The sequence below is a fragment of the Carassius auratus genome, chromosome 12, assembly GCF_003368295.1.
Source record: "Carassius auratus strain Wakin chromosome 12, ASM336829v1, whole genome shotgun sequence".
NCBI lineage: Eukaryota > Metazoa > Chordata > Actinopteri > Cypriniformes > Cyprinidae > Carassius > Carassius auratus.
This window is the reverse complement of record NC_039254.1, coordinates 14,213,892-14,502,249: the sequence shown is the minus strand read 5'-3', so window position 1 is coordinate 14,502,249 and position 288,358 is coordinate 14,213,892. Positions and strand designations below refer to the sequence as shown.

At 38.4% G+C, this 288,358-nt stretch overlaps 6 protein-coding genes and 1 long non-coding RNA gene across 12 annotated transcripts in view; 5 read left to right on the top strand and 2 right to left on the bottom strand.

Moving 5' to 3' along the window:
* The window catches only part of LOC113111928 (AT-rich interactive domain-containing protein 5B-like), a 103,678-nt gene extending 67,402 nt beyond the window's left edge, over positions 1-36,276 (top strand). Inside the window, exons 5-10 of the mRNA XM_026277151.1 lie at positions 1,542-1,663; positions 4,448-4,646; positions 7,545-7,597; positions 9,130-9,227; positions 23,556-23,745; positions 33,473-36,276. Coding sequence (XP_026132936.1) covers positions 1,542-1,663; positions 4,448-4,646; positions 7,545-7,597; positions 9,130-9,227; positions 23,556-23,745; positions 33,473-35,554 — 2,744 coding nt within the window. The 3' untranslated portion in view covers positions 35,555-36,276. The remainder of the gene's footprint in view (positions 1-1,541; positions 1,664-4,447; positions 4,647-7,544; positions 7,598-9,129; positions 9,228-23,555; positions 23,746-33,472) is intronic.
* A 33,946-nt stretch (positions 36,277-70,222) lies between these two features.
* On the top strand, positions 70,223-71,584 carry LOC113111927 (2-aminoethanethiol dioxygenase-like). The gene has a single exon (XM_026277149.1). It carries the CDS (start codon positions 70,484-70,486, stop codon positions 71,243-71,245), a length of 762 nt encoding a protein of 253 aa, XP_026132934.1. The 5' UTR covers positions 70,223-70,483; the 3' UTR covers positions 71,246-71,584.
* Positions 71,585-73,153: 1,569 nt separating this feature from the next.
* On the bottom strand, positions 73,154-81,292 carry LOC113111926 (early growth response protein 2b). Of its 2 annotated transcripts, none has more exons than XM_026277148.1 (2): positions 81,152-81,292; positions 73,154-74,904 (listed from the first exon to the last, which is right to left on the bottom strand). In XM_026277148.1, exon 2 carries the CDS (start codon positions 74,882-74,884, stop codon positions 73,829-73,831), a length of 1,056 nt encoding a protein of 351 aa, XP_026132933.1. In that variant the 5' UTR covers positions 74,885-74,904; positions 81,152-81,292; the 3' UTR covers positions 73,154-73,828. The 2 variants fall into 2 exon arrangements, with proteins under 2 accessions (XP_026132933.1, XP_026132932.1); XM_026277147.1 differs by lacking the exon at positions 81,152-81,292 and adding an exon at positions 75,222-75,558.
* A 7,836-nt stretch (positions 81,293-89,128) lies between these two features.
* LOC113112241 (uncharacterized) lies at positions 89,129-92,220 on the top strand. The gene is made up of 3 exons (XR_003293404.1): positions 89,129-89,412; positions 91,657-91,739; positions 91,960-92,220. It is a non-coding gene; the product is annotated as an uncharacterized LOC113112241 (long non-coding RNA).
* A 20,718-nt stretch (positions 92,221-112,938) lies between these two features.
* LOC113111925 (nuclear receptor-binding factor 2) lies at positions 112,939-119,907 on the top strand. Its single transcript, XM_026277146.1, has 4 exons — positions 112,939-113,136; positions 114,803-114,887; positions 117,103-117,143; positions 117,872-119,907. Exons 1-4 carry the CDS (start codon positions 113,107-113,109, stop codon positions 118,493-118,495), a joined length of 780 nt encoding a protein of 259 aa, XP_026132931.1. The 5' UTR covers positions 112,939-113,106; the 3' UTR covers positions 118,496-119,907.
* Positions 119,908-120,408: 501 nt separating this feature from the next.
* Positions 120,409-244,337, bottom strand: LOC113111924 (probable JmjC domain-containing histone demethylation protein 2C). Of its 4 annotated transcripts, none has more exons than XM_026277142.1 (27): positions 244,005-244,337; positions 193,271-193,435; positions 156,757-156,870; positions 147,108-147,213; positions 145,740-145,864; positions 145,328-145,471; positions 144,907-144,951; positions 144,248-144,503; positions 141,833-143,487; positions 141,048-141,220; positions 137,324-139,485; positions 136,332-136,533; positions 134,288-134,502; positions 133,954-134,106; positions 132,682-132,771; positions 132,453-132,580; positions 131,419-131,632; positions 129,987-130,186; positions 128,991-129,269; positions 126,237-126,405; positions 126,060-126,150; positions 125,787-125,917; positions 125,264-125,386; positions 122,930-123,069; positions 122,542-122,718; positions 121,786-121,917; positions 120,409-121,272 (listed from the first exon to the last, which is right to left on the bottom strand). In XM_026277142.1, exons 1-27 carry the CDS (start codon positions 244,137-244,139, stop codon positions 121,183-121,185), a joined length of 7,614 nt encoding a protein of 2,537 aa, XP_026132927.1. In that variant the 5' UTR covers positions 244,140-244,337; the 3' UTR covers positions 120,409-121,182. The 4 variants fall into 4 exon arrangements, with proteins under 4 accessions (XP_026132927.1, XP_026132928.1, XP_026132929.1 ...); XM_026277143.1 differs by having other exon boundaries at positions 144,907-144,948; XM_026277144.1 differs by lacking the exon at positions 144,907-144,951.
* A 9,095-nt stretch (positions 244,338-253,432) lies between these two features.
* On the top strand, positions 253,433-278,799 carry LOC113111923 (receptor expression-enhancing protein 3). Of its 2 annotated transcripts, XM_026277139.1 has the most exons (8): positions 253,433-253,729; positions 265,665-265,737; positions 271,116-271,192; positions 271,468-271,588; positions 271,808-271,921; positions 275,188-275,323; positions 277,547-277,683; positions 277,940-278,799. In XM_026277139.1, the coding sequence occupies exons 1-8, from the start codon at positions 253,698-253,700 to the stop codon at positions 278,018-278,020; spliced, it is 771 nt and encodes a 256-aa protein (XP_026132924.1). In that variant the 5' UTR covers positions 253,433-253,697; the 3' UTR covers positions 278,021-278,799. The 2 variants fall into 2 exon arrangements, with proteins under 2 accessions (XP_026132924.1, XP_026132925.1); XM_026277140.1 differs by lacking the exon at positions 265,665-265,737.
* Positions 278,800-288,358: the final 9,559 nt, after the last annotated feature.

The window sequence follows — 288,358 nt, the reverse complement described above, 5'->3', positions numbered from 1 at the left end:
GGTTCTTGGTTCTAAATAAATGCGACATATAGTCCAGTGCGACTTATATATGTTTTTTCCCTCATCATGGCGTATTTTTGGACTGATGCGACTTATACTCAGGTGCGACTTATAGTCCGAAAAATAGGGTAGTTTAGGATAAGTCACAAAAGAAACTTAATACATGCTGTCTGTCAGACGGTTTTCTGTGTGCACACTTTGAAATAAATACACGTAAATGGACAAATACATACAAATGATGTCAAAATTAAAACTTTTCACTGATAATTCACATATAATGACATGAGTGTTCACATATTCACAGTCAGTTATGTTTGATTTGCATCGATGCAGTATACTGGATCCATGCATTAGGTCTTAAAGTGTCTTTAATGGTAATCGAACCACAATAGTACAAGTGAAAATCATAAGTCACTGCACTCAATTACTTTGGTAGATTTAAAAGCATCCTAGGTGTATATGACTATGAATTATATTAAAAATGGTATTTGATCTTTCAAGCTGCATCATCGCAGTCAGCGGGTGTTGCATTTGCATCAGTCCAAAAGAAGTTAAATAAAAACCACCCATCCACTCCAGGGGGTGAACAAAGGCCTTCTGAGACACCTTTTTCTTTTCTTTTTTGGAAGTGCACTACCATTGGTCAACATGGTGTAAATATAAAGCATATTCACTGGTTAAATATCTTTGCAGACAAGATGTATGGAATAAGAAGGCAAATACTGACTCAAACAGTCAAAGAACATTTATAAGAATCTTTTTCCTCTATGAAGAAACGTTTGTGCAGTGGAGAGGGTTTGTGGATGTAGATGCCAATAAAGAACCTTTATTTTTATTTACAATTATTGAAATATGGCTTTCAAAAAGAAGTGGTGAAGTGGCACATGCTTCATAGACGGAAGCTGTGCCATGTCAAGTAGAAAGTTGGACTATTGGGGAATATCTAACACAACACGTGTGAGCAGATCCTGACAGAATTAGTATTTTTGGATGAACAACTTTTTAAGGCTGACCTAGTTGCACCTCCAGTTGCGCGGTTATTTTGAGCCGTGATGATGATGTATCGTTTGCCCTTCAGGTTCTGTTTGAGTTTTCCAGTTGTTGACACATCCTGTCATTCTGCGAATTGTTTTACCGTTACAGTGTGTATTATCTAACATTCTTGCTTAGAGGCCAATATAATGATGTTGAACTGATGATCAAGAATGCTTGTAACAGTGGCAGACAGCGTTTTGACCTTGTCTCAGGATAATTAAGTCCTGAGTGCCATTCAATGTAAAAATATCCAGAATGAAGGAGGATGATGTATAATTTAAAGCAATGTAAGTCTCTGGAATGGCTCCAGGGATCACTTGTCAAGACGCCAGTTGGTGGAACTGTGTTGGCTGTAGCCTATGTGTGTCGGCCGCAGACTTGGCTTGTCTTTTGTCATGTTTCCCTATGTGTGCTATAGTACAGTGAGCAGACGTCAGTGGTCTTTATGGGCTGTGGGTGCATATGGCAGTCAGCAATCACTCTAACTACTCTCCTGCTGTCCACAGCACCCAACCTGAAGGGCCGGCCCCGGAAGAAGAAGCTCTCCATCTCCCAGCGGCGGGACTCACAGGGGCAGGGGGGTACTGCCAGAGAGACCAACGGTGTGGAGGGCAAGTCTCTAGTCAAGGTGGGCTGTAGAAATACACAAATGTCGAAACTGTGGTCTGTATAAATTACAAGATAATTATGTTCAAATTATGAATGAAATCTGGTGTCCCAGAGCCAGGCTTTCAACTATCAGCATAAGGTCCGGTCCACTTTGCAGAAGTAAAACATGAGAAGAATGTCTGACAATCATGCACTGCAGTTTCAAGGAATGTTTGTGTAGAAAGCACCATAGACACATCCCATTTCAGCAAGTCATATAATGGCTGATGTTATAAATAATCACTATTGTGAACCTAATATATATATATATATATATATATATATATATATATATATATATATATATATATATATATGAATGCACTGTAAGTCGCTTTGGATAAAAGTGTCTGCTAAAATGCATACATTTATAATAAGTGTATTGATTTAAATATATTTATTATGTAATGCTTATACTACATACTAATAAAAAAATAATTAACTTAATATACTGCTGATAAAATGATAAACCTATATATTTAAGGTATAATTTAAAACAAAAAATAAAAATAAATGAATATAATAGTACAGGTTACAATTTATTTAAAAAACTGCTAGAAAATAACAGTATACTGCTTGAAAAGTCTTCATGTATTAAACAGTACTTAAATATTTTAATTTAATATTATATTAATTTAATATAATTTATTAATGTTTAATATTTATTTAATATATTTTAATAATATAATATATTTTAATTCATTAATATACATTGCTATAGAAGCTGGATAATGTAGAACAAAAATACAACTAATAAATGTAGAAAATAATAGTTAAAAAAAGACTACATTTAAAGTACAGGTGAAAATAATAGTTTTACATTTTAAATAAATTATTAAATTAAATACGCCTCCATAATATCAACTTCCAATATTATCCAATGCAGACCATTTCGAAACATTATTCTTGTCTAGTACTGACATGGTCATAAATGTACAGGTCATCCTTCATTTCTGCATGTCATTCAGTGCATAAATACTTTATAGTAGTTAGTTATGAGCAGCTTAGCCTATGTCTCAGTCCATCAATCTGAAGCACTTACCCCTCCTCCTGTTGTTTGGCATTCAGTGTTACGGTTTCTTCAGTTTCTTGTTATTTTATTAACCTTTCCCCTTGTATGTCATTTCCTGTCCATTCCCCTGCTATCACGAGGGCAGTGTTTTATGATCTTCCTCGTCTGGATGAATATTTGTTCAGCACAACAGCAGCTTATTCACTCCAGCTTTGTTGAGAACCTTGAAATCACGCTGTGATCTAAACCGGTCCTGACGGTGATGTGATCTAATGTGGTTCAAGCTCTTTGGGAATGCCATCAGCTCCTTTACTCAGGATGGGAATCTTTACCTCACAATGTAGAGAGTCATGATCCTCCATGGAACACCACTGAGCTGTAAATCTTTGGAGTGCAAAACCCTGTATTTCAGCAGAATAGTTTGGCATCAATAAAAAAAGGGGTTTTGTTCTTGCAGTTGCTCTCATATGATAGAGAACACGCACACATATACTTCGAGAAGCACGTTATTTCTGCTTCCAGGGGTTGTTTAGTTCATGTCAATGTAACTTTTTTTTTGTATTTGTTCGCATATTCCACTGGCCTTGATAACTCCTTTTGGAAAATAAATGCTCTTGATTATCGGGAACAGATGGCTAAACAGACGTGTGTGGGCCAGTGATGACTGCATCATGTGACAGCATGGTGTGGCCTGAAACTGTAAAACTGACTCCAGAACAGTGCTCAGACACTCACTCCTGGGTCCGAACAAGCTATTTTAAGTGTTTGAGAGCTTGCCGTGGTATTGAGGAAATGCACAGCATCTATTTTTACGCCACTTTTTTTTTTTTTTTTTTTTTTTCGGAACTGAAAACAATCAGTATGTAAACCAGCAGTTCCTAGCTGGTGGTTTGCAGGTTTTGATTCCTGTTTTTTTCTGTTCAAAAACTTCAGGAATAGTAAATAAATAAATCTAAATTAAAACATTGGTATTTCTTTTTGAGTACAAGTGTCTATTAAATTGATCAAGACTTTTTTTTTTTTTTTCATTAAAGAATCCTGAAAATTTTTTATATATATATATATATATATATATATATATATATATATATATATATATCCACAAAAACATTAAGCAGCCCAACTGATTTCGACATTGATTATCATAAGAAATATCCTCAATTAAGAGAATTAAGGTTTGCCATTTCAAGAATAATTAAAATATATTCAGATAGAAACAAAAGTATTTTAAAATTGAAATAATATTTCATAATTTTACTGTATTTTTGATCAAATAAATGCAGCTTTGGTGAGAATAAGAGACTTTTAAAATATTAAAACGGTAGCCTACATCCAAAAAGCTTCTTTAAAATAAGACAAATTAAAAACCTTGAAATCTAGAATTGAGAGTTAATTCTTTTTCTGACCCCAGTGGCATATTTGTAAGAATGAATCTAGTAAAAATGAGTTGTGTTAGTGAAAAACAATACAGTGATAATTATCCTGCTTCAAGGATGTTTTAACAATGTTACTGGGGAAGAAGACAGTAATAGTTATTAAGAAAATTATTTTTCTTCCAGTGGTAAAGCAAAGAAAAAAAAGATGAATTCAAAACCACTGATTCAGTCATAGCTGGATCACCACTTGTGGATAACCACTGATGTAAAAAATGCAATCTTTAGATATTTTTCTGATGTTCTTCACCTATGCTATGACCGACCAAGAGTGCTTTCCAGTATTATTAAATACGTTTCTTTGCTGTGTGGTGTTTAGATTAAGGGCGACTCGAAATCAGGAGTGTCCAAGCACCGGAACCCCAGCAGCGGAAGCGGTTGTAAAAAAGATAACCTGAAGGTGGAGACGGGAGAGGAATGCCGCACAGACGAGCAGGCCTTCCTGGTGGCGCTGTATAAGTACATGAAAGAGAGGAAAACCCCCATCGAGAGGATACCGTACTTGGGCTTCAAACAGAGTAAGTGCAGCTTCTTCACTTCCTCCTCCGTAACAGAGCTCTGGAAGTCTCAAACACTGCTTAACTCAAAAACCTGAACAAATATGTGTGTCACTTCCACAAAACGAATGGCATTTGAAAAAGTCAAGTGTGTTTCTAAAGTATCTGTTTCACACACACAAAAAAAGTAAAAAACTAAGCATGATCTTTTTTCCTCTGTGAAACACAAAAGTATATCTTGGGTAGAATGTCTAGAAGAAAAAAATAAAAAGATACGATACGATAGCCAGGAAGCTAATTAAGTTAAGCACTAGATCTGTTTACTGACTGTGAAGCTTATTATTTGCATTTTATATAGAAGGATCATTTATGGTTATCGTGATCAAATAGAAACACATTTGACCTACGTCAAGATGCGCACATGAGTGTAGGAGTCTCTGCGTGAGCCCAGAGAGCAGATGCGATGTTCTTATTCACACTAGACACGCTCGTCACTATCAACCTTTTTTTAACCTTGTATCATGTGACACACACTTGTTGTAGAAGATGATTCATTCTTTTATGAAAGCAGTAAGAAAGTGAATCAGGCATTGATCTTCTGGCTTAAGATTGTTATGTGACGAAATTATGTTTTCATCTTTGCTATCCAACAAGTGATGTTTAAAGAAGTGTTTGGAAATTGCATTGTGCCATCCCAAGCTAAATTAAAGGGACATTTCACTCAAAAATGAACATTTTGTTAGTTTATTCATATAAAAACTTTGATCATTGTGCATTAAACATGGTAAACAGAAGCTCGACTGAACAAACCTCATTGTTTCTCATGCATAAAGCTAACATGTTTGAGCTGCCGTTTTCCATGTCTGATGTGCATTGATCAGTGTTTCTATGCGAATAAAAGGCTAAATTAAATCTGTTTATCATTGAAGAGACACAATCATGAGTAGACTTGATTGAACCACTCAGTTCATTTCATTTCTTTAATGATCTCTTTATTAACTTTTTAAAGCTTCCAAATTTTGTGTGAATGGACTTTTAAATTAGGGGCTGAAATGTCTCTGAAATGTGTTTCAAAGATGAATAAAGATCCTATGGGATTGAGATTGCACAATGACAGAATTGTATTTTTTGATCAACTAATCCTTTGTTTAATACTGGAGATAATTATGCCCTCAGAAAACAGAATTGACACTAACAGGCTCGACGGTTTTACAGATTAATTACAGTGTGATCAAAAACGGGGATTTCTACAAATGTTTAGTTTTACATTTTTAATTGTTTACAATAAAATTGCTTACAATTTGTATTTGTTTACCAACAAAACAAGATAAAAAATAAATGAAATGGAAAAAAACTAATGAAAAACACGAGATCATTTTTCTTGAACAAATTATTTAAAATATATCATCTTACATTCATTTAAAATTATAAAAAAAGAAAAACAAATGGTTAGAGGGTTGGTTCAAGTTTGAACATGGGGACCAGTTTTATGGCAACTAAAATCTGAAAATATAGAGAGAGACATATTGAAGACAAAAAAATGCATGAAGAAAGGAAATACAAGTGGGAACAGACAAAAATAATAATAAAAAAAAAGTCCAAGAATTTAAAATGAAAAGACTCCACAGTACTTATAGGCACCTTTTCGAGGTAGATACATTAGAAAGTTGACAGTGGCAAGCTGTTGTACCCCTAAAGGTACACATTTAGTCAGTAGTATTTGTACCACTACTGATGTATCCAAGTGTCAGAAAGAGAGCAGCTCTCGGGTGTAAGTTTAATATCATTCAGCCGACTTAAAACACCTTGCACTGTAACCCGACAGTCAATCAGAAGTAGCTATTGGGAGAAGGCAAAAATCAATACTACAGACAAACACCACTCTGAAAATTGCAGCGGCTTTGTGTGTGTCGCGATTGAATCTTGATTGATTAGTCCTCCAGCAGCAAAGACCCTCATTAATTTCTGCTGTGCCTTATTCATAAATGTGGCACAGCTCTGCTTCATTAAACTGACACAAATGTATTTAGTTTCATCTTTTTTTTTTGCATTCTCGCTCACTCTCTCAGAGAGGCCTCTGCTTAGCATTAGTATTCATATGGCGAATATTAAACGGTGGGGAATGGATTGTTGACGAGCGTTTCAAGTCATGTTTTAATTTGATGTTCACTTGATTGGATGAACGTGTTAGTATGGCTGTGTTCGGAATGGAATACTAGCGTACTACATGCTGCACAGTATACACTACGATACACTTAAAAATAAAGGAGGTTTTCCAAACGGGAATGTTTCAAAAATATCTGGAATATTTCCAAAATTTTCTGGAAATATTCCACCTTTTTGCAACCCTAGTAAAAACTATGCATTACAATATACTTAGACTGCAGAAAATCTCAACTGCTTGTTTGTTTATATCATCTCAAGATGTAATATATAATTGCTCAGCTCTAATCTACTAAATGCAACTTTAAGGCCAGAAGATATTAAGATATTATGAAGATTAGCATCATAATTTTCTGTAAAGCTGCTTTGAGATGATCTGTATTGTGAAAAGCACTATACAAATACAACTGCAAATACAAATTCAATTGACAATTTTAAACCGTAATATATTACATTAAAGCCACACGACCTCATTATTTTTGGTGTCCACTTATCATTTCCAAAATGAAAAGCATGGCTGTAATTACTTCCAGTCGTATGATCACACTTAAAATGGCAGGTTGAGTGCATTGCATTGTGGGATACAGTAGTGCATACTGCACATTTTTGTATATAGCATGTCATCCGGCTGTTTTAATGCCCGGGTAAATTCTCATAACCTGCGCAGTGTTCACTACAGCAGTATGCTATCTCGAATACAGCCGATGTAAATGCTTCCTGTGGAACTAATCGTCATCCTTGTTATCCTTCTTACAGTAAACCTTTGGACTATGTTTCAAGCGGCTCAGAAGCTGGGAGGATACGAGGTGGTGAGTGTTTACACCATTTGTTTGAAATCCAGTGCCGTTGGCAGCACGCTTTTTCCTTTGGCTCTGAAAGATTCCTGAAAAACAAGAGTTTAGTTTTTTTTTTCCCCGGCCTGCTGTGTAATGTGTGTTTACTAGACTCCGGCCTGGATGCGGAACTCTCTCAGATCCAAATTTGGCCAGATCGCTCGCAGTTGTTACAAAATCTACAAGTGGAAAACACGTGTAACCCTTTTGCGGTGGAGGAAATTGGTTGGGGCCTGTCCACTCCCCATGTTCAGGCTCTTAACGGGCCATTATTGTGCAACAAGCGAAGTGCGCAATAAAGGGAATTCACTTGGCAGCTTATCTGACATCTGCTCTGCGAAAGTATGGTGAAAACATTAAAGTCCCATCTACGCGACCAGCTATTCGATATTTTCGGCGTGCATTCATCAGTGCTGAAGCTGTTTAGATTAAGAGCAAACAGGAAGCCACTTCTTGCGTATTGATCCTGCTGCCTGCCTCTCCCTGACATTTTTATGTTGCGTTGTCTTTGCCACAGAAATCTTGGCTTTTAATGCAGTTGACATCTGTAATGAAAATCATTGCGCAGGAGGAGCCATGATGTCATTGGAAACATTTACGATGCTCAAAAAGATCCGACTGAACTCCCCTCCTGAGGTTGAACTGTACTTGACTTGTTTAGAAACCGCAACTGTACTCCGGACCCCAAAAACCTAACTCGTACACAATGGCCGTGTTAAAACAAACAGCAGTCAAGGGCTATTACTACTGAGGGAGTTTAGAGGAGGCAGCGGAGGCCACGGGGCGATTCTGTTCTCATGCTGTCAAAACTGCAAACGCTTCATTAAACGCCGGAGGAGATGGCAGATGCCCTACTCAATGAATCAAATTACAGACGGGAAGTAGAGCACATGGTCGACGGTGTTTTAATTCAAGTGTTTCTACAATCGAATCGTGATTAGGTCTCTGCGGACATCGAGTCATACTGTATTTGGCTACACTGTGAGAATACTGTACTTCTTTGTGTTGTAACTGAATACATTGGCCTGGGCGGCTAAATCGCACATGCATTAATTTCCCAGCACTTGATGCATGTGGTTTTCCACAGAATGCATTTTATTGAGAGAGGCGGCCATTAGCTGCGGGGAAACGGCCATTAAAAATCTTTTAACCCCTCGTACGGTGAATGCACTAAAGGTCGCTCATGAATATTAATCGCTGTGTATATGAATTATGTTAATCGAGTGTGTGTTTTGATTCGGTTAAGAGTCCGCGTACATCAATACGCAATCTTATGACCTTGCGTGGGACATCATGCGCTCGGTGGCGTTTAATAAGTATAAAGCTTACGGGATCTGTTGAATATGCATCGATTTTCATCATTCCGCAATAAAGAAAGCCCAACATAAATGTTGAATGCATGGAAAGTGGAATGCTAATATCAGTGTTCGTTTCATTTCTGCTTCATGCAAACATCCATGACATGAACGTCCTCGTCACTCGTAATAAACTTGCACTTCTCATTTCAGATCACAGCGCGCCGACAGTGGAAAAATGTATATGATGAACTGGGCGGCAACCCGGGAAGCACCAGCGCCGCCACGTGCACACGAAGACACTACGAGAGGTTGGTCTTCTCGTTTCCTCATTAGCCAGTGCTGATTTTGGAGAGAATCTGCAGATTTTAATTTTAAATACGATGCTCAGTATTAAACTTCTTTTGGTGGCTGAATTAATATTTAGACAAAACATTTAATAATAATAATTAAAAAAAAAAGATCTTTCTGTGAAATTCTGCTCTTATGCGTGATAGGTTATGCCCATTAAAATCCATACACTGACCCTGTTCTTGACTTCATTATTCACACCCCATATTATTAGCAGCACCACATGAAAGCTGTGTCTGCACAACTCTAAGAAAGCTCAGCAGATTTCTGCAGATTCAAAACAAAAGATGTTTTTATAATATTCCGTGTCACGTTGTCCTACTTAACTGTTTTTATTTTCCCTGGTTCCTTTGACTAAGGATCCAGAGTGTGATTTTAACACAGTGAGGAACTGGACCAAAAAACTGAAATCTAAAAATAAAGTTTGTTTTTTATTGAAAGGATTAAATGTATTTAATAATCAACAATCCAATCAAACAGGAGTTGTATAGAAACATTTCAGTAGCACATAAGGCACTTTTTATCAACTTTTTAATAACATTTCTACTTCAATTTGTTGTACAAATATAACCATTTAAACAATGGCTATTATAACTTACTTTCATGAAGGATTTTTGCACGCACACATTCAATAAGACATTACTAACTGGGTTAATTAAAATTATAATGAATAAATAATACAGTGCATACATTGTTTCTTTCTGGAAGCTATAGACACTGAATGGCTTTCCTGTGGTAACAGTAATGTTCTGTTGTTTACTTGCTATTTTATTGACGTCTTTCTGCCATTCAAACATTGATCGATCGATTGATTGATTACGTAAGACATGGTGGTTTCATTAAAGTTGTAGTTGGTGTTTTTTTTCAACAAACCTTCAGAAGTGTATTTATGTTTTGTGCTATTACTAGAAGTAAATAGGAAGATATCTTGTTCTCGTTAGCTCCGTATTAGTTTGAATTTCTTCATAAAAATCTTAAAGCTAAGACACTTATGGTGATTACTGGAAGTCAGTCATGCTACAAGTAATGTTTAAAGTTTTGTTCACACACACTAAAAGACCTTGGATCATCAGAACGTAGAGCGATTAAAAATTAGAAATTGATGTTGTCAACAGGGCAAGTAAAGAAAATCTAATTAAAACAATTGTAAAAAAAAAAATATTAAAACTAAATATTGAACTAAATAAATGCCAGATGGTTATTTAAATTTAATATATAAACAATTTATATTTTAAGTAATGATACATGGGGTTATTATTCTTTTTAAAATCAAATTAAAATGCAATCACTTTTATTACTGGAGATTAAATGCCTATGTCTGCAAAGTGTTATTTGAAATGCTGCAAGTAGGGCAGGTGTTGGCATGGGTTTGTGCTTATTCTTAATGGCTTGGAGGCACGGGGAGACGGTGTTATTGTATTTGCTCTTAAAACTATTCAGTTCCACCTTTAAGGTTTGTGTGATATGTCTCTTTCTTCCGGCTGGCCATCGAGGGGTTTAGTGAGGCCCGGGCAGGTGGAGTTGGCAGGGATTGTGTTCCTGGCAGCTCTCCATCGTCAGACTTACTGCTGAGTCAATAGCCACTTATAATGTATCTGTTCAATGAATAATAGACTGCCAAAATCAGATGTTATAACCTTGATCAAACAGACAGGGATGTGCTGATGTGTCCACTTGTGCAGCTGCTACCAAGAGTAATTAATTGAATTAATTTGCCCAGCAAATGAAGCCATTCTGTACGCTGTTTGCGAGTGAAAGGCCGTTTCTGCTGCGATGACGCATGGCATTATGCCCCAGCTCGTCTTCGGTTTCGTGCCTCGGGACGAGCTACCTTTTGTTCGGCTACAAGCTCTGCTCTTTGGAGCCCAACTCAAGTGGCTTTTCATGGTAGCTCTTTTGCAGGGCCATTGCCAAGTGCAGCCCCGGTCACAGAGGGGAATGAAGATGTGAGTTTTTATGAGTCACCTCGCTTCTGCAAAACAAGGTGAACATGCCTTGATCTCGTGTGTGTGTGTGTGTGTGTGTGTGCGTATTTCTTCCTTTTCTCCCTCCCTACTCAAGGTAAAACCAAGTTCTTAAAAGATTTCTGTTAAGTACTTCCCCACCCTTTGAAGGGCAGCCGACTGAACTGACTTTGTGTGGAATTACTCATCTTAGAAAGCAGTCTGCAGGCACTCTATCGGTGGAAGAAAGCTTGCAAAGTCATGAATGAGGCATGAAGATGAACAGAAGTACATTCTGATCACGTGGTATTGTGCTTAAAGTGCAGCCTTGTTCTTTTTAGAAAAACTACAGCGTACAATAATTATTGAAAGGAATACGCAACCCGAAAATAGTCAGCATTTACTCATAACTTGTATGACTTTATTCCTTCCATGGTACACAACAGGAGAATTTTGTAAGAATGTACTGGCTGCCCTTTTACATATTGTGAAAGTGAATGGTGTTTAGAGCTGCCATGCACTGCAAAATCGCAATAGAAGTGTTATAAAATCATGTGATAGCTTCAATGATGACTACAAAAAAAAATAATTATGTTTGACAAATAAAACAGAAATTGACCATTTTTATTTTATGTTTCTGAAAGTTAAAACTGCAACATAATTTCTGCCTACATGTATGCCTATTATATATTTTATTAAGATTTTTAATTAGATTTTATTTATTTTCATTTTTTGTTTCACTTTGTAATTTTATGTGCTTTTTTCGTTTTTTTATTAGTTTTTCGTTTTTTTAAATATTACTATTTAGGTTTAATTTATTTTATTTCAGCTTTATTCCAATCAACACAAACTAATATTTTATTAATTATTTGTTAGATAATGATAATAATGACCCTGATACGATTTTTGACATGATCATTGTCAGATTATATATTTATTTCATTATATCTATTTATTTATTTATTTTATCTTTCATTATATGGAAAAGAGCAGCCAGGATATTTTTCAAAAATGCACCTTTTTTGTTCCACAGAAGAAATAAATTCTTAAAAGTCTGGGTGCGTAAATGGACAGAATGTGTTCTCCAACTGCTGCTAATGATATTTACTCTATTATCTGATTAGCTTTTGGATACTGTGTATGTTGTGGCGGGAGAGAAACAAATGTAGATTATAAATTAGGTCATAAAATATGACATCAATAACCTTGAGAGATACTGCGGCATTCCAGCTCGTCCTCCGCCCCCCTCCCCTCTGCTTTTTTAATTATATAGGTCAGTGGCACTGATCAATCTGGCCCTAGTTATTTATTTAATCCTCCTCTTCCCAGAGAGAGATCTTTGCTCCAAAAATGTTCTGCTTGTGAAAACTTGTGCTGCAAGAACAGCTTTCCGAAACCTTGTTGAGCAACTTTAGTCCTCTTGCTGCAGAGGTCCATTTTTGTTGCTGTGTGAATTTCTACTTTCCCTTTGGGAAAAAAAAAAAAAAAAAAAAAAAAAAAAAAAGCTCTACAGATGGTTTCTCACTGCACTTGCCGCTGCAGAACTAACCAATTCAGGATGCATGCGGATTTGCATAATGTTTGAATAATATTTGCTGTGCATGTACAAATATTATCTTGCAATATAAAAAACTACTGTTAGGTGCATTCATTGGCTTGGAAAGGAATGCTAACCTACTAGTTACTGAATGCCATGCAATAAATATAGCATACTGCCTACTGTGTGAATGCATTATTTAATGGCAAATGAATATCAGTATTAAGTATGTTGCATATTTAATTTAGCAAGAGTCACCCAATTTTAATATTATTATTTGCATTATTATTAGTATGCATTTATTTATAGTAAAATTGATAGAAAATAAAATTTTGGCATACTTATTAATTCCATGCATACAGAAAATGTGCATATTTTGCAATAGTGAGAATAGTTCTGTATGTTAGTATGCTATTCCAAACATAGCCGTTGCATTGCGGGATTTCTAGCACAATGTGAGATCCTCGTGGTACTTGATTTTTGTATCCCCCACTAGAATCCATGTTTGCTCGAAATTCAAACAAGTCACGCTTCGCAGAACTCATCCTTGAACCTCTAGCCAGTATGCCAGATTTGAATGCAGGCTCTTTAAGTGGAGTTTAACGATCTGGCTTTGAAGGAAGGCTTTTTCCCAGAGAGCAGTTTTTGTCCCCTGAGAGATCAGAGCTTCATTTGAGACTGTAGCTATAGTAAACAATATCAATATGCATTTATTATACCTCGAATCATTAGCTAGAGCACCGCATAACCCAGATATATCGCTGCTGCAAGTTCTCTTGAATGTCAGACGATAAAGATTTGGGTTCTTAGAAATGCCAATCACTGATCCACATCTATTTATGATTAGCCGTTTATCTGTATTCACACCATTTGGCTGTATTTACCTAGTGGAAAGGAACTGCGGTGTGACATTGTTGTTGTGAAAGCTGAAAAAACCTAATTAAAACCCTGATTGATCTAATTAGTTTATCATCGCAATTTGCATGTCGGTTTACAGGCTCATTTGTCCTACTAAGATTCCATCGTGTTCTTGCTTTAACGAGACAAACACAGCACATTGTCAGCAAAATTTTTCTCAGTGAAAATTCTCTGAGGTAGTTACAAAAGTGGATATAAAAAAATCAAACAGTATCATTCTTTCTATTGATTTTTATACCAGAGGGCTTTTTGACTAGCTGACGGCTGCAGTGTACTCTCATGTGTACACAATATACGATAATTCAGCTCAATTTTATTTCCTCAATTTAAAGCATTCTTGATTAAAGTAAAACACTAAAAAGTATTAATTTCTAATATCTGATTTGGTTTTAACCAAATCGTGAGATATTTGAAGTTTAATGTTTAGTTATTAAGCCGGACTGTGGACCAATAAGATGTAACGGTGGGTGGAGCTTCCCAGTAGACAGACATTGACAACAAAGATAATAACGTCTGCGAGAACTTCCTCATTTAGAAGACCCTAAAATACGTCACTGACTTATATTCGACACTTCTGAAGACATGTCCAGTACTGCTGCACGCTCCGTTTCCCTGAATAGATTTATAATGTGGAGTATTTTAAGGCTTTATTTTGGAACAGCCACCATGTCAATGTATTTTCTTTTTCCACGTACAGCTTATTTCTGCTTTATCACTTCACATTGCGCTGAGAGCGTTGTTTATGCTGGGCTAAAGATTGAGCAGCGTTCGAGCTCAGGGCGTCTAATTTAAAGTCTGTAAATCACTGCCCAGGAATGTGGCTTTCATTTCAGAGCGGATTCCAACAATGAAATATTTCGCAGGGAGGCTGTGTCTGTACAAACGACAAAAACACGGCTCTCATCGCGTATTATTTAGAGCATTTAATATTAAAGCTGGCTTTTGAACGTTAATGGGTTTTAGCCTGAAGGGAGTTAGTGAGGTAATTTCAGGTCAAAAGGCCAGGAATGACAAAAGGCCTTTATCTGCGTTCCTTCCCCTCTCTGTTTAACTGTGTGAATCTGGATTAGTTCAAGGGTCGACATTCTCTTTCCCCGGTCCGCCTCTATGATTAATTTGCTGTTTGCCCCTGCGGAGAAAAGCAGAAACATTCAAATGATTTCCCCTTTTTAAAGAGTAGGGTTGATCGTGGCTTGTACAGATGTAATTACGAACGTGCTGTTTTGAGGTCACCTTAACCTCGATTATGTCTAATAACAGGCCTCTGGTTGTTTGTTTAACGTTCATTTGGTATGGAAACCTGCTGATCTGTCATCTAGCCCGTGTGTGTCGTTTACTGCGGCGGCGGTCAGAATTTACAGTTCGTGGCATTTCGGCAGGCACTCATTAGGGCCACTTCTGTGGAAGTAAACTCAAGGCTCCATCAGACGGCTTGTTTAATAAGCAGTAATGTCGGATCCCGGGCACGTCTCCCCAACACCAAAGCGGTGGAATGAGATGAATGGGAAAATGAAATTGTTGATGTCAACAACCATTTGTCTTAGTTATTTCGGAATGTGGCCTGAGGGGTGCAGAGCGAGATGAGAGCGGTTCTCTGTGAGCGAGAGCACTCAAAGACAAACATGCTAAAAATAGACTTGAAACAGTCGAGGTTGTGATTCTTAGTGTACGGTTTTACTTCCTGTTTTGTGGGCCTCACAGCTGGGTATTGCGCCATCTTGTGACCAAGAAGCGGAAGTGCATCTTAAACAATGCTGTGTGTGTAGAAAAACGATATTAATAAAATGAGACCACAGTGTGGAATTTAAAAAAAAAAAAAACGTCAACATATAAATCACAAAAAAAGGACTGTTAAGATATTTTGAAGTTTTTGTTTCCAAATGGTTATTCTCAGAATAGTTACCAATTAATGAAACCAATTTATTTAAATGTAATACATTTATTTACATGACTTTTTAAAATTTGTACAAATGTTTTTAAAAATATAAAACGAAATATTTTAATAATATAATAAAAAAATCTATAAACATAAAAATGAAATAGAGAAACAAATATATAAAACAATAAAAATACCCATCACACTCAAGTTTTCGAAAATGTGCTGTTGTCATGAAAATGTCACAATGCATAAATAAAAAAATGAATGCATTTCTTTGTGCACGGCAAAATAAAAATATGAGCCAGACATTCTAGACATTTTTGACAGGTTTCATGCGATTCAACTACAGCCTGTGTCATATTTATTTTTGTGCTGTGGGAAATGTATGCACATAAATCAAATCACATTAATAATGATTTAATACTTGCTTAAAACCTGAAGCCTCCCATGTCTGTCGAGTGTCAGTTTTCATAATATGATACATTGGTATATTTGTACTCACAGTGTATTTCTGATACAGTCGTACTTGTATATTTTTCAGTTGCTGTGGCAACACTGGATGTCCAAATGCAAGTCTATTGCATTATGTAATGCTTATGTAAATCAACAGAGCTATTTGTGCATGAGCTATTTCAGTGGGCAGAGGAAACCTGAGTATTGATTGCAGGATGTTGTTCTAATAGCGGCACCTGCGCTCACAGGACTGCCGTGTTAAATATTACTCATTTGCTCTAGGAGTTAGAAAGAAAATGGAAAAATATCTCCCATCCCGAATGACTCACTCTTCAGAGAAGATCTTTATATATACCGGTGATAAATGTGGAAGAAATTAAATAAGACTTTCAGTTCCTTCATTGTAACTCAGTAAGATCTCTTTAATATCTCACTTGTTTCTTTTGAGACCAAAGTCTCAGATTGTTCTCTGATTGACCATTCACCAAGGACCGCAAGCAAAAATGTGAATATTTAATATGAACTCTCCCAATTTGAAAAATAATTTCAACAAAGGCTTTTTGGTAAAAATATGTCTGTGGCGACACTTCTGCAAAATGATATTACGTTGTTACACTTAAAAGGGTAATGTCCCGTGATTGACACTAAAAGGGTGTTCAGTTTTATCCAGAACATGAATCTGGCAACGTTTTATTTTATTGGTTGTTATTTATGTTGCTGCTCGATCAAATTTGAAAATAATGTATTGCCACAAAACCCTCTATCCAACAGTGTTAGCTATAGCAAACACCAGATACATACACTGCTGAGGAACCCATGTCATTTTAACTTAATTCTACAGTCTTAGTGATTTTTATTTATTTTTTTGTCTTGTGACTCGTGTTTCATGGGACTCTTACAGTGTCACAAACACAGTGCAAGTTTACTACATTAGCAGAACCATACATATGGAGCTTGTTAAGTGATACATTATGATAAAAGTGTTTTGAGGTCATAACATAACACTGTGCAAGGAACCGTTAATATTATTAATTTATAATCTGCGCTGTGATCATAATTTATATCAAAATGTATTGGTATTTTACTGCCACTCGTGTTCAATTGTATGTATAGGTAGGGTGACCATACATCCTCTTTTCCTCGGACATGTCCTCTTTTTGAACCTTAAAAAAATGCATCCAGTCGGGATTTTCTAAATCGCGCGAAATGTTCACTTTGTACACTTTTGTATGGTCACCCTAGAAAATTATGTTTTTGGAGTTTTGTAACATTGTAGGGAAAGACTTGTTTTTCCAATTAGACTGTGTTGATTAATTTGAAATTGAAATGAAAAAAATGAAGTAATTTGAGCTATTCTTGTTTATTGTACATCTCTATACTCTCACTGTGCGTCGACGATTTACTCATTTATGTCTATTTTTATATCTCCTAGATACTTAAATGAAACACTACTGAGAACTGCATTAAGTCTCCAGAGCAATTTCCACTCTAGGCAGTTTCAATTCACACCGCAGCTACAGCCATTATATTTTGAGTAATTCAGCTGGTAGTTGTAATGAGGTCTGTCGTACAAATTTAGAAAGGTGTCTATATAATACCATCCATCTGTGCGACTGCATACAGCTGCATACAGCCTCAAAACCAGTGGGTGTCTAATATTGACCTCAAGTTTACTGTGCTCAGGAGCAAGCTGGCAGGGTTTTCGGTTCCGCCCTGGTCATGTGGTCGCGGTTAAGAGCTGCAGCGAACGAAGCCGTAAGGCTGACGAGAGCGAGGCCCTCACGGTCCCCCTGTTACATGCAGAAATGCCAGTTCTCCATGCAGGAAAGCCCCACTGACCTCAGCACAGCTTCTTCCCGCATAAGCCCAGAAGCCACCACTGCACAGGAAACACACCAACTGTAGATTACCTTCCCCTACAGCACCCTGCTAGGAAATAATCCACCGTTCATCGTTTACATCAACTTCCAGTAAGAATTATATAACCACGGTCACATCTGCATTGACTCTTTGCCCCGCTTGATTTTTATAAGCACAGCTTTCCAGTGGCCCACGTCTCTTATGTGGAACACATCCCCGGGCAAGCGTGGCAGGAAAAACAGCACCTCAGCGGAGCATAAATGCTGGTATAATTGTTGCGTTCTTTAAGTATGATTCATTTCAACAGTTCAGTGTTTTCTGAGTTGCTTATTATGGAAATGAGTGTTATATAAGAATGGACACGGTGGGGGGAGAGATGCTGCATCCCAATCTTATTACCCACTCAGCAGTCTTCCTAATGGAGAGGAGTGCACACAGACAAAAGTGTACGGTGGTTTTCTCTGTGATGATCCCCTTATCTGCCCACGTTATACTGGAAGCTTTATTCTCTTCACCATTCGTGAAGCAGTTATGCATCTGAATTAATGATGAGACACTTTGTGACTGAATTATTATTTCTTTTGACAAATTAAAGTGTTCATGTAAAAATGATGCATTCGATGGCTTGGCGGTCTATAAGATTCTTTTGAACAGGCTCAAGGTGAAACATAACCCAGGTTTGGATTTCTAAAATAAAATATTCATTTGTTCAGGCAGTTTTTAAGTTGAACTTAAATGTGCTATCTGGGGTAAGTACATGTACTCAAGGACAAATGATCTCGCAAAAATAGAGAAGGATCTGCAACCCACTAACAGCATATCATAGTTGTAAATAAAAGAGAAAATACTCCTTTTCAGTCTTTCTGCTATAAATCAGTTATTTAACTTTTAAAGTGTTACTTGCTGTTTCCTTGTAGTTGTGGAATTTACTAGCCATTTCTAAGTGAATTTACTTTGTTTCAATTACTTTCAGTTCACTGGTGGTCTTATGATTCCAGTTCTTAATTTGAGGACTTTTTATCAAAACCTATTGTATTCACTATCTTTATGCTTATTTTAAAGAAAAAATTCACATGGAACTTCACACGCGACATATTCATGAATAAAATCATTTTATTTTAGCCAGATGGAGAAAATATGTGGCTGCAGCATATTAAATATAATTGTCATATACGTGCAGATGACATGAACTGCATATTAATATTCCAGCCCTCATCTGCTTTCTTTGACGGGGCCAGAAAAGGAAGGCAGAAAAGTGGGTCTCCGCTGGGTTTTAAATGGCATATACATGTGAGTATATGCACAACGTAATCTGCAGGTGGTGATGAGTAAATGTCCAGTCTTCATATAAATAAGCAGCCGCTTCCTGCTCCATCACCGAAGCGGGCGGCTGAGACGGGCTTGGAGAACACCTGAGCCCAGCCAGGGTCTGCAAAACATGTTGATCTGGCCTAAAAATGAACCGGAGCAGTCAGTGCGCTGGATAGAGGAACCAAAATAACTTCAGCAGAGCTTGTGATTACAGACAGCTCGCGAACTGTGGCCCGATTCGTTTTCATGACTTTGCAGCTGCTCTAAAAGGGGATGCAAATATTTTCGTGAAGGTTAAAAATTATATATAAGTCTGTTTGCGGATCTTTAAAAGATGCTCTTGTAGAGTCTGATATTAAGTATTCGTTGAGTCAATGTAATTGCATAGTCATTTTTATACGCGAGAGAGGGAAAAAGAAAAACCTTGGTTCACGGAGGAGTCCCGTGGCTTCAGAAGTGGTCCGTCTTCAGTGAAGCTGTGGATAGTAGTAATGGACTGACAAGTGAAGGCTGATGGGGAGAAAAACTCAGCATGACACTTGTACATTACTGGCAGTGGTTCTGTTCGGTTAAACTCGGGTTCACGGATGTATTCGATCTTTGTCGAGACGTCTGGAATGTGAACAGGAAGGAGGATGAGCCTCGTTTCCAGCCACATGAGAGGAAATAGTCCTGTAAATGGATCGCTCTTGTGGCACTTCTTTGTACTCCCACAGTGAGTACACGTTCAGACCATCAAGAAGGTTTTCGGTTCATTTCCCACCGAAATGTATCCCACCTTTTTGCATTTGTTTATTTTGATTTTGAAGGCCGGCCCTGTCAGTGGTCTTGCTGTTTTGTTGGAAAACCTACTTCTTGTCCTTGATGTGCTTTCAGTCTTGCAGCTTTTTTGGATTGCATGTAATATTACTACTGAATGTAAAATAGGTATTGCACATCATGTTTTCCTTCACTGTCAAATGGCATTTTTTATGCTTCACCACACCTGAAGTTATAAGCGACAATGCAAGAAAGATATAGTGCGCAGAACCACAAAGAAGCAGCAATGAGAATCTGTATGAAAAAAAAATGAAATCAAATTGCAGGTAGACCTATATTAAATATTTTGTCCTTTCATATTGTAGAAAATAAAGATGACACTACATTTGGATTTTATTAACAACACATACATTTCACCTAATTTTAGAGACTGTTACATTTCAGTATTTTATAACAGTAATATTTAAAAATAGATTTTAGTCTCATCTCACTTTTTCAGGTGCTAGATAAAATTGCAGATGACTCTATACAGCAGTTATGTGGTATAGTAATAACAAAAAAGAAATGTGTCATCCAAATGAGTTGCAGAACACTTACAGATTGATTTGTTTTCTTTGCTTTAAAAAGAACTGATTGTGCATTAACAGCGAAAAAGACTGATCACATATTATTGACATTTAATAGTCCTTGTTTTATTTCATCGGTGACCTTAGACTCTTTATTTGTTGTCTAACATGTCATCTTCGTATCAAAAACAACGCTTCGGTATCGATCCAGCCATACCCGCCCCCCTAAAGATTTGCAAGAAAACCTTGAATGGATTAAGACTGCAAAAGAAGCAATGTGTGTGTGCATGTATATCTGTATCCCTACCAATGTTGAAACTAAATCATTGTGTTTGCTTAGCTCTATCTCTCTCTCTCATAAAAAGACATTTAATTGCATATTTCCTGTTCTTGGCATCGTGCCCTTTACCGGCTGTATGAAATGGAGTTATACTGCTGTCTATCTGCCAGCTGCTGAGCTCAATGAAAATAACAAAAGGCCCTCAACCTCTTAAAAACATTTTCCCTCTGAGGAAACACTCCACAGCCGAACTTGCAAAGAAAGAGTTTCTACAGTTTTTTTCGCTGTGAACTGAAATGGGAAAGGAACGATGACTTGTTATTGCCATATATGGTCATGTGGAGAGAATGAGTGGGGATATTATTCATGATTTATTCCCTGACTTCTCACCTTGTGACGGGAGGGGGGGGTATTTCCATTCTTATCTCAACTCTCACTCGCATAAAAGAGCACGAATTAAAACCGAAACATCTGATAGCCATTTTCCCGCCAGCTAGGCTAATCGAAAGAGAATATTAGGGAAATATAATGTCGCATTTTGCACACGGTTTAAATTCGGGCATCACAAGACCCGTCTAAATTTTACTAAGGACTCTACAGGGGTTTGAAAAAAAAAAAAAAAACTCATTTCGTTCCAGACGAGGGAGATTTCTGAGGATTAGCTGTGAACAAGATAAGTCATTGTGTGCATTATTATACCTCCATTATGTAAACATGAAGTGAAACATTACAGTGGGAATCAGGTATTTGGCAGCTGCCTGCTATTTTGATTTGACTACACGGACCGAGCCGTTTTCCACTTTTAGCAGCTGTAACATGTTTAAACTCTTTTGGTAATGGGATCTGAAGATGAATGTTCCCTCTGGGCTCATGCTTAGCTTTGCCACTGGCCGGCCGCCAAACCTCAGCCGGCATAGTTTTCCCGCACAGCCCCTGTCGGAGCGTGCTCAGTGCGTCCCGCCTCTGAGAGCCCGAACGTCCCGGTGTTGAGTAAACACATGGCTACAAACTAAAGCAGACGAATCCCTCTTCAGATACCAACAGATCTTATTAAACAAGAACAAAGGGAATAAAAAGAGGGAAACTGTAGACAAAAAAAGAGCATTAGGCCATCTCCATCCTATTTATGTTTAACTTCGCCTGCTGCTCCTTTTTTGCATTCGTATGTCGTGATGCACGAAATGTGAAATGTATTTAGATTAGGACTAGTGCACTAGAGAGGATATATTTATAATTCCGCATGCCTCCAACAGTTCCCAACCAGACCCATTAATCACATTGGACACATTATAAAAACTTCAAACTACAAGAGTAGAAAGGCACATCGTCCTCCCCCAATAACATTCTCGAGTAAATCATAATTTCATATCTACTGTCATCTTGGCTTTGATTGTGTTAACAAACTTTTATGCCCCAGTTGCTGAGTGTTCACTTACATGAACAGGGCTTTACTTCAGACTTTTTTGGAAACTGTTAACTTGACTTTATTATTTATTGTTGCCTCTTTTATATAAATTGTATTGTTAGTTTTTTTTCTATGACTAAAACCTTGACTTTTAATCTTAAATTAATAATGAAACTGAATTAGAGAAAATATATTTTATTCAATATTGTGATGTATATTCAAATGTAACAGTTTTTTTTTTACAAATGAAATGCATAAATTTGATGCTTGATAGAACTGGTTACAGTGAGATCAGAAATGTGTACTGTATTTATAAAACTGTATTTTCAAATGTGGCATTACACATTTTAAATGTATTTATTTTATTTTTATAAACCATGGCAAACAAAATAAAGAGAGATGTAAATAAACAATTAATTATTGTTTGAAAATTATTTTTATTTTTAAAAAATTACCACCTTTCCTAAATTGAGGTGACATTTTCACCCTAACCCTAATTTTTGTCTGTTTGATAATTTAAGTTAGCAACAGTGTCAGTGAAGAGCATTCTTGGCACAAGTAAATATTGTGCAAAATTAGCAAATTAATATTCATATTTTAATTCTAGCAATTAAATATAAGCCTAAGTTAGAATGGCAAATTAACAATTTTATTGAAATGGCATTAATGTATATAATAATTTAATTTCTATCACGTTGAATGGTGATTTTAAAAAACTTTTCTGGAACAGTGATTTAAATACAACTTAACCACTGATTTCAAGTTTAGTCCTCTTTTGGAAGGCCAAACAAAGTAGCTTCGCTTTCACAATGAAACGCCATCTCCACAACCTGGCGGCAACAATACTACAGCAAGAATCAAAGTTACGCCTTATTTCTATCCGTGAAAATTTGGGCGGTGCTATGCAAATCTTCCCACACAGTGACATAGACATGTGGGGGCGTGTTTAAACAAGGCATTTTAGGAGGGCGTGAACAAGTCTAAACTTTTATAAAGAATATCTCATTGGGTTCAAACAGCTTGTAACATTCCAAAAAGAAAGGAACATTTAAATAACATCATATGACCCCTTTAAGAGAGTATATTTATTACAAGCCCCTAGGGTTCAAATTATTTTATGGAAAAACAGTCATCTATTGTGAACAAAAAACACATTTACTGTAACATCAGTTCACAGGAAAGAGAGGTTTCTTGTTGTTTCATGAGTCATTTTCAGTTTATCTAGGATGACAGATAAAGCCTTCAGGAAACAAGGATATCAGTTATTATTATTAACAGCTGAGGAAGAAGGCAGGAATGTTTAAAGTAATAGAAGTGCAAACAGATGATGAATCAGTCTGATTCTGCTAACCTGTATCACTTCCTCCTTTTCCTCAGGCTCATCTTACCCTATGAGAGATTTACTAAAGGAGAGGAAGACAAACCCCTTCCAGCCGTCAAACCCCGCAAACAAGAGGGAAGTGCTCAGGAGGGCATTGTAAAAACAAAGATGCCGGCCATGAAGCGGCCAAAGGATGAACAAAAACCTCTGAGTGATAAAGACGCCTCAGCTCCAGTGCCAGAGCCGGTCAGTCTTTCATTGTGTCCTTGTAGCCTGTTTAGATGCAGAACAAACATTAACAGTGCCAAGCACATCAATAGCAGATCTCTGTCATCAAAATCTCCAATGGGGCTAAAACTTTTGAGTGACTAGTAGCGCCAAAATTGGCTTTAGATACGTTAACCATTTGGCATGACTTAGAATTTTTTTTTTTTCTCTTATGCTTATCAAGGCTCAACAAAAACAGTATGTTAGGAGAAAATTAATAGCCTGAATGCAATGTAAGTCACTTTGGATAAAAGCATCTGCATACATTTAATTTTAATTTAATACTGTGAAATATTACTACAGTTCAAAATAACTGTTTTGTATTTTAATATTTTAATTTATATATATATATATATATATATATATATATATATATATATATATATATATATATATATATATATATATATATATATATATATATATATATATATATATATATATATATATATATATATATATATATATATAATATTCCTGTGAGGGCAAAGCTGAATTTTCATCATCAATACTCTATCTGTTATCAAATGATATTGGCACTCAATTATTATAAATGGTTATTGTTATAATGTTGTTTTTGCTTATTTTTTTTTTTTAAAGTGCATCCTTGCTAAAAAAAAAAAAAAAAAATCTTTATTTTTACTCCAAACTTTTAAATGGTACTGTATAATAGTTTCCACAAAATATTAAACAGCAAAACGGTTTTGAACATAAATAATAAGCATGATTTCTGAAGTATCATGTAACACATGTAATAGTAATGATGCTGAAAATTCAGTTTTGCGATTAAAAAAATAAAATAAAATAACATTTAAAATATATATTAAAATGGAAAACAGTTCTTCACAATATAACTGTTGTATATTTTGATCAAATAAGTGTAGTCTTGGGGAGCAGAAGAACTTCTTTCAAACTTTCCACAAGTGGTGGATATTCCTGTCCAGTGTGCATGGTTTCTTAAGACTATCATAGAGTTGAGTGCAGAAAATGCAGAATAATAATACAGATACAATAAGTGTCTGGTCCCTAAAAAATTGGCTGGAAGAACGACCATGACAGACCACTTCAGGCAGGGTGCCTTTCTTCTTCTCAACAAATAAGCTGTCACAGACGTGTGAGAATAGCGCTGTCAGGAGCAGCTGGTTTTAACATATTTATTTGGGCCGATTCGGAAGCTCTGACCGCTGCAGTACAGCATGGAAATCAAATGCTATTTGTCTGTCTGACTGACTGCAGGTGATTTATAAGCTGTGCTCGATCCTGTTATTTTCTGTGAATCTCTGGACTGCAGGTTTCCCCCAGTTCCATTTTCCATAAGCTCCCTTTGAGTTTTGTTCACAAATCAATTTGAAAGAGATGAATTGTGGAGGAAATCATGACAGTGCTCTCTCTCTCTGTCTTTTTTTTTCTGTTAATCGCCAAGACATTTTGTGCACAGAGCAGCTGCAGTGGAAATGTTTACCCATCACGTCTTTGAAACCAAAATGCAATGGGTCAGTGCATGCTGCAGTTTTGTTTTTATAGAAACCATGCACTTATTTTTATCCCTAAAAGTCAATAAATCTATGGTGATTTGCAATTGTCTCTCCAGTTAAGCATAATATGAAAAAAGGAGAGCAATGCTGTGGAAGGGAATGAAAATTGAGTTATTATTTTCACATGAATAAGCAAATGATTACAGAGAAGATGAAAGGGCTGTTTGAAAATTTCTCTCGAATTGTCAAATGTAGACACATTTCAAAGCCGTTAAGCGGTCCGTATTCATTTCCACAGCACATGAAATGAGTAATAGGTTATGGTGTGGAAACAAAAAGGCCTGTTGTAGGTTCTTTTCCAGCTGCATGCCTAGCTCATCTGTCTGGTATGTTGTGTAATTTGAAAAGCCTCTCCAGATAATTGATTGTACATTGTACAAGGCAGAAAATGAAAATGGAACTCTCTGTTTGAAGCAGAGCCGATATGACAGGACTGGAGCGCCGAAAAGAGGAAAAAAAACACTTAAAGTAGAGTTATAGATCTCAGAGAGGAAATTTGGAGAGAGAGATGCTGGGAGTTGTCTTGGGGGCCGGCATGTTAGTGGAGTATAATCAGGCCATGTACAGATACAGGGGTGCTGCTCTGCATTGTAAACGCTGTTAGATCAAGCTTTCCTCAGGTACCAAATACAGTCAATGCTGTTGAATGACGTGCGTTGAGCCAATGGGTGGTCATGTCGCGTTACGGCTGGCTAATTTTGTCTGCTAGTCACTGACTGCTTGGGGCCTTAAGACATTCCTGTTAACTTGTTCATGCAATAAAGAGAGCGACACCGCAGGTTAAAGACCTGCATTCACAGGATGGGGAATTTAAAATGGGAGGAAATATCATTATGAGATAAATGTTTTTCTCTAATACTGTTACGGCCCATAACCATTTCAAGGCTGGTGAATTCAGAAGACACATATAAAAAAAGAATCACAATCCCTGATGCGAGTTCCAAGACGCCTCTATTTAATTAACAGAACTCAAATCAAACATTCACAAATAATATTTATATAAAAAAAAAACAATCTAATGGATGATAAAGAAAACAATCAGCTCATGGGTATGGAAGCTAAGAAAACAGTCCCCTAACTACATTTGTTCTTGGAATAAAGTTCTTACCTGACTACAGAATAAAAATAAAAACAGGTGAGTCTTCTGGACATCTGCTTCCCTCGCTCAGTTCTTACTAAATAATCAAATGTGAACTAATAAATAAATACATACACTACCCGCTACTGAGAAGAAAGAAATATACCAAAGATCAAAACACAAATTTATATGTTAAACCTAAGCTTAACATAAAACAAACAAAACCGCCTCCAAGAGGCGATGAGAGATGCTGGAGAATGGGAAGCGGAGCAACAGAGAGAGAGAGAACGCCATTTATGTCTCGGAGCCATTTATCCAGTATTTCTCGATGACGTCACATGATTCTCGCAATAAGAGTCCCCCAAAAAACGCCACAATGACAATTTTGTTTAAGGTTTTCTGACCCCGAGACTCAACTATTTTCTGCAATTCTCCAGCTGTGATCCTTGAAGAGTGAAGTGACATTCAGCCAAGTATGGTGACCCATACTCAGAATTTGTGCTCTGCATGTAACCCATCCGAAATGCACACACACAGAGCAGTGAACACACACACTGTGAGCACACACCCGGAGCAGTAGGCAGCCATTTATGCTGCGGCGCCCGGGGAGCAGTTGGGGGTTCGATGCCTTGCTCAAGGGCACCTAAGTCGAGGTATTCAAGGTGGAGAGAGAACTGTACATGCACTACCCCCACCCACAATTCCGTCCGGCCCGAGACTAGAACCCACAACCCTTCGATTGGGAGTCCAACCCTCTAATCATTAGGCCATGACTTTCCCTTCAAAACTCAAAACTCATCTTCTTACCGTGAATTAGGACGATACAGACACACGTCCTCTTCCAAGCAGTTTCGTAACATTTTCTGTTAATTGGAACCCCTTAATTATTGCCCTGATGGTGGAAATGGGAATTTTCACTGCTCTCACTCTTTTCTTAAAGCCACTTCACTAATTCACTAATTTGTGGAGCTCAATTATCTTTTGCTGCACATCAGAAATATATTCTTTGGTTTTTCTCATTGTGATGGATGATTAAGGGAATTTGTTTTCCCTCTTATTTATATTTCTTTTGTCCATGGCTGCATAATTTCATGTTCATAATCACCCTGAAGTGCTCAAAATTGTAAATATGAATGGGAATATACTTCAGAGATATTTTACTCATAAGATTTTCTAGGGGTGCCAATAATTGTGTCCAAACATGTATTTGAGAGAAACATTAATTACATAACAATACCCCCCCCCCCCATTTTAAATTCTTATTGCCTATTATTAAATACAAACAATTATTTTTATGTCGGTACACAAATGCAATGTCAGAACATATTTTTACAGCGCATCTTTTATTTTGGTCACGCATGTGGACCTGGGGCCACTTATGTGCACCCCTGAATGTAACACTGACGATGTGTAGCCTTCAGTTAAGTATTGTAGAAAAATGATCATGAATCATGATGACAATAATGTTTAATAATAAGCATTGCTTTAGCTTATTTAAATAACTGTTCAAGATGAGATAATAATAGCAATGGTATTATGAGCAGAGTCTCGAATGATTGCACAGTATCATAAGAAATGAATACCGACATTACACAGTCAGAGTCTGACATAAAACACAGAGACAGGTCTATTAGGCTTCATTTACATTACAAGACCTAATGATATATAGATCCTGTATTGGACACACATCTGATTTTTTATTTTTATACATTTTTTTGTCTGTTTACATTCACTGTGTTTACATTAATGCCTCGCCAAGCATTAAGGACAAGCAGAGCATTTAACTATTCATGTGTGCATCAGCTTGGTACAAAAGTATCATTATCATACACATTTAGGTCCCACAGTAAAAATTACCATAAAATAGTGCTCAAAAGTTGTCAGATAGTAGATGAAGGCAATCATGCTACTTTTAAGCCTGCAAAAACAATTTGAGACAAATTTGTCTCTACAATGCATAATGTTTTGTATTTACGTGATTATTCACGTGTAGTTACACATTCATCTGGGTTGAGTGAGGAAATGGAGTGAAAGAGATGAGCCAGCCTTTTATTTGACACCAGTTGATGTCAAACATCTGTGCATCTCTTCCTCCAACACTGATAATGAATGGATGGGCGGTGCATGCCTCTCCTCTGCACCGCTGTCAACACTCTGAAGTTCCGGAAAGCATCTGCTCATTAGAGACATGTGAAGTCTGTCCAAAGTGCAAAACTTGCATCATGCTCTGGATCACGAGGATGGCAGCAGGTGTCGGCGGTCTCTTTTATGCAATCATGCTGACAGTGTTTTCTACTCTCATTTAAGCATACTGCATTTAGAGGATTTTGGCATAGATTTGTTCAGCTCTGAAATGATGCAAAGCTTACACAACCTCATCTTTTATTTCATTTGTGTTAAAGAGAAGAGAGATTAGTGTTGCAGAAGCATTTAGGTATCAGCTTTAAACCTGCAGCTCAGCTCCTGGTGTGAGTAAGCGCAAGGTCATCTGTTGATGCACACAACTTGCGCATCTCTTGAAAAATACTTTGATGTTGGCCTTTAGCATGTAGATGCTGTTCTCACGGCATTCTTCAGCTAGTTTGTGTGTAGGGTTTCTCCTTATAAGGGAGATTTATAAGGAACAAGAAACTTGTAGCTTGAATTCTTATAAGGGAAAACTACTAACCATTCCTAACACCGTGTCTACACCGAATGCGAGTGGCGCGACAAAATACTATAGAACCACTGATCTATAATAGAGATTGATTATATATAGATCAGTCAGTAGAACTCGTTATGGGGTGCACGATAAATATCGGCCAATAATTAATGAATTATTAACCATTGTTAACTGACCAGCTGTGCAAATTCACATTCATTATCAGCGTGGGTTTGCGCAGCTTGTCAGTTAACAACGGCTCTGTGTAGTAAACGCTGCTCTATGTGAAATCATGCACGTGAAGGAATTTACCGCTTTTTAGAGAACCGGATTTACTGACAAGATGAGCATTAATTATTGATTAATTAATTATTAATTAGTTATTAATTTAGTTGGAAATATGTGAGTAAAGGTAAATTGGATCAGATCGGCTCTTAAAGTGACAGTGGGCTATTTTCCTGCTGCGACTGTGTGCTTAATATTAAACAAAAGACAAATTCAAAATCACACACTGCTCTTTAGAGAAGGATTTGTGTAGCTTTGGTTAGAAACAAAAAGTTTAATTCTAACAATGAAGACTGCTGTTTTATTTTAAATTTGATTATTCATTTCTGTAGTAGGCCATAAACTGTTTGAGAGTTGCATAAAAAAAACATTAAAACAATTTGTTTCATTTGTATTTTTTAATTCTGTTGTATTTGTCTTTTGCTTTTTTATTACTGACAGTTTAATTATTTTCAATAGTTTTTAGGACTTTTTGTTTGTTTGTATGAAATTCCGCTGGTCTCTACAATGTAGATGTCATAGCAACCTCATTTACATGAAATGCATATTTGATATGTATCACCATCTTTAAATAAATTACTCATATAAAGTGTTGGTCATATTGCTCCCAAATAATCGTGTTTAAGATTTTTGCTATAATCGAGCAGCCCTATGTTTACTCTTTTGGGGAAGATAAACCCATGAATGCTGGAACCACAAGCAGGTTCTGTCTTAGTAAGGTTGAGCTGCAGGTGATAGTCCTTCATCCAGCTAGAAATGTCTCTCAGACAGGCTGCAATGCGAACAGCTACCGTCAGATCATCTGGTCGGAATAAGTAAAGTTGAGTGTCATCAGCATAGCAATGATAAGAAAAGCCATACTCCTGAATGACAGATCCTAATGACGTTATGTAGATGGAGAAGAGACGTGGTCCAAGCACTGAGCCTTGAGGAACCCCAGTAGCAAGAAGCTGTAACTTAGAAACCTCACCTCTCCAAGACACCCTTTAGGACCTACCTAAAGAGGTAGGACTTGAACCACAGGAGTGTGGTTCCAGAGATGCCCATCATTCTAAGGGTAGACAGGAGAATCTGGTGGTTAACTGTCAAAAGCAGCAGAGAGATCCAGCAAGATGAGTACTGAGGAATTGGAAGCTGCTCTTGCCAGTCGCAGGGCTTCATTAACCTGGAGCTGGGCAGTCTCAGTTGAGTGGCCGCTTCTGAAGCCAGATTGGTTGCCATACAGGAGGTTGTTCTGTACAAGATAAATAGAGAGTTGGTCACGACTCGACTCAACTTTTCATTTAGAGAAGTTTTTTTTTTAAGTGGTGGTCTTATCCAAGCCTGCTAAAATGCTGTGGGAAATGTACCAGAGTGAAGAGTGTTGTTAATGATGAGAGTAAGTGAAGGTATGGCTTAAGAAGAAATAGCTTAAAGGCGGTGAGTGGGGATAGGATCAAGTGGAATAGTAGTAGTATGATTGGAAACGATAAGTTTGGAAACGTCCATCTCCGAGAGTGGAGAGAAGGAGAAGAGAGAGTGTGTATTAGTCGTTATGAAGTTATCATCAGTCTGCGGTCATTAGAGCTATATTGACAATAAGCTTGATAAAAAATAATAATAATAATGATAATAAAGACAAAAGAAACATCAATATCAAAAGTTACAGTGAGCATCTTGTGTGGCAACAAGCTGCTTTAAATACTATAGTGCATCTCATCCTCGTGTTCTGCACCAGATTTGCCATGTCTTGCTGTGAGATGTTTCCCTGCTCTTCCACCAAAGCAGAGTTCTCAAAAAGATCTGGGGGGGACATATGGTTACATGTGATTTGCCACTGCAAGGACAATCATCTGTCCTTCCTGTCTCCTTGTAGCACTGTCTTAGGCATTTTACATTGTGGATAGTGGTTTATTGCCCTGACAATGTTTGCAGTCCTCATGCCTCCCTGCAGCAGGACTATGGCATGTTCATGCAGGTGATTAGGAAATCGAGGCATCTTTCTTCAAGTGTTTTTCCGAATCACTAGAAGGTAGAGATGTGAATCTTTGGGTAGACAGCGATTCAATTTGATTCACGATTCATAGGTTTTTGATTCGATTCAAGAACAATTTTTGCCAATTTAGAATGTTTAAATTTCAAATGCAATAAGAGTTCACAATTAAAATTGATTTGATTTGATTATAATGATTTGATTCTGCATTCTTTAAGTACATTCACAAGATTATTTAAATGCTTCCACTAAATTCTTTTAAAAGCTTAGTCAGGGGGCAAATCACACATGATCATATAACTTTGAATTTGCTTTAAGAAATAAAATACACTGCTGGAAAATAATGAATCATTTTTTTTTTTTGTCATTTTCCTAATTTTCTCATCAGTTTCCTATCAGCTGTGACATAAATTGGAGTGTTTTTCATATTTTATACAAATTTAATACTTTCATTTCAAATCTTACATTTAATCTATAAATTAAATTATAATAATGTTATTATACGTTATCAAATTAAATAATTTAACTGAAAAATACAATTACATTAAATAATATTATGAGATTTTTTTTTTTATATAAGTGACCTAATATTATTGTATTTGCTTATTGAACTGTTTATAGAACTATTAAACAGTCAGAATGGTGAAAACACTGTGATTGTTTGCCTAATTAACTGTACTTTAAATACAAAAACTTCCCATTTAGAATTTTTACCTCAGGATGCTGAGTTTCTTAGTGTTACGTGTTTTGATTTCTGCTGGAGAGGCTGCGTGAGCCTCGCATCAACAGCGCAACCTTATATACTGTCAATAGATGCATTATAGCTATATCCACTATTCGCCACTTACTCTAAATGTAATAAAATCTGAATAATACTTGCAATTTGGTGTTTACAAAGTTATTTTTGGTTACTGATGTTTTAATCATGTTACTTGTCTGGCATTAATGTCAAGCCCTGTAGTCTACTGTATGTGCAGGGGTTCAGCCCCGGACGGTTCCAAGCCCCATTTAAACCCTGGTTACACCCCTACTAGAAAGGTCTCTTTAATGTCTTAAGTTATTGTAACTGTTCAAGTTCAGTTTTATCAAATTCCGTTTTATATCTGGAGAACGTTTAAGCACAGAACAAGGCCAACCAAAGTGCTGCACAACAAACAGTAAAATGCAATAAAGAGAGAAAAATCTGTACACAAATTAAAACAATATAAGAGCTACAAATTGCTACATATTAAAAGCCAAAGAGATAGGGAGTTCAGATAGAGAGATAGAGATGGAAGAGATATAGAGTTCAAACTCTTTGCAATAAAGATCTGTAAAAGTCTCTTTAAAATACATTAACCTGAAAATGTGAAGTTTCATTTTTGTCAGTTTCAGTAATTAAAAAATAAAATGGAATTCAAAACATTGAATTCCATGTCTTTTAATATTGTATTACCTGCCTGGGGGCACCTTACAGTATGTGACTTAAATGGATAGTTCACTCAAGAATTAAAATTCTGTCATTAATTTTTCACCCTCATGTTGTTCCAAACCCTTAAGACCTTCGTTAACACAAATTTAGATATTTTGATGAAACCCGAGAGCTTTTTGACCCTGCATAGACAGGTAGCCTAGAAAGTAGTAAGGACATAGTTAAAATAATTCCTGTAACATCAGTGGTTCGGCTGTATTATGAAGCTACAAGAATACTTTTTGTGCCCAATGTCAAGGCACATTCACAAGTGTACCACGACGCATGCTTGAAGCTGTTGTTCTGATGTAGAACCCGAATACTCTTGTGAATGCACATCAAAGACTGACACAGAAGAGAATAAATTGTTGATTTTTTCGCACAAAAAAAAAAGAATTCTCATTGCTTCATGAAATTATAGTTAAACCACTGATGACACATGGACTATTTTAACAATGTCCTTGCTACCTTTCTGTACATTCAATCTTTCAGTTGCGTTCATGGGTCAGAAAGCACTCTTATTTCATCCAACATATCTTACTTTGTGTTCCAAAGATAAACGAAGAAGGTTTTTCGGGTTTGGCATTACATGAGGGTGAGTAATTAATGAAGGAATTTTCATTTTTGGGCGAACTATCCCTTTAACTTATGTGTAGGTGTGATTGTTTTAGCATGAGAAGCAATTTATGCTTGTCCAGTTTCTTTGTGTAATTCCACCATTAAGTATGTTTCTGTGTGTCTATAGGGGATGGAGGACACAGAACAGCTCCAGGAGATGCTGTTGGAGAAGCAGGATAGCCAGCAGTACCAGGCTCTAACCCAGATGGACAGAGAAGCAAAGAGTCCTATTTCTGAAGATGAAAGTGTACAACTAGTCACCAAGGATGAAGATCAACCTGTGCTCCATAATACATATGAGCATGCAAATGGGAATGTGTTACCCTCACTTCCACAAGATTGTGCACCACTCAAATCAGAGGATTGTGACGTGTTTCCTGTTGATACGATGCCGCTGCACCAAGGTCATCCTCTCCCCAACTCTCACACATCGGAGCAATGGCAGCATGGGATGCTGGAATACAAGGTGCCTTCGGGTGCCCTTGCAAATGTTGAACAGTCTAAGCCAAAAGAGGGCCAAAACCAGGTGGGAATGGTGCTGCCCACTCTAAAGCAGAAACCCCTCATATCTCCAGAAATCCCAATCGATAGAGCTGACCCCCCTAGAAAAGAAGACACCTGCTTCAGTTTTAATCCCCTCCTCTACCCTAGGGGTAATCCTGGCATCATGTCCCCATTAGCTAAGAAGAAGATGCTGTCCCAAGTCAGTGGAACAGGACTGCATAATAATTACCCATACGGACCACCACCTCCATTAGTCAGTAGGAGGTTGTCCGGCAGTGGTACAGAAGGGTCATCTTCTGGACAGCAGAGCTCCCAGACTCCTTCCGCTGCAGAGACCAATATGGTGATCAAACGGCCATCAGTTATCCAGCATGCTCAAGGTTTCAAGTCCAGAGGTAGTGAGGACAGGAGGTCCTCAACAGAGGGCTCTCGGAAAGAGGGGTGTAATGAGGGAGAACCAATACCCCAGCCACAGCCTACCCTGATAAGAGAGCCATACCTTATAAGGGCTGAGCCCCATTCCAGCATGGAGAAATCTGCTGAGATGCCTCGTCCTGGCCAGGCTCCCAGCTTCCTGAGTGACTTTTATTCATCACCTCACCTTCACAATCTAAGCCGACAAACCGAGCACCACCTGAGCAAGGAGCAGATAAGCAAGTACCTTAGCAGAGACATGTACCCTCGGGACTGTGAGACCGCCCAGGGCTTTCCCCCAAGCCAGCATCCCGACAATGTGGGTTTGAATTACAGTGCCCGGCTAAGTCAGAAAGAAAAGGGACCTCCTGCAGAAAGGGTAACAGAGGAGCAACCAACTGATTTGAGTCTCCCAAAACCCTCTCCACACAAACTGCCTCTTTCCACATCCTCTCTCTGTGGCATCCCACATCCCACAATACAGCAGGACATTAAAAACTCCTCTCTCTTTCAAGCAGGCAACAGTCAGAGTTCAAGCATAGACTACAATCCTAGGGCCTGTCGTGTTCCTCCTATGAGCGTATCCACATCTAAAAAGGTAACCGAATCTCACTCAAAGGTCATGGAGAAAGCACACAACAGCAGGGGAGAAGAGACTTTGGGTTACAAGATCGATGAGATGGCTCGGCCAATTCTAAGCTCCAAAAGCAGCCCGCAGAACATCTGCACTGCACGGCCACTGAAAAGGACCCTTGAGGATTTGGAAAACGCACCGTCGGAGAAGAAGATCCGGGCTGTGACACCCTTGCACTGCTCAAAACAAAGAGATGGTCCAGGGAAACCAAGGACACCGGAGGCTGACAGTGAGTCCATGAAGCCGGCAGAACCAACTCACACTGCACAAATCAGCAGTTACTCATTGGAAGGCCACAAGATCCCCTGGCACTCCCACCTGTTCCAAGGGCTGTATCCAGGGACATTTGTATCTCAGGTCCAGGACATGTGTGATAGCTTGGGCTCCCATGTTACCCCAAGTTACTCCCATCCACTGCAGTACTTGAAGAACCAGGCTGTTCTGTCACCCCTCATGCCACCCTTCGCGATTCATTCCTTAATGATGCAAAGACAGTTCTTGGCTGCCAATCCTGCTCACATTTACAGGCACCAAGTGGGCACCTCATACGGGGACATTCTGCACCCTGGCCTCTACCCCATGTCAGCCCTTCACCCTCAGCCAGCTTTCAGTCCCCCTCAACTCTCTTCAGTGCATCCCAGCACTAAACTTTCCTAGGTGACATAGTCTGATATTCCCTGGCCGAACCCACCCAGCCCATGCTTAACTCAGACTTGATGCTCCCCAGAAAATCCCATCAAGCATGGGCACACAATGTATCCAGCGAATAGCAGTGTTTTATAAACGCTTTAACACGGGAGCAGTTATTTCTGTTATTTACCTTCTTGCCACTCACGTTTATGATTTGCACATTTCTTTGAACAGGGGCCAACTGGGCTGATCGTGGCTTGTTCTCACCGCACTGTTTGAAAGCGTCAGTTGGCTTGTTCGAAAACATGTTGCCTTGGCACAGGTGCCCAAGTGGAGATGGGCATGATGTTCACGGAGGCACCCAAAGGAAAGTCGAGTGACAAATCAGTGCAATGCGACAGTGCTATTTCAGTCCATTCTGAGAGCTCTTTTATCTGAAACACTATGATACAATAACGCAAGAGCTGCCTGGGTAAATGTTGGACCTTTTCCAGTTTTTGCTCTTGACTGTATGTTTTTGTTGCTGTTTTTATTATTTTTTTTTATGTAACAGTGTGGTAGTTTTATATGTTTATTTTTCAATGCTACAAGGGTTAAGCAATGAGATATCACATTTGATACAGATGCAAAAAAGAGACCCAAGTATTGCAGTTTGGAGTAGGGCTGTGCAAAAAATCGAATGCGATTTTCATGCAAATCTCATCAGTAAAGACGCTCCTTTAATTAGAAGTATATCTCCAGCACGTGCGTTCAGATCAGGGTTGCCATTTTTTCACAACAAATCCTGCCCTGTTGCTTCTCAAAACTAGTCCAAAACTAATCGCGATTCCAGGAGGTTCCCAGATACAAAAATTGCTTCCCGGGGTTAAAATATAAGTTTCTTTTTTGGCATGGTTGTCTTGGTAAAATTCGCATTTTAGGGGATAAATATCACGTTATTGGTATTGGGGTTGCTTCAAACCAGGGACATGAAAAACAACTGCAGACTTGGCAACACTGGTTCAGGTGGAGTGGCAGTTACTACACAGAGCCGTAGTCTACCGACAACTAACACAAAATCGCTTTCAAAATCGACAAAGAATCGCCACCGATTTTAAAATCGATTTTGTGTAGATTGTCAGTGAATTACGGCTCGGTGTAGTAAATGTCAACCAGTGTTGCCAAATCTGTGGTTGTTTTTCATGTCAGGGGGTCGAAGCGACAATATGAATAACGTGATATTTAGCACCTAAAATGCGAATTTTACCAAGGCAACCATGCCATAAAACTTAAATTTTAACCCCGGAAAGCAATTTTTTATCGGGGAACCTCCTGGAAATGCGATTGGGCTAGTTTTGGACTAGTTTTTAGAAGCAACTGGGCAGGATTTGTTGTGAAAACCTGGCAACCATGATCTGAACGCACGTGCTGGAGATATACTTCTAATTACAGGAGCGTCTTTACTGATGAGATGTGCATTAAAATCGCATTCGATTTTTTTGCACAGCCCTAGTTTGGAGTGTTACACAGTTACATGTAAATAAAACAAACTAAGCTTTCCTTGAAGGAATCTTAAATGTCAGTGATACAATGTGCTTCACAGGCTTCTTTGACCACTGTCTGCTGGCTCCCTATCAGCTCGTCTCATGCCCAGCCAAACTCGCTCCTAATCAACAGAGCAATGTGGAATGGGTTTTTTCAAATGTAGGACCGAGGTGCTTGTACATAACCTTCACAAACTGAATGCATTTTGTATCATGTCCACTCACTACTGTAATTTCTGATTGCTCTGAACTGCGGCGCTACAGAGCGATTTTGGACTGTGAGAGGATAAAATACAGGACTACTTAAGTGTCAGAAAGTGAGTTTTGTATTTGCTGGTGTACACTTGTGCTTGCTTACTCAGAGGACTTTTTTATCAGGAGATAAAACTGAAATTTAAATCTACATTTGGGGGAAACACGTTTTAGGAGCACTTAGATAAGCCCACACAGGCTTTTCCAAAAGTTTCTGTTTAAGGATAGCTAACCGTTAAACTTTTAGATACTGTTTGAACTTTAGATCTGTAAGTGTTGGCAGCAGTCAAATTTGCGTCTATATTAAATGAAGTGTGACACTTGCCAGAAAATAATTTTTAATTAAAAAAGCATGATTTCTTTGCACAAAAGATTTTGGGAAAGTACCAAGAAAATTTGAAAAGCAACACACAGTTCTCCTAGGGGTAATCAATTATATAAATTTTTCTTTCTTTTTTTTTTTTTTTTTTGATGTATTAGTAGTAGAAACTAAACTTCAAGAAATGTATTTACTCCAACAACGTTTGGAGTAACACTCAAGGTTGCTATGTAACATTTTGTAATGAGTAATAAACAGTTTTATAACTTAATACAACAGTTTATCGATGCATGTTTTCATAATATCTGCCAAGATACTTTATTTTTTAACTGAAAAATAATAGTCATCTTAAAAGGATTGTTCACCTAGAAATGGAAATTCTGTCATCATTCATTTTGCTCCAACCCTGGTCCATATAATTAAAGTCAGCAGGGTCCTGTGTGTCATTGTATTGGCAAAAGCAGCCGTATTCCACAAGTGGTGTTTCTCAGAAGAAAGGATGTCATAAAATTTGCTTTTTTTTTTTTTTTTTTTTGCTATTTGCTAAGTAAATGATAATAGAATTTAAATTTTTGAGTGAACTGTCCCTTTAAACTTTCGCTGTATTAAAAAAAGAAGTTTGGACATTCTTCAAAATATCTAATTTTGTGTTTTACAAAAAGTTTTACATATTATTCACCTTGGGCCTTTAAATTGTGGTTATAAATTACATTTTATGGTGAACGTAAATGAATTAGTGATTGCACTAAATTAATGCAATAACTAAGCCTATTTCTTTTGCATACTTTATGCCATAACCTTCGGCTACACAAAAAGAGTGTAGAGTACTGGACATAACTATGGATTAAACTACGAAACATCATTTGTAATATATATGTACTGACAAAAAAAACAAATGTTTATCTACATAACACAGCCATGCAGAGAATTTCACACTGCCCCAAAGTACTCAAGCAAACACTGAAAAAGCACTGTACTAGGACACATCTGCTCTAGTTTACCCTGTTCATTATAATTGTAATGAGCACTGGGAATTTTGTGGCCCCATAATAAGACTGTTTGTCAAGAGCACTTAAAGTGTCTCTTTCAGTGTAAGATTGTCACAGCCAGCTGCACGTTGGAGGTTAGAGTTCAAACTTGACTGTTCAGACTTCAGAAATCTGGCCTAAATCTTTTAGCTGCTGCAGGAATGCAGTTTTGTCGCCTTGCTTTAAGGTTAAACACTTTCGTTTTAAGCCTCTGCCACTGTGTTTTACCACATGATATGTACATACAGTATATAGCATGCTTAAAATAGCAGCAGTTGACCAAATTATCCACTGTATATTTAACTTATATTTCATGAAGCATTTTTATAGATGCCATTATAATAGTTATTCCACAGCTGGGTTTTGCTTATAATATTAAATGCCATCAAGTTGCACGGCAAAACTTTTTGTACCACTTAAAACACTTAGTAATAAATATTTTTAGGATAGCAAGCTCACCATGAAACAACTGCACTTCATTATGAAATAAAATACACTCCAAATGTTTTCCAAGCTTTTAATACTCCCACCAGTGGTTGAATTAAATAGATGGTGAAAAAGGCAAGGACATAATTACAGACCTCTATGTGGAAATTTGGCTTTGGGGAGCCCAGAAAAACTTCTCAACACCATTTGAAATCTAAATTATATTATTTGTGAGTACATCTTGCTGGTGACATGTAAAGTTATTTGTTTGACACTGTGACCAACTTCTGTTTGGGAGTGTAGTTTAGAATTTGGTCTTGGGGAGAGAAAAAAAAAAAGTATGATTGTAAGAACAGCGCTGGTCCCCACAGCCCCAAACCACCACGTGAGGCAGAGTGCCATTAAGTGTTTCTCAAACTCACTCAGACACGGTTGCCTGTTGACTCAGAAGGAAAAGGGCATCTGACGCCATCTCTGTTTCCTGCCTTTGAATGTTTCTGTGATTAAAATACACATTTGGTGCAAAATGTGGAAAGCCTTGGCTGTACCGCAGATTGTTTCCACACTGAAACATTTACATTTATATACACATCCTATTGAACTGCAAATAACTCGATACATTTATTTTTGATTGTCTGTTTGTACCCAACCCAAGCTAAAGAACAAATAATTGTTCCTTTTACTCTGGAGGCTTTATAAGATTGAATATCTTTTTGAAATCCTTCATTTAATCAAATCAGACTGTGAGTTCACAATCATAAATATGTTGGTTTCCCATCCTCCACAAGTGCTAACCCAAGAGGTTTCAATCTGTGCAACTGAACCATTACACTCCTTCAAAGTATTAAAACAGAAATAAATCCTTTGCACATAAACCTATGTGCACGTGCATAAAGACAAATTACTTTTGCATGGTCGGACTCAACAGTAAAAAAATTTAAGTAAGTGCATAGAGTGAGAGAACGTGTACAGTACAATGTCAAATAAGAATTCAATAAACAAAGAATCATCAGTTTGCTGGATGTCATCTGCAGCACCGCTGAGCTTGAGCAGAGCGCCCCCTGCCTGCCAAAGGAGAACAATTAAAAGCATTTAAGACATAAGCATAAACCTACAACTGCTAGAAAATGTTTTTTTTAATGTTTTTTTTTTTATTAATTTATTTATTGTTTTATTTTTATATATTCCTCAAATTAAATGTGAAAATAAGCACAGTGTCCCTGCTGAAATACAACAATTTGAACTGAAAAACAAATGATAAAATCAGTGGTTAGCTTCAGCAACCATAAAATGCAAGCCTTGACTAAACCTGTTATATAAAACCTGATCCAATAACAGGCTCTGTTATACCTCTGCAATTTAGGGTATAGTTAATTTGTCAATATTAACTATGATTGCAGTGACACAAGATTAAAATGTGTGCCTTATCACTATTTAAGCAGACTAATGAACAATAACTAGAGTGCTGTGCAGAGTGGATGCAGTTCATTGTTTGTCTGTCCTGATGGCACAGCTGTTTGTGTGAGCTTCTACCCTCAGCAGCAGCTGTGCTCTTCAATCTGCTGGCCTGTGCACTATACAGTCAACTATTCATCCCACTACAATACACTGCTTCACTTTGTGGTTGTCTTTGTAGTTTTTTTAAAGTTGTAAATCATATATTCATACAGTATATTTTAGTTAAGCTCAGTGTAGTTGCACACAACTCATAAGTATGTGTGTAGCTTATATATTTTGGGAGATAAGGATAGTTAGCTATTTCATTGACAAATTCTGTCAGTTAACTATAGAGCATTAGTGGCTACCCAATATCTAACTTTCTCAAAGCAACCCAAATTAGACTTGTAAGGGTAATTACCATCATATTTCAATGCAAGATACAGTGTGTTGTAAGTGTTGTAGTCACATAGTGAAATATTGTGTTTATCGGAAATACAAAGGGAATAGAAATAGAAAATTAAAAAAGGGCCAATAACAGAACCTTGAGTAACCTCATATACTGTAAGTGATTGGGGCCTAGAACTTTCGAGTGTTAACGAGTAATATTCTAGTTTTAAGACATGTTATAAACAATATCAATTAATTTCATTATAAAGTCCATAAAAATGACATGAGTAAGGTCATAAAATGCAGCACTGGGACTAATATGCAAAGATAGTACTACTAATCATATTAGTAACACATTACAATAAGGTCTTATTTGTTAACATGAGCTAACATAAACATGAACGATGAATAGTTGTATTTTTTTCAACTAATGTTAGCAAAGATTAATAAAGGCTGTAACACATGCATGCTCATTGTAAATCTTAGTGTTAAACAAATTACAATAAATTCTATATAAAATAATAATAATATATCCATGGACACTTTTTATGGAGTGCTAGCACCATGCACTGGCAAACTGTAATCAGTAAATGTAAAAAATAAAAGAGTTAAAACATCTTTCTCTATGGGCCGCATATTATTACAATCATTTTACTATCATGTTACGATCATGGTCTGCGCTCTCCAAACATTTTTAAATCATATTACCAACCAATGTTGGAGCTGCTTTTGAAATACTCCATTCTCCCTCCATTGGTTTGGCTTGTAAAAGAAACTACTTATGAATCTGTCTGACTTCTCCAAACATTGACTCAGATCAACCACAGGAAAACCACCAGTCAAAAAGTCACCAAGGAAAAAATAACCTCTTGGTAAATGCTCCTGTATTTTGCACAAATTGATGAAAACAAGATTAATTCTATAATGGATGGTTTGCAGAAAACACAGATTTTGAGTTTTTCTTTACTTAAGCTTTTTATTTGCATATACATACTCCCTTTGTGATTTGTTTTGGAATATGAATCATAATGTAGTGTTCATCAGAATAATCAACCCCTTTGAGGCCTATTTTAATATGAACTCATAAAACCCCCATTCCCCACCAACCTTAATCTTTGGTTCTTTAAGGGATTGTTATGATATTAATATTTATATGAAAATCTGCTTTTATTTATTAAATTAGTGATACATGATTGCCCTCAATTTCCCTTATATCTAAAGGACGTGTAATGTTAATGCAACAGCAGTTAATCATCAACATTATTGATGATATTCAGCCAAGAGTCAGTCTCAGCAGTGAAAATGGATTAGCCCTCTGGCAAAATCACTAAATTCATATTTTAAAACATCTTTATATATATATCAGGAAGGCAAAATGAAGCACTGTGTTTAATTTGAACACTTGAATCGACTCAATGCTGCATGATTGATGCTGGTAAAATATTTATCCCATAAAAGAAACAATTCTGCACAGTTGGATATGTACTCTTGTGAGCCAGCGGTTTCAACCTTGGGTCAAAGTCAAAGCATTAACTGCTCTGCCCAGCTGCTGAAATGTGGCTCTGTGTGTAGAAAGTCTGGCTTTATACTGCTACTTTCTGAAAAGCAGAATCTTACTGACCGTGCCAGATCTACCAACACACTTTTTTCTTTAACAGTAGACACAACATAAATCCACACTACTATAAACATCTAAGCCGAGCCAGTATTCAGGTGTGTGTTTCTCACAAAACAACGTAACTCACATATTAACTGTCACAGTTTGATGCATAGTTGGAGAAACTAGTCCCAACTGTTTCCCAAAACCTAAGTAAGATGGTCGCACCTCTGTCGTTTGAACCGCGTTGGTTCAACAATATAGGACTGTTGTTAATGATGTGACATGCAGGTGGTGGAGTAATAGGTTCAGAATTGATTCAAGATGCTTCTGTAAAGAACATTACTACTACACTGTTTTTTGTTACATTTTATTTTGATCGTCGGGTTCAGGTTCCCTCGCATGCTATACTCCATGGCATTTATGCACATGCACGCTCTTCAAAAATGGAGTTGATTATGGACACGCTAAAATATATAGATTGAAACATACACATTCAGTTGGAATGAGTGATATACAATGTACTGCATGTTAGTCTGCTTAATGACAGATTAAATCCACACCATACAAACAGAACATTATGCTTCTAACTACAAATCAAGAAGGTTGCAATGCTTTTGAATGTTCGTTTGAACAGTTGTTTCAGTCTTTCTACTTCAGACTTACACATTTAATTCAGTGTATAACTTGCTGTTTCTTCTACACCAAATTTGCTCCAGCATATTAAAAGGATTTCCGAAGAATCGTGTGACTGCAGACTGGAGTTAATAGCTGCTGAAAATTCAGCTTTGCTATCACAGGAATAACATTTTAAAATATATTAAAATAGAAAAATATTATGGTAGCACTTTATTTTACAGTCCTGTTCCTCATGTACATACTATGTACTTATTATAGTACTTACAATAACTATGTAATAACTAGGTACTAACCCTGAACCTACCCCTAAACCTAACCCTACCCCATGTAGTTACCTTGTATTACCAGAACTTTCTTAGATAAATACACTGTAAGTACACTTTAAGTACATGTTAGTACACGTACTGTAAAATAAAGTGCAACCAATATTATTTTCAATTATATTTCACAGTTTTGCTGTAATTTTGATCAAATAAATGCAGCCGGTTGTACGTGTACTTACATGTACTTATAGTGTACTTACAGTGTATTTACCTAAGAAAGTTCGGTAACACTTTATAATAACTGCACACTAGTAATCATTAATTTAGCATTAGTAAACAGATAATTCATAATTTATAAAGCATTAATAGACAATAATAAGCAGTTTATAAATACAGATATAAATGCTTTATTCTTGATTTAAAAGCATATCTATAATGTGTTTAATAATTGTATTTTCATACTTTATTCATGATCAATTTATCAATTCTCAATGAAGTATAGCATTATTTACACACCAGTTATTTAGGAGTTGCCAGTGATTTATAAGATCACAAGAAATGTAATAAATTCAGGTAGTTATAAAGCATTTAGTAGTGGTCAGTTAACTATTAATGTGAGCTCATCTAAAGTGAGTTTAGTTATGCCTTGTAAAGCATTTATAAAGGATATTTAAAGGCTCAGTTATCTTCTAAACAAAAAACAGAAACAAACACAACACAGTGATACAGAACATAGAAACAGAAACAGCCTTTAAATATAATTTGTAAAATCTTTACAAGGCATAAATAGTCCTCACTTTAGATGAGCTCACATAAATAGTTAACTAACAACTACATATGTTTTATAACTACCTGAATTAACCCTGAATTTCAGTAGAAATACATGTTAATAAACCATTTATTAACACTATAAGTAACTATTACTATATGTCTGAATAAAAAGATGTATGAATGCACATTTAAATAGTTTATTAATCATTTTCTTACAATTTCTAAGTGATCTTATGAACCACGGACAACTCCTTAATAACTGGTGTGTAAATAATGCTATACTTAATTTAGAAATGATAAATTGATCATTAATAAAGTATGAAAAAACAATTATTAAATACATTATAGGTATGCTTTTAAATCAGGTATAAAGCATTTATATCTGTATTTATAAACTGCTTATAAATGTCTATTAATGCTTTATAAATGATGAATTAACTGTTTCCTAATGATAAACTAATGATTAATAGCATGCAGTTATTATAAAGTGTTACCGAAAGTTCTGGTAATACAAGGTAACTACATGGGGTAGGGGTTAGGTTTAGGGGTAGGTTCAGGGTTAGTACCTAGTTATTACACAGTTATTGAAATGACTATAATAAGTACATAGTATGTACATGAGGATCAGGACTGTAAAATAAAGTGCATTTGCTCTGTAATGCATGTTCTGCTGAATATGACTGACAGTACAGAGGTTAGTTGCTTCATGCAGGCTCTGTCTATGCGGGAATCAAGAATGGGATATGGACAAGGGAGCAGCCTGACTACAGAGCTGTTTTGAATCATTATGAAAAGCCCAGAGGAGGACAGAGTGAAGAGGCCAGAGGGAGACACTCAGAGGCAGAGCTGCATTAATGGCATTGCCTCGGAGGAGGCTCGGGTACAGCAAGGAGTAATTAAACAAGCTTTAGGAGATGCATACATCAGTGTGTGTCTTACCTGCTGATCCAGGATCTGCTGCTAGTCTACCTGATAAGAGAAATGACACCAGGAACAATGACTTCCTGAAAACCTGCCTGCCTGAGGGAAAAGAAAATTAATGAAGTGAGAGTTGCCAAATGAGCACAACCCTCAGCCTCATCACCCTCTCATCTTAGAAAAAAAATGGTAATAAAGTCATAGTTAGATTCTTTCTAATATGTAATGATAATAATAAACAACTTGAAATGATTCAAACACATTTAAAGAAGTGCTGGGGATGCTATTTTGCAACTGTAGCAATAGTTTAAACCAGTGGTGTACACTCCTGTTCTTGAACTTCACTGTCCTGCAGAGTTTAGCTCTCCAGTCAAACAAAAAAGTTACAGAGGTTTTAGTTCATGAGGATGATTTATGAGCATATTTCTATCTAAATTATATATTTCATATAACATGCTGAACACCAACAATCTAAACCATAAATCTAAACAAGTTGTGTTCCAAATTTGAGATTTTTATTTCTAAAAAGCTTTTCGTAAGATTGTATACAGGCCCAGTACTAAACTTTCCCATTGGATGCCAGCAGTACTTTGCAGGGATTCACAGAATTGTGATTCACAGAACAGTATAATTTCTCTCTTTACAGGCGCAAAGACACGCGCACATTTTTTTGTTCACTCATACAAACCACACTCTGACATCCATAACAACACAACCACACAATTCTAATTGCATAATTTATCCAACTGGCTCTAAAACACAGCAAAAGCAGAAAAGGGGAAGGGGTAGAAAACCCCATTGCTTTATAGGCCAAACCTGAGAAAATAGCAGCATTGTTAAAAATAAATAAATACATACATTTTGAAGCTTTGCCAAATAGATTGAAAGTCTATTTATAAATGAATGGCCTTGGGATTAAAAATAGCAAATGGGTTAAATGGGTTTCAATTGGGACATTTTAGTCCTTATATGGTTCTGAATGTAACTATTTTGTGTCATAGTGTTAAAATATATCTATTAAAGAAAATGAAGGTGAAATATTAATATATAATTGTTAACATTTTATAAATAATATATATTTACAAACAAACCAAATCCAGTAAAAAAAAGGAAATTGAATACAGAATTTGGGAGAAAGAATAAAGCAGATTTCATAGGGCCCTAACTAGAAGTGTTATTCTTTATTTGAGAAGGCTCGGTGCGATGCACAGATCAAAAGACCATTGAATATTTTCTGACTTCCTTTCCTGACTCTTCCACTGAATTTTAAACAGTGCTGTACTGTCAGACAGAACCGAAGACATGAACTTTGGTTTTGATCATGATTCCCTTGACATCTGTTAACCCTGCTCCCTCACATCCTGTCTTTCTCTTTCTTAGCCCCACTTTCTCCCACTGTATTTTGAAAAACAGTAATAATTCTTCAAAGTGCTGCTACACACATTGCATTTATGATACAAAATGCTCACTCATTATTACACCAAAATAATTTGTGGTTATATTTAGACAATTTTGCTACTTTGTACCAGGTTTGCTTATAAAGTTTTAAGTTAAGTACATTTTATTTCTATGGCGCTTTTCATAATGCACACTGTTTCAAAGCAACATGATTATTTATTTAAATATGTGTTTATTATTCATTTATTTTTTATGTATCATTAACTTGTGGTACAGACCTAATTCAGTCTCAAAGAGTTTATTAATCACATGAATAATTAACAATTTATAATCCAGCTTTTGATGTTGATGAAGGTTTTCAGGACATTTAAGATCTGCAGTTTGGTCGAATTTAATCCAAAGCAGATGGACTATTTATTTTATTTTATTTTTTCAATGTTTTGTCATGCATTTGAATGCATACAAGTCAACTGTTGCACAAAATGTCAAACAAGTAAATTATTTTTAAGTAATGCAATATTCAGTTGTTTCTATGTAGCAACTATCACAACTGACCCACTCCATAATCCAGCATTGTCTGCTCCAGTGAGTCTGTATTAAAGCTTTCCTAAAGTCCATTTTAGGAAGATACAACTGTCTGAGACATAAATATTGTCAACTGCAAAATTTTTATGCAACGTATGCATTTATTTAATTTGATTAATAAAAATGTTAATATTATTTTGTTGATCAAATAGCAGTTATAAGGTGTTTTAGCATGTTATATATCAAATTAAATTAGATAATCTAAAAGCATAAACATAATAGCTATGTTATAATCAGTGGTTATAAACCTTATTATTCATTGTACTATTCTAGCTTTCTTTTTGAAACAGTTTTATTGGTCTCTACTGTTAATAACATTTCAATATGTAATTTGTAAAAGTATATAAATGGTTTTACAAGCTTTTACCAAAACAAGCTGAAGACGGATAAAGCATATAATGGTTTGTATTGTTAAGATCTGTATGTGCGTTCTGAGATACTTCCAGTGATATGTGGGATAATCATGTCCAAGCCTTATTGCCTGCCAAACTGATCAAACAATTTAATTTCTACAGCTAAATCATCTGTGGTGTCTGCTGGAAATCTGTTGTAAATCAAACACTGAATTGAATTTAATCAGTGCAGACATTCTCCCCATAGAACACACTCTCACACACAAACACACAGAGACAACTACACACTTACAGGAAATACCAAAGTTAGGTCAGAATGGATGTATGCATTGTTTGACTCACTCAGTAAAACACATGATTAGCCTTCTCAATTTCATTATAAAATGCTAAACACAATACATGGCAGATGAAACATCATGTTGTAAGTGCTTATGCTGCTGTTTCTACTTTATGTGAGAAAGTAATGTTTCTCTTACAAGTTATACTATCCCAATATCTGGTGATCTGTACAGGAAAAATTTCCTGCCGTGGTAAATTTTTTCCATGAGTATAATGCCGCATGCTCACAGAGGGGTAACGTGGGAAGACATATGGATCCAATCAGGAGAGAGGTCCCTTGGGGGTCCGCGCATGCTCAGGACGCTGCAACAAAGGCACTGTCCCACATGTTTGAAAAGGAACGTAGGAAATCCGAGACTGTGAAATGTGTAGGGACGGATCATGCTTCTCTCCAGGCATAAATAACGTCACGCCCCACCCTTCTTTTGAAATGGAAATATCACCCGCAATCCTCAAATGAAGGCTTTCATCATTCGGGTTAAGCCCACTGGAGAGTTGGTTCGGGAGTTGATTATAGTCTGTCTGGTTATGGATCTTTTCGATCCAGCCGAATGCCATTTTTGAATAATGAAGAACATGACAGATGGCATAAAGATCACTGATATTTCTGATACATAGCCTTGTGTCACATCTATCAGGTTTCGACCACTAGGTGGTGTTAGTTCCCTATGTAAAACAGCTGCTTATCTACAATCTGTGCAGTTGTGACTTTAAATAAATCGACGAAAACTCTTCATACGCATTTCATAAAACATTTCACAGGGCCCTATTACCATCCATCCATCCATCATCTGCCGCTTATCCGGGGCCGGGTCGCGGGGGCAACAGTCTAAGCAAAGACGCCCAGACTTCCCTCTCCCTAGCCACTTCTTCCAGCTCTTCCGGGGGGACCCCGAGACGTTCCCAGGCCAGCCGGGAGACATAGTCCCTCCAGCGTGTCCTAGGTCTTCCCCGGGGCCTCCTCCCGGTGAGACGTGCCTGGAACACCTCCCTGGGAAGGCGTCCAGGAGGCATCCGAAATAGATGCCCGAGCCACCTCAGCTGGCTCCTCTCGATGTGGAGGAGCAACGGCTCTACTCTGAGCTCCTCCCGAGTGACCGAGCTTCTCACCCTATCTCTAAGGGAGCGCCCAGCCACCCTACGGAGAAAGCTCATTTCGGCCGCCTGTATCCGGGATCTTGTCCTTTCGGTCATGACCCACAGCTCATGACCATAGGTGAGAGTAGGAACGTAGATTGACCGGTAAATCGAGAGCTTTGCCTTACAGCTCAGCTCCTTCTTCACCACGACAGACCGGTACAGCGACCGCATTACTGCAGAAGCTGCACCGATCCGTCTGTCAATCTCACGTTCCATCCTTCCCTCACTCGTGAACAAGACCCCAAGATACCTGAACTCCTCCACTTGAGGCAGGACAGTCGTAGGCGAGACCCCCGACGACCCGATCTCTGGGCCCTATTACTGTTTATTAAAATTTAAATAAAACATTAAGAAATAAAACTGAATTTTTATAAATGAGACAAAAGTGTGTTAAATAATAACAGTAATTAGAGTGTAACTGCAGTTGTTTTTGTAATTGCCCTCAAGGGTTTGGGATTTTGAGTTTTGGATCTAACACATGTGTTTGTTCATAGCTTTGGACTTTGGAAAATGTGCGACAGCCAAAAACCAAACACATTTATTCCTCATTATAACGCTCCCTTTTATCAGGGCCTCTTTCTGGCCGTAGACTCAAGTGTTTCATTCTACAAACAGACAGATTTACAACTTTTTAATCTCATCTTTTTTAATTTAGTTCGTTTTTTTTAAAGCTTTTTATTGGATCTTTCTGAGCATGTGGATTTCATTACGTTTCATCTCACATTCCTTCCTGAAAATGACAAATGTTTGCAAAGTATTTCTTATGCTGATGGCAACGTTTTCTGAATGGATGGGTGTGCATGAATCAAGAGGGTGTCTGTGTGTTTGCAGGTGGTCTTAGATGTATGAACAGGCCTGTGTGAAGCACTGGCAGCCAGAGGAACTAACTTTTACTCACCACAAGGCTTCTCACTTCTGGACAGGACGTGAAGTGCTTTCCCATGCTGTATGCCACAATGTCAGCCTTCATAGTGCCTTTCTTTGATTGGAGATGAGAAGGACACAGAATCCCGCAGATGGTAAGGTACATCGCTGTCTGTCCCTAAAGGTTGTGCACCTCTTACACAGGGTCACACTCAAAGATCTAGATTCCCAAATGCTGGTGACAAAGAGGCCATAACTGTGCTGCAGCAGAGCTGAGGAATAAATGGAGGAGTCCTAACAGAAATGCCATTGAGTAAGAGTGCCTGGAAATGTCACAGTGTAATAAGAATGTTTCTTATTTGTGGTCTTTCATTCAGGCTTGGCAGCACATCTGAAGAAACCGTGGATAACATCTAGATCTGAGTCTCTTGCAGTAATGGCCCTCTTAAGTTTGGTGTCTGCCTTTTTATACCCCCCATTCTCCATCATTGTTCACTGTTTTCTCAGAAGTTAGTTGTATTTATATGCCACAGTCTGGCATTTCAGAACACGTGCTTACGTTATTATACTTCTATATGCAATTTAAGAAAAGTATGCATCAAATTTTCATGTTTTTTAATTTAAAAGTGATTGCATTGAGTTTTAGAGTTGAAGGAAATGCTCGTAAACTTAACAGAAAACAGCACTGGTAATTTTATGCCGTCTGGGACATTTTTTTTCTTCTTCTTACAGTGCATGTTCTTATTTAGAAAGCCTGTATTTTATATGGTAAACTACTGTGGTCTGAATATAAGTGATTTACTTAACAAAATAATACCCATGCATTTGGGTTTGAGGATGGCGATGGTGTTTTTTTGTGTAGGTTTTGCCTCATAGACATGTTTTCTATGGCTCCTTATGGAATCGATCTGCTTCCCATTGTGGGTAAATTAACCACTAAGCAGGCAGAAGTAGATTTTTATATGACAGCCACAGGAATGTCACTTTACTTTGTTAACACAGTTTACATGCAGAACTGTCCAATTTGAGTTGTTTTATGAGTGGCTTCTAGAAAGTGCTGTATATTCCATTGATATTTCACCCATAGGCCTTTTAAGATGTAGATGAGTTTGTTTCTTTATCTGAACTGATTTGGACAAATGTAGCATTACATCATCACTCACCAGTGGATCCTCTGCAGTGAATGGGTGCCATCAGAATTAGAGTCCAAACAGCTGATAAAAACATCACATTAACTTCATTTGGACAACTTCAAAGGCGATTTTCTCAATATTTAGATTTTTCTGCACATTCAGATTCCAGATTTTCAAATACTTGTATTTCGGCCAAATATTATCAGATCCTAACAAACAGACCAATATTGAAAGCTAATTTATTCATCTTTCAGATGATGTATAAATCTCATTAAATAAATAAACAATGACCCTTACTATATATCACATGTAGTATACAGTATTGTTTCAATAAAGTCATTATTTCCTGCTCTGCAAATATATTGTATGCCTCAGAGGCCAGTTGCATCGTATTTGCATAATTTAAATTTGACTGTCCAGCATTCAAATTTAGTTTTGGGTTTTATTTTTATACTCCAGTTACTGAAAAGTGATGTATATGTGCTTTGACTTTCTATATGCAAATATTTGTCAGTACTTTTAACAATACACAGTTTCCAAAAACATAATTTCACACAATATTTCTGCAATAAGTGCTATTTAAAAAGTACTTTTTTTTTTTTACATGGGCACAAATGTTCAATATTCACTACTGAAAGGAAAGCAGATGATGATTAAAATCATGACACTGAAATCTATATGACCTATGTGAAGTAACCCTTTAATTTATGATCATTAATTTGTGATATGACTCAGACTTAGGAGTCAATGATGTAAGAAACCACAGTCTGAATAAGCATCAAGATCAAATGTATCTGCTGTTTTAACAAGAGGACCTCAGTGACCACAAACAGACCAAACAAATCAACTGTGACATCATTTCTGATACACATGAAATCCACATTTGTCATGAGAGTGCTTTGGCAAAAACAGCTATTTCCTGTCATTTCTTAAACAGCCACCAGGTGTCATCCTACTGACATAGATTCTGTGAGCAACTTCAGAATGTCTTCTATGAGGCTGAGCATTGTGTCCAAACACATTTTGTCTGTCCACCCACAGTTCCCTGTTGAAGGGCACTTTCTGATAATATTTGCTTATTTGTCTAAAATGACGCGGGAAGATTATTTTTGTATGTGCAAATGTAAGGGCAGTCTTCATGCACGCAAACTAGAATGAATTATTTTTGGTCTTAATGATCACTGTGGTGGTTCTTGATTCATTTTACTCTGTAAAGGCATTTGAATCTGGAAAATCATACATTTTCAAATGTGAATCCCTGCTAAAAGATCACTTTTAGTAGAACGTTAGCATCTATGACGATTATGTTAGCCTCAAAGCTAACAGCCTTGAACTAAACATCACAAACATAATTAGTAAATCATACAAATCACTGTAGAAGTGTAAGCTACACTAATTGACCCACATTCAACATTTTACAACGAAGTCTTGCTGTTCTTACATTTTGAGCTATTTTCATTACAGTTTTAATTATTTATACCAGAAGTAGTAGGAATTTCAGACAGTAATTAATTCTCCCAAAGCAGACCTTCTTTTCCTGATCTCGCCTTCACAAAAGCAGGAACACACGTGTCCTGTCCATACTGTCTGTCACTGAGAGTGGGAAGCATGTGACGAGGGTCTTTTCATCAACCGGTGAAGTTAGCAATTTCCATAACTGATCATATGATCAAGAAAGGGACAAAATGAACGATTTTTCTGTAAATCATATTAAGTTTACCATGCGACATATTTTTCTATGTGTATTATACAAGTGTCATCTGAAAAGTATTAGCTTAATTTTTGTCACTTTACAAATAAACTTCTCATCGTATCATGTCTGTATTATGTTATTTAAATAACGACACACCACTGAGATGTCTGTCACTTTAAACATTCATATTAATTAGGTAGGCTACATGAGCTCAACAGCAATTAAATAAAAGTAAAAATGGAACTCACACACTTTACAGGCCTGAATTCTGTGGCATTTCTGTCCTGAAATAAAATGTTAATGTTCTTGTTCTTGTTCTTGTTCTAGTTTGAAAAGTGAAATGTCTCTCCAAGATTTTGAATGACTATGTTATTATAGATCTCAGATGTATGAGTATTTCCTACTGATGACTCTTCTCTATGGTTTATTCTGAAATACAACATTTGTCCACAGGATGTCTCTAAAGAACAATCTTAAGGTGTTAGACCTGAGCTGTACAGCATATAAAACTCCAAACCTCTGCTACTTTTTTAAACCAGTTAGACAGTTTGTAAATAATACAAATTTAACTTAGGTATGAACTTTTTAAAGGTAAAGCAGTTCACAAATATGGTCTGAGTTAAATGACATGCAACATGACAGAACCATTCTCTTTTACGTATATATCTGATGCACTAATAGTTAACATTTCTCTTTAAATCTTCTCATGGGCATGTGAGGTGCAGTGAGAGCCAACGGTTTGGTGGGTTACATTTACAAGTGTCCCCCTAACTTCTGGCACCGTTCTCACAATCATCATCGCCATATTTTTAGGGCTCCTTGCCAAGTAGACACTTCAACTGTGTCCCATGCTGAGAAGATTTCGCCAGGTCGTGGAGAGAGCTCATCTCATCTCTGAAGAGGATCTTGGGTAATTAGCATTAGTGCATCTAATTAGAGGTGAACCAGTGCAAAAAAGGCCAACGCTCGTCATATAGCTGGTGCCAAAATGTCCCAAGTACCCACTGAAGCCTGTGAGATAAGTGGCCTGGCAGTGTTTTCATATCACTGTTTTAATGGCACATACTTGATGAGCATGTGAACTACCAGCTAATTATATGATCTTATCTGACGCAGCTCTCGTGCTTAGATTGTGTAGTGTTTGAGCCTTAGTATTTCAGCATGTATGATTCAAAAGCAGATTTTTAGAACTCCTCAAATGTCCTCTTATAAAATTCTATTATATATATGGCCAATGTTCAAGATTCATTTGAATATATACTGTACATGTTACCTGTGTTTATTTGCACCAGTTGTTATAGACTTGACATAAATTTACTTTTTTATTCGGAAACATCCGCTTTCTACTTTCTATTTACATAGTCTTTCAGTAATGAGAGCCTGGCTTGTGACTTGTCTGCACTGAGCTTGGCCCAAACAGTTGTAAATATGTCATTTACCAAAACAGACTGGATATTTTGTGGCTGTTTCACAATAAGCAACTTCCTGTGGAAGCAATGATATGCGGCACCCGCTCTTGACATTTTTAATGTTACTAAAACTGTGAGCGTTTTCAATTTAAGAACGTTTTGTATGAATTTGGAATGCTTCTTAATGACGTCACTGCTCGATAAATGTTCACATCTGATGCATGCAATGTCATTTTCGAATAATTGACTTTCTATGTGTCTGGATGTGATTAGCATCTTTGATTCCGCTTCACATACATGCGCTCCACAATACTGGCCGCATTTCAAATAAGCACGCTGTCATTGTGTAATATTCTGTGATCTGTTGCTTTTGCTCCATCTGAGCAGCAGTTTTCCTCTGTTTTCCTCTCGCTAATCCACAATAAACAGCCATATAAACAGACAAGCGTAACAGAGGATGGCTCTCAGAGCAGGGACTGACACAAAGGCACTGTGCCAGGGTAAATAAACGGCCTGAGATGTGGCGTGCTTTCTGACAGAATGGTCAAATCTGCCTCTCGCCCTTAGAGACACACATCACGAAAGTCCAGAGAGGCTGACCATCAGACATGCACACTTTAAATGAAATGTGTCGTGAGTTAGTCTTTTATTAAATGGTTGGATAATCAGTGAATAATGTAGGCATTCAATCATATGAGCTGTTGTCTTCACATGTAGATAATATTGTTCATATTATTGATTCATATTATTGAATGCACTAACCATTTAGTCTTAGTATTTTAATATAAAAATGTAACAGAAAAGTTCAGAATTTGCACAGAAAGCTTATGGTTTTCCAATACAAGGCTCACTGTAAAGTGCATCTTTATTTTTTGCGAAACTCTTTCTACCTATACATACAGTTGACCAACAACCTTTATTCCTTTTTAACGAAAAAAATTATGATTAGAAGCAGAATAAAGACATATTTTCGTGTGGTTCTGGCATAATTTATGTTCTGACCTCAAAACACTTTCACCTTAGTGCATTATTTGTAAACTAATGCATTTCGATATTTGCATCACATGACCAGCTCCATTGAACTTTCAATGTGGAGCACTCAGACACGAGTCCCATGAAACGTGAGTCGCAAAGATTTCAAAGAATTGTGGAATCAAGCTAAAATGACAAGGGACACTCGCCAGATATTTAATTTCCGAACTGCTGCTACATGCACAACAATTCACGTAATAAAGCATCGCCAGATTCACGTTCTCCTGTTTAGAATAAAATCGAATAGACTTTCAGCGCCACTTACTGGACATTTTACTTGCAGAAAGTTTTTCCAGCAAGTTTTTCCAGCTTCAGTTGTGTATTTATGCATTTACAAAATGCAAAGTTACTTTTTAAAAAGATAAACACTTTTAATAGTGCTTGTTTTGGGTCCAGCTGAGAACCACAGGCAGCAGAGACCCGCTCGATACATAGCTCTTGACACATGTTTACTTGCGACTCTGTGTCTAAGCTAACACTTAAGAGTTATAATGTTGAACAGCTAACCACATCACACTGTTGAAGAGTTCTGCCCCTCATACTATATGTCAGTTTATTTCTTTCTCACAGATTAAAAATCCTTTCAAATCTGTTATAATTAGCCAGTTATGTCATTATGTACCGTTAGCATTGCAGCTCAGTCATTATGCAAGAGATCTGATGAGATTTCTGAGGCAAATTAGAAAGAACGCCGCCTATGCTTGTCTTCTACAAAAACGATAGTAAAAATGTGGAAGACAAACGACAGAGTTTGAGAAAGAAAGAAACAAATGAAGAACTCTGCGGAAAGAAATCACCTCGGGGACAGCAGTAGTCAGCCGTTAAGAAACAGCCTTACAGTTTCCTGCATATACCCAGTGGACTAAGAGGACACGTTTGGGGTGGGACAACATATTCTCTCACACTGTTGCTTAACACAGCTGTCATGATGAAGCACTGGAATTGACTGAATCTCTGGGTTAATTTATGGTTTATGTATTTTCATGACTTGCCCTTGCATAGGCCAGTAAGGCCTATTAAATTAGTTTACACTGCATTGAGTGAAGCTCATAATAAGCTATTTCTCATAGAAAGAAGACTTTTAACATACTTTAAAATATAATTTATGAAAAATAGGAATGTATTATAAAGTGTGAACAGGATATAATCTTTTCAGACACCTTTTTGTGTTATTGACATTTGAATAAAAAAGTAATAAAGATTTAAATACAATTTAACTCTTAATAGTTCTTTTTGACCTACTTAAGTAGGAAGTAAGTACAACTTTGTATGTAATTTCATAATTACTTATTTTGCCTTTGCAAGATGGTTAAAGTGTGCTGCTGAATGTAGCATGTATGGGAAACTAAATAATATATTGTAATAATTTTAATTTAAACTTGTCTTGTATTTGCATATATTTGTTAATAATTGTATTAATATTATTTTATTAATTTTTTACAAAAGGTACACTGAACGTGATGTGTTATAGTCCAAACTATTTATTTTAGCTACATTTTTTTTTAAATGTTGAAATTTAATCTACAATTTTTTTTTAATGTAACTAAAATAAATTAATTGCAACCACTTACCTTAAATTGTCTTTAGTAAAGTCTTTTTTCAGTCTTTTTTTGTAAAGAAATGACTACAAAGGGTGAAACGTGTGTTAAGAAACATAGTCTATAAAGTGTACTACTATATTTTATTTATTATAATAATTATAAAATGTATTATTTATTTATTATTTATTTTATTTATTATATTATAATGCTATTTTATATTATCTGTAAGGTTTTTTTAAATTATATAATTAGAACACTTGATGAACACTATAAGTCCACATTCAATACAGTTAGGCACAATTCTTCTTCACAAGTAAATAAATATTTTTAAAGTTTATATGTTGTCTTTCTATGCAATTTCTCCACAGACAGAGCATAGCACTTTTTGAATTTTTTCTGAAAAATTCCATTTTGAACTGACATCATACATTCTATGCTTGCAAGATTTTTGGGGGGAGAACTTTTGGGGGTTTCATGCTGGTTATTTTGCTCTAGTCAATGGATTTCCTATCACATTTTGATTCAAGTGTACTGACCTATTTTTGATTTGTTCATCCAAAATGTGGCATGTTCCGTGAAATTCCACGTTATATGAGTTCCATTTTTATGACTGGATTTTATACGAACCGATCCATGTTTTCTGCTTCGCGGAAATCATAGGGCTGTATGTCTCATATTTTAGAGAAGTCAAGGAATCCAAAAATTGGGAAAGGAATCAATTAAATCTGTATGTGGGTGTGTGTAAATATTGAAATGTAACCCCCTTTGTAATTGTTAACATTTTCATAAGTAGTAAGTAGGCCTAACTGTAATTTAATTAAAAAAAAATATTAACAGTAACTGATTACAGTGACATTTATTTTGTAATTAAATTATGTAATGCCGATACTGCCCAACACTGGCTCTAGTAATATAAAGCAAGTCGTTTATAGGAAATACTCTGTATATAAAGACTAATGTTGTCAAGCATGTCAATTGCATCCTGTTTTTTCCACCACAGGGTAGCACGACATTGTGATATAGTATCCCAAATGACAGAGCAAACAGGCTTACAAACGGTCTCAGAAGACTTGAGAAAACAACACTCATATATCAAACTCCCATTTAGGGGAGGATCAAACCATTTTGTCATGGAAAAAAAAGTCAGCCTGCCTCCACTGCCCTACACACCCACCTCTACACCGAAGAAACCATGGCCTGATGAATGGGGCTATACTTTCACTACTGTAGCGGTCTAAGGTGGAACAAACACTCATCTTAGTACAATAACCAAACCCCATCAGAAACACAGAAAATCACTTTGCCTGAGATAGATGCCACAGTTAGTCTCGCTACAAGCGGTTTCCAGCTCACTGACTTAACGCTCGGCCTGATGAATGTTAAATCAGTTTACACTTCAGCTGTTTTCAAGGTGGTGAGGAGTGTGTTTTCTTAAGCTTACTGTGTGAACTGAATGTAGGAAGTAGATTGTAGAGCTACAATTCAAAATTAAATTTAAGGAAATATAATTAAAATGAACTGAAATTCATATGATATGATATATGTGACTGATATATAGACAGAGCAATAGATAAATCTAATGTTTGCAATGCCACCTATTCAAATTTGTGTGTATGTATATGCATGTATGCATCTCAACTTTTAAATTACATTTTTTTTTTTAACACACACACACACACTTTTGTAGACAAGGATAGAATAACTGCATTACCTGGGGTGAATTTCTCTGAATTACAGAGAATTACTGATTTCCAAAAATCCCGTTAACTTTACTTTATTACTTTATGTTCCTGTGGCTCAATTGGTAGCGCATTGCATTAACAAGGTTAGGGGTTCGATTCCCTGGGAACACATTATAGATAAAAACTGATAGCCTGAATGCACCTGTAAGTCGGTTTGGATAAAAGCATCTGCTAAATGCATACATTTAATTTAATTTAATTTAACTTCTTGTGAGGGTGTGGCCAATTCACACTCATGAAATGAAAATTTCACACAATCTTTCATGTTTCATGTGTAACAAAATTAGCATGTTCCTGCCATACATCAAAAATGCTGGGATGTAATCGCAACAATATAACATTTTCAACACATGTTATTATATTTTAAGAACCAATTGTGTACCCCAACTTAATATCTGTGATGTTTCCACAATGGATGTCGGCCTTCTTAGAAAAGGGGGAAGTGTAAATGTCATTGCCAGTCATGCTTGATCTGAGTGGTGCATGGTGAGGTCATTATTTCTTATTAATTTGCATAGATTTTTCTACATTACTGGCAATTTCATGTCACGCTTTATTAGAGTCTGTGGTGGTATACTGGCAAATCTGAGATATTTAATCTAAATTTCGATAAATGTAATCTTATTCATACCAAAAATCCCTTAAAGGAATGGTTTTATTTTTAAATGATAATTGGCTGAAAATTTACTCACCCTCAAGCCATTCATGATGTCGATAAGTTTGTTCCTTCACCAGAAAGGATTTGAAGAAATTTAGTATTACATCAATTGTTCACCAATGCATCCTCTGCAGTGAATGGGTGCCGTCAGATTGAGAGTCCAAACAGCTGATAAAAACAACCCAATGATGCACAAGTATTCCATATGGCTCCAGTCTACCGAACAATCATCTTAAAATAAAAATCTGCATGTAATAAACAAATTTATCATACAACATTGCTTCCACTAAAATATGAGGCCTCTATCCACAATAATGCTTTCTTCAGTGAAGTCATATAATCTGAATCAGGAGAGAAATATGCTGATTAATTACCATTTACAAACATAACCAACCCAAAACAAATATGTTGTTGGATTTTAATGTGAGAGGACAACAGGGATGGACCTTTTAACTAGAGGAAGAGTTATTATGGATTATGGACTTGTATTTCTCCAAATCTGTTCAAATGAAGAAACAAACTAAATCTTGAATGGTCTGAGGGGGGAAATGTTTTTAGCCAACTTTCATTTTTGGTTGAACTATTACTTTAAACTATTACTTTGAACTTAATTTAGCATATTATACATAATTTTGAATTCATGGCAATGGTTTTATAAAAAGCATTTTTTTTACAACTTCTGTCTCTCAAGACTCTCAAATCTGTCTGGTGGATACTAGAAACCACTTAGAGCAACCTAGCAACCACTCAGAACACATAACAACCACATGGCAGCTCTCCAGCAACCATACCGTACACCTAAGCATTTTTAAGCACACAGTAACATCACTGATGTCTTCAGTAAACTTCCCCACTGGAGCATAGGTTAAAGGTTAACCACTTACTTCTGCTCTCAAAGGTTGACTTCTAATATATAATGTGAATCTTTCTTTGTTTGATTTTCTTTGCATCCTTTTGCATCTATCATTAGTCACTCTTCACCTTTCAGATAAGACAACCCGTTAATTTTAGGTAGAATGTGCAAGTGCTTAAAACGTCTTAAAGGTCAAATTGTGACCTTTCATAGAAAGGATTTTGGCAGACACGTTTCATATCCTTATTTTGAGGTCTGTGGATTCCCCTAACAGACCTGAGCCTTTGTACTCAGATCTTCACCCCTGCACTAACCTCCAGAGTGAGATAGGCTCTATCTATCTCACTTTCTCTCTTTTCATTTGACTCTTACGGGAGGGGGGTATGCTTGTTCCACAATATTATTTTTACAACTGTTTGTGTGCAGAGCTTCTGCATTGTGTGACATCAAATGAAAGAAGTGAAAACTCAGCACAAATAGTTGTGAAACGATACAGTCTGGCTTCACAACCTTAAATTGAATGCCTAATAAATAGAACACATGAAGACATGAAAATGTCATTACTTTAAAAGGCTAATTCTTGTAGTCTCCTAATGAGTTGCCCTCTGATGCCTCATGGCAGAAGGTAACTGTATAGGACTCTAAATCGAAATATTTCACCTAAGATCTCACAAAAGCTAAAGAGAATAAATATTGTATTACTTTAGAAAGGCTAAGTCTATATGAAGATTTCCAAGAGATTGAAATTTCCTAGAGACACTGCTTTCAGCCTTACGTCTTAGCTTAAAGTGTGTTGTACCAGAAAACCTTTGAGGGTGTGAAAGAAAAAGCACAATATCATAAAATGTTTAATCAGAGCAACTGAGAAAAACCTGCAATGTACAGCCAAAGACTTGCAAGATGACCCGATGAAAGGATGAAAACCATTTCAATGCAGTGTGTAAGAAGAACACTAGACAAGTATGGCCTACATGTTGAGACATCTTGATGAATACCACTCTTGATCAAGAAGAACAAAAGGTAGACCTGTGGAGATCTGGAGGAATGTTTTATGGAGTGACCAAACTGGAACTTTTTGGTCTCATGGATCAGCGGTATGTCTGCTGCAAAACAGGCAAAGCTCATAAGCAGAAGAACACCATCTCCATCCTCAAACTTGGAGGTGGATCAGTCCTGTTATGGGGTTTCTTAACTGTAGCAGGAAGTGGAAATCATGACTGTATGAAGGACATCATGGATTCTTTGAAGTATCAGGCCATTTTTGACAAGAATTGTGATGCCTTTGGGGCAAAGACTGAAGCTGATGATCAATGGACTTTCCTGCAGGACAGTCATCCCAAAGTACACATCCAAATCTACTTCTGTTTGGTTCAGGGATCAGTCACAGTTCTTGAGTTCAGGGATCAGTCACAGTTCTTGAGTGACCTGTCAGTCTCCAGAATTTAATTCTCATTGAAAATATCTGGTTGAATTTAAAGAAAGCAGTGGTGAATGTGAAAACCAAAGATTATCAGTGATCTGGAAGCTTTTTCAGGCAATGAATGGGCCAAGACTGTAGCAGAGAGGTGACAGAAGCTTCTCAACACTTACAGCCAGCGTTTATTGGTGATTTTATAGAATAAAAGATTCTGCACAAAATTTGAGTCTTAGGGGGTTGAATAATTTTGAACATAAATGTTTAGAGCCAATTTGAATCATGAATCATCATGAGTCATCAGTGTTCCATTCTCAGAATGACTCAAAAGTTCTCCGCAGCAAAATGTCTTGCAGGTCAAAGGGGTTGAATAATTTTGTTTGCAACTTTATTAATATATATATATTTCTTTCTTTATTTTAAAGATTGCTATTATTGTATGTAGTATGTGATACCTACATTTACAGAAACAATAAAACATTGCAGGGTGGAATCAACATAATAATTAGACAACATCAGATTAATAATTAGGCAATATGCAGAGATACACGTTCACTTTTTATAGGAATCACCATCCGATACTGGAAAGTGTTTTATAATAAGCCTTATGTAGAGATATTGACAGATTGATGTTGTATTATGAACTAATTGCTCAAATCTTCAAAAGGATTTCAAACCAGCAGCATGAGGAAAGATTCTCTTGAATTGCATTCCAATTAAAGTTCAAATGCAAGTCCTTGTTTATAGGTTGGTATTCAGTTCTCATCTTTTCAGCAAAGACAGGAAATGATTCATCACTTAAGGTATCTGTGCCACTATTATAACTAATATTTTGTGCATAGTAAAGCCTCAGCATTTTGATTAGAGTCACGAAGCGCTGCCTTTTACATCGCCAGCTTCCGGATAAACATCCATTATTCCCTTCCACACACTCACACGCACTCACACACTCACAGGATCGACAGCTTTGTCTGAAGGAGGAAGTAAAATCTCACAAGCTGACATGTCACCGTACATCCTCCATTCCATCCCGAGAGTTTTCCCAACTTGGGCTATGACTACAAAGCAGGGAAATGCAAGGAATGCCTCTCAAAGTCACGGAGGAATCAGCGGCTCTGAGCTCCTGTCAGCTCCAGGAGCTCTGGATGGAAGGCCACTGGCGAGGGCAGTGTGCCCAGCAGACGTGAACCGCCAACTGGATGAGGTACCTTATACGAAGGGCCCGCTTCAATCTTGATCCTCAACAATAACAGGGGGACAGGACGAGGCCATCAGTCTCCATTACGGAGACACTGTTTTCTCTTAAATTACCCTCTCTGTCGTGTTCTCCGCAGTATCTATAGGAGCGGCTGTCTCGTGCATCATTTCGCTCACAAAGCTTGAAAGCCCCCTGGAGGGGAGAGAGAGCTCCTTCCTGCCCCACCAGCCCCTGCTTGCATGTCCGTCCACCTTGACAGGGACAGTCTCTGCCGACAAGAGGGCAAATTAGCATAGCAATGGAGACCCTCTCAGGGCTGAGAGGGGCGGATAGTGTAAGTGACTCTGTGGCCGCCCACCCCCAGCCTCATTCCTACGCCAATTGCAACTGAGACCGTCTGAACAAGTGAAAGCAGGACTGCCGACTCATCTTAAAGACTTACCTGAAGGCCACGAAAAGAGCAGGTGAGGTATCAGGTGACCGCTTGCATGCAGTGTTTGGAGACTGTGCATTTCCATGTTTCTCAATGAAAACAAACGCATCAGCGGTGGTGCTTTAACATACCTGACACAGATGGATCAACACGTAGTCAAAAACATCCTATAGATGTTCTGACGCAGGTGCTTGGATTCAGTGTGTTTATATTTTGTCTGGCTCAGAGAGTCTCAGTAGCTGCACTTTTCACTCATCCACCAAGAACAGCACTTCAGTGCATTTATAATAAGGAGATAATAGTATCATCTCCAGATGAATGATCTCTCGTGAACAATATCATGTTATTATATGCATTAATATCACAAAGCAATGTACTTGGTATTGCCAACGTGATTTTCCACTGATAGAAGTAGAAAAATGCTGTTGTTTTGGATTTATCATGTCGTTCTCTTTAAATGTATCATTATCATTAACTTTGAATAAAGCTTTGTTCAACAAAAAGACATTTGGGACTGACAATTATGTGAGTTGAAATCATTTCCATTATAGACTTTATTCTTCAAAAAAGACAAATGTGAACTAATTCTTGAACAAACAACGTGAAAATCTGGTAAAAAAATAAAATAAAAATCATGCATACACAAATATGCATATGTACATAAATGTTGCATGTTTTGAAAATACAGTAAAAATAATCAAATGAATAGTTTATATGCAATTTTTTTTCCCAAACTTTATTATCTCGTTTATATTGTGTTTATTATCTAGCTTGTATTGTTTGTTGTTTTTACCTAATCAAAATAACCCAACTGCAGTTTGATTGAGATTAATTGGAATGCACAATGAAAAAATATAATTTCTGAAAATTGTTCAAAACGGAGTTATCTGTTTTTACAAATGTATTCTCCAAATATTATTACATTAAACAAACTGCTTTTTTTATTATAATTATTATAATTATTGAATTATTTGAAATGTAATTTATTCCTGTGATCCAAAGCAGACATTGCTCAAATCTTCAGTGTCACATGATCCTTCAGAAATGATTTCAATATGCTAAATCCTTATTATAAATGTTGAAAACAGTTTTGCTGCTAATTTATTTATTTGAAAATGTGGTACATTTTTTTCAAGATTCTGAATAGAAAGTTAAATAGTTCAAAAGCTTAAAGAACTGAATTTTTGTAATATTATTGTCTTTAATGTAACTTTTTGATCAGTTTATTGCTTTCTTGCTGAATAAAGGCCTTCATTTTCAGCTCTGTTTTACACCTAGCCTTTTGTGAGGGTGAAATATCTGCTCTCAGTCTTCTTATGATTGAACTGTGTAGAGGTAACTCTTCTTGATGTCATGTGGTCTCTGTATTAACCTCTCGATAAATGCCCTCTGTCTCTCTGAGCAAGACTTTCCCAATGGTTTCTGCTGTACATGCATCAGCTCAATGAAGCAGCAAGCCTTCGTTCACATCAGCCCTCATCCTTTCTACTTCAGAGTGTATCTGAGAACAGTCTCAATTCACAGACCAAGCGTGAAAGACGGCGAACGACTTTAGTGATATAAAGTGTTACTGTTATTGTCAGGACCTGTTGCCCAAAACCCACAGCTTCTGTAAATAGTTCAGTTTTAGACAATGAAAGCATTAGTTGTGGTTTTTTAAGTGTCCTCACAAAACATGTTTTACCCTTGCCTTTTTTTTTTAAATAAAAAAGAAAGAAACATTAACTGAGTGTGCAAGTTCATGTCTATGCATCAATACTGGATAGAGACTAGAGGAAGAATTTAGTCTTTGGATGAATCACAGGACACAAATTGGGGTTTGGAATAACATATAACTGTTGATTTTTTTTATATTTTTATTTTATTAGTCAAAACTGTTTTTCTCATTATGAGTCAATGACCCTTGAACACCAGACAGCAGTGAACACAGTTTCTGACCCTTGCCATTAAGGAAAGTGTCTGCCATTGAGATATACAATAAAAAAAAGACCATCTTAGCAGACAAATGCCCCAGGTATGCAAATTGCACATGTGAAATTACTTTAAAGAACTTTGAACAGATAAGTTGAAGGTTCTCTCCCAACCATATTATATGAACGTTTTGCTAACATTTGTTTTGCATTCATTCAAAGTTTGCTTTAAATTATGAAAACATCATTTTTAATTTATCTCTGAATGTTCTTAAGTAATAACATTTTAAAAAGTTGAGTTATTTTATTTATATAGCGCTTTATACAATACATTATTGAAAAAAGTTTCAATAATGCAATCAAAATTCAATTCTGCTTTGAAGCAGCTCTAAAAAGAGGACAGTAGTTAGTTTTTCCAGTTAATGTCACTTTATTGTTGATTCAGTGATGTCATCGTCCAGCTCATTTCAGTTCTCATCCAATACTATCTGTGTATAACTTTTGCCAGAAAGTTCTGAGAACGTTCCCTGTTAGCTGGGTTATCAGCTTTGGTGGTTTTATGAAGAAACACCCAAGTTAACTTAAAGTGGTCATATGATGCGATTTCAATTTTTCCTTTCTCTTTGGGGTGTTACAAGCTCTTTTTGAATAAAGAAGATCTGTAAAGTTGCAAAGATTAAAGTCTCAAATCCAAAGAGATATTCTTTATACAAGTTAAGACTCGTCCACGCCCCCCTGAAACAGCTCGTTCTAACACGCCCCCACATGTCTACATCACTATGTGGTAAAGATTTGCATAACACCGACCAGATGTTCACACAAAGAAAGAAGGCGTAGCTTTAATTCTCGTTGTAGTATTGTTGTTGCCTCCGCCCGGCATGTCATATAGACGCTGTGTGTTTGGTTGTGAACGTGAAAGTACTTTGCTTGGCCTTCCAAAAGAGGACAATAGATGCTTCGGCCTCCGTTCACGCAAGGCTGTGTGATGCTGTTTCATTGAGAAAGCAAAACTACTTTGTTTTTGCCTTCCAAAAGAAAACACGACTAGAAATCATGTTTATATCACATTTATAATGGGTTTTATGTTTATGTCTCATCGCCCCGGCCAGACAGGGCATCACAATATGTTAAGAGGCGTAACATTTATGTCTCAGACTTGAGGTATTCGGCCAATCACAATACACTGGATAGTTGGCCAATGAGAGTACCCCTCGCTTTTCAGACCGATATGCCTTGCAAAAATCAACGAGTTTCAGAAGGCAGTGCATAGAGGAGCAACAATAATCTACTGTATGTGGAAAATAATGTTTTTTTTTTATTTTATTTTTTTTACTTAAACTGCATAAACACATTTCATTACACCAAATACACCAAATAATGTTCTTTTTACCGATATCATATGACCCCTTTAACACTGCACAAAAGTTATTTATATTGGAAAATAAGTTATTTGGATTTAAAAAAAAATCCTTTTACGGTTCTTGCTCACTGAAAGGTTCTTTAAGAAGACCAAATGGTCCTTTTCTGACACCAATGCAAAAACTTCCTTTTGGGACATTATTTTTAAATGTGTAGGCTATTAACATAATACTGAGGACAATATGAAATGGGCCATATTTTTTATCTACTACCATTTGCTAATAAACAATATATGCATGGCAAATGATTCCAAAATGATGATTCAATCCCGTGTATAAGCCATGTAGATGGAATCTTATTTAATAAAGCAATGACGAAGAACGCTTACGCACATGCTGCCTGCATGACAGTCCCTCATTCACAGAATATACACATAATAAAAAGCAATGCATTAAACAGGAGTGATCCTTCTTCACATAAAGAACAACAACATTTTCATTGGCCTTTGCCTCTTAACCATGCAGATATTTTCCAAACAGTCAAAACATGAATTTTTATGATCTGATGGAATAGCTGGCATATCTAAAAACAGTAACTGTTTCAGTTTCCTCAAGAAATCAATGGAGTCTCATTTGTGAAGGCATAAAAGACTCACCACTGACAAAGGCATGCATGCACCACCAATCATAACAGAACAGACGGCAGATTGAGCACAACAATGGGGACGTTCACCACAAGATGTCGGAGCAATTAGAAAGTCTCATTGTCCTCTGCTCAGCTCATTCAGGATTCTTGGCTGGAATTACCAGAGATGCATGAACTCCATTCTATCTGACCTCTATGCAATGTTAGTCATGCACATTTTAAACATCTGCGAATAATGTTGCCTCTATCTGCCCTGGGCTTCAGCTGCTGAATATGACTACTTCGCGTTTGGAAAAACTGGCTTATTCTGAGATAATGTACACATACAAGTTGGCTGAATTGTAAGAGAACTATGTAAGCCTTCTAACATGAGAGAGGTTTTTCTGAGTTGAAGAGCTGAATTCATATATCAAGGCTTTGTTGTTTCGTTCAACTTGGGATGAATTACAGTTTTGAAATAGACTCAAATGCTTCGACCTTTTGGCCCAAATCACAAAAGTCCAAACCACATAACTATTATTTATATTGGTAAATCAAACAAGTATACAGTAACAAAATCAAACAAAGAGAAATCTATGTACAGTATAGGACCCCAATAACTCATTTACCCATCATTTAGCTATTGCACTGAAACTCAAACCGTATCAAAATGCTAAAACATTCACCTTCATTCTGTAATGACAAAATAATTTAATAGTGTATTTTATGCAGTTTTCTAAATGTAATAAAGATTGTTTGCCACTGGTCTGCAGGAGTAGTCCTTTACTTTATGCTGAATTTTATTCTGAGCTTGTGCAAATGACTTTGCTTTTGTTAAAAGTCACATTTAACAGTACATTTGGAAGTTCTGAGAGACAAATAAGCTCAGATTTCAGGAAAGGAAGTCCCACCACCATTATTGAGTGTTTTTGGTTTTTTATAACTAAATCACTGACAATGGGCAAATTCAATAATATTAGTGTTATTGTTAAATGGTAAATAAGAGCATAAAAAAAATAATAATAAATACATTTGTTTAGTTTGTTTAAAGGGGTCTGTGGGGTTAAAATGTTTGGGAAATGCTGATATTTTTTGTGGAAAAGAAGTGCACTTAATTTGTAATAAAGTTACAATTCAAACTTCAAATCTTAAATGTAGATTTTTAAAATGCTACTTGCAAATAATATAATTGTAATGAAATAAAAGCTCACTTATATGTAAGATAGTATACTTTAAGTGTAAGTGCATTTATGTTATGACATATATATATACTATATATAAGATGTGCTTAAGTCCTACTTAGGTTGGTCAAAAAAAAAAAAAAAAAAAATATATATATATATATATATATATATATATATATATATATTTTTTTTTTTTTTTTTTTTTTTTTTTTTTTTTATTATATGTACTCTTTTTTTTGAAAGGGTACACACTACTATACTCTCCGTGATTTAATTAAAGTTGATGATGAGATGTGTCTGATCTTAACATCCTGGTAACTGAGAGAGGATCTTATTGAATTACCCAAACGGAAGTGGTATTTGGATGTGCTTGCTCTCCGAGTTAATGAGCGGACCTCATTATTTCTCGAGAGGATGGTCTTTGTGGTGCTGGCACACTAAGGTACATGTCCTGAGTACGCACTTCACTGACTCAATGCGCTCCGTCCATCCACACTTCCGGTCCTCTCGCTATCAACACCAAACTGACAAAAGATAATGAACTTGAATTACTGAGGTGTAAAGGTTTGAGGTAAACTGGATGTACCCTGAGATTGAGAATAATATTCATGGACTATAGGATATCATATTATCTCAAAAAATGCATACTTATTGAAATCAGCACATATGATGCTTTTAGTAGAATCATGTGACACTGAAGACTGTAGCTATTGTTGAATTATATTTTGAAATATATTCAAATAATAAATAAACTATTGTTTTAAATTATAATAATATTTTACAAAACGCATATACAGAGCTGATATATTACTTAGAAATTGCAGTCCATTATTGAATCCAAATGACATGACAAAATTTGTAGTCAGTAATGTAATTAGGTAATGTAATTAGGCTAATTTTTTTTTGATTACTTTTAGATTACTTTTGGGTCGTTTATCACATTGATTTAAATAGGATCATCTTGTAATATACTGATATAAAAATACAAAGAGAAAGTAAATATCTTCCAGTGCATTAAGCAAGGTTTCTCAAACTGGGGTTTGTAAAAGCACTGCAGGGGGGTTGGCAGTTTATCGAAAAGCTAATTATTAATTACTCCCCCACCCCCCCAAAAATTTTTTTTATTAAAATAAGTAATTTTAAAATAACTTAAATCAAAATAAAACACTTTAAAGGCCTACTAAAATAATAATAAAAATAGTTTAATTGTTTACCTGCATGCCAGGTGACCATTAACCAACAGAGAACTGTGAACATTCAAATATGATACTTAATTATTAAAATATTTATTGCAAAATCTCGGTACTACATATAAATATATAATGTGAAAGATGCATTGGCAGAATGTACTTATTTTCATGCAAATTTGTGAATATTAAAATTGTGCATCCTTTGTGTAAATGTCCACAAAAGTAGCAGGCTATAAAAAATAAAAAATAAAATAAAATAAAAAGACCTTTAAAAGATAGGAGTAATTAGGGAGAATTAAATAAATGATGTGTAATGTATTACTATTGTGTGGATAATATGTAATCATGTAATCAATTTTTTTTTTTTTAAAGTGACGTCTGATTACGAGTATTTTCAAATGTAATTTAATCTAATTACAGGTACTTAATTTTTGGAATCTGATTAAATAATCCAGTTTATATGTAATCAGTTACTACCCAGCTCTGAGCAGATATATTATATCATAATATAATCATATTAATATATGCGTAATAATGATGCATAATAAAGACATTATTTTTTTAAGTTATGCTGACAATGTGATGATGTTTTGTTGTTGTTGTTCTCCAGCATTTTATTTCTTTATTTATTTTATACTTAATAATAAAAACTGATATGTGAAAAAGAAGACCAAAAACAACTTGCATATAGACTGTTTCAAGAAGAGTTTACACCAGGATCAAGCCTGTGTGGATAATAAATGACATGTGATGATGATGTTTGTAGGGTGGTGATGTGTTGTGGTCCAGGGTGGCTGTGGGGGAAGGGACAGAGTTGAATGGCCCAACGGGCCTCCCACCCCTCGTACTCACTAGAGAGTGACAAAAGTGTGGGAGTTGCTGGGTGTTGTAGTTATGTTGTTGAGCTAAATCGTGCATTTATTAAAACCGGCCCCAGGTTTGCGAAAACAAACATATTTCATTGAGTTTCAGTGTATATTGACAGAGCTTGCCTTAATCTGTTCGTGTATTTATCGGTGATCATAAGAATTTATTTCCCATCTATTAGGGCGGAAAAACTACAAGTTCCAAATGCTGTCTGCGCGTGCGCAGTAGGCGTGGACGTGTGTGTCCGATAGCCATGAATGGGGTGGTGGAGACGCGGGCTCGTGAATTTTACCCAGATGCTAAAATTAATGTTTGCACCTAAATGGAGTTACTTTTATCATAACTTTCAACACAAATACCCTCGACCGCTTTAGATTCTTCACGCGAGACAATCTCGTCCGGCATAAAAGCGCTTTTGTGCTCATCGCGTGGCTCGAAGCAAATCACGGCTCCGTTTGTTTTCTCCCATTAAACATGCCGAGGAACAACAAGACCTCGCTGATCCAGAAGATAGCGAGCCAGGCTTATGTGACCTTCCCAAACTGCTCTACATCTGCCATCGGGGATAATAAGACGTTTTTAGAGCGGCAGGCAGAGTTGGTCACCCTGCTGTCCGACATCAGGGCTGCGGATCTGAAGATTGCGCCACCGAAGAAAGTCTCCAGATCCTCTTCCCAGTCCTCAGCGGTCCCTCCAGTCACATACATGCACATCTGTGAGACTGATGTCTTCAGTATGGGAGTGTTTCTGTTGAAATCTGGGGCTTCCATCCCTCTGCATGACCATCCCGGGATGAATGGCATGCTGAAGGTCCTGTATGGCAAGGTCAATATAAGGTGTTATGACAAGTTGGATAAAGCTGTTGGTGGCCAGAGTGACACTGAGAGGCAGTTTGATCCACCGCTGTTGCCTTTCCAGGGAGATGATGTGAGGAGAGCCGTGCTCAGGTCCTCTGGACAGTTTTCTCATCAGAGTGGCCCTTGCATCTTGTCCCCTCTCAAAGACAACCTTCATGAGATTGATGCAGTGGACGGGCCAGCTGCTTTTCTTGATATACTGGCACCACCGTATGACCCTGACAACGGGAGAGATTGTCACTACTACAAACTTTTACAAACTGCTGGCAAAAAATCCGAGCAGAGCAGTGAAGACGAGACCTGGCTTTTAGAGATCCCCCAGCCGGAAGATTTCTGGTGTGGGGGCGAGCCATACCCCGGTCCTAAAGTTTCAGTGTAGAGAGATGAACACTGGAATGGCCTGTGATACGTCCTTATTCTGACTCAGATGTTTTTTTTTTTGGGGGGGGGGGGGACTTCAAATGTCTCTACATGATTTTTAAATGTGTATTCCAAACCTGTGTACATCAATCTGTGGCCTTGCTTGTGAATAATGAATGTATGCTTGAAAGGCATTTACTCTGTATAAGTGCACACTATATATCTATATTAAATACATGTGTTTAATTTATAAAAAAAAAGAAAAAAAGAGAGAAAAAAATACAAACACTAATTCTTATGCACTGTTTATATTTTTACCTTTAAAGTACAATTAAAATGTTCACGAATCATTTTTCAATTTGACTTTGTCTTGTATTTAAAAAAAATCATTTTATGTGCAAGGTAATTCTTTAATTATTCACTTAAGTTTTTATTTATTCATTCATTTTTTGCTTAAAGATCAGATCAGTTTAGTTTCAATTTTTTTATTAAACTAAAAATAAATATACATTTTGTTATAATGTATTCATCTTATATGAATGTGTAAGAATATAAGTTTATACAAACATACTAATGCAAGATATCAATAAGGTCTTTTAATTGGTTAATTTATAAGTGGTAAAACCCTGCTTTTGAGTATTTGCTATTGATTTTATATGATTTACTTTACTGATTTATCCTTCATAGCTGTTGTAATACACTGCATATGAGAAATACTGGAAACTAAAAATTCTTCTCATCTTTAAAGTTTCTTAGTTTTGTTATCACTGACAATAATGGTTCCGCTGATTCCTAATAGGCTGTGCTGCATATACTGGAGTGAAATCTGTTGAAAAGTCAGACTTTCACTGTGAATGTTTACAGACTCATTAATGTCTAATGTGGCGTCATGTTTCCCACACATTGGTAAATATATGTCTGTAACATTAATGTAGGAGGCAGCCTAAAAGTAATAAGATGATTTAATCAAATTAATTCTTATATTTATTTATTTTTATACACTCTGCAGGTTAGACTTTGTACTTTCCTATAGTCCTACAGATTTTTATTTATAGAACTGTATGAGCTGAACAGAAATTACTTGGGTCCTCTGTCAAGCTCAGTTTATGTTCAGTGCTGATTTTGTCTATAAAGTTTAATTGATTATATATATATATATATATATATATATATATATAGTTAGCATATATTTAGGTCTAAAATCAGTTTGAAAGAGCACATAAACAATAGATAATTCTAAGTTTACATACATCTCTCATATGCACTGTTTTTAGATTGCCATGTATATAATATTAGTAAAGTAGTACAATTATTAGTAATTTGATTCATTTGCTCTCATTTGTTCTTTTAATTATTCACTGTTGTTTATTTAGATTTTAAGCCTCATATCAAACTTCATTTTTAGTTCCAATTAAAAAATGTATGTGCTATATTTATGTATCGCTTGATGTAAATATGGGGTTGTCCCGCTCTGAAATGCTGGGCTTGGCATGAACCTTCAACCACACAAAACCACAAAGATTATAGTGTCAACAATTATTTGTCTTTTTTTGTCTCTGTTTTTTCTCAATTTTCACACCATAGACACTGTAAGGAGTGGTCATAACAGTGTCAAATCAGTGAATTTATGATCACAAAGTGAGTCATTTTTGTTCACCTGCACTTTTTAATAATTGTTCCCTTCACACTAACCCTTCTTTAATTATTCATGATATTCCCCCTCAAGCATTTTGCCCTATATTGGATATTACAGACTGTAATATTCACACCCTTTATGCATTTGTAAACAACAGTGTGTGGGTGCTGGCCCTTGAGAGCATGAGTCAGAGTTCAGTGATGCCCAAAAGGGAATGTCCCTACAAGTCTTCTTCACTTTTTCCTTTTACACCTTCCTTTTTATAATGAAAATCAGTTAAACAAGCAGAAGTTCACAATCCATGTGTGGTTTATTATTTTCATGTGGACAAAGTAGGACATTAGCCTATATATTGACCTGCATTAGTCACTTCAAAACAAATACATTTACATCAGTCAGAACAAACCACAGAACAAACGTCAAGTCGCTATGAGTTCAGCTATATACACACGATCCTTGTTTTAATCACGAATGCAACACTTTTTGACACGAAACGGTTTGTACAAAAATATATCTTCAAAAACTTTCATATTAAAGGATAATGTACATTTTATTTCAAGCCTCCGGGTGTATGTACAAGATGAACGGACGAAAGGCACGACTATGGGAGAAAATAGTGACACGTTTGAAAGTTTAGTCTGTTTAAATTAACTCTGTTAACAACTCCACTTTTCTCCTTTTACCTAAGACACGAGTCTCCCACGTGCTATTTAAGGTTATTTATTTTTTAATTAAATTAATAGGCCTAAAATATTCAAACAAAGTGCGTTTGGAGGCAAAAAGAAAACGAACATATCGCACCACCTTCAAAAGTGCGCACCATAATTGTGTCCATATACCATTTGGCACTGTGGTTTTATTTCTCTTTCATCAGCCCACCCGGTTTTCATATATCACGAATGGTGCATTATTATTGTCATCATATTGCCTACATAGTGTTGGATATTGTACGGTCCAGCTGAAAGTCTACTGGCTTGAACTGGACGAGCAGATGCCAGTGGCGACGCCGCGCTCCGAGCTGGACACTCCGGAGGACGACGAGGATGATTTCCTCTCCTTCTGTCGCAGGTGGATTTTGGTGTGTCTCTTTCTTTCGTCGCTTCGCGCGAACTTTCTCCCGCAAAAGTCGCAGGCGAACGGCTTCTCGCCGGTGTGCGTGCGGATATGGGTCGTCAGGTGGTCGCTGCGACTAAAGTTCCTCATGCATATCCGACACTGGAAGGGTTTGTGGCCGGTGTGGATGCGGATGTGTCTGGTGAGCTCGTCGGACCGGGAGAAGCGCCTGTCGCAGCCCTCCGCCGGGCAGGGGTAGGGCCGCTCGTGCACGGGGGTCTTGCTGGGTCTGTTGGGGTATTTCCTCGGGCGCAGGATGGGCCTGAGGGGTAAGTTCTGCGGGCTGTAGGCTGTGGGTAGCCGGGGCCCGTCAGACACCGGTCCCCCCAGTGTAAAGTTCCTGATAGTGTTCAGGGGGGTCAACGGAGGCGGGATTCTGAACGAGTCCATCGGACACGAGAACGGTTTGCGGTCGGGCATCGACTGCATGTCCCTCTGGCACGGCGGCTGGAAAAAGCCGGCGTAGTCAGGGATGATGGGAAACAGCCCGGAGTCCGTGCTTGGCTTTGGGGACGAGTACGACGGCGGTGGATAAGAGATCGGGCAGGTGGAGGTGGAGAGGAACGCAGATGGGTCTTGATACACCTCCCCGCATCCAGAGTAGGGCGGTGGGGGCGAGTAGATGTGCTCCATGTCCGCCTGGTTCTGCGCCATGGTGCAGCTGAGGGTGCTGGAGAAGTGGCTGGGGGAGACTGAGGAGGCAGGTGACGAGGATGCTGAGGATGGCTGGGTCATGCCCAGGATTCCCGCGCTCACGATGTTGATCACGCCCTCTGGGTTCCAGTTTCCTGGGTACTGGGAGTCGATGGAAAACTTTCCCATGTAGGTGAAAGTTTGGTTGCGAGGGCCAGCTGGTTGCGCGAAGCTGCTGGAATAGGTCAAGTCGAGGGAGCGCTTCTCCGTGCTCATATCCCCGCCAATCAAGCCATCTGCAAAAATACACACAAAACAAGGTTTAGGTACACATGAAAGAAGGCTGTCTTATGGATCATGCAACTATTGGATGCAGCGCGCGTAGCTTTTACGCAAGCTGTCCACTGTAAAACCATCAGTAGTTATAACATCAACACTAGGCGACTTCTTTTCTGAATTAGTCAAAGAACTTTGGTTTCACTTTAAATGCGTTTACTATTCTAGCAGGTTTGGGTTTTAGTAGCCACACTCATTCATTCCCACTGAAAAGCCTCAGCTGCGAGCGATGTATAAACACAGAGCACGTGCGGATGGAAGCGCGCGGCATTCTTACCTCCAGGGTTTATATGCTCGTAATGTCCTCCTAAATCACCGTTTGGAAATATAGCCACAGATGCTGGCAGTGATGTGCCAATCTCGTCCACTGAGTAGATGCTTTCGGAAAGAGGGTGCACGAAGCCACCAATGGTTACAGGGGCTTTCTCCAAAGTTTTAGCTGTCATCGTGAAGTCCTAAGAAGCACTCGTTACGATGTTCACAAAATGTTTTGTGTCAGTGCAAACGCTCGCTCAAAACGTTACATGTGGATAGCTGTCAGTGAGTTTAGCGTTCACTATGATGCCATCTGACGGCTCTGTGTTGTTGAATGACAGATCCTTGTGGAGCTGCTAGTGGTAGTATGTATTTATGGGTAGCCTATCGATGTGCCGTTACGTCACTGACCATTTAAGGACTGGATGGCAAAAGAAAAGTAGCGCTGCGCGATCTGATTGGTTACAGACCCTATGACGCGTCGACGTAACACTTCTCAATGGAGAATCCTCTCTGTACAGCCGCTCATGCATAAAAACCATTGTGCCGGGAGGAAAAAGAACAACGTTATATTGCTTGTTGTATGAAAATATGTTTAGACAACAATAACAAAGAATAAAGGCAAGTGTCTGTTAAAATATATTGAAGCCAAAATCTAACGTTTTGATACAACGAGTCATTCTCAATCAGGAATTCCGGTTCATTATCACGCCATAAATGGTTTTATCCGGTAAACAGCTACACCCCTTCGTCCATTTATGGAGCATATTCCGGAAACTGAGCATCGGAAACTCGCGAGTGTTGCCGAGCAAAGAGTCGCGCCTCAACCAGCATCAGAAAACCGCAATCAAATGAGACACAATCACGGAATTTCTACCTTTGCTTCAATGGCACATTCGGAAAGAGGGAAACGTTTTTAGTAACTGCATTCTATAATTAGAATGTTGCTGGAAAGCAGATTTATTTATTTATAATTCTAAAAATTTAAATAAACAAACAAAAAATAACATTTTATTTAATTGATTTTTGTTTCGTTTTCTTCCGACGGTTTGTTGTGTTAATAATGCATTAATGGTGCAGGAGATAAAAAAAAAAAAAATAAGATAAAACATCTCAGCAAAATTTGTTCAACGCTATTATTTTGTTTTTCATGTTATAGACCTAAACAGTTTAATGTACTATATTTAATTCGACTGTCCTCCTGCTCTAAAACGTGAGGGCAAGAAACTAAAACTTTCCAAATGTAAATGCCTGTATACGTAAATAGAAATGCTTTCCACTGTGAGGTCTAAAGATGCGACTAAATAAAAAAGATGATAGAAGTGAATTCCCCCCGTGGGTTTAGAAACTCATCTTACTAACACATACGGGGGAGGAGGGAGATTAGGTCTCAATTTGAGCCAGTGATTTTAGTCTATTATCTGAATTCATATTAAATAGGCTACATGTCCAAAATGTAGGCTACAGCCTTTATTTGAGTGATTGAGCTTCCTGTTTAATGCTATAGCCCATACCTTCGCTAATTGATCAATGGTCTGTAGTCTATCGTATTTATTTACCAGCCTTAGATCTACAATGACCTTTAGAAGACTATGACTAAGTCTATTTGGGTTATATGAGGTGGATTAACCAGACGGCCAAATAAAGCACACAATTATAATTCAAGTTTAAGTTTGCACGCCTTGCTTTTGCCTTGAAGAAATCCACATCACATTAAAGCAGAAATCACGTATTACACTTTTTTTTTTTCAAAGTTCAATAAGTCGTCGCCGCGCGCGCTCGATGAATTGAAGTCCTCGCGCGCTGTCCGTGACATTGCCTCAATCACACGCCAGTGGTTAATAGATGCTAGTCAAGTCACTACTCGACTTCTGTCTGAGTTATGACTGTTGGAATGATCGCTCGAGTCAATGTGTGTTTTCAGGGCACATATGTTAATCTCTGGAAAAAAAAACTCTTCCATTGAACTTCTGACATCCCACTCATCATGCAGACGGCCGGTATGACTGTGCGAATGGTCGCATATCAGCATTTTGACAGCATTCGCAGTAGACTACATACAAAACACTTCGGTGAAGCGCAAGCCTTAATTCTCCCAAATAAAAGGGCACACATCCGTTTAGATTTCCTCACGTGCTTAATCTGCGTTTTGTAAACATTTAAAAAATGAAATGCCTGATGGGATTACAAATTTATATGACTACGGAATTGTGCACTGCTGTTTTTGAGAGATTTGAAAATTAGACGTAAATTAGTGAAGGTGTTTTGTTGTGTAAATAATTTATTAAAATATTAAATAATAAAATAAAATTATATCAAGTATTTATTCATTTAAAATGTTGTTAAACTAATAAATATATAGAGTGTATATATATATACAAGTAGCAAGTAGCCTATATATATATATATATATATATATATATATATATATATATATATATATATATATATATATATATATATAGTGGTATATATAGCACTGGAAATTTGTCACATAGGCCTACTTTAACTATAAAGTTATGAAGTCCAAAGTATTTCATAATATTTCCTATATTTTCACACACTGCATTCTCTGCTATCAGTTTTGCAATCCCTGTTATAAGAAGAAAGCCTTTCATTTTGCTATTGCTTCACACCAGAGATGGTTTAACACAAGTGATAATTGTAATATTAAAAAAAAAAAATAAATCAACAGGGAAAAAATTTCTTTATGGTCAGAGGTTGTCCTCATTTTTGAAAATTAGCAATTCAAATAATTATTTCTTCAAGCTTGACAGCCGCTTGAAAGGGATTCTAAATCACTCTGCACACAGGAAACAGTACGCACCCCTAGTTTTGATAGTACAATGAAAATCCCCAAAGCTTCCTGCATGTTGTCCATCAATCACATATATTTGTATCGCCACCCATGCAGGCTTGGGTTATTTTTGAGAAGGTGTTGCTGTCATCATAAGCATTTCTTGGGAACAGTTTGTGATCTCAGAACACCACCAGAGTGTCATAATTACTGAATGAATTACAAATGGAGCCATCTGTTGCCACTGCATACACTTATCACTGACTCTACGGTGGATAGATATTATTACTGAGATGCTATAGCGTATAAACCAAAGCTTCAGAACACTAACGCTTCTATAATGGCATCAATGGTTCTGTAAAGTACTTGAAAAATTCATGGAACTTTTATAAATGCACAAAAGCTTCCTCGTAGGAGAAAATGGTTCTTTAGAATTTCAAAATCTCCATGAAACAAATGTTTCTTCAATGGCACAAAATAGAATAATGGCTTAAAACCTTTTTAGAACCTTGTGAAGGTTTTTTAAATCACTACTGTTGACCACTGAGAAATATGTAGAAAGCCAAAAGTTGTCCCCCAAGCCTGTCATGGGCCTAAACTGAGCGGACATTTTCAGGGCTATTAATCGGCTTTGTGGGTAATGATTTAATAAGGGCCCCATGCATCCGTAACCTGTCTGAGATCCCCTCTAGTCCACACGGTCCGCTCTGCATCTTTTATCGCCGCTGTCGCTCGAGCGGGCAATTAGTAAGAAGGTTGTGTCGTCATAATGACATCTCAGTAGATATTGACTGGAGTGCATCCCTGCAAATCACCCTAAACGCTCAATAGCGAGTCAGGGCCGGCAACACGCCACAGTTACATTATCACTCACAGACGTTTAGTGCCGAACAGCTTTACACGTTTGTCAGGCGCGCCAGTGCTTTTCTCGCCCCGTGAATAAAGACTAAAGCGAATAATGTGACAGACCGCAGCCAGACTGATTACAGGGACGTGTCAGTCGCTGTTAATGGGGGAAGCCCTTAAAATATTTCTCAGTTCGGAGCCTGAACATCCATAATGAGGAGGTAATGAACCTGCTCCTGTTTCTGCTGGCTGTTTTAATTGCAAAGGGCAGGAAACCTTGCAAGGAAAGAAGAATTTGCTTTGAGATCAAGCTCTTGAAGATCGGTGGTGGATATGCATTTATTTGGTTTTACCTTGTGACCTTATTGACCTTTCGTATTTACAGTCGCACCAATAAGACCATCAGCAACTGCTATAACATGAACTGGTTAATCGTGGCAGGTCAATAAAGAAGCCCAGCTCAACACAAAAGCACTCAAGTCTGCACAGAACAGCGGCGATCTTTACCGCTGACTGAATTCTTCACATTTTCAGGGATTCTTGCATCCTCCCCCACAAATGAAAGAAGGAAACTTCTTCAGATGCATGTGTCTTTTGTTGTACGCCTACAGATGCAAAAATGTTTGCACACTGTGCAGAAGTGGCCCGCTTTGGCAGAGCGTGCCGGGCCCGCCGAATGCCCATTGGCAGCTGGGATCTGGCTGTCCCTGCTGGGAATGATGGTCTCAATGTAATGGACACCCACACATGGCAGCTACTGAATTCAAGGGCTTTCTTTCTTGCATGTGTTCAGGGTCTCCCGGGGTCAAACGACTCCTGCACATTGAGGATACATAGAATGACATCCTTCTGCATCAGCCTTCGCTTTGTTTTTCTGGTCTGTTTCATTGTTCTCTATTACTCATCAAATTGTCCATGGGAACAGCACACACAACAAAAGGCTTCATGATATAACTGTACTCACAAATTGAGTAAATAGGCCAATTCACTATTTCTCTAGTATTACTGTTTACTTCTACTATCAATCTTAAAAACAAAGGTTCTAAAATAGTTTTGGTGGCAGCAATGCCATAGAAGAACCATTTTTGTTTCCCCAAAGAACCCTACAATGGATAATTCTTAAAATATATTTATTATTATTATTATTATTATTTTTATATATATTTTTTTAACAATTTAAAGAACCTTTTTCCAAAATATGGATATAACCTTTTGTGGAATGGAAAGATTCCATAAATGTTACAGGTTCTTCTTGTTCTATATCTTTTTTCTAAATATCATTTTATCAAAAAATGTCATTTTATTCCCAGTGCCCAAAGTTAACTCAAATAAGAAAGAAATAAAAAGGGTCAGGAGCATCGCTGTAATCGTGTGTATTTGAAAAGGGAAAAAGGGCAGTTTATGAATCCACTCCAGGAACGGAATGTCTCTCCAAACTGGTCAGGCATATGACAATACACCATAAAGCAAGCTGTCAAGTTACACCCACAAAATTCAGATGAGGTTTGTCGAAGAGGGGTGAATGGACACAAACCTGCTCTAGAGCCAGCTGAGATCTAAAGACTAGCCGTGGGATACTCCGCACAACATGAATTGTTCTTTTTACCGAGTAGGAGGCCGTTTTTCTTAGTGAATTTGTGTAGGTGTTACTTTTCTATAGATGCTTACCTTCAAAGGACTTTTTCGTTTGCGCTAATGGTATTAGCGAGCTAACAATTGTTGTCCTGCTTTTCTTTTTTTTCTTTTTAGGTAATAATAATCTGTTTAAATTTGAGGATTAATGACATGATATTCCACGGCCTTTGGAGAAAATCAATATCTTTGCATCGGCAATATATTTGGAAGATGTAAATGCTTTTTTTCCCTTATTTAGAAATCATCAGAAATACTCAAGCCAAAAAAATGACAATTTAAATTGTTTTCATTTGATAATATTTAAAACAGTTATTCCGACAATTATTTTCAACTATTTGTCTAATTACATGCATTTTATTCTAACTTGACATTTTTGAAGGCAACATAACATCAAGTCAATTTTGAAACACTCAGATGACATAATTGCTCACAGAAACAGTCGAGAGCAATAACACCTTTCCGGAAAAAAAAGTTTCGCCCTTTCGTATTTGATGTATTGTAATTTCCCATTATCCACATTATCTAAATTAAGGTCTCTGCTCACAGGGACAAGTACTGTACACCCACAGGTTCAACATCATGCGCATTACAGTACATTAAAGTGCACACACACACACACACACACATGCTCAAACACATAAGGAAACATTGGTGACGGTGAACGCTATACTCACATTATCAGTGCAGCATGGAGAGTGGCTCTTTGTGACTTCCCATCATATGAGTGGGCTCCTCCAAGAGCTTCACACCGCTCCAATAGCAATACAGCGCTCCACACACACTCACACACTCCTGGGATAGCTGGTGCTCCTCATCCAAACTGATCTGGTTTCAAACTGATAGTCTATATTCTACCATGTGGCTATATGAGGTGCTGTCTATCTCTCTCGCGCTGTTTCATGGGGGTGTAACAAAGTGGAAGACGGAAACTCAAGACAATGGTTGGACTTTATGTGTATCCTACATCTTTGACATTGAAATTGTCATGGTAATGTTAAGTCAGAGGTGCAAGAGCTGAAATGCTTTGACGGACAGAGTTGTGGGTTTTGGTGTCATTCAAGCATCTTGATTAGAGGGTGGACAACGCAGTCATGCATGCAGCACGCGTGTTCTAATGCAGTGAATCAGATCAATTTCTTCCTATTGTTTACTAGGCAAAGAGTGAATTACTATCTAAAATACTTTTGTTGTCCCTGAAAGATTTGAACACACCCCTGATAACTTTGATAACTATTTGAGTACATATTGAAAAAGTCATATTTAAGGATCCAATACGATCTCATGAGAAAACAAGATGGTGATTTTTAGTGAAATCAGCTGTGATGTGCTATGAAAATGTACACTATTTTTACAATAATCAAGCATGAAGGTCCACTTTGAGACAAATTGCTAGTAAATGTCACAAATAATGACAACAAAACAGCAACATATTAACTTAAACTTGAAATTATGAGTTAAAAAGACTGATATAGTTTTTTTTAATTGTAAAACATACTAATCTTTGTTTTATTTTCCAATTTTTCAATAATTTTCTTTCAAAATCTTTTTTTTTTTTTACAGTTCAACTGTCAATGGTGCCTAAGTAGAATGTACAGAAACGTATGAATGAGATTGTATGAATTAGACACCAATTTGGCGAATCGTATCTTGCCGTGATAAATTGGCACTTTTTTTTATTATTGAAATATCACAAAGCAAAAAACTTGTTCTGGGCTAGTGAGAAACTTCATCCATAAAATTCAACTTTAAGTAGCCATTGTTAACTGGAAAAGTGCAACATAAAGGTAAAATAAAAATAATTAAAAAACTTAGTTATGTCTTGTTATGCTGCAAAGTAATAATGATAGACAAACTGCTGTCTGTGTCTGACTCTGTGTCTCATATTGACACTGGTTCTGTTCTCAGAGCACTGTCCTACTGGGGCAGCAGGTCAAATCCCAACACAAGCTTCATTATTACTAATTACACCCGGTCCATCATTGACTTTTGCCTACCCTATTAGCAACATGAGCCATTAACACTAATGTTTTTTTAACACTGAAGACGCAAGACTTTTCCTGCTCTCTGGGCCTCACTGTAGCGTAATAGGTGAGTCTCTGTACTCTCAAAATCAGGCATTAAAGATATCCCTGGCATCCCATTAATTTCAAAAGTTTCTGATGAACTTCACAAGCTTTATGGTGAAAATGACTGTGAATGGCATGTTTGTAGAATACAAGAGGCTGTAGGTTTAATGTAACCTTAAGACAGTAAATTAATTCTTAATATTTAGTCAAACTAATCTCATTCTCTGTTCTGCTCTGTCTGGAATATTGTGAATATTTAATATTTGTGAATTACATTGAAGGGGGTCACCAGTGAATATGGCAGCCTGTCTCTCACACAAAAATATTGTATGATTTCAGAAGACTTGGAAAATCATGCACAAGTTGCATGGACTACTTTTTTGTCATTTTGGAACTTGACAGATATGAACTATCATGGTGTGAAAAATGTGAATATGAAGATTCTTCAGAATTTCCCCTGTGATGATCTTGGGAGGGCAAAAAAAATTGATTTAAAACAAAGTTAAATCGTGGCAGGAATTTAATTAGAAATTTCTGGTGAACTCTTGAAGCTTTAAGAACAGAAAGTATAACACTTTCAATCTGAATTAGACAGAATGAAAAGATTGTTAAGAAATATCAGATTTTGTACCTTGATATTGTCTTCTCGGACTAAAAAAAAGACATTTTGAACAACACTGCATAAAATATCACAAAAGCATTGCAACTAAAACAAAAGCATGCAAATGTGAGACGATGCAAATCCGCACCAGAGTTTAGGTGTGTGTGTGTGGAGCAGCGCAAACGTATACAGCACAGAAAATTAAGCAAATGGCATCATTATAAGCGTTCATCTTGGCTTGCGAAGGGTGCGGGAGATGATGGGGTGTCTGTGTCTACAGCGGTCTCAACAGACAGAGCTGCATGTCAGGCGCTGGTAACAAATGGTTCTGCTAAATCAATCTTTAATTTGATGCCAGCCTTTTGCTAATGGAGAGTCTTGTTAGAGTCTTAGCCTTTTGTCGGCTCAGTCAAAGTTTACCCATTATGCAGCAGATCCATCATTTTCTAGATGTGGTCAGTAATGAATTGTGTGCATCAGCATCATTAGAGGTTTATGAACCAAAAGCTTCCACCTATTAAATGGAGCTATTAAAGACGCTCTTAATGTTCACCCTGTTTAATGGTGAGAAATAGACTAAAGCAGTCACGGGAGAAAAATTAGTTGATTTTGATTCATTAGATGCGCGCTCATTTATGTGATCCTGAGTGATTGCTTTCTAATACACTGTTTCCCACCAAAACAACAAAAGTACGTAATGTCTTCATCAGTGAAATCATCTTATTTAAGAACTTGTTTGTGAGATTTTCGAAAATGGACTAACAGCTTTGCACAAGTGCAAAATAAAATAATGTTTGACACTGATAAATCCAAGGTCTTAAAAGGCATAATTTGTTTAGTCTGAATGTGTGTGATGTGTCTCTTCTCTGATACACCCATGCATGTGTTTGTGTCATTTCCTTAAGTTAATATTGTTCCTAAACCTGGTGTTTTTAGATTTAAATAAGACTTAATTTAACATTCATCCATTAGCTGTCATTGCATCCACTATCCTGTTCTAAAAATGTTGCAAAATATGTGTTATATGTGTTATTGTATTTATTTCTAAAGTGGCTACCTCGTTGATTTGTGTTGTTGTATACATTCTGTTTTGTTGTTGCTGTTATTTAACCTTCTAGAGCCCAGAATATCATAAAGACTAGAAGGTGGGCTCTTTTGATTTGTGCCAGTGAGGAACCGCCTAGTAACTTCCGAGGAATCACTCTTTAGTGACAGCTTAGCAACACCCTAGAAACCACTGAGAACATTTCTGGCTTCAGCAAATACTGGGAAAGTTGTCAGGCCACCTACAAAACATCTTGGCGGAGAGTTTTGCACGTGTAAGCACCAGTCACGTTGTCTAGAGAAAATGTAAAAATCCCAAATCCTTCACCTCCTCCTTATAGAAACACTTATTTAGACCGAATCTAGAAGTTATTTTTGTTTGACTTTGATAATGCTAATAATGTGGAAATTAGCAGTGATATGGCAAGAAATAGGGTACCTAAACCTTTAAGAACCTGTTAGAGTACATATAAAAAGAGCATCTCTCTCAGGAATAATATGATAATAATATGAACTGAAGATAATGTTTTTGGACACTTAATAGCCTGATATATGCAATTAAATCAAAATGTAATATATTAAAAATTGTATTTCAATGCAGTTAGTTGAACTTAAAAATGTCTTTTAATCCACTTAAATAGAACTTAAGTATATTGTAATGTAATTTAATATAGATTTGTATTGCTTTGGCAAGCATTTATGGTAACTACACTGCACTTTAATGTAATTCCTACTGGTGTAATATTGAATAAAAAACTAAAATTTATAGTCAAGTATTTTACATGTGCTTTAGTATGTTAGTCAACACATTAAAATAAATGGCCTTCTTTAAAGGACAAAAATATATATTAAAAGGGAATGGTAAAAGTAAAACGTTTAATTTAGCAAACTGCACTTTTTCCAGTATCCAGTACACTTAAAGTGATAGTTCTCCCAAAAAATTCTTATGTTCTCACCCTCCAAACCTGTATAAATTTCTTTCTTCTTGGGCACACAAAATAATTTTTTTTTAAGAATGTTAGTAGCCAAACAGTTGTTGGTCTTCACTGACTTGCCTGGTAGGGAAAAACTATGGAAGTCAATAGGGGCCAGAAACTGTTTGGTTACCGTCATTCTTCAAAATATCTTCTTTTGTATTAAACAGAAAGAAATTCATGCAAGTTTGGAACAACATGAGGGTGAGTAAATGATGGCAGATTATCCATGTTCTATTAAGTGGTCTTTAATTTAATTAATATTATGTCATCTGCAAGTAGTCTTTTAAAAATATACTTTTACGATTTGAAGTGCAATTAAGTGCACTTAGCAAGACAACATTTAGCTGCATTACTAAGCCATTTTTATTGTGGGGACCTAATTTCTAGTTTTACTATCACTTACTTTATTATTTTAGCACATATGACATACAACTCCCTTTTGTTGTCAAATTTGAGTCACTATTTGGAATTTTTGAGAACATTTTTGGACTTGAAACTTGGAACGATCTACCCTATGATCCAACACCATCCCAATGCAAGTCTCTCTTGGCGCTCTGGGAGCAAGGTAAAGGCAGAGCAGCAGCGCGGTTGTCCAGGGGAGAAGAAACAAAGGCCCAGTGGATGGTCACTTCTCCCCCAAAGCTGATACCACCTGCAGGGGCCAGCCCCTCTTCTGAGTGTCCCAGCACCACTCTCCAAATGATGATTAATCATGGGGGCCGAGGGGGGGCTCGGACCCTGACACGGCCATAATGCTGGTCACCAGAGTCTGGATTGGCCAGCAGCGATCAGTGGGTGGATGTCCAAAGAAGATGGATGACCTCGGCGACGGCTCGGACTCCTGTCATTAACAAGAGAAAAAAAAAAAAAAATCAGAAAACAAAAAGAAATGCAGCTCTGTGTGAGGGAGACTTTGTTTGTGTGGGAATAAATGAGAGTTTGGACATTAGCAAACGTTTAAGACACCCAACTTTCCCAACGCAAAGTAGTCTGAGCCCTGACACTACATGACAGCCGTGAACTTCTGGAAGTTTGAGATCGTTTGCTCTCATCAGCGGAAAGAAGAGCCGCGGCGAGCTGAGATTTTCTCTGACAGTTACAAATGAAGCTGCGATTCATTATTTTCCAGGGAATTCGGTCTTCTGCAGACGAAGATGGAGATGCAGCCGTGGCGTCACTGCCCATTTGGATGGAGATGAATCAAGGCACTTTAGCCCAGACGCAGCGCTGACAATCACATCAGCGAGGCTATCGGACTCCCTTCTACTCCTCGTGGACGGATCCGGTGTGGAGCGGAGCGGGTAATAAAGGCTCCTACTGAAACCCCATTAAGCCCAATCTCCAAAGACCAGCTCATTAGCATAGCGGAATATTCCCCCCGTTTGTGTAATTCTATAAACTCTTATTGCTTCCACTATCCTATTCTTAAATGACGCTAATAATGTGGAAAGTTTAGCTGTATAAATGAGGCTGTTCTCGCTCTTTTGCAGCTTGTGTTCATTTTAATCCGGGGTCTGGTTACCTCATTCACAATCCCCCTAATGACCCATCTTTGTTAATTAAGCAGACGAGGATTGGGGAGGGGGTGGGGAGGGAGGTGCAGATGCAAGAAAAGCCACATTTCTCTTTTGTTGTCAGACTGACACGAATGCCTGTTGTCTGTCAGGAATTAAGGACAGATTGGGTCATAACTGTGATCTGTAGTGTTTATTACATGTTAAACAGCACATTATTAACAAATTAATGATCTTTTGATCTTTAAATGAAAAAAAAAAATTGTTATTGCTGTACAATTCATGAACCATCAAGACCAGATGACACTATTGTTCCCTCTTCATTTAAACATTTAGTAACATACAGTTCTGTGAAAGATTCTGTATTATATAACAGTCTTAAATGAATACACAAATCGTATACCTTATTGTGCTTTTGTACAGTAATAGTCACTTTAATGCATTCATATAGGTTGAATGTATGATGATGTTTCCAGCTATCAATATACTGTATATTTATAGAGTATATATATATATATATATATATATATATATATATATATATATATATATATATATATATATATATATTGGAGCTGCAATTAAGCAACATATTTCTCTGGGCACGGGTCAAAATATGTTAACAGGAGACCATGTAAAAACTGAAGCTTTTGGAGGAAGAGATACAGCCATAAGAGGTGCATTTTACACTTTGCATATAGTAGTAGTTATTAACATTAGTGGGTAGTGGGAACAAAAGAGCAAACTGGTTACCTGTAGACCTGCAGTCTATTTTAGAAACTCAGCATGAGCTCCTAGCATAGGATTTCAGTGGGTGTGAATCAAAGATCTGGAAGTAGATGAGAAAAATCAAGTTTCAAATGCATGCATGGTCTTCTGTTTTTATTTTGCTCTCATGCATTTTAAATGTTTTTAAATTAAATTGATAGTTCTGGTCCTGATACTAGATAATACAGAATTATATTCCATGATATAGAGTAGTAACAGTTTTGACTTCTGCACAATAGTTCATTGTTTTTGTTACATAATTAAGAATGACAATAATTTTTTAATAAATAATATATATATAGATAATAATTTTTAATTAAAGTCTGTGGCCTTTTTATTTTTATTAGGTGGTAACAATTTTATTATATAATAATAAGGCATCGAGGTCATACAAATGAAGGCCCTCTGGCTGATATAATTTTCATTTGCCTTTTATGGTATGAGTTCCTGATGATTTCAAATGGAAATAATATTTGGTTTCGCATTTTTATTAGGTGACTGTACACACATACACAAAAGAAAATAATATTTAATAATTATATTTATACGTTTATGTACTGAGTAATATTAATTAAATACATTGTACTACATTAACATATGGTTAGGATTAGGGTTTGGCTTAGGGTTACTTGCATGTGATTATGCATAATTAATTGTTTTTATTCATTTTAAATATGACTATAATAAAAAAATTACTGCATGTAGACAATAAATGCACTGTATTAAATGAATCATTTAAATGATAATACATACTATTAAATAAGCGGTTGCACTTTATTTTACAGTACGTGTATTAACATGTACTTATAGTGAATCTAAAAAAGTTCTGGTAACACAAGGTAACTACAAGGGGTAGGGTTAGGTTTAGGGGTAGGTTCAGGGTTAGTACCTAGTTATTACATAGTTATTGTAATTACTATAATAAGTACATAGTATGTACATGAGGAACAGGACTGTAAAATAAAGTGCTACCTAAGCTTTATATTAAGTGTGTCCTAATCATTTATTACATTATATTAATATTTAGATAATGTAATAAAGATTTTTCCCCCAGAACCTTCCATACAGTCCACAGTTTCTACCACCTAGACATTTTGAACTCAACCACTGCTAAATAAATAAATAAACAACACTTTAATGTGTCTTATATACAAGTACTTACTATATAATAACAGTGAATTATCCACATGCACAATTAAATTAAACTAACCCTAAACCAATTCCTAATCCTAAAATGATATGAATGTGCCTATAATATTACATTAGCTTTAACCAATACTTGTACATCGTTTGTTATTTCTGAAGATGTCAGCAGGACAGTGTACGTTCTTGCACTGTAGATTTTTCCTTTATCACACAGCATCCTGGCTCTTCCTCAGTTTCTAAGTGAATGAATGTCCTTGATAGAGTAAAAGTACAGACAAGGCAATTTTCTCTGACATGCGCTGCCATCTTGTTTTGCTCAGGCAGACAAAGAGGGGCTGAGTGATGGCTTTGTTAGGCCAGTCAAGCTCTTGACAAGCGAGCTTCATATTCAAAGCATCTTCTTCCTGTTCCTCTGCATGGTTCAGGATATAGTGCTGCAGCCCTGCTTTAGCTCGTGGGTTAATGTTCAACCAGGTACAGGAACTGACGTTGTGCTTACGTAGTGGAAGTGTGTGTCCCCTGCGCTCACCGCCATCAGTCTCTCCTGACAGCTAGCTCCACTTAGCTTGTTCTCAGCTTGTAACGCGCCATGTCCAATTAGCTCTCAGGGTGCTTCGTCTTCATCCCTGAAGTCTGAAGAAAGCAGTAGGCTGCTCACATCCACCATGATGGAGAAGGCCTTGATTGGATGACAAGATGTCCTGCAGCCACAGTCCAGACTGAGTCAGCTAATCGTCAACTTTGTGTTCACCGGTAGAAGTGAAAGTCTGTGGCCTGGACAGGAAGTCTCAAACTGGGCCCTCAGCGCCAGGCCGGGAGGTGAGAGACGCTGCTATTGTCTCTAACACCCTGTCGGTGTATTTCTGCTGATGAAGACTGACCGTGTTTCAGCAGGAAATGGAGAAGAGAGGCTTTCGCACACAACAACACTATTATTGGTTATGCACTTTAAAAACAGTCTTGGAAACTTTTTCAAGCATGTTTAATTTTATTTTTTTCATATTATTGTACAGGAGTTTCAATTTTTAGTATATGCATAAGCTATGATCATTTTAAGTATGAAAATAAACAGTAACCTTTAAAATATTTATTTAAGTTATATGAGAATTAGGTCTGTCATTTTTTGAGGTGTCATTTCTATGATGGTTACTTTTTTTAAGTGGTGTGTACTGGTGTTTAGAGACAACCGGGTCTGTAAAGAACTTTAGATGAAATATGAAACGTGATGTGTAAGTTAAATAAAACAAAAAACAGTTAAATTACTTTTCAGTAGAATGAATTTTACTGAGCGTCATTTCTAATCAAGCTGTAATTAACGAACCTATGTCTTAAAATAATGATAACTTAGAGTGTCAAAAAAGCATTAACTATTTTTTTAAAACTGGTTACAATATTTCAAAGCCTCCTTGTAAAAGTGTTATTTCACATTTAAGTACTGAGTAATATTAATATGTTACATGTACTTACTATATGGTTAGGGTTAGGATTAATGTTAGGATTAGGGTTATTTACATGTAATTATGTATAATTACAAGGACACCAAAAAATATTTGTGTGAAAATCATTTGTAGAAGCTCATTTCATAGCTAGCATATCTTAAATCCTTAATACACAGATTTAAATATGTTTTTTAGTTGTTGCTGCATCTTGATTTTTCTTATTTCATGTTTCATATTTTTTCTAAATGAGACAAAAATATTTAATAATATATATATATATATATATATATATATATATATATATATATATATATATATATATATATATATATATATAATTTTTTTGTCTCATTTAGAAAAAATATGAAACATGAAATAAGAAAAATAAAAATCAAGATGCAGCAACAACTAAAAAACATATTTGAATCTGTGTATTAAGGATTTAAGATATGCTAGCTATGAAATGAGCATTTACAAGTTGACTCTTTAAGAGACCGTATTACTGTGTATAGAGTTTTGGCGTTTATTTTCTAAACGTTCACAAAGCGTCCAGCTAAAAACACCCAAATCAGGCATTAGCATTTTATGAACTTTCATGTCAGGATGTCTATTTGCCCAAATGTCAATTAAAGTTGATCTATATAGCGCTTTTCATGATTGTTGCAAAGCAAGTTTCTACAATATATTTATGGCTTATCAGTGGTGACTTTCAGATAATGTGCATATATGTATATTGTACAATCTCAACTTATACGACTAGAAACCTGGAGTTATTTGAAGGAAGTTATAACATCACGTTTCATTTTCATACAAACTTCCCCACATGCCCTTTTACATGCTTTTCAGTATGACTAGCAAATGTCAAAGAACAAAAACAAGTTTAAAAATTGTGCCTAATTTTTTATTTTTTTTTTGCCACGAAATATCTTCTTAAGCTGAATAATATCTCTTGAGAGCTATAATAAACATAATTCAAGGTTCTTTAGCTGTGAAAACCACAGTAGTTCAAGTGCTGCTTTCTATTTACTTGAAAATATATATCCTGCGGGAAACCTACAATCTCGCCTCATAAAGGTTAAAAACCAAGAAAATGAATCTGACATCAGCGCTGTGGAAATCAAATACATTTACCAAAGCTGAGCTATTAGAGGAAAAAAGAAATTATTGCAGGATAGATTAACATTCAAAAGTGATTATTGGATTGAGTCGAAATAGAATTACTGCTTTGTCAGTATTGCAACATCTATAAAGATGTCAGCGATTTGGAAAGATCATTACAACCTTAAATTGTCTGCCAGGGAAATGAGAATAGGCACTGGCTCATATATTACCCACAGTCCTCCTGTGGCGTGATTGAGCTGTGCCTGCTTTGCTTGTGAGAAAGCATTAATCCTGCTCTAGACGAGGGTAAATTCTTTACGTTTGCTAAGTGGAAGGAAGCATTAAGATCAAAGTCTGTAATGAAAACCAAAGGTGACGTGCATGAAGAAAACCCGGGATGAAACTCTTTTTGAGTTCAAGAAATTTCACACAAGTTGCTTTGTTCTGCTGTTTGTTTCTTTAATATGCACAGCTGCGCTTTCTTTCTTACCTTTGCGATTTTCCCCATCTTTCTTACCTCCAGTTAAGGTGAACTTCTGTCTAAGAAGAACATGCCAAAATCCGTGAAATTCTCCTTCTCTCAAGTACAACCAGGCAATAAAAGAGGTAATAAAATCAGTAATGCCCTGATGTGGAAACATAGCCTGTAATGATGTTTTTGTATCTCAATCTTCCATTTCTCACCAATTAAAACAGTTCAAATGAGCTCATCCAGCTGCATCATATTTCTCTATGCAAATGATGGGAATTTGGTTTGTTCTCCAGTGACAGTAAATCTAATAAATACCACAATTTTCTCTCTTTTTTCCTAAATGATGAAATGCAGGTGCGGAGTAATTGGTGGATTTATCCTTGAGGAAGTGATATGTCTGAAGCGAGAGAGAGAGACGGTTTGAAGGAAATAAGGCTGACGAAACTTGGTGATCAAAGACGGCCTGATATGTGAGATGAGTAGATCGAGTCGCTGGAAAGAGTCCATGTGAAATTTTGGATGTGGAGAAATCTCATTTTCTGAAATAATTTCGCAAAACCTTATCTGTCTTTGATGTGCAATCGGCAGATTGGACAAAATAAAGATTGATATCCTTTAAAGGGGTCTTAAATGCGTATGTGTGTATGAATGAGGAACAAGTACACTGCAAAATGTTTCATCAGCATGGTAACATCAATATCAACTGCTTTTATTTTATAAAGGTTGACTCTTTAACCTTTTCTCTACAAGGGACAGTTTATTTATTGAATTTACACTTGAATGAAAAATTGATTTGACACCAATATATATAATAATAATATTATTAATAATATATATTCATAATAATATTTATATATAATAACAATAATAAGATATGTATATATATATATATATATATAAAATATAATAATATTATTATTAATAATATATATTAATAATAATAATAAGATATGTGTATATATATATATATATATATATAAATATAATAATATTATTATTAATAATATATATTAATAATAATATTAATATATATAATAATTATATATATATATATATATATATATATATATATATATATATATATATATATATATATTATTACCCTTTAAAATAATTTTCAATTCATTTTATATTAAGATTTATCATAAATTTAATTTACAAAAGAAGCTGAATTTCCAGTAGTCATTACTACATTATTAAAGATGTTCACACACACACACGGTTAACACACACCCGGAGCAGTGGGCAGCCCTTTACGCTGCAGCTCCCGGGGAGCAGTTGGGGGTTCAGGGGCACCTAAGTCATGTTATTGCCGGCCAGAGATTCGAACCCACAACCCTATGGTTAGGGGTTAAACTCGCTAACCACTAGGCCAAGACTTCCCTTCAGTTGATTAGCAGATTACATGATGAATAGTAAGTTTACAGTTTTTCTCAGTCACTTTGGTGCATTTCTCAAATCAGAAATGAAAGTCTCAAAACTACTTGTACAATCTCCACATCATCTAGTCATTTATACACATCATAAAAACAGTTTCTCATTCTTTTGAACAAGTTGCGATTGCTTTTGTACATTCATGCAATTGATTATGAACATTTATCTGCAATTTTCTACATTATCAGTTGCTAATATCATGTTGCTCAAAATTGATTACACAGTTTTCTGTGCAATAGTCTTGCCCCTCAAAACATCTAGTCTTTAGTTCATCGTATAAGTCATTAAATGCAAAATGGTTAATGTAGTTGTCATAAACTGCTAAGCACACCATTTTTACAAATTATTACAGTTTTTCTCAGTCGCTTTGGTATATTTCTCGAATCATCCTTGAGATTTGCAAAACAGTAAGTGGATTTCTCAAAACAACTCGTACAAATAGCAAAACACAATGGATTACCTGCAAAAGCCAGTCTCCTGCTCAAAATCCTTAGTTCATCTCTCAAAAGTAAATATCTGTGTCAATGAACATGTCAATGACAAGTCCTTCTGTCATAGTTTACGGATAAGACAGTCAAATTGCTTAGTCATGTTGTCAATATAACAGTGTACTCTGGAGCGATGTTCTGATGTAAACTACGGCAACATTTTGGAAGACAAAGCAATTTGACTGTCTTATCCGTAAACTATGACACAAGGACTTGTCATTCTGATGGCACTGACATGTTCATTGACAAAGATATTTATTTTTGAGAGATTAACTAAGGATTTTGAGCTTTTGCAGGTAATCCATGGTGTTTTGCTCTTTGTACAAGTTGTTTTGATAAATGCACTTACTGTTTTGCAAATCTCAAGGATGATCTAATCTAATCTAAAAAATTTACCAAAGCGACTGAGAAAAACTGTAAAAGAGCAGCATTTATTTCAAAGAAATAAATCAATGGCTTTAATTTCACTTTTGTTTTGATTCAAACTTGTGAAGTAGAAAGTATTACTACTATTATTAGTATTAGTTCACTTCAAAAGTAATAAATCTTAAAGACTAAACTATATATACACACACAATACACAGATAGATAAATGGATGGATGGATGGATGGATGGACGGACGGACGGACGGACGGACGGACGGACGGACGGACGGACAGACAGATAGATAGATAGATAGATAGATAGATAGATAGATAGATAGATAGATAGATAGATAGATAGATAGATAGATAGATAGCACTATGGTGCCAAGTTTTATATGGGTAAACACCACCACTGACATGTGAAGAGAATAATGATAAACTGATAAACTGCAATGGTGAACCGATATTGAATGTTACTTATTTGTTTAAAATATTTCAAGACTGTACTCAAAGTGTACAGATGTCTTTGTCAGTTAGAACTCTCAGTAAACTTCTGCGACAAACATTCCTCGCTGCTGAGCAGGGCTTGTTTTTAACCAAAACAACTGATCGCCATTCAATTTAACCGATATTAGCAGCCAGGGACCAGAGTTGACTAATTTACTCCTACTCTGATGTACAAACATTAGCAACTCTTCTCTTTTTTTAGATTGGACCTGGTAATGTCTTCGCCTCCCACTCTTGTACAGCTAAATGAAAGGCTTCTGTGGCTAAATTTCCCCCTAGTTCCTCCCACTCAAGTCTAACATCATTAGATGTACTTTAGGGCAGATATTGTTTCCTATCAATTCTATTCAAACGAAACGCGAGCTCACAAGCATCATTATGAGGCAGCTAATAAAATCATACAAGGTGTTTATGTATGCAGGATTCTGAGGAAAGGGTAATCGTGCAGCTTATTAAAAGTGAACTTGCGTACAGCCTTTCTGAGCAGGACCGACAATGAAGCTTGTGTCACCGGTGAATCAGATGACAGCAGTCAAGTGGCCGAGTCAAAGGTCACGGCTTTGCTTGCATGTTTATGGAAATGGCGTGCTAATGAACTTGCAAGGCACACATGCCAATGAATGTGAATTTGAGCTTTTTTTACTTTATAGCTATAGAGTGTTCTGCCATGATATTTTGAGAAAACATTTGATAAGGAAAGCATGAGTTTCGTTACAGGTGTTTGCTAAGGCCAGAAGCACTATCACTATTGTTCATACCGATCTCTTCACCCTCAACGCATCTAACACATTTGTGTTGCAGGGGCTTGTGACTTGTTGAGCAGAGGTGTGCACTCTTACAAATAAAAGTGCTTCACGAAGCCATAGAAAACCCTTTTTCCATAAAGAACAAAAGGTTCTTTGTGGCGATAGAAGGTTCTTCAGATTAAAAAGGTAAGAAAGAGATGGTTCTTTCATGAACATTTAACTGAATAATTCTTTGTGGAACCAAAAATAGTTCCTCTATGGCTTCGCTGTGAAGGACCTTTTAAGCACCTTTATTTTTAAGAGTGTGCCATTACTTTTCTAAGTGATCAGCCTAGAAAAAAAAATCTCTGAAGAAGTTATCCAAGTCAAATCTAGACATAAAATATCATTGAGACGTGACTTTGGCCAGAAAGCAACACCCTAGTAACCAAGCTGAAGGCCACAGCAACCAGGAGGGTGGTGGACCGGCGGAGGATCAGGGGGAGGGACGGAGGGCCAGGTCCAAAGAAGGAGACAGATAGAAAGCAAAAGAAAACAAAAACACAAAAACAAGGTTCCATAAAGGACATCACTTGATGCCCTCCCGTGCGGAGCAGAGGGCCATCACCACCATGTGGTCACGGCAGAAGCCCCCCCAGGGCGGAACGGAAGACCACCACCTCCACGTGGTTGAGGCCGGAGTCCCCCAGGGAGGAGCGGAAGACCACCACGTCCTCCTGGTCGATGCCAGAGTCCTCCAGGGTGGAGCAGAAGACCACCACATCCGTGTGGTCTGACCAACGGGAGAACGAACCTCTGGCAATCCCATGGCGTCTCCACCAGACTCCAGAAGACCGGCGTCGACCCGACACCGCTCCCGAAGACCACCGGTGACCTGACTCGACTCTGGAGAGTTCACCGGAACCTGACTCGACTCTGGAGTGTTCACTGGCACCTGACTCGACTCTGGAAGGTCAACAGGAACTAGCCCTGACTCTGGAGGGTCAACGGTAACTAACCCTGACTCTGGAAGGTCGACGGTGACTAACCCTGACTCTGTAAGGTCGACGGTGACTAACCCTGACTCTGGAGGGTCCATGACCATCTGACTCGACTCTGGAGGGTTAACCGGAAACTGACTTGATTCAGGAGGAACAACTGGAACATGACTCGACACTGGATGGTCAACAGGAACTAGCCCTGACTCTAGAGGGTCAGTGGTAACTAACCCTGACTCTGGAAGGTCGACGGTGACTAATCCTGACTCTGGAGGGTCCATGAACACCTGACTCGACTCTGAAGGGTCAACCGGAAACTGACTCAACTCTAGAAAGTCAACGGGCACCTGACTTGACTCGAGAAGGTCTACAGGAATCTGACTTGTTTCAGGAGGAACAACTGGAACATGAATGGACTCTGGATGGTCAACAGGGACTAGCCCTGACTCTAGAGGGTCAACGGTAACTAACCCTGACTCTGGAAGGTCGATGGTGAATAAACCCTGACTCTGGAGGGTCCATGAACACCTGACTCGACTCTAGAGGGTCAACCGAGAACTGACTCAACTCTGGAAAGTCAATAGGCACCTGACTTGACTTTGGACTGCCTGTGGAGACGTGAGATGCCTCGGCTTCGGGCACCGCCTCTGGAATGACCTCGGGCACCGCCTCGGTAACGGCCCTTGGGAGCGGTCTCGGGCACCGCATCGGGAACGGCCTCGGGCACCGCATCGGGAACAGCATCGGGCACCGCATCGGGAACAGCATCGGGCACCGCCTCGGGAATGGCCTCGGGCACCGCCTTGGCATTTGGCCATCACCTTGCCTCCGGAACAGCATCGAGCACCGCCTCGGCATCGGGCACCACCTCGGCCTCCGGAACAGCATTGGGCACCGCCTTGGCATCGGGCACCGCCTCAGGAATGTCCACCTGGACGGCAGCTGCCTGCTCAGAAACATCCTCCTGGACGGCAGTGGCCCGCTCGGGAACGTTCTCCAGGCTTTGAGGAACGGTAGACGCCTGTCTCCTCCTCCTCCGCCCTCCATGATGGTGAGTCGGTAGCAGCTCGTCAGGCGTTGAGTAGGCCATCTTGTGCTGTGGCGCTGGGCTGGCGGCCATCTTGTGCTGTGGCGCTGGGCTGGCGGCCATGTTGTCTCATGGCGCTGGGCTGGCGGCCATCTTGCCCCTTGGTGTTGGGTTGGCAGCCATCTTGTGCTGTGGCTCTGAGCTGGCGGCCATCTTGTGCTGTGGCGCTGGAATGACTGGCACTCTGTGATTTGGCGCTGTGCTGGCTGCCATCTTGCCTCGTTGTGCTGGGTTGGTGGCCATCTTGTGCTGTGGCACTGGGCTGGCGGCCATCTTGTGCTGTGGCTCTAAGCTGGCAGCCATCTTGTGCTGTGGCGCTGGGCTGGCGGCCATCTTGTGCTGTGGCTCTGAGCTGGTGGCCATCTTGCCTCCAGGTGCTGGGTTGGCGGCCATGCCGCGCAGTGGCGCTGGGTTGGCGGCCATTTTGTGCAGCAGCACAGGACTGGCGGCCATCTGGTACCATGGCGCTGGCTCGGCCGATTTGGGTCTCCTCTCGGGACATACTGGGGAAATGACGGCCCCCAATCGAACCCCGGGTCAACGGGAGCCCACGGTGGAGATCGCTGCCGGACCTCCTCCCGACTGTTTGCTCCAGAGCGACCTCCCCTGGTCCCCCGGAACACCACTAGGCGAGAGCCCTCAAAGCCACCTGTCTCCCGCTTGCTGGCTGGGGTGGAAATGGCAGCAGACATACCGCTGGTTCCTTGGTCGATGGAGTCCTTCTGTGATGGTTTGGTTTTAGGGAAAACACAAGGAGAGGGTAGGATCCAATTGCAAGGTATGTTTAATTAACAGAAGGGTAAATACAAAATAAACAGTCCAGGAAGACAAACGAAACAAAACAAAAGAAGGGAACCGGATGAAACGGAATGGAACTCGGAAGAACGAGAAGGCAAGGGTCAGTCTCGGGAGACGAGAACATATGACACATAGGGTAAGGACTCCATACAAACAACAGAGAAGGACAGCTATATATAAGGATACTAATGACAAAGGATTGTCAGCACCTGTGCGATTTAATTGGAGTGCAATTACTGTGAAGACAGGACCAGACTAGAGGAATTAAAGTGCCTATGGTGAAGTGCCTAAGGAGAAGTGAGCTCACTAGGGAACACCCAGGAAAACAGAGACTGAGAGCGTGACAGCAACCCCCTAGAAACAATTCAGAGCTCCCTAACAATTACATATCCACTTGTTAAGGTGTAGTTTTAATATAATTTTCAAATAATATTTATAGGCAACAAACATTTTCTTAACACTTGATTAGGGGTGCACGATATATATCGGCTGATAATTAATCAGCATCTCATCAGTATAGCCGGTTCCCTTTCAGTCGGTCACGTTCCACGTTACGTCAGAAAGAGACTGATGAATGGGGTCTCACCAGAGAATAAGGAGCAGAGTGAGCAACTCGTGCTCAAGCTTTTGCTTCGGAGCTGAGCACATCGCTTGCTGCTTTCACCGGAGTGTTTACAAGAGAGTCAGCTGGTGTTGGTGTGACGGCATGATTCAGTGGTACGTCTGGGCTTCCTGCATTCAGCTCCCACGTTCCCCTTCAGCACCTCTAAAAGAGCTTTTTCCATCTCTAAAAGAGCAAACGGGTTGAGTTTGCATCTTTTTAAAGATGTAATTTCGCCCGTGTGTTTCTGGGTGCAGTCGATATATGGCTCCTCTTGATGGCCACGATCGTTGTGTCACGTGTCATCTCATTCGGGGCTAAAGGGTATGCTGAGAAACCGTTCTAGTGCTTCCTCCACCTTCACTGCCCCCTATGGCGGAGTGGCTATAGGGTATGCTGGGATTCCCCAAGTGGAGTGTTCTGTTGCAATGCAACTGTGTTCTCAGAGCACCTCCACATGGCGTGGTGGTCCCAAACTTCCCTCCAAGGCCTGTAAGTTCTCATCCACGCTTGTGGAAAAAGCTTACAGAGCTGCGGGTCAGGCCACTTCTGCCCTGCATACCATGGCCACCCTTCAGATCTACCAGGCCAAGGTGCTCAAAGAGCTGCATGGGGGCAGTGCTGATCCAGGGGTTTTGCAGCAGTGTTAATTTTGACACGAAATTTTAATTTAGTTTTAGTCTTAGTCTTTTGACTATAATTCTTTTTAGTTTTAGTCAAGTTTTAGTCATCTGATTTGTTTTAATTTTAGTCTTATTTTTGTCGACTAAAATTGCTTGGTATTTTAGTCGACTAAAATTGCTTGGTATTTTAGTCGACTAAAATAAGACTAAAATCAATAACAGATTTACTAGACAATTTTTTACAGCTGGTATAGGAAACAAACTTAACCAAAATATATAAAACACAAATTCAACTTTATTTCAACACAACTGTGTCTTTATTTCGATTCAAAAGCTTTTATGCAGCAACAAACACTGTCATGATAATGTAAACAATAACTAGCTGCCAATTGACCATCAATAAAAGAAAAATAAAGTTAGGTCCAGGACCTTAAAGCTTACAGCTGAGCTGAACAATAAGTGCATACATTTAAAGTAAATATTTAATAAGTTGGCAGCTAGGTGGATAAAAAAAGTAACAAGATTTTATAAGGTATTCATTTGTCTAGCAATATTGTATGTTTTAAATACTACAATATTGCTAGATTTGTATGTATAATGATAGGATGTGAACATTCATGTTTCACATGACTAATATAGAAATATTTGTGATATTGTCAACAAGTAGAACATTATAAAATATACTAAACATTAGTATTAATCAAATGTATTTATCATGATATTACGTATTAGTATTGTGCTCGCATCTAATTTGAAGAAGGGGCTATTTTACAGTACTTTTCAGTTCGTAATATTTAATGCTACAACATCTACGCACTGCACTATTCCAATTTTGCTTAGCTCAATAAACAAAAGAACATCGTTGTAAAATTACATTTGAGAAAATGTCCGGGTGGCTCGCCTGTAAATGTCTTTTCAAATTGGTTGTGTTCTTGCCACGAATGAGCGCTCTGCGTGCTTTACACTTTGTTTTGTTTTGTTCGTCGTCAAACGTGAAGTGAGCTGTGGACATTTTGTCGCTCTTTTAGACAGTAGGGACTTTAAGCAACAGCTGCGAATGGAACGGCTACAGCGACCGGACGTTTGCCGTCACACCGCTGTAGCCAAGAACGTAAAAGTCACTAAGCAACGGTAAAACAGAACAGCGCAACGCAGTATTAATTCATTTATTGAGATCCAAAAAAATATATAATTTAAAAAAGCAAGAGAAGGATTGCTTTTGGCGTTAAATGACAATCTTTTGTCAGAAGAGGAGTTTTTAATATTGTATGATGTAAATAAGTCTAAAAACATAACATTTATTTACCTAACCTCTCACGTTGTAGCGACTCCGGCAAATCAGCTGTTCTCCCGTAGTAGACCGTTAAATTAGAACGTCACAAAGTAGCAGTTAAATTCGCGCAGGCGCAATACAACGCCAGAATGGCGTTGCCGTTCCACCAGAGGCTGTTGCTTAAAGTCCCTGATAGGGATCACCTCTTCGAATGCCGACTTCCCGGGAGCTCATAAAAACTGAAAACCTTCGCTTCACGTCTCAATAAGTCAGGCTCTGATTGGTTCTCTTCTCTCATGCAGTCTGTTCTGTTTTGCCGGTTCTTTTGCTCATTCCTCGCATCTCTCCCGTCTGCTGATTTGATTTTCGTCACAGTCTATTTTCGTCTCGTCCTTTATTCGTTGACGATAATGTCAATCAATTTAGTCATAGTTTTAGTCTCCATCAGTGCCTTCTATTTTAGTTTTCGTTTCGTTTTCGTCGGCAAAAATATATTCGTGACGAAAATAATGACGAAAATATTTAGTCAACGAAATTAACACTGTTTTGCAGGAGGCACGCATTGCTACCGACCTCGCTCTCTGGGTGACGAAGGTTACTGCGAGCTCCTTGAGTCAGGTGATGTCCACTTTGGTGGTCCAGGAGCGCCACCTATGGCTAACCTGGCAGGCATGAGGGAGCCTGATCGGACTCAGCTCCTCAATTCACCGGTCTCCCAGGCTGGTCTTTTCGGCGACACAGTGGAGAATTTTGCCCAGCAGTTCTCTGCCACCCAGTAGCAGTCTGAGGCCATCAAACACATCCTGCCCCAGCGGCCCACTGCTGCCTCCACACTGCCACCTGAGCAGCCACCTCAGCCTGCTCATCGCCGAGGGCGCCCCCCTGTAGTCTGCTCCACTCCTGCTTGGCCACAGCACCAGCCTTAACCCCGGCCGCATCGGGGAGATGGTCGCAGAAGGGTGGCACAGCCGTTAAGTGTCAGGCCAAGCGGCATTCCTGAGATAGGCGACCCGGAGTTGGGGATGTGAGCTCATCAGGAGATGGTAGCAGGACCACAAAGAGACGCTATGCCTCCCATGATGGGGCTGTCTGTTCCACCTCGCTGCCCCACTGTGGGTACGCCTGTAGTTCCCTTGACCCCGCTGGATCGGTTTCTGGGAGTCTGGCTAGAGCTGCCCAGGCCATCCTACTGGCTCATCCAAACAATCAGGCTTGGCTACAAGATTCAGTTCGCCCAGCGTCCCCCCAGGTTTTGGGGTGTTCACGCGACAATGGTGTGCAAGGATGCTCCTGTCATGCGCATGGAGGGCTTGACCCTGCTGGAAAAAGTGGCCGATAGAGCTGGTCCCTCCAGCCGTCATGAAGTCCGGCTTTTAAAGCCCCTACGTCATAGTACCCAAGAAAACAGGTGGGTTACGCCCAATCCTGGACTTGCATGCCTTGAACTGAGCTATTCACAGACTTCCGTTCAAGATACTAACGCCCAAGCGCATTTTCAAATGCATTCTCTCTGTTGGATTGGTTTGCAGCAATTCACCTGAAGGATGCGTACTTTCATTTCTCCATTCTTCCTCAACACAGACCGTTTCTTTGGTTTGCTTTAGAGGGGCAGGCATTTCAGTACAAAGTTCTCTCATTTTGGTTGGCCCTGTCTCCCCGTGTCTTTACAGAAAGGCACGCGGGGGGAGCCCTGGCTCCTCTCAGGGAATGATGTGTACGTATCCTCAACTCGGTTGCCATGTTTGCACAGCTTACGAATGAACACGCACAGTCACTGTTGAATTGCCTGAGACAATTCGAGGGCAAGAGAGCACTTCCATTGAAACTGTTTCAGAGGCTCCTGGGGCATATGGCATCCTCAGCAGCAGTCATACTGCTCGGCTTGGTCCATATGAGACTGCAACAGCATTGGCTTCACAACCGAGTCCCGAGATGGGCATGGCAACAGGGCACACTCCGAGGGACCGTCACTCCGGCCTGCCTCCAAACCTTCACCCCGTGGTTGGACCTCTCATTTCTACGAGCTGGCATTCCCCTAGAACCTGTGTCAAGACATGTTGTGGTGTCAACAGATGCCTCTGCCACGGGCTGGGGTGCCATGTGCAACAGGCATGCTGCGTCAGGTTCCTGGACAGGACCCCGACTTCAGTGGCATGTCAATTGCCTCAAGTGCACCGCTCAGGGCCCTGCTGAAGGACAAGCACGTACTGGTCCATACAGACAACACTGCAATTATAGCGTACATCAACTGTCAGGGTGGTCTACACTCCCACCGCATGTCGCAATTTGCTTCTCTTGTGGAGTCAGAAGCTGAGGTCGCTTGGTGCCATTCACATCCCGGGCAGGCTCAATTGTGCAGCCAACGAGCTCTCACGGCAGCAGTCTCTCCCCGGAGAATGGAGACTCCACCCCGAGTTGGTTCAGCTGATTTGCGCAAGTATGCATTTCCCCCAGTGAGCCTACGTTCACTTTCACCTCAGGTGGTATCTACCATCACTTCAGCTACCAGACAGGCCTATGCTTTGAAGTGGAACCTCTTCATCACTTGGTGTTCTTCACGTCGTGAAGACCCCTGGAGATGCCCGATCGGGTCAGTGCTTTCCTTTCTTCTGGAAGGGTTGGAACGAAGGCTATCTCCTTCCACCCTGAAGGTCTATGTGGCCGCCATTTCAGCTCACCATGACCCTGTTGAGGGAAAGTCTCTTGGGAACCATGATCTGATCATCAGGTTCCTGAGAGGAGCCAGGAGGCTCAATCCACCTCACCCTCAGCAAGTTCCCTCTTGGGACCTCACAGTGGTTCTATCGGCGCTGCAGGGCTCCCTTCAAACCCTTGCTCTTAGTAGAGCTAAAGTTTCTATCATTGAAAACTGTGCTCCTGGCAGCTTTGGCTTCAGTGAAGATGGTCGGTGACCTGCAGGCATTTTCAGTTGACGGAGCGTGCCGTCAACTGAAAATTCTGGAATTCGGGCCGGCCAACTCTCACATTATCTTGAGAACCCGGGCTTGGTATGTGCTCAAAGTTCCCACCACTCCCTTTAGTGATCAGGTGGTGAACTTGGACCTCAGACCAGCACTTTGATTGTTACGGAGGCCAGCAGAAGGGAAAGGCTGTCTCCAAGCAGAGGTTATCCCACTGGATGGTGGATGCATTCAGCTATTGTCCTGGCTTATCAGGCTCAAGAATTGCCATGCCCTGGTGCCTCCCTAACAGACATCTGTATAATCTCAGTGTAAAGTGAAGTGACATTCAGCCAAGTATGGTGACCCATACTCAGAATTTGTGCTCTGCATTTAACCCATCCGAAGTGCACACACACAGAGCAGTGAACACACACACACACACACTGTGAGCACACACCCGGAGCAGTGGGCAGCCATTTATGCTGCGGGGAGCAGTTGGTGGTTCGATGCCTTGCTCAAGGGCACCTAAGTCGTGGTATTGAAGTGGTTCATGCATTCCCCCCACCCACAATTTCGTCCGGCCCGAGACTAGAACCCACAACCCTTCGATTGGGAGTCCAACCCTCTAACCATTAGGCCACGACTTCCCCGTAGAGCCTGTGTCCTCCCGGGTACTCACCTGCTCGGTGTCAATCTGCGTGCTGCGCCATTCCACTCCAAGGACTGGATGCGTGCGCTATTCCCCTGGGTTCCTCCAGCACTGTTGATGTCTATGTGGGTCTAGGTGCCTCCATGTGTTGTGATTTCCCTTTTCTGGGCAATCCCAGGTGTGTATTTCCACAGTCTATTCATGGTATGTGTCTTTCCCTTGGTAAGCACTTGCAAGCTCTGTCGTTGAAACGTCCACCTTGCAGGCTGGTACCTCAGAGTTCATGTGTATCACCAGCTTTCGGTTACTACCGGCCTTTGTAAGTCTTCCTGCTAGCATATGTCCAGCTGGAATATGCTACCCACTGTATTCTGTGTCAGCTATAGGCCCTCACTCGTGGTGGCCTCACGATGGGGTGCTATCACTCACACGGGTCACTGGAAGACAGCCATGTGGCATTTTATAAGGGACCCCATTCTCTTTCTGACCTAACGTAGACATATGTTACATATGTAACCCTAGTCCCCTGAAGGAGGGAACGGAGACGTTATGTCCCATAGCCACATTGCTGTTCCGTTGAACGGAATCCATTGGCTCATTTGTTACCACTCGAAGGTGATTGGGCTCTCGGGTGAGACCCCATTCGTCAGTCTCTTTCTTCAGTCTTGTCTTCATTCCCTCCTTCAGGGAATGAGGGTTACATACGTAACCTAGACGTTCTCTAATCAGCAGTAAATTCCATCAGGTGGAATTTCACATAGAGCAACTGCTACTACACAGGGCCATTGTTAACTGACAAGCAGCGCAAATCCACGTTCATTATCAGCTTGGATTTGCGCAGCTTGTCAGTTAACAAAGGCTCTGTGTAGTAACAGCTGCTCTATGTGAAATCATGCACCTGATGGTATTTACCGCTGATTAAAGAACCGGCTTTACTGGTGAGATGCGGATTAATCATCGGCCGATGTTTATCATGCACCCCTGCACTTGATATTACAGTGTTGCATTTGTTACACATAAACATATTGTATAAGTGTATACATTTTGAATAATTAAGATGAAAAGAAGATAAGATAAAAAAAAATGTTTTTATTTTAATATATTTTACAATACAATATATTCCTATGATGGCAATGCTGAAATTTTAGCCAGCATTACTTCAGTGTTCAGTATCACATTTAGATTAAGCATCAAACACTGTTTTCAGCACTGATAATAAGAAGAAACAGAGCAGCAAATCAGCATATTAGACTGTAGTAATGTCAGTTGACAATTCAGCTGTGACATCACAGGAATAAAATACATTTAGAAGTATATTCAGATAGAAAACAGTTCTTTTAAATTCAAGCAAAATTTTCAAAATGTTACTGTATTTGTTGTACTTATTTTAAAAGCATTTAAAAAATCTAAACTTAACTATGTATCTGTAGTTAACTGGTGCTAATTATCAAGAAAATGTGACAGAAATTTCCTACAACAAATTTTGTAGGATTTTTGTAATATTAGTAGTATGCATGACTAAAAATCTAACAATGTTGTGCCGTGCAGATTTTATTTAGTAATCTTGCAGCATCAGGAAAATCCCATCAGTTTGTCTTGCTGAGGTCCACTGGCAGACTTCTCAGCAGTGACCGTGGGAGGCGGCTAGTGTGGGGATTTCCTCCTGTCTCCCACTCGACCAGCAACTCTGTCTGTTTGTCTCTCTCTCGCTCTCTCTGTCTCCTTATCTGGCTGCTTCTCCTCATCCTCCGCTGTGTGAACCACAACAAAGTTTCTAGCGCCTGTTATTTCATCTGAGTGCAACTGTATTGCTATCACGAATGGATGTAGAAATAGGCACGTTTCTTGAAATTAGGTCTGTGTCAGGAAACTTATCATAGTGTCTATTATTAGAAACATCCCACAACATCTTGAATACAATTCACCACATATAGGACCAAATCACAAAGAAAGAAACTATGGAATGTGTTACCTAACTGTAAACATGATGATTATCTTTACTTTTTTTTAAATTACAGATAGGAAAAACAGAAACTGTTGAAGGTGCTCCAATATGGCCATATATGTAAAATATATTTTTAAGAATAAATCAAGCTTGCCTTTTCATTTATTCAGTTATTGTTAATGCTACAGTGTGGACGAACACACACTGCATGCAAAGCTCTATAAAGCACAGAATATCCTCAGTGCAAGAGTAAAAGCGATGATTTACTTCACTCTTCCTAATGCTTAGACACAGCTTAAACGAAACACATCCATCTATTCAGTCAATGAGATTTATTCCTGAGGAATATTTTCATATTCATATTACTAATATTTCATTATCACTGCAACAGTCGGTAGAGTTATGACTGCAATAATGCCAATAGCTCTGTAAATGAATCTTTTTCAAGTGCAATATGAAAAAGCTGTTTATGGAGTCATTAACCTTATAAGTGATATTAAGTACAGGAAGATTTTTCCCCAGACAAAACGGAAGAAGGATAAATTCGACTGACAGGCTTTAAGTATAATGATATTATTAATTTGCTAGGTTGAGCTTTGTGAAAATCGCAATTTGTCAAATTTCAGCATCTCCGACCCAGAGGAGAACTAAAATGATTCATCTTGGTTGATTATATCATATTGCTCACAATAACTCACAAGTCAGTTAGGTTGGCCAATGAGATTCACTGTGACAAACACTAGATGTTTCCATTGTTTAGATTTCGTAGTTTTTATGACCTTCTTTGGAAAGAAAATATAGTTTTGTGTAAACAAAAAGGCACTAACATAGAAAATCAACACTGACGTGAATAATGAGTTCTTGATGATTGTTGTTTCATGAATTTGATGGTTAAATTATAATGACTGAAGATGATTGCATAAATGTGCTTAATAACAGTGTTATGACGATAATTTGGGTCCTTGATAGTTTTCATTATCTCATAAAATCAATAAAACACTTGAGGTTATGCTGTATTGTGGATCATGCTTTACAGCGAGTAAGTTCACAATACAGCACATAACTTTTTCATTAAATATTGATCTTATTAAAAAAGAATAATAATAATATGGCTAAATTGAGTAGCGTCAGGTCATTCATAACTGTCTGTCAGTCAACCTGTTGACCTCTGACATCAACACCGTCACACAGCTGTCCAGTCCAGTGTAGTGTTATTACATGAACAAATTCATTCTGAGGATGGACTTATATATATATTCCTGAATGATCACTTTTGAAAGTTTGGGATATTTTGCTTCCATACAATGTCTTTTTTCAGACTGCTGCATTTCTCCAAATCTGGTTTGATGAGGAAACAAACTCATTTGTATTTTGAATGTAAAAAAAAATTGGTTTCTTTAAAGGCCTATTTATACACTTTTATAGCACTTACATATATATACATATACAACTATATTCTGAAGGATTTTGCTGAGGGGTTTGTTGTTCTTATATCTTTTACCTGATTTACATTTTATTCCTAAACATGGCGAACATTTTTTTCTTGATGTTGAGAATATTTTCTAACATCCAACTTATATTCATGTAAACAAAATGAAATAAAACAAGATTTTTGAACCTGGCTTTATCCAATATTTTGACTTCTTGTTCTGCGAATGTATGCGAATGTATGTACATTTAATAAAGTAGTGCCTTAGTGGCATAAACATAATGTTTCAAAAAGCATGTAAGTCTAATACACACCAATTGCTTTAATGCACTGTAACTTAGAGAGAATGCATGGTGATATCTATTAGTTTTACACTTGTACCCTATTCATCTGTAGTGTTTTGCTTTATCACTGGTGTTTTTCAAGGCTTGATTCTAATCCACTGTGTATCCAGTTTGAACCACTTGAGAAACGTGTGAGAAAGCTGAACACCTGACTGCGGTGAGAGCTGTCTGCTAGTTTAACATGTGTAAGAATATTTGTCAGGCACATTAGCTCACTGTGGGGTTTCCATTGTGTGAAGGGGGCGGCCTTCAAAAACCCCATCACATTCCCTTTCTGTCTTCTAGGGCACTCTGTGTAGGAGGCTATGTGGGATTCCCAATACAACAGCTCCAAAAACACACAGGAACCTGCATCTGCTTGTTGACAGAATACCCGTTCTAAGCAGAATCCTTCATGTTGGGACAGAGAAGAACACAGAGGACAAAGAAAGCGGTCGAGGAGCAGCAGTTAGTCAGGCAGACTCGGGGAGAGTGTGGGCTGCAGCATTCTGCATCCTGAGTAGCTGGGGGTCTTCTAAAGCTTGGTCGGCTCATCATTACTTTTCAGGCCAGACTTCAGCCAGGTGAAAGAGGTGACAGGCCATCCTCCTACACTCAGATTCCAGTGGACACTGGGCATGCTCTCTCTCACAGCTGTTAGCTGTTGCGACATGCTGACAGAAGAAGAGCGACAGGAAGAGCAGGGACTGCCACACACATAATAGAGCTTACTAGTGTACTACTGATTCAATACTGTACAGTATGCACTCTACATCGCCTATGGTAACACATTATTCTCCACTATAGATATTATACTTACATGTCAACTGCCATGCCAGTCCTTAAAGTATTAGCTTAATTTCGGCTTACCCTTTATTTTGATGGTCCTCCATCAAACTATAACTAATTAAACTGTGTGAAATGCTGTCTATCACAATGCAATGTGTTTTGCTTGACTATCCATTTCCTATGTGATGTATGGTATGAAACAGATTTTACACTACTGTTCAAAAGTTTGGGATCATTAAGATTTTTAAAAGAAAACAATTCTGTGTTGAATTAATCAAATGTGACTGTAATGAAATGTATGTGTTTCAAATTGAGGTAAGTATTCCTTTTGAAAAAATATTAGTGACAATTTTTAAAATGTTATATATTATGAATGTGTGTAATACGAATATATTATGGACGTTCTTTATTTTTAATATTGTTATTTATTGTTATGTGACCTATCAGCATAAGTTGTGTAGCTTCGAAACTCCACAACGCCTCTTCCATGGCCTTACAGGACAGCAAACTGTCCACTGGATACACACTTAAGAATTTCACTGGAAACAGGCTTTCTTTGCGTACTGATTTACGAATATTTTGAATTCAGAAATACTGCTCTGTTAACATAATATTTTTCCTAGTATGTAGTAGGTAAAGCGCAAATCTCGTGAGGAAGCGTCTTCCAGGAGGGGGGCAATAGGTCAGGAATATAGACCTGTTTTGCTGTGCTTTCCCACCCCTAGTTTCTCACCCTGTGTGTTTGTGTCATGTGGTTGAAGTGTGTCTCATCTATTACCCTAATTTATTCTAGTATTTAAAGTGTAGTCTGTCCTGACCACTGTGATTCCTTTGTTTGGTGTCATCCTTACTTTGTGCTACCTGTATGTTCCTGCCTGCCCTATGTTACCACTTGTTTGGATGAATAAAGCCTGTTACTCATTACTCGCATCCACACAGTAGTAACTGTGACAGCCAGGCTTTGAGATGGTTTATATCCAACCTGTCTAATTGCTATTACTTTGTCCATTTAAATGGGGAATCATCTCAATTAATTCCAGTCAAGTATGGAGTGCCACAAGGATCTGTCCTAGGCCTCTGCTATTTTTAATATACATATTGATCCTTGGTAATATTATTAGAAAATAATTAGTTTCCATTGTTGCTGATGATACTTAACTATATATTATATATAAGACCATAAATGTATAAATTATCTAAGCTAACATAGTGAGTTAAAAATTTAGAAGATTGGATGACTAATAATTTTCTCCTATTAAATTTGGATCAGACAGATATATTACTTATTATAACATATACAAACATTAAACAATCTCTTTTTTTTTTTTTTTTTTTGCATCTCAGCGGTAGTTACTTCCTCTACAGTCAAATATTTGGTTGTTATATTAGACAGTATATTTCCCATGCTACAAAAACTAAATTCTTCCATCTTAAAAACATTGCCAAGCTCCAGAACATGTTATCTGTTTCTGATGCAGATAAGCTAGTTCATGCATTCATGACCTCTAGACTGGACTATTGCAATGCACTTCTAGATGATTGTCCTGCAACTTCAATAAACAAGCCATAGGTAGTACAAAATGCAGCTGCTAGAGTCCTTACCAGGTCAAGAAAGAATTATCATATCACACCAATTTTACACTGGCTACCTATTAGGTTCTGTATCAGTTGCAAAATATACTACTTACAAGGCCTTTAATGGTTTAGCTCCTGCATTATATTATTAACTAACTGCATGGTTTTAACTGTATGTTTTTGTCATATGGACATCAATTGATTTCCTGTTAAGCTACTTTGCAATGATTTGAATTGTGAAAAGTGCTAGACAAATAAACTTGAATTGAATTGAATGGAAAAGCTAAGCATTCAGAAAAAAATCAAACAATACAGAATGCACATACAATATTTCTGACGAAAGAAGAGCAGTGTGATATATGCTCTTCTGAACATGAAACACCTAGCTGTGGTGCTTCAGAACATCACATAGCTAATATCCAGCTCAGAAGACATCATTCTTGTACTAAATAAAGGATCGGTCACACAAATGTCAACTTAGCAGCATGTGAAACAGGTTCACAATGAATCCCACACATACAAGGCAGTTATAGGATCGCTTTGAAGGAGAAAAGCAGGCACACTTTGCACCCCAGAGGCCATAACAAAGGCAGCTCTGTTCCAGTGGCCTGCTGTACATGAACGGACAGACTATTTTTCAATGAGTTATGACTCGATTCACATTTGTCCGCTGTCTCGATGGACACCCACAGTGTTGTAGCGACTGCATTCTGATACAGTACACAAAACACAGAGATTCCCTTCTAAATATGGGATAATTACACTTAGAATCAACATGACAGGCTTGTGAATCACAAACATTGCATTCACATGTCTTATATTTTGTGGAAGAATACAGTTTCAAATGTCTGTTGAAATGTCTCAAATGAGTGAATGAATTAATTAATTAATATATCAATTGTTTCTTTTGCAAAGCAATGAGATTAAATGAAGAGCAAATTATTTTTTGTCTCTGCCTCCCGTCTCCTATGTCGAGTTTCTAAAGAGACCTCAACAGCGTCTCAAACTATGCTCATGCTGGTTTGGCAAGATATTTCAATATCAACAAACATTTTTTTCAATCAAATTCTTGCCAGGCCAAATTATCTGAGCTATGCCATCAACATTAATTGACTCATGGAATTGTGTCTTTATTTGTATTTCTCCTGAGGAAATTTTTGATAGGCAGATGAGATAATGAAACAACATTGAACTAAACTGAACCAAATAATGAGACTATTGTCTTCTGTAGAGCTGCTGTACAAGTAAAACTGAAGCTGCTTAATAACTGTGACAATTTAATAACAAATTTGGCAACACTGGCACTGTTATTTTTGTTTATTACCATGAAGCGGCTTTGAAACAATCCATATTGAATAAAGTGTTATACATCAAGTGTTTACTTAAAAGTAAATCAAGTCACATGTGATTTGAAGGAGTAACTTCTGAGCAATATAAATTAAATGTAATATCATTGAATGTGAAAAAAAAAAAAAATGTTTTTCTGATCAAATATTTTTGTATGAAATGTGCATTGCCCAGGCTTATATGACTCTGAGTGTTGTGAGTGTATGGCTTGGCTGTGTTTAGGCTGTGATTCATGAGGTTGTATCTGATCCAGTTCTGTTCTCTATTAGTAGTAATTGAAGAGCATTTGGATAAAGCAAGTGGCACTTGACAACAAAAACAAAGTACTTGAGTTGATGACGTCACCCGTTAATAAGTGCACTCTTTGAATGAACAAAATATTATGCTGTGCAAGGAATATCCAACTGCTCGACAGAAAAACACAGCATATAATGTTGACTGTGTCTTTGATGTATGCGCATGATACAGATTCAGTGCTTTTCACATTGTTACACTGACCAAAGTGTCTGAGGGATATCAAATACCCCCTTATATGTTATATTGAGACCCATTTTATATCAAAGGTCTTACTACTATGTACTAACATTTAAATAAATCATCTGATACCATGCACTTCATGTTCACATACTCGTTTTTACACTGTAGTTACATTAAAAAAAACAAGTAATTACATATATACAGTGTAAAAACAAACAAACAAATAAATAAAAACAAAAACACACACAAAAAACAGTATGTTTTAGAAGAAAATACAATTTCAGTCTTCCTACGTCAAAATGTCAAATTTAATTCAATGCATTACTTGCTGTTTCTTTGTAATTACTTTTTTTTTCTTTTTTTTCTTTTTTTTACTCCAATAGCAAACACTTATAACAAACAATAACAAACGGGGACATACTGTCAGCACATAAGAGTCAAATACAAAGGAATTTATTAAGAGATGCCATCAGTGCCTTTGTATATTAAAATAAATATATGTTTATATGTTATACTAATTTATATTTATTAAATAATATTAACATTTATACTTAAATAATAATAGTTATACAGTAGTCAACAGGGACAAGGATATTATGCAAAGAAAAAATTATTTCATCTGTGTTGCTTTGCCGTTTTGTTGCGTCATTTAAATGACATTAGAAATGAATACGTTTACGCTTATTTACCATATTTATATGATACTCCAAGGTAGTTGGAATTATATATAGAGGTCTGAAAAAAAATCCAATTTGCTTTGCTATGATGCCAGGTCCAAAATACACGGTACACTTTTTTGGTCAAAGGTGCCCTCTAGTGGTGAGATCACATCACAGCAGTCCAGAACAGATTTTAAACACGGTTTCGTCTAGTGAGACACGTCTAAAGAGATTAAAACATGTCGCTTATTATGTATGTGATATGATTTCCCGTGATTTACTAAGTATAAATGATTTAAAGAAAAGCGCAGTCACGTCATGCGCGTCGCTGTGAGGTGACGCGGCCGTGACGTCGCGCGCGGAGGGGGAAGTTGTTGTTTTTGCTCGTCTGTTGTGGCAGTGGATCCAAACAGCAGCCGGTGAAACCAGAGTCTCTGGTCCCGGAATAAAGACAATAATGTGCCAATGAGTCTCTCGTGCAGTTGAGGCTGTAGTTGATGAAGGAATGGAGGTGCTGGACAGTCCTCTCAATCTCGTAAGTGTCTGTTTACAAGCCACATTAGCATGCTAGCATCCGTTAGCATAGCCGCATTTCATCTCTAAACAAATTTAATATTAATCTGCGAAGAGGCTGCGCTGGTCTTTAATTAATTTAACCGTCATGTGAAGACTTTTTATAAACCTTGTGTTATTTGAATGTAACGTTAGTCGGTTTTAGTTAGAGTCCATATGTGTTTTTGTTTACTGCTGGCAGCTGATCAACTTTAAACAAACGCACACACTGACTTACGACTCGAGATGTGTGCTTTATTATTTCCTAGAGTCTTACTTTACTTTTGGCTCGTCGTGATATAATCCTGAAATCGAGAGCTGTGAAGTTATGATTTAATACAGCATATTTTAATATATATTTATAGATACATTTCAGTGATAGTGGGGTCCAAAGATCACAAAATTCTTCTATTTTGCACCCCTCCACCATTTTTTGTAGTTTAATAAAATTTTGCATTACAAATTGTATTATTGGCATAACAGCAAAGCAGTAAAAATAAGATAAAATATTTTTTGTTCTTTGGATATCTCTCTCCCTTTGTTAACAGTATTGTAATATTATGTTGGCATAAATGCCAGTAAAATAACGTGAACTGAAATATACAAAAAATAATGTAAAAACAATATAAATGAGTATTATATTTAATATACTCTAATTTAATAAGTATTCCATAAGAACATCTTCCTCTTGTGAAAAAGTACACATCAGCATACTCTTGAAAAGAGTACTTATGGAAAAAAATACTCCAAACTGAATGTAATGTTAAAAAACACTTAGACTATTGCGTGTAATTTATATATATATATATATATATACACACACACACACACACACATATATATATATGTGTGTGTGTGTGTATATATATATGTGTGTGTGTTTACATCTATTTTAAATGCAAGTATTTGAACTTGACCCACATGAGTAGTACGCTTTGTATGCTATTTCATGATTCTGTTCTTTTTAATTTAATCTTGTTTTTGTAATGGTGATGATGTAATGTAGTGCATTTAAAATATAATAATTTGAAATGTAATATCAAACCACACACTACAGCAGAAGTACCTTACATGTGTTTTAGTGTGTTAGTCACATCTAAATAAGTTTGATTCTTTAAAGGATGACTTTTCTTCAAATGTACTTTTCTTTATGGTTTTAAATAGTGTATTTCAATGGAAAGATTTCACATATTTTTTTATATAATAAAATATATGTATTTCCGAGTTGAAAGTCAGATTATCAGCATGATCTCAGATACCACAGTAAACACTGGATACTTGTGCGTTGGGATAAATATGTTGATGATTGACTGGGTGTGTGATTAAAGGTCTTCGGTAAAATCTGAGTTCACATTTAGTCCTTCAGTGAAATGAGGTTAACAGTGGAGGATCTGAGCGTGAGGCTTGAGTTCCTAATGATCTTCTTGGACTGCTAGGTGAACTACAGCAAAATCGAAGGAGATCATAACATAGCTGGAGCTGAAGTGGTCTATACACCCATCCATTGAGATCAGATGAACTTTCCTTTAGAATCTCATGTAGGTTTAGAGTTAATCAGGGGAAATTACTGTAGCAGCAGGTAATGAACTGTCATTGAGGATCTGCACTGTGTTAATAAACTCATAATGAAATAATGTCATCTCTTTCAGGCCCATCAACAGTGCAGGAAAGCAGACCGCTTGCTGGCTGCAGGGAAATTTGAAGATGCCATCTCCTGCCACAGAAAAGCTGCAGGTTGGTTTTGGTTGTAAACTCTATTCGGACACTAATTGTTTCTCATGGGGACATCTGTGAAAATACATTTACACGACACCTGGGTGATAAAACTTGGGGTTCGGGTTTAGTTCAGTTTTCCCGCTAACCTGGCAGTGTGGTCAGTCACATGATTGCCAGCTGTAAACAAAATGTATTATTGTTTGGATAATTCATTTTTTCATATTTATTTTGATATGAAAACACCTGTTTGTTTTTTAATTATTAAAATATCTAGTTAAAAATATAAATATTGATGCACTATATTTTAAATTGCATTCTGTCCTGCATTTTTTCTCTAAAAAAAGTGGAATTTAGCAGAAATAAACTCTTGATCAGGGTACTTTTTAGACTAGTAAAATGAATTTAATCCAATGAAGAAAAAAAAAATTGAAAGAATTAAAACTATTTCATAGGGATGGACAATAATTCAATATCAGTATATACTGCAATATAATTTTTACAATAACAGTGGTATGATTTTTTTAAACATTTCCAATTATTCATTACCAGTATTTCCCATGCATTTATTTATTTGTGGGATTTTACGTCGTAGGATAAACATGAGGACTGCATATTTCAAATTCAAAATGTGTTGTGGGTGTTTTATATGAATGTATAAAAAATGTCTTCAGAAAAGTTTCGATGGCAATTTTATTTTATCTCATAAAGTAGCTTTCATGAGTGCAGTGCTGCTTTGTTTATAGCCATTACTGGGGAAACCACCATTTTGCTGCTCCAAAAGTGCCCCCTGTAGGCAGAGAAAGGATTTGCATTTTATATAAGCCCATCTCCAGCATCAGGTTTTTGTTGTTACTCACTCTTTTTTACAGTTTTTACTGCAGCAACTCTGAGCAATTTTAATATTCTTCATCCTGGCTGAATGACTTTTATTTCAATATTTAAGAATAACTGGCCTATATTATAGTTAAAGTTAAAGATATTAATATTAATAAGGTGTGTCTGAGAGTCTTATGTTTATGTCAAGTGATTTCACATGTCTTGTTTGTATGAAGGCTAAATACAAATAAAAGGCAAGTTAAGGCAAGTTTATTTATAAAGCACATTTAATACACTTGTAATTCAAAGTGCTTTACATAAAAGGAAGTAAAATAAACAGGAAAAAAATACAATCATAACAATACAACCAAGGATTTTTTCAATGGTTTAAAAATTGATTTAAAATGAATAAAAACTTAAATATAGTAAATGATTATAATTAAAATACAGTGCAGTCAGTTTGGACATAGCCCAGTGCTCATTCAATAAATATATAGCTAAAAAATCTGGAGTTGAATAAGGCTAATGTTTTAGCACATCTGATATCTTCTGGAAAATGGTTCCAACTGCAGGAGGCATAATAGCTAAAAGCGGACTCCCCTTGTTTTGTGTGAACCCTTGGTTTTTCTAACTGACTCTATCATTATGATCTGAGTGGTCTGTTAGACTTACATTTACTGAGCATATCTGCTCTGTATTTAAGTCCTAGACCATTGAGTAATTTATAAACAAGCTTTTTTAGCTTTATTTCCAAAAGTTTCATTAATGCATTGGCACTGGATGATATGATACATTTTGCCCATATCATCCAGCCCTAATACTTCATGGTGATTTTATATTAATCTACATAATAAATATTTGAAAAATGTCATTAGTTTACATGTTTATGTTCTGTTTTTTTGTTTTATTTTTGCTAACAGCTCCCATTCCTTGTAGTGGAACTGTAGTTTCATCTTTTCATTAATCAAAATTTTCATATTTCAAATGCATTCACTTTACCATGAAGTGCAAAAGTTAGCATGCACTGCTTGGCAGTGGTTAAAAAGGATTTACAGAAAACTGGATTGTCTCTTGTAAAATCACAGATGTAGGTACCACACAACCTTGGTGCTTGTCAAAAAGCAGTAGGTCATTCAGTTGTACTTTTGTACACAGGCGGTGGGAGAAAAACAGACATTTTGGATTCTAACAGTAATAAAATCACAGACTAACTTTTGTAAATGTTAAATGCATCCTCATGAGAAACAACTTTTATGTGTAAGGCATAGTATCCTTAGGTTTGTCTCACAAAGAGCACCAAAGCTCGGCGAGTCGAATTTGAGGAACCTAAACAATATTCTTGTACAGTCTTTGAGTACCACTGAGCTCTACTTCAAATTGGAAGAGTGTGCTTAAATAACTTGTAATGTCTCCACAGAACTTCTCAAGGAGGCCATGAAGCTCACCAAGTGTGAACAGGTATGCCTAGATGGTCTTCATTTATTAATTTTTTTTATCGTGGATAAAATTGACAATAGCCTCTTTTTCCACTATCGGGACGAACGGTTCTAAGTACTGTCGGGTACTTTTCCAATTTTATCTCAACGTAAGCCTGGTATGGCGCGGCACGATTACGATTAGGAAGCATTTGCATTTAATGACTGTAACAATAAAAACTTCCTAATCATCGGGAAGAAGGAGGCGGGAACCGGCGCACAATCAAAAACACTTTAATATTCAAAGTAAATACAAAACAGCGCGTCAGCCCCTCACGGCTACTGACGCGCACAAATAAAAGCCAAAACATAAAATAATATCCCAGGCCTGGTCCTCTCTCGTCCTTCACGGTCGTCGCTCCAGTTTTATATCCTTCCATCTCCTACGTGGGACTCGATACTAGCGGTGGGGCTCAGGTGTAGCTCATCTCCAATCACTACACCTGGCCTCACTCCTCGTTCCCACGCCTCTCGGCCCCGCCCCACTCGCCACAATGACATTATACGGTTAATAAGTGAATTTAACAAAGTTAATATCAGATAAAAAAGGAGTCCCCAAAAACAGAAATATCTGATCATCCTCCATATCACTGTTTACATTACACTTGTGTGACCATGTCCCAGATTGGCATGGAATGTTACGGTTAAGCAAAGAGAACCGTTCGGCCCAATAGTGGAAAAGCAGCTTATGAGATGTTTCTCTCCTGTTAGGTTCGCTTGTCTCTTGAGCTTCAGAGGGACAGTCACATCAAGCAGCAGAGGCTGATCGAGGAGCAATGGAAGCGAGCAAAGCGAGAGGACAAGCCCAGAACGCTCCAGCACGTTCCCGTCTCAGACCAGATGCCACGCCGCCACCTACAGCCGGCTGGAGCCACCACAGATGTCTCCCAACCCTCCGAACGAGAGTACGACACCTGGCTGTATCTTCTGAAGAACAAAGGCACTGTCCCAGAGCCCTGTGCTGGCAGTAAAGCCCAGAAAGACGACAAGACCCGTTTAGAAGAGCAGCAGACCACCATCGATGACCTGCGCAACCTGGTGGACCGACTGGTGTCTGAAAACGAGCAGCTGAAACGGGAGAACGAGCAGCTGCGGGTGGAGAACGCCCGGCTGAAGAAGGAACCCTACGCCGATGCCGACTTCGTGGAGCGGTCGGAGCTATGGGTGCTTCCGCAGACAGCCGAGGAGCGCAAGGCCAAGGACATTCCCATCCCACAGCTCCCTCCGCTGGAGATGCCCACTCAGGAGATCTCTCTGGAAGACCTGCCCGGCCTGGAGCTTCCTGAGGACATCCAGCAGGAACTGCAGGAGCTGCTGGACGGGGAGAAGCTGTGACCTCTCACGCTCAAAACACGCACCAAAGGGAGACTTCGATCGCCGTTGCATGCCAGAAAACATGCAGAGGAAACATGGTGAAGCAGCCCGGTGACGTAAATGACGGTTCTCGCAACCGTCGGGTTCACGACTTCTCGGTGGCGCCCCGTAGCGATTGGATGTACAATGAAAGATGAACTCTTTTTGAAGTACGTGTGCCTTTTTGAACATTTCTATTGCATTTTTCACAAGTACGAGTGAAAAGGGATTTCGAAGTTTTTTTCGAACACTATGTTATCAGACTTTTTATCAGCAGGTGAATTTGCCTCTTGCAAAATCCCACTTTCAGTCAAAAACTGTTTCCTACACAGACACTGTGAACTACATGTGTGTGTGTGTGTTTGTGTGTGTGAGGGTTTTGTGCAGTATCTGTTGATCAGCACTATTGTTGTCGACGTTGTGGTTATGCAGTTTCAGTCATCTATCCATAGCTCAGATTTAGGGCATAGAGGAAGCCGAAGAGGCCTCAATTCAATTAGTTATGCATTCCGTTTCCGTACACTGATAACCAGCTTGCAGCACTTGTTTTGCCTTATTGCAATTAGTACGAAGGCCCAGTCATGATGTCATCTCTGGACGATTTGTAGCATCTTATTAAACAAAAACAGTGGTGGATCATTTCTACAGGAGACTGAACACGAGCGTGAGACTATTGCATTCGGAACTATAAGCAATAATCTGGTCAAGTGCTACAGAATCACTCATTCACTTGGTTGTTTCTCATCTCCGCTGGGTCATTCTTCAGACGCAATGCAGACAGCAGAGGAATGGACATTTCCTGAAAGCTTGGCTCTGTACTGTACTCATCAATCAAAGATTGTCTGGGTCACGGTGTTAATATTTTCAGGTAACTGATTGCACAATCATACCTTGCTCTAACAATAAACCAGGTTCACTCCTCACATTACTCAAAATCTACCAACATGTGCCAGACGCGCCTGGGAAGAAATGAATTTATGGCTTATATTTGTCATGAAGAGGGAACCAAATCCACATTTTGCTCTTTTTGTTGTTATTTTGTTTTTAATTCAATGTTTAATTACTGGTTTATCACAGTAATCAGGGTGCATCAGATTTTATTTTACTTTTTGTTTTTTGATGTAAAAATCGATGAAAATGGTATGATGAAAATGTTTTGATGCATGAATGGCTGTTCTACGGTAGCTGTATGCATATGATTAAGATTTTGAAGACAAATTTATGTATAATTCTTTTGTGAGTTTACTTGTTCTGACAAGAATTAAAGATTTTAACAAGTGACAGCATAAATCTGTATTCAGTTATATTGAAAGTGTACAAAACATTCCATCCAGTCTGTCGAGTATGAGCTCGCAAAAGCTGCATGCATTAAAATAAAAGAATGTTTGAATTCATTTTTTATGGAATATAGCATGTCAACGGCCCACTGATGCAAACAGGTCCGAATCGGTCACTGATTTTGAAAGGTATTAGGTTTTTAGGTTTGCATAAAACATTAACAGAGTGTAAGACACTTTTATCAGAGATGTTGAAATGGTAGTGACTCTGCAATACAATCAAGTGGTGATTTCATAGTTTCTAAATTCCCACAAAAGCTCAACAGCCGCCTCTGGTGTTCAATCTGTGAATGACACCGCATGTGTTCAAATGTGGGTCAAGACTATTGTGCAGAAAATCCAGAATTTGATATTATCAATAAGACACTGGCTTGTAAAAAGAGGGCATTACATACTAAAGCACTTGAACGAACTGTTTCTCTGTTGGTTATTGATTTCAGATGCAAACAAATCATTACATTTTGATTACCAGAATATATATATAATATATATAGGACAAACATTGAACATTTTTATCTTGAACCGTTCATCTTGTCAAGAAGGCAAAAGGCAGGCAGATTTTTGATAAATCCATTTTAATGGAAAATGTAAAACCCCTTTGAACTTCAATGTACAAAGCATGTAACATTTGCACTTTAAAATTTGAAATTGAAGCAAGCCATGTTTAAAAAAATACATCAGTGAATGTATATATGTATATATTTACACCGCATAGTACGATTTGCTTTTTCCATTGAACTTCAAAAGTTCGCCATAGTAAATCTGAACATAAAAAGGAGAAAGAAATGAGTTATTTCTTAAATAAATTACAACTTTTTTTTGTAAATGTCTCCATTTTACAGTGAATACTTCTTAGTAAAATGCTGAAGCGAGTTATTCATTAAGTCTTTCTTTACATAATAGAACTTTACAATGTTTACAGTTGTTTGGCAGTTCTTTTTCTCAAAAGATATGGCATGAGGACATGAGACAGCGGATCTCTCTCACAGTAACTCCAAGTCTCCAAAGTAGTGAGCGCCATCAGAAATCCATTAGCAAACTGTACAAGTCACATTTACATTATTTGATCGAGAACAGAGCACAGAACTCTTAAAAATAAATATGATTCTCCACTGAAACTATACAGTATGAAAGAACAAAATGGGAAGGAACGAACAAACACTAGATTCTTCAGACGTGTGGCGTGTCGATCACAGTCATCCTGATGCGCTATACTGCTGTGGTGTCAGTAACAAATAAATACAGTTTACTGGTGGTTTTTCTCTTGCTTGGCACTGGAGGTTCGCGGTGTGAGCGTTAGTGTGCATATTTGGGGGAACGTGTCAACGAGTGTCATGAGTTCGCCTCCTCCTCTTCCTCTGCACAGCTCCTCTTTAATGTTCCCACGGCATTCTTCACGCAGTGGTAAAAGATGTTCTTGACCTGAGAGACATGACAGGCTGTTAGAATCACTCGACAATTATAAAATGAATACAGTATGTCTAAACCATAATGTACATCTCAATTTTACTCTTGCTTTACTACTTCCAGCTGCTCATGTAAAAAGATAATGGAGATAAAATGTGCACTTTTGCATCCATCTACAAAATATTGTGGTATAAAAACCATAAAGGAAACGCTGTCATAATTCATCAGCAATCTGTTGGGATAAATGTGCGGTATTCATCGCTGGCGAACTGCTCTGAAACCTCGAAGGGAATCTCGTGTCTGAAATGTTTTCTTTTTTCAGGAGCCTATTTTCAAGAGTATTTGAGTTTATAATGAAAGTGGCAGCAGTCAGACTGCATGCACACTGAAAGAAACATTTATAAACGGTAATAAAAGAAAACAAAGGGCAGTCTTCTCACAAGACACTTAACCTGATGAGCGACAAATCATAGAGACTAGATTCAGTTCAGGCCTTTATGTTGACATGCTGTGATATTTCCACTCTACCTGTAGCTTATCTTCATAGTTGATTTCCTCTTTGGAGGATCTGAGTTCCTGGGTCAAGTGGAACGAATGCACCACGTGCTCCGGAGAGACGAAGTCATTGATCACCTGGACGCAGCTGTGCAGGTTCTGCACCTGTATGGATGAGTGTGAACTGATGTTACATACTGTATATCATAAAGATGATGGTGCTCTGACACTTCAGATAGTATTAAACAATATCTACTACATGCCTTCATTCATCTGACAGAAAAAGGTAATAATTTAGTAAGTAAAAAGCCTTTTAGCATAATTATTAAAAGGACCTCGAGACAGGAATCGAACTCGGGTCGCCGTGAGCACAGTTGTGCTATATGTCGGTGCAATAACCACTTAACTGTATGCTTTCAGCACCGACAGAATATCATCTTACTTTTTGTCCATATAAATTTCAGCAGCTGAGCCAAATAGCATATTTTGCTCCGTTTTTGTTCTCTAAATATATATATATATATATTTGTCTAAATATTTATTATTTCAAGTGAAGTTACAAGCGTTAGCAGATTTGTGTTTTTTCTTTTCCTTTTTTATAATTCAATGACACTTCTCCCTCAAGTGTCTGATAAATTTTTTGCAACACTTGAAACAAAACCGTAAGATTTGTTGCTTTCCAAGTCAATCAAGTGGGGGTTTTGGTCTGGATAATCAATAACAAAATGATTTGCACATGTGGTATCAGTGGTTTGAGCAACGGCAGAAAAAGAAGGAGTGCAATGAGACCTGGTGCAGAGCTCCAGCAGGGATCAGGACTGAATCTCCCAGAAACTGCACCACAGTCCAGCCCTGGATGGCGTATTCTTCCATCAGCCGCTGACGCAGCTTACGGCTCAAGTACCAGCCTGGCTCACGGATGGGGTCGTGATCCGCTGGGATCTCCACGCCCTGCTCTTTAGCCACCTGTCATGTCCAAACACACACAAACACTGAGTTCAGACACAGCAGCACGTGCACTGAAGATCTGCACATTCAGATGAAATCAATCCTCTAAAACGTGCTAGAGCAAAAGGTTTTATGAGGACACGCACTCAGAGAGAGAGAGAGAGAGAGTGACACTGCAATGATCCACTGTATTATTTCAAGATCAGTGGAGAAATCAAATCAAAATAACCTTGTGCAGGAACTCTTTAATCTTCTCGCCATCTTTGCTCGTGTAGATGTGCCACAAGGCTCCGGGAGTCTCGCTGGAGTCCTTTAATCTTTTCTTCACGCTGTCATCCAGATCTTCCTCCTCCAGCCTCTTTAGCACTCCTGTGTGTTTGCCACAAACAGATTCATGTGGTTACACAGCAAACGGATCACACAGTCAGCTTCATTTATTATAAAGGCTGGGAGCGTCGTCCTCTTTTGAAGACAGAGTGGTGTTTAAAAATTAATGGCGAGGAGTGTGCGTGGGAGTCTGGCTTTTATATATTCTCCTCATGTCTGCCCATGAGACAGCAGATAAAAATAGAAAGGCCATCGCAGTAGGGAGGAGGGAAGAGGGAGGAGCAGCTGTCGGCATGAGACACGACGCAAGAACTCAAAAATGACTTACGAACTGGCAACCACAAGTTTAGTTGCAAAAAATGTGTCATTCAAAAACTGTGATGATTGTGATTTTGCATGATCACATGGCCACATTTATATGTCAACATCATTGTAAACTACACCAGTACAGTCATTTACATACTGTATCTTAAAGGTACAGTAGCAATACTAAGGTACAGCACAGTAACTGCCAAATTTGTTCTGTTCAGCCATGTTTAATACATGTTGTTGAAGACATCACTGGTAATCACCTATGGCAGAGGTTCTCAAACCAGGAAGCAGGGCCCACTGGGAGCCTCAGCTAACATCAAAGGTGACTTAAATGATTTAAAACAAGCATTAAAATAGGCCATAAAGAAATTATTTTTAAATCTTTTTTTTTAAGCTAAGGACAGTATTTGGATTGGATAGAAAGTGTATTGGAAAAGTGAGGGGGACAGGATGAGAAAGGTCTACTAGGGCCACCCCTCCTACTGCGGATGCAACACAATACTTGTTTTTAGTCATGCCCTCAATTACTGTTCGTCCCCTTTGAAGAACCACGTTTCCCCACTGTCTTGGAAAACCTGGATATTAGAGCCCGACCGATATATCGGCCGGCCGATATTATCGGCTTATTGCATTTAAATTGGCATCAGCGTTTATAACGGCCGATGAAACATGAGAAACAGAGTCTCATGCTTCACTCATGTTATGAGTGTTGCATAGTTTTCCCACCAGAGGAAGCTCCGCAGTTGCAGAGAGTCTGCAACTCCACTATAGAAGAAAGCGATCAGCCAAGCCACAGAGATGTACTGTTTTGACGGTAAGTCTGTCGTTCGTCATGTGAGATGATTTAGTTTATACACTGTATATAAAAACGGTGTGGTAGTTCTATCTAACGGTCCTATCACTATCAGTCCTAAATATTCTGTAACATCACTTACAGCCGCTAATGCATTGCTATATTAGATTAGCCACAAAGCTAATACCATGTTTAACAGTGGAAGAGCACTAACGTTAATAAGAGGTCAAACTATAACTTTAGCGTTTATCTTATTCTAAATATATCTGCAGTGTTTCCCACATAATGACCGCGTAAGGGGCCGTTCACATATCGTGCCTTTTTTCTTCTCCAAATATCGGCTTATAAATCGGCTCTTTTCGAGTTAATATCGGCATCGGCCCCAAAAAATCCATATCGGTCGGGCTCTACTGGATATATGAGGAAGCCTAGCTTTAAAAGTATGATTTCTACACCTGGAAAACTCATGCAAATTCAGTTTGAAAATGCCGTGGGCATATTTATAATGAATATACGTTATTCTAGTTTTGTCAAGCTCTACAATATTTTATTGGGTTTATTAAAATAGAGTACAAAATTCGTAAAAAATCCTTATCCTTAATCATTTTCCAGTAAATCATGAACAAAAGGAAAAGTCATTGGGCCTTCGAACATTGTTGAAGACAACTGGAATAAAAAAAAAAAAGGTTGAGGAGCACTAACCTAAGTTTCTTTAGATGCAACATCACACCCAAACGGCTTTTTAGAGATCTATTTACTGTAGTAGAAATCCTTTAAGGATCAAAGACAGCACAGTGGGCATGTAAAACTACAAATGGTTTTTAGTTAATACCAGAATATCATGTCATAGGTAAACCTATGTGTTTTTACATATTCATTCTCATGTGTGCAGATAAAAGCTCTTTTTAGTGCTGCTATGGCCATGTACTGGCGGAGAAAAATTCTTCCAGATGCATCTCTTCCATTTCATTGTTTCCAGGGTGGAAACCATGTTCTGGGTTTTTTCCTCTGTGCTTTATGGAAGGGTTTATGGAACATTTCTGCTCCAGCAGAAGGCTTTTCCCCCTCCTCTTTCTCCAACACTGCTGACCAAGTGAACGGACCAGCTGTTGACAGCTTTAGCAGGCTTACCCGTTTTGGAGAGGACACCATTCCCTTTGGCCACTCCTACATAAACCAACACGCTGATGATGTCCGACACCTCCATGTGCAGGTTAGCGGTGCCAAAGTCCTGCTCCTGAGATGCCGCCACACCTGAGATATGGATCATACATCATTCAGTTCACTAAAATAGGCTACAGTTTTTAATTTTTTTTACCTTATTTGAAATTAGGCATAATAAAAGGTAATACAATAAATACTTTTTTTGCATTACAGTAATGTTACACTAATGAGAATGTGAGGAAATGTTCATCGTTATATGCTATGAAAATTATACCACAAAACAAAAAAGGTAACTGTCGAGAAATAGGCCTTATTTTCTTTTTGCTAAAAGTTTTTGTATTTTCTTTTGGGGTGAAACAGGTTTTTTAATAGATTTTTTTGATAAAAACAATTACATTTTCTACAGTAAAACCATGAATAAAACATAGCAAGCCAGTAATAAAATGCAAACTAAAAATCCACGTGAAAGAGACAGAGGGAGCTGCAGTACCGTAAGCGCAGCAGAGGCGCGGACCCAGGTCTGGCCGCACAAAGAAGGAGGGCAGATGGGATGCCAGGTTGAGGTTCCCCTCGGGGTCTGAATACTCAGGCATTGGGAGGTTTTTCATGAGGTCATCATACCTACACATTGAGATGAAGCACATGCTGAAACCACTAAACCAGAGCTATGCTTGGTCAAATTAAATACATAAGGTCAACATGAACCAGCATTCACAATCCTTAAAACAGTGTCGAAATGGCTGTTCCTGTGTTTCTGAGGTACCTGGAGGGCATCAAAGCCATAAACTCTTCCCCTGAAGGCCAGTCTTTCAGTCGATACACCACGGTTTCTCCATCTTTAGACTTGGGCCGCTCTGTAGAAAGAGCATGACCAGCATTTAAGTGTAACAGGCCAAATAATAAGATAACTGCTCACTTGTTTACTTCAAGTGGTACTCACTCGTGAGATCTTCAAAGCCGTCCCAGAATTCTTTGACGCCTGAGTTGGACACGACTCCATCCTTGCAGTTCAAGAGGTCTCCCTGGTGGTCAGCAAACTCTTGGTTGAAGGATTCTGCCCTCCACAAGCTGGCGTTGAGCTTCCTGTGCACCCCAGAGACCAGCACCGGCTGCACATACACCACACAGGAAATGGCCTTTTAATGACAGCTGAGATCACAACCACTACTAAGACCTGCTTTTTGAGGAGTGGAAAAATTTGAAGTCTGGTTAAAAAAGAAATTGCATGATGGATTACTCTAAAGACTAAAAGCAATAATTACATTTATTGAAAAGCCTAAATCTGTGAGTATATTATAAACTGAGTGCTAAACTAGCTTCTGCATAAGCGCAGAGCTCAATTATAACGATGCGAATGTCTTGGTGTTGCATTACAATATATTTGAAGCATAAATATGAATCTATGGAAGCACATCATAGCAATTAAATTTCCAGATTTTCTTCTATTTCCAAATTTTCTTTTTCTAAAAATATTTTTGTGAATAAAAAAGATGTATTGGTTAAAATAAAAACTGATCATTCATCTATGTTAAAACATGTAAAAACGGTATCTGCTATACTTAACCTTACTGGTGAAACATATAATATTCAAGTCTTATTTTCAGAAGTTCTTAAAAGTCTAAAAAGAGAAACTGCGGTGTGCAACAGATCAGCCTAAAAAGCTCTGCATGCAAGGCTGGGACATCCTTAAAAGAATGTGCACTACATAGCCCCCTGAACATATACAGACACTAAATCAAAAATAATAAAAAATCATGTCGTCTGCTATCTTGAATAGACAATTTTCAATGAACTCATTGCAATGCATTATGAGACTTATGCATTCTCTGTGTGAAATTTTAAAAAGCAGCATAAACACAGTAACTACCCTTTAGAACAATCCTTGCACTGGGAACCTTAAAATGCTGCTTACACAGGCAGCTTACTAGGTTTTGGAAGAAACCCAATATGTTGGGAGAGCCACATTTCATGATGTCAGTGTACTTCCTGAAGAGCTGTAAAGTCATGGTCCACTGAGCACAAGTCAATAAATGTCATCTTGGAACAGGAATAGACAGAGGCTGTGTCCAAAAATGCCCCTTACACCCTTTTTAGTGCACTATACAATATTAGAAGTGGTGTCTGAAACCATATTTAATCAAATCATGCATGGTAATAATGAGTGTAAAGCCAATGCACACTCAAAAGTCAACACTCAAGTGCACTAGAAGGGTCAGCGAATACATTCACGCATTTCGCCAGAAGATGGCATCTGTGGCCCATATGGCCCAATCAATGTCTGAATTCCATTATTTGTTTTCATTCAAACCTTCAAAGGGACCATATTAATGGAGTAATGGGTACCGGGGTCGATTTCAGATACACCCAAAGGCTCTCCTCTGCTGCTGAAAAAATACTATGACTAGAGGAAAAGGATTTATGCTTGAGGATTTTAACGTCTCCTGTCAGATTTCATTGTAATATGCTCTCTTGAAATGGCCTGCATTAGCGCAGCACATGTGAAGAGGTGCTACCTATAAAAGAACCAAAGCACTTATAATGGCCTATGTGAAGTGCATGCTGAATACAACATTTTAAATATTTAATGCAGGGGCGGAGCAGTCACGGTCAGACAAGTCACGAAGTTCCCAAAAAGGTGATTAAAGCTGCCTTAAAACTGTGCATGCAATATATTGTATAAGAGTCATTTAAACATGTTTCTGAAATGGTTTTCAAAACTGTCCTGGAGCAGCCCAACACTGTCTCCCTCATCTAACACAAGCGATTCAACTCGTCTGTTCATTAGTAGACACTTTAAGACCTGAAGTGGGTCAGAAAAGGTAAAGAGAGTTGAGAGAGTAAAGAACTTTAATAGCTTTAAGGATTCATCCATATTTAATTTAGCATTTAGTGTTTGATAAATTTAGTTTCAATTTCTGCATATTTCTGCTGCAGGGCAAAGGTAAATATGACATGTATTATAATTGGTTTATGTGAAGACTGTTCATTTAAATTAGAAGTTTTTTTAAAGTCTAATGTTAAAATTGATAGCTCTCAATTATATTGTAATGTTGAAAGGCTATAGTCAATGGTTAATATTAGGGGGGAATATACATTTCAAGATTGAATGTGAAATGATTGCAATATAAAAGTATATTTAAAAATGTTAGGTGGGATTAATCACGGGATTTTAATCGAATGACAGCACTCATTTATAATATAACAGGCATGTGATCATTGAAGATGGAAAAAAGGAAATCTGTATATAGTATAGACATATATATGGCATTTCACACTTTAAGGTTATTTCGCAAATTCACATGTGTTGTACTAATCAAGCCAGAAAATATGGAAATCTGCATAAATACTGAAAAATCACATCCCTGTGTATGATCAGGGAAATGAGAATAAGTATAGATGGATAAGGATTATTTGTAGCACAACCTGTAATCAGTACACAGAATTATTAGGATTATCCTGACTGCAAGGATATGAGTGGTAAGGCGGAAGGACTCAAAACACTACATGAGAATAGGGATTTTTGCCAATTTTACAGAGTGGCATTATAAAGAAGCAAGAGAAAAGATGGGAAGAGGGAACAACAGGATCAAGAAAATGTTCTGAGCTGAACTAATATTGGCTTGGAAAGAACCACAGCTCCAGCAGAACAGAAAGTAATGTAATATTCAGTATTTAGTGGGCTTGTTTCACAGACCTGTCCTTGTCTCCAGCACTCCCTGAAGAGTTTCCAGTTGTTGTTGTTGCGGTGGTCTTTGAGCCAGAGCAGCCGGCGCTCGTACAGCCAGCAGTGCGGGATCTCAGCATATAGTTTGGGCGGTTCTTCCACTGCTTTCTTTCTCTCAGCTTTGGGCTCCTCCAGAGGCTCATGCTTCAGGTTCAGCTTGGTGCCACGGCCTGCCGGGATCTTGTTTTCCACCACAGAGGCGATGATGTCATCCAGGATGTTGGGCATGCTGCGGCCACTCTTGACAATCTGTGGTAGTAAGACCACAAATGAAGCCATAAGCTATTTTAAGACAAACATTTTTTCTTTATAGTGAATCATTCTATGTCACAGGGGTCCTCAAATAGCGGACTGCTGTCCAATTCTAGACCCATTGCACAATTTTACAGTTTCTACAGTTGAAAGTGAGCAGAGAGTGGGGCTGTACACAAGAACTCAGGGTAGTTTATGATAATGATCTTTCTGCACTATATCCTCTAATACATTTAGCTAGAGCCAAACATGCTTTATTCAAGCTCTTTACACTCCATGTGCATTCTAAAAAGCAAACATCTTTTATGACTATGTTGAGCATTTGACCATTTACTACTATCCCACAAAAATACTGTCCGGACCTCCAATGGGAAGGAAACTTAGACTGGACTTTAATTGAATACCCATTACTCTTTATGCAAGCATGGCCATATTTATGTGATAATGACTAAGTTCTATAATGTTTTTCAGTTAATCTGTGTTTTTTTTATTTTATAATAATATTGTCTACCAAACACTTGATTATAAAAAAACATTTTCTGTATATGCAATATGTGTACAAGACTAACTTCAAAAATAAATCTTTAGATCAAAACATTTTTAAGTTAAGCATGTGCAAACTTTTCATTGGTTGTGCATGTTGCCACCTCTGTATACTACTCTGTATACTAATATCTCTGTTTGATTATGTTCAGCAGGTGTTGGTTTTCTGACCTGTGAGGCAGTGGAGTACACAGGAGCGAATGCGATGCCCGCATCAGTGGAGCCCAGGCGCAGCTTGCCTGCGGTGGTGGTGAGGAGGTCTCGAAGGGTTGATCCCTGCTCCAGGGAAGATGCTTTACTGTGCAGAGACTCCAAAGCTTCTGACTGATCCTTCTCCTCCTTTATCTTTCCAACAACTGACTCCTTATTTTCTGCAGAAGAGAAGAACAGGCTGTTTAAACCTCAGATGTCAATCTCTTTCACATCATATGAAATATAAAAAGTAAAAGAAATAGTAGAACTTCTGGTTTACTTCCATTATACGATAGATTCCCCTAATAATTAGTGATGTGGTGGGACTTTTTATTAAAATTTTAAAGTCACGTTAAACAGAGGTAGCGACAGATGTTTTTTTCCATACTGCGACAGATATTTGAGTGTAACAGATTTTCAAAAACAGAAATAATGTAGGGCGGACTTGGTTCTATGCATTGCTTGCTAATTGGATTTCAAGACGTTGACATTGCACTTAAAAGAGAGGAAGATAACTGCGAGTTTGCAGGTGTTATGACATTTAGAATCAAAATAACAAAAAAGGAACACAAACGGATAAAATGTTCACAGTATGATTTCTAACATGCTTTTTAGAAAATAGCAGAGTTTAAAGCAGTTAAGGTGCTCAGGTGTCTGATTTGGATTGGACCTAAAATTTTCAGGGCAATGGCATGTCCAGGGCTGAATTTGAAGACTCCTGCACACTATTACATTAACAAGTTTTCGGATGTAAATTTTTATTTTGGTGGAGAATAAAAAGGGGTTAAAAATCCCACTGACTTAGACGAGGAAGGATGAGAGACATTTCTGGAGAACAAAACATCACGAAGACTAGAGATTAGGCTTTTTGCAAATACCTAGAACACCCAAGCAACTGCAATGTACTAAAAAACTGCTCAAAACACCAGCCACGCACATTACAATATGCCATAGCATGAACTATATACTATATTGTAATATTTTAAGAGCTGACATGAAACAACAAAAATGCAGACTTGTCAAAAAGCGCAATTTAAGCACCACTGCTAAATGAAGAAACTTCTCTACACCGCACTGGGCAACAAACTGAACTGAATGTGTGCCAACAACCACAGGGCTGATGGTCTTTTAAGTGCAGTTCATTTGGAGAGAGCGGCGTGTTCGGCATGTGAGAGCAGCTGAAGAACTGGATAAACATGTGGTTAGGTGAACTCTTTAGACTGTGGGAGCTCGAGACTGAGAAGGCCTGTAACGTACACCACTAAATGTGAGGATTGTGGAATGCTGGCGGCCTGTCAAGCACGCACACGCCTGCAGAGAAAGGAAAAACACGGGGGCAGCTGGCAGCCCTCCGGCCCCTGGCTACCAATAACTTCAACCATACCTTAAGTTTTATTGTTTCTGTACCCACCCTTCTTTTCCTCCCGGGATTTCTGCTCGGCCAGATCGGCCAGGAAGTGCAGAGGCGATTGGGACTCAGGTGGGGTGAACTTGCTTTCGGTGCTGGTGTCACTGGCGGGACTGCTCCCTCCGTTGGCCTCTACCTTCAGAGAGGAGTTCTGCTGGCCTCCCTCAGGCTTACACAGAGAGATCTTGTTGCTGTGATTTAGCACGTTTTGTAACACCTGTGAAAAGTAAGAGTGTGTCAGAGACAGCTCAGCAGTTTGAGAAGAGTGAAGGGAAATATTGTGGACTTTAAGTGGTTGAGTGATGAAGCATGACTGTATTCAACATTCCAGTGCAGAACAAAATGTGAAAATCTGTGTGTGACTGAGAGGGTGTGAGAGTTTGTGTTTACAGTGAGAGCACGCACACTCTAGACAAGGCTAATGCCCCATTTCATTGCATCTGATAGATGAACAGTTTGTTCAATGGGATATACTGTCTCAAGGACTGTTTTTTTTTTTTTTCTCGGACTAGATGTATTAATGTTTTGAAAATAATTGAGTTCATCTAGAGTTGTCCAGGTCACTGCTTTTTTGCAGAAATGGCTGAAGCAGATTTCCATTTTTTGTCTGATATCAATCATTGAAATTAATAGATTTAAATGAATTTACTATTATACTGTTTTTCTTTCTTGGTATTTTCATCTTGTTTTCCAGAAGAATACTCTAAACATTTTTAAATCAAGATGCATTTACCTGAGATACAAATTGAGAAAATTCTGTGCCGAGCCCCACACAAGACACATGGACAAAAAAATATTTATTTTGGCCATCAATGAATAATTAATTTCCAATTCTAGACTATTTAATCTAATCTATATAACCAAATATAATCTAAATTCTTTTACTGGGAAAAGAACAATTCTATGTAGGAAATGTTTTGTAGTGTACTGACATCACTACAGCATACAGTACCACAACTGTACATCCCTTACAGCTCGTTTAATTTGTGCAAAATAAAAAAATGTCATCTATCCCACCCAATGACACGTTCACATACCTGGGAGACGCCATTGGTGGACGGCAGCTTGTTGTAGAGGGTGTTCTGCTTCCAAGCACAGGAGCAGTGTGATTTAATGCTGTACTTCTCCCTGAGCATGTGCATAGCGTTCACCAAGTCCGTTAGAACTAAAACACACAGACAAAACAACCAAGTCAAAATCTCCAGCTAAAGGCATAACTACAAGCAATCTGGGTTCATTCCAGAATGAAAGTGTCTCTTTCCATACCAGTTCCTGGAATGATCTGTGTAGGCATCAGGTGCTTGTGATCATGAGGCTGTCCCTTGACACACTTCAACCAGGCGTACAGCTCTTTATCTGTGAAATCAGAAAGAGGTGGATTACTCTCAGAGCCTGAGAGTGACAACACACACAGAGAAGGGCGCTGTCACTGGCCCGTTTTCCCATAGAGGGGTTGCAGTGTTTATACTTCAAAGTAAATAAGGAGCTCTTAAGAAAAGATACACAGATGTGATTCAGCAGAAATGACACTTCTAGAGCTGGAGGGGTTTAATGCCCTGCGGCAGAATTCAAGCCTAAAGAAGACAGGAAGAGCTGCTGCAGGAAGGGGAGACTTAAATGAGGGGAACACAGAAGAGGAAGACACAGAGACAAAGGCGCATCTCAAACCTTTGGACAGCTGAGCTAGACAGTCCTAGAACAAAACATCCTACAGAGCACACACACACACACACACACACACACACACACACACACACACACACACAAACAACATTCAAACTAAACCACAACAGAAAACTTTACACCTATTTCTGCCAGCTTCACATTCTAAAACACTCAACTGAGACAAAGAACACCAAATCTGACAGCTATGGTCACCACCAGTGTTGTGAGTAATGCATTACAAGTAACAAGTTACGTAATCAGATTACCTTTTTCAGGTAACTAGTAAAGTAACGCATTACTTTTTAATTTACAAGAAAATATCCGAGTTACTTTTTCAAAAAAAGTAACACAAGTTACTTTGTTTTGTCATTTATTGACCGACAAGTCTCCTGTCCCCATATTGGGAGAAATCAGAAATGAACCTTCTTCGCTTGTGTTCTACTGTACAAACGTGGATTTACTTTTCCTCCAGCCTGAGGTTTATTACACTTTTTTTTTGGTGTGAAAGGGCATTTACATTATATATATTATTTACATTATAAAACTTCTTATATTAAAAACAATTAAGCCCTGCATATTTAAAAAGTAATGTGAAAGTAACGCAAAAGTAATGTAACGCATTACTTTCCATAAAAAGTAACTAAGTAACATAATAAGTTACTTTTTTAGGGAGTAAAGCAATATTGTAATGCATTACTTTTAAAAGTAACATTCCCCAACACTGGTCACTACTGTTAAAAAGCTTTTCCCCTCAAAATTTAAATATCTGGGGAATTTTTCCAGTTGTTCTGGTTTTAAGCCTACCGAATAGCAACAGAAAAAGTGTACAAGCAGAGTTGGTGTTCAAAAGTGAATATGAAAATGACAACTGACCTTTGGAGCTCTTCCTCTCCTTGGCCTTGTAACAGTCCAAACACACCACAAATCCACATTTTTGGCAGACCCAGTGAATGTTAAACAATGTGGCTTCACATGCGTCGCAGCTCTCTCTCACTCCGCGCACTGCTCTCTTCCAAGCTATCTTGGCTGCAGAGCAAATCAAACAGGAGAAGGATGAAACAGACATTCACAGAGCTCACTCACTTTTTTAATTTTCCTTTCTCGCACTCCTTTCAGACTGACAGGCTGCTGTAAATATAACGGTACAATGGTAACGTTTTAGGAGATCATGCATGATGCACCAAAAAAAAAAAGCAGTGTAGCTCACCATCTTTCTTTATCCAAGTACTTGCTGTATTCTCAGTCATAACAAGTTGACAGAATTTGTCTCCAATGTAGCTGAGGATGTATTTGGAAGTCTCCAGGTCCAGGTTGTTTTCTTCATAAACCTCTGGGGCCCAGAGACCGAGCGCCTCTTCATCATATTGATCAGGAGCAGAGAAACCATCAATCCGGATCACTCCATTCTTACTGTATGTGAGGCTGGAGATGGGGAAGAGAGAGTGCACAATTAGAGTTTATTTCCTTCCTTAAGAGCAATTCTGTGACAACATAATGAGAGAGGGGAGAAAACTGTACGCACAAGACAGGGCAGAAAAAAAGCAGACATACTTAATATTTGTACATGCCATGAAACAACGTCAGACTGGTTCCATTAAGCATTAAAGATGCATCTGGTGATGGCCAATTTTAAATGGAAAGAAAAATTAAAGACAACCACCAAGGTGCCTAGCAACTGTTTTTATACATGTCAAAAACGGTTAGAATCTATGTCCCAAGCTTGACCACTGGAAACTTTGCTCTACATTCACTTTGTGCCCACAGACAGGACTTCTAATAATAATCTTTAAATACAATTAATTGTGGGATGGCTACAGGTTAGGTAGGTTAACTTTAAAAGACAGCTTAAGGAAATATTTACTTACTGTGCATCATTTTTTCATGACCAAGTAATACACAGTTTGCAACATGCAGTTTAGTAATTTCTTAAACAAAAAAACAACCATCTTCTGTTTTTCTTGGCATGTTCTATATTTTGTATTGTCTGAACATTGTTGTATGTCTACTACGGGTGTAACGGTACGTGTATTCCTACCGGACCGTTTCGGTACAGGGCTTTCGGTACGGTGCACGTGATACCAAATGACGGAATGCAATATTTTGTGTGCGGAACAAAAGTAAATTTTCGTGTTTCCAAACAAACATATTAAGTTGCGTAAGTCTCCGCGTTCAGCGCAAATCCCACCCTGCAGCTGATTCTAAGGACGGCGACACACTGGCTGCGTGGCGTGAGCGTGGCGTTTCTGCTGCGTGTTAGTTGCGTGACACCTGCTTCGCATTTTCTGTGTCTTTACACACCAGGATCGTGCCTGACGCGGTGCTGGCGCGCTGCTGCTACTGTAGGTGACATAGAGGGAGATCGCCGACAGACCAGGATCTTTTCTTCATGACAACAATGTCTATACTTCACGTTGAGCATAAATATAAAAAAGCCTACTGATAAAGGACATGTCAACAGTATTGACGGCAAAATAGACCATGTTTGACAGGTGCAATATTCCAGTGTGTCACCGGCTTAAGGTTTTCAAAAGGCATCACGCGAGTGTGAACATCACTACAACTAGGAAAAAAATTATTGTAATTCAAACGCAGTTCCCGTGGGCATTTAAACAGACCTTTGCTCTTAATTCCGATCGGTCCAAGCAATAACAAAATCTGAGCAGGTCTAAAAACTGAAACACTTTACACTTTGGAAAAGTTATATATATTTTTTAAATATGAGCAGGCCTACAAGCTGGGATTGGTAATGTTGCACTGTAACAAACTGTCTCTGACTGTAATCATAGTTATTTATTTATATTTTTCATTATATTTTATTATATGATATTGGTTTGAGACTGAGAGTATTTTGTTTAGTGGAGAACTTTGCAGCAGTATTTTATTTCTTATTCTTTTTTATTTTATATATATTTTATTAAAAAGTATTTTAAAAAGTGTAAACAAATTGTTAAAAAAAGTTTATAGTAATAAACAACCTGCAGTTTAATGTTTGCATTTCTTTCCCTTACTGTACCGAAAATGAACCGAACCGTGACTTTAAAAACGAGGTATGTACCAAACCGTGATTTTTGCGTATCATTACACCCCTAATGTCTACTTTACTACAGCGTTTGACTATTTCTGCTGCCCTCCCTATTTACTATTTACTATTAGTAAACAGCCCTCCCTATTTACTAGACTACACAAATAATCAATCTAACCATGTAGCCTGATGAGTGCAATGCAAACATGGTTCCTTATTTTGTACTCACCGGCGGAAGTGGTAGAAGCGGCAGAAGACAGGTGAATGGGCAGACTCCTCTCCTTTCTTGGTGCGGATTGAGCGGCACTCCCTGCACTTCTGTAAATTGGCCCCGATTTCAGAGCACGAGTCGTCCTGCAGGAAGGACTCACCCGTCTGCTTTAGCTTCTTTACCTTCCTCCAGTCCTTCAGTACTGACCGGGGAATGCCATCTATAAACACACCACAGATTCCATTACTTCATCCATTAGGAAACATACTGCATTAAAACTCCTCATTTATTAAACATTAACTGAATAATAAAAACAGGAATGAGTATCAGCCTGACCCAGATGTATCAGTTCATCACTAGGTGGGGATTATGAGAAGTGTAGGGTTTGAAGAGTTAATGTTTACGTTGTAACCACAAAGCAATCATAACATTTATGAAACCTGACAGTTGTAACCTACTGTACTGTTACAGTGACCTACAGCTTTAGAAGGTATGCAATTACAAAGAGGCACCATTTTGCTACACAGCAATCGTCAGATAGTGCTAATAAAAGCCCAAGTGCCCTTGGAGATGTTTTTCACATAAATGTGAGCATTCTACTAGAAGCCATTTGCACAGCTGCCGCCCAGATGTTCACCAAACACACCTCGCTCTCTTTCTCACACACTGCAAACCTTCCAATAACCCCAAAGTTAAAGACAACATGAAACAGCTATTCACAGCCCATTTTACTTGTGAAATGTTGACTCTTTAATCTGATGAAAACAAAACATTCAATAAGAACTTCATTTCATTAATCAGGAATTAACCGGGGGGTAAAAATGTGTTGAAGTGGATTGTGGAGGTATAGTACATGTACTAGCATATTCATTTTATCATTTGTCATCATATATGCACAACGAAACAAAATAAATTCATAAAAAAAAGCGTCTGGAAAAAGGGCAAGCTAGAAGACTTTGCAGTGTATTAAATAAACCTTCAAACTGTGATGTAGACTGTGGTGCACTTACTGGTACTGGCCAGCTTGAGTTTAGTTTTTTCCTTAGCACTCCGGAAAATACCATTTGGCTTTAACTCGTCCTCCTCTTTCTCATTGTCTCCTTTCCTTTTCTGCATGTCGTTCTGCTTCTTTTTGTAAGTGGGCTTGGGTTGCCTTTTAGTCCTTTGTTCAAGCTTGCTCTCACTAGAGTCTGAGTCATCGCCGCTCTCCGAGCCCGATTCATATGGGCGCTTGGGGGTACGGCGTGTCTTTCTGTCCTCCTGGGACAGCTTGTCCTCTTGTCCTTTGCTTTCCTTGCCCAGATCCACATCACTAGATGCAGGGGCAATCAAGTTGACGGAGCATGGTTTAATTAGCTCAGAAATGGCATTCCCACCTTTTTCAGATTTGTTTGTGTTTTTGTCCTCCTCCGAGTGTCGCGTGAGCCAGGCTTTCTTGAGCTTGTGATAGTTTGACTGGCACACCAGCGCTGGCTGTCCATTGGGCACCGGGCTGGCTTTGCTGGCCGGATTGCTGTGCGTGGAACTATCCTGGGGGATGGTGGGCGAGTCCTGAGAGGATCTGATGCTACCGCTTTCACTCTCTGAAGCGCTACTGGAGCCACGAGACTGAGCCGCAGCCAGAGCTGCTTTGGCCTTCTTCAGGTGAACAAAGTTCCTTGAGTAGGCCTGTGTGGGGCCAGCAGAGCTGGCCTGAGGGTGCGCACTAGGGGAGGTGGTTCTCAAGCCTCCCTCCTGTGACTCAACAACAGTGGGAGGGTGGCTTTTGGAAGCAGAGCTTTCCAGTCTGCTACTACCACTAGCGCCAGAGATGGAGAATGACAGATCTGCTCCATTGTGGATCTGCATGCTAAACGTGCTGTTGGCAGCAGCAATGGCTTCATTAGTCCTATTGTTGCACAAAGAATTGGCAACAACTGCCACTGAGCTGGGAATGACACCCTGTGACGCTCTAACCAGGTTTTTGTAGTACTGTTCACTGGGATTCTCCAAATTCGTGTTTGGTAGGATGACTCTCCCAGATTCCCTACTCTCGGCCACTTTCAGGCAGTCTGCTTGAGTGCGGCCAGTGAACAATCTGCTACCGAGTTGCTCTTTGGGGACCATCTTGGGACCTGGCAAGCCATCATATTTTATGCAAGTAGAAGGGCGGACAATAACAGATGCCATGGCTGCCTGTGGCTTCCCTTGGCTATTCTCTGAATACCAGGCCACGTTCTCGTGGCTCTTTGCTTCCCTGCCAGAATGGCAGGAATTGGCCGAGCCCAGCTCGGCTCCACTTTTCTCATCCCTGAGCTCTGGGAGCAGGGTGGGCGGCTTCTGCTGTTCTGACACCTTCCCCGCTGAGCTGACGGGCTGTATGGGGGTAAGTGTAGGTGGGGAAAGGCGACCATAGACCCCCTCCTTGCGGTCAAGCGCCTGCTGGGTGGGCGGATGAAAGACCGGCGCTCTACGCAAGGCTGGCATGCCTTTTGGCTGACTGGAGGGAGAGATAGCCGGGCTGCAGCGTTCACTGACCGTCACCACTGAGGTACTGAATGAGTGTATGGGTGCTTGTTGACTGAGTTGTTCGGTGATCTTGCCCACCAGTCCCTCTCCCTCTGGCTGGTGCTTAATGAGAGGGGGAGGCTTCGACAAAGACTTGGTGTGACTAGAGTTGTACGAGCCCAAGGAGCCCAGGCTAGAGGCTGCGGGTGCTTTGTCAAAGTACGGATTGAGATCTTTGGATTGGAAAAGTCGTGGTGGCTCATTTACAACACTATTAGATAGAGTGGTGAAGTAGTTGGTTTGAGGGAGGGACTGAGATACAGAGTGTTTGTACTTGTACAGATCAGCCACAGAGTGCTCTACTTCTTTCTCATGGCTTTTGGGCTGGGATGAAATTCGGGGGTAGGATTCACGCTCGGTCTCTCCAGCACAGATCTTGGCAGTGAAGGGGGCCATTTCAATGCTCTCTCTAAGAATGCGGCGGTTTTCTTCCTTATATTTGCTGGTACGGTCTGGCCCCCCCTGAGGCATGCGTGGTGGTAGTTGCTGCTTGCTGTGGGAGGACTCCATGTAGAAACGGTGCAGCTCCTTGTTGGTAGGCGTCCGGCTGCGGTCTGGCTCTTGCTTAAGGTGAGCATTAGCCATGCTACGCATAGGGTCCCCAAACACATTCTTCTCCTGATCTCTAAAGAAATGATAAAAAAATTAATTAAAAAAATCGATCAGCATCACAAAAAAATGCCAGCGTGATACCTGCATATCTTAAAATAAAAGTAGAGTATTTTGAGGTTTTTGTTCAAATCCTCATCAAGGCTGCATTTATTTGAGAAAAAAATATATAGTAATCTTGCAAAATGTTTTCTGGAAACTGTGATACTTCTTTCAGGATTCTTAGATGAATAAAAAGTTTAAAAGAACAGTAACATGCTCTTCATTTTTACAGAAAATCCTGAAAAAAAAGTTTCAGAGATTCACAAAAAATTATAAGCAGCACAACAATTTCCAGCACTGATAATAAATCCTGTATTTTTGCATTCAATTATTAAATGCAGCCTTGATGAGCATAAGAATTTCCTGTCAAAAACAAAGAAAATAGATCACAAACATTTGACTGGCATATATCTCAGTCTCTAAAGGATTTTGCGATTCTGCAAACAAAGCGAAAGGTAAACGAATCAGTGCTACTCGTTTGGGCTACACAGTGCAGAATGTTTATCTGCTCAAGCAGGAGTCGCAGGCTGATCTCGATCACGCGACACCGATATACACAGTGCTGGGAGATACAGTGAAGAAAACAGTCAAATTCGCTGCAGAATCCATAACATCTCTGTGAAATCTTGTGAGATGCATTCTGTTAAAGTTGATACCAGAACAAACGCTAACATTGTTCAATAAACACAAATCACCACCATTCACCATGGATTTAACATAGTAAAACTACAGGAAAAACTTGACCAGAAATGGTCTAATGTTTCGAGTGATTTTAAATTCTTCACACAACTTTTCTCAGAACTTCAAACCTTTAAGTATTACCAAATTTGAAAGCTATTTTTAATGTGACAATATTTGTTCATCCTTCAGTTTTACATGCATTCTAATAAATGTCTATTTGGCATCTGACAGGAAACCTCTTGGAGACATATTGCAGATAATCAAACATTACTTGCAATACAGCTTGCATATGTAATTGCAGATATCAAATAGACATCTCTGAGATGTACATGTGTGATTAGGGGTGATTGCTTTACTGTCAGGTGTTCTGTAGAACTTAATTACACTGGTGCTGGTGTCCTTAAATGCTAGTATGGAGCCCTACAATAATTCTCGAAGTCAGAAAAGTCATACAAGAGTTAGAAGAATGTTTTCTGTGGTATATTTTCACTGCAAAACAACAAGAAATGCTGCAAATATCACCACAAAGTTTGAGAAAAGCCACAGCAAAATCAGCAAATCATTTTAAGCCGCAAAATCCTGGAGGGACTGATATATATATATATACAAATATATCACAAATATGTCAGTGCAAGGGTTAGTGCTAGTTCAAATGACTACATACATTCAGCGGGCTATAATAGAATAGTTTAATTATGTGCACAGTCACTGAATGAGCGTACAGTGTTTCTATCACATGGCATTTGTTCCACCTCAGGTCACAAGGTATTTAACAGCTAGCCACAGTTCCAGGCACTGCAGGACTGTGGGAATGGATTAACCACGTGTGTTAATGACAAGTGTGTGCCAGCTCACTCTTTGTGGAGCTCTCCAGGGGTTTTAGAGAGCGGCGGGCTGGAGTGTGAGCTGATCTTGATGGGTCGATGAGGGTCTGCACTGGCTGGTCTGCCTGGCACATGGCTCAAAATCCCCATGCTGTCTGCTGAGGTTACAGGGGTAGACTGGCGCAGCCAGGGGCTGGAAGTGTTCTGCATCGCACACACACACAAACAAACAAACAGAGGGTCATAATGCACTCAAAGCCACACACTTCTCTCTCGACAAGTCATAGCACACAAGTACACAAACTGTCTCTCAATGTGTGATATTTTCCTACTCACTCACAGATTCTTTTAATAAAGGATGTGAAAAAGTGATTCCAGCTTAGTTATCTTATATTATCTTGCAATATTCTGGGTTGAGAGAAATGCAGGTAGTCTTTAGAGCATCTACTATTTTATTTTCTGTGTAAGAAACCCCTTGATGCCACTGATGCTGTCAATAGTTTTAAATTATTTTGAGTGAGTTATCTTGATCATGAAAAGCCTGGAGATGTGTCCAGACATGGTACAGCACATACAAATGTGCTCACACACATTATGCTTTATTACTGTAGGGTAGTTTGTTTCAGACTAAGTTCAAAACAAAAAATCCCTGACAGAAGAAAGAGAGGGGCAGAGTATTTGTCTAACCTCTAAGATATCTTCTTACAACAACCTCAACTGAACAATGTGCATTTCAATTCACAACACACATAGCTGCAAATTATATTCTGTATAAATTATAACAACGAGGGCTAGGAAACAGGTGCACACACATACCCTCCGTAGGCTGGGGTCTGAATTGACAGCATTTTCAGGATGTACCCACTTGTATCCAGTTGGATAGGAGTGGGTACCATTTGGGTATTGCCAGATGATTGGATAGAGGCCGAGCTGGTTATATGAGGCACCTCCATGCGTTTGGGCCAACAGGGGTGGGGGTGGCTGCTGCTGGAGGAACTGCTGCTGCTGGTGGGAATGGTGGTGGGCCAGAGCCAAGTGCCCAAGTCCAGGGGAGTCCAGCCGTGTATGGCTGCCCAGAAGAGAGGCTGATGGAATTGTGGGCAGTACGGAGGGCAGAAGGTGTGGGTGGTGCACAGAGTGGCTCATGGGGGAAGAATGGAGGAGGTGGGATGGGTGGTGCGAGTTGGGCGTGAGACACGTGGCATGAGAAGAACCATGTAGTGGATGCAGGTGTGGGTGCAGGTAACTCATGTGGTTGCTATTTGATTCAGGACGCACCAACGCAGGATCTCGGTACACCATAAAAGGCTCATTTTTGTCGACAAGTGGGCTTTTCCTTGATTCTGACGGCCCCCCTCGGGCTGGTACAGGCTTAAAACTAGAGCGGGGTATGTCTGGCTCGGGTTTGAGTGGCAAGTGGCTTGTTGTAGGTGGGTTTTCAGGGTGACGCGGTTTATGTTTGGACACCTCAGGGGATGTATTTGGTTTGGGCTTGGAGGATTCATGAACGCTGTGGGTTTTTGCAGGTGAAGGATTGCACTTGGGCTTAAGAATGTCAGGGGATGAGTTGGACTTAGGTTTGGGCAGGTCAGGGGAAGGACTAAGTTTATTGGTTTTCTTGATGTCCTCAGTTAACAGGGCATTTTTAATAACCATAGATGTGTACTGCTGCTGGAGCTTCCCTCTTTCGCCCAGGGCCGCTGACTCACTCACTGATGTCACCGGCCTTATGACCTCAGAGGGCGTTAATTCGATTTTACTGCCTACGCTGCGAGCATTCTGCTGCTGCTCGCCATCCGGCATCCTGCACTCTGAGTGGGAAGCGTTTAGCACCAAATGTCTGGATTCAGGGACATAAGCATCACACTTCTGTGATGCCAGCAGGGCTGATACGGCCTCAGAGTTCTCTCTAGAACTAGACTGCGTGTTGGCATCCTCTGTGATATCAATCACACACTTGGGCATGTGCGTCTGAGGTGTTCCTGCGCCATAATGGTCCTTGGGAAGGTTTTTCACAGTGCTTTTCATCTCGACAATACAGCTTTGGACCTCTGTCAGTCCAGAGGATTGGTTTTGTGTACAGGAGGCCGGAGGAGGCAGCGGAGATCTCCTTTCTTCTGACCTCTCGCTCTCTGCCAGCTGAGCCACCTCCACGGCCACTGGCTTGCTGCTTTTTTTATCCTGCATCTCATCCCAGGGAGATAGCCTGTTGATTACACTCAACTCATCCACAGGCTTGGATCCCTGGGACTTCTCCTCTTCCGGAACTTTTGAAGTGCTCTTGCATTTGAGCTCATTCTCTGAACTGGGCTCCGATGAAGAGTCTATGCTCCGCTTATTTGAGTTCTCAGAGTCACTGCTCTCAGAAAGGTCAGAAGTCTCTGTTTTGAGCCGCTTGAGGCCACCCTTCTTGTCCTCTTCATCTGCTTTCCTCCTCTTGTTTGTCTGCTTGCTTTTGTTTTTAGAAGAATCTAGAAAGAAAAAGAGGCCAACTCTGTCAGGAAGAACTTTCAACACGGGCACAAAACATGCCACCAGCAAATATTTCCATGCAAGCTGAGTGCACAGGAAACTCAATCCAATTGATTATTCAAGTACGGATCAGGATGATGTCATTTTGTACTTAGGTTAAAGGCTGATTGAATCTTAAGTGCTGCATTAGAAGTGTGATGGATGGGACTCTGGCAGAATTTATGCACACTTAAAATGTCCATTTCACTGCAGTGGCTGCACTCACCTAATCTCTCAAAGACCCAACACCCTGACCAGCACTGTACTGCAGGAATTATGATGAAAGGATCTAAATGATCTGAATCTATCCAGTAGAAGGTTTCGTTAACTTCAATATACAGCACTAAACCATGCCAAACATAATAGCCTCTGTATAACATGAAGCCATAATAGGGGAAAATCCAATCAATCTAGAAGACATTCATTATGTTTTAATTCCTCAGAGTAGGGTGCTGCAATTACCATTTCATTTCCCATCAAATTCCAAACGTGACTGAATCAAAGCAATTCCGTCACAGACCTTTAGTCCTTTAAGCATTATTTATGAAAACATTTAGCACAAGTAATAAAAAAACTCACAGAAAATGGCACACAGACCTACCTGCCAACTTTCTGTGGTAGAACACACATGAATACTTCAATCCAAAGCACCATAAAGATATTTACATTTACATTGACTCTTAAGTAGCATTATAACTGTAACAATGATCAGTGTTTTACCTTTTCCTCCACTGTCTGATTTTTCATCTTTGATCTTCTCCTCATCTGGAACACTACTGTCGGAGCCTTTCCGACGTGAAGATCGTGAGCCACGTTGTTGACCTGGTGAGGACTGCTGCTGCTGGTGTTGCTGAGACAGCTGCTGCTGAGCATGCTGGGATTGTTGCTGCTGAGCCTGAGAGGCCTGTTTGGGGGTGGAGCCAGAGGAATTCATCACGGGTCTGGGGCTATTGGCCTGGGCACGTGTGTAATGACCCTGAAAAACAAACACAAGCATGAGAGGGCTTGTAATGGATTTAGGTTATAGAGAGTGAAAGAGAACATTTAAGTTAAAAACCATCAATATAAAAAATAAAACACTTCCTTGCCAGCAATGACTGCAATACACACGTCTGTAAAAAAAACTGATCACAGAGCTAGGCTTAAAGAAGAGTTCCTATGGCTCTTAAAAAAAGCTTTCCAACCCTGTATCTCAAAGAACTATTTTACATCCCAAATCCATTTAATCCATGCAAGCACAGCATGTGAATCCGTAATCGGGGTAAGCACTTACTGGAAAATTAGTACTTCTAATAAATTATGCTAAATAATTCTAATAGACAGGGATATGCATGTGGTATAACAGCAGCTCTAAATCTATGGAGAGAGCGGCCCGGTACCTGAGTGATTCCTGTAGAGCCGCTTGGTCTCCCTCCTGTGGTCTGCTTGCATATCCCCAATTAATGTTTAAAACAGGGAAACAGAGAAGAAAACAAACAAAAACAAAAAAAAAAAACAAGGTGGAACAGAGAAGTCTTGTTAATGATGAAGGGAGCAATGATATGTGATTCTACAAGGCTCTAGGTTTCTTAAAAAAGATAGTAAAAAAAAAAGCACATAGGAACTTTACTTCAAAGCTAGCTACAGACACGACGTCCAGTAATAAGCACAAACAGACACTGGGACAGACATACACAAAACAGAAAGACAAGTTGGCATATAACAGTGAACACAATGTTGATCCAGGAAGGCAGGTGCGCTGATCATCTAGCAACATGTAGGCATGTGAGATATCTGGGTGCTCTTCTAGGTTACACTCACGTGGGCAGTGTTGCTGTTCTGGCTAGAACGAGACCTGCGTCGTGAAGTGATACCAATGTTCTCTCCTTTTAGTAAAGAATGGACCACATCATCCAGAAAGGTCATCTGTACCATGGAGGGGTCAACGTTCTGAGGCTCTAGTACCTGTACATGAAAACAGTCAAATTATTACAAATCAACACCTTCATTTTCAGTTTCATGATAAATATTATAAACAATTACAATATTGATTGTGGATTTGTTTAAAGTAATGTTTTATTGGTGAATAAGAATAATGGATTTGCTTAACAAAATCATATTCAATAAAACATAATGATAAAATAATAATGTGTGTTCTTTTTTATTATGTAGTTACCACTTCAAGACTTAAAAAAGATATGTTTCCGAACTAAAACCAAATCAGATCTGATACCTGATCATTCATGACAACCATAGTGCGGCTGAAGAGATCGTGATGGGTGATGATGCCCGTGAACCACTGGGTGGCTGAGTCCTGTCTGTAAACTCGTACACGGTAGCCATTCAACGAATAAGGACCTGAGGATATCAAGAACCAGAGACACTTTCAATAAAATTACACATAGCATAACAACAGTCTAAGATAAAAATGTACAGAGTGCCTTATTTTCAATGTGGCATAACAAACTTAGCATACTGTCTTTCCATTCATTTTCAATTTCTTTATAGAGAGCAGGAGTAATATGGAGCACTTGTTTTTCTTTTTACAGCTCAACAGCACTTGGTCACTCTTTACTTTGTGAGCATACAATATGAGCATTCTACAAACTCTTCGTTTGTTCATTCGGAGTGAACTTTATCTCAGGGAATGACACATCAATCCTTGTATCTGTGATATGCTGTTAGCCACAGTGAATGCTGGCAGGTGTCCAAACTGGCTGGAGCTCATTAGTGCAGGGCAGGTCATTCCCATTAATTACTCCTGATATGTCCCCTCACCCCTCACTGTCCTTGTCCCTACAACAACCCAAAATGCATGTCCCTCACACATGTTTGCACATGCACATAAACCATGGGGCGACGTCTGCATAAAACCACAGACAGTTTTTTTTCTTCTCTGTTTCCCCACCAAAACCTTTGGCTTTGAAATACTTTCCATTCTGCCCTTTTCAACTGCCAAGTTCAACAATTATCACTAATTGTGGGCCTGGAATTTTGTTATGGACTTTGTAAACAAGACCTTCTGCCAAGACCACAACAACACCCTCTGCCTGAACCAGCCAGGTACAGTGAGCGGTCAGTCATTTTCACAAACCACATCAGGTTTTGCTGTTGGGTTTTTTCATTACTCATTATTTCCATATTGACATTTCCAAGTGAAAAGGAAGGGACTTTTCTGTTTTGGATTCAAAAAACTGGGCATTCCGTACCAGAAAGGAGCTAGAACTGAATGTGAGCTGGCAGCAGTTTTGGGAAAAACTACTCCCCTCCTTAAACATTCTGACCAGGAAATGGAGGCTGAAGGTCAAACCAACATCACACTGTTAACTTCACCTTTACTGTTCTTCTATTGTTATTTGCCATTATTTCCATAACCATTATTACTTGAACATCAGTACTAGAACTAACAATGAAAAAAACTAAAATGTGTAGGTACATCATGATTTAATCTTACAGGACATAAACTGAGATCACTTTCAGCAAGTAAAAAGGGTAATTTTTGAATTTGACATTTCAACACCAAAAGCAGGTGGACTCAAATTACTGATCCTTTAGTTACAACTGGCCATTTAGAATAACTGATGAAGTGTGACCACCTTACCTTGCATAAAAATTTCCTGAACTTTTTGGTCTTTCACCCACGCTTTCACTTCTTCATGGAGATGTGGATAGTCCCTAAAAACAGGACTTAAACTGTCCAACTCATCCTGCAGAACATAAAACAAACATGGCACGTCAGCATAAAACTTCCAAAATTACAGGGACACAAAAAAAACCTATGCCACAATTGATTTATAATACATTTATTTCATACATTTTTTTTTTAAATGTACTTCAAACCCATTAACATAATCATTGACATATACTGATATAAATTATAATAAAACTTTATTTGGAGCATTTCTTTATACAATGCACATTTCTTAATATTATGCCTAAAATATGTTTTGAATTTAATTGTATGATCTCTGTACAATATCAGTCTTTAAATGTATGATATTTAAAGTGTAACTGAAGTTTGCTTGCAATAATTCCACTTTAGCATAATTAAATATACTTCAGTATGCCTTTAGTTGGACCTCAGCACTAGTTCCACACAATTACAGTGCATTAAGCACAAAATTAGTTCCAATTTAGCAGACTTTAAGTATATCATTTTAGTATACAAAAAGTACAATTGCAGGGTATTATTATCATCAAGCACACATATATATATATATATATATATATATATATGTGTGTGTGTGTGTGTGTGTGTGTGTGTGTGTGTGTGTGTGTAAATTAATTTGTAATATACTTTGCACGAAATAGATGCATTTCAATTATATTGCTACTAACAATGTACCTGCAAAGTTTCACTCACATTTTTCAAATATGACCATTATGAGAACAAACAGTAAGAACAATTCTCTCCATTGTAAGTCTAAGGTTAACTCTAAGGTTAAGTCTAAATGCTTACAGTGATATCTCCTCAGCAAACTTCCTGATCTGAGGTGTTGAGGTTTGTGGCACAAACGGTGCAGGGCAACATATGCCACAAAGCGTTGTACGTAGGGTTAGTAGTCTATACAAACCCCTATGCCTTAGCAATAGCAATAGGCTTTGCAATCACCACAAAAAAAGTTTCCAGCCACAGAGAGATTTGTACAATCTGATGAAGGCCAGTGACCCACAGAATTCGAAACAAGCACAGGAAAAGCCCTCACACCTCCTCATGCACGGCAACCCTACATTTCCGCTTCGCAGGAGCACAGCAGTCATGCAGATGTGTGTGTGTGTGTGTGTGTGTCAGGTTCTGGCAGGGTGAGAGGGATATCCGCCCTGCACTTCCATTAATTGTTGATAGCGATGAGGAGTGGAGAGAGAGCAGGGGGGCTGACAGGAGCTCCAGTTATTTACACAATCACACAGCAGGCCTGATGAACACATGAACTGAGCCCTGGAAATACCCCGCTGCTGACACACACACACACACACAGTGTAAACAACAGCCCACACTGCTGCCATGTGCTTGCTAACTAGGGTGAATGACAACACATCTTAGATAAGAAACACAGATACTTCAATAGAGCCATTTCCAACCAAAGAGTAGAATTTTACTTCAGGCCATTCATAATGTTGGTTAAGACTTCTAACACCAAAAAAAAAAGCCATAATTTCCTTCATGAGCATTTTCCCTCTCCCGATCTCGACCTTTAAGGTACAGTGAGATAAGCATAATTGTCTATTGTCAACAGTGTAGCAATGTATGAATCACAGCTCGCATATTCAAAATATGATTTCTTTTAGTCAATTCATCTAATTCTCATGACAAACTTAAATGTGAGCAAAATCGCTATCTCGCGGAATTACAAATGACCTGTATTCCTTTTTTTTGGATTTTGCTGAGAAATTTCACCAAACAATGGTAAATATGACTTCACCTTAAGAATTAAATCAGCAGTTTCTGATAGCACTGTTCCTTATAAATAGAGTTCCATATTTAAACGAAATGAGTTAATCAGGGACTGTCAATACTGGCAGGTAAAGATATGTACATACTGATATATGATATGTTAATGTGCTCAAGGTTGTAATGTCATATCCCTGATGTTTTTGTTTGCTCCATCCATTATGTCTTGCACTGCTGCTCATAACAAATGTCAGATCAGATCTGTAATTTAGAAGTGGAACTAACAAAAATAAAGCCAATTAAGTAGCATCTTTGCATCTGGTCGAGATTACATGCAATTTGGGAACTGAGAGGTACTGTGGTTTGTCGTAAAAAGAAAGTGTTGCATGGCCAGTGTGCCTATTTTATTTTATTTTTTTTCTCCCTAGTAACAACCATTGCATTACTCAGACACACATACACATGCCTTTATTCTAGTTTCTATTTAAAACAAGAGCACTCCAGGACACGTGATTTATTTATTGGCCTGGAGGTTAAACAAGGCCCTTGCTCTCATGTTGGCTTCCAAGAACCGAAGCCGGTTTCCCCAAAGCTCTTATACTCAACGAAAGAGAGAGAAGCATCCAAATAAAATGTATATTTTCCATGTCCCAAATGTTCCTATCAAATGCTTTAAGGAATACAAAAATGCTCACCATCAAACAAATGACAAATGTTGTGAATAAGGACAATGAAATTTAAATTGCAAAGAGAGACAATGATCTCATTCCTACAGTCTGGTTCAGCACCTTCAGCAGGACTTCGGCTGTAATCTCATCTTCTCCTCCTCCTATACACACACACCCTTGTGAAGGACGGAGCAGATGCACTTTTCTTTCCATCCCCCACCTCATTCCGCACTGGGCTGCCATCCATCACTTTAACAGCAATATGTTCCAGGATTTTCCACATGGCGCTGCGGTGGAAGACACTGTGAAAGCAGGGTGGTGCTCGGCACTGGGAGAATAGGAAAGTGCTTCCAGAACCAAACTCTGACCCAGATAAAAACAGCTTCCTTCCCCTTTCTTGCTCTCCATCCAGCGGGCTGGAGCTTGGGAACAAGGCTGGGCGTGGTGCTCGCACTCGTTCTCTAACCCGTCTCCATGTTCCCGAAAAACAGCCTCTCACCGCCCAACAGCTGCTCAGAAGTGTTCCGTACTGTTCCCTGGCTCTCTGAAGTAGTCACGTTTCAGAGACATCTTGTTCAGACTGTCCATGTGACATGCTTCATTCATATTTGCTGTCCTAGACAGGCATAAGCCCCAGAAGTGTGTCTGCCACTGAATAACTCTTCACCACGGTTCGATGCTGTGCAGATCCATAACAATGTACTATAGGGTGCAGCTCGTAAAGTGACATCGCGGTTCCTAATTAGGTCCAGAAAACATGTCTGTGTGCAGCATCTGTGTTTGTTGATGAGCGGATGCTGATCGGATGAGACTGAGATTTTACATGGACTAAAGACATAGGTGGTACAAATACAATTATAAAATCTTTCCTTCAATTGTGCAATTACTTCTGAAAGCTATAGCTATAGCTTATAGAAAATAAGTAAAACTATCTGCCTGAATGATAACAATCAAGCCTGAGATCATTTGCCATGCCTTATGGAAGATTAGTAAACAAGACTACAACAATCAAAATTTAAAGTTTACATTGTTCAAATTTGTTTAGATAAATCTTCTGCCTTCCAGATTGCATGGATTCCTATTAAGATGATTGGACTTTGCAAACCTTCACTGAACAATTGATAATTTTTTTTTTTTTGTTTCTGCAGCGGTATGTTAAATAGCTTCTCCTAAAGTGAAATCCTACTGGTCCAAAATAATGGACTGCAATACTGCGTAATAAAGTCAAGTCAAGTCACCTTTATTTATATAGTGCTTTAAACAAAAAGGATTGCGTCAACAATCCTGAATCCAAGCAACTGAACAACATTCATTAGGAAAACAGTGTATCAATAATACAAAATGACAGTTAAAGCTAGTTTATCATTGAATTCAGAGATGTCATCATCTCACTTCAGTTTAAATAGTGTCTGTGCAATCATTTGCAATCAAGTCAACGATATCGCTGTAAATGAAGTGACCCCAACTAAGCAAGCTAGAGCCGACAGCGGCAAATGTTTAACGTATTTAGATTCAACTTAAGTAATCAATAAAACCACATACAAAACTCTTATGTTGTCAGAAAAGCAGGTTTAAAATGAAGATGTATGTTATAAAAGATGGTCTCTAATGTGCTAAATTCTAATCAATATCTAGTCTAGTCATCATACAGGGTGCAGCCGTTACTGTACGTCAGTGAAATTAACAATGTGTTCATTAAGAATGAATGAAGTCCCATTACCGTCCCGCTCCACATGACTGAGTGCTCCTATTAGCATTCATCTGCTTCCTTCACTTGTCTCTCTCCGTCGCTCTTTTCTTCTGTCTTTGTGCACACAAAGGGCAGACGTGTTCCTGATCTGTCCCTCTTGGAAGAGGACAGCTAATGTCGTTGTGTCCTCTGAAGATTCACGACCCAAGTCCAGGGAAAGTGTCAAGGTGGAATTTACTGAACCATGTATGACAAAAAGGCCTGTCCACATGTAGTCTATTAAAATTTGGAACAATCATACCACACTGATGTATAGACCTTTGTAGTTGCGATGTGGAAAAACGTGGACAAAATTGCAGAATTCAGTCATAAAATGGAATTTACTGTAGAAGGCAAAACGTCACAAATTTTGGATGAATAAATCAAAAGTAGGTCAGTACACTTAAATCAAAATGTGATATGGACTAGTGTCTGTGAATATTAAGCTGCAAAATATGAATTCTGCATGTTCTGCAGGTCTCTGTGTGAATGAATGGTGACACGCAGTTTAGTTTACTAAACACATACTGAAGTGTACATGATGCCAATAGTGTTTTCAGCTTTAGCCACCTCAATATATAAGTACATCTGAGTCGACACATATATCTAGAACTGCATTGAGAATCACTTCATGAGCATTTTACTGTTACTTTTGAGAAAAACTATTGTCGTGTCATATAAATAGAGAAACCTAAAACTCTTCACAACATTCCATCAAATTAAACGTTTGGCTTAACGTGAAGAGACTGTGACAGAAAAAAAAATTGATAGTACTACTTCTATTAATAAAATTATTAAAAAAATAATAATAATAATAATAATTATATATATATATATATATATATATATATATATATATATATATAATTATTAATATTTTGTTTTTACAGAATTTACCAGAAAAATACACCGTATTAACACAGTACTGGAAAAAGAGAATTAAAAAAATCTATTATTTAGAGAGGTTTTTGATTGTTAAAATTAAATGCAGAAAATTAATGGAATTAAGATAAATTTGATAAAATAAAAAAACATAGGGCTTTAATTATTATTAATTATTATTATTAATTAATATTTTGAGTGGACGCAGAAACATGCTTTTTTTTTCGGGCCTGTGTCTTTAAATGCAAATTAGCATCTGCTCCCTGCCCCCTTTTTCAGAATAGGGCTGCACCATTACAGCTCGTATCTGCTAAAAACATTTGTTTTGGTTCTGATTATAATATTTATAGCACTGAAATCATGCGTTTTAAACCATAGGAGTTTAAACTTCAGATATACAAATTTCTGAGCGCACACATCCAAAGCACATGGACGGAAAGCGTCTGTCACAGCATGTGAGTAAATATAATGTATAAAGTACATTTTATAATTAATGAAATGTCATTTAATCATTAAAACAGAGGTACTTTTAAATCCAGTTCATGATATTTGAAATGGTCACGTACGAGCAACCACGAATACACCTCATTATCCTGTCTGGCAGAAAGGATGCCGCTTGAAATCACAAACACGTTTTGATAGACATAATGATGCTGCACATCTCTGGGTGCATATGAGGATGGACCGAGTTGTTAAAAAGTATGTTGTTTGGATGGGAGATGGGAAAGGGAACATGCAGGTGGACTGTTGCCATGGCAGTGGGCAGCGTGGGGAGCTGACACAATACTTGCATCAGTCAGAGGTGTAAACAGCGAATGGGCGCACGGAGACAGGATGTTCCTTCCAGCGCTCTACAAATGCTTTTCACAGAGATGACGCATTCAGAGGATGATTCATTGTGCGGAAAGCTGGAATGACATGAAGAAAGATACCATAATAACGCTATTATAGTATTAATGGTGACGTCTCCTAACATCGGCATAAATATCAGCGCAATTAACCACTGCGGCGGTGGGAAAATGCTAAAAAATTATGCAGAAACAGCCCAGCGGCACGTAAAAGCTTTTGTTGAGGTGCGGACTACGTGTGCGCTCCTGTTGCCATGGCAATACTACATACGTGACGTGTGTGAAAAAAGCTTGTTGCTGGGGTAATACAAGTGTATGCGCAGATTGTGTCTTTCATATAGCTTTGTGTCATTTCAAGCGGTGTGTTGTTTAGGACATTATTAAGTGCAGTTACAGTGAGTAATTCTTTACGTTGTGGATTAAATCATTCAGGGAGTTCTGTGTATAAATACGCATTCTTAAAACGCTAGCTGTCTGTGTGTGAAAGTGTGTAAGTGCATGGGGGAGGGTGGCTGAGCTGAGTGTATGTGTGTGTGATATATGTTTCTTCATTAAAACAGAGTACGCCAGTGTGATGTATGCTCTGTTTTGTGGAATAGAATCCGTTAATGCAATTTCTCACAGATGTTAGAGGATTATAGGGTGCTGGGATATTGTGATGTGCAGCGGAGAAGAGAAATCACAGGCATCTATGCATGCTTCATATGCAGGTTGTAAAAACAATACCACCACTCAACATAGAGTGCGTAACCCTAAAGGGCTGTTCACACTGACAGCAAATTGCAGCCATAAAGCAACTAAAAGTCATTTGTTTTTAATGAAAGTTGATGATCTGAGGTGAAATGAGGAACTGGCCATCAAGCATAGAACACACTGCCAACTGTTTATTCATCGAAGAATCACATATTTTGTTGAGGTGTAGGCAGTGTTATGTTTCTGTACACATTTTTTAACAAAAAAGGAAATATTTTTGTGATGGCTTGTATTATTGTACTCTGTATGGAACATCAATGCCTGTTTAAGTGATGAACTCCATCACTTGTGTTTGTTTTCAGACATGACAACAGAATTTTTTTAAACTTTTTTTTTTTTTTAACTTTTTTTACTTTGCAAATGTTGGGCCTGTTGCTACAAAACTTTCAACCTCTGTAGAAGCAGTGCTATGTGCAAAAAAGTTAACGTACAGCCCTGATATTAGTAAGTGATCTGTGGGGTATTTTGAGCTGAATCTTCACAGACACATTCTGGGGACACCTGAGACTTATATTTCATATACAGACTATACAGGTCTTCTTCAATAATATAATATTAGGATGCTCTTATGTCCATGCCTGCAGAATTTGCCCCAAAATCAGCTCTGAAAATGCGGAGAAATGTCCAGAGAATCCATCCAGTACTGACAAGGTTGGATACAGCTACTACAGACCAACAGCAAAGCGAGTTGGTGACCTCCAGCGTTTTTATTGGCTGTCAGTGTGAATGTACCTTAGCTGCCATGACAGTAAACAAGAGCATGATCATTGTTACACAGAGTTCTCAAGTCTTCTACGCAACCAAACTGAGTTCAGAGATCAAATTCCTCCTCCTCTATCCCACTCCAGGATAAACGAATGCAAATGTATGCCCGGACCCAATCCCGCTCAGTAATGTGGCCCACAGAGAGTAATGAGTGCAAGTCACAAGCGTGTAGTCGTCTCTTCCAGTAACGCACACCATAACAGCACTCCTGTTTTCTGGTTCTCTCTCACTCTCGCCGACTGGCCTCACACACAGAGCCTCAATTGTTGCGATTATGCCAAACAGATTCCTGGAGTCCAGCCCCTCCTCGGTCCATCCCTGGATCGGGCTGCACTGTGGAAAAAATCCGTGAAGGAGAAAAGAGGCCAAGACAGGATGTGAGCAAGCCAGCTCATCACACTCCACCAAGCAAACAAGTTCCCAAGCACTTCAGAGGTCAGACTTTGGATTTTTGAAAGGGGGCAGGATTTTTGTTTTCACAACGTGATGATGTGTTGGAATGCGTCAGGGTCCCATGAGAGTCACAGATGCAAAGATTGAGGAATACTCCTTTTGAGCACATTTCTTGGCTCTGAGTGGCACTGTAGAGATGTAGAAATACCTGCCTGTTTCCTCTCGACATGCTGTGGTGTGCAAAAGGTTGAGTGGGAATGGGAGAGTGTCCTGTCCGTGACTGTAGCGCCATAACCTCACTTTCCCCTGGGACTGAAACACACTCATGCTCTTTACTGAGCTGCATTGTGGTCAAATGGCAAGCTTTAAAGCAGCAACCTAATTACAAAGGATTCTCTTATGCTGATATTAAATACTCGACATAGATGGCAACATGCACATGCACCACACAAATAGTGTGACATTAGAAAATAGCTCTCAACCAACTGCTGTCGGAGTTTCTCTTTATATTTTTGATCTGCCATTACAAGCTCTAAAGCATCTAGCATTACCTCCGCTAAAGATTTTTCTGGTCAACTAGTAGTAGTTCATTTTAAGCATTAGTCGACTAATCACACATTTATTAATAAACCCTTTAAATGATTATAATAAGCCTTTAATTACCTACATAGCCTAATAAGCACTCAAGCACATGCATAAAAGGCCAGAAGTAATGATTATTAATGTGTCAGGGAGAAACAAAGGAGGCTGCATTAATATTTTACAAATTTATTGATAAACTAAAGCTTTCTTTGTTCTTTTTTCTCTGTGACACTGACTTGTCATCTCCACAGTAGTGGATACGCCTGTATGCATGTTTCATATGGATTACATAATAAGAGAATATTTGTTTTCCATTTGAATTGGTTCATTTGAAAGTAGACATTTTGCACTCTTTTTTCTGAGTTTCTGAGTTTCACGCTCACGTTCACGGACACTGAGAAGGCAGAAAGCGCATCCTGTTTGCTTTCATTATTTTACAAAAGCACAATGTTTTGTTGTTATTGTGAGTACACACAAATAAATGTAGAGTTTTTACAGATTCGAAAGATGTATTACCCTTATCTGTATGACCAAAAATTCCACACTCCGCACAGACACTTCAATAGCACACATTTCTCTAGGTAAACATCACATTAAGCGGCCATGTAAAATATATGCAGAATTCACAAAACAAGGACCCACTTTTAAATTTCTCACAATTTCCCCACATGCTACACCCAGGTTTGGTTCAGGGGGAGAGAGCGTTCGATAATTTGCTGGCAGATGGCTTTTCATTATCCGTTGTGCAGGATGGAGGTGAGCCCGCAACACTGGGGATAAAACATGTCATGAATATGAATCCAGCAGTGGAGAGCATCTCCTCCCATCTGTCATGTGTGTTTGTTTTCAGAGCCTCTCTCTCTGCGACTGTGTGTTTTATCTAAGCTAGATTAATTAAGTTGTTTATGAAAGTGGCTTAGCACAGAACAATAGAAGAGGCTGTTTGTTGTCCTTAGTGATCGGAGCATGAAGCGCTCACGGAGACAAACTCATGTAGCTGACCAGCTTGTATACCCATCCACACAGCAGGATGTTGATGCTAAAGGGAACATACTCAGATGGTGGGGAATAATAACTTGAGGGTTTTCAACCAGAAGATCCATCTTGGAAGCCAAAATTTGTAAACGGACAGGGCCACACAGGCAAAGATGTGAGATGGGTCACCTTTTAGCTTAGTGTAAACCCAGCCTAATGTAACTCCAAAATACTGCAAGCAAATGAGACAGAGAGGCACTCACCTGATAGGGCTGGTAGGCTCCTTCATCTGTTAGAAAGTCCAGATGTCTGTCAGAGAAGAACTCGATGGCTGTGATGGACCCTAACACTGTCTTCCCCACCAGGGGCTTGAATGTCTGTAAAGACAGAAAACACTCTGGTTAGTCAATGATCTGGGCGTCGGAAGCTAAAACAAACAAGTGTGTCATGCTTGACGGCTCAATTGGAACACAAATAATTTTGATGCATCCCTTTTCACATCCATCTGACCTAAACAGCACATAAACACATGCTCCATGGGACTGACTATTAAAGGCCTTCACATTGAGTTTTATGCTGGGTAAAATAACAATCAGAGGTGTGCCATATCATACCGTCCACGATAAAACCGGTATACATTTTTACATAATAAAAGTTTCATATCACGATATCAATGATATAGCGAGGTGATGACGTATGGTGGATATAAGTTCCCTAGCGCATACAACACCACCACCACAAACCCAATAGGTGTGTTCGGATTGAAGCAGCGGTGAACAGACTGATCAGTGTATGGCAACAAAGTATCGTGAGAGGGGTTCTAAAGCATATTTGAGCATAAACACCCTTCAACAATAGGCGAGGAGCATAGTTCCTCTCATCATCCTCTGAGGAGCACTAAATATCGTTATAGCAGATATTATTGGAATATCGTGATAACATTTTAAAAGGCTGTATCGCCCACCCCTACATTTCATGTTATTTTGAATGGGGGTCAGCACTATATTTAAACTGGGGTTACTGTAGTTAATTTGATAGAATATAACAGAGAACTGTTTACCAACATGCCATCAATCATACAGTACCTCAGTGCAAACTTCATTGAATAATTACATGATTTATACAGTCACAGAAACTTTCATGTGCTGTTTAGTTTCAGCATCTAAAAGGAAGGAACAGCTAAAAATGAGGAACCGTGACTGAAATCACACCTACAGGTTTCTATTTTTTGTTTTGTTTGTTTTGTTTGTGATTCGATTGATGTTATTATAGCAACTTTGTACATATGTAAAAAAGTAAACTGAGTTCTTGAAAACCTGAGTACTCAGAATTAATTGCTAACCCAGGTAAAGTATGAACAGGGTGCAAGGTTAAATATAAACTATTTCAAGTGAGAAAACCCTTTTGTTTTCCTGTTCTTCCTGACAGTAAACGAATTAATAGGGTATCTGCAGAACTTTTTTAAGACATTAAGACCTTGAATGAATAAAATGAATACCATATGTCCATACCAAACAAACTCATACAATCTCAGAATAAATCCTGCATCTCAGACTCACTACTTAATTAAACAAGCTAGGGTTCACATTCAAATACAAAACGGGTAAATGCATAACTCTGAATTTGTTAAATGAAGTTCTTAGTCCTTCCTGTGATGACCAGGCAGCCCAGAGAAAACCTATAAGAATTTAATTTAAATTAAATGTCAAAATTCATCATCTGTAGACATTCGGCAATAGCTTGGCATAAATGTGCTGTATTCACTGATTATAAATGCAAATGAAACCATGAGCATACAGAACATGCAGCACTCACATTTACTAAATCAAATCAATGCGTTTTAATGTTTAATAAAAAAAACTTTTTAGGGACCTGTTGGCACCCTAAATTTAAATGATGCAACTCTACTCTAATAGATGCATTAATGACCATGCGCCTGTGTGTGAACTAAACACAGTTTGGCCTCTGAGAGTACTTTCTCATGGCACAGTAAACATCTGCAGCTTCACCTTAGATCAGAGGTCTTTCCTGAGACTCTGATTGAATTAGAAGGTTAAATTGGCACTAGTATGACTGCACAAGAGCTGGTCTGAGTGGACAGTAATTGGATTCATTACAAGCCCGGACTCACACTGGAGTACAAACCTGCAGCTGAACTTAGTATGTGTGTGCGTGAGTGAAAAATCATGCCATCTGGTCACTGGGGTGAAAGCAGGCTTCATGCTACATGAAGACATGGCAGTCATGGGACAAGCTGCACATGATCACCACCACAATCTACTCGTCATGTCTGCTGCTAGTAGGGATCATATCTACAACTGTGCTGTGCTACTCTAAATTCTATGTACCAGGGGCTTATGGGTTTAGATATCATTTCAGTTTCTCACTTACAACATTCCCATAATTTACAATAGTTTTAATGTAAATCCCACACCTTTTTAGTGCTGCAAGAAGGTTGACTGAGAAATCTGTAATGTTTCCTCATTATTAAACAAATAACCATTAAATAACTGAACCGGCATGGCAATTTTTTTTTAAAAGAGCGAGATAAAAAAAGACTGCAATTCATACAAGTGTGTGTGCAATGCATGTGATCTTAATCTGTGATGGACTTTTGGCTGCACAACCTACTATTTCTATTTCTATCATCAGAGGTCAGATAGACATGCCCATGTCTGGATGCCTCTAACACAGCCCTTGAGAGTGAAACGTAACCACACTGACCAACAGGAAGAGTTTTCATACCAGTAAACGGTGTAAGAGTCTGACCACCAATCTCTGAGACAGCACAGTCTAGCTGAATAATTCTGATCGCTGAGATCTGTATTGAGTGTCTTTCTGCCTGCATGTCTCTCACTGAACCTGATACTACACTACAGCAGCAGGGGAAAGACTAGCTGTGGATTTACACTTCTAAAATAAACCTTTCATCAGCCTCACAAGCATTCAACTGAGCTGCTACTGAATGTGACTTCTATATAGAGTACTGACCTATTTTTAAAACAGAGTTACTATTAAAAAGGATTTGCTACACATAGTTCCAGTTCTGGATGCTGATTGGTTAATACAACTTTCAAGGAATATTAAAATGCAATTTACTTCTTACAAAATGGCCAGTGGGTGTGACTGAATATTTAAAAAAAAAAATGATCTTGTATATGCGCTACAGGTTTGTTCAGGATGTATGTAATGCATGTCTACAGTAAATTAATATGTGAATCAGACTGCAAAGCTTAGGCTACAGCTTTAAGGGGTTGCAGTCATGCCACTGTGTCATTCATAATGAAGCCTAGAGTGGCCTAGAGTCACTTTATTCACATTTAATAAAGCATTCTTGTTTTAAAAGTCACTGAAACATTGTGATTAATATGAATGACAACTGTGACATTCTACATTAAAATGCACAGTGCTGAGACATCTAACAAAGAGTATCTCAATTTTGTGGATCTGTGAATATTATTTACTAGAAGCAGCGTGAATTTATTAGACTTGTAGCAAAGCTTCACTGCTGTCGTGTAGTTCCTCTTTGGGGTATAGGGAGTTGAATCAAGGCTACAGTCACTCTAGCCGTTTCTAGGACAGATAAATATAGCAACAGCAGATCCACTCAGGTCTCTTAAAAGAAAAACCAGGCTCTGTTGTTCTAATAAAAACATCCACACAACACAGAGCTCAGCAAGATGCACACTTGATGCAGCTGTGAGAAGGAAAATAAAAACACAAAGTACAGAGTCCTCTGAGTAAGCTCTGCAGGTGCAGCCGATGATGTCTCACTCAATGATTCTTCAATTTAAAATCTGGTCCACCTTTGGTAGCAAACGGACTATAGTCGAAATTAATCAAAATTAAATATTAAACACTAGCACAAATGTAGAGTTTTGCAGTTTACGCCCAGAGGATTTCATCAGAAACGAGACATCACCCCTGTGACACCTTCACATGCAAACACAGACAAACAGAGAGATGCAGAAGCACTTCCTTGAGCGACTGCAACTGGGTCACATCTGCCACTTGTCATTAGGGAGTTACCTCTCATCACAATCCTGCTGCCAAACAGAATAATTGGTGAGTGTCTCTAGAATACACCTGAGTGGATCCAAGATACACGCAAACGACTGCAGCTGCACACACGGAAACACACAACACTTGTATCTCTTTCCCTCTGCAAGAACAAACAAAGGCCAATGAAAGGGGGAGCTCTTTCAGAGAAAGCACAGGGCGGCTGTGTGCAGACAAAGCATCTCCAAAACACAGTCCTCAGCTGGGCGCTATGCAGCGGGCCGTAATTCAGCTATAAATATTTGATACGGCTGAGTGCACTGAAATATGCGGCCGAACAGTGAGCGGGGTTCATGCATAGCCAAGTGTGCTGGAGGCTGGGCCGCTCCAGGATGACACTATGATGAAGGTCACAGAGGAACACCGACTGCACTTAACACATACGCGTGCAGGATCCCCCAGCTGAGCAGTCATTAACAGTAATGGACAGTCACTCAGTCTTTCTTTGAACAAATAAATACATCTCTCTGTTGTCTCGATTGTATGCTCTCAAGTCCAGAGCAAATCAACAAAATCGATGGTCTGCAAATTTCTCACAATCTGTAAAAACAGTCACAATTAGTAACAAGTGTTATTAATACAGTTCTTGTATGTTCAAAATGCAAGTATGCTGCTTACTCCACATTTATCTTATGTATACTGCCTACTATTTTGCACCTACTAAAAGTGTTACAGGAGCTTGCTATGTAGTTTACTTTACTACAATATGTAGCATAGAAAGGCGTTTTTATTTAAAAAACAATTTTGCATGAAAATACACACTAATTCTTTAATTTGATGTACAGCAGTTATTCAGTAGACTGCTTAGATCACCACAAGCACTCTCCGCAATAATGTTACAACCACAAATAACATCACATTCCCGGTTTGTATATGAGCAGGCCTGAGCTTGCATGAAACACCCATTGTGGCTTGTTGGTAACATTTGGGCAACTCAGCATAATGACATCATACTGAGAACTGAGACCTTTAGTGAAGTTAGCTGTCAGTCATGTCCTGAGGTGTCTGTAACCCCTCCTCTGCTCAGAGGGCAGTAGACTGCTCCCATTATCAATGACTAAGCTGTCTACACTGCAAGTGAGAGATGAACACATTGACACGGATCTGTTGCATCATATAGCTCGCAGACACTGTTTTTGTTTCTATAGCAGAGTTCTTGCTGTGGAGGAAGACGCCATCTCCAATGTTCCATAAACACCCAGAGTGTTTGCAGAGGGCTAGTTTCCCCCAGGATGTCTCAATCACAACTTACTAATTTAGTTCTCAGGCTATGTTCAAAATGCACTGCAAGTGTGCTGCCTCTGTGCCTATTAAAATGCCACAACCTCACTAGTTTATTTCACTATGCGGCACTCAAATTTATTGAGTACTTACATGGTTCAGCATGATCATCAGAACAAAACTTACAAAAATAAAATAATAATCATGTAAAATTGTGACTAGCTTCATTTGTCAGTCTGTAAATGGAAGGTTATTTTTGACTTTACAGTTTGGTATTTCGTTCATAGATATTTGATACTGTGATCTGTTAACTCTAAGAACGCATGCTGCTACGAGTCCTACTGCAGTATGACATTGCAAACATGGCCAGAGACAGTAAGCGAGCCATATTCCAAGTAATTTTGCAGTACACAAGATTTATAACCTCACTGCAGAACTTCATCCCCCATAAAACAGTGAAACTGAGCAGAAGGTTGGGACACCCGGCCAAGCTGGCTCTGACAAGGATCTTTAGTTCAATGGCCACTTCCTGTCTGTGTTTCTAAGAAGAGGCACAAAGCTGGCAGTATGTGTGTGTCCTGCTCCAAAAAATGCGGCACATTCCCTCTGCAGTCCTGAGAAAAGCCAGACTCATGAGAAACCACCACACACTGCAGAGAAAAACACATCCCAACAGGAGGAACCGTACTTTCCCCTGACACATCCCACTTCACAGTCACAATAACTGAAACCCAACCAACATTCCCTTATAACATCCAATAACAGAGAAACGACATTAAATCATTTCAACTGATCTGAACAACAGTAGCCTGATCAAAGATATACAGCAATAATATACAGGAAACACACAAATAATTCATTCAAAACTGTCTCTTCATTCACTCACCCTGATATTGTTCCAAACCAATATAAATATTTGATTTGAACAATGTTTAAAAAGACATTCTTTTCCATACAACAAAAAAAGAAAGAATACTAACAATGAAATTCTATTTTAATTAGCTAACTTTAAAAACAATTAATAAATAATAGAACAAATGTATTGCTCATTGTTGGTTCTTGCATTAACTTATGCTAACTAATGGAACCTTATTGTCACGTGTTAAATCATCATGAAATAGTTCTTCTGAAGCTATATTTAATTAAATTTTATTCATGCATTTAGCAGACGCTTTTATCCAAAGCGACTTACAGTGCATTCAGGCTATCAATTTTGACCTATCATGTGTTCCCGGGGAATCGAACCCCCAACCTTGCGCTTGATATCACAATGCTCTACCAATTGAGCTACAGGAACACTATATGTGTATGTGTACTCCTTATGTAGGAAAAGACACACTGGGCCACTTTATGGTTAATTTTGCCCCACTAATGTCTTGATGTTTCTACCTTCCTTACAGGGAAAGGAGCACTCAAAACATTTCTTTTTTTTTTGTTCTACAGGTTCATAGTGGTTTGGAACAAAATATTTTCAGGTAAATGACGAGACGACCAATTCTGTTTTTTGGGTGAACAATGACTGTTCTGCAGAAGGATTGTCTCTCATCACTGTTTTCCATGTCTTCTGCTACCTTTATGTAGGAACAGCCTAAAATTAAAATTGTGTGGGTCACTTTTATGGTGTATTTGGTCCTACTTGTAACTTAACATCCTCTCTTTACATTCCTTGTATGGAAAAAGATCACTAAGGATATTCCTTAAAACACCACCTTTTGTATTCCATAGAAGAAATACAGTCATACAGGTCTGGCACAAAATAATGTTGAGTAAACGTTGACCATTTTCATTTTTCAGTGAACTAACCCTATAAAATGACTGTTCTGCAACAAGACTGTCTCTCGTCCTCTCTCTCTCTCACTCTCTCTTGGATACGAGAGGCATAATTAGAAACAGCCGCACTATGCACAGTGCTGCATTGAAGGAGCTGTTTGCTAAATGGGTCATAGTGCAACCCTGCCCTTCCTCCCTCAAACACACACATGCATACACCGTTTCAGGCAGTAAACTTCTCGGTAGATCAAGCAGATTAAATGCCCCTCCAGACTTCGCTCCATAGAGGGAGAACATGATGATATAATCAGCTTACTTTGCTGGAATGAATGGACAGGCCTTTCAAAACACAAGACACTTCTGCCTGCTATCACCCTAACCGACACTAGACGACCCTGTTCCAACACCCACCCAAAAACAGGCACACCATCCATCCCTGTCTCAAATAAACGGGGGGTTTCCACACAGCTGCAGTTCTGTCCGACACCCACCGTCTGTCTGGGCCGCTCACATGTCATCTGTGCCATTGATTTAATAAGCGAACAAGCAGAAAAAATCCCCAGCAACTTTAAATCTCAGTTCCTCTGGCCAAATATATGCACGGGTCTGTTCTTGATAGTTTTTTGCGCTCTTGTGGCTTTTGCATGGCTCCAAAAAGCACTCATGCTTTCAACCAGTTAAGTTAGCGCCCTGTAGCTGTAGACACAATAACACGACTGACTTCACCACACAAGCAGACGGTTGATAAACATCCTGTTAGACGAAGACGTGAACAGTCCAACCCGCCCTCATGTAACCGGCTCAGCATGAGACATCTACCTCTAAGTATTTAGCTTGTACGATATCAAAGTTGTAAAGCATGGCATATTTATGGAAAACAAGATATTGTTTACCTCTTTGCTGGTCTTGAGGATACACCCAAGTCGAAGGTGGAGCCCAGTCGGTGGACACGCGCCACTCAAGTTAAAGAAACTCGAGATGAGCGAGAGAAAAAGAGGAAGAACAAAAAAACAAACAAGCACAAGTTTCTCTCAAAGGCGACTTGTGGTCTTTAAAAGAAGAGGTGTGCTTTGAAATGAGACCGTCCCTTCTTAGATGCTGGCCACATGTCAGACATTTTATGTGGCTGACAGGAAACACAGAATGAGAGAAAAGCCTCCGCTGCCGCAGAGCTCAAAGAAACGGGGCGAGGAGGACAAAAAAAGTGAGCGGACCGTTTGTTCACTCGCTCGCTAGCTCGCTCCCTCTTCTGCTCGTCTCTCTGTATCCGAGTGTCAGACTGTTAGCGAGTCTGTGATCAGTGGTGCCAGAGAACAAGTCCGATCCCTCCGATAAACGATGTCTCTCGGCCTGCCTGAGTCTGGAACTGGGTCAGGCTGCCTGCTTCCTCCAGAGCCCAGTTACACAAGCGGTCACACACACACACACTCCGCCACTGCAGCGATCAGGAAGCTCCTGAGAGCCACGTACTGAAAGAACAAGCTCACACAGGCTGCTATTGTATTTTCCCCCTCGTCATGTTTTTTTGGTTTGCTGTTGCACAGTTTTTCAGTGGCTGTTTGTGTGGTGAGCAAATCAGTGTTGCACGGTTGAGAGTGAAATGAAAGAATCTGAGAGAGAGAAAGAGAGAGAGAGAGGAAAACAGAGGGTGGGGGTGCCATGGAGGCGAGTGTAAACCATGAAAAGGGCGTTGCTATGTACAGTGTAACTAATCTCCCACCATCACAGGTGGTGGAACTGCCCCAAGATATGACTCACCCTGAAGAGCAGGCCGCTGGTACGCGAGCACACACACACACACACACACACACACACACAAAGAATTAAAGGGATAGGTCACCCAAAAATTTTATTCTTTCACCTTTATTCATCTTCATGTCATTCCAAACTCACAAGAATTGTGTGTGAATCTTTGAAAGACAAATTTAGACATTTCTAAAAAACCTTAATAGGTTTCTATCACACGTCTAGGAAACATTAAATCTAGTAAACACAGAAGCTCAAACGTGCGCGTGTGATTCGCAGGAACCAAGGCTAGTTCTAGTAAATGATGTACGCATGAGTTTCCATTTTTACCATATGTGATGCACTCCATGTATGTGTGTCAATTGTTTATGTATCTAAACAGAGGCCTAAATTAAATCTGTTCATCATGTAAAACAAATGGCAGAATTTTTCTTTTGGGATTCATCTTTTTTTTTTTAAAGGCTTTCTGTGGATACATGTAAGCAGATCTTTTGTTAGAAGTCTTTGCTTTATATTTAGCCCTCTAATGAAATTTGCACTTACATATTTAAACTTTCTGAATATCAGGAAGTCATGAAAGAACAAACAAAATCACTATCACGGTATCACTGAGATAAAAATCCTGCACAATACATCTTGGCGTGCTATAGACCTATGCATCAGAGAAACAAGTGTTCAGCCATCTTTAGAATTCTGTCTTTGAACTTACATTTTTTCTGGTAGCTCTACTTATTGTAGAGGTAACAAAAGGTGTCATGTGCACTGTAATGTTTGAAGCGGATGTCATAACTGTCACTAGATCAGGAAGAATACAAACAGAAGACACAGAGCACAGCGCTAAAAGTGGCAGAGCTACATAAGGTCTATAGAAGAAATTCAGAATGAACGTAAATGAGATTTGACAAGTCTCAGTCCATTCCTTGCACAAAAATACAGCATGAAAAAAGACTGGAAATATAGCACACAACATACATGAACTACTGCGATAGAGTGCTGTTTATTTAAGATCTATTCTCATTCTTCCAGGAAATTCAGTGTCTTATTTTATGCTCCACAGCAAGTCAAATACAGGTTTGGGATGACATGAGGCTGAGCAAATGTCAGTTTTCATTTCTGGGTGAACTGTCCCTTTAAAAAGCATATCAGGCTTAGTGAGCAAGGCCATGGACACGTTCTCTCTTCACGGGTCCAGGCGACTTTCTCAGCAGCTCTGTATACAAATGGCTATGCTGGGCAGAAATACAAGCCTGCTGAAACCCATTAGTCACCGGACACACTTGCAGAGAGGACACAATAATCCACATAAATTAAAATGAAGGGACAGGCGTTTGGCTTGCAGGTAGGATGCCCTTGGCTCAGACGTGGTGTGTAATACAGTAGAGGATTAAAGGGAAGTGTGTGTGCCCACTGGAGCGATCAGGACACGGACAGAGAGGCAGGAGTGAGGGTGGGCTTCCTCACACTCCAGTGGCTGTGCCCACGTCAAGGGCAGGACACCATGTTCAGTCTTCTGAAGCGAAGACAGAAACTGTGAGAAAACAACACAGCTCAGTTTGCCCTACAAATACAGGCACAATTATTAAGGTAACTAATGAAAATACTGTAAAGCAGCTTTCAAAGACAACAATGTCCATTTCTAGAGTCTCTCTTAATAAATGTATCAGGCCTTTTTTGCACAGTTCATCAGTGCACATTTTTCTAAAGCAAAAACAATATTATCTCCCACTAAACCAACTTTTCTGCTTGATGTAACCAAGACTGCAGAAAATGATATTAACTTAGCCCACGGAAAATTTTAGCCCCTTTTATTTTCTGCCAGAAAACAATCTTAATTTCAATTGCTTAGAAAAGTAATAGCAGAACCATCCAATAATATTAGACGCACACTTTTCACCAGTAGATCAATTAGAATGGCAATTAAATCAAAAATTTAAATTCTCTCATTAACACACCCTAATGTCACTACAAAACCTGTATTTCCTCTATGGAACACACTTTTTTTTTTCTTTTTTTTAAGAATGTTGGTAACCAAACATTTTTGGTAACTACTGACTCCACTCAGAAAAAAAAAAAAAAATGTCATCATCAAAATATCTATTCATTTGCGTTCCACAGATGAAATAAAGTCATTCAGGATTGGAACATATCAGGGTGAGGAAATTAACACTGAATTTTCATTTTTGGTTGAACTATCCTTATAATAAAACCTATAAATGCTCAGCAAATGCAATTTTAAGTCATTATAAATGACTTTATAAAAGGCACAAGGACAGACATGCTCATAATCAGAACAAAGGGACACACACACACACACACACACATCAGGAATGAAGAGGCAGTGAAGATAACAGCGTGACATTTGAAGCCGGCTGTGTTGAAAAGCAGGAAGTGGCAGGAAATGAGTATGGGTGTGTGAGTGTTCCCTCTCTCTCAGACAGCATGATAAAAGCCTGCTGGAGTCCAGAGCGTCTATGCTGCAGTGTGTACTTGGCACCCGAGCTGTCATGCTCAAAAGACCCAAAGCGCTCCACCATGATCAAAGACCATTTTCACATGCAGAAACCCAATCCCACGTCTCGCACTCATTCCTTCCCTCAGTACGCTGCCAGCGCGCAGTCAAACACAGCAACGCTTAAAAAAATTACAGTCATGCTGCTGTTATTTCCCAGAAGTCTTTTATTTATTAATCCATCACATTCTCTCAGATTATTAATTCTATCACAATTTTTTTTCTTTGCTGATTTTGGAAATCTGTGGTATTCTCTGAAATTAGGGTGAACATAAATCCTTTTTCTCCCAGACATGTCCTTTTTTTCAGGCCAGGAATTTTAAATTGCTTTAAATGTCCAGGTTTTGGATTTGTTTTACTATAGATGTGCTCCACAGTCCTCATTTTACATATGCGCAGCTACATTTCTTTGACATTCTGCATTCCACAATTGGTTGATAATGTACAAATCCCCAAATGCTTTTGATCAGACTACTTTTCAATCATTACCTTTAGTTTAACTTAAACTTAATTGCTTAATCAAATGAGCCAAAATATTTTGTAAATAGACACACAAAGGACGGGGCATATTTAGAGCTTTATGATGGATAGATCTAAGATCAGTACAGATTCTAGTCTAAACTACTGTGTTGAAAACACAGAAACAGCAGCAATAGACTCAGAGAATTAAGTGAACCGAAAAGCAGGTAAAACTCGTAAAGGTAACAGCACAGGTTTTGTATGTGAAGCTCATCTAGTTCAGCCAGTAACAGGAATTTCCAGCCATCATCACATCAACAGAAACTAGCTTGTTTTTTGAATAATGTGAGGTTTGTGAAGCAGACATGCTTTAGCCAGCAGAATAGAAGTGATTTAACAGGTTAAATGTACTGATACCAAACTTTTGAATGATGGTGTGTATGCACACACACACACACACACACGAACAAAACATAATTCCAGGCTTTATGGGTTTTGATAATTTTTCCCTATTTTCTCCAATGCAAAATAGAAGCTCCAGACACTGTGACATTTCATTTAATCGAGCGTTCCTCTTCTGTTCTGCCTGTTTTGCATAATAACTTTCCCCATTCAAATTGCTCTGCTCTGATAGGGTCAGGTAGCAGCTCGGCAGCTGTGATCGCATTCATGCAATTAACGTTCCGGCAAACGCTCTGGCATAAACGCCACTTTATCTCCTGATTTTAAGGTCATGAAGATGAAATATGGTGCCAATTATGCGTCAGCCCAGAAAAGTGGTGTGTACCAAGGAGGAAGAATTTCACCAGTGAAGATTTTAATCAGCAAGCTCATATGATTCCCGATCAATGAGAGAGCGTTATCTTCAGTGCAGTGAGAGCAGCTTGTGTGGATCAGGATTGGTGATGGATGGGTGAACACTCCAGGAATATCCCTTTTACTACAGGCCCTGTTAATCTGTCTGCCAGCTGCCCAAGAGACGACACGGCAAACCTGTCTTCAGATGTCCTGACAAAGGCCTCGGCGTCATTTCACTGGCTGAAGCGTTGAGAGATATTGAGCTTCTCTATCTTGATTTTTCTCTGTTCTTTTTTTATTTAGAAATGTTAACACAAATGATTTCAGAAAAAGAATGTAGCATAAATCTAGGTTGGCTATCTGTTGTCCATCCTCATCCGATGTGGCCAATGTTTCATCTTTAATGAGACGCAGCACAACGTGACGAGATGAAGTGGTTATGCTGATCTGTGATGTGACTTTTTTGCATGATGCGTTCAGTTTTTAATTATAGTGTATGCTCTCTTTTAAACTAAATGATTTATAATTATAATTTTTACTTAATTTAAATAAATATTTAAGAAAAAACAAATACTTTAATACTTAAAACCGGTAACACCGTCTATCGCGGCAAGCCTAGGATATATACAGTAAAGGAATTTTTACAAAAGAGATTTCAGTTTTAAACAGATAGTCTTCCATCTCTGTTCATGAGTCAATCCCATATCAAAGTTTTTCATCTTAAGCATGTCTTATGTCGTGATCTAAATGCAATTTAAAAAAGACCTGTTTCATATGCTAGTGTACTCCCAAATAAACTTGGGGCTACTGCTTGTATTTCATAAAGCAGCTCTTGCAATCTGTCTGTCTCCTGCTGGCATTGAGAGGCTCAAGGAGTAGAGCAAATCTGTGAATGGTAGCGCTGGAAGCTTTGCTTGGTTTGTGACATTCATCTGACATTAATCTGACTGTCAATAGACCTTTGATTCCTTCTGTCTCTCTCTCTCTTTCAGCATATCACCTGCACTGCAAATCATAACAAATCACTGTGCATCACTGTGTATGAAACATTAAAACCCAAATATGCTGATTTACAAATCAACAAATATATCTTCAAGAACATCATATTATAGTACATTTGTCAATTAAGCCAACAGACCAGTGTTTCTTGCCCTGTTACAATGTGATTTGAAAGTAATGAAATGAAAAGCCTGGGTTCTGTAATATAATAAAACAACAATAAATAGACAATATGTCTTTGGATATTTAATTTACTCAGCTTCTCGGTTCTTAACACTTTTGCTTCGTCATTGACAGTACTTCATAAACTATATTTTAGGCCTCAAATTCTTTGCTATAATGCCACAAATCTATTCACGAGTCAATCTTGATCAGCCATGTACAAGGGCTGTGCACTAACAGACAAGCACAAGACAACATCAGTTAATATACTTGTAGCCAACAGAATCCAAACATGAGCAAAAGCATGGTCTAATAATAACATTCCCTACAGCCACATCAAATATGCTGTGATGCGTGCATGCGTATGAATATGATCGTTACATAATCAGCATGCAGTGCATCCAGAAATATTTTTAAGGAGCTTTTCAACTGTGAGAAAGGCAGTCACTAAATGCACAGTAGAGACGGCAGGACACACACTAAATTGCTTTCATGTGGTTGCTGAGAAGATATAGGCACAAATAACAGCCAATGAGCCATCTCAGTCTGTCACTGTGGACTGCTTCTAAAATAAGACACAAAGACACTATTTACACACTCCAGTGACTTATTACACAATTCACACACTCCACATCTGTTGATTGGCCTTTGAGATTTGCTCCTAAGTCTTACACACAGAAATAAATGATGCTGTTGAAATTTTTTTTCAACATGATATTAACTCACATGAAATGCCGTACATTACAAATCCCAAAAAATCTGTGGTTTATCTGACATGGAGCGGCTTTGCGTTGACCAACACATCATTAATGATTGCTTTTGTGGAACATAAATTTTAAGATTTGTCTTAAATGGGAAGTATCTTGGAAAAGAGAACTGCTGTGTTGAAACAGTCTGATGTACTACTCCCCAAAAAACATTTATGGACACTAAAGAGAAACATTAACAAAGCAGTCAACCCTAAAAAAAGCATCTGTCATTTACTCAAAGTGGATTTGTTTATTAACACTCAGGTGGATTATCACCCAAAAACATGACACCATGGAAGTCATGTTTTTCAGTGAAACACTAGAAAATGATAACAGGATTTCCCTTTTTTTTGAGGGGGGGGGGTGCGCAGACTATCCCTTTACGTTAAAATACATGTTTGTGTTATTGTGGCTGTGGCTTCAAGAATAATTCAATTGCTTTATCGATATATGCATCATAGCACACACATTATGAGCTGAATGACAGAGCAGTGCAGGGTAGCAGCAGCTCTTTTCTGGAGCTCCGAGGAAGACACTGGGGCCAGACAGTCATCCCTTTGTTTCCCTGTCAACAGGCCCACTTGTTGCTCTCACGGATTGGACAGATAAAAGGGAGATTGTGGTCGTCTTGCCTCATGATATCAGTTTGAGTGTGTTCTTTTCAAGCTGGGTTTGTAAAAATAGCGGCGCCTTTGTGAGAGCCAGTGAAGTTGTATGGATGGTTCTAATGTTAACAGGGGTGTCCGGGACTTCTAGGATTTGAACTGCACAGCTTTTAAAAGTAGTAAACAAACCGTTATGTGAGTCAACCACCGGGAGTTCAACAATTGTGTTTGTGGTGCTTTTTAAATTCATTATTTTGCCATTTATTTTATGTAATGTAACGTTTGTCAAGACAAATAAGTACAGAGGTTTAAATCCATCAAACACTGCTCCGATCTTCCACACAGTGTGAATGTCATGGGTGGAGAGCTTGATCTCCTGAGAGCCTCTGGCTATGGACAATCTCTCCACAAACTATGATGGATAATTATATCATCAACTATTGTCAAAGAGCCCCTGGAGGATCGCCTACGAAATTCTCAAACAATTAACGGCTTATTTTATCGATAGCTGGATTTTTTAAGCAATTAAGCTTAAAAAATTCCTTTGTGAATTAATCAAAATCCCACTTACAACATTGGGTTTAAGGGAGGAGAGGTATTTCAGCACCAGAGAGAGAGAGAGAGAGAGAGCTGTGGCTTTCAAATCAAAGCCAGCTGGTATATGCAAATGACAGTTTTATTATCAGCAGTGCTGTGGTGCTGATAGGGTTTTGCTGAGTGTACAATCGCAGCCGAACAAACTTCCTAAGGGAACGCTGTCTCCTCCACCGAACAACAGCCAGTTTCTCTAGTCTTAGACTGGGAGCAGTTTATTGCATGAATATTTCAAAAAGCCCACTTCTATTTTTGGCAAGCTGCAACCTCATTCCCTCTCGTTCTAATATTATGCAGAGCCTTCAAGTTATCACAAACTAGTACGGAATGAGATACAGATTATAGTAGGAGCATTCTAGGTTTGATGCATCCCATTTCTTGTAGTGTACACTGGGAATAATATTATTTAGTTATTTATTGCTGATTGTTCAGTTTAAGCAAAACAACTGCTAGACATATTTTCCTAACTTAATTTAATTGTGCTGTCAGTCACATCTGGCTATAGGAGACTCCTTGCACACAGCGTCTGAAATTTCCCATGCGTTTTTTCATATTTGTCATCCCAAAAATTAATCATGCACAGTAACCTTGCACACAGAGTCCAATGTGTAATTAATACGTTGCAAAACAATTCTCTAAACAATACAAAATGGAGTCTTCGAGCAATGAGGACGATTTTGTTGTTAAAAAGAGAAAATACTGATTCCATCCAATGCTGATATAGCATAAAGAGGAAGGAGAGATCCACCTCCTTATCAAGGAGCTGCGGGATTATCCCGGGCGATTCAAGGTTTGCTTTAGGATGTCGGTGGCTCAGTTTGATGCTTTGCTAGCAATACTGGAGCTACATATAAAAAAAAGACCACCGATTTCTGTGAACTCAGTGTGCAAGGACCTATACAGTGCTTTGTGCTGTCAGACGAACTGGATTTTGGTCTCCGCTTGTATGGTGGCTTTGAATTGTCAAAACAACTCTCAAAATGCTAGCTACAGATGCAAAAAGAGACAGAAAATGGAACCCGATCCGAAATCTTTTTTTAAAATTGTTTGTTGAAATTAAAAATTTCAGAACCAGAGTGAAAATATGATTGACACGATGTGAAGTCAGAATTATTTCTTAATGTGCAAACCTTTCAGATTCTGTGTGCAAAGACTTTATCTCTGGTGTTGTGAATAATGGGGCTTTACAAAAACGACAGAAGCCAGGCCATGCATTCAGTCCTATCACAATCCTGTTTTTCTCCCATTGGCTGAGGAAAAGGCTGTGTCTGTACCGCTCTCTCTCTCTCTCGTGCTGCGGTCGCTGTCAAACCCATCTTCCCCAACCTCCTCCCGCCAAAAATGAGGTCACACGGAAAAAACGAAAAGTAAAGCTATAAATAATACACAGCTACCGCAGTGAGTGCATTCTGAGAACAAGATATTTTCAGGGCACCATCTCTGCACAGAAATAAAATTCTTCAGGCAGATGAAAACATCTGTTCTGTGTTCCCAAAGCTTTTTAGATGTTCTGTGCATCTGCTGTTGCATAAGACAACAGAATCTAAAGCTTTAGAGAAGCTATTTAGGTATGGATATGAACAGAAACAACTCAAATATGAAATCAGAATTCAACTTTTTTGCATTTCTTATTGCTCATTCCTGGACTTATCATGCCAGATGATCATCCACTGACTTCACATTGAGTACATACAGTATATATATATATATATATATAGCTATCATGATATAACTTGCTTTCAGGTCTGGCACAATTCTAGCACGGAATGGACACTTTTCACATTCCAATCCATTCCTGATGTATAATTGTAGAAATTGATTGTGAATGTGGATTCATATTGATGCACATAGGCAAAAGCCTACAAATGTTTCAGATCACATAAAGTAAAATAATCGAGTGACACAAAACATTAAACCTAAAATATAGAGCAGTACTTGATCTTTTCCATTAAGAATTAATTGAATGGCAAAATCAGACATTGCATACCAGCATGGAGTCAGACAATGCCTAAAAAGGTTTCTGACTATATTGGGTAACATTAGCCAGTAGCTAGGTGACGGCAGAGGATAAAGAAAGGCTTACAGTGGCAGATGAAATATTGATGAAAGATTACAAACACAAAACATTTTTTTTTAGGGGTGCTCCGATCACGATCGGCCGATCGTTATGCGCATCTCGTCAGTAAAGCCGGTTCTCTAATCAGTGGTTAATTCCATCAGGTGCGTGATTTCACATAGAGCAGCTGTTACTACACAGAGCCGTTATTAATAGAGAAGATGCGCAAATCCACTTCATTTTCAGCGTTTTTTGGTGCTTCTTCTCAATTAACAACGGCTCTGTGTAGTAACAGCTGCTCTATGTGAAATCACGCACCTGATGGAATTAACCGCTGATTAGAAAACCGGCTTTACTGACGAGATGCGCATTAACGATCGGCCGATCGTGATCGGAGCACCCCTATTTTTTTCTTAGGAATAACATGCACTGATGAATCATACACAATAGGACCAGGAACGTGTAATAAGAGCATAAATAAAGTCCATTTTGATTTCATGTTGACTTCAAATACTGTATTAACAAAACCAGAAAGAAAACACTTTACTGCACACATTAAAACCAAAATAAAACAGGAGATAATCACAACACACTATTTTCTACAGAAATAAGCCCTTTAATTTGAAAGTCTCATTGATTTCAGCTTGTTTTTCCACTCTCTCTCTCTCTTTCAAAGCAGCGCAGCTCTAACATGAAAGGCTCAGAATGAGGACAGAACAGTCTGCCAAATAACATTTTTCTGAAGCTGGAGGCAAGCGGCCAAAAAGAAATCTGTAAAAGAAAGAGGAAGGGCAAGCGTGCATAACATTTCTAATAAGACGGGCACCCTGCTCTCTCTCATTCTCTCTGAACACGGGCCGGCAGTATTAATTCATGTCTTTAGATTGGAGGTGCACTGCAGTCTGATCGAATGAACAGGGGGAGGACTTGACCTTCATCGGGTCAGTTGGCCCATAGATCTAGCAGCTTTAACCTGTATGATGTAATATCTGGCAGAAAGACAAAATAAACCACCCCTAACCCAGAAAGCAGTGTTGTTTACAGGCTAACGTGCATCTTCTGTGTTGACTGGTCTTTAGCTCTGTACAAGCCTTTAAAGTCAACATGAATTCAAAACTGAGCCTATTTACTTTTTATTTACTTACTTAATATATGATTCTGACCTTACTGAGCATGTTACAAATAACAAAAATAGATTGTATTCATAATCCGTCATCAAAATGTAACTATATACTACAACTTTTAATTTCTGAAAACTTAGCCCCACATGCTATTGGATTCCTTGTTGATTAAAGAAATGTCTTTTTGAATATCCAGTTACACACAGAAAACTGCTTGACATACAGTGTGTGTTACTCTGACTCTATTTAAACTGACTCACCTTGTTGCAAAGAGCACTGATCCTGTAGTATCCTGACTCATAGATGCACCAAATTTACACCATGGCCTCTCTTATTTCCTGATCCCAGCGTGGTGCTAGAGCACAGTGCTAATTTGTTACATTTGCAGGAGAAATCTATAATTCTGAAGTCACCTGTGCTGTGTCCTCACCAGACGTGTCTGGACAACAAAGTCCCCACTTCATTAGATGAAAGAACAAGAAGCTGTGATGTAATATCGCTGGTTACATCACTGGCTTTCGCTTGCATAATAGGGTGCCACAACAGTGCAGAGTGGCCATGGCCTTGATCTAATGCTGACCCAAACACCTGCGTACCAGTGAACTTACTTAAGAACATGCTTATCACCTGACCGCTTGCCCGCGTAGAAACAGCAGTGCAGACGAACTCACAACAAATGACTCAAACAGTTCCAACAACAAGCGGATGAGTATACATGATGACAGAATTGTCTTTTTTATCTAAACTACCCCTTTAAACAGTTGTGTAGGACACGTGAGGTGGCACATGCAAGCATTTTTTGGGTCGGGGCAGTGCGATGTGGCCCGTTTTTGAGCAGGTGTGTGAGCGTATTTATTTCCCCGCCTCGTCACTGGCTACGCTTTCTCGGCTGATAATCCTCTCTTCCTGTTTCCCTCTGCGCTGAGAGCGTGTTGCACAGATTTGAAGCGTGTGACATTAATAAGAAAGTCTCTTTTTCATAAAAGGACTCCAGCAGAGATGAGCTTGTGGGGCTTAGCAGAGGCGTGTGTATGGCACATGTGCCCGAGAGACAGAATAAGCAGCAGGGACAGGCAGAGAACGCTAGAGCCCTGCTATGAACGTCTGTCAGTCAGTGACCTTCTATAGGGCAGGTGTGTGTAATCATAGTCTGAAGACTTCAACACATATCGGTTGCATCTGTAGTGATGCTAATGTGATATATTAACTGTGTGGTTCACTTTCACAAGCAGCATTACACTGTGTCCTAATCAGGCGCAATGTGCTAAGATTTCAGCAACAAGCAATTTGTCTGTTCACACTGAACATAAAAATACAATGTCATGAGTTGCAATCAATCAAAAACTACAGGCAATTAGAACAATTATGCCTGATTGCTCCATCATTTATTTTTCCAGTGGAATTTTTAATGTATTTGTCATATATTATCTAATATTTCACAACTTTCTAGCCCATGATTATTAACATGCAATATAGAGCTGGGCGATATATGAAAAAAAAAAATATCTCAGTATTATCTATTTTTTTTACGATATTCGATAGTTATCTCAATACGTTTGCATTTAAATAATAAAAACTGGGGGAAATATTTAAACTGGGATAAGTATTTTTTCTTTTTTACAAGTTTGTCTACTGTCTCTGGTTTAAGGGAAGCTTTTTGGCATGAAACTATGTTCCCACTGCCAATAAAAACCCTCTCATGGGGAGCTGTTTGCTGAAGCACATACCGTATTTTTTGGACTATAAGTCGGACCTGAGTATAAGTCGCATCAGTCCAAAAATACGTAATGATGAAAAAAAAACATTTATAAGTCGCACTAGACTTTAAGTCGCATTTATTTAGAACCAAGCACCAAGAGAAAACATTACCGTCTACAGCCGCGAGAGGACGCTCTATGTCTTCAGTGTAGACTACAGGAGAACTGAGCATGATAGAGCGCCCTCTGGCGGCTGTAGACTGTAATGTTTTCTCTTGGTTAATTTCTCTCGGTTCATGTCAAATAAATTTTGATAAATAAGTAGCACCTGACTATAAGTCGCAGGACCAGCCAAACTATGTAAAAAAGTGAGACTTATAGTCCAGAAAATACGGTAGGTATGTCATATATATACATATATATATATATATATATATATATATATATATATACATACATACACACATTAATACAAAAAAAACTTGTACACTCTCTCTGTCTATATTTTGTAAACTGGTAAAACAAATACAAATATTATAAAAGTTGAATTCCTATTAGTAATTCCACATTGCCATAGCCTATGTTTCTATATTCACACAACAACCATTGAGTGCATTTGTACAACGACCACAATCACAAACAATACAGTTGAGATCTCTTGACAGAACACAGATCGGCTGAATGATGCTTTCATTTAGATGCTAAACTCCAGCTTTGTTTTTCAGATCACCTGCGACAGGCGCAATGAGGAACAAGCATTTGCGTGCGCATGGTTGCCAGATTGCCTTAAAAGAAGCAAAACACCAGTAAGAAAATATATCTATGTAACAGCGAAGCTCTGATTCAGGGATTTTAACTCTTGATATCTGGCAACCGTACTCATGAGAGTTTGCATAGTAGAGGAGTGTAGAGCAGTCCGCAAAAACATGTTCCCTTTTTTGAACATTTGGCGTGTTCTTTTGGGAAAGAATGCGTGAATTTGAAATAATGAATATTCACAATATTTTACAAATTTCCATCATCGTCAAAATTATTCAGATATTATCGCTAATATTCGATATATCACTCAGCCCGAATGCATTAGAAGCATTATTTTAAATCAGTGTAAGTGAAGCAGCCTTACACAATGTTTCTGAATCCAAACAACCAATAATATGTGAGCAATACATGATGAACAAAAACGAGATGTGAGAAACATGGGAGATGTTGTGGCAGACTATTTTCCCACATCAGCACAGTGGATGTACTGAACTTTGCTATCCCTGTCCTGGAAGTCAGTGGGAGCTGCACACCGCTGTCAGCACTGAGATAGAGGAATGAGGTAGCACAAGAAGAGAACAAGCTCTGCCCTAAAGCCTAGTGCACTGTCCTCCACCTCCGTGACAGACAGGAGTTGCACCAGCCAAGCAGATAAAGGAGTATTTCTGAATTATTGAATAAACTTTCATTGCAATATGCATGACTGTTTAAATTACAGTTCTACAAATGCATGGCATCTCTGTACGATAAATATTGACCAAAGGATGAACAGGCCTCCGTGTCCTTGTCTAGCTATCTATAATCTGTCTGAACTGTCTCACAGTTTGCATAATGTTGTAAACTATTCAAAACTGTAAAAATTAAAGCATCTATTGGAGTCAATTCTATTTGGATTCCATTATTTTTCTTACAGTTTGTTTCAATAATCATTTATCAGTAAAACTGAGTATCATGATAAATTTATTCTTCAGAAGATAATCCAGAGAGGTTGCGAAACCTATTCATTCAAACAGAGCGTTTTGTATTGGTACTATGTTTGTCCCTTTTTTTATGACTCACTTTTTTTGGGTATCTACTTAACAAAACAATGTTTTTTCTCAGTATCCAACCAAATATTATGTTAAAGAGCCTGAAAGATTTACATTCAAGCCTTCTGGAACTGAATATGTACCAATGAATCTGCCACTCAACATAAACAACATAGCATGAGAAGCGTGTAAAGACTATGATGCCTAGTTTTTGAAGAGGCTTGTCTAGTGTTACAAAAGTTCAGCCCTTCATCTCCTATGGACCTTACGATATGTAAACACTATTATCTGTGACCTTTACACTGCTTATTCCCACACACAACACATATCTGTCAATCGTGTTAAAGCACAAGATTCAAGGTTCTTGAGTGAAAACACTGTGGGCCTCAGTAGAGAGACATTTGAACATACAAGAACACAATGGCAACACAACTCTATATTGCAAAACTACTTGACTGTTTAAAGCATTGCAAAATGTAAACTAGGCCTATACTATCATCCAGATCTTTATTTCAAGTTGGATGTATAAGCATATATGAAATAAAATTAGCTAGACTACTAAAAACAATTCTTGTGATCCCTGCTACATTCAGTCATGCTCCATGCTAAAACACAAAGTGTGAACAGCCTTATGCACTACAGCTGGATGAACTGTCTACAAGGCTTTAAGCAAGTCTGTTTTTTGTAAACGGAAGTCTCTCTATAAATAAACCCTAATGGGAGAAGATGCTTTAGAGACCCACCGCAAAACTGCACCTCCCACTGTGAAGATGCAGGCCTGACCCCACATACTGAATCCTCTCATTAATATCCTTCCTGCACTCACTACCAGCAGGTCTGATAAAAAGAGGAGAGCGTTACGCAATGTGCCCTCAGAATGACACATTATACGACACACATGCACACACATGAGAGTAGAGATAACACAGGTAAGCCACAGAGGTCTCACTTCCTGCCACACAGCTGCTGCTGATGCGGGGGTGCTTCCTCTGGCATCACAAGAAACACGACAAAAAGAGAAACAGTATTATTATGACAGGAAGCAGCCCTTAGGGCGACAGACAGGGTTTTTGTTTCCATGTTGTTCATTTTAAATTGGAGTCCCAGTGAAGGGTCATTGTACAGAGTTCAACGATACGTTTTATTTGTTCTTTCCGCTGACTCAGTCAGGCCAGGAGTTCAGATTTTACCCTGCAGAAATTTGAATGGATGCAACACTATTTTTTTATTCACTGCATTTCCATGTGCCAGAATGTTTCTATGAGAGAAAAAAAATCTATCTTTATTTTCTAGCAGCTAGGTTTTGTACAGCTATAATGTAGATGTACAACAGACTATACATTTTATAAAAATTACACTCTATAAAAATATCATGTGATGCAAAATAAACAAAATGTAAGCTTGCATGGCATAAAAACAACCAATACCACATGATTATTTTTCAAACTCACATGTACATTACCTGTTCAAATGTTTGGAGTCAGAGAGACTTTTTTTTTTTTTTTTTTTACATTTATTCAGCAAAAGTACATTAAATCAAATGTGCCAATTTATTTAAAAAGTTTTTTTTTTTTTTTTTTTTTTTTTTAATTGTGAAGAATCTTAAAAAAAAAGCACTTTATCCACAAAAATACTTTTTCAACACTGATGATAATAAAAAGAAATATTTATTGAGCACAAAATAGCATATTATAAATATTTTCTTGGAAAATGCAACAAGGATTGTGTGACGTTGAAAAATCAGCTTTGAATCACAGAAATAAATTACATTTTTCAGTGTACTACACCAATTAAATCAATTAAATAAGTAATTATTAAATAAATAATAATAATAAATACATCTTAGTGAGAGTTAGTGTGTGACTTCACTTAGTGAGTGACTTCAAAAACAAAAAAACTAAAATTAATCAAACCCACTTTTGAACAGTAATGTACACATCAGAGAGTCTGTTTACTGAATGAATTGCATTCATCTGCACGGATTAATTTTAACCACACATTCAGTCTATACACATACTACAGTTACCATTTACATACAGTTGCGTTCATACATCTGAAAATTTCAAGAGTCACAGGATTTTTGAGGGGAAGTTCCACATCACTGATACATGTATGACATACGTATACAAGCACAAGCCTCATGGTTTATACTGTATGTTGCGTAGGAACCTAATATATTACTGAAAACACTGCATGCGATTATGACAGCAGTGTGAAGAAAATAAATAAAAAGGACAATGAAAATGGAATGTCTTCTTGTTTTATAGTATACTGTAGGTTGACAGACTCATTTTCCATGACTCTAGAATACTTCAGGCTGAGGAGCCGATTAAGAAACCCGAATCAGAGAGCACCGATGGAAATCAAAACCAAATGTGCAGAGGGGGGTTTTGGTGAAGTCATATCACATACCCACCCATCAGCCGGGCTTCATTACTCACAGAGACAGTCCTTTCAGTGAGGGAGGATAGAGCCGCCCCAGGCCATCCCTGTATACGCTGCTGTTTATGATTGCTGCAATTAAGCAGCCAGCTGTGCTGCTGGCAGTGAAAGATCATCTGTGTACCCTGCTCTGTCTCAATGTACCACGAGTACATACCCTCTTCTCTCACACGTCTCACAAAAGACACATGGATGACACTTTGCCCTCTGCATTGCCAACATTCAATCTGACAGGGCTGGCAAACTCGGTGTCCTGAAAGCATCAAATGACACAGACAGAGAGACATACGATACTAAAACAAGAGAGAGACTATTTTCCCCGCAGGCTTATTTTTATAGCAAGTCAAAAAGCAACCAGAAGCAAAGGTCGCAAGACGTGAAGAATCTTTAACCAATAGCACCACATGAATACCAGACAAACAGAAAACATTGTGGTTTCAGACAGAGAAAAATCTTGAACCTCAGAACTTCTGTGAAAGTTAATATTATTATTTCTTAACTATTTTTTTCTTAAAGTTTATAATAATAATATTTTTTATATTATTGTATTATTATTATACTTCTGTCCTACAAACGATGATGATAATAATAATAATAATAATAATACTTTTCTATTGTTGTACATTTATTATATATAATAATAATATATATATAAAACAAAAACTTAATTATGAAATAAAATGAACAAATTATACAACAAATAAATTCATTATTTTACAAAATTCAGGATAAGAGCACATAGCAACATGTTTGCGTTGATACTGGATTTAAATCAGTGTGATATTGTTTTAAGTTAAAATTATTGTCATATTCATGGGCATCTTGTCAGTAAAAGCTGGTTTTGTAATTAATAGTAGGGCTGTCACTTTTTATTCGATATTCGAATATGCGTTCAAACATGACGTGAAATATCCGTAATCTAACTAGAAATAAAATATCCGGTTTGAAAAATGCCTTGTGTAGCGCATTTTTTACAGTCTTAGACCGTCTTTTTTTATGCGCGGGGGGGTTGGGGGTAGATATTTGAATATATTCGAATACATTGCATGATAGTCGTTATGCGTTCAAATTTGTTTCTAAACAAAGCCATTTAGAGAGAGTTCAGCGCTAAGCTATGCAAAAAACAAGACAATTGCAGGTTTTTACCTAATCGTGGCTGCGATTTAATTGAGATTTACCATGCAGCCCTACTTCTATAACACTTTTTATTGAAAAAATAAGCACTAAAGATTATAGTGAACACATGGTGTATGTTCTCTGGGTGTTTGCTGATCTGAAGCTGTGCCACATGAGAAATACTAAACCAATCACTGTGTTATCAACACAGCTGTTCAGCAAGATCACAAAAAGACATCCAACATTCATTTCACTGTATGCACTACCAAACCTTTGTGCTTTAATCAGTGTTTACAGTTTACAGGATTATTTGGAGAACTCCTATTACTCAGATTTACTGTTCAACAGCAGAAAACATAAAGGGAAGAAAAGCTTTTTTCTGTTGCTTCTGCGGCGTATGGTATCTAACACACTCTTTTCACATCATAATAATCAAGCCAAAACATTGTAGCTAAACCATTTAGTAAAGTCACTCACATGAGCTGATGAAAATAATGGGTTTGAAGATTATAATCCACAGCAATGTTCCTTCTGCGGAGTGACTTCATCCTTCGTACGCAATGAACGCGGACAGCTTTCACTAAACAAAGACAGCAGGGCAAGGGTCTGTGCGTTTATCAGCAGTAAAGATCGCCCTCGAGGCTACAGGTCAAGCAGGGCTAAACACAATTAAGCCATCAGGAGTTAGCCACATCAGCGTGGATGCGTAAAATACAGCGCTGGACAAAAGAGATTTACAAGATGTCGTAAATACATGATGGCCTTGTGAAGCATGTGCAGGAGGAACTGTGGTTGTGGAAGAATGAACATCCAGTCATCGCTGATAATCAGACAGGAAGATTGACAGTTGCAAACAAGTTGCACCACAATTGTCGCAATGTGAACTCATCACAAATTGACAACCAACAGGCACACAAAGCAAGCGCTGATGCTGTAAAAATGCTACAACACAATACTAGATAGATTAAACAGAAATGTTTTCTGTAGACCAGGACTATGTTATGATGAAATTTAGGTGATGCATGAATTGATATGAATTACATTTTTATTAAACAACTACAATCACGGTAGTATATTGACTGAATTGTTGAACTTCCAACTTTGTAACCATGTAATAGTTAAAGCACTGACAAATAAGCCTGGTGTAAATGCCAACTGTAGAGTAAAAAAAGGGCTATACAAATAAACTTGAATTGAATTGAATTAAACATTAATATACAAAAGACAAAACCTAAGTTAGCTATACTGCAGAATTATAAAAACAAATCTGTTGCTTTACAACACTACTATAGGTAATACAAAGTCACTGTAATAAACATATGTAAACATGTGGACTGCACATTTTAAACACTGTTGACTTTAGACCAGTGGATCGCGCCAAATAATTTCACTAAACATTATGAAAATGTTTTTTTGTATTATTATTATTTACAAAACCTACAGGGAAAAAACACCTACAGCACTTGAATCACTGAAAAATAGCATAGAAAGAATAACTATTATTATTATTCTCTCTGTTATTTATTTATTTATTGTGGGTTTCATGCTTTCCCCTAAGGCATAGGACATACACAGGCTTTCCTCCTCACCAACAACATTAAATACAGTGTCTTCACCAGACGCGAGTGGCAGAACATAGTAGGGGTGGTTAATCTGTCTGATTTCCCGATTCGATTCGATTACGATTATTGAAGTCCCGATTCGATTACAGTCGATTTTCGATTATTAACGATTCTCGATTAGCGATTATTGATTTTCCATTTCACAACAGTAAACAAAAATACACTACAAAGTGATTGCAGTATTAAAAAAAAAGTTAGCTACTGAATTACTCTTTTATTGAGTAACATCAACTCAAAGCACTTTCTGTGTCATGTAGTTATAACTTCAGAATTATTTGTATGCAGCTTATGTTCTGTAGAACACAGAAATGACTACATCACTATTCCACCTTGTTGGAGTACTATCTGTCTTAAGTTTGTGTTTAAGCAGTTCTGGTAAAATTAAAAAAGAAGAAGAAAAGCTAATTACTAGTAGCCTATATAATGAATTATATTTTTAAATAGCCTACTAGTAATTTAGAAATTAATAAAAAGCTTGCTATGAATGCAACCGTTAAAATAGATTCACTTCTATTACAAAGGTAAATATCTTAAATTTTAAATTGCTAGTGCTACTCTCCACCTTGCCTCCTAACTGTCCTGTGAATACTTCGACCTCGTCTAACATACCGAGAGGCATTACACAAAGTCTCCACCACTGTCCCCGCGATTGCGGAGAGGTGCGGTCAGAAGACAATATACATGTCTAGCGCAGGAAAAAATCTCCCGCCTCGTCCCCGCAACAATAACACGCCTGCTAATTTCGCAATGAACACTCCGACGCCTGCAAACATTGTTCACACCTCTGACATTTGGCAAAGGACCATTTACATTGGGCAATGGATTCACCGTTTGTGCTTGGTGTAGGGCTATACTTTCACTTTCAGTATGGCCGTCATCTTTTGAATACAGATATTCCCCTTCAGAATCAGTGTCTGCGAATAGAAGTCCCAACACTTCATTGCGGTTTTCACTTCATTGAAGCTTTATTGATGCCATTAGATAATAATAATAATAATGATGATAATCATAATAATCTGATGACAATACTCGCTGACGTTGACAAAACTGGTCAGATAAAATGGCTCACTCTCACACTATTTCCGCTTTTTTTTCCGCACCGATTCAATGCGCTCTAGCTCAAAGATTTTGTATAGGAGCATGACGTTTTTTTGAGTCAGAGATGGAGTATTGCATGTCTGCTATCTGGTGCAGGGGAGGTCGCGTGAAATTTGACACCCTATTTGACAAAATCGGCCATTTTATTCAGTGCCGCATCTTGTCGAGTAAACTCGACCATGGCGCCAAGAGGTTAGAGCTCCTGCCATGAAAACCAAAATGAATCCACACGCTTGCTTTAAGCCCAGATGGAACTGGGTGGATCGGTTGGTTGCTCGTTCCTGGTTTTTCCATTTTACACACCTGCTCTGGCTGCTTGCTAACTGGAACTGGGCGCGTTCGTGACGTTCAACTCCCGGTATAATATTTTGTACAAAATAAAATGCAAAAAAAAAAAAAAAAAACGATTTTTGAAAATTTAATAATCAATTCATACTCGTCCATAACATACTCGCGATTAATCAATAAACTATTTTTTTCACCACCCCTAGAACATAGTAGAGCAAATTATAATCAATGATGATGTCTTCACTGGAATGTGGCAAGGCAATATACAGTAAAACCAATCACTGACGATGTCTACACTGGACGCGAGCGGCAAAACCCATTATAATCAGTTACATTAAACTGATGCCTTGTTCTATTTCACATAGTTAAAACGATATCCATCAGTCGATTTGTCACGTCCAGTGTACAGTAGAGCTGCTGCAGCGCAATGTGACAGCTGAAACATCAGGAATAGATACAGAAGACGAGCAAGATATGCCTCGTCATATATTCTGCTATTTTCATTTTACTTTATTTTATACATCATTTTAAGGTTGAAGTCTTCAGTAATGAAATGCACCGTAACAATGTTTGAGTAATTTCAATGTGCCATTTTGAAGTACGTTCATATTGCATGTGCTTTCAAACATTTCCGCGTGTAGCGTGCCAAGGTTTCCAGGTTTTCACAACAAAACCGCCCAATTGTTACTCAAAACTAGCCCAAATCGCGTTTTGAGGGAGGTCCACCGGTATTCCAGACGTTAAAATACACGTTTTATGGAGGAGCACCCAAAACAGTGGACTTCCCGCATCTCAAAACACTGTAGCGTGCCAACTTGACGTTTCCTCTGAAGACTGCGCTTAGAAGTGTTCGACTTGAAGCAGTGCTAATTAGATCAATCAGTGTGTGTCAAAGTACTGTGAGTTATAAAAGAGCAGACGTCTCCTTATGCTTTCTCTGGCCGTATTTTGATGTCATAAATTGATCGATCCAGTCCAGTCAAACACACCTCTTTACTCTCCTGTGTCACGTGACTGAGCGTAATCGCAGCCTTTGCTATTGAAAATTCAATTTTTTCATATCGCGAAATTATCGCAATATAGATATATTTTTTTTTTTTTTGCAACTGGGAAAAATAAATGTCATGTGAACAACCAGTCATACATGATACAGTAAAGTGTAACAGTTCTCTGTAAATAAATAAATAAAATCGAACTGTACCATTTTCCTCACATGGCTCAGTACACTCTTAGACCACGGTTCAACTTAAATCTGAAAATGCATCATTAATATCAATGTAATATGGTTTGTTATAATTAAATACATGTAAAACAAACAGTGTTAAACTAATCTAGCTTTTCTGTTGATGTATACGCATTCTGGATTCCAATTCATCACAACAGCGAGAAAAAAATAAAATAAAATTTGGACAAACCATTCACTCGTTCGATGCGAGTGGCGTATCCTGGAAAATGAGCAGTTATTTATTCCACCATAACTCGAGTGCCGATCGCCACAAGACGCGAGCAATGCAGCAGGGGTTCAGATAAAAAATCGGCAGCTGGCAGCAGGAAGTGGCTGCCATTGACAGCCGGAAGGCAGTAACTGACAGCCGGAAGGCAGTAACTGTCAGCCGGATGGTAGGCGGGACCTGCCATTCGGTGGGAGCCAATCAGTATCGACCAACGTGGGCGCAACCAATCAGATATAACTGCACCCAAACGCTTCAGTAATGGTTGCGATTGATCAAACGGTAAGTTCAGAAATTGGTCATCGGAGTAATTAATGTTTTTTTGCGTTGTAAGTTTGATTTTAATTGGTATCTTGGTGAACGACTTGGTAGACTTGGTGTCTACTTTGGTTTAATTGTTCAATGAAATCTAATTAGTGGTAGCAACGTGTTTGTGTACCTTGTTAGGGGCCTACCATTAACTTCAAATTACGTTTGACGTACCATTAAATATTAACGTTTGTTAGCGTGTTAACAGTCTATTGAATAATATAAAAGAATGTTGTTTGACTGGAATGATAGAAGATACATTTGCAACACTAACCATATATTTTTGCATGTTAAGTCTTTCAGGAGATTGTGTGATATACATTAACTTAAGAGTTCTTAAAATAAGTTATTTATTTTTTTTGCACTATTGAGGTGTGTTTTCTCTAATACTATGCATGTGCAGAACTGTTCTTTGTACCAGTTGAAGTTGTAAGCATGTGAATGCAAAACAATTATTTTTTTTTATTTTTTTTTGTTATTGTTATCTATACAAAATATAATGGACCGGTTCATAATTCCTTATAACTTTTAGGTCTAGTTTCACAGACAGGGCTTGGATTAAGCCAGGATTAGGCTGTAGTTAAATTTAGAACATTGAAGTAGCTTTTGTAAACATGCATTTAGAAAGAAAAAAAAACACATTACTGATGTGCATCTTGAGACAAAACCATGGCACTGACACCTTTTTTTTTTTTTTTTTTTTTTTTTTGTAATACCCAATAGTTGCCAGATGCTGTCCTGTTGAAAATTCTTCTTTACGTGATCCTGGAGGAGGGGTGATGCTACATTACTAAGTCCGTCTTTGGTTTGTTCCAAATTCAGAAGTCTGCTGTACTGTATACCGACTCCTTTCGAAAGAGGGCACAATCCAGCTGGCTTGACTGAGTTTCTTCTTTTACATATTTGATTAGAGGTTTAAAAAGGTGCCATAACATTACATTTCTCAGTTGCCATGTCTGAATGTTTATCTTTTGTAATAATGCTGTTTTCATGCTCCTCATCTCAATATACAGGTGGAACAAAATGGAGAACAAGTCTAAGCCATGTCAGGAATTCAACAATGTACACCCTGCAGACACTGCGAGTTTACAAAACTGCTTACCAGGTGTGCAAATTATGCATGAAAATGTAATCACTGCTCTGTACATGATGACAAGATGCAATGGGAATAATCATTAATATGGCTGTGCATGCATGTCTACTGTTAATAAAGCAATTTAGGTATTAAAGTCACCATTTTCTTATGAATAATAAAATGCAGCAGCTAGAGTTCTTCCTAGAATCAGGAAGTATGACCGGATTAGCCCAGTTCTGTAAACACTGCACTGGCTCCCTATCAAACATCGTATAGATATTAACATCTTCAATTTATATTAATCTGTTTCTTTCTTATTCGAAGGTCACTGCAGTCACCCGGATCGAGTACGTATCCAGACCAGATGGTGGATCAGCACCTAGAGAGGACCTCTACAGCCCTGAAAGACAGCGGAGACCAGGACAACTAGAGCCCCAGATACAGATCCCCTGTAAAGACCTTGTTTTTTCTCCATTTTGTCACCGGTGGAGTTTTGGTTCCTTGTCGCCTCTGGCTTGCTTCGTTGTGGTCACTTCATTTACAGCGATATCATTGACATGATTGCAAACAATTCCACAGATACTATTTAAACTGAACCGAGCTGAAGGATGACATCACTGAATTGAATGATAAACTGCCTTTTAAACTGACTACAAACTGAGTTTACTAATGTCAAATGTCAAATGACTGTCTCTAGTGCTTTTAATAATACAGATCAAAGCAAAGCAACTTTACAGTATTAAATAGGAAAATAGTGTGTCAGTCAATAATGCAGAAGGCTGCATTATTGACTGACACACTATTTTCCTATTTAATACTGTAAAGTTGCTTTGCTTTGATCTGTATTATTAAAAGCACTATATAAATAAACGATGCTTGACTTGACCATGTTGCAAGAGGAAAATGAGGGGAGATGCACATCCACCCTGGGTTTTACATTGATTGGTGCAAGATGCTGGAGAAGTAACTCTGTATACCTCATCAGTTCTGATCTAAGAGTCTTGAAAATACCTCCGGATTGTTGTTAGCGATTCTGATTGATATTTTAGTCTGCTTGCTTACTGGATATATTTTATACGGTTTACATTGTAAAGCACTGACTTTGACAACTTACTAACCCAGTTACAAATTTAACAGCTACTTTATACTATATATATATATATATATATATATATATATATATATATATGTGTGTTGTTTCTTGAAATACTACAAATATAACCGCAAATTATGATTTTTAAATAAAGGTCTCTGAGACTTCTCTCTTTTCAGTCATTTGTGTATATAGCCTATAATAAATATACAACATACACCCAGTAAGTGCCACTCTCGTATATAAATATAAATTGTTTTATTTCACACAAACAATGATACATGCATGCATAAACATTCAGCTGGAAATTAACGTTTAGCAAAATGATCTTATTTCTTTGTTTATATTTGATCAATATTTTAAATCAAACCATATACAATACTGACCTTTATACTTATTTAAAAAAGTATTAAACATAATCATAAGTGTATATAATTATTTATTTGTCTTGTTGCCGCCGGCAGCCTCCTCCAATTTCCGGGTATTAGCGACAGCTGCCATCCGGTTTTATTGACAGCCACTTCCTGCTGACAGCTGCCGATTTTTCGCTGAACCCCCTCTCGAGCAATGAGAAGATTCATGTGTGCGCTCATCTGAACGCCAAACCCACATCTAAGAATGCATGCAAATATTAAGCTCTCTTTAAAGTATCAGTGGAGCACTGGATCAGTGCATTATTTTAAAGTGACAGTACTTTCTTAACATTAATCAGACAGCAACACAATAAAATCACTCACTGCTCTTTTTTAAATTCAATAAAGATTCATCTTTAATTTATGCAGTCAAATATGCAATGTTATTTTACATTTGATTACTTTATTCACTTTCTGAACCTAAAAACTGATGTTAGATCTACCTAAAAAAAAAAAATATTGGCTGTAGAACCACAAATAATTTACAAATGGCACTACGCACTATGTTGTTGCATTAAACTATGAATTACTATACAATCCAAAAATGAGCCGGAAACACAAAAAAAAAAAAAAAAAAGATTCATGCTCAGGTCACATTCAGTCAAAAGATCCAGTGCTCCAAATTGAGCACAGGAGAAAACAATCAGCTAGCTCAGGATGGGGCACATATATCAACAGACCTACAGAGAAAGGCCAAAACACACACACAGAGAGAGAGAGAGAGAGAGAGAGAGAGGCAGTGCTGAGCAAGGGGATTTGGTGGCAGTAAAGTCTCCTCCAATGGAAGCCATAAATAATGGAGCTGTGAAGGCAATTGTGTGTGAGGAACAGACACAGGAAACTTAAAAGAGGGCAAAATAACAGCTTTCAAAGAAGACCAGTGAACAGCACAATCACGCGAGGCTTATGGGTAAACTACTGTTTGGTCAGGCGTTGAGTAAAGTAATTAGGCTGTTATTAAGCTGTTTGACAACTATAAAAACCCATCAGTCAGCAGAGTGTAAAGTAGGGGTGGCACGGTTCGCTGAAAAAAATCTGAACCGTTCGGTTCACCACACACGGTTCGGCACGCGCTGGGACAGCAGTGTCTCAGATCGTGTGCAAATATTAAGCTCTCTCTGAAGTATTGTGTTTAAATTGACATATTCAGACAAAAATTATGTCAAAATGCCTGTTTTGGTAAGTATCCTACAGCCGGCTGAACGTTGGCCTACTTTATCAGTGAATTTTCTTAAAGTTATAGTCTTTATATTAATCGAACAGCAACCACATAGAAACAACTCACTGCCCTTGATTAAAAAGCTTTTATAACTTAATAAAGAATAATCTTTAATTTATACAGTGCAAAATGCAATGCTGTTTAAACTCCTAAAATGCCTAAAAAATAAAAAAAAAACTGAAAATCACTGTTTATTGTTTGAATCTTTACTCTTTTTTTATTTTGCTGTAGCTTGCAGTTGGATAGAATATTCTTCTTGTTTTGTTTTTTTTATTATTAGAAAGTATAGTTTTTCCATAATCATAGCACATACCGAACTGTACCGAAAACCGTGACTCTAAAACTGTGAAACAAACCGAACCGTGAAAAAGTTGAACCGTGCCACCCCTAGTGTAAAGTGTACAGAACAGAAGAAGAATCGATAAAAAATAGTTCCTGGATTTTAAAAGCAACACAAAAATCATGAACAATTCTAATTCACAATAATAGTGCATGTTTTCACTGAATATCGTCAGGCGTTGTCAACAGATCTGACTGCAGTCTACTGACTACATCATTATCTCTTCCCCAGGTAAATCACTCAGAAAACAAAGGTAGAATCACAGATTTTGACTATCCCATTAAAAGACAACAGATAATTACACTCCTAAATGCATAATAGTAAATATGCTGTTACAGCCATGCTAAACTAAACAATATGGTAAGAGCTATGACCTAGTTTAGCTAGACAATGTGTACTGATCAAAGTTTCAGCAATTTAAAGTTTATTTATTTATTTCTAGATATTTTCAGATTTAATTTATATTTTATCATGACAAAGCAAAATTTTTAGCATCTATACTCCAGTCTTCAGTGTCACATGATTATTCAGATATGATTCTAATATGCTGATTTGCTGCTTAATTATCATCAATTATTACTGGTGCTCAATTTTTTAATAATGATTCTTATTATCAATGTTTAAAACAATTTTTCCCACTAAATATTTTTATTGGGGAATCTGTGACACTAAAACTTTCCACCTAGTTCAGTTGCTGCTTTATTTTCAGGTATAATCAACTAAGTTGTAGAAGTCATTTCAACTTAAATTACATTAAACTGACATAAACATCAAGTTTAATTTCATAAAAGAAGTTGAAATTGCTCAAATTCTTTTATTAACAGAAAGATAAAAAAAAAAATGAATTTATTTAAAGTAGAAATCTTGTTACAATACAAAATGTATAAATAAAGAAAATATTAAGCTACAACTGTTTTCAAAACTGATAATAAGAAATATTTCTTGAACACTAAATCAGCATATCTAAATAATTTCTGAAGGATCATGTAATTAAAGACTTGAATAACTGCTCAGCTACTCAGCTTTGACATTACAGCAATAGAATACATTTTAAAATATATTCACATAGAAATCATTTATTTTAATTTGTTTTCACTTTTCACAATATTACTGTTTTTACTGATGAAATAAATGCAGCCTTAGAGAGCATAAGAAACTTAAAATAAAATAAAAAATACCTTCCAAACAGTGTATATCCTTGCACCGCATGTGCAAAGGCCAACTAGTAATCTTAGATTGCATGTGTTTCACACATTTACAGAACAAAATAACGTTTTAATGAAAAATGTGTCCTTACTATTATTACTATGAAGTTCAAATGTACAGCGGATATAGTTTTGCTGCTGTCCGTCATGCCTTTTAGCTTAGACTAAACTGACAATACAGCACAACCTCTTGTACCTTAGTTTAATCAGAATAAAATTCTTTTTAAAGCATTAAGAACAGATGCTTAAGTAAAAATACGGGGAAAAAATGTAATGCATATGAAAAACTGCCAGGTTGCTCAGAAGGGGGCTTAGCTCACGAGTTCTCGGTGTGGACAAGTGCACCATGACACATGCTGGGTCGTCAGCCTGTGCATGTGTGGGCACTATGACAACCGGATTTCACTTTAAACTCTTGTATTGTGTGCGTCTGGCCCAGATGGCGCTGTGCTGCTTCTCACGTTACATAATCAAAATAGTCAGTCGTGAAACATTTACAATCTCTTGCTCACTTAATTTCCGTCTCTTTTAAAGGACATCAAACCCTCTGTTTTTTTTCCCATCTTTTCAGCAAGCCTTCTAAACAAATAATGATCTTATTGTCAGAGATGAGCCATTGATCTGAAAGACATCCAAACCTCAAATCATAGCAGCAACATAAAGGATCCCATCGTATTGCCTCAGCAGAGCTATTGTTCCATTTTAAATACTCCACAGCTGCAGCTCAATGCCCAGCGCATCTCCAAATCAAAGATTTGGGGAGGAATGACTCACCAGAGCTGGCCACTGGATCTGCTTGGCTTTTGTTCCCTGCAGTTGGGCACCCTCCTTCCTTTTGGCCCAAACCAGCTGATGTTCCAGCAGAAAGATCTGGAAGTCTTCATACACCTTGACCCACTCCCGCTTATCCCACTCCAGGTCGTCAAACTCAACGTACACCTGCAGGAAGAGCAAAGAGAAGGGGTCACACTCCGAGCACTCGTAAAACAAATACAAGCATAGGGAACAGTATAGATATGGAACATTAAGGACTTTCACATGATTCACATCAAAGTTATCCACTGCATTGGATAACTTCCACTTATTGAACTCTAATGAGTGAAGCATCAAGATCTAGCATTAGCCCCAGGCAAGTGTTTGTGCACCATGCCATCAAATTTCAACTTTGATGTTTGCTGCTGACATTTTGAAGAAGCGCAACCAAGGCCTCGTTTACACTGCCGGTCTTGATGCCCAATTCTAAATTGTTGCCTACTGTATATCCAATGTTTTTGACTGTCCGTTTATACATTCCTTCAATTGTGACCCATATCCGATTCATGTGTTTACACTTGCCATACTGCCTGAAACATCGCGCATGCGTTGCTGTCATTTACCGCTTCCACATGTGCTTCCTCATGAGAATAATATGACTTGCGCTGACAAAACGAGTTGCAATTAGCAATTAAGAAAAAAAAATTGGGGAAAAAAGGAAATTCTCCATTAAAGGACCTTCAAAATGATTTATGATTTATAAGAATCGGACAAACAATTAGTTTAAAGTCGATAGTAAAGTCCTCCGTCTTTTCTTATTATTAATTACTATATTAATAATTACAATACAGCTATTTTTATTTTATTTCATCTTTGCTATTATAAATAAGAACAGATGCAAAAAAAAATAAAACAGTACAAGTAGCCTAGAAAGACAAAAATGCATTACCTTTATCATTTTATATCGTAACTAAAGCATTCATGTATGAAAAACAAATGTAAAAATAACATGTGTTCATTACAAATAAATTGATTGTTAAAACTACAAAAGTAGTTCAATGAAGTGCAGCGAGTGATGCCCTCTTCTTTTATTGTTTGATTAAAATAATGATAATGATACAGACGTCCTATACTGTAATGCATGAATCTAATATAATGTTACACATCAGATGTTTCCCCCTAACAGTTCCCCAATCATTCACTTAAGACAGAGCAGATTATGTTTGCGTGAATTCTAAAATACTGTAATTCTGTATATGTGAATTTATTGGGACATCGTCAGAAGCACCATTATATGCACACACTTCGGATGTCCATCAGCGTGAGAAGCGAGCAGAGAAAATGTACAAATACTTTGTTTGTTTTTTTGCCTCTAGCTCAAAATAGCCCAAGCAAATTTACACTCATTTAGCCAGCATGGGTCATAAATGACGTCGTTAAACTGCAGAGAAATACCAAATTGTCGCAGTTTTAATGACGTACAGAATGCAATGCCTCAGTATATATATGTAAATATCTGAATGCATGCACTTTTTTCCTGTTTACAATATGTTACATATGTTTATCACATATGAGCAAAAAAAAAATTCAGAATTGGGTCACATTTAACTGGCAGCGTAAACGAGGCCCAATATTTACCAGACACGCTGTGTGATGTACTAGTACTACTATACAAGTGGATCCAGTGCACAATAAAAACAAAATGGAAGAGAGTCTAACACTGTATCTGCATTACTTGCCCAGACAAAAATTTTAATGGCCCTGCCATAAAAAAGAAAGAAAAAAAATGAAAAGAAAAGAAAAATTCCAATTGTTTTTGACCCATGCAACCTTAATAAATAAATATATAATAAGGTTGTTACAACGCCAACATTTTAGATAGCGGTGACATTTCTTCCAACTGTTTACGATTACTAAGGACATAATTGACTGTGTTTACGAGGACATGTGTTTACATTGGCGTAGTGCAGAGTTTCCTAAACGGGACATCACAACGTTACTGCCTGGGTTTGTGAGTTGATAAAAACTAAAATAGAAATAGAATAGCTTGGTGTGATTATAAAATCAAAGGCTGCAATTTAATTAAATAACTGTATAGCCTAATGCACTGTGTGTTTTAGAGGGAAGCGAAGTGTAAAAGTAATGTCCACTAAAGTCTAGCTATAAAGATCTAAGCTATCAAAACTTCCTAAAACACTATATATTTTTTGATCTCTTGCATTTGATTTTACCATTAACCAACAAAAGTTTGGACATGTAAATTTGTTATTCATTTCTTGAAATATCAACTGTCAATCTCAAAGGGTAATTTAAGTAAATGTTTGACATATAAAGGATTCAGCTGACAAAACAGTTTGTGAACTCCTGGCATTTAATAAAAGCATCAGTCAAACAACAACTTGCTGTTGCAGAAACAGTTCAATAACTTTCAGTGTAATTTCACAGCAATAAAAGCCTTAAATGACCTAATTTTGGTTTGATTTCATGGACAGACGTGGCCAGTGTAGACCCACTGAATGTCCAGCTTTCCTCACAGTCACGGTGCTAAAACCACGTCTCAGTCCCGCTGTTCTCCTCCACTGTGATTCAAAGCGGAGCTGGCGCGCAGGACGTTTATGTGTTTGTGAAACACTGAGACAAGAGGGAGAACATGTGTTTGAGCTGCTGGATGTTTTCAACATATGCAGCATGTCGAAACGACAGCATGTTTCTGGCCTGTCAAAGTCTCCTCTTTCACCACGTGTGTGGGCGGGCATAGCGTGATAGGCTGGAGAACTGGTTTCCAAAAACAAGCCACACTGAGGGTTTGGCACTATTTCTGAACCAGTTTTCCAACTGGAAAAACAGTTCCTGCACTGGACAACGTCCATCTGTTGACTAATATGATCCTGCGCTCAACACTTTTAAAATGTGTACAGAAAGTGCCCAGCTAATGATTTGAAACGCACAGATCTGGTGCTGAGAGCTGTGGGAATCATCAGCATGAGTGAGTCAGCCAGAGCACATTGCACAACCCCAGTGCTGAGCAACGTGCAGTAACAGGAGCGGGTTTCATAATGTGGAATCATACCAGAAATGATTCACCCCCACCCCATGTGAAGGCTAAGCTAAAGAAAAAAGCCCATGCTAAAGCATTGCTTCAAGCAACGTCCAATTCCATTACCCCATCAACAATAATCTCACAGGGCTGTTTTATAGGGATGCTGTCCTTAAAGTAACCCCAGTGACCAATGAATGAATACAAATAAAACAATTTAACACCAAAACAAAGTGCACAAGTAGTTGGGCATGCAGATATTTCCAGGGCCCATTTCACGGTAAAAATAACTAGAATGATAATTATATATGTTCATTATAAGCATGTTGCATTTTTGTGGTCTTCCACTTTTAAAGTCGTAAAGATAAAATGTTTTATAGTTATAGTTATCATCCTTGGTGTAAACATCCTTTTACCAGTCAAAGACTCCCTCCTTTTATGCAACTCTATGGAATTGTTCATCTGTTATAATCCAAATTATTATTCTGACCATATGAAAAAGAATTGTACATCTCTCTTTAACAAGACACATCACTTCAGCAATCATTTAAAGCTGCACTAATATTTAAGTCATACTATTTTGTCTACAGTAAATTAAAAATAAACAACTAAAAAGGCTAAAATATGTCTTTTTAAACTCTGAAAGTGCATCATAAAATTATAATGTACAGTTTGAAGATTAAATTGATTTTGAGAGTTATTAAATTAACAGTTAAAAAAACTATAAAAAAAACACTTTGAGTGGTAGATAGGTAATTTACAATGTCAAAATAAAGAAAATGCGCATTCACAATTAAATAACCATTATCGCTCAAACAGTCCAAAGCCCAAATATAAGAAAAAGCAATAGTGATGATCAGCAAAATTCAATCCTGTCCGGATTGGGATGTTGTCCAGATAATGGATTTTTTCAATGCATCTCAATTTATTTGTGATTTTGTTGAATACCATTCAGAGATGCTCACAAGTCTCTGAGCTAGAGTCCAAGTCAAGTCTCAAGTCTCTGAGCTAGAGTCCAAGTCAAGTCTCAAGTCTCTGAGCTAGAGTCCAAGTCAAGTCTCAAGTCTCTGAGCTAGAGTCCAAGTCAAGTCTCAAGTCTCTTTATTATATTAAGTCTCTGGTTATAATAAATGTTCCATCACGTACAGCGACCCATCCAAGCTGCTTAGAACACTGCATAGCTATATATAAGGAATTCAAAGCATGTAATATGTTATTATGACAACTCTATTTATTAGCATACAATATCAACTTTGATTTTGGTATATAATCAGTGTAAACAGGCTATTGCAACATGACAAAAACACCAAGAATGCTTTACTTTTAAGTTAATATCTGTATTTTGCATTTATGGATTCAGTAATGGCCTTCTGTCTGTCCTGGCTGTATAGCTGCACACCTCTTGTCTGGCTTAAGAATGAACAAAGCTACGCTGACTTATGTTATTCATACAATACCTACTCACAAATAAACATCAAAAACAAAGCCGGCTGCAATGAATTTCTGTGCAAAACAGCTTTTACTACAAACACTTCCACACAAGAACATTGTTATCACACAAGAACATTTTGATAGAGAACCAAAAATATTTAAAGTAGATAAAATTAGAATAAATAAAATGGAAATGTCTACATACTATTACTACTGTAAACTTTGCAAATAGGACATCAGCCCCTTCAAGTCAATGAACAATAAGAAAGTGGGCTGCAATGAATATCTGTGCAAAACGTCATGGCTCCGCTCCTACCCAATGACAGAGGCATGCAGGTTTTTTTTTCCACTGGAGTACTCACGTGAAGGATGCGTGCACAACTAATAACTAATATCATCACGCTATAAAGGGTTGGCCTGCGCTGGGTGCGCCCCTCCCCCTATAACTGTTCTGTCTCGCGGAGGAGCTCATTTGTGTGCATCTGTGTGAAACACGCGCTCTGAAACACGCATAGGAAAAAAGAGCGACAGAAAGAACGGCTCCCCTCCAGCCGTGACTCGGCTCCCATCATTCATGTTTATGAGCCGTTCAAAAGAATCGGTTCGTTCGCGAACGTCACAACTCTAACAGCGAGCTCATCTGACGTTTACTAAAAATTAACATTGTTCACGAGTCCCGGAGCTCGAGTCCGAGTCGAGTCCGAAGTCTTTCGAGGACGAGTCTCAAGTCGAGTCTGAAGTCACTGTTTGTGCGACTTAAGTCGCACTCGAGTCCGAGTCTCAAACTCGAGTCCCCATCTCTGATACCATTACTACATAATAATTTTGGTGTGTTTTGTAAATCTACTGACACTTGCCTTTATTATGGATTTAGAACGTTTTCTGGGTACAATAAAAATGAATACTGCTGGTGTGCATCTTCCATCTCAGCTTTTCTTTTCCACAATCTCTAGTGTTTTGTTGATCATATGAACTCCTGTGAAGCACACATCCTTGCAGCACAGCACATGACCCTCCATGACACCCACATTAACAACAGACACTCCCACCTCAGTATCTGTACATCTGGATCAGAATATGAAATGACAGATGTTCTAACCTCATAGGCATATGGTTCCATGAAGAACCTTTAACATCCAAGGAAACTTATTCTATAGTCCAAAACCAACATTTTTTTTCTATGGCATTGCTGTGAAAACCCCCTTTTGCCACATTTTTAAGAATCTTCAACTTTTTAATCAGTTGTACAACTTGTATAAACGGATTTATGAAAAAAAAGTCACATATCCTTTTATGCATGATATATCTATGCATGCAATTTCAAGAAAAAATGTTCTCTCCACCTCCAAAATGACCATTATAACATGTAAAACAGCCCAAAAATGGTAATTAGTCATCTTACCACACTTTGAGACACTGCCTTCATGTGTGTGCTCAGGAATCTAAAGTCCAGCCTTCAGTCCTGTAGTGAGACACGTGACTGATGGCTTCTGCTCTCCCCTCCCCCGATTATGCTGACCCCTCCCTCTCACAATCCCCTTTACAGCAGGGGTCATGGAGGACAGCTTCCCTCATTCATCCTCTCCGTCTAGAAGGAAACATTAACTTCATATTGTGTTTCTGCTGAACCCACCCTCCTAGTTGAGTCTCCGCTGCTGGCTAAATGAAAAATGCACTCTCATTAAAAATTGACATGGGGCAGAGGGCCAAAATGAGTGTGTGTGTGTGTGTAGGTTACTTTTATGCTGGTTATTCAGGCAGTGACCTGTAGGCCTGAGAATCTGGTATTAGATAGAGGCTGGCATACACCACCACCTCAAATAGTTCTCCAGTAATTGCGGCAGCATATTTCATTGCAATAAAACTGAAATCACAATCTGTATGGTTAGTGTAAGTATCAAATAATTTTTTTTTTTAATTAATATTTTTCATTTTGTTTATCAATAATATGAACACGCGAGATCAGATTCTATGCTTATATGTCAATATAGCTAAAAGAAGTATATTTTATATTTTTCATCCATTTGATTATATTCAGTATATATCTTATTATTTACTAATAAATCTGCTCTGAAACAGCTTAAATTTGTTATTGACCTGAGGAATCAATTTCTACTATACTGCCATTACGGTCTATTTACAGATTTATATCGGCAAATACATATTCCCTATAAAATATCAGACATAATCTAAAGACAAACTAAAGGGACGGAGCAGATGATTGTAAGAATCCGGCTGAAAATAAGCAGAGGGAGGATGGGAAGTCTGCTGGACAGAAGTACAGTACACAGACAGATGGTACAGTTCTGCCCCTCCAGCAGGGTGGAAGCCGCCTCAATAACAGCGCCTGAGCTGCTCAGATTGATGACCAACCTTAACGGAAAGGAAGCCACTTGCACAAGATTAAAGAACAAATCAAACCTTCCTGCATGGAAGACTAAACTAGTTTTAACAAACCTCATCATGTCATGCTAATATTGTGAGTGTGTGCGTATGTGTGTGAATGTCCTCTCTCCATAATTTCCTGTTCCATTTCTCACTCTGTGGTCATGTGTGCACAGATGCTCCCATGCCAAAATAAACTGACTATAGCCTAGTTGTGTTACAGCATCACTTCAACAGAGAAACTAGAGTTTACATTTTTACAGATTTATTAAAAATAGAATATAATATAATAATAATATAATAAATTATAAAAAAAACATTTATTTTCAATGCTTATAAATATGGTTGACACTGTCAAGCTCAAATAAAAAAAAAAGCACCATTTAAAAAAAAAAAAAAATTCTCACTAATCATCTCTTTCGTACTTCTGAAATATTCAAAAAGAAATACCAGGTTTGATGAAAAGACAACCCCACTAAACAAAATGCAGCAAGTTGGAATAAATATGGAAGCAAAAATGATATTTGAGAGTAAACTATTTTCAGTCTGGTCATGGTCATGGTAATATAGGATGACATGATCAAAAGTAACCATTTCTTTCATTTCAGTTCCAGGAAGTGAATCGTTTTAGGCCGACAAACAAATGATTGCACCATTTCTGTGGTGCAACAAATCCTTCAAGATGCCAGTGCTTTTTTACGTTCCACCACATCTGTTTAACTAAAGATAAAAAGGGGCAGTGTAAAGCTGAAAGCACAAGAATAACCGCAGTGAAAATCTGATGCAGGATCTAGGATCAGGTTTACCCAGTTTACTTATCTCTGCAAAACTAATGATTTGCTGCTTACAAGAGAAGCATGAGGAAGAGCACACACACTATATAGACTGATCAAAACACACATGATGGCAAACTAAAGCAATACGCTCATTAAAATTCCCATGCACAGTCTATGAAAGCAGGATGGGTTAACCCGAGATAACATGCAGAACAAAAGCAGGAAGGGTCTGGAAATGCTGAACACAGATGACACCTCCCCCTCTCGTATCCAGATGGAGGAAGCCACCACACGTGCCTCTGCCATGGCCTACAGAACCGATCGGAGGCCAGGCCCTACATTTAATCTGATTATGGATTCGGTGCCAGCTGTACACAGCAGAGCAAGGATAACGGAGGGTTAACTCAGTACGCAGAGCTCATAGACAACACAGATAGAGCAAGACGGGGGGGTTAGTTAATGGGAACAGTTAGAGGGTCAGCTCTGGTCTGCCTGGCCATGCATAAGTGATGAGGCTTGTACTGACTCCAAAATCATGCAGGCAGCAGGGGTGTTATATAACTGCGTTCAGTCAGACGCTCGGGGAGATGAGAGCTGCCTGCCTGGTTGTTGAACCCTGCACAACTAGATTAGTGGTCTGGAAAAGCAGTTAGGCTGAGCCAGGCACGTCCAGGATTTGACCGGTTTATGTAAGACTATGGAAATGCCCGAAAATGGAAAATAAGGAGGCTGCAAAATTCCTTGTTGCTAAACAAGTGCTGGAATGTGGCCATCGGAGTCGTTGAGAGTTGCTGTGTAGCACAAGCAAACCCCTGGTGAATAAATCTACTGTATTTTCCAGAAAATAAGTTTCAACTGATTATATTGAAGTCACAATGGGTCCAAATTGTATTGCTGAAGGAAATGTCACATCGGTGTACAAGTCACATTTTATTATTTCATACAGCCATAATGTAAAATACTAGAGAATAAAACATTCACAGGCACTTATTAACATTTTAGTTCCCCTCACTTCACAAAAAAAAAGAGTGAACTGTAATGAAAACAGAACAGGAATGAAAATTTTCTATTCCAAAAAACTTAAAGTAGCATTCATGATAAACAAAATGTATAATGGCCTAAACAAATTTATTTAAAGCGAAACTATGGGAAATGCACTTTACAAATAAATTTTGGCTCATATACCTCTATCATTCGATACAAATGGGCAATCTTTGTGCATGTTTTGCATGCTTGCCATTAATTGCATTTCACAGGCTGCTCTGGAATATAAGTCACAGCATGCTTTAGGAGTAGGGATAGATCAAAACTAGTCTGAAAACAAACAAGTCGGTTTAAGTTGTTTTTAGTTTCAGTGCAAGTTTAACATCAGCAGATTTTCTTTTTTAAAACATAAAAAACAATCACTTCAAATGCTGATGTGTGAAAAATGATCTTAAAATTATGCATAATCCATAAATCCCCATGATAGTTTTGTAGAATGAAAGGCTGGACTATGGGTGGAAATTGGGAAACTTTATCAGAACTGAATTATTTCTAACATTCAGTTCTATTAACAGTCTGTTTTCCTCTGCTGATGTGGACAGAACATTGCACTGAAATATGCAGTGCGTGTATCAGAGCCACCTGAAACTCTGCTGTTGTCATGACAATCAATGCATGTTCAATTTTCTGTCTGCTGCGCATGAGAATCAACTAACAGCTTTTAGGCATGTGACTCATTGCCAAATATTTTATGCATAATACAATTTGTTTTTGATAACATTACTCTGGTCTGAAATCTAAAATATGTCATTTGACAATGTTGCAGAGGTTGAATGCAATAAGAAGTGTTTTATAACCACTGTCCATACTTTCTTTCTTAACATTAAGCTAATGGAATTCATTGATTGCAAACTACATTGAAACTGCAAGTCTGTGGAATGCACAACAGCGCCACATCTCGACTTCGAAACATGTAGAACATACATTTATTAAATTCAATAACCGCTTTTTGAAGTTGAATAAATCACATTTGACTGTACTGCAATTAGTATTTTTTCTGGCCCCAAATTTAACATATTAAAATCATAATTAAGAATTGTCATCACCCTAAGCATGCTCAAACTGAATTTAAGACAAGGACCCCCAGGAATCCTCAATGTATGGTCCACATCTTTTGTTTCTTCCATCCATTAATTGCTAAGAAATGTGTCTGATGATGTCAGGTGTGCTTGATCCTTAGAGTGACCAGACAATCCAGCAACCATCAAACATGTAGTTTTACACCTTATTTGTGGAGCCATTTTGGGAAAATAACTAAATGTTAAAAAGAAAAAAAAAATCGCTACACATTAAAACCAGCCCAGAGTACAGGTCATTTTCCTGGATTGAAGAATGAAGTGAACATGCTGAAAAGCACACATGGATCTCTAAGGCGACTGCTCACAGGCATACAAAAAGCACAAATGTGCAGACATTACGATATGTAAGAGCTGGTTGCTATGCAACTAACCACACATAGGCCAGAGCGCTCAGTCTTTATCTTTCTCTCCATTCTGGCTTTCTTTCAAAAGGACAATGTCTGCTCTGAATGCCTGGGGAGTGTGGCGAGCTGCTGGACTCGCTGTGGGTCAGTGAATTTACTGGACTCATCAGAGAGCACAGCGGAGCGGGTGGATTATAAAAGAACTGAACTGAAGTGACCCTGTCTAACAGTCACTGATTCACCTTGTGCATGAGAATCAAGCCATCGCATGGGACACTTAAAAGGGTAGCTCAGCCAAAAATCACAACTGTGTTTCATATATTCACGCTCTTGTAGAACGTTTAAGAGAAGGAAATGTAGAAAAACGTTGACCCTTTTCATTGCACACTAAAATCCTTTCTTTGCTGCCACAGCTTTCATATTTTATTTTTACTTTCAAATATTCATACACGAGTCGAATCATTGACGTCAAAACTTTTTAAGTCAGTTCTGAAATAGAATAACTTAATAACTTTTTAATAAATGACATTTCCATCTATTTCGGTCACTTCAGTCTAAATTTCAGTTATTATATGGCTGAAAGCACAGAGCCATTTTTTTTTATTTTTAATGAAGTTCATTCAACCAAAATGATGAAGTCACAATTAATCAATTACAACCAAGCAGTTCAATCAAAGTGTTTTATATGATGAACATAGAGCTTATCAAATATGGTAAACGGAAGCTCAAAAGTACTTACTTGATGCACAAGAAACAATAAAGTTTGTTCTTGCATGTAATGCAAACACATTGGAGCCTGAACAAGAACAAGGTTTGTTCTTGTGCATCAAGCAAGTACGATTAAACTTCAGGTCTCTATATTTCACGTGCTCCACTTATTTGAATCTGTTTATTATAGAAATTGACTGTTTCCTCAGAAGACTTAGATTAAAATGCCCCATTAATATGGATTTGTTTTACATTAAAAATATTGCATGAATAAAACTCTTATTTATAACGACATAAAAATGACTAATTGATCTTTTTCTCTAAAAGTACAATTCTAAATTGTAAATTATAAATGCACTTTTTGATAACCAACTGGAGACAATTAAATGATATAAAGAATCACCTTTGCTTTAATTATATGTCAATGTGTAGATTAGGTAAGCGTACACACAGAAGAACAAAGAAAATGTGAAAAACAAGCTCATAACAAGCCCAGTGACATTTCAGAGAGCTTACAGAAAGACGCATTCATCAATAAATGACTTCTAAAAGCACGTCTGCACGTCCTCCCTGCCGCTTCAGACAGTAGAGTGATTATCATTCCCCGCACCGCGTTAGTGTGTCACTGGAAAATCTGCCCCTCACTAACAGCAGCAGGACTTCCCTGACTGGCTGGGCCCAGACCGCTGCAGTCCAATCACTGTGGGCCCAGACACCGCTCTGCAAGCGCTAATCGCTAACCTCGCAAAACCAGAAATCTGCCTTTCAAATCACTGGAGCAGAGAGAGAGCGTGCTGGAGAGAGGCGGATTTAGTCGTATTTTCAGGGGGTTTTCTTTTATCAGATTAACGTGGAGGAAATCTTCTTTTGTGGCATGGAGTGCAGAAGCACCAGCAGCTTTTGTCTCGTAGACGGCATCCTCGCGGTGATCAGAGAACAGTAGGAAGCAATGGAGATGATGAAATGAGATGTTAATGTCACTCAAACTATAGCCTGTGGGGACCGTCCCCCTGGTGTTGATCCCTTTAAACATAAAGGAGACAAAAATAACGTACACGTTGAGCAAACCTTCTCTGCTGCAGATATCACAGTGTCCTCATTTCCCCTGCCTGTCATGGACCGCCACGTCTTTTCTACATCTGTCACTCTCATGGGCCAGACAGAATACTGTGTTCCTCAGAACCCGGGGGAAAGAAACAGGACAGTTTCTTGTTTACACTGCTGTTTCATCATATGGCATCAGCGATCTAGCCTCCAGGCTCAATGCTATTGAAAAGCTCTAAATATTACGGACAGCATTTGTTTAGAAGGCTACGGCTGCATTTACACTGCGGGGCTTAATGCACAGATCTGATCTTTTGTCTACATCCTTTTTGTCCTGCCTGTTGTGTTTAATGTAGTTTTACTTGCAGATATTTTGTTAATATTTGTCAAATTTACTAGCAATTTCTAGTAAAAACACCAATTCTTTCAGTGTATATTTAGTTCCTGCCAAAATGAGTGAGTTTGTGCAAGCTTATAGAAGAACATCTGCTTTATAATACAACATTAAGAAAAGCTATATTTGTAGACAAAGCTTGGCATTTCAATGTAAACTATTTATTTGTAAAATGTATTGTGTTTTGAGATGTTGATCATATATAAGATATATCTGGGTTTAAAATCATATATAAGATATATCTGAGGTTTAGTTCCATCTACATAACTAATACAGGACTCTATTGGAAGAAAAGGCATTTACCGTATCGTTTAACAATCACTGGCAGTTAAATGGACATAGCATCCTAGCTAACAAAAGAAAGCTTACGGAAAACTGCTTGTTGTGCAAGACTGCTAACCACATGAGAGCTCTTTTAAGTGTAACATATTTTTCTGGTTTCATTTTAGGGTTTTTTCCTAAACTAAACAGCTCAAGATATAACAGGACGTGCATACATAATTTCACCATATTAATTCCCATCTGGCATATTAGCATGCAAACCAGGAACTGAACGGTTTACGAGCTGTGTGCTCTATTCAGACTCCACGGTGAAACCACATCACACATGAATCTCTTCAGCTGTAAGATTTTATCTAACAAACCTCACCTCACTGTACTGTACTGTACTTCCTGTCTACAAACCCACTGACAAAAACACAGTGCAACAAAAATAACAACAAACACATCTATGTGTGGAGAAAAAACGGCACTCTGCCGTGACCCGAGGGAACATCTGCAGCGAGAGCACGCTCTGTACTTTCTCCAGATTAAAACAATGCCTTTGTTTACCACCTTTCCACTAAAGCCCCGCCTCAAACACACTTTCTTCCTCCCACATGAAAACAGAGATTGGTCAACACTGCGGCGCTGCTGAGCTCAGCTGCAGACGAGACACTGTGGGGCAAATGCTGTCAGATGTCCTTCAGAAGAAGAAGTAGACCCTCTCAAACACACAACGCTATGATGACTATGAAATACTTGTTATGACTCAGTGGAAGAGCAATGCGTTAGCAGCGCAAAAGGTTGTGGGTTCGATTCCCAGGGAACACTCACACACAAAATATATATATATTTCCACTAGCACTACTTTTAAGCCTGCAGAAATACCCAATTCAGATCCAATTAAATTTGCCAATTCTAATTTATTATGCAAATATCACTATGAGATCATTGTTTTCAAGTTGTTTTCAAAACTTACATATAAATATATCTGCACAAAGCTAAAAAAAAGATAACACACCAAAACCTCAATGTCAAAAATGTTTATAGTACTGATGTAAAGCATTATGCAAGCTGCAATAGATCTTTTCCTTTTGTTGTGATGTACACTCGAGTGTAACGTATTACCCAAAAATGAATTATCCTTGTTCAATAAATCATTAGTGCAGTTTAAAAAATGTGAAATAATTGGGGAATTCCAATATATTTCACCAGAAAAAGATGTCATTCCACCAGAAGATCAAGATGATAAAGTATAAAAAATATTAAAAAAAATTATAAAAAGAAGCATGCATGGATGAATCATTCACAACAAAATACATAATTTTTATTTATAAAATACATAGTGTGAATTTTTATTTCATGATTCTGAACCTGCAAATGAATTGCGGAAAAAAGCTTACTTTTGAGTAAAAGTAAAAACCATAAGACTTAAAAGGTAATTTTCTTTAAGCTTTTTACAGTTGCCAAGCAATCTTGTGTAATAATATTGTTAATATTTGCATTTGGTGAATTCAATGGCTTCAAATGTTGCTCAACAAATGTGACCCTGGACCACAAAACCAGTCATAAGGGTCAATTTTTGGAAATTGAGATGTATAAATCAGCTGAAAGCTGAATAAATAAGCTTTCCATTGATGTATGGTTTGTTAGGATAGGACAATGTTTGGCCGACGTACAACTATTTGAACATCTGGAATCTGAGGGTGCAAAAAAAAATCTTAAATTTGTCCAAATTAAGTACTTAGCAACACATTACTAATCAAAAATTAAGTTTTTATATATTTACGATAGGAAATTAAAAAATATACATCTTCATGGAACATGATCTTTACGTAACATCCTAATTATTTTTGGCATAAAAGAAAAATCTATAACTTTGACCCATACAATGTAAAGTTGGATATTGCTACAAATATACCCCTGCTGCTTATGACAGGTTTTGTGGTCCAGGGTCACAAATTATATTTCAGAGCCATCTTTTTTCTTTTTGTTTTCTAACTAAATAAATTACAGAAGAACTCAAAACAAAAAACAACAAAAACAAACCCCACATGAAACAGCCGAGGACACTGTCCCACATGTCAGCCGAAACAACATGTCTCGCTGTAGACAAACAGTGACAAGAGAAACAGGGAGCGTCCCAAAATAAACAAACAAAAAAAGTAGGTCAAGTCTGTTGGGCTTATCTATCAGCCATAGAGTTCAGAGTTCCTGTACTGCAACAAACAGAGCCATCAAGAGACACATCCTCACCGTCTCGCAGATACTACAGAGATAATGCTGCACTTACATAAGAGAAGAGCATGTCACACTCTCACTAGAGCACGTGCTTTGACATCAACTGAGATTAACAGCACCTCGAGCAGAAATGCAGACAGTCAGAGACCAGCAACAAAAGGCCACTGAAGAGACAGACACACACTCATTTTCTTTCTTTGACTTTTGAAACACTCTGTATGATTTTACTCACTGAAGAGCAAGAGAATGTGGTGAGGCATACAGATGAAAGACCGCATTAGAGGAAAAAAGCAATACATAAAACAGAGCATCTAAAATTCTTAATAAAAAATAAACCGATATATTTGGCAAAACATTAATACATCTCTGCTCAAGTGTTTGTGTAGTTCACTAAACCTTTGTTAAAGCAATAGTATCAGTGATAGTGGACTTCGGTATGAAATAGTCAGTCATTAAAACTCAAAGCAGTATTAAATGGTGTTTAAAAACAAGCCAATTTCCCTGTGAAAAACGTCATTACCCATAATCCTGAAGAGAGATTCACTAATCAGGGAAGAGATGAAAACTTCAGCTCAGCACAGTGCTGACTCCATTCAGTGCTTTTTCACTAATGTACAGTTTTATACAGTTGAATACTCACAGTCTTGGCAATTAATCACATAGAAACTGTATCGGTTTATTAGGTCCTAAAGTGATGGCAGCCTACTATACTGATTTATTTGCCATTGATCTTAACAAAAATTTATTATTTACAAAAATAACAATATTGTGATTTATATTGTTATTGGTAAATTAAATAAATTGTGAAATAAGATTCTGATCATATCAACCAGCTCGAGTCAACAATTGCACAGTCATTGTGGTTAATACATTTGCAATGTTTTATTGGATGGAATGAGTATTTAATTCTCTCATATTAGAACAAAATAGTTATCTTATATCTTATATCTTAATATCTTATTTAATATTAACACAACATCAGGATCAAAATCGCTAGCCCGACGTCCCTGGGGTTTTGTGTTTTGCAGTTGGGCTACCAAAATGTATTACCGCCCTGCCCGATGGGCTATCTTGAATAGTGATTATTATTATTATATTATTATAATTATTTCCTTCATTCGCGTTGTTCACTCGCTTGTAAGGGTAAAACGGATCGTAGTTGATAGTTTGCACTTGTTTTAAAGCCTTGCTGATTTAAACATTCAAGCATTTTAAACCTTTCGCACACATTTGGAGCTGTGTGAATGAGAAATGAATGAGACGTTTCCTACATGTCCTTTCCTAAGAATAAATGAGAGAGAACGCAAGAGAACAGAAGTGAATGCAGGGGAGGGGGAGTATTTGTGAGTGTTGGAAACTGAAGGAATGTGTGACTGTGTGTGTGTGTGTGTCTGCACACTAATGCAACTCACATGAGCAGGCGTGAGTGAAAGCAGCGCTCATGTGCTGTGAAGAAGGGGGATTTCCACAGGCCCCTAATAAAGCCATCCATCCCCGTCTCCCTCTGATGACCTCACCACTTATTAACCCCCACACATCCACACATGCTTGTGTGTTCCTGCAGACCATTTCTATGTTACTCACATTAATAATAGGCAAGACGCTTACATTATGGCCTTCCTGACCAAATTTAATCTGATTTATTTAAGCTTACTGAGCTGCAAAACAACATGTCCATCAAATCACTAAAATGTTCAGTAAGCTCTTCGGTAAGAGGAAATGTGCCAGTAGAGACAGGAAGTGAATTTTATGTTGAATAGAGTGCGTTAATGCCTGTGCACTTTTTCAGTGGCCCTGGTACTTTACCTGGTATTTTTCAAGAATTAAAAAAACTTGTCCCACATTGTTTAAGTATTATAAGCCATGAACCAAACCAACCAGCTACAAAATTAATCACAACATTACAAACTTTGATATAAAGCAAAAAATAGACAAAAAGAGAAAAGGTATAAGCCTCTGTACTAATTCTTAAAGAGCCAGTAAGATGAAAATTCTAAGCTTCCTATCACTGTTTATAAGTCCTGTACATTAGGTTTAAATCCATCCAAGGTTAAAAAACATTGTAATTTTGTCAAAATATCATTTTAAAATTACCTCAATTCTCAGAGATCCCCAAACGGTTCGCGGGAAGCTGTTCAAAAGATTCAGTTTCCTTAAACCCCACCTTTCGGTAGCATACTGTGTTCTGATTGGTCAACTGACATAGTCAGGTTTGATTGGTTGTTCCGCACACACCTCCACGGTAAACTATGCGTTAGCATCTGTTTGGGGTGAATTATGTCTTATTCCTCTCACCGCGAAGCAAACAGTAAAATAAAAAACTTGAACAGTCTCGCTGCTTTTTCTTCTGTGTGGGTGTATTCAAGCCGCGCGCTTCAGTTTGAATCTGAATAGCGCGTTCAACGCGGGGGTGTGGTCACATTATATAATCAAGCTCTGGATATGATGAAGGGAGACATGAAAAACAGACATCACGTTGTTTTCATATGGATTACTTTATCACAGAATATTTTCGGCAACACTTGTTTAGTTTTAAAGAAGACATGTCAAGCTTTCTATAGACATCTCTCTCATATCTCTTCGTTGAGAATTCACGGAGTTACACTTCATTTTAATGACGTGTTTGTTCATGACGATCAGCGCAGACAGGCTGCAGACAGCACACATACTGATAAGACGCTCGGGAGAAAACAAACACATAACTTCATAATCATACTTCGCGTTGTGATTCGGAGATGATCGTTGGTCTAAATAAAGTTGGTAATGAACCCTCTTTTATGGCCAAACGCTTTGAAAATCCCGCTGTACTCACCGAGATTAGAAAAGCAGTCATCAGTGAAATGTTGTGAACACAACAAAAGGGATTTGTTGTACTGCTCTGGTATTGTGGTAAAAATGAATTTTAGCCATTGGTTCTTCTGATCTTCATTCTTTGGCAGTGAAAATAAAACAAACTTGCCTTTACAATTAAAAACACACTGTGTGGCTCTTTAAATTTTCATGAAGTTCTGCAGCTGGCATAACCAAAAAAATTAAAAAGGTGAAATATAAAAGTACTGATTTAAAATGTTGAATATATATTGTTGATAGATTACAATTTTAAATATTTAAGTAGGGAAACAGGGAAACTGATCACATAATTTGCAATGCTTCAAGGGAGTAAGTGACAGGATAGGCACTTAATTATTCTTTTTACATGAATGTTTGATGTGATTCTCTGATTGGTCAAGATTTCTCTAAAGATAATGGTTGATGTAGTTTTTCACCAAAAATTCCACTTTTTTTTTTTTTTTTTTTTTTTTTTTAAGTAAGTACTCCAGGCTGATGGTTTTAACAAAAGTATTTACAATCGATTAACAACCTCAGAACTCACAGCAAGCCTGTCTTTAATGGTTAACAAGTTATTGTTTAAAATCAATTACCCTTTAGAAAAAAACAACAAAACAATGAATGAGTTTTTCTTTCAGAACTCAACTGTTGTACTCTATATAGAGTGGAAGCACGTTCAATAATTACAGCTCATAATATTGTAACTACAGGTTCATCTGTAATTGGTGGCATGTATTATGCAAAGGACCACTGAAACTACTGCTCAGACTGTACTACACACATTAAAACATTATTATTCAAATCAGGTGGAATGTTAAGTATTAAAGTGGGACACTTTTAGACTTGACGGTGGACTTGGTTCAGTAAGCCACCTAGCAACCACACACACAAACCAAAAAAATATTTTTAAAAAATCATCGCCTTTCAATTAATCCTTGCACTCATTCAAAACACCCCAGCGTCTGTCATATTTTCTTCTGCTAAATGTACAAATGTAGATTATAGTCACATTTATCAAATTAATAGGAACAGCTCTGGCATCCGGGGTGTTACTGAAAGTAAAGCTCTGTGATTGCGTGTGTGTTTTTGTGTGTTGGCTGGTCTGTGGGTGGTCAGAGGAGAGCGAGTGACAGGGAAGGGCACCTACAGGCACACACACACACACACACACAGAGAGAGAGAGAGAGGTCTCAGATCGCCCGCTCAGTAGCCATATTAAAAACAATGCCAGTAATCAGCGAGCATGTGTGTTACTGTGTGTGTGTTTACAACAGGGAGATCCACTGCTGCAACAAAACAGAAATATAGTGTCCCAGACAGCCAGATTGACACTAAAACCAGATTAAAGTGGCCCATCATAATACTGCAAACATATCAAAAGGACTTTGACATGCATCTCACATTACGACTTCTAATTGCCCATATCATTAGCCATTTTATTGCAACAGCTTCTACGAGGCGCTGCAAGACTACAATATCCGAATGTGTCAAATGGACAGCCACATTAAAACCAACTATTTCTCAATCCTCACTAACAGGATTGAGAAATATTGGCACTAAAAGCACTAAACAGAAGCATAAGCAGGCTGTCAACATGAAGAGCTCATTTTGAAACATTCTGCTTAGCTTAACAGTCCTCAAATAAATCAGAGATTACAACAAATTATGCAAGAAGGCAATGTCCCTCTGAAGAGAGAAAAGATGAGCCTCATGTACAGAACATCAAGAAAACATGCTAACAGACTGGCCGAAAAACTCACGGGAATATAACAGAGCATATACACACTCCAAAATAGTGTTTGACTGTGGGAATTAATCTTTTTTGTAAGGAATAAAGAAGCACTCCTACTACCCTGATTTTGTGATGGTTGTCATGGCAATAGCAACGGCACCCTCTTGACATCTTAACTGTAAACAAGAAACATGGATGTTAATAGTTTAACCCATTTGGTGGTTTCTATTTAGATTAAACTAACGTTTGGAAGCAGAGAGAAGTTATATGTATGGATTTTGCTATCAAAGATGAGGTTTGTGTTTCATTTGTAGGGTTAATGACATGACCCTATAAGAGATATTCGATATATACATGGCATTTTAATGTATTACTTGTTATTATTATCATAATTTATGTAGACCATAATTTTTTTTTTTGCAATAATTAAAATAGTTTAACAGCTAGTAGTTTCTGCTATGATTTTAATGTATTACTTGTTATTATTACCATTACTTATTAAGACCATTTAATTTCTTTTCAATAGTTAATTAAAATAGTTTAATAGTTTCTGCTATGAAATTACTACTTAACATTAACTACTGAAACTGACAACTATAAAAATAAACTAAAGACATACGCCAACTTATGTCGCTGGCTCAGATTTAAACAACCAAAAAATCCCACTAAACTAAATTATTATTAAATCAGAATTTTAGTTTATAAATAAGCGTTTGCATGACAACAGTTAATTGCTGTATTGTGGTTTTGTCTATTAAATCTTCATTTGCCTTAATAGTTTTGCCCCAGAAATGCATAACTCTAATTCAGAAGACAAAAACTGCTCCAAGTTATGTTATAGTTATAGTAATTAAATTATTGTGTAATCGCAGCATTCCTTCATCCCAAATACAGTAAACGTAAGCAAATATCTTAATATATTAAATTCTTGGAAGCAATTCCAGCTGTAAAATGCAGTTGTCACTCCTGTAAATGACCAAACTCTGTGTGTACAAGTAAGAATTAAACACTCTGATAAGTGAAAACCATGTTTAACTGCTGTGTGTAAGTATGTGTCCATAGACCGTCGATCATTCACCAGTATAATGAGGATCTCCAGGATGGACAGGGCTCATCTTTGAGACAATTGGTTAAAACGCCAGATTTCCAGTTTTCGGGCAACTATTGCAAACTATATGTGGAAATTAATGAGCAAAATATAATAGGGTTTGTTAGAGTCGATGGAGTCAATGTGTGGATTAGAGCGAGAGAGGGAAATAAAAAGACAGAAGAATTTCTACCGAATCCAATTAAATACTTTTTCGCTGCACCTCTGGAGCCATGTCATTCCCAAAAGGCACTCCTCCTCTTGCCTGGCAAAGAGACACACCAGTTAACACTGTCTCTCTCACATACACAAACACGCATCTGTGTTCTCAACGGGACTGCAGTTGCAAGCGCCATTAAAGATGAATAAAAGAGCAAGACCACACCGCTTTGCCTGTGGTCCCAACACAGCCATCATTTAACACACAATTAAAACAATTAATGAGACTAGTTCACTTTGCACGCTGCTGAAGGTCATTCGTTTGTAGCTTCAATCATGATGGCTGTCTGATCGGTGACCATGTGTTGAGCAGGTTAGCATGTCGTGTGCATGGCAACTAGACTAGGACACAGATCTCTGGTGTACACGTGGCGAATACTAATGACAAGTACTTCACGCCACAGGAGGTATGGAGCGCTGTACTGGTCAGCAGGAAACCGTTGTTCTCAATTATGAGGAGAATATGGATAAAATGTTATCATGCGACATGAGCAGATTAACAAATCGTGGAATAAGCTCAGTGAGAAGCAGAATAGGCTTGTTTCTGGCGATTGCTGCTGTTTGTTTGGCAGCGGGATGCAGTGGAGACCCTTTGTCTGAGCGTTTCCTGCTTGGTGGAGGCATTACTGGCGAGATTTGCGGCGGGCAGGTCACTCTGCTATACAGCGACGCTACATATAAACTAATGCAGTTCAGCCAGCCACAGCCAATAGGCTTGAAAGCACAGGTCTTATTACATTAATAATGACACCACATCCTGTATGAAACTGATCCATGTGCCTCTACACACACCGCTCTCCAATACCAGCCATTAACAGCAACGGCTGATAAACAATGCAGCTAACTTTGAGCGTTAAGGGTTATAATGGTGGAAGAATACATGGACAGAAAAAGGTGTGTGTGTAACTTCACAAATTTTACCATCTCCTTGAGATGATTTAATTAATTGTTGTGTTATTCTTCGCTTATAAGCTGTATAAAAGCATGAGGTAAATGAATGAAAGGTAGACGTAATGCTGTCTGTTAAGTTAAAATGTAAATGTTGTAATCATTTATTAATTCATGTTGTTCCAGGCCAGTACAACTTTCTTCTGTAGAACATAAAATATGATCTTTTAAAGAAACTCTTAACTGATTTAGAAAAGTCGTGGCCTAATGGTTAGAGGGTTGGACTCCCAATCGAAGGGTTGTAGGTTCTAGTCTCGGGCCGGACGGAATTGTGGGTGGGGGTAGTGCATGAACAGTTCTCTCTCCACCTTCAATACCACGATTTAGGTGCCCTTGAGCAAGGCATCGAACCCCCAACTGCTCCCCGGGCGCCGCAGCATAAATGGCTGCCCACTGCTCCGGGTGTGTGCTCACAGTGTGTGTGTGTGTGTGTTCACTGCTCTGTGTGTGTGCACTTCAGATGGGTTAAATGCAGAGCACAAATTCTGAGTATGGGTCAACATACTTGGCTGAATGTCACTTCACTCACTCACTCACTCACTTCACTTAAAATAAAAGTCAGTACGGTTCAAAACAACATAGGAAGACTAAAATAAAAAATAAATAAAAACAAAGCAAGACAAGAGAAAACAAAATAATATCACCTTTTGTGTAATAAAGAAATCTATTCAAGTTTAAAGACAGCTTCTAAGGTATAACATAAAATATTAAATAATCGAAACTTAAAATCCAGTTTGTCTGACCAGTCCAGTGAATATCAGCAGATTTCAGTTAATGCTTTAGACCGACTGCTTACTTACTTTACACTGCATAAGAGGACATGACAACAGGAAAACCACAAGGTTTTGCGAAAGTAAACCGTAAGTTGAGAAATTGTAACTTTGAATGCATTTCTGTTTTATTTCAATGCGACAATGTCAAAACTGATTTGCTTTCCATCTACTGGTCCATCAGAGCTTCTCCAGAATCATTACTGTAGGCTGGATTCACAGTGCCGACGTCACTGGTGAACTCGAAAGGGCACCTATTATGCCCTTTTTTACAAGATATAATATTGGTCTTGGGTGTCCCCAGAAAGTGTCTGTTTGAAGTTTCAGCCCAAAATATCCAACAGATCATTTATTATAACAAATGAAAAATTTAATTTTTGGAATGTGTCTAAAAAAAAAAAAAGAATCTGTTTTGGAGTGTATCGCTTTAAATGCAAATGAGCTTCATATTCCCGCTCTGTCTCCAGAAGAGGGCTTTGCGTATCCGTCTCTCTCCATTGCATATCTACAGCAATAAACAGCCAGGAAAAGCAACATAACAGAGAGAGAACCTGTGTTTAGCCGTACATCTGGGAAGCCAAAGCCACTGAAAGTGAGACGAAACACTGCAATGTTACAGAGCTCGTGCCGCACTGAACCTGTCATCGGGGCGAATCAATGGAATGAGGTGCGTGACTGCGCTTCTGAACGAATCTCGTGCTACGAACTGCCCCAAAAAATCTCACAAGCACCGTGCTGATCAGTTAAAAATACTTTCATGTATGTACACGCATATGGTTAAAATGCTAAGTACTAAAATGACATGTCATTCACAAAGCAGTCAGGAGTGATACAAAATTAGGTCGATTTTGAGGCTTATTACCTTGAAAACTGAAAGTAATCCACAGCGTCCTCAGGAGCTCGGATGTTGGGAGAAAACGAAGACTCTTATGTTCAGTCTTACTACTACTGCAATGCAGGGCTGTCAATCAACACCCATGGCCCCGCACCTGCAATGTGATGTCACACTGCATGACAATTAAAACGGCAGGCCTATTGAGACTGACTTGGTGTAAAGGGAAATAAAAAAATGAGGAGTGGGTGGTTTTTATCATTGTAGGGTGGTTGTGTTCACACTATGTCCAAACACCATGTAAAAGTGGATTTTGCTAAATAGGTGCCCTTTGAAAACAAAACTCCTGAGCATTTCAATAATGATTGAGAACAGCAAAGGAGCTAAAGATATCTCAAAGCATTTCATTAACATGATACATTTCATTCTGAGTTAGCATATGGCTATAGTGACAGACGAGTCAGTAGGCCATGGCTGAGAAATTAGCTGTACAGCTGTAATGACAGAGGAATATTAGTGCATTTGACTTTCTTGTAATGAAGGCTGCGGCACATTATTCATCCCGATAATAAAAATAGATGAGAAGACGGCACTGAGGGCAGGATTTTCTTACACCGTTCAGCCCTGCCAGCCATCATCGCACTTCACTGCTATGAGCATGCAACAATATGCTCACTGAAGGTAAGAGAAGACACAATTTAAAAAGGCATCTTAAATGATGCTCTTTAAGGAAATGAGAACTCTGAATTTCATTTGAGATGTTTAAGGACAGAGAGGTCAGAAAAAAAAAAAAAAAAACAGAAAAAGAAAGAAAGAAAAGGGAACATGTTTTTTTCCCAACATATTTGCAGAGGATTTAGAAAAATGGCCGTAAAAGCATTTCTGGATGACATGCCTGGCACACAGACTGAAGAAATGCTTTGCGACAGTTTCAAGAGGCATCCATTTAGCATCAAGGTCAGACGTGTCAGCCAATCTCAGAAAACTCAGAGACAGAGAAACAGAGCCATGAGCTGTGTTGTTAGAGCCGGTAAACCTCAGGGGAAGATCTCCAAAGAAACACACTTGATTCTGTGGCTTTGAAGCTCAAGAAGGGGTGCAAAAGGAGCTTCTGTTATTATAAAATCTCACTGATTCCCTTGATTCCACTGATGTAAGCCTTGAGTCATTACAGCTCTGTAAGTCTGCTTTCATGCAGGTCTTGCATAATCTAATGTAGAACCCAAACACGTACAATGAATATCTGGGCTACAGTGTAAATGAGCAAAAATACAATCCACATAATTTCCGAAATGCGGCAGACTATTGAAATAGAACACCGTTTTTAATTGAGTTGAACTGTACTGATTTTAACTAATGCAGTGACACAAACAATTTAAACCAAGATGTCTTCACATTAAAATGATTAGAGTTGGTAGGGTTACACTGGGCTAGGGCTACAATGACAAAAATTGGAGCAGGACTTACTGTGAAACAATATTCACACAAAAATTGCTACATTTTACCACTAATTACAAAAAAGCAAGAAAAATCAACAACATTTACTAATTAAACTAGTAGTTGAATTTACTAATTCAATTTTAATTTTGAATAAGACTAAAATAGTAGATTATTAGTCCAATAATTTGTGAAAATTAACAGTGAAAAAAATATATATTTACAGTGTAACTTGAGATCTGTAATAACGTACTCTGGAACCTGGTATAGATCAAATCCACTAATCAATGTTTTATGTTTTGGCAGATGAGTGGAAAAGTTACAACTATTATAAGTTGAGACTTAATCATACAGTGCATACTTTTTTTCGGCACCAGAATTACATTTGGTGAGACAAATATAGAAAATTGCTCACAGTAAACCACCAGTATGTGAAACAATGACACCCTTTTATGGTTTACGTGACAGGTGGAGTTATCTCTATTGGAGGCTTATCTCATTGGCAATATGATACTGTCAGTGACACAATGACCCGCATCACAAGAAATATACGAGTAAAAAATAGGGGAAATAAGTATGTATGAAATGTGACTAATACTACAAACAGCTGCATGGCCAGTAATAAATATAGTCAAACTTTAGCCTCAATATACTACTATTTTGTGTTAATTTTTGAGGTAAGATTAAGAGATCTAAAATATGGTAATGAAGAATAAGGCACTAATATGTGTTTTGTAAGCACTAACAAAAATCAAACATAATACAAATATTCATGCTAATAATCAAGTAGCTAACAGTGAGAACTGGTCCCTAAAACTGAAGTGTTACTAAAAGTGAGTAAAAATGTGGGTAAATATAATGTACATTTTGGAGACTTTGGGCAGAGCACGGGTCTTTTGTTTAGATATTGCATTATTTACACACATCATGTGTCAGCAAAACAAACAGCTCAGCACGGACGCCATTCGTTGGTTTGATAGGTCCATTATTCTATGAACAAAGTGTTCTAAAAATAGTGATCTTTGTGATATGATGCTGAAATTTAGGACGCTCTCAACGTCCTCCTCCAGGGCCAGGATGCTTTTGTTTTGGTTTGGCAACAAGACTTACTCTTTATTTAAAACTGCCCCTTCAAAACAGGTTGTGGACTGCATGTAATTCATAGTCAACTTCCTCAGGTTCAAAGAGAGTAAGTGAGTTAGCGCTCACTCCACAGGAAGGTGGCCATTATTCTGGCCAGCTGATAAGAGGCAAATGTAAACTAGCTGGCCACACAAACTCATCTCATTACAGTCTTTCTGCTATACACATACATCCCCCCACAAGGCAACAGCTTTCTAACAGTGTCCTGTAGAGGGAAATCATTTAAGTATTCTGCTGTTAATTAATGACCTTTAATACTTAAAGGTTATGAGTTACGTTTAATGTGAAATTCGTAACATTCAATATTTGATTTTCTTTTTGTCCAAAACCACGGTCAAAGGCTGTATCCAAAAATATATTTTGATACAAAAGCATGTGCATTATACACAAGGACGAAAGATACATATAATTGGAATCCAGTTTAAGCAAGCTTGAGATTGGCACAAGTAGTACTCAGCTGTACTGGATTACATTATTGATGGGCCTTTCCCATACACCAGTTTAGATGACTCTTCAGGAAGAACCTGTCAGACGCAGACTGAAAACAAGATACTGTTTCCTTATACTGGACAAAAATTTACAATTCAAGAATTGTCTTTTTGAGGTGGAATTTGAATTGGCATGACAGTGAGAGGAATTTATTGAATTTAGTGAGAACAGAGGCATTTCAACACATTTTGAGAAATAATCTCAAATTTTGATTTAGACTTGTTTGTCAATCGTTTGGAATGATTAATTGAAGCTTTCCAACTGCTGAAAGTGACTGATTAAGGAATCAGACATGATTAGTGCTTTATGCTTGTTGTTGCGTGCAACCAGCAAGGACAATGCAATAGAGTGGAGTATGTGCATTTATCACAATATGGCAGCCAGGCTTTCTGTTTCACCACATAGCCTGCATTTCAGACTGGAAGCCCACAATTCAATCAAAGCACAAAACAGTTGTGCCATAAGGCTGTAGATCTGGCAACAGGTCATTGCATAATAGTATAAAGACAAACAACAAAACATCAGGTTCTTCACATACAAAAATATCCCAGCTGTCGCCAGCTGACTGCTAGGAGCTGGAGAGAGAGTATTTACTAGGAGGAAATGACTGCTGTTATCTAGGCGAGACTTGTGTGATAACCATTATTTACTAATCACCATTTAGCAGCACAGCACCAGAACATACACCCTGCAGAAGCAGTCTGTTTACCTCCATTGAGTATCCATCGCTACTGTACAGTACATCAAAGCTGATCCGAACCTCAACTCCATTTCATAAAATACTTAAATATACTGAAGGCATCAAAGCAGCCAAATGTCTGAAAACTGAACATTTCTAAGATCCCTCTGGAGTATATGTGTGGAACATGTTGAACATTAACAGTGTGTCTTAACCAGGTGAGACATGACAGTTAAACAATAAATCACATGTATTCCATGATAATCAGACTGTCAACAATGTCATACAAGACATGCTGCCTATTTCATGGTTTCTGGTCCACGTAACTTATTTAAATATTAAATATGGTAAGATTTTTAGCATTTTCCCAATTTATGCAACTATTTGAAATCTGATGGTTGTAGGATGTGAATTAAGGCAGTACTGGGCAGGTTATTAATCATGACTTGGCAATGGATGAAGTGGCACCTGTTTATGATTTCCACTTAGAGGTGGGTGATATGGAAAAAAATATATCATCATTTGTTTTTGTTTTTTTTAAGAAATATCATGAATCACGATTTTAATCACAATTCTTTGTTATGTTGGTTTTACTATTTTGCAAGCAGTTTGAGTCCAGCCAAACTATAAAAAAATTTCCTCTTTTGTGTTCAGCACAAGAAAGAAATTAATACAGGTTTGGGACAACATGTGAATGATCAAATGAACACAGAAATAAAATTTTAATTGTGAACTATCCCATTAATGACAGTTGGCTGCATGTTTAATACTGTCCCTTTAAGACCTGCATGTATCTAATATACAGGCACGTATCCGTATCTGTACAGTGAGACGGAGGCGTCGGAACTGCAACTGATGGAAGGTGTGCTGTAGCACGATACTATGCCATTTCTTCAAAAGCAGATTGTGGAGACATTTTTATTGTCCACAATCAAAAATCATCATATCGCACACACCTACGTCCACTCCACTCACAACTCATGCGAAGCAGCCATCAACTTTACCTAATAACCTTGACCCCTAACACACACACACACACATGCAGGTGTTTTTACAACAAGTCCTCTCTCTCTCTTATAAACAGTAGTCTCTTCTGCACAACCCTAAACAAGTTCGACCTGTCCTGTCATGTGTGAGCACAGTGGAATGGGTGTTGAAGAGGTGCCTCTGACTATCTGGACAAGAATTCCCAAACATCAGCCAATGAAAGTCTTCAAAGAGTTTCTATTGCACATCAGGCATGGCAGACATGTGTAGTTTAGAAGATGTGCTATGCTCAAACAAAAATAAAGAAAAAAAGTCATCATCTTCCATTTTAACCTTTTCAAGTCAGAGAAAATTATCTGAAGAGACTCAAAATGCATTCAAGGTATACATTTTTTATGAGAATGCATTTCCTGAGAATCATGACCTTGGTGTTGCTAGTGCCGTGATAAACTGTTTAAGATCCAGGACAACAACAACGCTAAAAAAAACTTACACATGGGGGTGGGGTTGATTTTCCACATGGTGCATGAACAAAGAGGGCCTCTGTTTCTTATTACACATGTGCTTGCTGAAGGAGCGTATTAGGTTAGTGTTTCTTTAATCGCCCGGCACATTTTTCAGGCGCCTTCCAATGTTTGGCTTTCAAACCGGGGCTGAAGAAAGATGATCCCCTGACAGCGCCGCTTCATTATGGAACAGGCTGGTACAAGTGGAGGGAGGGAGTGGCCGGCCTGTTTTCCCGCACCCAGCCCCCTGGCTGTCACACCGCTGTCTTACCATGCCTTTGCACTCGCATGAAAGAAGCACCTCACCGAGGAATCAAAAAAAAAGGGCCGTCTTCCAACAACATCCCTAACCTCCACCTCCTACCCCTCTTCCTAGCCTGGGAAAACAGATTCCTGTGTTATGGCTGTGAACAAATTCACCTTGAGTCAAGCACAACCAGTTTCCTGGGCTGCCGTACGGGTCGTGTTAATTACACCCAATGCCAAGAGCTCAAGTCTCCACATGGAGACGGGTGTAGAGTTGCTATAACACAAGAGAGGGGGCGTTAACCAAGGGCCAAGATATGGCAGTTCGATCGAGAGCACAAAAGGTCGGAAACATGAAAGCGGTGTGAAGAAATGGCATTGTGCTTTTAAAGTTTGGAGCTGTTCATTGCACATGATGTCAGAAAGCAGCCAAGCGTACTGATCAGGCCCAGTGGTTCTGCCGTCGAAATGAAAGCGTTCATAAATAATGGACAATACACTGGCTCAAAGGTTCATCTCATTATTGCAAATGGCTTGATGTTCATCCTCCACCTCATCAGGCTGAATTGAAAGACGACGGCCCCCATGAAGACTGTGAATGACAGCTTACATCACTCTTGTTACCCAGCACCCATTAGCATCACATTACATGAGGCCCAGCACAAGACACCAGTGTAAAAACAGACCTTCATGAGCCACTAGGACAGATAATAATGTGTGTGACAGTATAGAAGGCTGAAATAACATGATCAAGATTTTTGTAGAATGGGATTATTGAACATATTTGCACACTGAAGCTATTGGCGAACTGATAAACAGTCTATCACTGAAACTAATTTGCATTACTTGTACAACATGCTCAACTCACAGTCATCTTTGATGGTGCATTAAGTGGTAAAAGAGAGACTACATTACGTTTTGAACAACAAGCTAGCTGTTGTACAAGATGATTTTTCCAATAGACAGGGATAAACATGCCCGCTCCAATCACCATCCCTCCCGCAAGGCTTTTGTAATTTGTAGGTTATGTGGGTTTGCAGCTAGCATGCCAGCTCCAGCGAAGTATTGACTGATCATCATGCACAGCCCCCGTGAGCAAGCAAACAAAGCAGCCAGACTAATGATGATGATTTATTCACATAAGCCTTTACTCGCAGAGCAGATAAATATAATAGCCAGAGAGCTGCTTGTATGGGTGGAATTTGCCCATCAAGATGTGTTTTGATTACACAAGACTATCAATACAGTGAGCCATTTGCATCAAAGAAAGGCATAAAGAATTTATTAAATCACTGTCAGGCATATTAAAAAAAAGATTCTAATTAGTAGTCGACTGATGGGATTTTTAGTGACCAATGCAGATGCTGACAACATGATTCAAGTGACTGATGGCCGGTATAATTATTTAATGAGATCTACATTAAATGAAAAACAAACTGAATTCAACTGGACACTTAGTTTAAACAAGATTTACTCAGAATTTTCCAACAAACATTTGAAAATCACTAAATGTGCCCCGAAGGTCAACAGAAAATCTACTGACAAGGTTAGAGTTTGGCCCTATTATCAAAAAGGCCAATCTCTGAATTGCCAAATGTCTATTGACAGCACTACATTCACGGAGATACAGTTAAATAAATGTTATCCTACAAACTGATGGTTTCAACCAAAGCATAGTCCACTTGAATAACAACCTTGGATTTCAAAACAAGTCTGTCTTCAAAAGGTTAATAAAGTATCATTAAAAATCGAATTTCCCTATGGAGACAACGAATGGGATTTTTACTTCCAAAAAGTATTGTTACACACACTATAGTACTGTTACAACCTTATTGTGCTAATGCACCCCTGCAGCTCTGCTTATCCTTCCAGAGATTTCCCAATGCTCACTGGTGCTTTCAGATGTTGCACAACTTCAGCCTTGTCAAAAGGAAACGATTGAGAAAAACAAATCTGCGCAGAGCTTCAATGGCTGTGATGTTTGAAATTAGAAGAAAGCAAATCTAGCATTCTCTCTGTCCTCTGCTGTTTAAACATCTGGTGATAAAATTGAGTGTACCACCTATAAAAGATGGGCACGGCCGAGCAGAAGGAGAGATGTTCGCCTAAATACAAGGTCATAAAACGCCACCCTTAGTACATCTGTTAGAATGCAAAGCACAGGACCAGATGTTTCCATCGCAAGCGCTGTTTAATTTTGGCACGGGGAAGCAGGATTAGTTCATCCGTCTATAGCTCATTCTTATAGCCTGTGATCAATAATTCAGAGAGCCCACTAGAGACCAGGCTGTATTACAGCACAGCTGATGGGAGCCGAACACAACTGCAGAGGCCTGGCGAATCACAGTGATGTGAGAACAATGATAATGTGGACTCGAGAGCTCTGGAGTAGATATGGAGTAGTTGTGAGCTCTTGAAAGATTGCAGTTTGAGTTATTGAAGACGGAAACGAGCACAAAGGGGTGAGATGGAGTCCGAGTGAGATCACGGCCCTCCACTTGAGGAAAAACACAGCAGTGTGTCTGCTTCAGATTACCTGATTAACTGGACGTTTCATTAAGTCCATTGAAGGCGGTGCATGGCTGGATTATGCAGAAGAAAAAAGCATCTGCTTTGAGGTTAATCTTGTGATAAGATTCTCTTCCATCGCTAGGTCAATTGCATGGAAAACCCTGAACAAACATTTGCATTCTGTGGGAAAGTTTACAGGCGCCGTGGGCAATCTTGACAGGCATTATTGTTGGAGATGTATGCATCTTGTATGACATTTACCAATTCTGAAAATTCCTCATGAAAATGAATACTTATTCATAATCATAGTGTGCCTCTTGCCAAAAATTACTTTAGACTTTTCTTACTTTAGAAACTTTTCGATGTTTGAGTCTGAGAGTAGACTAGTTAAACCAGCACTTTCTGAAAGCAGATATGCTTGTTTCTCTAAACAGATGCAACAGATCTCCACCATACTGTAGAATATTACTGAAAAATATAAAAGATCTAAATTCACAATATCAGTGGGATCTATAAACTTTCTCTCAACATAATAATAATTAAATGCTTAAAACTTCAATGTTTCATACTTATTTGATTATTTTCTTTAAAGGGGGGGTGAAATGCTATTTCATGCATACTGAGTTTTTTACACTGTTAAAGAGTTGGATTCCCATGCTAAACATGTACAAAGTTTCAAAAATTAAGTTGTACGTTTGAAGGAGTATTTATGTTCCAAAAATACTTCTTCCGGTTTGTCACAAGTTTCGGAAAGTTTTTTTTTCTGAACCGCAGGCTGTGAGTAAAACTGCTTCAAATATCTCTGTGTTGTTAACTTAGCTATCTGCACGTGAGCACATCAAGTAAACAACATGTGATGTTGTCATCAAACTGCACTTTCCACATGTACAGCTTTAAAAAAAAAAAAATTAGACGACAAAGTGGAACTTAGTCATTTTCCAAACCCGCTAAGCAAATATATACAGTTTCAGTACATACCACATAGAGACGTCGTTGCTGATGCTGCTCTTGTTAAATTTCAGCCTCTGGATCATAAATATACGCTGAATCTGACTGTTAGCGATGGTTTGTTTTGTATGTTTTTTTCTTCACGGTAATGTCACAGCTTCCAAACGCTCTCAACGCAAAAGCCTACTGGCGATCGTGATTCTTTAACTTCTGATTAGATGAACCACAGAAACGGCTGAAAAACAGCTAATACACATACACGCATAACCACACATCAGTTGAATTCTATATTAATAAAAGGGACTTGTCCTGCTCTATATTTTCCCATTACTTCATGTTTCTTCTCTATCATGTGTAAATAATGTGAAGCAGTCCTGCCTAATTATAGCTGTGCAAACATCCCTACCACAGTATAAACAGAACAGCAAAACCTCTACAGGCTGACACATTTTGACCATGCACGGTATATGCTGTCATACTGCCCAAGCCCTAGTTCCCAATGTTTTGACATGTAAGATGCCGGAATGTCATTTTGGAATGCTATCAGCTGTGGCCAGTCTCTTGTAAGCAGAAGACATTTAGGGCTGTAACAGTGGCAGATTTTTACCACCAAAGTGGTAATGGACCAACTACCGCCGGTGGCCTGCCAATCTAAAGGAAACGCTGTGTATGGCATTTGAGGTCATTTGTGAAATAGGCTACCACAGACTTATAGTCTAAAAATTTGTATTATGCTTGTTATAGAGTGCGTGACGTCACGTCCACTATTGCTGGTGACGCAGTTGACGCAAGTTGTCACTCACGTCAAGTATTCGACACCAGGGAAAGCAGGTCAGCTGCATTCCTTCATAATTGGGTATTCAAACAGTTATCTAACCACATCTAGCAGTTATGCATGAACACATGCAAGCACACACTGAAACGAAGAGTGACCTAATACAGGCTTGTTAACACTGAGCTATTTTGTTCTGCTTTGGTATTACAATGATATTGCACTGATCAGTGGTGTCATTCTGCAGTAAAAAAAAAAAAAAAAAAAAACATGATGGAAGGGAAAAAAAGAGAAATGGAATGAGACAGCCATCTGTCCACAGCAGCAGCATTTAGCTGAGCATTAGTACCACATGTGCCTCTGCATAACAAACCACTGCCTTCTTTTTCCTCACGACATGCCAGACGGAAAAACAGACAACAAACAACAAAAATGTCTGTGAATTAGCACATGCTGCCTCAGTAGGACAGGGAAATGTCACTGCAGAAATCCCTTTTCAACAGGCTGTAGTCAAACATAATGGAGCACTGTGTGTCTGCCCACTAGAGACCCAATAACAACAACACCCACAAATTATGCAAGAACAGTTTGATATTGTTCAGGTCACTGGAGAATGCTTTGATTTAAAGTACTGGCAATAAAATAGCCCTAACATTATTGTAAAAAATAAACTAATTACATTTAAATGAGAGACATTTAAAATAGAAAGCTCTACAAGAATAAAAATGACTAGACACAATGCTACAACATTCTAAAAAAAATCAGAATTTGCAACAAATTATGCATTAAAAAGTTTGCAAGGAATAAACACAAAAATATTAATAATTTCAACATTTGAATATGTCTGTATTACTTCATAATTTTCAATATGTACATTATAAAACTGAAAGTGCTGCACACTCTTCATGTCTCAGCATAATTGGGAAGTTATCTTCAGTGAGAGAGCGAGGGAAGACGGTGACAGACCCTGTGCAATTTCATCATTCTCTGTCTCCTCCTACACAATCATTACAAATCTGAAACTGAATTACAGCTCTGTTGCAAAACCCATCAAGCTGCCTACCTAGAGAGCAGTTTTGGCATCATAATCAGGCTCCTAACAGCAAGGCTGCTCCAAAAGTTTAACAGCAACATCATGCTGCCTTCTAAGAGCGTGTTCACACTTATTTGAAAGTTCCAGCCCAAAGAAGCAAATTTAGGACAATTTTCATAACATTTTGGATGGAACTTATGCCTGTACCTAACTGTAATGGGTTATAATAAAGCTCAGAAGAACCAGGTATGATTCACCATCACATTTTATTTTTGGTTTAGATGTCTTTGTGTTGCATTCCACACCAGTTTGTTTGGAAGCAGCCTGAAAAGAGGTCGGAAAAGAGATCTCATCTCGGTCAGCAACAACATTTATTCAAATGATAATCTAAATTCCAACCATCCACATGGAGTATTTTATAATTCAGTTCTAGATGGAATAACCTGTGAATTTGCAAGGTATCATGTAATCCAGACTGTGTAACACCTACCATACACTGCAAGTGACAACAAAACCACAATGCTTCCTTTAGAATCAGACAGAGTGTAAATGAGAGATTTCTTTTCCAATGAAGACAGTTTTGTTGATTATAACCAGAGTGTTTGTGAGAGTGCAGAACTCATGGACTGTCAAATGAGCTCGTGCTGAACCGCATCGCTTTGCATTTTAATGTCAAATCTATTCATCGAAACAGTCATGGGAAATAATCGACTGATTTTGGTTATAATCTTGCACTGCTCACATGATGACGGGACATTGGGTGACCTTTATCTGGGTGTGTGGAGGGAGGGGATCTGAAACAGGGCTCAGGTTCAACATGGACTTAATGTCTTTCAGCTGTGTGCAGAAATGTGAATTCCTGAAGCTATCACATAAATCTCCACAAACTCAACCCAGTTCACAAGCTCTCTGGTTCTTTTCCTTTTTCTCACTTTTTCCTGCCGTGGGGTGCCGAGCTTCTGCTTCTTGTGGTTACCATAGAAAACAGGATGTGATACAGGAAAGGGCCTGCTGGATGAACAGTTGTAATATTTTTCTCAAAATTACAGGCAGTGCAACTTTATGACACAAGCATGTGCTCTTCAAGCAGGTCAGGTGAACCCTGAAACAGGAAACATGATTACTGGGACAACTGTGCACACACACACACACACACACATCAACAAACTATTTTAGTTCATTGCAGGGCTGGGGCTTGACATCATGGAAAAAAAACCTTTCCATTTTTCACAATCATTACTGGCATTGTCTGTGTTTCCTGTCGAGAGGCCACTATATTTCTCAACAAGCAGCTCACATTCTGAGGGGCCAACTGTGTAAATCATGCTAAATGAATTTCAGCTGTTAACTAAAGAGTTGCAGACTCTAGTGTTAGTAACCTGATTTTGCTAATTCAAGTTAATGATATTAAGTGCATCATGTACACACTTATTGAACATAAAACAAATCAACATGTGGCAGTGTGTCTGGATGCACACAGACCACAAAACTAACCACACACCCCAGCTGAAAATACACATGCCTACAAATGTCTCATGACATTACAAACATATTATTATATAGTTTAAATATAATATTAAACTAGTTTTAATTTGCTGAAATTTCACTCACCCTGAAAGAAAAGCAATAAAATGGAAAAAGTACTCATATTTTAGCTGGAACAAACAGCATAATAATGGATTGCTTCTTACAAACACAGCTTTTCACATCACAAAACGTTAATTGATGGACATTCTGAATTTATGCACAAACTTTCTGAATGGACATTCTGAAAGAGTGAGTACATTTCCATTTTGGGGTAAATTACTCCTTTAATAGTATTATATTAATAATAACAATATTTATGATATGTTGCACCTTAAAGCAGTTTAAATGTGCCATTCACTGTCTGGACTAATTAAAAGAGTGGCAAAGAATCCCTCAAACTGTATTTAGTCCATAAGTAACATGAGGTGTAGAGTTCACAGAGCACTTAAGGTAAAACTTCAGACTATGCAGGCCTGTTTGTTCCTGCACATTTAACTATGTTTATCATCTGTAGTCTACCGCTGGGCAACAGGATGCAGGCGATATCCCAAGATAAACATCAAAACAGCAGAATGTGAACCACTGAAAAGTGCAAAAATGCAAAGTCATGAAAATAGCCCGTGACCCCGTGCAAGACAGCATTTGAATTTTTAATTGAAATCACTCACCAAAAGCTGTCAATTGCTTGCTGACATGTTACTCAATAAACAGGCAACCACCAGCCAAGCAATTTCAAAATGCTGAAGATGATGCATACATCCTGATGCCAAGAGTAGAAACACAGAGGGGTATTTCAGCCTCCTAATGGAAGACAGACGTCTGGCCACAGGACTCCCGCCAAATTGCAGTGAAGGCAAACAACTGCACCACGGAATGGAAACTTTATTTCCACTCTTTTTACTCTTGGCCTCTGTCTCTTTCTCTCTCTCTCTCTTTATTAAACAAAAGCTAGCCTAGTCATATAACTAAATTCGCTCATTTGATCAGGGCCCATTATGTTAAACTGCAACATGACTGCTGTACAGGCTTGTTGTGTTATTTTCACTCACTTACACACCTGTAATTACAGTGGCTTTTGCTGCTTGGTGATTTAAGGTGTTTGGAGTCAGTAACAATGACTCTATCAGCGAAAAATGTCTGGGTCCAATCCAAAACGGTCTTTAACATCTGAGGTTAATGTAGTCTATAATGAGCCCTGCACTTCATGATTGACAAGTCACAGCATTTGCATCTTACTGTTACTTGAGCAGTTGCTTCGTCTCGCACAGATACATGGGGTATATAATAAAGAGCCCAGGTGGCAGTAGTCCAGGCTCTGTCTGGTATTAAGATGCCTTCTGTCACTGCATTTATCTCAGGCTTGGCCGGATTCTCACAGATGGGATTTTCCAGCAAAGCACTGCAAATGAGTACAGCCCAAGAAACTCACATTCCATTATCACATTCCATGAGGACACGGCCAAAACCACAAGTGAACAACATTTATGCATTTCACCAGCATGACAGGAACTGTATCTGACTTTCCATTGTGTTTGGAGAATAAAATGATGTAGGGACAAACTTTTCACTATCAGCAGTAAGTGTGGTCCACTCACTCATTTACAAATACACACTCAAAATTGTGACACACCAATCCTTTATCAAAAACGCGTCAAAATCCATATGTGTTGCTGGCTGCCACACTTCGCCTGCGTCTGAGTCAAAAAGTTGCACTTGAACACACCACAAAGGCAGCCAACTTGCACATACGTTCTGCGTCTGCATGAGAGGAAATAACTGCCTATACCAGCAGGTTACAGTAGTTTATATTTATCGTTCAAAATCGGGACTCGGCATGCTCAACAAAAAAAAATGCCACTGATGGGGTACAAATATGCTGATGATGCAGAAAACATTGTGAAAAACAGATGCGTAATGGCAGCCTGACTTTGACCAATGGCCAACCTTAAGGTGCAGACACATTTACGATATTTCTGTGAAATTTCTGTGAAGAGCACAGCTAAAATATGGCACAGGAAATCAGAACAGACACTACTCCTTGCAGATATCTAGTTTACTTTCTTCTAAATGCTTATCTAAAATGTAAATTCTCAAACCTCACAAATGTTTCAATTCCAGTGTTTAAGTTCCTCCTCAGAAGCTTTTAAATACGATTTTGTGTCCTGGCAGACTGATATAAACCCATTCACAGCGACTTCCAGCAGCTGCAGAGCAGTCAAGCAATATTATAGAAGCTTGTGATTTTCACAAGCCCTTTCCAGTTTTGCGCACACATGCATCAAACAGTCAGAGAACCAACTGTGGGCGGCCCGTGGGCATGACGTCTGAGGCTGAGCCTAGTATATTAAAGTTGTGACAGTGACTGTGGTGGCAGTGTCCACATTATCCAACACAGAGGAATTAAACAGTATTTAAAAAGATCATTAACGGTTTAAATGGTTCAGAACTTTTTTTCAAATGTAAAGTGAAACTTTATCAGTTAGGGCTGTGATGGTTGCACCACTGCAGTTGTCTACTGCCACAAGCAATAGTGCACGTGACGTCACACACTCTATGAAAAGCATAATACAATTTTTGTTTATGGTAGCCTAATTCACAAACTACCTCAAACGCCATAGACAGCATATATATAATTTTTATACATAAATTACATATAAAACTGGTCCATTATCACCACGGTGGTAAAAATCAGACAGAGTCACAGACTTATTATCAGTATGTGATTACAAACCACTGGTGATTACAAACTATGGCCACGTCTGGAGGAAGGACTTCAAAAAAAGCTATATATACATTCAAGAAAAACAAAAGCCACACATGAAGAAGAGTGAGGGCCAGGACTGCCAAAAAAGAGGTGGGAAGTATGTGGGTGGAACAGGGGCCCCCTGGGAAGCCTGAGATACGGCCGGAGCAAGACTGCCGAGAACTCTTGCCTCTGTGTGTGAACTCAGAGATGTCTCCCCATAGCACCCTTAAATTACCACTAAGTCCCACGCATCTACAGGAAACATCCCCAGAAAGAAAAAAACATAAATTACTATGTCTTCCACTCCCTTTATATACATCAATATATATGATTCAGAGTAGAGAAATAAAAACAACACCGACAGCAACACTACAAGTTGAGCATGGTCTCTAGCCATTTTCTCAAGGATGTGAATATTTAACAAGAGCACGGGACTTGCCACTGTGTGTGTTCTAGTGTAAGGCCGCAGCACAACAGATCTTTTCAGCGTGTCGCCCACACTCGGATGAAACCGCACTCTGACATACTCTGAGCAGGCCCCCGGTTTCAGGCCCCCAGGGGAGCGGCCAGCAGAGGACTTGGTATTGCAAAAGCAAACAAAGTTCCAGATGAGGCACTCAGGCAGGATGACAACCCGGGTCTAAAGAAATTCCATCCCGTCGCTACCCGCAACCCTAGAGAATGATTCACAACCACCCCAAAAAGGAAAGAGATTTCGGCATAAAATCTCCCAACAAGGACCAAATAGGTCGTGCAGGGCTTCAGCAATACAAAGTGTTATTTAAAGGTGTATTAGCATCACTGTTATTATAAGTACACATACCAAAATTGTTGCAAAAACACTGCATTACCATCTATCGATGTGGATATTACATTAATTATGCTTACAGTAGTGAGTTTTACAGACTACACATTAATTAGGAACACTGACAACACAGATGAATAGGGTAAAAAAAAAATTTACTAATAAATATTACCATACCAGTGTTTCCCACAAACTTACACTCTATATTATTATATGGCATATATATGCAAATTCATTCTCTGCCAGCAGGAGGTGCTTGTAGAACGGGAGAGATAGAGGTTTCCCCAGTAACGCCTGCACACAAAGCAGCGCTCTGATCAAAACACTGCTTTATTTAGGCATTACATGCAAGAGGAAATGAAAATGACATCCAAAATTTTCTGAAGACAATCAGATCCCTTTCAGAAATACAGTGATATTAAGACACCCACACCGGGTTTTGATTTTGAAATTTGCAGTGCTTCAATGAAGTCAAAGCCTTTTGGAAAATCGATTTGTGGCGGCCAGTCAGTTTTGATATTGTGGCGGGCCGCTACAAATAAATCAATGTATGGGAAACACTGCATACTTTTGAGTAATGACAGTATTAACTTGCTTGTATGAAAACTTTACTGAAATGTTAAAGTTTAAATATGCAAATGATGCATTATGTAATTAAATATGTGCCAATTTGCATATATTTCTACAACCTTTAAAGATAAGTATTACAAATAAATTACACTGAGGGGGCAAAATACAGCATATATTGTGTTTACACACCAAACAAATGACTCTTCTAAAAACAATTTATGACTTCCATGTGTAGTAGAACTTTTTACTACTGAATGTATATGAGCTGTTACTATACTGAATTCATCACCAATACTAAATTATCTCATTCTTGAGGGCTTCCGGTTGAGATATATCACAATCCATGAGGATTTTGAGATTTGAGTTCAGCACTGCGTAGGAATGTTACATGCTTTTCCTGAAGCAAAATCCTTGGCGTAGTATGTAACAGAGGAGTCATGTTTCACATAATAAAACGTAGAAACCCAGAAAACTTAGTAAAGGATAGGTGAACAATTCAATTATCTCTTTTGACTATGACAAAGTTCGTTTGTATAAGAAAATAAAATGTGTTGCCTTCAATAGCAGCACGTCAGTCATTTACTTTGTCTCGGTTAAGTGAATTTATTCTGCATTAAAGGGACATGATTTATTACCTGTGTAGGACTAGACCTACACTGACAATAAATTACATAACAACTGACTATCAAAGACTGATACTTTTTCTTTAGCACATAACTTGCCTGAGGGATTTAGTTCTGTCAAATATTTAAGAGCACAAATCCCACTCTCAGATGTCTGTTTCTTAAGGGCTCTATATTTCTCACTAAACTTTCCCATTTTCCTGTTCTTCAAAGTCTCTAGTAGCAGACAAACTGACAATAGAGCACAACACAAAACATGTCTTATTACAGACAGAACAATGGGGCCCATTTTCCATTCCATATTTTCACAGCATTCCTTTCTTTTCCTTCATGCCTGACACAGAGTGCCCTACTGCCAACAACCACCTGCAGGAAAGAAAATTCCAGCAGTGGGTATGTGAACGCATCCAGACTGTTTTCCTGCATGCACAAACATGCTCACGTACACACACTCACATAGGCACATAGACCCGGTGCTTTTCTGCGGTTCTGCAGCAGAGCTGGGATGAAGCAAGCTTGAGGAAAACAGTGATCACACTGTTCATTCCTAAATCCCTCTACAGGGCAGCCGTGTCTGCTCCCATCCCATTAAGCCAGTCTTTAGGGAGCTGCGCTCGCATCAAATTCACAACATCCTGCACACTGACTCTCTGCTCACGCTGCCAGACTTCCAAATGGCACGTCATAAGCAAGTCTGTTTGATTATCTGCTTTCCTCTGCAAACAAGATCCGCATAGAGAATGTAAATGAATATTGGGTTATGAAAGAGAGATGCAAGGAGCTGGGAGAAAGACGGCAAATCCTTATCTCTGTGGTCTCTGCTTTATGACATTATGTGGCGGCACATCCACAACATGCACAGAGAAAATCCAAGAGAAAACAGAATAACTTGGAGATATGACTCATTTGGTGCAATCCAGATGGTGATATTCCTGTGGTTCATCATTTTATGTAATCTACCACTCAAATGACAAACGATCAGACTTGAAGACTCAAGAAGGTAAAGCGCAAACAGCATCATTCTTTGTGCTAGTGATCTTTGTAATGATTCCAGATTCATTTGCGATAACGGGACAGCTTCATGGTTACCCCTGAAATGTGTGAAATTTGCCACTGTGGTGAAACACTAGCACTTGCTGCAAAAGTGTCACGGCAAGCATCAGCACCCATTTACCATGAGCTGGGAACTAAATAAGAAATCCACGTGACTTTTCTTAGCATTATTTCCCCTTTGATGAAGCATTAATTTAGCCTAATTAGATTTAATACCAAGTTATTGTGTTGTAAGCATATTTGCCCAGTGGAAGTGGTCCTCTTGCTAGGCTTAAGGGGCCAAATGCTTTGTGTATTTGAAAAGCTTCCTTTAAATCACACTGTAGCCCATATCACCAGATTTAACCCAATTATTACAGCTTATTTTCACCCTCAAGATGGTTTTAATTCCTAATCACAAATAAAAGGGGGCATTTGCATGCAGAGATGAAGGGAAGGAACAAAGTAATTAATTATACGGGTGTGTTCAAATTTTAGCACTACAGCATCCTAGATTCACAATTACTTTAAAAGCATGTGGAGAACCACAACATTAATTGATATACTGAATATAGTTTTCAATATTTGAAAAAGTGTGCAATATTCAAGATATAAATGAGTGCTACAATTGTGTTGAATGTTAGTGGTCCACAATTGCCATTTCAGAAGTAAATAATGGTTATTTTACTTTTCTTATTAAAATAAAAATAAAGTTTAAAAAGACTTCTGGTTTGTACCATCATCAATTACTTATAACGAACAGCACTTATGAACAAAGTAAATTATTTAAAAAAAAAAATAATAATTTCTTTAAATTGTGTGGTCCTATGATTTAATATTAATTTAATATTTTCAAGAAAATTGTGTTAGTGTACTATTCAGAATATATAGAATTCATAATGTGCACTCACTGCAAATTATGATTTAATCAAACATAGGATTTTGCTGAGAACATCAGAACTGTATTCTAGTCATCATCAACCATGTTCATTACAGATCACCACCTCTGAACCCTGTGATGATTGATTAAATGACTGCCTCATGTAAATACATGGTTCAATTTTTTGTATCTTGTCAGAGATAAGCACCCTTTGGTCTACATAACATGGAGAAAGCTGTCTAGATTGGGGATCACAATGAGTCGTGGCAGGACCTCAAACATCTGCTAAAGGTCAGGTTTCCACTGTATGGAACCAATCAATGAAGCCCACAGAGCTTCCAAACAAAGAATAGTGTTTCACACTACAGAAGAACCTTGCCCTTCATTTAAAGGACACTGATTTTATACACTCGGTAATCCCCTCTAGGCAAGACAACCCACAATCCACTGGACACCAACAAAAAGACATATGTGAAACTTGACTTGACTGTTGTCACGCTGAATGTGACTGATTATTCTCATTGCATCACATCTCTTGCTTCTTCTGAAACTAGCATAATGAACTTTGTTGTTTTTAAAGCAAGTAACACAAATGTGAAAAAGTTAACTTGTAAATATTTTAGGAAGTACCTAAATAATCATTGAAGTATACAACAGGGCTGCACAATATTGGGAAAAAATGACATCGCGATATTTTATTTTTCTGCGATATATATTGCGACATGAAATTTAATCACATTTTTTCGTACAAACAAAAATGGGGTGAGCACACTTACATTCTCATTTTAAATGATTTAAACATTGACACCATCGTGTCAATTGATTAATATGCGCGAGGGAGAAAGAGCAAGACAGCGCTCATGTTGTTTGAGGATGGTGAGTGTGCGGCCGAGGCTCTCTCTCTCTCTCTCTCTCTCACGTGCGCGCGCACTCTCTCTCTCTTTCGCCCTCGCTCTCTCTCTCTCTCTGCCAATTATTGTCCAATCCTAATAAACTATACATCAATGATGTATAAATCTCAATTTTGAAAAGTGGACACCTAAGACTGGTTATGTAGACCAAATTTTTGAAAAGTGTACACCTAAGACTGGTTTTGTCGTCCAGGATTACATATATAACATCATGTAATATAACTTTTTCACAGAAAAAAAAAAACTACAAATATGTGTTTTTTAATAACCAGATGGTAATTCCTATTTTTGGATTATTTACCAAATCGAGTCTTTCTGTTAGGAACCTGAAAGCATATGAATGCAAAATATTTAATTCATAAGAAATGAATGAGTCTTGAATCAATGTAAAAGTAGCTTTACAACTAAAATAACTAATATAATAAAACAGACAGTCCTGACTCTCAATTCTGATTGGATGAACCAGATCTATAGTCTTGGATCCCATTAACTGGCATGAACATCTGTTTTTTCACAAGTGGTCACACACCAGAGTACTCCACATCATATTTTACATTTATATTCAAGTTATGATGTTGCTTCAATGCCATAAACAACTTAATGCTTTATGTTGTACCTAACACCCCTTAATAGCTGTATCCTCTACCAGCTGATACATTTCTATCGCTGCATGACATACACTGTCATACAAAAACCAGATGTAATATACTGTGGGATATTCAGACACTACAAAGAACAATGCCGGGCTTAAAAATGAAAAAACTGGCACATATTTGCATCAAAGGTTTCTCGAGAGCAGCAGACACAGTTCCACCACATGATGAATAGACCAGATTTCAGCATTGTTCCTGGACGATCCTTTGCTCGCTGTAATTGCACTCAAATTTCCCTGGAGATTTTCACTAAATCTAAAGAGCAGCAGCCACATGCTGTGCCCTACATGCCAAAGGTATGTGTAGATGTATGTGTGTGTGTGTGTGTGTGTGTGTGTGTGTGTGTGTTTATCTTAAAGGCTGTCGCAGCTCCAGGCGTGTACACACCTCCCACTGGGCCTCTTTTTAAAGGTGTGTCATGCTGCACAATGCCGCCTCCAGCTTGTGGGTGTTGCTTTTTAGCCCCAGGCACAACAAAACCAAATAAATGTGGGCTCTCAGCAATCTTGCCAAGCTCATGACGTTGAGACAAACCGAGACAAAACAACCACTTAAAGTCAGATGTATATTTTCATCATAAGCTGGATTTAGGTACAAACATGTGCCCATAAAGGTCTGAGTAAAAACTCTTTCCACCACATCAAGCTGCATTGCACAACTTTCTCTTTCTTCTGCTTTCCTGTGTCCAAGCAGCACGTCCATATGCATCATTGGGCAATAACTAATGTGACTATTCAAAGAGAAAAGTTTATGAGAAAATATTGCTCTCTAATATTGCTATCCGGAAGTGGGACAGTATTTTTCAAAGCAAATCACTCTGAATTGTCCGTGCCATGGTCACGTTACCAACAAGAGTTCACTTATTCGAAACAAATTTAATTAAGAGCACATTCCAGTAAGCTTGTCAAATTGCATGACTGCCACCTCAGATGGAAGTGCTAAAAAAAGCGGTGCCCTTAGAGTAAAAGTCCATTTATTTGATTTGTGAAAGTATGCGCTGAAAACGAATATACACTGACTAAAGTCTAAACGGCAGACATCTGGTTTCGCTTAAGAGCACATTCAACAAAAGCAGAGAAGGATCAGCACAAGGAGATAGGGCTGGAAGCCTGCGTTGGCTCAGCCGACCATTCCCGCCTACAGAAAGCCTTGTTTGTGTTTCATGTCTGACCGTTTGCTGTCTTAGCTCGAGCTAAAAAGACTCAGAAACCAACATTAACACTTCCAGAACGTCAGACATTACAGGAAGCACCACATAAATTGAGCAAGAGAAATAAATTTCCCTGCTTTCTAATGCGAGTGTTATTTCAGAAATAGCGGAATAGGCTTTGTGTGTGTCACTGCCGAACATAACAGGATATACGACACTACTTTCTCATTGCATCACCCCAGAGCTATTCAGACCTCCATCGCTAATGTGTCCGTTCACACAGAGAGAGGTCAGTCAGCGCGGCTCCAATAAATGCACTAACATACTTTGATGTGTGACTGTACTGATATCCTAAATGATTTCACCTGTATATGTTTACATCAATTAAATGCATAAGTATGCTCTCAACCGTTCTGAAGTGCAGCTATTTCACAGCAAGACACAGGTGCTGTTCCAAAACCTAGTGAGCTGCATTGCTGTCTTGCTTCCTACATGGACAGCATCCTAACTGAAGTGGAACCGCACTGCTGGGCCTCTGTTTCTATGGGATACAGACGTCACTTCATCTCTATGTTAAAAAATAAAAACACAACTGCGGGACTAAATTGTGTGTAGTGAGTGACAAACTTCACGATCAAGGAAGTCATCAGTAGTCCATTTGAAACAATGGAACATACTGAAGCAAAAACAGAATACAACTGAAAGAAGAAATCAACTGACCATTGGCAAAGACCTGGCCTCCTTAGTTACTGTTGCTATGCCTGACAAACAATGCCGCGCTCACACGACCCTTTATGTTCTCACGCTGTAAGAAAAATACATAGCAGAGCATAGAGGAAACGGACAACACACTGATAGACAAGACAGAGTAGGTTACTTATGAAACAAGGTCTCCGGACTGTTTTGTCAAAACAATAAAAGTTTAAGTGTAAGTTTTGCCAATTTACAGTGTCGCAATGACTGTCTTTTTGCAGTAAAGGACCTGTCATAGTTTAATGAGTGGGAAGATGACATGAAGAGATGCGAGGTAAGCTGCACTGAAACAGATAAGCACACATGTGCATATACAGCTCCCGATCAGGGCAAAGTTCACAGGATTTTGTCCACAGAATGATAAGAACACACATTTTAACATATAATTGTATTATTTCACCCTCAGTATTTTAACTTAAGCTATGCAAGCCATGCATACAGTGCTGGACATGATAGGTTTTCTGGAACGCAAAACAAGTACTTTAAAAGAATTCCTTTGCTCATCCCCGTTACTGTGGCAGCACAGCAACCGCACAGCTAAACCCTCCACACATATTTATATTTAGTTTTATTGAAAAAGTTTAAATAAAGTCAATCTTTTTTACCCCGTTTTAACATGGATTTCTATGGAGACTGGCCGTAGATGTCAGGCCACATGGTGGATAAAATTGGAAGCACGTAATATCCATGTTCTGGTTGGTCAGATAGCCTGTCAATCAAGCTCTTTGCGAACGGATAATTCAATGAAATTGTGTTGATGTTGAGTTAACATCATCATGTAATTGTTCTCTCAACAAAGGAGCTCAGTAACATTTGAATGGAGGGTAGCTTTTTCCAGAGAGGTCTGGCTGGTACAGGACAGAGGTCAGTCCAGGTTAAACAGGCTGATTCTGGGAAGAGCATGTGCGTCACATTCTCCAGGCTAAAAGCAGTGTGAAATTATGACCTTCATTAGAGAACTATTTTTGAATTAAGAAAAATGTGAAAATGTAAAGGTTTAACATTTAAACCTATAAGTATACATCCCAAACACACAGAAAGTTATCAAAATCCACGCTCGGTTTGGAATATATTGGGTACGATTGCAATTGCATGTAACACAGTACAGTATGCACACTGTGCGTATTCTGCATAATATTTTTAATGCACTAACGTGCAATGCTAACCACATAATGCATCCCACAATGCAATCAATGTTGCCCTAATGATTAGACTACAGGTAAAGTATGTAATTTCTGTATGTAATTTTGCCAAACTAAGGTCCTAATATTTTATTATTTCACCAGCTTTTTTCCATTTTTATGACTGGATTCCACAATTTTGTTAATGTTTTCCAAATTATAGGGTCCTACCAAACACAGCTGCAGAAAACAAATAGCTTTCCTAAATACGGACAAACAGAAACAGACAGTATTCTGCAAGTAGTATGCTAGTATTTCATTTAAATATTTATATAGCCATAAACTGTACACTACAAGTTTCAGTCTTCAAAATCCAGTATTCAATGAAAGGCTGTTACTATTCACATCAAGACTGACAAGGAATGCACAGCTGAGAGGGCATATATCTAACCCAATAAGAGTACAAAAGTTCAATGTTTTTCCATCTCATTGCATTATGCGGCGTCCTTCAACACTCCTGGCAAACTACTGTCGCAATCCGCCCCCGAAAGGGAACACGCTAGAATGCTCTGCATTCAGGTTAATGCTCCAATCCACCTTTAATGTTTAAACTACAGGCCTTGTCAGCCATAAACCTCACCCAACGATAAGTGTCATATCTCTCGTTTTGAACCACTATTTTAAAAGATTACAAGACAGGTTCTTTATATTATGTAAGTCTAATCCACCGACAATTAAGATAGGAAATGTGTCATTGCCTGGGATCAGACAGAACTGTTGTCATTCCCAGAGGAAAGGTGCACAAAAGAAGATTGCTCAATAAATCTTTTTAGAGAAGATATGAAAACGGAGGCTCACTGTCAAAGGAAAACAGTGTAGGGTTATAGTGTCAGTCAGACTGAACAAAGAGCAATCTCTCTGTAGGTTAACTCTGGTTCAGGGAAACGGCTGAACATAGCAGCCTTTATGCTGTGCTGCAGTGGGGGAGGGCGATGTACGACCACCGGTCTCATGTTACGAGCTGTTTTCTTAAGCCACAAATCACATGGCCACTTCCAGCTCTTTACAGCCAGTTGTTGCCAATGGGACTGAGGGCTGTAAATGAAAGCTGCATTGCTATTTCTTGCAACCAGAGTTTTCTCCTACATCATCCCTGGTATCTAAGCAAATAACAGTGGTGCGATGTCATGGGGAAAAAGAAGCTGAAGAATTTCACATCTAAACGATATGTGATTTTGAGCCATTGAAAATGCTTGTTTTACTGTATACTAAATATATACTTCACATATAAGGTTGTAGAAAAGCATTAAAAATATTTTTCAAATATTCTATTTCAGACTATAAATTAAGCAAAACATTACACCTTTTTTTTTTTTTTTAGATGACTACGTTTCCATGTTACCATATTCTATTTTTATTTCCATGCAATGTACAGAAGCCCAACCAGACTATGAGCTTAATTCCTACTTTAAAAAGACAAAGAAACAAAAGCATTTACAGCTTGAACTTTCAGCTGCAGGGCAGCTATTGAGCGCGGAAAGTTCTGCGTGCTGATTAGCAGCGGTACAGTTGGTGACCTCAGGACACAGCCCTGAAAACAAACGGCTGGCATACTGTACACACTTTCTCTATACATACAATGACAGAAGCCGCTCCATTCATCTCCACCGCATGAGAACTGTCTTGTTGATCAAAGACCAAGCTAGATTTGGTTTCAAATACATAAGAAAATAAAAAAAGATCTACATTTGAAATATTTTTCTACTTAACACCTTTAATTTAAAATATTTAAATTGCTTACATTTTACACGTTAGTGTTATAATATTATTATTAATTATATTGAACAATATTTTTTAATTTAGGAATTATATATTAGTTGGAATTTTAAAAATATATGAACGTAAAATATATATGAACAAGGGGCACATAATAAATTGTAATGATAAAAACAGAAATAATATTTTTTTAAATATCTTTAAATTAAAAAGTAATTCAAATGCAAGTATTAGAAATAAACCTAAAGTCCTCTAACAACGACAAACACTTCCAACATTTTTATGGGGGGGGGTAGATTTATGTATATGTTACTACGTTTTACCACTGATGGATTAAAAACTTTAAATTATCTATAAGCATCATGGAGGGCCTGGAAAGTTATTTTCTAACGTTTTGCATTCATGAATGAAAATAGGTCAGAATTGTTTTATGGCCCTGACCACTTACACAGATGTGTTACATTTGGTCCATCTGTTTGCAAAATACTAGATTGCAAAATGTGCTATCATGACCGAAAACAAACACTGCAGCAAACAAGCTTATGTCTGACAGGGATAAATACTATAAATCAGTATTTCAAATATTTCACTTAGAAATTTTGGAGCAAAACATTTAAACATTATCTCGTCACAGGTTTTTTTTTCTCGGAGTGCAAATGGGACAACTGATATTACAATCCACCAACATTGATTGGGATCCAAATAGCGCTCTACTACACGATTCCATTGCCCGAATGACTTCCAAGCCTGTTTCCATGTACCAAGCAGGGCCGGATCTACCTATAGGCAGGGCAGGCAGTTGGCTAGGGCCCTCGGGCCATAACATAACCATAACACCCCATATACGATAGCCCACCAGTCAAGATAGGCAGCCTGATTGTTCATTGCATTGTCATTGCATTGTCATCATCTGTTTTGGCGTGATTGCGATGTATTCGAAATATAAACTTATTCTCTCGATCAGCGTAATTTCTGGACAGATAATTCACCAGTTTATTACCAGTTTAAAAGAGCCGTTGACACGCGCACAACGCTTTGAGCGTACAGTGAATGATAACGCGGCGGGAGCTGAATAGCAAAATAGCTACAAAAGTAAAAGCAAAGAAGTTTGTATTCAGTCAAAAAGCAAACACTAGAAAAAAAAATTAATGTTTCAAAAAAGGACCTCAGATCTGTTTTCTAAATTCTGCTGAAATTACATTAGTGCTCCAACATAACACTTAATTTGTTTCAACTAACTAGAGAATAACTTTTTTGCTACTAAGTAGCTATTGTTTATTTCGCTTCCACCGGATTTGTGTATATAGTGCATATCTAACAATGCAAAACATAATTTCATATTATTAATATGACAATATTTGCAGTAAATATTGATTAAATGGGAGGGGGAAATCCTGCCCATACCCAGCTAGGAAAGAAATAATAAAAGCACTGATTTTCACTTACTGAAGTGGCATTCAGAAACTGTGAATAAATTACCGAACAATTTACTGCAAAATAATAATAATAATATCACAGCTATAATAACATCCTCAACAAACAAAAAAAGAGATTACCTTCGATAAAGTTTGATTAATATGTACATACAGTCCCTTATGCTAATCAAACCTGCATTTATTTGATTAAAAATACAGGGGAACAAAACAGTAATATTCAGCAAGGATGTGTAAAATTGATCAAAAGTGATAGTGATGACTTATACTGTTATAAAAGATTTCTTCTTTTTTCTTTTTTAATTCTTAAACATCTTTTTATTCTTCAAAATATCAATACTAAGCAGCACTACTGTTTCTAAAATTGATAATAATTCAGCATATTAGAATGATTTCTGAAGGTTCATGTGACTGAAGACTGTAGTAATGGTGCTGAAAATTCAGCCTTGCATTGCAGAAATAGACTAGATTTCAAATTATAGTCAAATAGAAAACCATTATTTTAAATTGTAATAATATTTAACAGTATTACTATTTCTTCTGTATTTTTTATCAAATAAATGCAGGCTTGATGATAAGAGAAATAGTAATGCGTCCAAAATTTTGACTGATACTGTATAAGAAAAAAATTACAAAGAAATGTTATATAAATAAAAAGGTTAGGAATCATATTCTTTTTATTGGGGGTGGGCGCATCCAACATGAATTTTGCCTAGGGCCTCCAAACGTCTAGAACCGGACTTGCCAAGCGATAAAACCTAGAATAAACTGACGTTTAACACGCTATTTCAAAACACCAGAACCTAACTGAAACCACCCGCTCGTGAAATTTATTTTTCGCAGCATGACTGCCGTTGTCTTACCGTCAGTTCGGGATTGTCGTGGTCGCGGTGAGTGACGGCTCGGATGACTCCGGTTCGCCAGGACCAGCTCGCGATGTGCGCGGGCTCCAGCGGCTCCTCTCCGCTCACGCACAGGAACCGCTTCCCGACCACCATGGCGAAAAACCCTCGAAAACTTCAACCCTCGCACCCTACCGACCGCACATTTACACCGTCAAACTGCGTTCTGAACAAAAAGAAAGAAAGAACCGTGATTGTTTTCGCCTTTTTGCGTGTCGACCGCAACCCGGGGATTTAAATTTCTCTCAGCCTCCACCCACGAATGATCGCTCTCGCGCTCTGCGAAACTGAACACTGGACCGGATCACTGCGAACGTAAAACCGGTATCCCTCCGCCGCACAACTCACAAGTCCATGCAAAACCGCAGCAGGGAATTTTCTACGTCCGCCAGACTGATTCATTCTCAATGGGAGACTAGCTGCTTACACACTATACGCCAGTGTGACGAAAATAGTGCTTAGTTGTTGTTGTTGTTGTTGTTGTATTTGGTTCATTAACAGGCAGCGCAGGAATGAAGAACATAAAAAAAAGAATCATAAATAATTTTTAATAAATCAATAAATTCAGTTTTATATAACTAATTTATCTAATGGCATTAATAAACTATCTATCTATCTATCTATCTATCTATCTATCTATCTATCTATCTATCTATCTATCTATCAACCTATTTCTTGGATATTTTTATATTTATGAGACAATCAATATAATTATAAACTATATACCTAATAATAATAATATGATTGAAATGATAATAATTCTATAAAATACAATACAACCATACAAATTAAAATATTTTTATATTTTGTGTCCAATTGTGTTTCACGCTTTTGCAAGTATATAGCTACTCCAATAGCTGACCTATGGGCTGTCCGTTGATGAGCATAAGAGGAGCGCTGTTATATGAGGAGCATATCCACTGGATACAATCAGTCTGTGTCACCTTTAGGTCAGAGCAGAAGATGAAGACAGATATGTTATTGCTCATAGAATCACAAATCATAGAGTGCCACTGAGATTGTTGGTCCTGCAGACACCCTGCTGAATCTGTGCCTGTCTAAAATGAACATCAATGCTTAGAACATCTTCTTGAACGTCAATGATTAGAAGCAGCAGTGGAGAGAACGCCACAAAATCTACACAACAGTAATACACTTTTAATTTTATTCACATGCAGTGTGTATGAAATATGTAATTACAATATGTATTGTGACTGTATAGTTGAATATATTATAAAATAGGTCTTCACTGTAGCAGAGACATTATTATGTGAACATTAAACATATTACAGATGAAAGAAAGGATAAAGTTGAAAGAAATAATTACTGTCTGCTAAGTGCCATTATATTACCCCAATATATACTTAATACACAAAGAGAAAATGAGATGCTTAACACCTCAGATGTTTAATTACACCAAGCTGCAAGACACCAAATAGCTCTCTTATAGGAATATTCATGAGTTCCAACAAGATTGTCAAGAGAGACCACAATTCACAGATGTCATCTGATGCTACCCAAGATGGCTATGCTTGATGTACTATTTCAATCAGTTAAAAAAAAAAAATCATCACCACAAACCTTTCTCTGACAGAGAGAGATTGCTATCACATATTCACAACAGATATATTTGTAGTAATAATAGTGCATGTATTGCTTAATATGAAAAAGGGAAATACAAATAACGGAAATTACAGTTTCTTACAACTGTAATTCAGGAATTATTTGCATTTTCCCACTATATAAAAATAACATTTTGGTTACACTTTCCATAATATATTTAGCAGCTGTGTATTATAACATAGATCCTTGTTCAAACAGTTTAGGTCCAAGGTCTGTCACTTTGTACTCAGATCCATTTAGAATTAGACTCTACTCTATTTAATTGGTATAAGATTAAAGGTCCCATGACATGGATTATTTCCTTTTCTTTAAATGCTTTTTAATGTTTCCTTAGGTGTATTTATAATGTTAGTATGATTTTTACATTTAAAATTTAGAAATAAAAAGAATTTTTATATCCTGACTTAGCCCTCTGGCTTGAATGCTCTGTTTGAAGGGGCGTGTCTGCTGTGAGACTCTGAGTAAACCACAACTGTTGTGATTGGCTGACATCTTTGAAATCGAAATGCATATTACATGTGAAACCCCTCTGAAATATATATATATATATATATATATATATATATATATATATATATATATATATTACTATATATATATATATATATATATATATTAATATATATATATATATATATATATATATATATAGTAATATACTATATATATTACTATTACAGCTGTCGAGATTAACGAATCGTGGAAGTGTTGATTATATAATTATTTTTTCGATCTTTTCCCCATCACATGGAAGGCAGCAGTGATGAGCATTGAGTAGACAGAGTCTGTTTATCGCGTGGATGCAGTGATCTCGTCACTATTGCAACACGTTTTCTCACAAAATGCTTTCACCACAGCTAACAGCAAACACATGAATACAGTAAGAGCTACGTTGTGCAGCATAACAGCGTCATTCATTGTCATTCATTGTAACGGCAGTTGTGTGCAGATAAACTCGCGATGTGTAACAGCTCCGAAAAAAAGCGAGCGTTCTTTGATCGCTCTCTGTAGTTAAATCACAATTTAAATAACAGATTTGTTTCATGCTACTAAGAGAAACAACGTGAAGTTGATCGTTTAGTCACTGGCTTGATTCACTGATGCATCAGTATTAAACGATTTAGAAAGAAAGTCTGTGGGAACTTGAATGATTAGCTACACATCAGAAATCACTGATCACAGATCAGGCATTAATGAACACTGTTACTCACTGTTTGTGCCAGTGCCGTCGAATCCATATCATAAAAGTCTGTTTGAAACGCCTGTGCTGAAATTGCGACTTAATTATATGTAAATATTTGGGCGGGCAAAGCAGAGAAAGGGGAGGTAACACTTCTCGTTACAACGTCACAACGAGGAGATTCAAGATCACCCAGTTTGAGGCAGAGAAAGATAGCAAAATCTCAATTTACACCGATTCAAATTTCTAGAAACTTGGGGACCATATACAGGCTAGGGGAACTCATATTAATGTGGAAAAAAAACTCAGAAAGTGAAATTTTCATGTCTAAGGACCTTTAAGGTTTTTAAAAATATATTATATTCATGATATTTTTCAAATTAGTTCGATGATACTGAATTTATTCATTTATAATTATCTTTTATTTTGATGTTCTTCATCCTTGCGCTGTTAGTAAACCTCAACAGGCTTTCTAACATTGCTTGTCTATGTTTATTTCTATAACATATGATAATAATAAATAATAGTAGCCTAGAAATAACACTTGAGGAAAGAAGTCTTTAATTTACGTCCCTTAAAGCCCGTTAAAAGAAATGGCAAACGACCACAACATTCCCCCATTCTTTTGTTGTCGTTGTTGTTTGCAACAGAACAATAGGTTACTTGCGTAACCCCGGTTCTCTGATAGCATTAAGTGAGGTGTCTCACTATGGGATACGCCCCTTCCGCGTATTCCTCAGAAGCCCAATACCATTACGCCAGCCCCAATTGGCTGGCAGTCATGACGTTGCGTCAGGGAATGGCTCCCTCCTCTTGGTATAAAACGAGCGACGCAACGTCATTACGACATTCAAAACAAGCATACCTCTTCCTCGCTTCACACAGCAAGGAGGGTGATCTGGTGAGACACCTCACTTAATGCTATCAGAGAACCGGGGTTACGCAAGTAACCTATTGTTCTCTTTCAAGCATACGTTTCGGTGTCTCACTATGGGATATCCTAACTCCCGTATTGCCAGATAGCCTGTCTCGAAGTCTCCTGCCACCCAAAAACACTAATATAGGGCTGGTCAACACTTAAGATCCAACGCTCAAAACGGCATGTGCAAACGTTTGAGCTGTAACATCCAGTTTATAGAACCTCGCAAATGTGTGCGGTGAGGACCAACTCGCCGCTTCACAGATATCTTGTAACGTGACCCCCTTAAAGAGGGCCCATGTCGTTGACATTCCTCTTGTTGAATGAGCACGTAAACCAGACGGAGGCGTAAGACCCTTACTGGAATATGCAAGAGAAATTGCCTCCACTATCCAGTGGGATAAACGCTGTTTAGTAATCGGCTTCCCCGTACGCGGCTTCGCCCAAGACACAAACAGCTGATCACTCTCTCTGAACACTTTAGTCCTCTCAGTGTAAATGCGCAGAGCACGCACCGGACACAACGTATTCAGCCTTTGCTGTTCTGCTGAAGCAAAAGGCGGTGGGTTAAAGGCTCTTAACTTGAGAGGAACAATAGAATTGACCACTTTGGGCATAAAAACAGGATTAGGTTTCAAAAGCACCCCTGCGTCCCCTGGCATAAATTGCGTACACGCTGAATTCACAGAAAGTGCGTGAATTTCACTTACGCGCTTCGCTGAAGCCAAAGCTAACAGCAGCGCCGTCTTAAACGACAATAATTTCAGGTCAGCTTTGTCCAATGGCTCAAATGGAGACACAGAAAGCGCATCAAGCACCAGAACCAAATCCCATGACGGAGAGATCGGTTTCGAAACTGGCAAAGCGCGACGCGCACCCTTCATAAACCGGCATACCAAAGGGTGCTGCCCCACAGTTTTGTTATCAAAACCTACATGACAGGCAGATATTGCGGCAAGAAACACCTTTACTGTTGAGAATGCCTTACCCTGATCTATCATATCCTGCAGAAACGATAGGATAACTGCCACTGAACACTGAAAAGGGATTACGTGTCTAGCCGCGCACCAACGCTCAAACACGCCCCATTTACATTCGTAGAGTGACCGAGTGGACAGGGCCCTGGAATTCTGTATGGTTCTGATGACACTGTCTGGCAGACCAGCTGCATTCATATTTAGCCATTCACTGGCCAGGCCCACAGTGCCAGGCGTTCTGGATGAGGATGAAATATCTCCCCCCCCGCCTGTGACAGCAGATCCCTGCGCAGTGGCAGGGACCACGGCTCTGCGTAAAGCATATGTATGATCTCCGCCAGCCAAAATTTCCCCGGCCACCGCGGAGCCACCAGTATCATTCTCAGCCCCTCCTCCCTCACTCTGTGAAGGGCTGGAGATATCAACGCAATCGGTGGGAACGCGTACAGGAGAACGCGAGGCCACTCGTGCGCTAGTGCGTCTATTCCTAGAGGCGCGCTCTGATCCTTCAGAGAGAAGAACAGAGGGCACTGAGCATTGTCCTGTGACGCGAACAGATCCACTGTCGCTCTGCCGAAAATGCTCCAAATTTGGCCAACCACTTCCGTGTTCAGCTTCCACTCTCCATAAAGGGGATTTCCCCTGGACAGCATATCCGCACCCCGGTTCATTATGCCTTGTACGTGTGTAGCTCTCAGGGATAAAAGACTGGCATTGCTCCACAAAATCAGTTTGCGTGCCAACATGTGTAAAGGGAGTGATCTGAGACCTCCCTGTCTGTTTATGTATGCCACAACTGTAGTGTTGTCCGTTCTCACGAGAACATGATGTCCTTTCAGAAAAGGAAGAAAATGCTTCAACGTCAGAAAGACGGCCAGCATTTCCAAGTAGTTTATGTGACAGTGGCTCAGATGGGGACCCCATCTCCCGTTCACTGCCCTGCCCTCGTGAATGCCCCCCCAACCGGACAACGACGCGTCCGTCGTTATGACCTTCCTGGTCTGGACAACGCCCATCGGTGCCCCTTGTACCAGAAAGCACGGGCGCCGCCAGTGACGCAGTGCCAAGACTGCGGCGGACGTCACTCTCACTCTCCTCCGGGAGTGCCGTAACGGGTCTAGTCTCAGAGAAGCTACCCAGCGTTGAAACTCTCTCATAAATAGTCTGCCTAAGGGAATGACTATTAGAGCTGAGGCCATCAGACCTAATAGTCTGAGGCAGATGCGAAAAGAAACATTGTTCCCCTTCCGAAATTCGGCCAGGCATTTCGTAAATTTTATTACTCTCCCCTCTGACAGTCGCGCTCTGAATGTCACTGAGTCCAGTAACAACCCCAGATACGTTATTGACTGTCTGGGAACTAAAACACTCTTTTCGGTGTTTAATTTTAATCCCAGTTTCTGTAGATGTACTAGGAGCATGGCTGTGTGATCTCTCGCTTTGTGCTCTGATTGAGCCGTCACCAGCCAGTCGTCTATGTAAGTAGCGAGACGAATGCCTTTTTCCCTGAGCGGAGCTAGGGCCGCTTCTGTACATTTCACAAATACCCTCGGACTGAGAGATAAGCCGAAGGGAAGGACTAGATATTCGTATGCCACGCCAAGGAATGCAAACCTCAGAAATTTCCTGTGGGGTGGATATATTTTTATGTGAAAATATGCATCTTTCAGGTCGATTGATGTAAACCAATCGCCTGGGCGCACCAGTTTCAGAAGTGTAGAATGGGTGAGCATTCTGAACTTGTACTTCCTTAGGTATTTGTTCAGTGTGCGAAGATCTAATATGGGGCGGAGAGCTCGAGTCCCTTTTTTCGGGACTAGGAAGTATCTCGAGTAAAACCCATTGTGACTTTCCTCGGGTGGGACCACTCTTATTGCCTTTTTGTTCAGCAGTGAGGTAATCTCTTCCTGAAGAACATGTACTAATGCTCCCCGCACCTGAGAATAAATGATTCCCTTGAACTGCGGGGGAGAAGTTGCAAACTGCAGTCTGTAACCGTTTTGTACTGTTCTCAGCACCCAACGAGACTGCGTGCATTCTCGCCAATAGTTTATTTGCAGCGTTCCGGCGCCATCGTATGGCCGAGTTGAAAACGGGTTTGTGGTCTGTACTGCGCATGCGCGAACACTTATCGCTTGGACAGAGTTTATGTGGCTCACCACCTTCAGCGGAGCGATGACTCCACGAGGTGGTGTTACGCTGTGTTCTGACAAAGTGTTTTGCAACATTTTTTGGGGCATTATGTTTTGCAACATTTGTGGGGGAAACAGTGAAAACTTTATTGAACTTTGAGCATGTAAAGTGCTTGTGACTAGTGGGTGGGTGTACACCACTGCATCGTCTCTCGTTCTCTTCACTGCTCTGCATCCCCTGGACCAACTTGGCTCTGGTTTCCCCACAGAACATCTGTAAACAACTGAACTCGTTTTCCGTTGAACGCTGAACAACTGAGGGTCGGGGACAAGTGAACGGGGGGGCTGTGAGCCCCCTTCCCTCAGGAAGACCCCCTCAAACGGCCTTTTTCTTCCTCCTCATCACCTGGGTAGGGTGAGGGGCCGGCTGGACCGTCTGAGCTGTCGCGGGCGGATAATTTTTTCTGGGCCAGGCGGGTTTCTGCTCTGGTGCGCCGCTCTGAACCGTTGTTGCATTCACACGCGGTCTCTGTCGCCTAGGAATGCGAAAGCTGGGGGGTGGGCGAGCTGTAGCCTGCGCAAACGTCTGCCGAGGAGGTGGTGGGGGCGCGGTTTGCGTCTTTCTGGGCATGCAGAGCTGCAAGGCCTCATCATCCCTTTTCTTCTCCTCGCATCTCTTCTGCATCCGTGTCAGCGCTGAACCGAAAATGCCTTCTGCGACGACCGGTGCATCTAAGATGGCTTCCTTTTCTCTGTCGGAGAGATTCGCCAAATTAAGCCAGCGTCCTCTCTCCTGAATGACCATTGTGGCCATGGCCTTGCCCGCAGCCTGAACGGCACATCTCTGAAGACGGAGCGAGAGATCTGTGACAACACAGATTTCTTCCCACTGTGTCTGACTTGGCGTGGCAGACACCTCGTCTTGTAGCTCCGCCTGGTATGCGGTGAGCAGAGAGATGGCGTTCATGGCCCGGACTGAGAGGGCGACTGCTTTGTAAGCGCGCTCCGTCATGCTTGACTGGAAGCGGTCCGCTTTTGATGGCAACGTTGGGTTTGCAGCCGCCGTACGCCTTGGATGCAGATGCGCTGCAACTAAAGGCTCCATGGGGGGCATGCGAAGAAGGCCTTGCTTCTCCATACCCTCCACGTCGAGCGCAGATCCCCCTTGCACGGGCATTTTACTAGTAAAAGGGTTGTCCTTCCAGGTGACAGAAACCTCTTCCAGAAGCTCTGGAAAGACTGGAAGGAGTTGTCTCGCTGCCCGTTTAGCTCTCGGCAGCCTCTTCCCCTCATAACGCGACTTTGCAGTCTCAGCTATTACGGTCGGCCACGGAATATTGAGTTTCTCTGCAGCGCGTTTGCACACGTCTTGCAGATCCACACTAAGAAGCGGAGAGGATGGTGCCCCGCCCGCCTCCTCCGTGGATCCCGCCGTAGCGAGGGATTGTGCCGATTGCGCAGGGGGGAGAAAAGGGGAATCCTCGAAATCTTCCTCCTCTTCAGAGAGAAGGAAATCCGATTGCCCCTCTTCCTCAAACTCAAACGCGCCCTCCTCCTCCTCCTCGTCCGTGCTGAGGACACCGGCCAGAGGGGCGCATACATCCAGTTGTTCACCCCACGATAGGGTTGCCGTGGTGGGCAGCTCTACAGGAATAGGTACCTGAGGGGCGGAAACCGGAGCGGGACTAGCTGACATGAGGGGATCATGGCCAGACAAGCTAGCTTGGCGTGCTAACCTGCGACGGAGGCTCTTCATGGTGAAACGCGCGCAGTGCTCACAGGATCCGGGACTATCGACCGCCATTTGAGCATGTTTCAGCCCAAGACATGCAGAGCAGACCTGGTGTGTGTCTTTGCATGAGATCTTGTTCCCGCATGAGCAAAGCCGCGGTTCTCCCTCGCTAGCTACGTTAGTCTGCATTGCTGCAGCCATAGTTGCGGTACTGAATGACCCTAACAATGAGCTGGAATGCCGATTGAGGGGTAGGCGAAAGCGGCGTGGTGGCCAACAGATCGACTATAAGCACAGTACCAGAATGATAAGCCAGCAACCAGCGTGGAGACCAGTTGATGGCTATCAGATTTAGGAAGGCTTCTGGTGTGAAGCGAGAAGAGGTTTTTGAATGTCGTAATGACGTTGCGTCGCTCGTTTTATACCAAGAGGAGGGAGCCATTCCCTGACGCAACGTCATGACTGCCAGCCAATTGGGGCTGGCGTAATGGTATTGGGCTTCTGAGGAATACGCGGAAGGGGCGTATCCCATAGTGAGACACCGAAACGTATGCTTGAAAGAGAACACAGCGCCGATGAGAACATCGATTAGGAGTTTTTATTCTCAACGTTTTTATGTCTGATTGGTCTATATCTCTTCAAGGTGACTCTCAACGAATCAGCATCGACTGCGTTGAGAGTGTAATGTTAGCGTCTTCGAAACAACGTCACTTGACAAACATTTGATCTAGCCAACCAGTGCTCGAGTTTCATGTAAACAAATCATATTAGCCAATCATGTAACAGGAAGAGCGGACTCTTAAATCAAATTATTTCTGACGTCAACGTGAAAGCGCACCTTTTACAGAAACGGCATCGGTTTGGGCTAGAGCACGAAGAAGATGGGCACAGCAAGAGTGACGTTATTTTAACTCATATTAAGTCCATAGTTAGTTTTATACCGGATGTTTGTACGTAATACTAAATAATGAGCGAGCGGAGGCTCTCAGGAGACCGTTAATGTTTGTCCTCGTCTGAAGTTGAACACTGAAGTTGAAGTAAGGTTAGCCTAGCTAGCATCTCTCTCTGCTCGGCTCAATCCTGAAGAAAATATGGTGTCCTGGATTATATCAAGATCTGTCGTGTGAGTTTAAACCTCATTTCCCCCCATAAACATAGTTTATTTTTAAAGCTTGGGTTAAATTAGCTCTTTATTTAACTGGTTAGCCTTTTAGCGTCACTATACTGGAGACAGCACACATTGTCAAATTAGAAAGTAGATTATGATCTTCTCAACCCCACATCTGCTCAGATTGTTCAATCAAAGCGTTTTACTGTTTTTAAACATGACGTTTGGAAAGGATCCATGTTATTTGGAAGATAAGAACCAGAAACAACAAACCATTGTTCCTATTTGCAGTGTATTGTTTATTAACATCACAATTGGATTGCAGTGTCAGAGGTTTTTGTGTCAGGAATGAAATTATAAATGTGACTGTGGACGTGTCAATTAATATTTTTGGGTTGACTGCTTGTACAAGGTTTTGTTGGGGCTTTTGGGTAAGGTGCACCTATCATAAGGTTCTCAAGTGTAAAGCATTTTAACCTTAACCAAAGTATAATACATTTTCACCCATTTAGATTACATTTTGCACAGGTGTAATGACATAAGAAATAATAATCATCATTAATTAATAATAAACAATATTGTATGATTTCATTATTTTTTATTGTATATAAAAATCATTGTTGTAATAATTGTATTTACTATTGTGTAATAAGCAGAAAATGTAACCATAATTCATATATGCATACATTTAGATTCGATTTTGTAATGATAATAATAATTATATATCATGTTCACTGTACCATCATCATATTTTATGTCAAAGGTAGAAATGAAGCAAGAATGAATAATAATTTTAATTAGAATCAATCTGTTCTGTAAATTGGTTATTGATCATTAAAACAAAAATAATCAGCATTAAACTTCAATCAGCTGATTTCTACTATAAATAGAACACATTTGCCTGAGGGTTGAAAAAAGATTTGAATGATTGATGATTTGCCTGTCCTTGTTTGGTAGCTTGTTTGCAAACAGCAGAAAGAGTATCATTTTGGTTTATTTTGTGGGCGAGACACATTTTGCAACGTGGTCCCCTTACAGCGTTCCAGAGTCACAGGCAAGCAGTTAGGAAGAGACGTAGTCAGTCATAGAAACCAGCAAGTACCAATTACTGTCCACCTTGCTAGTTTAGGGGTATAATTCTGCGGTTAGGATTTTACAACATATACGATGTAGAAGTTCAAATATAGGACAATAACTTTAAGCTTATGGCAAGATGATTGGAAATCAAGACCACATTGTCTGTTTGAAATGCTGCTGTGGGCTTATATGCTGCGTGGACACTTTAATGGCTTTCCACGTTGAGGATGAAATATAGAAAACTCTTTTTATATAAGCTGGTCTCTGGGACAGGTTTGTCCTCATTTGCTTTGTTCAGGATCACGGTGGTGTTTATGTAACAACTACAGGGCTGTTTTTCTTGAGAATTTTAGTTGCTTGTGATGATTTGACTAAGATGTAATAAAAGAGCCCAATGCGCCCCCCCCCCCCCCACTAGCCCAGTTAGGACATGGTCCAATCACAAAAATAGGTATTGTTTTTGACCAGTGCTATAATTTTTTTCTCATAAATGGGCAATATCACATGACTAGCCTTGAGATATGGCTGTATCACAGCGTGTCAATATATAAAGATATATCTCATGGCTAAAAGTGTGATATTGCATTTATACAACAGTTTGACAGCATGAGTGTGTAAATACAAAAGAAACAACAACAGAGGGTCTATAAGAATTACAATCTCAGTTTAACAGCTTAGCCCAAGCCTCCATTGATAATTCGAAAATGTCACTTTAGAACTAGTAATGAAGGATTGTTGAGTTGCTTCATTAAAAGCTTAATGTATTACTGTATTAAAAGCTGTATTGAGATTGAGTGTGATTACCTGCATCTGATACAGCAATCATTCTTCAGCTCAATCTCATATTCACAATAAAACATTAGTTTGAATGTTTTCTGAGTAAATCTCTTTGTCGTACTATCCTTTCTTCTTGTTAAGTGTGATTTCTGATGACCGAGATTTTTGCCTGCATCTTACAAAATAGCTTATGTAAAGAGCATTCAGTCTCTTTCAATATAAAAGCTTTTACTGCAGTGCTCTTATATACAGCATTGACGTTACATAAAATATAACGTGATGAGATTTTGCTCTGTCAAATCTATTTGCTCTGGAACACATAATAGATTAACGAGACCAAGCACTTGCCGTGAGATTTACCCAAACTTAATTATATCTCATGTATAACCACTATAGAGACATCATTGCCAGCAGCAAATTCCAGAAGATCTGGCCTTGGTAAGGCTGCTCTCGGGCGGGTTCATGAGCGCTCTACGCCCACTGTTGCCCTGGAGCTCACATTTCCAAAAACGTCGAAGCAATAGCAAAATTTTCAAATGGACTTTATTAACAAACTGCATATTTGAAGTCTAAACAAGTACAATCTTTTTTTATACATTTAGTGCTTTTGAAGGCTCTTGCAAGTAATAGCTAATCCATAGCATCATCAGAGTGAGCATTGCCTTTCGGTTTCTTAGCAGAAACTCAAAGTTGACCTAAACCTGAGTGTCAAGGCCCATCTGAAGGTTTTATTTTTTCAGCTGCACACCCTGAGACCAATACCCTGCTTCACAAAAATACTTTTAAGACCAGGTCCCATTTCCTTCAGGGGCCGACTGGAGGAAGACCAACTCCTTGTTGTGAAAACAATGAAAGACTGATGTGCAGCACATTTATTTGTGTTTCATCGGAGCCGTGCAGGTTCTGTTGTAGGAGGAGTAGCCACAGGCAGACAGTTAGAGAATCAAAGCCTTCCAGTGAACTGATTAATAAACCAACAAGTTAAGCAGACTTTATGTCTTTATTGCACACTGTTAGGGCCGGGGTAGTCTGACAGTATATACCTGGGTTCCCACGGGCCACATCCGGCCCACGAGAAAAAAATGTTTGGCCAGGGCTAATTTCAAATAAAGTGGCATGAATATTCAAACGCAGCATCAGAAAGAAACATTAACTTACATCTGGTCTACACCGGACGCGAGCAGCTTGGTATCGTTGGCAGAATTCGGCCCCCAGCGAAAAATAATTGAGGAACCCTGGTATATACCCTGCAATGATAGAAACTTCATAACCGGTAGAGCCGGATGTGTCCCAAACAAGTGAAGAAGGGGAAGAACCTGTAATCAAAGGGATGTTTGTTAGGCACAACACAAAGCAGAGTTTAGTTTATGGTTGCCAAGCAATAGCTTGGCGCATTAATAATAATTAAATTTATGTACGGTGGCAGGTATGGGTATATAAGCTATTTTACATAATCTTAAATATATTCAGAGTATTAATTTTAATGTGCTTTTGTTTTTATCTCAAGTAATATATATTGTCAGGCATTTTTTTTTTTTTTTTTTTGCAACCAGGGTTTTCAAATAAAATAAAAAAAAAGATTGGCCTTTGTAAAGTTTTTAATTCCCTTCATTGGGTTAATTTCAGTACCAAAGCAAAACATATAAACACGCAAATAAAAAAATAAAAAAATGTAATCCTAACTGTGTACCTATTTAATTTAAAAGGGCTTTTGAATTTTAAAGCCAAGAATAACAAACAAGTTAGCTTAAAAAAAAAAGCCCAAAACTGCTTTTCTGACTGATATGAAACAATATTTACCATTTGTACATTCTCTAGTGTGCATATATTAGATTTACAATTCATTTAAATGCCTCTTTTATCTAAAAATAGCAAAAAAATCATGTTTTCCCCCTTATAAAAGTTATAGGAGCATTAAATAGTTAATAAAGATATTTAATTCTAATGCTCATTATATTAACGTTAGCCGTGCTTATGCTAAGGATAAACTACTCTAATAAAAGCATTCATTAAAATCCGACATTCAAATTAAAATATTTAATAATATTCATAACAGAACGGATTCGCAATCTTTTTTTGTGGCGGCATATATATGCAAATTAATTCTCTGCCAGCAGGAGGCACTTGTAGAGCGCGAGAGATATAGGTTTCCCCGGTAACGGCTGTAATCAAATAAGCGCTGAGCTTGCGCTCACAGACGCTGCTCAAGCATTACAAGCAAGATGAAATGAAAATGATATCCATAATTTTCAGAAGACCGTCAGTTTCCTTCAGAAATACAGTGATATAAGAACACCCACACTGGGTTTCGACTTTGACTCGTTCATTGCTAATGTCTATTCAGTCAAAGTCAAAGCCTTTTGGAAAATCTATTTGTGGCGTTCAGTTTTTATATTGTGGCAGACCGCCACAAATAAATCAATGTATGGGAAACGCAACAAAACTTACCCACTTGAACTCTTTCATCTGATCTTTGTGTCTGTCTTTTAAAGTTTATTTTAGTTTGTGTCCTCATTTTGATGTCGCCACATCTCAGTGCTTGTACCTTGTGAATAGCACATCAAGAACCAGGTTATCCAGGTACTCTGTACCACCGGCACTTAAACAAATCTGGAACCGTTAAATTTAAATTTTTTTAGTACCGACTTGATACCGAAGTACCGGGTCTTTTTACAACACTAATATGAAATATCTGATCATTTTTTTCCATACTGTTAAAGAGGTGTTTTTGAAAAGTGATTATTTTATATATTCCCTCCTGCATATTTAATTATTCATGGCACCAGGCATGTTTCTATAGGGAGTTCAGAGAAATATATTCGGTTTGCATGTAAACTGAATGACAAATGAGTCAGCAGTAACCTGCGTGACTGATATCTAAAGATGTGCAGAGCTGTTGGCATGTTGGTGATAACACCAAGCTGCATGTTTTGCTTAGTTGAGAGTAATAGTGACTGTAGACTCTTTTATTCTCTTAAAGAACTGTTATTTCATTTATAAAGCAATATATTTAATGTAGAATAACACTTAGGCACTCAGAGTTATACACCAAGGTTATAATTTTGAAAGCTTCACCAGTTTTTTTATTTTATTTTTTTAAAATAAAATGAGCAATTTGAATCTAGTTTAAGTCATTATAGTTAGATTTTTTTTTGTGATATTAAGTTATTTGAGTCTTTTATAAATGTCTGCTTAAGTTTTTGTTTCAGTAGCACTTTCATTATTAGTTTTTTCCCCCGTCACTCATGTCACAAGTTGTTCTGCCGGTAATGACATATGAAAATGCTACAAGTGAACTGTGTGCTTTAAAGAGCCAGTAAGATGAAAATTCTAAGCTTCCTATCACTGTTTATAAGTCCTGTACGTTAGGTTTAAATCCATCCAAGGTTAAAAAACATTGTCATTTTGTCAAAATATCATTTTAAAATTACCTCAATTCTCAGAGATCCCCAAACGGTTCGCGCGAAGCTGTTCAAAAGATTCAGTTTCCTTAAACCCCACCTTTCGGTAGCATACTGTGTTCTGATTGGTCAACTAACATAGTCAGGTTTGATTGGTTGTTCCGCACACACCTCCACGGTAAACTATGCGTTAGCATCTGTTTGGGGTGAATTATGTCTTATTTCTCTCACCGCAAAGCCCCCGCTGTACTCACCGAGATTAGAAAAGCAGTCATCAGTGAAAGGGATTTGTTGTACTGCTCTGGTATTGTGGTAGAAATGAATTTTAGCCATTGGTTCTTCTGATCTTCATTATTTGGCAGTGAAAATAAAACAAACTTGCCTTTACAATTAAAAACACACTGTCTCCTCGACATGATGCTCTCACACCAACCAGAGCATCTGTGTGTGGGGGTGGGGCAGGTCAGAGTTACGTTTCTCCCAAGACGGTAGGCGGAGATTATTATGCAAAGTGCTCCTAATGACGTACATAGAGATGGGCAAAAGATTTGAAATCTATAACGACTCATTTCAGCGATTCAGAGTCGACTCCTTACTTTAGAAGCCATTAACTTTATAAATCGTGTACTTTTTGGTTGAATTACTTTGCACATTGTTTACACTGATGGACAGCTACATCATACACTGTAATACAGGTAATTTTTGATTTCCCATCTGTGTGGCTCTTTAAATAAACACAAACTCTGTTTCCAGAAGTTAACAGTTAAAGTATGGCAGTGCAATTTTAAGTTTCACAAATTGAACTTAAGTTGACAGTAAAGGGAGATAATTTTATAAACATTTTATGAAGTTTAATTTATGGTTTTCCACTGTGAGTTATAAAACTACTTTTCTATCTTTCAAAGAGATTTAAAAATACATTAATAATATTGTACTATAAAATGAATCAATGAAATTTCTCATCAAATCTATTACAGTTTTTGATTTTATATAGTAAGGAAACTGTTTTTTTTTACCATATTATTTGTACAGCAGTTGTTTTTTGTCACTCAGACAGTTGCTGGTTCAGTGATTGGGTGGTTCTTTTAGACAGAATACCCTGATCGTTTAAATTCAGACTTAGAAGAGTCATTAAAGTGAATTTTATCATCTAAGTAAACATTTTGACCCAGTTGTTCAGTCTCTTGATTTCTGTCAACCACAGTGATATTTCAAAGGTTTAAAATCCCACTCCACTGTGCTGATTGTGTGACATTACACCGCCTTTTCTCTTTCAGCGTAGACAGATAAATGGCTAGCCGATTGAAGCATGCTGCTTGTTTAGAACGTAGAGAATCGATGTCTGATATTTGAGGTTTCTTCATATTCACAGACTACAATTGAATTGTGGGAAAACCGTATTCTTCAGTGTCTACAGTCCGTCTAGCCAACTGCAGCTCCCTGTATATTACTGAACACTGTTGTAGGTGAATTTCCTCATTTGATGCTGATTAAAACAATCGTCCAATGAAAGAAAAATACTAGGTATTAGGTACACAGAACCACATGAATGCGAGTAACAGATCTGTAAATTACAGTGCTGGAGGGATAGCGGCGGGGGAAGGGTTGAGAGATGTGTGGAGCCCAACACCATTGTTACAGCCTGGTGCCGCTGCTGTTTCTATGGCAACTGGAAAATAAACTGCTGCCAAGGTGGATCTTTGGATGAGGACCGTGCAACAGGGAGAACTTTGTGAACGTGTACTTTGCATTGCCAGTGCACGAATGTTATGTTTCTTGGTCATCAAAAGACATATAAGTATAATTTTCCCATTGGCTGTTGCAAAATAATTATTAGTAGATAATCGATTAACCTGTCTTTTTTTTGGGGGGGGGGGGGGGGGGGGGGGGGAAATTGGGTGAAAAATCCAGAAATGAATATATACAGGAGTGCACAAGATTTTCTGACTGATTCTTATGAGGTCACTTGAAGATTTGGTTTGTTACTTGCATAGAACATAGTGTGGCCCATTAAATATAGCTATAAAAGTCATCACTGATAGCCCAGTGGGCAGTGTGCTGACATTACATTGCTGGCATCCCGAGTTTGAATCACAGCTCAAGGACCCACTCTCCCACTTCACTTCCTGTCTACTCTATCACTACACTATCCATCTTAAAGGTGCAATAGGAGATCTTGGAAAATGATAACATTAGCATGATAGCACTGAAAGCGTACATCCCAACATCCCTGCAATCGCTGTCCAAAGCCATGCCCCCTGAGCGCATTTATACGCACAACCGATGCAGCGTCATACAATGTCTATGAACAGATTCACGCCCACTTTTAGGGGAAAACAAACCAACATACAGTATTGGATCGAGGAAGTAGACTTACCAACATGCCAATGAGTTGTTGTGTGATTGGGTGCACCAATAATGTTTGTAAAACCCCAAATTTGAAATTCATGGCTACCTGCCATCATCATTGATATCTTGCTGTTATGGAAATATCATGAATTACGTATGATGCTAATCAAAAGCTAAGCCAGGCTACTTTTATGGCTGCACAGAAAAGTGATCTCAGTACTCCAAATATAGAGACATAATATATACATTTAAAGATGTTTACTTTCAAATATGCAGTAAAATCATTCACTGGCTTACCTGGTGACTCGATGGGTTACGAGTAAATGTCAGGGTAAGACACTTCTGGCCACTGGGTGAGGTGCTTACACCAATTTGACACTGGGAGAATGAAGGGACATGTTTTTAAATTGACCAAATTAAGTTCCAGTTTAAGTTTCAAATTAAGTTTCATGCTCTGTGGCAGGCAAGGTGGACATATAAATACTTGACATGTTTAGTCTTAGGGATTTCTTAAGTTATTCATGCCTGCTGGCTGTGTGCTTTTTGCAGCTAATTTGGAATATGGAAGTCTATGGGAAATCTAGTTTATTTTCCCCTAAAAAGGGGCAGTGACGAAATTGACAGTTACATTCCAGGATGTGCTAGTTTTGCGTATGCTCACATACCAAAATACCAGAGACAACGTCAATAGGCTACATCAGCGGTTCCCAATTCCAGTATATTTCCGAAGTGAAGTAAACCCCTGCATATTCAGACATATTCTGTCTGCGCAAACAGGGTGGTATGCAGATACATACGTTGAACAGCAGTTAGGAAAGCTGTTTCAAACGCTTGGACCAAGTGTACATTTCTTGGTCCTACGCCTTCCACAGAATACATAAATACAGATAAATTTAAACTACTCGATGATTGCCATCGGGATGTGAAGAGACTTTCAACCAGTATAACAATATGTTTCTGAAGACTGCTATTGCACCTTGTTAAAAAACTAAAACTAATCTTAAAAAAAAAAAAATTATAAATTGTTAAAGGGTTAGTTCACCCAAAAAAAAAAAATTAGCCCATAAATTACTCACCTTAAAGTCATTTTAGATGTATATGACTTACTTCTTTCATACGAATCTAGTCAGAGGTATTTTTTTATCTTTCAAGCTGTTTGATGGCACTCACAGGTGCTGCACTGCATTGGTTCATGAGAAGTTTAATAAAAAGCGCATCCATTAAAAAAAGTCTCACGGCTCCGGGGGTGAATAAAGACATTTTGTAGTGAATTGATACATTTTTGTAAGAAAAATATCCATATTCAAATCGTAATAATCACTTTAATCCAGCTTGCGCTCTCTGTTGTAAAACGTAAGCAGTTCCGTACGAATGAAGTATGAGGTCAGCGTTGCGCATGTGCCGGTGAGTCTCGTGAAAACCAATATTTGTTAACTAGAGTAAAAGCGGCAGTTTCTTTACTTTAGCAAAGGAAAAAAAGTCTCCTTTTGGCTTGTATCGAAATCCTCCAACATTTTTTACAATCCATCGTTTTGTACTTCTAATTAGTGACTGTTGTTTTGTTTTAATCTCTCTTCTGCTTTTCCGCATTTGTCACTTCTGAGCAGCGCATGCGCAAAGCTGACCTCATACGTCATTCCCATGGAACTGCTTCGTTTACAGCTGTTTTTTTATGGATGAGCTTTTTATTAAACTTCTTAAGGAGCTAAATGGCATCAAACATCTTGAAAGATCAAGGAAAAATTACTCCATCTGAATTTGTCTGAAAGAAGAAAGTCATATACACCTAGAAAGAAATCAGGGTGAGTAATTTATGGCTTAATTTTCATTTTTGGATGTACTTACATGTATTGACTATATTGTAAGGGTTAGGATTAGAGTTTGGTTAAGGGTTACTTGCATGTAATTATGCATAAATAATTGGTATTATAATAGTAAGTACATGTAATGTGTCTAACAAGGACACCTTAAAATAAAGTGTAACCAAAAATTTAATTTAATTTAAAATAGTTGTTTTGTAGTACACTTAAATGCTAATATAAAGAAAATATCTGTTTTACTTTTTAATATGAATTTTCAACCATAAATCAGCATGTTTTTATTTTGCCGCATTGCTGGCAAGTATGTGTATGTACTGTATGTAAAGTGAAACGCATCAGTAAAAGAAGTGTCATAGTTTTGCATTTTGCTCTGAAACTGAAAGATTTATGCTTTCAGTTCAAATGGAAATCTTACACAGAATTAATGTTTAATCAATCTAAAAAAGTAAAATAACAAAATATGTCTGTGTCTTTCCACACAGATGGTCATAGTTTAAGAAATGGAAGGAAACCACAAATTTGTTATTGTCATAGTATTGTCATAAGACTTTGCTGCTCCAAAACTGCACCTAGACAAGTTTTCGGGCTGATATTGGAGTGGCCTTAATTTCTGGGTCACACACTGTCCATAATTGACACCAGAAACGGTACACACTGCCCACCAAATTTAGCTGCACTCCTGAGTCAAGATGCCTGTCTGGCTGCAGAGGCACAGTGCATCTAAATCATCCCAGTGCAGAGATAACTTTTCAACCTGAGACAGTTCACCAATAAGCTACTTTGAATGACTCTTTTAGCCCTTGGGGAAATACCATTTTCAAGGCACAACCTTAGTACGAAAGTGAAACGTTGGTTTCAGAGAGCAACTTTATCATCTGGGAAACATCAAGCCTGGTTCCTGTCTGTGAAACCGAATGCTAGCTGAAGCTTTTGTCTGTTATCACATGCTTGTCTGGGCCACAGGCAGTTTGGGGCCAAAATTCTGTGTGTTGTCCTGCTTTTGTGGAGGTTATCCCCTGAACTTATTTGTGTGGGTCCAGATGAGAAGAGGATTTGTTTTGCGTATGGCTCCTCTGATTGTGCCCTAATTTCTCGGTGACAATGGAAGTCTAGCACAAGGAGGGGGTTCGCTATCATCAGTATGTTGTAGTATCTGCCGCTAGTTCCCCAACAAATTTATTTGAGCATAACGTAATAAATGGGGCTCGTGTGAGGGCGACAGGCTGCAGATGAAGGGTTGGCGCTGAGCCCATCTGCCAGTTTTTTGGCTTGTCTTAGGTCAGTCGCTCATAGGAAGAAATGAAAATGGAAACTTAATGATTTACTCAAATGAACATATCAGTGTGACCCTAAGGTCCACCTTCTTCCCATGTTTGCATTATATCCAATTAAATATAATTTCTCAAACTGAATAATTTCCCCAAAGTTAGGTCATTGCTCAAAGTTTCTGTATACAGAACAAATAAAAGGATAGTTCACCCGAAAATGAAAATACTGTCATGATTTACTCACCCTCCAAACCTTTATGAGTTGTGTCCTTCTGTTGAGCATGAAAAATATATTTTAAAGAATGTTAGTAACCAAGCAGCTGATGGTAGCCAGTGACTTTCACAGTACTTTTTTTTTTTCTTCATACTATTGAATTCAGTGGCTACCGTCAGCTGACCATCACACTTTAAAATATCTTTTGTAATCAACAGAAGAAAGAAACTCATACAGATTTGAGATTTGGAGTTTAAAGCTGGATTATGCTACGAGTTATCAAAAATGAAAAGATTTCATAAACTTGCCAACTTTTAACATGGTTACAAAAGACTGATCACACACTGCCAGACTTTCAACTCATTACATACACAACAAACTCATGGAAACTTGTGCCATGTTGCTAAGAGATGCATAACAAATAAAAATGTGTTCTGAAATCAGCTAAAAATATTAAACATGCCTGATATCCGCCGACTGGATCAAATCAAAGTCTGAAGACCATTAATACACTGCACAATTTTCTGGGAAATCTGTCAATTCCGATTGCCCAAAATCTGTAGGCTGCCTCTAACCTTCAGCAGTTGTGTTGTGTATTCCAGATTTTTGTTGATGTGTCAATGAGATGCTTCATGAATTCGTTTTTAAAAATTACATTTATATTGTCCTCAATATTGTGTGGTACTTGTTGCCATTTTGGTTTCTTCAAGCTAAAAGAGCTAGTGTTAGTTTTCTAACAGTCGTGCTCTATGGGCCGCTGTCCACATGGATTTAATCTCTGTTAGGGCATGTTTTACATTAGGTGTCTCCTGCATTTTTGTCCCTTCAGTTTTCTTTATTTTTCCTTTCGGAACGGAAGAAAAGGAAATCGTTGTTTAGCTTGTAAACACAATCAGACAGAGGAAGTGAGTGGCTTTTTTATAGAGCTAGACACACAGATGGGAGTATCCAAGCCCATTAATTTTCCTGCTTTTGGAGAATATCTAGAGGTTTACAGTAGTTTTCCCTATATTTATTTGTTTTACCCTCTCTTTCTTTGCACAGGCTGGTTTTTGGAAACCTGTACCCAGCGTACTACTCCTACAAAGCAGTGAAAACCAAAAATGTCAAAGAATATGTAAGTATAAACATGGTGTCCATTCCCATAAATTGTTTTGGTTTTTTTTTTTCATTTAGCAGGCTTTTAATTCATCAAAGAATTTACACACATCCGCGAAAAAGGCCAAAAATGCTCTATTACATATGCCAGGCCAGTAGTTGGCGCTGTCATCTTGTTAGTAAACACTACCTGTAGGGAAGTGATGATTATATGGTGTATATGATGCGTCTCCGCTGTTGGTTGTAATATTGGTGAAGTAAATCCACACTTTGCTGAAGAAGCATTAGCAAACTCTTGAGCTGCAACAACAGTACTATATACGCCACCATTGTTGTGTATGTTTGTTCGCGCTTGCTTTTAAAATCGACACATACTGTGCTTGTCTACATACCTAACACGTGCTACACACGTGCATTCCTGTTTTGGGTGTTTACACGGAAACTTGCACTTTGAAACCCATTTTCAAAAATATGTTTCCAGTCCCCAAAATGCAGATGTTGTGTAAAAGAACAGGCAAAACACACAGGTTTCCCGTTTTCGCCTAAAAACATTGAAAACAAAAATCATGTAAACAGCCCCTCAGTCTCCTCTGAAACAACTTGAAATTTTGTGTCCTGCTGAAGGGATATCAGTAGTGTTCATTAATCAACACTTCTACAACATTTGGTTTACTAGATCAGATTTTTTACTGCTAAGTCACACCACTCCTTGAAATAAGATGTGAACAGCACAGCAGATTATTGTTTCTGTGCATGTTGGGGCATGTTGGGAGGGAGTGTGTGTTGGCTTGTATGTCTGGATCAGGTGACGTTCTCTCTGCACATAGTTGTTTTAAAGGACCCGCCCTGTGAGAACCCACCCTACATCCGCAGGAGAAAGATCACTGCAGGTGTTACGTTGAAATGCTAATTCAGGTCCAGCCGGAATCAGTGTCATTTATAGTCAGCAACACCTTTAAGCAACATTGTGGTGAACCTGCAAAGCAGGATATAATGAGGAATAAAATGCAGAATGTGGTTTTACCCCATTGAAGTCAAACCATTATCTTCTGTCGAAGTTCTCTTTGACAGAAGATAAGTTTTACTTTGGGGTAGACTATCAGTTTTAAATGTCATGCCTTTGTCTACTTCAGATGGCTAATTTTAGGTTTCCTTAGTGGTTTTACTGGTGTTATTTCAGTACCCTAGAAATAGTTTATTGTATTAATGCTGCATTGCAATGAATTCAGTTACTTCTACTGTGAAATTCATAGTGTAGACTGAGATTGTTTCTGAAACCCCAGTGTAAACGCGGATCACTTTTAAAACGCCATTTTAAAATGAAAACGCACTAGTGTAAACGGGGCCTGAGTGTGAAATATAAGTTGTTTAAAACTAAACAAATCTATGATTTTTTTGTTACAAACTGTCAGCTGTGTTTGCCAGAACCTTACTGTTAAAAATGGTAGCAACATTAAAATAATGTATTTATATAAAAACATATCAACTTTATATAATGTTAACATACCAAAGTATTAAAATTTGTTTTATATCTTTATTATATACTGAAACCACCATAAAAACATAAGGGGTTCATAAACCTGAATACAGCATTATGGTCACATATATGAAACTAAAATACTGCAATAAAAACATTTATATTTATATTAGGGCTGGGAAAGTTAACACGTTATTATCACGTTAACACATTAATTGATTAACCAACAATTATTTTATTGCGCGTTAATGCAGTTTTTTATTATTATGAAAGTATGTTGCTCACTGGCTCTGAATACACAAACAGACAAATCATAGATTACAGGAGATCAAATTATTTAGTCTAAGCATCAACATTCACAAACCACTGTCCATTGTTATTTTTAACAGAAAAGAATGCAACGAGCTCATAATCATGACTTTAGAAGTTGGACATAGGACGTTTCTGATAGCACGTGAAGACAGCAGAGAAGCGCTGGCACAACACAGTGAAGTGAATCATTTTGTTAACTTAGTGTTTTATTATTTTGAGTTGTATGGGATGCGGTAACACGTCCCTCTCACAGTACATTGCTTTACAGACCTATCACTTTAGGTTCTCAGAAATATTCACCCAATCATGCAGCATGTATCAGTGGCGAGGTTAGCACTCACATTCACTGATCTATATATAACTGAATCACACTAGTCAAACAAACCAGGCTTTGTGGGTCAAAGGCGCTCTGGCACGGTTAAGATTGCCTAGTGTGAGCACACCCTAATTATTCTGCCTCATCCCGCACACACAGGTCTCTACCCGCACCCGCGCCGCACTGCTGCGATGGGTCCCGTGATCGTGTAGGTCTCTAATAGGAAGGTGCCTGTTATAATGTTATGATGGAGGCTCTGGACTCTGAGCATAACTTGTTTTTCTAAAGCAAACTATAAAATATTTTCTATAAAAGCTTTAATTTCTTGGCAGTGACAAATAGCTTGTTTTATACTTGATTTAATTACATTAATGTTATAAGTTGAGATTTAGGCTACAATAAATATTTTAACTCCTACTCTGTAAAAGGAACACTGATGTAAAAAGCACCTTATTTGTTTAAAGTCTTTGCAAACCAAATGTTATTACACTTTTGTTCATATAGCAGTAGGCTATAAAAAAAGTGCACAATACACTACTTTTGAATGCATTTTAGTTTTGTGCATAGCAATGCGATTAATTGCAGACAATAAATAAATGTTATGGTTATTATTTTATATGCTTATTTTACATTGTAGCTCAGAAAATCATGTTAATTCACTCTTCAGTCCTTTTAAATAATGCAGAAACCATGATTACAGTAGCACACCTTCAGTAGAAGTTAACCAGGCCACTGTTCTGGAGTGTTTCAAGGCAGAAATGTATTGCTTGGAGTTTTGTTAAAGATAAAGAAGTGATTGTCAAAGTAGTCTCACGTTAATCTACTTATATTTAATATATACTGGCTGAATTGCTCTGCAACCAACTGTCAGGCCAGCCTTATTGTCAAGCCCATTATATATTTGATCTGTAAACAGATGCATTGCTCAATGTCGGACACGTTTATGTAAACAGCAGTAGCAGCATCAAGGACACTGGCAGCCCAACATCACGGATGTTTATACGCTTTGCTTGAATGTAGAATGTTCCTGAATGTTCAAGTGGAAAGTCAGTTTCGGTAAACTTTGAATTTTAATAGCAAACCTTTGGAAAAAAGAAGAAAGCTCAATCGACCGCAAAAAGCTGCTTTTTAAAAACATGTCATAACCGTTTCTGCATTTGCCTTTAAGTGCAGACTGGTAATTGAGAAACCTCTTTCAAATCACTTTCAAAATAGAACTAGACAAATAATGCTTTGTGTTGAAGGCCTTTTTATAGGGCCGGTGGACTGGAGCTGCTGGTTTACGTTGGACTTAAAATAAAGTTTAAAGGCAGCTTGACAAGGCCTGTGTTTACTAGCATAGACTAGATGCTCTTAGAAACCGCAGTGTGGTTTTTCCACTCGGAGCGAATCTGTACAATGCCTACAACTCCTGTTTGTTAGATAAACAGAGCTGGTCAGCTCATATGTCTCTCGGCTCAGTTTAAATGTTGAACAAAGAAACCTTTCCACGGTACACTCGCAGAGCAGGAAAGGAATACGTCCATTCACATGCAGGAAACTTCAAAGGGTTTTTTTATCCATTGGAAATCCAGGCTACACAACTGCATTGCAGAACAGGAAAGGCATGCTTGTCTTGGACGCCAGCCCATTCATGAATCGCCTTCGACCTGGTTCTTTGAGATGGAACAAAGCGGTGGAAATTCTGCTTACATCTCACATACTTCTCTAAATGAAGCCAGGTAATTGCAGACTTGTAATAAATAGGATTGTGTGCAGGATTATGGGAGAAAGGCTTCTACATCTGATTAGATTTCTTGCATCGATGCAGTCCACAACCAAAGCGCTCCACCACTGGTGGATTTCCACAGCGATCCACAGCTGGTGGATTTCGATTGACGGTTTGTCACAGAGCGGCAGCTTTCCTGCGGCTGATGCAACGCATTGATCTCTCTCAGACCACTGAAGGTTCATTGGAAGGACACCAATTAAATCTGACGCCTCCTGTCAGGCTGGTAATGCTGCCTCTGCATGGATTCATTTGACTTTGTTCAGTGAGGCTGAAAATATCACCTAATACCTCCGAGAGCTACAGCTCAAGGCTGGGGATCACATGACTGTCTGCACGGGCGTTTGAAATTGAAATGCTAAGAAGCTGGCTGAAAGCTCGCTGTTGTTGAGAGCAGAGGAGAGGTAGAGCATACCAAACAGGTCCTGCTGCAGAGAGAGACACACAGAGAACTGGGATGGATATTAATGTCACGGCCATAATGATTTTTCGTTGCTCTTGACTGTGTTTCCGTCTCCTCCTAGTAAAAAAAGGTGCACTTGGATTTGTGTTAGCGAGCCACTCTGTGCAGAAAGATTAGGCGTTGTCTCTACTGAATGGAAGAAAAAAATGCATGCATGAGTTTTATTTGAATTTTCTTTAGCATAGTACCAGGTGTTTTATGTTTTAGTGTGTCGCATCTCCTGGCTCTGGCAGAAGGTGATCAGTGCTGCATTAAGTGTAGCACTTGGCTCAGAATGCAGAGTATGTCTTTGTGGTGTATTGGTATCACCCAGTTGGAGAGTTTTTTGTTAGTTGTAATTGGTATCCAGCTGTTCGAGGCAGAGACAGCTTATTCTGTAACTTAAACTAAACAGTTTATCAGTCTGTCCATCATAGTGCAGTACTGCCCACTTTTTCATTGGCCTTGGTTCTGGAAGAATGTGGTTGTGCACATAGGGATTTTAAGTTTTTCTATAACTCTTTAGAAAAACTTAAAATCCCTATGGGCACTACCACATACTTCCAGAACACATACTTGTGTATATATACACAAAAAGGTACAGAACTGTGAACTACAATCACAAGAATCACTGTGAACACTTTCATTGTTAATTGGAGAAATATTTGAGAAATAATTGATTTAAAGATTTTGATTTTATTGATGCCACTGTACTTGTAATCAGTAGAAAAATACACATTTTTGTATTTGGGAAGTGATGGGATAATGAACAGCACCATGATCATGTCAGGGTTTCTTTTGAAATATTGACCAGGTTTATTTTGTGTCCGTGGCCTGATTTTAATTTTTTTTTCTCAGTGTGATGGTTCATATCTATACCCTGTTTAAATAATTTAAACCGAACAAACATTTTTATTTAAAATGTAAAAAGAAATCAATAATTGATTACTGTTAAGGTCACTGTTTCTATATCAGTGCACAGTTTTATTTTCTGCTGTGTGTGTTTATTTCTAATTTAGTACATGGATGTGTGTATTATGCATTCCTTCTGAAAAATCCTGTTTGTTTTCTTCCTTTTTCAGGTGCGATGGATGATGTACTGGATTGTTTTTGCCCTGTTTACAGTAGTGGAGACTGTCGCAGATCTAACCATAGCCTGGTGAGTCTGACGATTGAGCGGCACATTTCCTGATTACAAGTGATTCATGTCAGGTTAAAGAAGAAGGCCGTTTCATTTAAGATCTTGTTTTTGTTTCCCTAGACCAAGGAATGGAGGGAAGCAATCAGGGTTTAATGAAACGAAGTTGCCATTTTAATTTAGAGTAGCACAAATTAATTTGTTGAAATACAGCTTTAATGAGTGTAATTATGTTAGCTGATTAATCAGATGTAACGTGGGTCCTCATATCTCTCTTTCTCCCCTCTGATCTGAAGGTTTCCCCTCTATTACGAGATCAAGATTGCGTTTGTGATCTGGCTTCTGTCTCCCTACACGAGAGGAGCTAGTCTCATCTACAGAAAAGCCCTTCATCCTCTGTTGTCCTCCAAAGAAAGGGTGAATCTTTGCTTCATACACTGGTTTTGCAAAGCATTTGAGCAGATATTCTATTTTTTTTTTCACCATAATGCAAAATGAAAGATGATTTTTTTTAATTTAAGGACTACAGATCTAGTCTTCCTTTACTCATTTACAATTCTGTATTTGCGTATTTTATTGTTTGGCTATGTACTTTGTGACCAGAAAGTACTCAATCTTGCCATAATGTTCTTGAAGGAAATTGACGACTACATAGTCCAGGCGAAAGAACGAAGCTATGAGACCATGGTGAACTTTGGCAAGCAGGGCCTGACCATTGCTGCAACTGCTGCCGTGTCTGCTGCTGTCAAGGCAAGTGTGTGTGTGTGTGCGCTGGATATAGACACACAGAATGAGAGAGCTGTTTTGAACAGTTTATATATAGTTCTGCCTCTGATATGCAGGTTTATACTTTGTGGGTGTTTCCAATTTCAGTAATGAAGCTAGTTTGATTCCTTTTAAAGTCTACATGAAATCACAACAGAACATACATGATTTCTTTATAATCTTTTTTTTTTCTTTTTTTTTCTGTTTCACTCAGGCCTACAATACCATTTGAAAGTTTAGATTAAGATAGTTTTGTTGTTGTTGAAATTCTTACTTTTTTTCCAGCATTAAATTGATCCTAAGTGACATTTATGTTACACACTTTATATGTTGTATATATGAAGTTATTTATATGTAAACATTCGATAAACAATTGTGCAGTTTCCACAGAAATATTAAGCTGCACAACTGTTTTTAACATTGATGCTGCTCAAGAAACATTTATTGTTATCAATCAGCATATTTGAATAATGGATCACTTGATGCTGAAGACTGGAATAATGGCTGCTGAAAATTCAGCTTTGCATGATCACAGGAATGATTAGCATTTTTAAATGTATTAAAATAGAAAACATTTGTTATTTTATATTGTAATAATATTTCACAATATTGCTGTTTTTACAAAAGAAAAAAAACTTTGAAAGGTAGTGTATATCAGATTATGAAAGTTAACTGGTTACATTGTACATTTATGCATTTAGCAGACGCTTTTATCCAAAGTGACTTACAGTGCATTCAGTCTATACATTTTTTTTCCAGTATGTTCCACATGACACTTTACCTTAATCATTTTTTTTTCAGTCCTTATTCCCTGTGCAACAAAGAGCTCAAGTGCACCGGCACAAACCTGCAAAACCAGCAATAAACGACACACTAATGACTTTCATTTGCAAGCAAAGGTCACTGTTCCTTTGTGAAAACAACCCAAAGCCATTAGTATAAGTGCAGTAGTAAATGTAATCATGCTGCTATCCTAATCAAAAGCAGAACACAGGGCTGCTGGACAGTTTTTTCGGTTGGCCACTGTCCTGCCTAGGCTCTCTCTGAAAAGATGCCGTTATTGAAAGACGTCTCTAAAGCGGAGCCAGTGAGCTTGTAAAAGGCTTATTCTTAAACGCTGCCATATTTTCTTCTTTCTTTGCTTTTACCCTCTTTCTGGCATGTTGCTTCTGTTTTCTTTGTCAAATATTCTCTTTATCTTGTCACCTTGTACTGATATAGTCTGCTCTATAGGAATACTGCAGCCCTGCTCTCTCCAGTGCAGGTAATGCTATAGTCTCTACAGCATGTGGAAAAGCAGTGTCATTTTAACAGCTTTTAGCTCATGCTTTCATTTGCCCATTTTTGCATTGTTTTTCTACATTTTTGCAAACTCAAACATGGTGTTAAGCACTAATAGTATTATTACATCAGTTTAAAACCTAGGCCTAAAACATCCTTATTTTAGTTTTTAATCTTATGTCCTTTGTTCAGTAATGCTCTCTTCCAAAACCCAAGTGTGGATGTATGTAAACAACATTTCAAGGCATAATTCTAGCGTAGTTGTGCTGCCTTCTGAATGTGTGATCACATTAGCACAGTTTTGTCCATTTATTCCTAAACTAACAAGTGGAGGAGGGCGCTAAAATAAAACCCTTTCCACAGATATTGAAAAGTGTTCCATAACACCCTCAGATCTTAAATCTTCCATAGTATATTATGTCATAAATAATTGGCAAAATAAATCGCTTTTGAGTATGAAATTAACTCTGCTGTGGGTGAAAGTGGCATCTTTATTTCCAATGACTGCTGGGATCAGATTACATATACACAATCTTGAATAGAACATTCCAGAATCACACCTTAGTTCTTAAAGGGTTACTTCAGCCAAATATGAAAAGTTTGTCACAAATTACTCATCCTCATGTTGTTCCAAACCCATAAGACCTTTGTTCATCTTCAAAACACAGATAAAGACATTTTTGATGAAATCGGAGAGTTTTCTGACCCAGCATAGACCCCAATGAAACTACAACGTTTAAGGCCCAGAAACGTATTAAGGACAACGATAAAATAGTCCATGTGACATCAGTGGTTCAATCATAGTTTGCTGATGCAGGAGCCGGCATTCTGACGTAAAACCTCGATAAACTGCGGCTTGTTTGCAAAGAGAGGAGTTTCACGCATGCATTGTGGTACTACTGTGAACGCGTGTCGAATTCTGACACACAAGAGAATAAATTCAGCCATTATTGTTTTTGTTTTGTTGTATCCTCATAACTTCATAAAATTAAGGTTGTTGTCAAATGGACTATTTTATCAAATCCATAAACATTTCAGTTGTGTTGCTGCCTAAGCAGGGTCAGAAAGCTCTCGGATTTCATAAAAAATATCGTAATTTGTGTTTTAAAGGTTTGGGACGTCATGAGGGTGAGTAATTAATGACAGAATTAAAATTTTTGGGTGAACTATCCCTTTAATATCAAATGAAGATCTACCATTATGCTTTTCTTGCCAGAGGCCAGATTTCTTTTGAACATCATTTATTCATTTCTGCTAGTTTAAGTTGTCTACCAGAATCAACCCAGAATTAATTTTAGAATTATCTAGTGCCAACTTTTAAAACCTTATATAGGTTTTTAAATTGTAATTGTTCTTTATACTAATTCTGCTTGTTACTCGTCATTATAAATAGCCATGGAAACTGGCATGGTGTTAAATAAAAAATAAAAAACACCAACCAACTAACCATTGTCTGGATTAATAATGTAGTTTTAGGCATGTAATATGCATTCATTTTTCTCCCACAGAAATCAATTTCAAACAGCTTTCTTTGGCCAAAGCCCTAAAATTCCCATTTGCTCGGATTCCAAAAATTACCAGAAATTACTTTATTTTGACTATGAATTTTTTCCAAATACAGTAAATGCGAAATACAGTGGGGAACAAAAAATCATAAAAGATTGCAAATAAAGCAAGAAATTTGGGACTTGTTAATATACTTCTGTCATGTGATATAAATTCAATTTGATTTCACTGCCAACATGCAAATGTCAAATCTACGAGTCTGTTTGTTCAGCTGATGACAGGGCAGCTCACTAGGTAACAGGTCACCTGGAACAGAGCCCAAATCTTATCAGCATTCATTCATTCATTCATACATGCATGTTGTAATGATGTCTGTGCACTCTTGTTATGCTCAGTTAAGGCTGTCCTGTGTGTTGTCAGCGTTGATGTGTTTATCCTAACTGGGGGCTGTTTTGTCTCTACAGGGTCAAGGTGCCATCACGGAGAAGCTCAGGAGCTTCAGCATGCATGACCTTACCCAGATCCCTCAAGATGACACGTATTCATCATACAGGTCCAACCCAGCCAGAAGAGCCATCATGGACCAGCCAGACGGAGCTGGTAATTCTTACCTCGCAGATGAATTATTAACACTCCATCCTTTGTTTCCTTTCACACTGGTGTTTCTCAGCTGTGTCCACAACAGAAGGCAGATGCTCAAAAGAGGTTCCAGTGCATTGTAACGTCACAAACAAATGAGCTTCAGAGGTGATCTCGCAAATATTTAATCAACAGAGTGCATATTTTTCAGTATCAATCAGATTAAAACAATAGACAGTTATGAAATAGCCATCTTCCGACTGTTTCTTTCCACTGTCTGCCACACAGGGTTGTGTCGTATTATAAGCACACGCTGTCTTCATAAACCAGATGAAACCGTCGTAGTAGACAGGATGTTACACAAACATTGAGTTCAGATGTGCTTTGATGTCGCCTGCGAAAGCAGCATTTTTGAGGTTTCAGACACAGCCTTTGTGTGACACAGCTAGCGGGAAAGTGTCTGTAAAGATGTTTAGTAGAGCAAGTAAAGCCATCGAGCCGTCATAATGATATCTCCTCTACATCTCACATGATTCTGGAAATCACTGCCGTGTTAACTGGGTTTGGAGCAAATGGAATGGATTGGGTATTTGTCTCAGGCACCGGAGGGTAATAAGTAATAGCGGCACGTTCCTACCGCTGCTTTGTGAGAAGATGAAGAAGAGGAAAAAACAGCTCAGGGAGGCTCTGAGCGGAATACCTAATGTGCTTCTATCTCAGTATGCTAATGCGTCCGCCGCGTTTGAAATTCCGCTGGCATCCAGGTCATTTTCATCTCGTCTGCAATGAAGCCATCAGAAAGCCAGCTCTTCCGAAATGGCATTCCCTTTCAGAAGCTCAAAGCCAAGGTGAAAGATCCCGGCTGATCAAACCAGCTGCTAATTGCAGTTTGAATTTAAAAACATGAGATAGCCTATTAAAAGAGAGGCTCAAGCGTGTTATTTTCTCGCTCATGCTTTAAACCTGTTTGCTTTTTGCTATTTCTAATGAGCGCAGGTCAGCTATAAGTGACGGCATGATATAAAACATGCCTGTATATATTTATAGTCTGTCCTGTCAGTCATATTCATACAAGTATAGGAGTCTTCTGATATTGGAGAGTAGAACTGGTGTGAATGCATAGGTGCACAGTTTTATTGTCAATTGTGAATCTTCCAATGATTTTGATGTGCTTATTTTATGTGCCCATTAAAGAGCACATAAACATTTTAAATTCTTATATATATATATATATATATATATATATATAAGAATATATCAATGTATATATATCAATATATATCAATGGGTTGTTTTTTTTTGGTCCATTTATTAAATCATAATAATAATTACTGTAGTTTTGAAAAAATAATCCTCTATTATAGGCAGTATAATGTGTGTGTGTGTGTGTGTGTGTGTGTGTGTATATGTATATGTATATATATATATATATATATATATATATATATATACTGTGTGTGATAGAGAAACAGAGTTCTAGTTCTCCTGGTTATGTGTTGGACTGGCCTTCAGAGCTGCAGAAAATAAAAGACCTGTCTTCTGCATCTTTATACTTGTCCTCTTTCAAAGCTCTTTCTGCTTAGTTTGATCAAGGTCTTAACAAAACTAGAATAGTTCTGGAAAATGAATCGCATACTTTTTTTAAATCCCAAGGAAGTTGTTATATTTCAGTAATTGAAAACAGCAAGGGTGTGGAAACAAACAAAGGAAAGTTTTTCAAGATCTTCGGTTTCTGTGTCTATTCTGCCCCCTTCTGGTGGAATGGAGACCTGCACACACCTTCAGTTGTGTGCAGTGCAGTCTTGTTCTAGCCTGTCTTCTGGGTGATGGCGTGTGCAGTTAATCTGGCTGGATTGCTGTAAGGCGTCCTGGCACAGGCTGACTCTGCCGAGCTCCCACAGTGACCCGGGGAACCCAGAAGTGATGGTGCCAGGAGTGGCCTGAATCCGGCAGCTGCTCGAGTCGTTCTCTTGCTCCTACTTGTCCTTTCTCCATGGCTGAAATCACATTCCCACCATTTACAATGAACTGGATCTCAACTGGTCAGTTGCGACCCAAAACCTTGTCTGTTCTGATAGGCCCATGGATTGGGAAAAACAATGCAAAATGCAGAATAATAAACAAAGAATCATGTACAGTTAGATAAAGCTAGATATTAGCTTTTTGAGAACCCCGATCTCGATCGTGCCTGCTGTTCGGTCTCATCAACATCATTTTCTTAACTCTCAACCTGTTTGTTTTCAGAGTATTGTCATGGTGATGACGAGGACAGGAGTGATGACGAGGGGAAGACTGTATACTCTGAAGATGAAGCCATGTCTCATCATGGGCTCAGACGATCTCAGAGCGTCAAGATGACGCGCTCAAAACTGCGCAGAGATGTAAGTCCAACAAATCCTTAGAAGCACATCTCGATTTTGTTCTTAAAGTAGTTCAATAAACATTACATTACGCCTGCAAATAGCCTTTTTAGCATAGGATGTTAAAAGCCATTTTTAAATTTGCTTTATTTTTTTTAAGAAAACAGGTAACAGTTTGAATACAGCATTTTTGCATATTATTGTTTATGGCCCTCTTGACTTGCACTGTGCATGAGTTTAATTTTGATAACTAATGCTCGTCTTTCATTGATCACAGGCACGTTATGGATCTCTGAAGATCAAAGGGAGGAAAAGACCAACAATCAATGCCATGACTTTCTCCAGCGTGGATAACTGAGCTGACTACTGACGTGTGGGAAGATGTGTCCACTTTATCAGACACCCAGTGTGTTCATATTCTTCTCTTTCCACTTTTTCACTGATACACCAGCAGATCTATTTATTACTTCTACCAGCAAGTGTGTACATACAGTGAGTGTCATGAAGCGTAAGGGGTTTGACTGATGCTTGTATTCGTAAGGCATGGCTTTATTGGTCTGAATTTGACATTCAGATTTCTGTCTCCAGTATTTGTATTTAGAAACGTGTCCTCTTTGGATGTGGGTTTTATATTTCTGTTTTCATACTTCCGCTGCCTTTCAGAAGATGTTTTAAGTAGTTTTTACAATTGTGGTTTAGGAAGGAATAGTGATTCTCAAAAATGATTTGTCCGCATCAGACCAAAAGTGTCTCTTCTCAGTAATAGAGAAAATACCAAAGAGAACAAAAGGCAGTGTTGCATAAATGTTAATACAAAAATTCTGCTGTGGTTTTCTTTATTATTGATGGTATTTGGGTTTAAAGAAAACCCCTTTTGCACGATCTTTAAACTCTTGATTTAAACCGTCACTTCTGGTCTTCATGCAGAATATTCTTTATCTGGGAGAAAGTCCACACCAATGTAGCATCTCTGCTGTGTGTGGTGTGGCCGGATGTGTCATTCGAAATGAATGCAATAATCTGAATAAAGCTGAAAGGTTGTAATGCAATCATTTGTTATTGTTTATACTTTATCCAAATACAATCGTAACCTTGTCGAGTTGATTAATAATAAAAAAAATCATTTTTTACGAGCAATATATATTTGATATACAAGTATATATACGAAATGTCCAGCATCTGTGTAACCTCTCAAAGTTGCTTTAAGGTAATGCTGGTTGATGGCATGATGTCTCTGCAGTGTAATAGTAATAAAAATCAGGTGCGTGGAGACATTTGACTTGTATATTTTCAAGCACCACCATGTTGAGCTCTCACGACTATTCATGAAGCGTGTTGAGATCCAAAGCAGAACCGGAGATTTGAGCTTCCCTCGGTGTGAGACACAGAGGAGTGAAGATGTCTGAAACCCCCATCAGTCACACATCATTAAAGTATAATGGTACAGCTGCATCATCTTATCTTCTAACGTCTCTTTCATCAAGGAGCACTCGTGTACTTAATGTTTAAAGTTCCCAAGAGCTCAAACTTTGATTTGGTCTCATAAGTACAATAAAATAATCAGATTGAACTTAAAACAATATTTAAGATTTGGGCTTGCTTAACTACAAGATCTATAGGATGTCATTACGCGAGTCGCCGCTAGAGGTCAGACCTAGATAAGGTCATCCACGAAAAGCATCCAATCCAATAGTGCTTTTTCAAAGCATTGGGCGCAAAAAAAACCCACCTTTTACACCAGCACCAAATATTTTCTTTTTGTTGTGACAATTAATAGATAAGATATAGTCTATTATAAAATTGTTTTCAACGTAGACTTATGTAAAGTTTGTGGTGATTTTGAAGTGACATTAAATCGAACATTAATCCCTTTTACTAAAGTTATAGCAAGAAAAAATCCAATCGTGTTTATTAAATTTACGGAAAATACATTTATCAGTACCTACCAGGTTTTATTGATTTTTGATATATAAATTAAGAATTTCAATACAAGAGATGCATATGAATGTCGAGGTATCAGTGAGCATTGTCAGTGCAGCTGTTAAATAAACCTATAAATCATTATGACTACGTAACTACAGTTAAGTAAAGAGCATTAAATGGCGCCAGGAACAAATTTAGTGCAGTCATTTGGACCTTTTGGCTAATTTTTTTTTAGAGCCACGCTTTTAATTTTGTCCATGATTTATTCATTTTTTATTTTTACCATATTGCACTATGTTAGATGTCCACTAGGGAGCGCTATAACAGTAGCTATGTATTTAGGGTGCTCACCTCAGACCTCAAAATTTAAAGTTGTCATCGTTTATTCACCCTCGTGTAACATAAATAATATAACTTTCTTTCTTCTGTGGAACACAAAATGTAGGTTTTTAAAGTTTAAGCAGCTTTCAAATCTCATCGGTGCTTTGGGTGCTCAAATATGCTTTATGAAGACTGACAGACATTTTGGTTTCTATAACTGCTTCTCTCCTATCCTTAGAACTACGAGGGAGAATTTACAATAAACTTCCAGCAATTGTTTCTGTCTTTATTTAAACACATTTTCAAGGACTTGTTAGAATGGTTTGCAGATGAGCCTGTAAAAGTGGACTAGATGAGTGTACCTATTCAACATGATGACGTTAAAATGTCCCAGAAAATCTCCATAATCAAATTTTGCCACTTTTTAGCAACCGCCTTTTTCAGAACAAGCAAAAGCTTTAAAAAGTGCAAGGGTGTGTAATTGATGTATTTTTTGCTGTAAAATAAAACGTGATAATATCTTGAGCTAGTGTTAAAAGCAGCCCTTATTTTAAGCATTTAACCAAAACCCAGATGATGGATCCAGAAGCACTAAAATTCTCATTTCCGGGTTTTGGCCTACAAAACATGTCATCCCTGCAGCACTCTGATAAAAAAAACTCTCATATTAAAATCTTCTCGACAGCAAACACCTTTAAAGCCACACAAATGCTTTCTCCTGGCTGAGCCCGAGTCACATTACGAGAATAATCTTTTGTTTGTTTGTTTGTTTGACCACATTCTTGGAATGCTTAATAACGGCTCCAAACACATGCATGGAGTCAGGCCGGCCTCCTCCGTCACGGATGTCCCTCAGGGTTTGACCAGGATTTGACTCCACGATTAGAGAGAGGTAAGGCAGCCCCTGCTGGTGCTTCATGTTCTGCTATGGGATCATACAGTGCTGCTCTATAGAGATAAGAGTCAGCATCATCGGAGGAATCGTGTGCAATCATAACCCCAGCAAGAGATCTGCACAGGGGCACACAAAGCCGCTTCACCATTACTAATATCCCACAAGAGAGACATTAGCGATTGTTGGCAGCTTTCCTGGCATATCAGCAAGAAGTGTTCAGCAAACTGACAACAGTTTAGTTAACCTCCCATCAGCGGTTATCTGAGGTGGAAGATGTATGCCTCGCAGTTACATAAAACAAACAATATGTGGCAAAAGTTTACAGCTATCTGCTCTCTGCGGGCGATTGGATATCCATGTGACGCTCCTCCACACACACCAAAACAGAAGTTCATAAACGGGTTCAGGAAAAGGTCAGGCGCACACTTAACACACACTGCACCATTAACTAAATGTTTCCTTAATTGTTAGAATTATGTGGTAGCTGTGTCCCTTTTCCCCTGCCCCCGCCCCGTCGCTAATCCTCATGACCCCTCAAAGGCCGCTCAGGTGGATGTGTGTGTGTGTGTGTGGAGGGGAGGAGCGATGACTACACTGACCCATGGCTGAACTTTGCAGAGATTTCCTGTTGCTGCTGTAGACAGAGTGTGTTGTGCCGTGGAGAGGTGCAGATGGCATGATCTATCCTTCCATTCTCCCATTCCCTCGCTTTGAACCTCCATTAGTTGGCTCCGCATTATCAGATTTACTGTTATTGTCACCCCCTGGATTTGCACTTATTTGTTTGGGGTAAACATGTCAGTGCTGTGAACAGTCAGGATGTGTTGTGAGTTCAGATTTTCATACAAACACTTTCAATGTTGCAATATTAGAGTCAGTGTATTGCCACAAGAAAACGAGCCTTTAAGATGTGTATCTCATTAACTCATGTCCATGTCATTATATGTGTGTGTGTCTGTGTGTGTGAGAAATTATGTTTTTCAGAAATAAATTAAGTCTTATGATCATATAGGTTTTTTTCCCCCAAATTTCCCACAAAAATGTCATAACCACAATGCATCTGGGCATTTTACTTATAGGTTTGTTTGTAATTCTCATTATTCTTAATGGTTATACCGTAATATAGGAGAGTGATTTTTGTGTTGAAATCAAAATAAATGAAAGGCAATTTAACACATACTACCATATAAATATTTATATACATAATATTTAAATTTTATCTTAACATATTTCAATAATTACATTTTGAAAATGTGATTTTTGTTTATTTATATATATCTATTGTATTTAATTTTTTTGTCTTTTGTGACATTTCCATGACAATTAAGCCAAATTTGAGCAAAATTTTTAAAAACGCAATGTTCATTTTAAAACAAAGTATAATATATTGCATATTATAACAAAAAAAAATATATATTGTTATTATAAGATATATATAATGACTTTTTTTACATTTCAGTAGTGATAGTTTGTTTTAAGTACATTTGTTTTTGGCATGAAATATGACATGGACTTATTCCTGACAGGTTTTGTAAATATTTTCCCTCAAGAATTTAAATGTATAGAGATAAAATAAAGGGCCAGTGATGCTTTTTTCAAGCACGTCAGCCCTGGAGCATTATTGTGAATGAACATGCACTGGGGCAGGCCATGCAAAGTAGTTAGCAAGGACTAAGCAAACAGAGCTGCCCTTCAAAGTGAGAGGAAGCATCATAAATCCAGCCTGGCGACAGGAGACGTGTACCTCCTCAGCTCCTGCAAACCACTGCTCCGCCTCGCCCATTCTCCATACAAGCAGCCCAGCAGCAGCCTGACTAACACCCCTGCAGGACTGAGCACAGGTGAACCATTCAAGCACACCCTTCCTCACCCATTCATTTCTCCGGGGTTCATTCCATCCATCCAAATGATTATAAACCTGTCTTTTTTGATGCTGAGAAGGATGTTGAGGTGGCAAATTGTAGGATACTACATGTCCCACAGCAAGCGTGAAATCTGGACTGGTTTTGTTGCTTAACGGGAGCAATTCACGTCTAGCCAAATGGAGGCATTTTGCACACTTCCCTTTCTCATTCCCTCTTTCTAACACACATGCACACACACACACACAGCTGTTCTTGGCCTGATGGCCACCAATAAACAAGAAAAGTTCACATTCCCAAAGGCGGCGGGGTCAGGACCTCAAAATAAAACGCACAAATCTGATTTTGGAATCAGCACGTGTCGCCATGCTGGGGTTGGAGGGGGGTAAGGGTAAGCCGAGGACAGAGGCAAGCGAGTGAGAGAGAGGGCAATACTGCCACCCTCTGTGTTTGAGTTTATGAGAGCTTTCCTGTGGTTGTCCCCTCGCCGACCTTGTGACGCTGTGCTTTTTCACCTGTGGTATGTTTTCTCACATCTATACACTGCAGTACAAGTGCTGATGTCCTGATAGTGAACACAGCACATTTTCAAGTTCCCACTGAGGCCCATAATCTAATTATGCTCTACACCAATGAGAATATTGCTATTGACCTACACAGTTATCTGCAATAAAATGAATAAATGTGTACACTTTTTGTTGCAGCTCCATGATAGATATCAGCTTAAGCTCAATGGGGAAAAAATGTATTGCCTTACATTTTTGCAAAACTAAAAAAATTACTCAAACATACAATTCACAGCAGTTTTCAGCTGAAATGACAATAGAGGCAGAAAAAAAGTATTCCTTTAAACAAAAATTATGTACAGTTACTTTACACCTTGACTTTTTTGATGAATAAAACTTGCTTAGTAGCTCACCTGGTAAAGTATCACACAGAGCACTTGGATGCTAAATCCCTTGAAACACAAGTTATTGTCGATTGGTTATATTTAGTGTAGGTAGTATGTCATTTTCGACAGAGAAACAACCTATTAGCGCCACTCACCATACAAACAAAGAACAGCATAATTCACAGATTGCCACCAAAGGCATGAATTCCAGTGAGCCTCGGTGGTTAGAATGCACAAATCTCAAAATGTAGATCATGAAACGTAAAAAAGTCAGCCATGATGGTTTATGTTCTTAAAATGTTTGTAAAAACCATCAGTACACTGTATTCTGAATAAGGTGATTTCAGTCTTATCTATCGTATTCTGATTGCTAATTAGTTTTTTACTGGTTCATTGTGACAGACTGTTTGTACGTGTGTTTATATGATTCCTGCATAATCAGAATATGACCAAATTCTGATTCATATTGGAATATTGTTTTGCACATACATATTCAGTGTGTCAGCACAGTTGGAGTCAGTAGTGCTGCTGGACACACTGGGAGGCGTCAGGCATGCGTTCTCAGAATTGAGGGCCATGGAAACATAACACGTCAGGGATGCATCTTTCCCCTCCACCTCCCGCTGAACTCCTGGCTCACTGGTTGACCTGATGTTATCAGTCGCTTTCACACTTGGTGCCGCTTCTGGTTGTAATTACACCGTGTAATGGAGCATCCTGTCAGCATGTCTCAAACGCCGCTGGGCCCTTATCTCTCTGGCTAAGCATCTGCCGCGGCTCACGAGAGAGATCTGCCAGGACAGTTGCACAGAGAAAGGCAGCCAGACACCAGCTCTATGCGTTGCCTATTTGGCAGGTGGCGTTTTACCTGCTGCTGCAGGTGCAGGAATTTTTTTTTTTAATTGCTCAGATGAGGACATTAGCATGGATATTATGTAGCAACCAAATAAAGAACACTAGGGTGTTCTGGGTGATTGTACAGTGTTGCTAATGCTGAGGAGTTCTGGGTGTCTTCAAGTGTATTTTCAGCCATTGTGTTTGCTTACAAAGTCAAAAGAGCCCACCTTTAAGCCTCTGTGACAAGTTGTTTTCCGATAAGATGTTCTGCCAAGCAAATATCATAAGTATGAGTTCTTAAAAAAGTAAAAGCAAACCTTTCCTTAACAAATGATAATCACAAATTTTTTTAAGGTCCAATTCTCGCTATTAACAAACCAATAACTACGACTTTTGCCGAATTTGATGCTTTTTAGTAGTTATTTAGGTATTTGCTATATTTATGTATTGGGTAGGATTAGGGATGTGCTTAATAAGTATTAATAAACAGCCAATATGTTAGTAATATGCATGCTAGTAAGTATAATTGGTCCTTATACTATAGTGTTAGCAAAATGATTTGACAACAAATCACAATAGGATCTTAGCTATCAGTTTTCTAATGTTAAAAGCAGCAGTGGGATGAGATGGATTTTATTCTGTTCAGTTTCCATCTGCTAACTTTAATAGTAATTTCTCATCCTCTTTTAGTTGCTCACTTTAGAGGTCACCACAGTGGGATCATCATATAATGATTGTATTTCAAAAATAAAGGAATAACTGACCATTTGTAATCAAATAATTGAACATGCATTTTAATACCAGATGGGATTTGAGTCTATATGAGCAATAGTAGTGACAGTTGCCTTAACACTCAGCAATAATTATTAATAATGATTAAAATTAATTGCAATATTTGTTGCTGACTTAGTGCCTTCATATATTTTATAGCAGGAGCCAAAGATGCAGTTGTCACAGTAAGTTCAGTATTTTCTGGTTCAGACTTCTGAAATTCATTACAATGTAATTTGTGATCTATTATCTATGACTCCTCAGTTTCCTGTTGGCTCATAGTCAGCCAACTGAAATCAGCACCTCATTATCTGTGTTTAAAAACAGAGGATGTAGATGGCGCTGCCTTTAAAGTGCATGTATGTGGCTGTAGATGAATATTGTATAAAAATGATCCAAAAACTAACTCAAGGTTTGCACATGTAGAGTAGCACTTCTGTTTTTTGTCCACTTTTGTCTTTTTGTTGGACTCTCTTCTCAGCTGTCTTTTGGACTTAGCTCTCTTTAAAGAGCTGTTAATCATGGCACCATCAAGGCAGATTTTACAATTTCTCTTGCAATCATCTCCTCATCTCCTCTGTTGAATGGGCAGTTGTGAAACATAGCACTTCCCTGTTTAATTTGAAGTTGGCGCGAGATGATTTCAGGCACATGGACAATTCCAGTGAACTCTTTGATGGGAGCACTGGGTTCACCCACAGTTCAGGGTAATTCTGGGTGCAGAGACAACTCACATTCAAGCCTTTATTTTGATCAGCTACCAATTAGCTTTGACACTGAGGTGCAGTCATTGCTGCTTGACTGGCTCTACTTGGGTCAGGGAAATGCCTCTCTTTGAAAGGTAAAAAACAAAGCAATTGCTGATAACAGCTGATTTTGAGAAGATAACCCATTTAAGCCGTCTCAAAAACATTTACGGGTCTCCTGGAAATAATATACAGTCACTTCAACACAAATTAGATCCTTGGACTCACATTCTTTTATATTATGAGAGTGTGATAGGACTATTGCCACAAATTGAATCTCTTTAACATCTCAGTTGTTTCTCTCACATAGCCATGAAATTCAGTCCTGACAAAAAAGATCCTAGTATTCTAACTTTTGTGTTCTTTTGAGTTTCAGAGGAGGTCTCCCAAAATTCAAATTTTGACTTAAATGAAATTGTAACTTATTTAATGAAACATAACTGATAACTGCTTTAAACTTATGTGATACTTGGCCAATTGTTATCATGATGTCAAACAGTTAAGTCAGATAAATAATATGTACGTAGCCTAAATAATATATATATATATATATATATATATATATATATATATATATATATATATATATATATATATATATATATATATATATATATATATATATATATATATCATTTTTTATTAACAATTAACAAGTCATTATATTCAGAGTTAGTTAAGTGATTAACTTGTCTGTCTGTATTACACCTTAAAAATAATTAAAATACAGCATTAGTGAAGGTGAAGGAATCACTTTTAAATCACATACTCATAGATCAATTACAAACCTATACAGGTATTCAAGGGCAGGCTCTAAGATGGTTTAGATTCTACCTGTCCGATCGTTACCATTTTATTTAAATGAGGAGTCATCTCAATTATCACCAGTAAAATATGGAGTGCCTCAAGGATCCGTCCTAGGTACCCTTCTATTTTAAATTTAAATGTTTCCCCTTGGTAATATTCTTCGAAAATACGGGACTAGTTTCCACTGTTATGCTGATGATACTCAGCTATATATCTCAACGAGACCAGATGAAAATTCTAAATTATCTAAGCTAACAGAGTGTGTTAAAAATGTAAAAGATTAGATAATAATAATTTGCTCTTATTAAATTTGGATAAGACAGAGATATTAATTATTGGACTAAAAAACAGTACACAGAATCTTGTAGATTACAATTTGCAACTAGACGGATGTACTCTTACTTCCTCTTCAGTCAAAAATCTGGGTGTTATATTAGACAGCAACTTGTCTTTTGAAAACCATATTTCCCATGTTACAAAAACTGCATTCTTCCATCTTAGAAACAATGCCAATCTACGAAATATGTTACCTGTTTAATTATGTTTAATAATTATTTTTCTAAATATACTTTATTTTACAGTGAAATATTACAATATTTTTAATTTAATTTATTTTTTATTTAGAAATATTAACACATCTTGTCATAATATATCAGTTAATTATTTTTATTTTTTTACAGACATACTGATATATAATACAACAGTTTAAAAAAATTGTGTAGCCGTACAACAAAAGAACAGCAAACCTTTATTATTCTTTTTTAATTGCATTTAAATCCAAATTGTGCAATCCTACGAACCCATAACAGGACATAAATATGCCAAATGTCCCCCAGGAAAAGGCATTACGGCAGGTTTTTTTTCCACAGCACATTTGAAATTGTTCTAAACTTTCAGTGACAATACAGTTTTACACTGAAGAATAAGCTCCAGAGGACGGCTGTAGGGTTATCATATCTGATCTACCACAGAGCAGGACTGTTCCAGTGCTCACTGCTAATGTTATAAACCCCTGAACTCTCTCTTTCTCTCTGATTGACTAGTCTATAAATAAAAGCTTGTAAGTGTGAGAGGGTCACATGCAGTGTGTGTGGTTAAAACGCATTCCTGGTGAATCTTGGCTGAACCCAGATCTGCTGTCCGTGGTTCCAGCCGCAGTAAAACAGAGCTTCTCTGCTGGTGACAGATGGAGAGGGATGGAGAGGGATGGAGGGTTCGGCAACAGCTCAAGGTGAATCAGAGGGCAGGCCGATGAAAAATCCAAAAGCAGGGAGAGATAGTTCCCTGCTACCGATGGTACACCTCGTCTTCTCTCGCGGCGACGGTGTGGTGTAAGGATGAGACCCGGTGCTCCTGTCCTTTAACCCCCTCTCTTTCTTTCTCACTCCCACAAAGAAGACGAGACAGTCCTTTGATGGTGACAATGAAAGATGGCCGATGCTAAGGAAAACACTCGGCTATGATTGATCATTTGATGCATGGCCTCAACAAAAGTGAAAATGGATGATAAATGCACCAGCAAGCGGGGGTAGGAGGATGCGTGAAAAGAAGGAGTTAATGGAAGTATTGAAGCAATTGGTTTGCAAACTGGTGTTGGACAGACGTGTGCCAATCTGAAAGGATCATTAAACATGTACCGTGA

Coding starts and splice junctions, on each gene's coding strand:
- LOC113111927 (XM_026277149.1), top strand. CDS start 70,484: ATGCCGAGGAACAACAAGACCTCGCTGATCCAGAAGATAGCGAGCCAG.
- LOC113111926 (XM_026277147.1), bottom strand. CDS start 75,390: ATGACAGCTAAAACTTTGGAGAAAGCCCCTGTAACCATTGGTGGCTTC. Junction 74,905..75,221: donor CGAGCATATAAACCCTGGAG/GTAAGAATGCCG, acceptor GTATTTTTGCAG/ATGGCTTGATTGGCGGGGAT.
- LOC113111925 (XM_026277146.1), top strand. CDS start 113,107: ATGGAGGTGCTGGACAGTCCTCTCAATCTC. Junction 113,137..114,802: donor TGGACAGTCCTCTCAATCTC/GTAAGTGTCTGT, acceptor CATCTCTTTCAG/GCCCATCAACAGTGCAGGAA. Junction 117,144..117,871: donor AGCTCACCAAGTGTGAACAG/GTATGCCTAGAT, acceptor CTCTCCTGTTAG/GTTCGCTTGTCTCTTGAGCT.
- LOC113111924 (XM_026277142.1), bottom strand. CDS start 244,139: ATGGTGGTCGGGAAGCGGTTCCTGTGCGTGAGCGGAGAGGAGCCGCTG. Junction 141,221..141,832: donor CAGACCCCAGCCTACGGAGG/GTATGTGTGTGC, acceptor TGTGCGATGCAG/AACACTTCCAGCCCCTGGCT. Junction 121,273..121,785: donor ACTATGAAGATAAGCTACAG/GTAGAGTGGAAA, acceptor CATGTCTCTCAG/GTCAAGAACATCTTTTACCA.
- LOC113111923 (XM_026277139.1), top strand. CDS start 253,698: ATGGTGTCCTGGATTATATCAAGATCTGTCGT. Junction 253,730..265,664: donor ATTATATCAAGATCTGTCGT/GTGAGTTTAAAC, acceptor TTCTTTGCACAG/GCTGGTTTTTGGAAACCTGT. Junction 271,589..271,807: donor TGTTGTCCTCCAAAGAAAGG/GTGAATCTTTGC, acceptor ATGTTCTTGAAG/GAAATTGACGACTACATAGT.